This window comes from Xenopus laevis, chromosome 9_10S, assembly GCF_017654675.1.
Source record: "Xenopus laevis strain J_2021 chromosome 9_10S, Xenopus_laevis_v10.1, whole genome shotgun sequence".
NCBI classification, from domain to species: domain Eukaryota; kingdom Metazoa; phylum Chordata; class Amphibia; order Anura; family Pipidae; genus Xenopus; species Xenopus laevis.
In genome coordinates, this window is record NC_054388.1 from 41,360,081 (window position 1) to 41,570,827 (window position 210,747).

A 210,747-nucleotide genomic window follows, 5' to 3' on the forward strand; every position below is an offset into this window, starting at 1 on the left:
GAAACTACGCCTGGCGAAGTGAGGCGAAGTGCGGCGAAGTTGCGCCTGGCGAAACTACGAATGTTAGTGAATTTGCCCCGAAGTGCCAAAGACCCAGGGGTACCAAAGACCTGAAGCTGCAAACAGAGCCGAAACCACGAAAGGAGCCGAAGTTGAAGCTCAAAAGCCACAAAAGACCCTAAGCCAAGGAGCCAAAGCTGCAGACCCGAAGCCAAGAAAACACCCAAAGCCACCAAAGCAGCCGAAGAAAACCCAAATAAGCTGCCATTGCTGAGCAGAAGGAAGACAAACCTAAGGTAAGTTCCACTAAACACCAATGTTTTTATTTTATTAAAGCCCTGGCCACCAATGTATTAAATTAATCCTCTATAGGCTCCTCATCAACAAAGTTTTATTATTTAACTTGTAAGATGGAGGCCTGGCTGACTTTTATGGGGGGCCCTGACCACCATTTTTTTAACTTGTAGGGGTGGACCTTGGCCAGAAATGGGTTTTTAGAGTTCATGTTTTAGCACCCACGTTTGTGTGTCTTTTTTTTTTGTGATGGCAGCCCTGATTCTATTTATATTTTAATCAATATTAAATTAGATTCACTTTTTTCCCTGTTAGAAGTATAGGTAAAGGCATCATTAACATGGATGAGCAAAGTTACTGTATATACAATATATTCTGCACAAACCCGGTGCTTGTGCACAAACTGTTTGGATACTTGTGGCAGCAAATAAGCATATGTACAGTATGTGCTCCTCGTCTGACAATATCTGCATATTCACAAGGGGTTAGAGGAGGAAGAGGAGGGAGAGAGCAGACACGGAAGGTGAGACAGTGGGAGCATTATTCATGAGCTGTATTGTGGCATATTAGCATATTCAGTAATAGACAGGGAAGACAGAGAGATGGAACGGGAGGAGGAGAGGGCCAATGGGACTCACACAGTTTACAATCAAAAATGTAGACAAAAATGGGATCGCATGACATTCACGTAAAGTCTAAATGAAATTCATAACAAATGAATAATCAATAGTGAAGCCTGGTGTCATCTTCATTGCATTTGTAATGTGGCCACTTGTCATGTATTTATAAAAAGAAATCACTCGGCTTCTCACTTCTCTGTTCCAAATAGACAGAGGGTCTATTGAAAGCATTTTATGCAGCTGCATCACTACCTGGTATGGAAACTGCTCTGTATCAGATCGCAAGATCCTGCAGCGGGTGGTGAGGACAGAGGAAAAGATCATTGGGGTCTCGCTTCCTGCCATTATGGATATTTACCACACCCGCTGTCTCCAGAAGGCTACCAGCATTGTCAGGGATAGCACCCACCCTGCACATGATCTATTTCCACAAGCCATCAGGTATCTCAACTCCCAAGGACTGAACTGAATATATTCATAAGGAACTGAAATGTCCACTTTGCCCAGCATGACCGTGTACTAGAGTTGTTGTATAGCACCGGGGGGTTCTGGAGGAACGTCATTTACTTTCCACTATGTACTTTATTTACTGTATATGGCTGAAATGACAATAAAATCCACTTGACTTGACTTGAACTGCTGAGAAATGACTTTCCTTACTGATGTCACACATTCTGATGCTTTTTGGGTGAATCTGTTCTGTAATCACCTACTTAGACAGAATTTAGTTGGTCTGTATATATAAAACAAGCTACAGTATACATGAAATTAATAGGATCTGAGGCCCTGTTATTCTGAATATCTGATATACCTGTATATGATATGATCTCAATCATCTCAGCAACATGGCTTCATGTTACAGCATCTAGTGAGCACCAAATTCCAGTAGTGAACCTTGTGCATACTGTAACTCGAGTTTCAAAGAAAAACACACCAGCACCTATAAGTGGATCCTTTACTTTTTTCTGTAGAACCAGGTACTAGAACATTATCTCTCTTTCTGTAGAACCAATCCTTTCTACACACTCTGCTTATCTCTGTCGTCTTCCTTAACAACTATGCCCCCCCATGGATTTTCCTTTCTCCTTTTTATGCAGAATTGTTACCCCCTTGGAATCCATTCTCTATCCTCTTTCTGCACACGTCTTTACCCGAGGAACTCTTCCCATGTTCTCTTTCTGTATAGCTCTACAGCCAAAGAAATCTTCCGTTTTGTGTTTTAATCAAACATTACCAAGCCACAGAACTCTTCCTCTCTTCTCTTTCTGTACAACTGTATTCCCCATTTCTGTACATGGAACTCTAGCTCTATCCTTTTTTTACTGCACATCTCCAGCACCTATGGAACTGTTCCAATTCCATCATTCTGCACAACTCTGTAACGCTCATGCTTTCTGCACAACTCTATTCCTCACAGAACATTTCACTCTCCTTTTTCTGTACAACCCTATCCCCCCAAGGACCTATTTCTCTCTGCTCTTCCTACACAACTCTATCCCCCATGGAACTTGTCCTCTCTATTCTTTCTGCACAACTTTGCACCCAAATCTTCCTTTCTCCAAGTCTATTTTCCATGAAACACATCTCTTTTCTTTTCATTCAGCTCTTCTCCCTCATTGAACTCTTCCTCTTTCCTTCACAACTATCCATGGAACTTTTTCTCTCCTCTATATGCACAATTGTAACCCCCATTGCAACACTACTCCTATGCGCCTCTGTTGTTCCTCTCTATTCTTCCTGGACAATTCTACATCTAAGGAAATCTTGTCTCCTCTTTCTGCACAAGGCTATAGCCATCTTACACTTTCACTCTACTCTGTCTCCACAAGTATATTCGACATGAAGCTTGTCTGTACTCTTTTCAAAGAGCTCTACTCCCCCATTGAACTCTTTATCTCCCCTCTTCCTGGACAACTCATTTCTCATTTGAACTTCCCTCTGCATAACTTTACCCCATAGAACTGTACAACTCTCCACCCACACAGAACTCTTCCTATTTCCACAATTCGTGAACATTTATCCGTTCTGCACAACTCTATTCCTCATGGACCATTTCCCTCTTCTGTTCCTGCACAACTGTATCCCTCGTTGACATCTTTTTCTACACAACTCTATCCCTCACTGAACTTGTCCTCTCTATTATTTCTGCACAACTCTGCATCCAAGATACTCTTCCATTCTCCTCTTTTATTGGTCTGTTCTCCGTGAAATTCATGTCTTTTTTCCCCACAGCTCTACTCCCTCATTGAACTTTTCTTTGGTACTTTCTGCACATTTCTTCCCTCCATGGATTTATCAAAATGTAAAGTGTAATATCCCTCATGAAACTTGTCCTCTCTATTGTTTCTGCACAACTCAGAATCTGAGATACTCTTCCATTCTCTTCTTTTATTAGTCTGTTCTCCGTGAAACTTGTGTCTTTTTTTCACAGAGCTCTACTCCCTCATTAAACTTTTCCTCTGTCCTTTCTGCACACCTCTTCCCTCCATGGAAGTATCAAAATGTGAATTGTAATCCCCATAAGGTCATCTGTCCTCTTTTCATACAGCTCCACCCCCAATGAACTCTTCTTCTCCACACAGCTCTACCCCCATATAACTTTTCCCCTATCCTATTTCTGTACAACCCACCACCACCTTGGAACTGATTCTATCTCCACTATCCCCACAATTCTACCAAATGAAACTCCTCTCCTCTTCCACAACTTCATCCCATATGGCAACATCCCCATTCTTCTTTATGCACAATTTTTTTCTTATGAGCCTTTCCTCTCTCACGTGTTACTATAAAATATTTGGTTTTACTTCTTTCTGCTAAATTTACTTTTATCTTCAGAAACTTTTCTCTCACATTCCCTCCTTCACACTCCCATAAAGACTATTCTTTGCCTTCACTTTCTCAACAGAATTCTTTCCCCATCCTCTTTACCAATAAAACACTTCCACCCTCAGCCCCTATTCCAGCAGAACTCTCCCTCCCACAACCTTTCTTTTTGCTCAATCTTCTGAACTTCTCTTCCAGCAGAACTCTCCCAACCCATCTACACCTGTGAGGATACTAATGCATCTTGGATCATGCACCTATAGGCTGTACATAGCAATTTCATCTTAACGTTAATTGTTCAGAGGGGCTAAGTTTGCTAATTAACTGATTGTGGGGCAAGAACGTATAAAAGCCAAAAAGTATACATCCAGGGAAAATTTCAGGAATCTAAAACGTATGGCTTTCCATCTGCCCCTTCCAGCCTCCAGCCTATTGCAGCCTATGTAAGAAACCAGCCACAGTGTGTTAAATTCGGTAATGGTTTGGAACTGAAATTGCCTGCAAATACCTTGTTAGTGATTCACACAATGTACAGATTGGCATGCAAATCTCATTGCATGGCAGTTTGGCCTTTTGCAAAGCTTGTCCTTGGGCTTGAAAAGACACAGGCAAACAGGCAGAGGTTTATGTAAATTCCGGCTTAGTGGGAACCAAAGCTGCCAGCGTTACCCATACAGATATCCACAGCCAGTCAACTCTTATCTGCACTTTTCAGTTATTCAGCATTCCCTCAGCACCTACCCTGGGATCAGACTTGATTTACCATTTAATACTGATGAAGGGGGATGTGTTTGCACTCAAGTGAGGAATAAATCCAATGAAGACACAGGACAGCAGAAGATATTATGGCAATTGCCGAGTATGACTGCCATACTGTGTTTCCTTGCTCCCGTAAGTACATGATAGCTGTACAAATCAACAACTACAGCAGCTCCATTTCTTATAGCTCTCCATTACCTACACTAATCCTTTATACTTCTATACTTCTAACTTTTTCCTATGCAAGTACATATTTACATAGTTAAATTGGGTTGAAAAAAGACCAAAGTCCATCAAGTTTAACCCCTCCAAATGAAACCCAGCATCCATACACACTCACACTGACCCCTCCATACACTCACATAAACTATATATACCCATATCTATACTAACTGTAGATTTTAGTATCACAATAGCTTTGGATATTATGTATGTCCAAGAAATAATCTAAGCTTTAATCAGTCATCAAAATAGCATCCGGCCTCACAACCTCACTGCCCTCAATGTGAAGAACCACCTACGCTGCTTCAAATGAAAGTTCTTTTTCTTCTAGTCTGAAGTGGTGGCCTCTGGTGCAGTGATACTCTTTATGGGTAAAAAGGTCCCCTGCTATTTGTCTATAATGTCCTTTAATGTACTTGTAATGTGTAGCCATGTCCCCAGAGAAAACAACTCCAACCTTGACAGTCTACCCTAATAATATAAGTCTTCCATCCCTCTAACCAGTTTAGCACTGTCTCCAGCTCATTTATATCCCTTTTAAGGACTGGAGCCCATAAATGCATTGCATACTCCAAGTGAGGTCTTACCAATGCATGACTGTCAGCAATGACTTGTGTTGATTATATGACCCTGGTTATATTCCCATGATAAGACCTGATAGTACCAGCAAAGTCACAAAAGAATTTTAAAGCTGGGCTGGAAAAACACCGTCTCTTAGATTGTAAACTCTTGTGAGCGGATGATAAAGTCTGCACTGTTGGTGGCCATGCACAGTTGCAGACTCAACCACACCAGCCCATTGGCCTTGACATCTTGCACAAATAATATCTAGCTAGGGGTGGACCAGATATCCTTTAGGCAGGCATGATCAAATCATTAGCCTGGGGCCCAAATGATCAGATCAACCTACAACCACATGTGCCTAAATTGGGCTAAGATCTACTCTCCTGGCAACCTCTCCAATGAGTGGAACTTTCTGTTTATGGAGATGTGACTAATAAACCATACTACTGCACTGATGTATAACTCTGCATCAGAGTCAGCGAATGCACCTGCTGTGCAATGCTGATGTAGCCTGGTGCTGATTGGCTGATATGAGTCCTGATTGAAAACAAGGCCGAGTCCCTTACTCATTCTATACCCAAGGAGCTTACAGATGACAAACAATATTCAAGAATCTGGCTGCTTTTGAACTGTAGTTCCTATAACACTGCTCTTATAATGACACTGTATGGCAATAATTAACTGTATTAGTCACCCATGTACCTTTTTTTTGCACTCACTGCGTTCTTGCTCTCTGCACATGTACTGAGACCACTGATTCTTTGCTGTAAGACAGAGAAAGAGAGAGGCATTAACTCCTAACACTGAATCATGGAATATTTAAATGGATCCTGGATTAGGGAGGGCAGCTTTAATATGAAGGTTTTATTCTTTATTTTTTTGTATAGAAAACTGTGCAGTACAAGAATATCATCATTCTATAAACACACACACAGGTATGGGATCCGTCTATTTTAAACAAGTAATTACAATTTTTAAATATGATTTCTCTTTTTCTCTGTAATAATAAAACAGTACCTTCTACTTAATCCCACCTAACATGTAATTAATCTTTATTGGACATAAAACAGTTCTTTTGGGTTTAATAAATGTTTAAATATATTTTTTTTAGTAGAATTTAGGTATGGAGATCCAAATTATGGAACCCTTATCCAGAAAACCTGAGTATGCTAGATAACAGGTCCCATACCTGTATACATATAGCTATCTATTAGGGATGCACCAAATCCAGGATTCGGTTCGGGATTCGGCCAGGATTCAGCAGGATTCGGATTTGGCCGAATCCTTCTGCAAGGCTGAACCGAATCCGCATATGCAAATTAGGGGCGGGGAGGGACATCATGTGATTTTTTGTCAGAAAACAAGGAAGTAAAACATTTTTCCCCTTCCCAAATTAGGGTTCGGATTCGGTTCAGTATTCGGCCGAATCTTTCACGAAGGATTCGGGGGTTCGGCCGAATCCAAAATAGTGGTACATACAGTATATATACAGTATATATAAATAAATTTATATATATATTGAATAAAGCACCCCATGTACTTTAAAAATATAAAGGATATGTAAAATTTAAGGATATAGGTCTGAGGTTACTTCTAATACTCCTCATATTTTCAAACAAGGATTACTTTATTTATTATAATACACAAGTGAGTCATGTGTCAACTCAAAAATGACATCAAATCCATTTATAAGGATATAATTAACAGGATATTCATGGCTCATGTGTAATATATAGTGAATAAGGTACCCCCTATTGTAAAATATAAGGATATGATAAGTCACCAAGGAGTTCCATCACCTTCGGCCTTTTATACAGGTCATGGAACTCTGAGGTTACTTCTAATATCCTCATATTTCACAACAAGGGGTACTTTATTTATTATAATACACAAGTTTTTAAAGACAAAGAAGTGATTTATTTCATCAATAAATCACTTCTTTGTCTTTTCATTTAAGCCCTGTGAGTGCGGTTTCCTTTTTTGGGCCTTATCTAATAGACTTGTATAACCGGCACCAGGCAGTTGCTGTTTTTTTAGATTCCTAAGGGCACCAGCCCAGACTGTGTGTATGTGTGTGTGTGTGTGTGTGTATATATATATATATATATATATATATATATATATATATATATATATATATATGTATATATATATAATATATATATATATATATATATATATATATATATATATATATATATATCAGAACTAACCCTATGACCTCAGGGACACTTGGGGTCGGGCCCTCTGGTTAGCTGCAGGAGCCCCAGGCCAATACTGTTTATAAATATGGGTAGGAGCTGCCATATTTCCCCTAGACAGTACAGCATAATTGGGTACAGATTAATGAACGCTTGGAATGCACAGTATTCGTAAATATCTCAGTCTGCATAAAAGACCCCAAGAGCCATGTCCCTCGGCTGCCCTCACACTGTTGCCTCCCCGGATCCAGTGCCTCTGGCTAACAGGATTACCAGAATGGACCTAATTCCTCCTTTGCTGAGGTGCAGTAACCAAGGTGAGTAATCTACTCTCTCTCAGTTCACCAGCAGGTCAGCTCCCTCCAGCTCCTGCTTCCCACAGACCTTCTGCTGGTTGGCGAAGGAAGGAAAGGGTTGTTCAACAGGAACAGCAGCAATTGAGCTATCTAGGTCAGTCTCAATCCAGCAGGCAATAGACAGAAAATACATAATGTGAGCTGTGAGGGCTTGTATTTATAAGTAGAAGCAGGCACTGGAGTAAAGGTGGAGCTCTGTTATAAGGAACCGAGACATTTTAATCTTAGCAGTGAAGAAACCTTTACAACAAATATTGACCCAAGAGATGAAGAAACAGTACTGCAGCCTTAGACACACAAACCCACCTGCCAGTCCAAGCCCTGTCTCCACAACTAGACACTCTGATCCAGAAGCCTACAGGTGAGATGTGACCATTTTAGGGAAACATGGGGCTCAGCCATAAACTTCCAGCTGTTCCAGTTAGACACAAGCCCCGGGCCTCATCCATCATCTGGCACCGCGGCAGGGAGGATTTATCATCTAATCCGGCACTAACAGATATCACAATTAAACAACGTGTCATCATGGCACAGAGATAAGTAGCCAAGGAAATTAGGAGCATTAATCACCAGTCCTGCCAATGCCCAGCGAGATGCCCTCCCACTCTCTGATTTATTATTATTAAATAGGGTGCCCTTCCATTCATCATAATGCAATAAAAATGGGTTATCATAGTTAAAAGGTCTGGCCATTCTTTAAAAAAACATTGTAGCAAATTGGCACCATAGGAACCTCTGAAATACATTATATTTATGGGACCTCATTGAATATTTTCTCCAACACTGACAAACAAATAAGCACCTATACTAACTATACTAACTAACATGGTGCCAACAACCACTGATCTAAGCCCAGCCTGGCACAGCTTGCAGCACTATGGCACCATGTGTTAGTATTTCCCTACAAATGTAGGGAAACATTGGCGTATCAGCTATTCAGTTATCTTTTTAATAATATCGATGGCAGCACCTTTATGCTTACCACACATCTCATCCAAAAGGCCTCCAGGTATACCTGGGCATCCAGGTTAATCTAGAAGAAGAAATAGGCATATTCCCCAGATTTCACCCTAAAACTGTCTTTTGAGCTAATTCCCCCTTTGCCACTTCTCTGGAACCCCCAGGAAAGCCAGCCTTACAGTTTGGTAACCACTGGCTTAACATTGTTTAACCCCTAATACTTAGCCAGGGACCCCATTAGATCATAACAAGGTGAGATACAAGTAATTGCTGCTCTACTATCCGTTAAATGTTGTTCTCCACAAATTTTTGACTGCCATTTAGTTCTCACCTTCAGGTGCATCTCGTGTAGTCAATAAGCTTTCACCCAAAATCTCATCCTAACAGGCCTACAGGTAGTATTTCTTATAATGTGGGAGGGGGGCCCTGGCCACCAATTTTCTTATAATGTGGGAGGGGGGCCCTGGCCACCAATTTTTTTTTACTCATGTGGGGTCCTAGCCATCATTATTTTTAAATGGGGGGGGGGTCCTGGCCACAAATGTTTTTTTATGGGGGGCCCTGACCATCAATATCTTTTTATTTTTTATTAACATGTGGGAACCCTAGCCACCAATATTATTTTTGTTTTTTGACTGTGTGATGGGGGCGGACCTGTGGGGTGGGGAGGGCGGACCTGTAGGTGGGGATTGCGGTGGGCGCAGCCCAGGGGACCAGGAAATTTTGTCGTATGGGGCCCTGCTATTTCTGAAGGCGGTCCTGCCCCCAAGTGATTGTATTTACTTATCTGAAACCCCTGGGCCGGTGCTCCTATCAGTAGAAAACTGCATCGGCCCGGGGTTATACCACTGAGCACCACGGAGCTTCTTTCTCCATGCGGCTGTGCATGTGCAGTAGAACGAAAAAAGCTGAACTTTAAATAAAAAGTCGGCTATTTCATTCATCTGCGCATGCGTTTGCCCCGGGAAATTTGAAGAAAGAAGAAACCGGAAGAGGATCGTTCCGTGGTGCTCACCGGTATAACCCCGGGCCAGTGCAGTTTTCTGCTGATAGGAGCACAGGCCCTGGGTTTCAGGTGAGTCAATACAATCACATGGGGGTGCCTAACATTTGGCACCCCAAGTGCAGGATGCCTTTTCTTCTCCTTTAAAGACACGACATGCCTGTGCCCACCTGCATTCCTTACCCTAAGTACAGTATTTGTGTTTTTTTAATCTTGGTGAACTTGGCAACTGAGGATGAAGTGTGAGCTTGCTGTACAAGGGCAATAATATTGTGAGCTTGCTGCCCACTTTATCTAGCAGTTACAAAATATAAAGAGTACCAAGCCTTCCCCTAACGGGACATCTCTTGCTTTCTGTAGTTCTTCAGCCAAGTGCCACCCTGGCATATCGGAGTTAATTGGGAGCCCCCAGCACTGTCACCCCCCCTGCCTAGCTGTGCTCCCACCTCATTACAGACACTGGAAGAAGGGGGGGGGTTGTCTGAGGGAGCGAAGCCAGGAAAGGTCCACATTAATAATACAGGTTGGAGAATGCCTGCGGATATGTATTTTTTATGAAACCTCCATTTCCCGCAATCTATTTTGCATAGCAAACCGACGCCTCTATAAATGATATATTCGGTCCGGCTGGGGAATGGAATACATGAGTCGGGGAAATTATATGTCTTGTGTACTTGCCTAACCCTGGATATTGTGAGGCTCTCGCTATAGTTTAGAAAATCTTGTGTATCGCTTGACTTATTACCTCCTGAGTTGGGAAGTGAGAACATGAAACTATAACCACATTTGCCCCAGGCCCTGAGCACCTGCACTAATGGTACCTGCCCTGGCCCTGTGCATCTATAATATTAGCATAGGTTCCCAGATGCTGTTACTCACTGAAACTCTTCCTTTCCACACAACCTCCCCATGCTGCTTCTTGCCTTCAGTGCCTCAACCTCCTCTCTACATTCTGGGCAAGGACACTCTGGTCTTGGCATTGCTCTTTTATTGTCCCCTTATTGACTCTCTTGCACTGATACTAGCACTAACTAATGCACTGTGACCATGGTTATGGCAGAGGCTGCTGAACTGAGGTAGGACTCAGGTGGTGATACATGGAGTTCTTGCTTTGTAGCAGCAGTGCCATCTATCTTTGACAACCAAGCTTTGCCCCACATAATATCTCATGAGTAGTGTCGGAGTGGATACCAGGGGCCCACCAGAAAACCTTAGAACTTGGGCCACCTGAAATGTTAGACCATGGCTCCACTTTCCAAACTATTATTCGTCCTCTCAACCTCTTTATTCTCCTAGTCTTTTATATTTACTTACTATATTCTTCCATTATTAAGCATTGTTTCCCCATAAAGAAATAAGGAATTACCATGAAATAGGCTAAATGGTCAGAGGGGCCACTGACACTTGGGCCCACCAGGAGTTTTTCTGGTTTCCCGGTAGGCCAGTCCGACACTGCTCATGAGCATTATATCTTACCCACTTAACAGAGCTTTTTGCCTGTCACAACCATCCTTCTAACAGGGTAAAGCATGACTGACCTACAGGAGGTATGTGGTTGAAGTATGACAGAAAGGAGGTGTTGCTACGATGGTTGCTATGACAGGCAGAATAAATAAAGACAAGGGAGAAGCAGGACTTAAGACAGACAGGAGGAATTGTTTACTAAAGGTGGCCATAGACGTAACAATTACGATCTTTATAATCGTTATATGCTTGACCGTTCGATTCCCACTAACTCACGATAATTTGATGGATTGGTTGGAATGCACGAAAAATGGTTGCGTCTATGGGGACGGAGTCAATGGCCTATGTTTGGGTGCCTTCAAAGTAGGGATGCACCGAATCCACTATTTGGGATTCGGCTGAATCCCCGAATCCTTGGTGAAAGATTCGGCAGAATAAAGAACCGAATCCGAATCCTAATTTGCATATGCAAATTAGGGACAGGAAAGGAAAAAGTGGGAAAAAAAATCTTAATTTGTGATGTAAAGTCACGTGATTTCCCTACCCGATTCTAATTTATATATGCAAATTAGGATTCGGATTCGGTTCGGCCAGGCACAAGGATTCGTCCGAATCCAAATCCTGCTGAAAAAGGCCGAATCCCGAACCGAATCCTGGATTCAGTGCATCCCTACTTTAAAGGCTCCCAATCAAAATTTTCCGTCCAGCCCAATCGACGAGCCGACTTCCAAGTCTTCTGCCGATATCGGTCGGGTCGTTTCCCACCATACACACACGAGTATTGTATGAAGATTAGTTTCGTACAATATTATCTGTGCGTCTATGACCACCTTAAGACATACAAGCAGTAAACAAGTCTGGGTTGTACTAAAGCAGCAGGCTTGAGTAGCTGGTGCAGAGCAGGAAGCCATAGGTGGAGGGTGACTTTTTTGTTTGGGGAGGCTAAAGTTGACCATGCATAGACTAAATAACTCACACAGGGCTTTGTATAATAATTATCAACCCAATAACCACTCACAGTTCCCACTGACTTCCTGTGCCAAAGTGCAAGGAGGTGCTTAATCCAATAAATACCCTCTGATTTACTCATACTTTTACTGGAATAACTGTATTGTGATTCTAATTCTGGGCAAGCAGAAAATATTTCTGTGGGGTGTTTTGTTGGCCAACCACGCATATAAGGCCATAACCATTATTGATATGGCAGCACTCACTGAAGGGCAGACAGTAAATGGATCCTATCAGTCATCTCCAGCACATTATACCATGAGAGACATAGGTAATGGAATCACCACAGTCATATTATACAATGGGAGTAGTGACCGTGCACCATGCACTTTACATTAAATGAAAGGTTGTGAGTACTGACACCCCAAGTACATTATATACAGACAGAGAAAGTGGGTAATGGCACCCCACGTACATTACATACTGAGAGAGGCAGTCCTTACACACAAAGTACATTTGTGCACTGATATAGAAGCACAATAATTAAGGTTGAAAAAAAGACACATCTATCATTTTAACATTTTCTATAAATGAAATTTCCTAACCGGCTGCTCCAAAGCACCCAGTGAAACGTAGCGGATAATTTCACAACAGGCATATTACATACAGTGAAAAGCAATGGGCACGGACACCCTCCAGCATAGCAAATATTAGTACACCAGGCACATTATCGAATGGATGCCGAAACATTAGGGATAGATGCATCCAGGGTAAATGAGTTGCCAGTTTCATTTAAAATACCCCCCCCCCCTGCGACCACTGGGTAACATAAAAGCTGTGCACATTTTATGTATCAAGCCACCAGAAAGCAAGGTAGGATAAATACAATGCTAATTCTATCTATATGAACTAATAACCTCATTAAAATCATAGGCTAACTACAGTGGAGTTACTTGTAGAAGACACTCAGTACATGAATTAGACAATTTATGTATAATACCCCCAGAACATGGATGAATGAATATTGTGTTCAGATTAACCCTTATCTGGGCCATACGTTTTACCAATCACTCTACCCTTTTAGCAGCTATATTGTATTCATAACTTCTAATGTGTATTTAAACTAAGGGTTTTAGAAGGGTTTGTTATGGTATGAGAACAGGGTCGGACGCATGTGACGCATGAGCACCGAATGTGCTGTGGGGCGCAGAAATTTTTTTTTTTAGACAATCCCAGTATCGGGAGAGGGGGTCTGGCCCGGCCAGTCCGACACTGAATGAGAAGGGTTAATGCTGGTATGGTGGGACAGCCAAAAGGCTTTTGTAGGTGCTGGAATATGTGTCTAAATAAAGGTTGTGTTTGGGGAGAAAAAAGCAGAAATCACAGTTTCCCCAAGAGAACTGCTTATCTTAAATTGTTACAAAAGTATTTAAGTATCTATTCTGGGCTCCAAAAGCCAATTAACTTAGAAAGGTTGTATTTTTTTCTGGCTGTTCAGTGCAGAAGATCATAGAGAAAGTCAGGACATTTCAGTAACAATCCCGGACTGCGGGTTGAGTTGTCAAAATAGATCTTGCCAGACTAACTTAATTTCTTTTTATGAGAAGGTGAGCAGGGACTTTGATTCTGGGATGGCAGTGGATGTGATTTACTTAGACTTTTCTAAAGCATTTGATACAGTGCCACACAAAAGGTTACTGGTTAAATTAAGGAATGTTGGCCTGGAACATAGTATTTGTACCTGGATAGAGAACTGGCTAAAAGAAAGACTACAAAGAGTGGTGGTAAATGGAACATTTTCTAATTGGACCAGTGTTGTTAGTGGAGTACCGCAGGGCTCTGTACTAGGTCCCTTGCTTTTCAACTTGTTTATTAATGACCTGGAGGTGGGCATTGAAAGTACTGTTTCTATTTTTGCAGATGATACTAAATTGTGCAGAACTATAGGTTCCATGCAGGATGCTGCCACTTTGCAGAGTGATTTGTCTAAGTTGGAAAACTGGGCAGCAATCTGGAAAATGAGGTTCAATGTTGATAAATGCAAGATTATGCACTTTGGCAAAAATAATATAAATGCAAGTTATGCACTAAATGGCAGTGTGTTGGGAGTTTCCTTAAATGAGAAGGATCTAGGGGTTTTTATAGATAACAAGTTGTCTAATTCTGGGCAGTGTCATTCTGTGCCTACTAAAGCAAATAAAGTTCTGTCTTGCATAAAAAAGGGCATTAACTCAAGGGATGAAAACATAATTATGTCTCTTTATAGGTCCCTGGTGAGGCCTCATCTGGAGTATGCAGTGCAGTTTTGGACTCCAGTCCTTAAGAGGGATATAAATGAGCTGGAGAAGGTGCAGAGACTAAGTGCAACTAAACTGGTTAGAGGGATGGAAGACTTAAATTATGAGGGTAGACTATCAAGGTTGGGGTTGTTTTCTCTGGAAAAAAGGCGCTTGCGAGGGGACATGATTACACTTTACAAGTACATTAGAGGACATTATAGACAAATAGCAGGGGACCTTTTCACCCATAAAGTGGATCACCGTACCAGAGGCCACCCCTTTAGACTAGAAGAAAAGAACTTTCATTTGAAGCAACGTAGGGGGTTCTTCACAGTCAGGACAGTGAGGTTGTGGAATGCACTGCCGGGTGATGTTGTGATGGCTGATTCAGTTAATGCCTTTAAGAATGGCTTGGATGATTTTTTGGACATAATATCAAAGGCTATTGTGATACTAAACTCTATAGTTAGTATAGGTATATAGAATTTAATTAAAAGTAGAGAGGGGTGTGTGTATGTAACTATGTAACTATGAGACTGTCCCGCGAAAAACGGTTGGGAGGTATGCTATACACAGGTTAGGGGAAAAGTAGAGTAGAAAAGTTACTCTGGCTCCCTTCTGAAAGGGTAGGTGCTGATGATTGCAACAACATTAATAATAAGATAAGCAGGGAATGTTTTTAGGTCTAAGGTTTCCCAAGGGGAGATCAGTATGTCAAGGGTTTTTATTTTTTCAAACCCTGAATAAGTCTGACTGATTTGTAATCAGTCCCCCCCCCTTTGCTTCAGCAGACTCAAACACACTTGCTTATGAAAAGGAACCCAAGGTCAGAGAATACACGAGCAATTTCCTCTTTTGCTCCTAACCGCAGTTAAATGAAGGACTCCCATAATGGTTTGTGGTGCAAAGCCCAGCAGCCAACTTCCCATCAAGCTAACCAAGATACGGAACTGAAATCAGAGACAGACAAATGGAATTCTGTGGTTTTACGGGAGCCACATATTACTGGAGAGGTGCTTGTACACAGGTTCCCTTACTTGCCCCTAATTAGGGGGTTTCTAAGGTTATAATGCATAATAGACAGGGACTGATGAACAATCTCTATTAAAGGAGATGGAAATACAGTTCCTACTTGGGGTGCCAAATATTAGGCACCCCCAAGTGAAGATATGGCTGTGTGTGAATCACTCTCAGCAGTACTCCTATTACTGACATCTCCCTAACACATCTGTGTGAGTAGCCACCTGGGAAATGATTTAATTAGCTCCCTAGGGATGGGCGAATTTTTTCGCCTTGTTTCGCCGTGGAAATGACGCCCATACACTTGTATGGCGGTGTGCGTCAAAAAAAAGAAGCGCGTCAAATTTTTTTTGACGCCCATAGACTTTAATGGGCGACGGCCACAATTCGCCGGCGGCGAATTTTTGGCGAAACGAAACGGCTCAGATTCGCCCATCCCTAGCTCCAAGTCCTATCAAAAATCTGATTGTTCTGGTCTGGCTCAATGCAAGCCACTGTGTTTAGGGCTCTTACTCATGAGCGTTTTTACCTGCGCTCCCCTGCGTTCCGTTTTTCGGCATTCCGCCGCAGGGGAGCGCAGGCATAGACGCATTTCATTTTTTCAAATGGGGCTGTACTCACACAGGCGCATGTAGGCGCCGAACGCAGGAAAAATGCAGCATGTTGCGTCTCAACCTGCGTTCGGCGCCTACATGCGCCTGTGTGAGTACAGCCCCATTGAATGCCGAAAAACGGAACGCAGGGGAGCGCAGGTAAAAACGCTCATGAGTAAGAGCCCTAGATATGCCTGCAACACTCCAGTGCACCTTAATAAAATGATGAAACTTCTCACAAACACCCTCAGCTAGCGTTGATATGAAATGTAATCCTCTTGAAGCATTCAACCTGCCTTGCACCCCGTAAATTAGCACAGCAGGGAAGTGCATCATTCAAAATGGCTGCTGCCATAAAAAAAAAAAAAAAAAAGGAGAAGGAAAGGTCTTTTAACTTGGGGGGTGCCAAAAGTTAGGCACCCCAAGTAATCACATGTAACTTATCTGACACCCCGGGCCGGTGCACCTATTAGGAGAAAACTGCACCGGTCCGGGAATTCTTCCAACGAGCCTTCCAATTTCTTCTTTCTTCAAATTTCCCAGGGCAGATGCATGCGCAGTACAACGAAATAGCGGACTTCGTGAAAGTTGGCAATTTCGCACGCACTACTGCGCATGCACAGCCGCAAGAAATAAGAAGAATCCAGAAGGTGATCACTCCGTGGTGCTCGCTGGATGAATCCATTTCTCCTAATAGGTGCACTGACCCCAGGTTTCAGGTAAGCACATGCGATCACTTGAGGGTGACTAACTTTTGGCACCCCCAAGTAAAAAGACCTTTCCTTCTCCTTTAAGACATATGGGTGGGAGCTGCCACATTGATAACGCTGTGCACATAATATCGCTGCATAAAAAGCACGGTCAATTACAGCGGAAATAGCACTTGCATTTGTTGATGTACTGTTAGAGCTACACATATTCTCAGTATTATTACGTACATGAGCTTGCTTTGCACTGTATGACTTCTCTATAGATCAGGGGCAGCTGGTATTTAGGGAAAATCTCTAATGGAACTTAAAGATTTTCCGTAAATACCAGCTGCCCATAGAGTAATCAGTTCCTTTCACTTTAATAAAGAATAGAGAGGGATATAATTTCCTAATGCAAAGCAGAATATTTTCCTGTGGATGTCTGGCCTCACTGAATGAGCAGAAGACCACAAGTAGAAATTCCTTAGCAGAGGAGGCTGGAGCAGCATCTTGCCTGTTCCCATAGAAACAGGAGTTTGCGCCAACGTTGATGTGCAGGGGGACACACTTTCCAAAAGTATCTCCAAGGACACATGCCAATTAGAATATCTTCTAAGATTCCCATCACATATCTGCATTGAGATGAGCAACTTTATCCTGCACAGGCTCTGAGCTTCCTCTGCATAATTATATACCCACAGCCTGTCCTGTATATAGCAACCCAGCTGCTTATGTCAATTTCCTCCTCTGTATGCTGATACCCTGACCTCTATACTGGCACTCTGTTCTGTATATTGTATACCCCCTGCTATGTAAATAGCATCCTAGCTGCTTATATTGACAAGCTCTTCTTTATGCTGATACCCTCTTGTGCATATTGGCACCCTGCTCTTTATTCTGATACCCTCCAGTGTATATTGGCACCCTCCTCTTTATGCAGATTCCCTCTCATGCATATTGGCACCCTGCTCTTTATTCTGATACCCTCCAGTGCATATTGGCACCCTGCTCTTTATTCTGATTACCTCTCGTGCATATTGGCACCCTCCTCTTTATGCAGATTCCCCCTCGTGCATATTGGCACCCTGCTCTTTATTCTGATACCCTCCAGTGCATATTGGCACCCTCTTCTTTATGCAGATTCCCTCCCGTGCATATTGACACCCTGCTCTTTATTCTGATACCCTCCAGTGCATATTGGCACCCTCCTCTTTATGCAGATTTCCCCTCGTGCATATTGGCACCCTGCTCTTTATTCTGATACCCTCCAGTGCAAATTGGCACCCTGCTCTTTCTTCTGATTCCCTCTCTTGCATATTGGCACCCTGCTCTTTCTTCTGATTCCCTCTCTTGCATATTGGCACCCTCCTCTTTATTCTGATACCCTCCAGTGCATATTGGCACCCTGCTCTTTATTCTGATACCCTCCAGTGCATATTGGCACCCTCCTCTTTATGCAGATTCCCTCTTGTGCATATTGACACCTTCCTCTTTATGCTGATACCCTCTTGTGTATATTGACACCCTGCTCTTTATTATGATTCCCTCTCGTGCATATTGGCACCCTGCTCTTTATTCTGATACCCTCCAGTGCATATTGGCACCCTCCTCTTTTTTTTTTTAATATTTGAAATTTTTATTGAATTATTTCAATACAGTGTAGAATGCGGAACGAAGTCCAACAAGAAAATATCAGCTTATGGTAAGACATGAAAAGTATCAACGTAGCAGATCAAAAAATGTGGTGTCCACATATGAACTATCATTATGAAAGCTTTAAAGTGACTGTATCGATAATTAAAATGGGAGGGAAGAAGAAAAGAAAGAAGAAGGGGGTAAGAAAAGAGAAAGAAGAAGAAAGAGTCAGGAAGAGTAATGCGTTCAACCATTCACGTAGGCACCCTCCTCTTTATGCAGATTCCCTCTCGTGCATATTGGCACCCTCCTCTTTATGCTGATTCCCTCTCGTGTATATTGGCACCCTGCTCTTTATTGTGATTCCCTCTCGTGCATATTGGCACCCTGCTCTTTATCCTGATTCCCTCTTGTGCATATTGGCACCCTCCTCTTTATGCACCCTCCTCTTTATGCAGATTCCCTCTCGTTCATATTGGCACGCTGCTCTTTATTCTGATACCCTTTTGTGCATATTGGCACCCATCTCTGCATAGCGACACATAAGCCAGGGAATCGCTTCCCATTCAGGTTCTCTCCTGACAATGGGGAAATGCAAATTGGGGTTTGTCATTTAGTGAAGCCCCAGGCAATCCGTTTCAGAAGGCAGCAGCTAAAAGCAGAGCAATCTATGCACTATTAATAAGCCTCTAATTAGCTAATTATTTATTAGCAAGTTATCATCTATCTGAGCACCTGCAGCCCTGTGTTTCCTTCCATTGACTTTTCATTAACCTGTCTGTCTTTCTTGTTTATCTGTCTGACTCACTGACTGTCTGTTTCTCTAATTATCCTTAATGTCAAGAAAAAGGCTACAAATAGGTGTGATAGAGTTACAGCCTGAGTGAGGGGACACGTGAGTTTAAGCCTATGATTAAGTGACTAAGTGCACTAAACACATAAAGGTGGCCATAGACGTTACAATTATGATCTTTCCTGGAAAAGATCCTTCCAAGAAAGATCGTTCATTTCAACACACACGTGCACAGCTGAATTGTCAGATATACAAGTAGAAACAGTAGAATTCTACCTGTATCTGACGATTCAGCACTAACAATGGCCGATGTTTGGGTGCCTTCAAAAGTGCCCAATCAAAATTTTCCGGTTGGCCTGATCTTCTTCTGCCGATATCGGTCGACTCGCCTCCGACCATATACGCACGAATATCGCAGGGAAAATTGTTTTGTACTATATTATTGATGTGTCTATGGCCTCCTTAAAGGGATACTGTCAAAACATGTTTTTTTCAAAATGCATCAGTTAATAGTGCAGATTTCTGCACTGAAATCCAATTCTCAAAAGAGCAAACAGATTTTTTTATATTCAATTTTGAAATCTGACATGGGGCTAGACATATTGTCAGTTTCCCAGCTGCCCCAGTCATGTGACTTGTGCCTGCACTTTAGGATGGAACTACTTTCTGGCAAGCTGTTATTTCTCCTACTTAATGTAAGTGAACCAGTCTCAGTGGGACTTGGCTTTTACTATTGAGTGTTGTTCTTAGATCTACAAGGGAGCTGTTACCTTGTTTTAGGGATCTGCTATCTGGTTACCTTGCCATTGTTCTTTGGTTAGGCTGCTGGGGGGGGTGATATCACTCCAACTTGCAGTACAGCAGTAAAGAGTGACTATAGTTTATCAGAGCACAAGTCACATGACTGGGGGCAGCTGGGAAATTGACAATATGTCTAGCTCTGTGAGTGCTGTGAGTTCTGTGAGTGCCTGTTGTTTCTTTACTTGAACACGTAAGTGATAGAAAAAGGGCTGTAAGGAGAGCAGTGAGTGGGTTAAGTGTAGGAGAGAGACTGTAAGGCAGGGGTTCCAAAGAGCTGAAGCAGAACACAAGCAGGAAAATGTTCCTGGGGGTGCCAAACATAGGCTGTCAATGAGTATTGGGTAGCCCTTATGTGGACTGGCAGCTAGGGTTGCTGGCTGGTAAAAATGATGGTTGGTCCCAATGTTATTAATAGGGAAAAAAGATAAATACAGGAAGGCTGGTATTATTTTCCAGTAAAGGTGGCAACCCATCTGGCAGCCTGCAAAACGCTCAATTTGGCAGTTCACCTCTTTTTTTGTAACCAAAACTTGCCTCCAAGCCAGGAATTAGAAAATAAGCACCTACTTTGAGGCCACTGGGAGCAACATCCATGTGGTGGGGGAGCAACATGTTTCTCATGAGCTACTGGTTGGGGATCACTGCTGTAAGGAGACAGTAAATAATAGGTGCCTATATAGTGAGAGCAGTGAAACAGGATTATGTCTGTAGTTGCACGGTTTGGTCTCAGTGCAGACTCTATATGATAAACTGCACAACTTTAAAGAGGTTGTTCACCTTCAAACACTTTTTTTTAGTTCAGTTGGTTTCACCTGAAATAGGGACTTTTTCTAAGAACTTTCTAATATATGATTGTGACCATTTTTCTAGTGTTGAAGTGTAAAGTTTCATTTTTCATCTTATGTCTTTCCGAAGCAGCTGAGGGGGTCACCAACTCTGTAACTGCTCAAAATTGATACATTTAGTTGTTATCTTTGTCATTTTTGTCCCTGCTGAGCAGAATCCATGAGTTTCATTACAGGCAGCTGTTAGAATTGATACAATAGTTGCTAATATTCCACAGATACTGAGAAATGTATCAACTAATTGTATCAAGTAAATGTAGCAAATGTATGAACAAATTGTAACAGTTCAGAATCTGAACTAAAACATGGAAAGCAATTGAAAAAAAAAGTCTTTAGTTCTGAAAACAACTCAACTGAGTTGCTTGTTCCCCACCCCATCTGTGCTGTCGGTTTTGGCAGCAGTGGCTGATGCTATCCCTGGGATTGTGAATGGCTGGGGTTGTGCCCACCCTGGAAGAAGGAAATGTCACTTATGTTAGATGCCCCCTGCTATGACGAGAAACAGGGAGGGATTCTGTCCTCAGACCCACTCATATAGCCTGATAGACGTGGACTTGTTTCCTTCCCTTTTCTACACACACAGTCACAGAGCAATGCTACAGGCAGTATTCTCTCCAAAAAATTAAAAGCGGCAGGTGGAGAAAAAAATTAATCAATAATTGCATGCCGTCCCCCAGGCCTGGATTTGTGGAAAGGCTACCAAGGCCGGTGCTAGGATTTAGGGGCAGCATGCTGCCCAACCGCACCCACATTGGTTCAGAAACACTGGGGATGCACAGGAGATAAAATACTTTTTAAAGTTTTCCGTGTGCCAATCCCCATTGCTCTGGTCCAGATTATGAAAATTTGAGCGAACAGATGGAACATCAGCAAGCCTAGGGATGCACGCTATGTAAATCTGGCCCTGGCCGTCCCACCTCTCCTGCCTTATTACAGAAGTTTTTGCAGAAGGCAATAGGATTATGCACGTCTGCAAATAAAGCACACAGTCCAACCAGCTTCTGTATGTAAAATTCCAACACAGCTGGGGGGGGAGCCACAAAGTGGGTAAAAATGCTGAACAATGTGCCAGCACAAAGGGCCTGGGGTGAACACTGGCTACAGGGCAATTACTTGACCACTGGGTAAGGAACTGGGGCCCCCTAGGATCAGGGCTCTGCTAACTTAGTAGTATGGGGCCCTATGATTACTGATGGCCCCATGATTACTAAATTAGCAAGGCATACCTCAGGGGATCCCAATTATCAATATACAGGTCATCTGCACTCCATTCTGTCTGAGAAAGGTACTATCTGATACAGTTAGAAATGCTCAGCAACATCTCCCAGCATTGCTTGCTAGCGCTAGCCTTTATCTCACCAGAGATGCTAAAATTACAGTATAGGAAAAGTTGGCAGCTGTAAAACCTTTAAATATGATCTTTTTTGGGATCACAGTTCTCAAACTAGAATAGACTGTACTGCATTAGGAGTGATGATATTGAATCATCCTTCATAAGTCCTACCCGAAGGCATGGGCTCCGTTGCTCAAGTGCCCCAGGCCAGGCCAAAGAACAGCATGAGCGGATGGGTCCACCTTCACCGAAGCTAGGGTGAGCCCCATCACCCCGAGGCGGTTTGGGTCATTGGACTCCCCTTTGCCTTGCGGCTAGGGGCAGTCCCGTCTACCCTGGGTTCTGCCAAAGCTTCCCCCAGGGCGCAAGTCTTGGCCTGGGGTAAAGCCCAGAGGACTATGACACCCATCCAGTAAAAAAAGAATGCACGAAAAAGAGTGCAAACTGCCAAGCCATTGAGTGCCTTGGTAAGGTTCCGGCTGGTGGCCAAAATACTACCCGCTCACCTAATGGCTGGAGCAAAGGAAGTAAGCAAGATTAGGCAAGAAGTTCATGTGCATAGTGCAAGACCCAAAAGAGAGTGAATAAAGCACCCCTCCTGGGAGCACAGCACCTCCGCTTTCATCAAGCTTAGCTTGACAGCCTAGAACAGAGGACCAAGTGTTTCTCCGTTCTTCACATAAGATCATAAGAACGGATACTAGATCCTAGCGAAAAGGCCCAGATGGCACTTGATCTTAGCCAAAAGGCAGAGTACAGGCATGCCAGCAAGTACAAGGATTACAAGTAGCAGATCATTCATCCATGACTACAAGGGAAACCCCACAACTAGGGTTGGCACCTTTTGTAAAAAAAAAAAAAATACTGGCCTTCCTATATATTTTTCTTTTTTCCCTATTAATAACATTGGGATCAATCATCATTTGGTTACCAGGTGGCAACCCTACCCACAACTAGATGGCAGCTGCAGGGCACTACAGGTTCTAATGAGGCCATGTCTGTTGACTTGCAAAGCCTTCTGGGAATAATACAGCCACCAGTTTCACTCTGCTGCCACCAGAGGGGGCTGTGTGAAAATCTATCAGCACCACTGAATTGATGTCAGGGGGTTATGAATTAGAAAGGATTAATTGACAATCAGGTTTCCCTTAGGGCTCTTACGGACGAGCGGTTGTAGCTGCGCTCCCCATTTTTCTGCGTTCAGCCGCAGGGGAGCGCAGGAATAGATGCATTACATTTTTTCCAATGGGGCTGTACTCACACGGCGCGTGTAGACGCTGAATGCAGGAAAAATGCAGCATGTTGCGTCTCAACCTGCGTTCGGCCTCTACACGCGCCTGTGTGAGTACAGCCCCATTGGAAAAAATGTAATGCGTCTATTCCTGAACGCAGAAAAATGGGGAGCGCAGCTACAACCGCTCGTCAGTAAGAGCCCTTAAACAGAATAGACAGGTGATAGAGTAATTTCATTCATACTCTTTACGCCTTTATTTTAAGAAAGTCATTGTTGCCGGTAGGACATGCCCTGAACCAACAACCTCCTCCTGTAACATGTATTTCTGACGGCTAAGGCACACACAGTCACATAGGGCTTGTTAATTAAGATAATTCCCTCTCATTTCATTGGCTCTGACAGATATGCGAGTCTCTGGGCAGGAAGCAAGTTAATTAATATCTCAAACGCCTGTCTTGTTCTCTCTGTGAAACGACTGTCAGCGACGCTGATTTACAAAGCAGGATAATTGAGTTTATTATTTTGAGTCCCCCCCAGAGTCATTTGCTGTTAAACATGAATTTCCTGAAACAGGGTCCCTGGCACTTCTCCCAGAGCATGCTAACTATGGGCAATGCTGATGCGTGCTCTCATTGGCTGACGTCCCTGAGGGAGTTGCAGCAATGCAGACAAGCAACTATCTATCCTGTCATACTGACATCTGTCATAGGCAGAGCGTTTAATCAGAGAAGAGCAGGGGAAACCTCATTCATTTTATGTCCTGCATTATTATATTATTCTACACTGGACTAATGCTCCAATACACTGATATTTCAGTGCAGCAAATCCACCTTCCTCACTCATAGATGCAGACTAAAGAGGAACATTTGCTTCTATATATCCCAACATAATAATTGATATATACCTCCACCTAGTGACACCTAGTAGTACTATACACATACAGCATTACAAAGTTACAGTTTCATGATACAAAAAATAAATCTGATCATACAAAGAGATATATAATATAACAGCATCTGATTCATCTTATGGCTGATGGAACAAAGGGAGCAAAGTTGTCCCCCAGTCAGTAGAAGGTGTTGGAAGTGATTGAGGGCACAGGAATAAATATACAGAGAGAGAATGTTCTGGGCACACAATAAGCTATACCCTCATACTGTACTGTCTAAAGGAAACAATATGGTACCTCCTTCTCCATATGTATAAATACAAATATAGAGAGAAGGAATGTTCTGGGCACACAATAAGCTATACCCTCATACTGTACTGTATGAAGGAAACAATATGGTACCTGCATCCCATATGTATAAATACAAATATACAGAGAAGGAATGTTCTGGGCAACACAATAAGCTAAACCCTCATACTGTACTGTATAAAGAAAACAATATGACACCTCCTATCCATCTGTGTAAATACAAATATACAGAGAAGGAATGTTCTGGGCACACAATAAGCTATACCCTCATACTGTCTAAGGGAGACAATATGGCAACACCAAACCATATGCCTAAATACAGATATAAAGAGAAGGGAATTTTGCTTGGAACAGTACCAGCCCAGAATTCTATGCATAGCATTATGTGAGAATACCTTATGCTTCTATTCTACAGGAGCAATTTTTTTCGCCTGATACAGCCTTCATTTTGCCGCCTACCACCCCTCCCCACAGCACTCACATTTTAGCGCCGGAGGGGGTCGGTCCACGTTGCGCCGGAGGGTTTCGTGGGCATTCCAGTCGCTAGTGCAGAGATTGCGCTCTCTGCACTAGAAAAGCTGAATTTCCGGGTTGAAAAGTGGAAATCCGGCTCTTAGTTACCAGGAGCGGCATTTTCGCCGCCCCTGGCAACCAAGGGGGCGCTTCCACTTGAGGCGAGTGTCTCAACAGGAGGCCCTGCAGCCAAAAGACAAACTGACAGGTACTGAACACAAACTGCTGACTGCTGGAGAATTACCAGCAAAATGTAACATTAAGAGTGACACCAAGGGTCTTAATTATTCTCATTATTCTCATTCCATGAGGTTTCACTCTTAGTAGAAATTCTATGGCTTGAACAGAAAAGGGACTAATCAAAACATTGTCTTACAGAATAAATACAGACTCACTAGCACTGCAACCGGCCATCAGAGACTTGCAGTCCCACTTTTGAATTAAATTTGAATTTGATTTAAAGGCTCCATGCCCCACACATGACATGCATTAGACATCCTGACCATTACCCTGTAAGCTGCATTGAGACTGTGAAAGGCAGCCCACTGCTTCAGTTATAGGCTCTGTGCTCTACCCCTTGTAGGTTTCCATCAGAGTGTTCTACAATTTCAATAAAAATTGGTAAAACGGGACAACCTATAAACAATTTGGGGGTCTGAAGAATTATTTGCTGTGGGGCCCAGTAATATCTAGTTACACCACCGACTGCTTAAATTACAGATTCCCTGTATATGAGCATTCTGATGGCAGCTTGCAAGTTTAAGAACTAGAAATATTTGCTTAACTATGAGTTGAAAGAAGTTCCAAATTAAAACCAGTTAAAATATAAAAAAAGGCTACATTATATTCTATTTTTAAAAAATGAGTTAAATTCCCCTCTAAGGATAAACCAATCTATTCCTAGAGGTGCGTGTCAGTGGGTTTTAACTCATTAAGGGACCCAGTGATTAGAAATTGTCCCAGTATAAGGAGAGAATATGTGTGTAGATACATATTAATGCTGCCCGCTAACAAAGGCAGCCCTGACCCCCCCATCACTGGGATCCTGAATTGCCTCCAGGAAGGGAAGGTGCCAAATTTTATTAATCCTTTCCCTGCCAGACTGGCCAACACCAATATCAGCTCTTTAGAATCCGCTCCCGTTGAAGATTATAACCCCAGCAGCGAATTAAATATAGTTATGGTAAGGCTTCCGATCCCATAGATAACTAGGGTTGCCACCTTTTCTGGAAAAAAATACCGGCCTTACAATATATTTATCTTTTTTCCCTATTAATAACATTGGGATCAACCATCATTTTTACTGGCCAGGCCGGTAAAATACCGGCCAGGTGGCAACCTGCCACTGTCCAGCCCTTCCTTCCCAACAATGTATATTTTTCCCAGTGGAACCCTGCAGTAAAAGGAGCGATTAGCATAATTACTCACAGTCATTAAGTATGCTTGCATTACATATGCAAATCAGGAGCAGGGGGTAGGTGCCAGCATCACAGCCTCACGCAATCAGCTGCAGCGTTTGCCGAGTCGGGAGGAGATGGCATCTCGCGAGCTGCGCTGATGCAAACCAGAGATATTTCCGAGGCAAAACATACAGGGATCGGCCTATCAGTGCAGTCAGAAAGAGACAAAGAGAAGAGGGCATTAGAGGACGGCACTGAGCAAGCAGGGAAAGGCAACACGGATTGCAAGCTCTGTGGCACACAACTTTCCTGTAATCAAACAAATAGAATATTAAAGGCAAACTTGAAACTTTTCTATAGAATACAAATATTTTAAAAGGAGCAGGTTTGATCTGAGCAGCACTGCAGAATATGTTGGCGCTTTAAAAATACATGTTAGTACACTATAGAAGTGACTGCGCTCTGGGAGAGTGGTTTAATAGGCTTCTTCTATCTCAGTGTACACCCCCACCTCAGGTGTAAAGTATATCAATTGAAATTGGAGTTACTGAGAGAAACAGCCAAGAATGCAGTGTTTGCTGCTAATTGTGCTTTATTGCCTCGACATGTTTCGGGCTCAAGGCCCTTTATCAAGTTATACTGATTTCCTGACAGTAAGTGGCTATGATGATAAGATCAGCTGGGGGTACAGGGAGTTCCGTCCCCCCCAAATCCATTATAAGCCACACAAAGGATGTTGGTTATGGGAATATCATCAGGGGGAAAAGCAAAGGACTATAGAGACAATGTTATACCCATTGAAGTCTTAACAGAAGGTGCCATGCAGTTGCTACATGCTCCAATAAGATACCAAGAATTATAAAGGAACCGTGTGGCCCATTAGTTTCTTAATGACATTTCAGGGGCACCTAAGAGCAAGAATGACTTTGATGCTGTGCAGCAATGAAGGGGTTAAATCCTGCAGAGCTGGGCTGTCTGCCCCCCTGTCAAGGTACTTATACCCCCCCCCGGGTTTCTAGCAGAACTGCATCTGGCGTGTAACTGACAGAGAAGACGGACGTCCCATTGTCTGCTCAGCCTGGCATGATGCCCAGACCCCACATCACAGCTTCCCTGGCATAAAACAAACTGACATGCACATCCTAATGTGTGCGCCGTCTGTCAGACTTTAACTACATCTCCCAGCAGCCCCTGCCAGACAAGACCCAAACAATAAAAATGACAGGTTCTAGCCAAACAACATTCCCAGATTCACAGGTGACCAGTGTTTCCAGGCAGGTGCCATTAGCACAAGGAAAGTTTTACTACCATGAGCCATTTTGTTCTCAGTATGCATCTTTATTTGTCAGCCCCTAAATCTGACGGTCTCTCATGTAATGGAGGCGGTGGAATGAGCATGTTGGCCATGCAAAGATGCACATAAGGATGCTACAATGCAGAAAACAAGTGATTCAGTGTCTAATTCCATAACATTGCAATTTTACAACCACAGGCCAATGGACTATGAGGACAAATGACAAGTCAGCAAGCAATGTTTGCCTATGCACATACATCTGTCACAGGACTGCTGTTTACCCATTGTAAACAGCAGTCCTACCCTGCTTTATGGCTGAGATTCTAGCTATCTTTATAACAGAGTATTCTGTCACAGTGACACAGATCCTATCTGATACCCATTGTAAGCAGCAGTCCTGCCCTGCTTTATGGCTGAGATTCTAGCTTTGAAGAAAGCTTCTATATTGTAGGGTCTCTTGATAGTACAATGGTTACTCACCACGTCAATGAAGTGGCCCAGGTGCACCACCCTGGGTCCTCAGCACAAGGGGCGGATAAACCGAAATCTCAAATTGGAGCAGGCACTCAAGGGCAAAAAGCCTATGATTAAGTGTTTGGAACACGAAACGCGTCAGGCTGGTTGACACAATAAACTTTTTCACATTTGAACATCTGCCTGGTGGAAGTTTTTGCCCTTGAGTGCCTGCTCCAATTTGAGATTTGAGATTCTAGCTATCTTTATAACAGTACATTTTGTTACAGTGGTACAGATCCTATATTATACCCATTATAAGCAACGGTCCAATCCTGCTTTATGGCCGAGATTTTTACATTCTGTTACAGGGAAAAGAAGTCAAATGCCCCTATTCTTTTAGAATCACTTACTATATAGTGTTCCATTGTTCACCAACAGAAGTCTACAGTAAGCATTACAGGGGCTGTTAACATGCCAACACTTTTTTTTAGTTCAGTAGTTCACCAGAAATAAAGACATTTTTGTAACGATTTCCTATTATCTATTTGTGATTGTTTTTCTAATGTTGAAGTTTCAAGTTTAATTTTTCACCTTCTTATGCCTTTTTGAAGCAGCTCTGAGAGGGGGGCAGTGACATTCAACACTATTCTGACTATAACTGATACATTAGTTGATACATTTCTTATCTTTGTCCCTGCTGAGCAGAATTCCTGAGTTTCATTAAGGCTAGGGCCAGGCAGGGCCAAAATAAGCCTACTGGAATCCACAGGCCAGTGCTGGGCTATGCCCAGGAAACCTGCCCCTTCTGTGCCCGCCTCACACGGACATGCGGGGGAGTGCGCACACATACGCTAATGTGCGCATGGTCATGCACGCGCATGCACAAGCGAGTGAGCACAGCCATTTGCTAGTGAGCATGAGTGGATTGGTGCTCAATAGCGGCGCTTGTTTGGCCCCAACAATCACATAACACTGCTGCACCCTAGGCACGTGTCTCTCCTGCCTACCCCTAGTTCTAGCCCTGCTGAAAACCAATTTCAGCCCCTCACTGCAAGCAGTATTATCTTCGTTTGTGTCCAGAGCCCTTGTGTCGGCTTCAGTGTGAACATACTTGGCAGATTTTGTCTAAAAATGCAAAGGCTTATATTTCTAAGACAAAATCCACGGAATGTGTTTGCACCAGAGCCAACACAAGGGTTTCCAGATGCGAAAAAGAGGATACTGCTTGCGGTGAGGGGCCCTAGCCTAAAGGCAGCTGTTATAATTGATACAATAGTTGCTAACAATTCACAGATGCTGCTGAGAAATGAACCAACTAATGTAGAAAATGGTAACAGTTCAGAATCTGCTCCTGGATCACTGAGCTGCCAGACTGAAACACCAGAGACACGAACATTAAACTTTAAACTTCAATTTTGAGAAAATGGTCAAAATAAGCAGATGGAAAGCAATTGAAGAAAGTCTTTATTTCTGGTGAACAATCTGAAAACAACTGAACTGATGGTCAACAACCCTTTTAACAGGCAAAGATATGGCCAAAAAAGACCCTTGTGCCAGTACCCTGAAGATGATCCTACATTTACAGATCCACTTGATTGTAAGATGTGACTATATAAGCAGATCTTTGCCAGATTTAACCACCCTTGTGTGGGGCCAAAAATGAGCTGATGGGCTGATGATTGGATCTTATTGTGGGCCTACTGTGACCTGTTAGAGGCCTGCTGATACATTCCTCACCCTATGAGATTTTTAAATCTGCCCTATAGATATGTGGGCAATTTTCAAGGAAAATTCTAGTTAGGAAGCCCCTTTAAGTTGCCAACCAGGATAGAGGCCATAATGGCATCATATGAAACCCAACATCGCTACATGAACAGAGAGATTTACATAAGGGAACTCAGTTAGACAACATGGTAATAACCCCATAAAAATGTGAAAGGAATTGTATGAGTCTATGTTAGTAGGAAAAGCAGATTTTACCCCTGTTGTATTTCAAATAATTGGGATCTGCACTGGGTTAATCAAGAGAGCCCCCCCACCCCCAATACCAACACTTATAGTTGTCAAAATAAATTAAAGAAGGGGAATTGATACACAAACTGTGCCACGTGTTTAATCAAGGAAAAAATGCTTACCCGTGCTGATTAATTAGTATTTAATTGCCTGCCTCCAATAAGGCTGCGCTGGGGAGAATTTTCGCTCTTTAGCTTTTACGTTGCCAAAAACTCTATTTCCTTATTTTGTTTCCATTTTAGTTTCCCTTTAGTTGTTTATTGTCCGCATGGCTGTATTTACAGTCGCTGGATGGATGCTGCGGGGAGTGATGGCTCTATTGGAAGGTGTAGCGATTCTTTTCCGGTGCCAGATGGAGCTGCTGAGAACGTCAGGAGTCGGAGCGTGAAGTGGAGAATTGGGGTCAGGGAAGAGAGGAGATAAAGAGAGAGGAGATGAGTTAAGAAATGAGCTGTTCCTGGAAACATGGATTCATATGTAAGTTTGCTTTATTTATATGCATGCTTGGTTTCATTAAAACTCCCAGCAACCCTTCCACCAGTTATAGGAGACCTGACAATGAATAGGAGACCAAGTCACAGCACCATACAAATAGGGGGTTGTCTAAAGTGATGGATTCAGGCCGGGGTCATACCTATGCACCTTCAGATGTAGTCGAACTGTTACTCCAAGCACCCCACCCCAACAGGCATCAGCTGTTAGTAGTTGCTATGAGTAGAAGATAATAACCAATGGGCTGTATGGGAAACACAAATAAAATGTTACTGCCCCCATCCTGCTCTACTATACCTGTTGCCCCTACAAGACCCCACTATGTGCAAGACCTAGAAAGATAGATAGATGATAGATAGACAGACAGACAGACAGACAGACAGACAGACAGATCGATAGATATAGATAGATAGATACAGATAGATTCAGACATATAGAGAATGATGTGGGAAAGACAGATAGAATTAGTGTGTATATAACAATATAGGGTGGATTTTATAGAATCCACTGGAGCCTGGCACAGCATTTCTGGACAGGTTTCCAGTACATGACTGCACTGACAGATCTGTATGGAAGCCAAGGGGTTAAACATAATACCCATAATTCCTGTTATGTGCCAATATGTGCCAGTGCAGGCTGCCTGCTTGTGTGCATTTCCATTGTCTGAGCTCAGCATGGTAACCATGTTGCAGTCTGGAATTGGTGCCCCCGGGGGGTCTGCCATCTGGCGCCCAGTGCTTGGGAGAACCCTGGAAAAATATGAGATAGCAAAATAAGCAGGTAACGTTACTGGAGGACAAACATGCAATGCGTATAGAGCAAAAGATGAAATCACCGCTAACCAAGAGAGGGAATCGACTTCCGGACGCCACCCTCCTTCCCACTTTCAGTGCCTGTTTTGAACGTTACTGGAGGAGTAGGATGGGTGAATGGGTGCCGCCATTTTATATTACTGTGATGAGTTCTCTGTGCTATTTGACCTATGAAGAAACATGGAGCTACTAATAGCAGCTACTTTTCACAGCTACAAAATGCCAGAATACCCTGCCACAGACAATACTGAGAACTGCCTCTGCTAACACACGTAGAGACAATTATTAGACAGTGCTGATAATTTACTGATTATTGTCTCTATTTGTGTTTTAGGGCACATACAGACAAGAAGATTCGGGGGTGAGGCAGTTCTGGGAGATTAGCAGCCTCAAGAAGAGGCGATTTGTCGCCAGGCAACTAAATCTCCCGAATCTTCTCTCTGTCTTTGCCCTAACAGTTGCCATAGCTGTCTCACCTTACCCCCAATATCTTGGTTGGAGTCTCATATAGTTCTATAGAGGGCAAGTCTAAGCCAAAGCAGAGGGGTCATCTGCCTGCACCCTCAGCTGATGTTTCATGCCCTTCAGCTGCTGTTGAACCACATCTCTAGCATGATGCATTTTATTAGCTTATCAATAAACAGCAAATGGTTCCAAAGGCAGACAGGTATGGGTCAGCTCTCACCAATTGGAGCCTGACATCAGCCAAACATCTGGCTTATACCTTTAAGTACTTCCAACACTTCCATTGCCTCCTATGCTCCTGTGCATCCCTGAAGCCTGGCCATGTTGTATATACAGAGGGACCCATATGTAAAAACCATTCAGCTGCTCCTGGAATTGGCCACTTAACAAGTTTGCCTCAAGAGGTCAAAGGGGAGAGACATTATTCCCCACATTTAATTTTAAGGACCATGACTCAGGGTCTTTGATCCTCGATATAGATGCCCATGAAGGGGAATCCAAAGTACCTCTAGCAAGGGGCCCTCTAATTGTACTGCTCTTTCACTTAAGGGCCCTTTAAACTAAAGAACCACTTGAGGCATTTAACTCTGCAGACGGGAACAGCAAAGACACAACTCTGCTTCTCTGCCAGGAATAGCACTCTATACATGCAAAAAGAGAACTTTAAAAATAGAATTTAGACACATCACCAATACTAATAAAATTCTAACATACCAGTAAACACAGGGCCAGACTTGGGTGTCCGAGGCCCACTGGGGCTGCCACTCAAAGTGCCTCCCAGACCCAGTAATGAGTTGATTCTGCAACTTGCCTTTTACTTTGCCGTGATTGGAGTTTAGCGTGGAGAGACAATAATGCAGTTCTAGATTGCCTTTTACCTTCAGATCTCCTCTCGATCCATCCCCCGTTGCGTTGTTACCCCGCCCACCTATGATATGCCACGCCTACTCTCTTCCGTGCTTGCATGCAGACTAGTATAGTTGGGGGATACGTTGTTTTTTCAAACCAAACTAATGGCAGCAGTTAGCTGCATGGCCACAAAAATGGCAGCAAAAAATATAACCCAAAATCAGGCTGACTTCCCGGGGTGTTGGCTGACCCTGGAGAAACTGTATAAATATAAACAATATCCACTGAACTGTCTGGGGTCCCCTGGGTTTTTCAGCCTCAAGACCTAATCTAGATCCTAAAGACTCGGTGACATTAAAAGCTGGTCATACATGTGCAGATAAAAGCTGCAGAGAGACCGAGTTGCCATCTTATTGGCCCATGTGTGGGACCCTCGGACGGGCTTCCCCTGTCAATATCTGGCCGAAAGATGGGTAGATGTCTATCAGGCAGGGCTAAAAATCCCTTAGGATTACAGACTGTATCTGTTTGTTGATGCGGTCCCGCAATCCGACCGCCCGTATTCCTTCCTTAATTCAAAATTATATTATTAGGTTTTCCAAAGCACAAAAGATTTTCAATTTAACAGATCATGTTAACCACGATGAAAAAGCATGCAAGTTTATAACATGTAGCTTTCAATGCAAAGGAGTATAACACTTATAAAAGTATAAGCACAATAACTGCATTGTAAAAGGGAGTTAATCAAATTAACAAATAAAGTACTAAGAAATTAATCTATCCAACATAAAATGAAACCTCGCATGGTGGAATTAAGAAATCAAAAAGCTTTATAAAGACACAAGCTGCCCAAAAGTAAAATAGTTAAAGCTGGAAAAAAATACCGGTCTTGCTGTTTTGTTCCTATTAATAACATTGGCATCAAGCATAACTTTTACCGGCCAGGTGGCAACCCTACTATCTGATCAGCCCGATATCGCCCACCTCAAGGTGGGCATATTGGGGAGAGATCCGCTCGTTTGGCAACATTGCCAAACGAGCAGATCTCTCTGTGTATGGTCTCTCTAAGGGGCAAATTCACTAAAGCGTGAAACGGCTAGCGCAAATTCGCCAGTGTGACATCATTTCGATTTACTAATGGGTGCTGCTGTAAATTCGCTGGCGTTTTTTAAGGGTGATAGGCTGAAAAAGATCGTAAATTTTTGTTGAGGGTACCCTCCTTCCCCCCTACATTTCCTAACATCTGGCACCTAAACTATACAGTGGGCACATGTGTAGGGCAAAAAAACAACTCTATTTTATTTTATGAAGATTTCCCAGGCTTGTGTAGTGTAATGTATTTGCTGCTACATATACGTCCATTGTACTTTAACTTGGCGCCGTATGCAAATTAGGCATCGCTAGTGTAACTTCGCTTTGCTTGACGAATTAATGGTAGCACAACTTCGCTGCCTTTCGCCTCCATGAGCGCAACTTCAGATTTTAGTGAATTAGCGGCACCCTGGCGAAGTGCGGCGAAGTCAACGCTGGCGCAACTTCAGAGGTAAGTAAATTTGCCCCTAAAAGTGTGCCAATGCCACTACAGTAGGTTTGAGGTAAAAAATCCACTGCACAGGTCTGGTCGAGTCAAACTGTGCCCAGGAGTATGTTTCTTAATTTTACATTGGCAAGTTATATGACATGTTCTTCTTACATACCGGGTGGGTGCAACTGGTTCCTGGCTGTTATACAGGGTCATGCAGGAACACTTCCGGTAGTAATGCGGAAGCTGCTTGAGTCAAGTGGGAAACTAGACTGGGGAAATGGTAATACTGTCCAACCAGAGGTGTAACTACAGAGGAAGCAGAGCAGGGGGGACCTAGGAGTTGTAGGGGCCCCATGAGTCCCTAATTCATATACAAGTTCAATAAATATTGGTAAAACAAGTCAACCTCTAGACATTTTGGAGGCCTGAAAAATATCTTGCTGTGGGCTCAGTAATATCTAGGTACGCCTCTGTGTCCAACTTCAGCTTATTCTTCTGCTTCTTATTCTTAGCACCCACCCCCCTCAATTTTTCCTCCTACAGGTTAGGGATACAACACCCAAACTCTTCACACTTCTTTGTACTATACAAACTTTACAAATATATAACCAGTATATGCTATGTGTAGACGTGTTGAATGAGCTTACCGCTGTACACAGTGGGCCCGGGTGCACATGCCCCAGACCTTCATCAAGGGGAGCAAAATACCAGGAGACTTCAAAAGAGGCTGGCACAAGCCTGGAACCCACGAAGTAGTAAAGCCAGAGTCAGATAGTAAAAGGTTAAAAAAGCTTACATTTTATTTTTCCAAAAATTAAGAACCAAGGCCTGAAGCGTTTCGTGTCTACCAAGGACACTTAGTCATAGGCTAAGTCCTATAGCCAAGCACAGGGTCAGGCTGGACCGGCAGGACACTGGGAAAAAACCCAGTCGCCCCACGCTAGCGTAGACCCGCTCCTGCACTCCTTCTTCTTTCCACTCATGCTGCAGCGCTGGAAAAATGCATGTGTGTGCAGGGGGGGAGGGGTTGTTGGAGGTGAAGGTATCAAAGTCAGGAGGAGTTTGTGGCTCGGGGGATGGTGTGGGGGGCCCCTGAGGCTGCAGACCTGATGGACCCCCCAGTACGACACTTGTCAAGCAGGTTGCTTATGCATTTCCCATGATCCCATCCTCTGTCTTTTTGGGGAGGCACTCTGAACTCCCCAATTTTTCCACTGACTTTGACTGGAAAGTTTTTCAAACTGCTGCCACTCTTACCGCTTTGAAGCCACACTCGCCAAACTTAGTGATGAGATCAACCCAAATGAAAAGGCAATGTTTGTTGGACACCTAAAAGTGTCTCTCAGTATACCCCCACAACTACTACTAAAGCAACACATACTTTATATAAAATTAAGTAGCATATTAAAGATTTCCACCAAACTGGTATATATATGAAGTAAATATTGTTCTTTTACTTTGCTTGAACCACCATTTCGTAATGGTCCCTATTCTGTCTCAGAGATCACCTGACCAGAAATACTGCAGCTCTAACTGTAACATGAAGAAGTGTGGAAGCAAAAGACAGAGCTCTGTCTGCTAATTGGCTCATGTGACCTAACATGTATGGTTTGTTTGTGTGCACCGTGAATCCTAGGATCCCAGGGGGGCGGTCGTTATTTTTTAAAATGTCACTTTTCTATTTAGGATTACCCAATGACACATACTACTAAAAAAGTATATTATGAAAATGGTTATTTACATGAATCAGGGTTTTACATATGAGCTGTTTTATGCAATATATTTTTAAATACCTACATTGTTCAGAGGGGTATAATTTTCTTTTAACTTGCTGCCATTCTGTCACTATTAAAACCAGGATCCTGAAAATTTGTACAGTGTCCAAGGTTAGAAAAACTACCAACAACAAAGGGAAGGATTTATAGGGTCCTTAACAGAAATTCTTTAGCTTTCCAGGAAGATCCACTATCCACTTTCTTTGTCTTATTGTTGACGTTACAATGCTAGATGAAGTCACTTTGCCTGTGCCACCCATGACTTGGTGGTTCTTCAGCAGAGTCCTTCAGGAAATGTGGCACAGTATGAGTGATAAGAAAATTTGGCACCATAGCAAAATCTTTAAAGGAGACATAAAGGATAAATAAAAAAACGAATTTTGTAGGCAATTATAAGTAAAATATGATGTTGCTTTTACATGGTGCTAAAAATTAATATAATCTTTAAAAATAGTCCCTTTATTGGAGCTCCCTATAGATGTTCTCTGGTCCCTGTCTGTGTTTCAAATGAGGGGTAGGCGTGTCCTAACGGTCCCTGCCAGAAGCACAGTACAAGGGGGACAGCCAATCACAGCACTGCCCTGTCACCCAAGCACAGACAGGCTTCAGTTCCCTATCAGGTCCTGCTAGCTGCTGATTGGTTCCTGTCCTACAGTGCAGTGAACAGTGAGTGCCGCCAGCTCCCCTGCACAGCCTGGGAATTCAGGGAGCAGGAAGTGGAAGGGAGGGATTATTAGGGGTTTTGCAGAAATATTTAATAAATCAGCCTGAAACACTACTTTTTTAAGCACAATTCTTTTACATGTAAATTAGTATAATGGCACTTTTTTTTTTTTTAAACAAAATGTCTCCTTTAAGGCCCCTACCTCCAAAAACATTGTGGAGACGTTTGTTTTAGCAACACGTTGATGCTGCACATTAAAAGGAGTTTTAGTTAACTTCTAGTATGTTACAGAATGGCTAATTCTTAGCAACTTTTCAATTGGCCTTATTTCTTTTCTTTTTTGTACTTTTTCCAGCTTTCAAATGGGGTCACTGACCCCCCAACGAAAAAAAAACCCAAATGTTCTGTAAACCTACATATTTATTCTTATTGCTACTTTTTATTGCTTACAGCAGTGCTTGAAACTTTGTAAACCATTTGAAATAGTCTATATTTTTTATATGAATTTGACTTAAAACATCATTTGATTTTCAAACAAGTCCTCAGACACCTCCTTTGTTCGAGCCAAGATACACATCCACAAATGTGTTGCAAGTGTGATCAGGCTTTGCTGGATCTCCATTCTTGAAATAAAACAGGGATCTCTCACTCACAACTGAATTGACCAAATATAATCTGTCTGATTTTTAGGCAGATATTTATAGGATAGGCCCTCCGAAGGGTCCAATTCATGGATTGATAATCTGTGCCAACTCAAACTGGAGGGGACACATTGGCACCTTGTAGATCTCTACTTGAGCTCATTAAAGGTTATGTAAAGACAAAAAAATTAAATCCCATTTTTACTTTAATGAAAAAGAAACCTATCTCCAATATACTTTCAATAAAAAATGTGTACTGTTTTTATTAGAAACCTGATTGTATGCAGTGAAATATTCCCTTAATTTACTATTGTGGATAGGAATTGTCAGATGGTCCCTAACTGCTCTGCAGGGAAACAATCATACTTATGAACAGCAGGGGGAGCCTCCGCCTTACTTCCCAGCCATGCAGAACTCAAACAGCTTTGTTTGTTTCCCTGTAGAGCAGTGGGCGACTGTGTAGAGATTTGTATTGGATTTTATTTTTGCCTTTACATTCCCTTTACTGTTTCCAACTCCAGCTGCTGGGACAAAGATCATGGAGCCAGATTTAAACAGATAAACTGGAATTCTATTTGGAGGATTCTTTTGCTGCAGCCACTGGTTCTGCAGAAATGGAGAAAGTTTGTATTAAACAATAAAAAAACTATAAAATCCATATTAGATTAAATGACAACACAGGACTCAGTGCATATTCTGATTATTAATCAGTCTTGCTGTATCGGCTTCTGGCAGATATTATTTGACTTGTACTGTTTTGATCATTTATGACGACCCCTAAGCAGCCCAGACCACACTGAGCATGTGCACAGTCTTGGTCTTGCAAAGATGTTACAAGATGGTGACCCCCTGTGGCCAACTTTGAAAGCATAAATCAATTGTTTGATTAGGCTTGTGGTGCAGTATGTTTAGTATACAAAATACAGCATTTTCAGCCTTATTCTATTTTAGACTTTACTTCCCCTTTAAGCTCCTTAGTCTCCCACTTTATCTCTGATTTTAACAACTTTGGTCTCAAGAGTCCGTTGGTTTAGCACCGCAACATTGATCACCCCCAACGGTAATCTGACCACAAACATACACGTAACATAACCCCCCACACTCCCCATATATACAAACATTACATGAAACATTGGTGTTTGCAACATTTATTTTAGGAAATACATTTTAAAACAATTTTTTTTATTATTTTTACAAAAAAAAAAAAAAAGACTAGTTTGTCATAATGCATATGAATCAAATAAAAGGCCACTTTTAGGAATCTGATTTTTATATTTTAGCCCTCGAAAAAAATAATAAACAGAGAATAAAAGCAATGAAAGAAAAACAAACGTACACAAAACAATGAATTTTCCTCGACATTACAATAACAATCAGACAGGATGGCATCGTTTCAAGTGCATTGAATTTCCTGCCTCTTCATACCTTAATCCTTAGCATCGGAAATATATATCTTTCAGTAAATAGTTTTTTTTTTTTAAATTTGCTAAAGCATAGCAACTCGACAAGTAAATGATTTGTATGTTTCTTTAGTCTGGAGAATGTTTTGGGGGAGGGAGTATATAGGGCACTAAATAGGATGGCTCACGTAACCACAGATAACGCTTCCAGAAGAAAAAAAAAAAAAATTTAAATATGAAATAGGCGCGCTCCTCGTTTGGTTGAGCCCTGCCCTAAATGGGGCTCCACTATACCTAGACTTCCAGTAAACACCCGGAATGTAACACACACACACACAAAAAAACACACATACAATTAACCCTTATACTGATATATTTATCCTATCCCTCGGAGTAGGGTTGAAAGACAAGTATAGAAGGTGAATAAAGAAAACATGAATCAATCTTGGACGGATATGAAAACCATAAACCTTCTTATCTTTTCTAACCTTCTTGTACAATTCTTCTCTCCTTCCTACATACACCGACCTTCTCTCCCAAGCTGAGGGAGCCTGAACATCACAGTCACTTTCTGTACCACAACCTGCAACGACAAATTTCCTTTGTGGGAGGAAATCCCTCCCGGATGTATTACCTGCAATACAATGGTTGCCGGGCATTTGGTTTGTTCCATTCATAGAGGCACAAAACACAAATAAGCTAAAGGGTTGATGAAACATCTCAAAGAAATGTATACACTTTCTGCTCTCCCTTAATACTCGAATAATATGCCTCAATCCCCCTTCTTTTTCTAGTACAATGACCAGACTTAATAAGGGGGACAGAGAAAAACAACCTGACATTTTCCAGGCTGCCAGCTCCAGCTATAAGGCTATTACCCCCCATGGCACAAGAATGGCAGAAGAAGACAGACACAAATAAAACGAAGACAAGAAAATGGCAGAGGTGATGTGCCAGGGGCAGGTTTACATCTCATTGGACGAGTAGTCTTTTTCTGTTGTCCCATTGGACATTATATTGCCCTCCTGAAGCCTCTTCACGCGGTATGCCTCAAAGTGGATACTGCTGGTAATATCTTTAATGTTCTGCATGTGCGTCCTGCATGGAAATTAAAAAAATATATATATCAATGCTCAGAACAAACTGCCCCATATATGAATAAACTGCCTAAGCAATGGGGTATAACATAACAACGAGCAAGGGAGGGAAACATATTTTACTTCCATGTTTCGTGACGAAAAGTCACATGATTTTAAGGATTCGGATTCAGTTCGGCCAGGCTCAAGGATTCGGCCGAATCCGAATCCTGCTGAAAATGGCAAAATCCTGAACCGAATGCTGGATTTGGTGCATCCCTATCAAAAACCGAAAAATGTAGACCGCAATCCTTTAAAAAAGTTTATTCTTTATTGTTTGAGTATTGGAAAAAGTTTATATAAGATCCTGTAGATGCATCACTGCCTGACTCGTTTTGGAAAATAATAGTCCTTAATCATAGGCTAAATGATGTCCATTTCAAAAAACATTTAAATACACAATGATAAAATCACATGACAGTCTCTCTCCAATCAAAAGCAAAATAGCAGAAAACACATACTCAAGCACTCCCCCCTAGAGGGATTAGAGCAGGGATCCCCAACCTTTTGAACCCGTGAGCAACATTGAGAAGTAAAAGGAGTTGGGGAGCAACACTAGCATGAAAAAATGTTCTTGGGCTGCCAAATAAGTGCTGTGATTGGCCATTTGGTAGCCCCTATGTTGATTGTCAACCTACATTGAGGCTCTGTTTGGCAATGCACCTGATTTTTTTTAAACCAAATTTTTGCCTCCAAGCCTGGAATTCAAAAATAAGAATCTGCTTTGAGGCCACTGGGAGCAACATCCAAGGGGTTGGAGAGCAATATGTTGCTCACAAGCTATTGGTTGGGGACCACTGGATTAGAGGAAAAGAATGAAGCCAATTGTATGAGGGATTAAATTAATTTTTAGTATGACGTAGAGAGGGATATTCTGAGACAATTTGCAATTGGTTTTCATGTTTTATTATTTGTGGTTTTTGAGTTATTTAGCTTTTTACTCAGCAGCTTTCCGGTTTGCAACTTCAGCAATATGGTTGCCATGCACTGATTTGAATAAGAGACTGAAATATGAATACGAGAGGCCTGAATAGAAAGAGGAGTTATAAAAAGTAGCAATAACAATAAACTTGTAGCCTTACAGAGCATTTGTTTTTGGATGGGGTCAGTGACCCCCCCCCCTTTTGAAAGCTGGAAAGGGTCAGAAGATAAAGGCAAATACCTCAAAAACCATAAAAAATAAATAAAGAAGACCAGTTGAAAGGTTGCTTAGAATTGGCCATTCTATAACATGCTAAAAATTAACTTAAAGGTGAACCACCCCTTTAAAGGGAGGTGATGAAAAAATATTTTCTTATAATCCAAAACCTGTGTTTCAAAGTTATTAATTGCAGTAGCATTAAGAGTCCCACATGAAAAGGAGTCTTAAGCATATTCATTTCAAATCTAATTGTTGTTTATATCCCATCATTTATTAAGTCGGTCTACATTTTTCTGTTTTTTTAGAACATAACATAATGGTAGAATAAAGCAAAGGTGCTGACCTGATAAGAAGATCTCGTAAACAGGCAAATTCACAATGGCCTGTGTTCTCCACTAAAGAGGAAGGAAAAACAGAGACAAAGGTATTGGACATGACAGTGATCTCAGTCAGCCACAGGTTCCATCATTTTTTTTATTTAATAAAAATCTACATCTTGAGAACTTCAGTTGGCTTCATAAAAAAAAAAAAATCTACAGATCTCCACTTTGGTATATCTATATACAATATACACTTTGTCCAGATTATCTACAGAAACAGGAAATTTAGTATTTTCACACCAAAATGTATTCTTTGTTGCTCCACACATGAGGATACATGATGGTGTGGATCCACTTTCCTCAATTCTAAACTCAAGCTGAGGAAAGCAGATGACCCACTGAGGGGCTCATTTCTAAACTTTGCGCAGGGCAGATTTGTTCGCACAGTGAATATATTTGCCCTGCACATGGTTACATTTATAAAGCGGAGTGCAAACACAAGTGCGAATTTTGTTTCACACTGTGAATGTCTATAGGAGCTTTTTAAATATGGCAAAAATCGCAAATTGCGAATATTATGTGCACACACTGCGTTTGAATTACGCCACAACTTTGGTGACTGAGAAAATATTTGCAAAACAGTTTTGCAAATTGCGAATTTAAGTTACTGTCAACGTTATTGTCGCGCACAACAAACTCACACAGTGGGCGCACTCTCGCAAACACCGGTCTCATTTGGGAAAATCTATTCTTAATGCGAATTCACAAAAAACAGAAATACGGCCACAGCAGTGCAATATTTAACGCTCAGAAAAAAACAGGGGCAATACAACCACTTGCAAATAAATATGCGCTGCGCAAACTTTAAAGATGACCGCCAGTGTGTTCTTGGCCTTTAGGGTAAGGACACACTGAGTGTTTTGGGGAGATCTGGTCGCCTAATCGCTTCGTCTTTGCGGCGACCAATCTCCCCAAACGCCTTCCCTCACTCTGCGCCGGCTAAAAAGAAAAAACGCCGGCGCTAATCACACGCGGCAATTCGTTTTCCGAAGTTGCCCGAAGTTTCCTTGCTAGGCGACCAAATCTCCCCAAAACGCCCAGTGTGGCCTTACCCTTAAGTTGAGGTCAGGGGCAGGCAGGATAGCAAATAATTGGGCAAATAAACAAAGGATTTTTCAAACATTCTCATCACCACTAGATGGCACATGTAGTACTTGATCTTTATGGCTGTGGTTACAAATATTTAAGAAGTGAAAATAGACTTGTTGCTTAACTATTATTACAGCGTGCCCCGAGTATGATAGTGGGTGCTGTCGTTTTTGTCGGCTGGGGGGGACAGTATGGATTAATGCACTGAGGGACAGTGCATACAAAATTGCTTAATACATAATACCCTGAAAAGAAGAAACATGCATATAGTAGAGAAAAGAAGAAACATGCATATAGTAGAGAAAAGAAGGAACATGCATGCCTAGGAAGACTGCTTTCACAAGACAAGTTTCTTTTGTATATAGAAAATTTCCTTTTATGTATCACCATTTATGTATGCCTTGTAAATCGGATTTGCTTGTGATACCGGATTGTATGTTCCACTGCACTGACACAGGCAAGAGAACATCTTGTGCACAGACTCCCAGTGGTTTTGCCTTCATGCTTATGGAATTAGCTGTATATGGATTGAGTACAACAGCTTGCACGTGGCTGAATGGAGGCCAAGGAACCACAGGAGCTTGTGGGAAATGGAAAGGGAAGGGGGGCATTTTCTGGGAGACACAAGCAAGAGGGACGTGGCAAAAGACTGTCTGCTTTCCAGCACTGTAGTGGGGAGCACACAGCTCAGTAAAGTGTTTCTCAGAGTCCAGCTAGATCAGCAGCACGTGTATAGAGGGGCAAGGAGAGGTTTCTACAGTAGGGGAGTTATGGATATTTAATTCCAACAACAAGCAAAGGGGAGAAGAAAATGTTGGGGGTCAAAAGATAAAAAGACAGAGGGACAAAATAAAGTAAACAAAATAAGAAATAGAGGTGGGGAGAAGTGTGGCAAAAGTAAGTAAAGGAGTGCAGAAAGGGACAAAATAAAAGGGGATAACGAAGAATGGGATATTATAGAAATAAGAATATATTAAAAAAGTAAAGCTCTCGAAAATAAAGCAATATGTTTCAGTCACTGACCTTTCTTAAAGAGTGTTATAGTTTTTTAGCTTTGCATAGGTTTTCTCATATACAATACACAAAAGCCATGAATATCCTGTAAATTATAACCTTATAATACACAAAAGCCACAAATATCTTGTAAATTATATCCTTATTAACGGTGAGTTCTGATGTCATCAGTTATAAACGGTGAGTTCTGATGTCATTTCTGTCACATGACTCACTGAAACTTGTGTATTTTATATGGTCATGAAACTTGTGCTTTTATATGGTCATGAAACTCCTCGGTAACTTATAATATCCTTATGATTTACAAGAGGGGGTACTTTATTCACTATATAAACGTCTCTTAATGATGTCATCAGTTATAAAGCGGTCATTTTTGTCACATGACTCACTAAAACTTGTGTATTATAATAAATAAAGTACACCTTGTTCAGGTCCGGACTGGCAATCTGTGGGTTGTGGCAAATGCCAGAGGGGCTGCTGTAAGATGCCATAGAAAGTGACTATTAAGTGGACTGGTGGAGGCTTTTTTGGACCTCTTTGTACTAGGAATGCCAGGGCCTATTTTGAATCCCAGTCCTGCCCTTGTTGGAAAATATAAGGATATTAGATGTAACCTCTAAGTTCCATGACCTTTAGAAAAGCACTTCTCTTTCGGCCTTGTATTTTTATATGGTCATGGAACTCCTCAGCGACTTATAATATCCTTATATTTTACAATAGGGGGTATTTTATTTACATACAAAATAATGTACACCCTGTTGTAAAATGTACACATATTGAAAGTCAAGAAAGTCTTTCAGGAACATGGAACATATTTTACAAAAGTGGTATAGGTATGGGATCCATTATCCGAAAACCCATTATTCAGGACAGTCTCCCTTAGACTCCATTGTATCCAAATAATCCAATTTTTTTCAAAACTTATTTCCTTTTTCTTTGTAATAATCAAACAGTACCTTGTACTTGGTCCCAACTAAAATATAATAAACCCTAATTAGAAACAAATCCAGCTTATTGGGAATATTTAATGTTTACATGATTTTCTAGTAGACTTAAGGTATGAAGATCCAAATCACAGAGAGCTCCGTTATCCAGAAAACCTCAGGTCCCGAGCATTCTGGATAACAGGTCCCATACCTGTACCGTATATAATTTACAATATAAGTTTTGTTATGAAATATGAAAATTATGAAGTCATGTTATGAAATGACATCATTAAAGGAGAAGGAAAGCTACAGAGGCATTTTATTGGCAATAGATTAGCTGCAATAGTGCAAGCTAGAATGCTATATTTATTATGTAGAATGTTTTACCATACTTGAGTAAAAAGCTCTAGAAACTCTCAGTTTGTTTAGGATAGGAGCTGCATTATTAACATGGTGTGACATCACTTCCTGCTTGAGTCTCTCCCAGCTCTGGGCTCAGATTACAGTAGAGAAGGGAGGGGGGTGGGGAAGAGGAGCAAACTGAGCATGCTCTTGCCCAGGGCAATGAGATTTAAGCTGAAGGCAGGAAGTCTGATACAGAAGCCCATGAGTACACAATAGAAGGAAAGAAATGCAGTGTTTCTTTTGACAGGGGACTCAGAGCAGCACTACTTTGGGGGTTTACTGGTATATTTAGATGGACCTTTCTGATAAGGCTTACTTAGTTTTAACCTTTCCTTCTCCTTTAAGCACCTTTAATATAGATCTATATTTCTGAATAGTTGTGGATCTTGACATTTCAATTTTATCTAGGAAAGAAAGGAGGCTTTGCCCCCCAAATATGCTATTCAATGAATCATGTTTGCTTGAATGCACATTAGGATACCACATAGTCTCCCAAGTTACAGAGCAATGTAACTCTCCATCGCACCTTCAATAGTTCCCCACTTGGTCTTGCGTCCCAGTATCCGCCTGCCATTAATCTGGTACTCCTGGTCACTTCCCACCACAGCGAAAGGAATCATTTCCTATAGTGAAAGAGAGAAAAAATAAGCAGGTAGGAGAAATCATTTGGGTAAAGCTCCCTAGAACATTTTCTTCCTGGATACATTTTTACTCTGTATTTAAGCAAACACTGCTTTGCATTCATAAACACTACACACTGCCAGGGGAAAATTAATTATTACAAATACTGTATTATTCAGCTCATTTGTGCCTGTGGAAAATAGGTGCAGACATATTAGGCAGGGAGAAGTAGGCATGGTAGGTATTAGTGATGTATGGCTTGGGCGTTAACAACGTGTGGGCAGGCAAGATACCCGCATGACCCATGGGTTCAGGCCGACCGTGCTGCACAATTTGCGAGTCGTGAGCAGGTTCAAGTCGAGCTCTTCTGCCTGCTCTCCCCACCGGCAACCTTACATTGCTAGCTTCTGGCTTTATGGGAGTGCACCTGCTCCGCCCATCCCTTTTGTGATGTCATTTGTGGGGTGGAGCAGATCCAAAAAATGGAGGGGGGAAGGTGGGTGCGGGTCGAGTTTTTCTCGACCCGCTCAAGAATATTGGGTAGACTTTTGCAGATGGTTGCTGGGTTGACCTTCCAACAGCGGCAGCCTCTATTTATAGCAGTGTGCCTGCCCCGCCCCTTTTGTGATGCCAGAGATGGGCAGGTAGGAAGTGGGTCTACAAATAGAGCTGCTGCACTGGGTTGAGTACGGTTCTGTTGGGAGGGATCGGGTACAGGTCCTATTTTCTTGATCCGCACATCACTAGTAAGTATAACAGGTAAGGCAAGGAAGGCATCGCAGCTGTAGTAAGCAGGAGGTAAAGTAAGGCACACTAGACAGGTAATGACTACCCCAAATTGATGAGAATTCAGAGAATATAGGAGGAAGAGAAGTTGTAATAGGAGAATAGGGTTGAAAAGAAAAAGATAAAAAATTATAAAATAATTGAGTGAGGATGGGGAAGGAGACCACAGACAGGAGGTTGGAGATGAAGCCTCACATGAGCCCTTACCCTGATCTTCTCATTCACAAGCCTATCCTCTGCATCCTCATCAAACTCCTTCTGTGGATAGATATCTATCCCATTGTTCTGGAGGTCAGCACGAATCTGAGAGGAAGGAGTGGAGAAAAGAAATGACTGAGTATCCTGGCAAAATAACAGGTTGAACCTTTAGAGATTAAGGTGAGAGTGAAGCTATGGGCACGAGGAACCTCATTTAGCTGCAAACAATATACATATACCTGCTAAACCAAAAGAAGGCTCAAGGTTCTATGGCTTTGGATTGGCAGCAACAGGAAGCAATATTATATATATATATATATATATATATATATATATATATATATATATATATATATATATATATATATATATATATATATATATATATATATATATATATATATATATATATATATTATATATATATATATATATATATATATATTGGCAGTACAACTCCATGGGATTCCACTTACCCTCTGCTTGAAGTAGTCCCTTTCCTCTAGAGTTAAAGTGTCGGCTTTGGCAATAACAGGGACAATGTTGACTACTTTACTGAGGCGTCTCATAAATTCTATGTCCAGGGGCCGCAGTCTGCAATAAACACAGAAAGAATCAAATTTATCTCATTGTTAACATAACCGGAATAGAGAATGGGACAGAAATAGGTAGGAGGAGCTTGTGTTCTGCAATGTATTTAGGGAGGAGGGCCACAAACTTGCGTCTATTATGAATCATTACATCAGAGTGAGGGAATAATTCCTCCCACCCACTGAATCCAAATGTTAATCAGATATTACGAATGTTCTAGGACAAAATCCAGTAGTCCTATTACTGGCAATCAGGCAGGAAACAGAAGAATATAACCATAATAATATTCCCCCACAAACAATGATTACAGTTTGACTGGTCGGTGTGGAAGAAACATAGAGAAATGCAAACAAAATCTAAAAAGCTTGATAGATTTTGAAATCTGACATGGGGCTAGACATATTGTCAGTTTCCCAGCTGCCTCCAGTCATGTGACTTGTGCCTGCACTTTAGGATGGAACTACTTTCAGATTTCAATGTCAGATGTCAGATTTCAAAATTGAATATAAAAAAATCTGTTTGTTCTTTTGAGAATTGGATTTAAGTGCAGAAGTCTGCTGGAATAGCACTATTAACTGATGTGTTTTGAAAAAAACACGTTTTCCCATGACAGTATCCCTTTAAAGAACAATGTATAAAAATATATTGCATAAAACAGCTCATATGTAAAACCCTGCTTCATGTAAATAAACCATGTTCATAATAATATACTTTTTTAGTAGTATTTGCCATTGTGTAATCATAAATTGGCATTTAAAAAAAATAAGGGCCGCGCCCTGGGATGTTAGGATTCACGGTGCACACAAACAAACCATACATGTTAGGTCACATGAGCCAATTAACAGACAGAGTTGTGTCTTTTGCTTCCACACTTCTTCCTGTTACAGAAAGAGCTGCAGTATTTCTGGTCAGGTGATCTCTGAGGCAGCACACAGACCATCACGAAATGGTGGATCAAGGCAAGAGATGTAAAAGAGAAGTAAAAGAGCAATAGGCTGCAACAGGAAAACCATCTTATGGTAGGGGACTACAGCTAATTATTTATGTCACAATGACAGTTTCCCTTTAAGGTTCCAGTAAGGATTAGCTACTGGCACTGTACCAACATAGCAGTTCTGTTCCTTCACATCAATGGAACTCTCACTGATCACCAAAATTTAGAATAATCCTGCGAAGTGGATTGGGTAGCATTGTGAGCTACGGGCGTTCTGCTGGCTTGCCTCTGTATAGTGTGTGTGATACCATTCTGCAACTGCAGCACTTCTGCTAACCGCAGGATCTCTTGCTGTCTAATGGAATCATTCTGTATCTGGCCACGTTACTGTGTTCACAGGTCCCCAAAAGCAACAAATCAGCCAGAACACCAGATGTAGTTGGAGTCTTGGCCAATAAGATGTTATAGAGGGTAACAACACTGCTCTTCCTTCTTATCTTTCCAAAACTAGCATTATAGCTGCACACAGACTGAGGATATCCAACAGGAGACACTCATTAAGGGTACTGGGAGTAAAAGATCATCAATAGCTTAAGAATGGCAGCCATGGCATGCTGGGACTTATAATGTATCAAAATCTTAATATAGCTACACTTTCAAGTGTCAATTTATTTTAATATGAAGCCCTTTAAGATCAAGGTATGCTCATCATCTCACAGTTCAGGCATGTGGCTGCCACTAGACGTATTTTAAAGATCTACCTGAACAGCTTAGGGCAGAAACTGAGTGGACCCTCTGACATAAGTGCCCAAAGTCCTGATCAGGCCAGTAAAGGTTGGATATGGGGGGAACACGATATTCCTAAACAAATGCTGGACTGCAGACAGGCCTGGACTGTGAATTTTGGCAAATGGCTGCTCTAAGATGCTATCGAAAGTCATGATTTGTGGGCAGATGGAGGGCTCTTTGGGCCTCTCTGTACTTGAAATGCCAAGGCCTATTTTGACTCTCAGTCTGGATATGACTAAAGAAAGTTACTAAAAACCAAAAATGTCTGGAAACCACCAGGGTTTTTTATGTAACAAATCAAATGTTCATCTTAGTTTAAAAGTGTCAGTATTGCTTTCCCAGAATCCTGGGATTGTAAGCTTCTCAGTGCAGGGTTCTGATGGAACCAATGACAACTGCATTTAAATATGCATATAATTATTAGCCTCCCAGAATATAAGCCTGATGGTGGTCTCAGAGGAAAATGTATTGCCAAATGTCAAGCAGGAGAGGCTGATGTTGGTTTCTGCCCTCTTCACTCGTTAACACAACAGATACAATGGGCTTGGCAGGGAAGGACAAAACAAAAAAAAAAAAAACTAGATGTTCAGATATACTCACGAGTGCCCTGTAGCAGGGATAAAGTAAATACAACAGTGGACTCGGGTGTCGGGAATGCGTTTCTTGCGATTGATGTTGACCTCCTCCTTAAGGTACTTCTCATACTGGTCATTGATGAACTTCATGATGGGCATCCAGCTGAGAGGAACAGCAAGTCAGAACAAGCAGCATCCATACAGATACGTAGTCATGTGTCAATGTACAGCAGCAGTTGGGTTTGCCATAGAATCTTTATTTTACCCCTTCATGCATGGCAACTATTTATGGACACCAGCAACCTTAACTACAGATGGAGCTGTGCAAATGTTTTGTTTTTAATTGCCAAAATGCAGGAATTCGAACATAAAAACACATAAGTCATACAGATGGACCACTGGCTATGCCAGATTATATTTTTTGGATAACCTAGTAATCTTGGAATTCCTTTGATTCAGATCTTTGTAGATATAGACTGGGATATGCAGAGAATTCATTGGAGAATAAGCCAGTGTTCCATCTGTATGTGTCCGGGCATTTCCACTGCAGTCTACTATTTACTCAACAGTGAACTACAAATTGGATTTTAGCTAAGATACAATGTATAGACCGTGGGGGTCAGGTGACTATGGGACAAAGGAAAGGTTACGTTCAGTAATAATTGCAGAAGTCACGATGATGTGTGAAGCAACGGACAAGCGACAGATACACCCCATGGCAACATTACTGTAACTGCATTAGTGTGAACTAGCGTTATGCCAATACGACGCAGCATGACGTGAACACAAACTCAGATTTGAATCTAGTCCATAATACATACTGCGACGCACTCCAGGAAGTGAAGCTCTGTGACTAAAGGGAAATCCAATTTAGAATATTTATAATGAATCTTTATGACCTAATTAAGGAAACAAATGAATGGGGCATATACATGTACATGTGACATGTAGGAGCTGCTATTCTGCTTTCCTAGCAACAGAACAATTCTATTCTGTGCCCCAGCAGCAGTGCTGTAATGGCATTAATGTATGAATCACTTAAAGGAGAACTAAATCATAACTAAAAAAGTAGCTAGAAATGTTGTACATTATGTCTTGGGCTTCTGTACCAGCCCAATGCAACCAGATTTAGCAGTAAAGATCTGTGTCTCCAAAGATGCCCCAGTAGCTCTCCATCTTCTTTTCTGCGGATTCACTGCACATGTTCTGTGCTGCTCTCACTTACTGAGCTTACCATCAGCTTATATTACAGGCCAACCTTATTTTCTGCGTGATAATTTGTGACGACCCCTAAGCTTAGCTTCTCCACAGCTGCTCAGAGCATATGAGAGTCTGAGACATTTTCCAAGATGGTGACCCCGTGACAAGTTTGAAGTCCTGGATCATTGCTGCTATTGAGAAGTTGAAACCTTAGGCTGGTGCAATAAGTTCAGTATATAAAATATGGCTCTTTTAGCCACAATCATTTTTAAGGATTAGTCCTCCTTTAAGGCAAAAGACATGGCAGCTCTCATAACTAGATATCATATAGGAATAACAAAGCGCAGAGGAAAGAATGCACAACAAGCTATGTTTGCATACTTAACATACTATAGATGGAGGTGTAAGGGCACCAGTGTCATTTTCATTTCTCATGTCCTTCACTTCTTACATTAACCCATTCAGAACAGGAAGTGGGAAATGAAACAATAATGTAATTATCAACCTAATATAGTATAGTATACATTATCTTATAATAGTAGAATATTTTCTCAAGCTTGGAGACTTAACAGGGAATATTACTTTTTGCCCCACTATACAATAAACTATTACCGTCCCTTTTAAACCAGGCTAAGATCAGAATGTGGAATTTACAGGACAGACGGCCTGGGTATTACCACCCTTTCTGCTACTATCCATTATCCTAAATATTTCCCCTTACCAGTTCTCATTGTTGATGTGATCTCCAAAGCCTGGAGTGTCGATGACAGTCAGCTTCATACGCACCCCTTTCTCCTCGATTTCTGAAAGAGAATCAGATTACTTGTCAGGGAGGGAGCCAAGGCAGTAAAAAGTGAAATGAAGTCTTGTGCAAAATTCCATGCACTCCCTTATACACCTACTAAAATAATTATTTTTAACCAATGTCTCTCCAAGTCCTTAGTCTTAGTACATATTGTGTGTTTTTTTTTCAGGACTGGCTATATTCATACATAGGGGACTGTTCCTGCAGAACAGTGCTTAGTACATGGGGGCATTATTATGCTCTAACAGAGTTGCAAGTGGTCTCAATTTATCATTCCCATTCGCATATTGCCAAGACTCACCATGAGCTATGCTTTTGATCTCTATGGTTTTGGGGATGCGCTCTTCTGCTGTCGGCTGCACAGACTTTCTGCTTACTTTTGATTTGAAGAGAGTGTTTATTAATGTGGATTTTCCAAGTCCGCTCTGACCTGAAGAAGAAGGGAAACCAAAGGTGGTTGATTTGTTAATAAAGGGGTGAATGATGAACCTGGCTATGTATGTAGCTGGATGCAGAAGATACCCACAAGAACAGGAGTGAGTGCAACATCACTTAATAACATACTTGGTTGTGCACCAATGCCACTTGAGTGTTGTTAGCAGTGCCATCTTGCTTTATGGCAGGTATGCACTCACCAGGCTATAGCATGCATGGAATTTTTAAATCTGTCTCTTTAGGCAGTGATAAAAGTATGATACCTGCCATGGAAATTAAGTTTACTAGGTGCCAAGAGACCCAAGGCACTTGCTATATGTTATTTGCTGAGGAGCACTAATCATGTGCCAGGCAAGTTGGTGCAAGTGATATGTTGTGTGCCACAGCCTTGACATTTGAAAAACTGTTGCCTGGGGAAGCCTTTGTATAATTAGGCTACAATTGTGTAGGGGATAAGGTGATTCATTAATATAGGTGCTTATGTGTACCAGTGTACTTATACAGCAATCAATCAAATCATAGCTTCTATTTTTTTAGTTGCAGTAGACTAAACAGAAATGTTTATTGGTGGATATTGGCAGCTGAGAAAAGAAAACGGCTGGCTCCAATCTCGCTCAATGTCCACTTAATGATTATATAAAGCACCAAACTATAGTTGTGCTTAAAACATATAGTGACGGAAACAACTTCTAGGTAATAGCTCACCAAGTAGGAAGATTGACCTGGGTGTACAAACCCCAGGTCCGACACTTGAATAAATAACCAATTAGACTATGATTTATAAAAGTCAGCAGAGCTTGCACTCACCAAATTGGCCGAGTGGCCCGGGTGCTGTGCCTCGAACCCGTAGCTTAGGCAATGTGAATCATACGAAATAATTGTGAACGCACTCCTGTAGCCAAGGCGGTTGAGGTAAAAACTTGAAGCTTTATTCCATCATGTTAAAAGATAAACGTCCTAACGCGTTTCGTATCAGATGATACGTAGTCATAGGCACTAGCATTACAAAGAACCGTTACAGATATTTAAATTTAATTGAAGGAAATGACGTCCAGGTTGACCTTACATAAGGTTTTTTCCGGACTCAATAATTAAAACCATTAACCCTTAACAATCAGGAAATGGAAAAGCTGCCGCTACAAAGTGTATATATTTGTCGCTTCTAGATATTAAGTGAATCGAGAAAATTTCAATTAACAAATACATATCAGTTATAATAAAATTACGATTTACAAATCCTTACAAATTTAGTAAAATTAAAATGTGCAAATAACAGATATATTTTGGCATTTGAATTTGATACTGTACATATAATTATTGCGATAATTAAATCTAGTAAAAACTTGCAGAAATAGTTACAATATGATCACAAATTTTATAGATTTTCATCAAAACCAATATTTTGATGATAATCAATATAACTGGTTTTGATGAAAAAAATATAACTATCTGTAACGGTTGTAATGCTAGTGCCTATGACTACGTATCATCTGACCTTTTAACATGATGGAATAAAGCTTCATGTTTTTACCTCAACCACCTTGACTGCAGGAGTGCGTGCACAATTATTTCTTATGATATTGGCAGCTGGACTGGCATTAAATCAGGGAGACAAAAGTAAAGTAAGAAATCACTTACCCACTACCATAATGTTCAACTCGAAGCCCTGCTTCATGGCCTTTTTCCTCATCTGCTCCAAAATAGCGTCTATACCCACATAGCCAAATTCCGTGGCGGGCTTCTCTCCCACTCCCCGAGCAGGGAGGGGCTGCTTCACCCCGATGTCTCTAATAGCGTCTGTCATGGTACCTGGGTATCCCTGAAGCTCTTCGCTTACTGACGGGAAAAATTTGGGAGGCAACAAGAAGGATTGATGAAAATGTAGATAAGGAAAGGAAACTAGGAGGTTATCAAGCTCTAACATTTAATATAATCATATATATATATATATATATATATATATATATATATATATATATATATATATATATATATATATATATATATATATATATATATATATATATATATATATATATATATATATATATATATATACATACACACACACACATTATTATCCTGAGGGAAACATTTTTACTGTTGCAGTACTAAATATAAAGGCATATTTACAAAGTGGCTTAAATGCTAACACTCCATAATGCTAAAAAAAAAAACAAAACAAAAAAAAAAACAGTTCACTTCCTCTTCTTTTAATATATGTACAATATGTAAATAAGTATGCAGTCAATTCCACAGGCATACCTTATACTGCATTACTTTATCTGCATATTGGTTTGTTAGCATAAGATGGTTCTGCCATACAGTTTAAGCTAAAATCAAAATGAATTATACACAGACTACAATAAAAGTGTGCCCTCCAGTGGTTAAAAATAGCCAGAGATCCTTTACAAAGGTCCCCAACGCTAGAGCACCAAGGAATGCAGATTTGTGCCCCCTAGTCAGTCCAGGCCTTGCAGCAGCTCACACCAGCGTTTTTGAGTGTTTTTTGCATGTTTATACTTTGCCCCTCACTTTGTACCATAGGTGGCAGCCAAATTAACTTTTCAATATATGTTAGACATTTTCATTGGTACTTAAGCTTCTCCCCTTCTCTGCAGGCAGGGTGGATTTGAGCACAAAATGCAAAATGTTGTGTTTCAGCGCCAAAATTTATCTGCCTGCACCCGAGCAGAGACAATGCTTTCAGATGCAGACAGAGCAGGAGCAGCCCTAGAGCCACAATCATCTAGCCCTAGCCCTAAATTATATTTAAAACAAACTAAAAACAGCAGGCAACTTATTGAGCACCAACTTCAAATTGTTTTTTTCTGACAAACTGCATTAAATTCTAGATGCAATTCTAGGCCTCCGACTTCCTTATGGCATAGAAAGGCTAAAGAATTGGGACTGGTATTACTGCAGGTGCTGCGGGCGGGGTAAGGGGGTTAACAGGAAACCGAAATCATATCTGCAGTTGATCCGCAAGGTCTCTGCCAGGGGAAGAACAGACACATGCACAACTGTCCAAAAGCACAACTTCCAATAATCTTGTGTGTTTTCTCATCTATCTTCATCCCATTTGCATTAGGCTGTGCCAAGTTGCTACTACCATCTCTTAAGCCAATAGATAAAAAGAAAGCACTACCTGGAGATAAGTGCAGTTGCAAATGTAAATGACGAGACATGGCAAGTGCAGCAGAGCCTACAGTACTGTTCATCTAAGGGAAGGAACATTCCAGATTCTGCATTTTCACTCTGCACAAGGGTACTGGGACAGGGAGTCTCTATAGCCAGAAGGTGTTGTAACAAGATTTCACATTAGAGATTGGTGGATTATATAGAATGAGAAACCACACAAGGAGCCACCACAATAGATTCCAAGTAGAAAGGCTTAATGAAGAGAGAAGAGGGGGTTAGGAAAGACAACCTGGGGGTTGCTGGAGATCTTCCATCAGTCTGGAGATCTCCCACAGCCTAAGGGTAGGGACACACTGGGCGATTTGGGGAGTCTTAGTCGCCTGGCGACTAATCGCCGCGACTTTTCTCCCCGAATGCCTCCCCTCGCTCTGCGCCTGGCTAAAATGAAAAATCGCCTGCGCTAATCACACGCGGCGATTCGTTTTCCGAAGTCGCCCGAAGTTTCCTCGTGAGGCAACTTCGGGCGATTTCGGAAAACGAATCGCCGCGTGTGATTAGCGCAGGCGATTTTTCATTTTAGCCAGGCGCAGAGCGAGGGGAGGCATTCGGGGAGAAAAGTCGCGGCGATTAGTCGCCAGGCGACTAAAACTCCCCAAATCGCCCAGTGTGTCCCTACCCTAAAGCTGGCCATAGACGCAACGATCCGATTGTACGAATTGAGGATTCGTATGATTTTCGGACCGTGTGTGGAGAGTCCCGACATTTTTCGTCCGGCGGAGATCGGTCATTTGGTCGATCGGACAGGTTAGAAAATTTCTGTCGGCTGCGGGTAATATCTCTGCATGTATTGCCGATTGTATGATTTTCAGTGGGAGACTGTCACCAGCTTTATCTATCGTACGATTGCTGTCAGGGCAGAACATCGGCTTTAACTACTTTATTTGGTCGGAATGGTAAGACTTTGATCGGAATGGTTAGTGGCGGGTCGGGAGATGGGAAAGTCCAATTGTACAATGATTCGTACGATCGGATCTTTGCGTCTATGGCCAGCTTCACCCAATGATGGAGATCACTCTGCATTACATAAACAGCCTAAAATATATCAACACTTAACACACCAGCCCTAGACCCGGACAGTGAGTTCATGAATATCAGGGTTAACAGAGCAGCCCAAGAGAGGTGAGAAATAAAGACTCTGCACAAGGATAAATAAAGCATATGCATCACACTTACGTTGCAAGGTGTTAGTGAAAGGCATCAGGCTTTGGTAAAAGAAGGTGTAATTTTCTCAGATTTTATAAATAAATACCACAAGAAGCCTCTGGAGATAGCTTGTCAGTGAATTGGTACTGTATATTCATAGAAACCCCCGCTGTTCAGTGAAAGTGGCTGGTGAACACTATGCATATGCTGCAGCTTCTCACAAGGTATATATATCACTCATGTATTATAAGGGATAATGTACCCCCTACTGTAAATTATAAGGATATTAGAAGTCACTGAGGGGTTCTATGACCATATAAAGACACAAGGCTGCAGGCTGAGTTATGGGATCTCTGAGTATTAATTATTCATTATAAGGAATAATGTATTTCCCACTGTAAAGAAGGGGTTCTGTGACTACACAGAGGAACTAGGCTGCAGAACCTGTGCACTCTGAAAACTGTGCGTATCATTTATCATTTACAATAAATAATGTTCATCCTACTATAAATTATGTTTATTCAAATATAAAGTATCTACCATGCAAAAAGACCAGCAACATCAGATCTATATATCTGCTGTATCTGTCTGTCTATCTATCTATCTATCTATCTATCTATCTATCTATCTATCTATCTATCTATCTATCTATCCATCATACAAGGGCCTTTCAAACCATGCAGTTTATATATTTAGGGCCCTCTGTCAAAGTCTTGGAACAGATCCACCCAGAAATGAATGCTGCTCTCTAACCACTACCTGTTTCACTAAACCACCAAAAGATTTCAGCAACTTCCCCACCCCCCTCCTCTACTACTGAGTGCAAGCAAACATCTGCACTTGGTCTGTAAATAAAATACATTAATTAGACATAGAGGATACGTGTTATTTGCTTTGTAATCACTCTAATAAGGAATAATTGTTTTACCACTACACCTATTTACCGCATGGAGATATGTATGTCATTGAACTACAGCCCTTACAGTTGTGTTCAGAATAATAATAGCAGTGTGCTTTAAAAAGTGAATTAAGCTCCAAATCATTATAATAGCTTTTATTTCTATACACACACAAATGGGAACACTGCACATTCTATTCCAAATCATAAAATGAAGAAACATTTATCAAATTTGTGTTATTCCTTTACAGAAAGTGAAGAAAAGGAAATAATATTAAATCAAACATTCACTATATAAACTGAAAAATGTTTCAACATTTTGCTTTCCTTTGAATCACTGAACTAATATTTAGTTGTATAATCAGTGTTTCTGAGATCCGCTGCACATCTGTGTTGTATGGAGTCCACCAACTTCTGGCACCTGTTACATTCCACAATTCTTCTGCATTTCTTGCTTTTGCCTCAGAAACAGCATTTTTGATGTCACCCCACAAGTTTTCTTTTGGATTAAGGTCCAGGGATTGGGCCACTCCATAATGTCAATCTTGTTGGTCTGGAACCAAGATGTTGCTCATTTACTGGTGTGTTTGGGGTCGTTGTTGAAACTCCCATTTCAAGGGCATTTCCTCTTCAGCATAAGGCAACGTGACCTCTTCAAGTATTTTGATGTATTGAATCTGATCCATGATCCCTGGTATGTGATAAATAGACCCAACTATGGGAAACATCCCCATATCATGATGCTTGTGCCACCATGTTTCACTGTCTTCACACTGTACTCACTTGAATTCAGTGTTTGGGGGTTGTGTGACAAACTGTCTGTGGCCCCTAGACCCAAAAAGAACAATCTTGCTTTCATCAGTCAAGAAAATGTTGTGCCGTTTCTCTTTAGGCCAGTCAATGTGTTTTTGTCTTTTGTCTCTGGCAAATTTTAAGCTCTTCAGCACGTCTTTTTTTCAACAATGGGACTTTGCAGGGATTTTTTGCCGATAGCTTGGATTCACTTGGCTGAGTCTTTGCCATTTTGGCTATTCTTCTCTCCATTTGAATGTTTGTATTCCATTTTCTTCCACATCTTTCAGGTTTTGGTTGCCATTTTAAAGCATTTGAGATCATTTTAGCTGAGCAGCTTATGATTTTCTGCACTTCTTTATATGTTTTCCCCTCACCAATCAACTTTTTAATAGTACTAGAGATGCATTAACAGTATGTATATACTGTATTCTGCATCTTGCTCTGCAGACAAGCCTGCAGTATCTCCACTCCCTGCACCCTGTCACCAACGCAGACAGATGAGATGTTAAAAGCTTCCTGTTTATGTTGGGACTTTGCAGAAAGATGAGCCAACACACTTTCCCGTGGCAGGGAGAGAGGGGAGCGTAGGGTGGAACTCAACTCACAAAAGTCCTGGTCGTTCTGATGTATGCTGTGCTATACATCAAAAACCTCAGAAATGCTGGTTCTGTGCATATGGCCCACATAGTACTTACTACAGCTGCAGTAAATCCTGGGCAGTAAAAGGCCAGAGGGTTCAGAGGGTTTATGATCCAATGGAGGGGTGGAAGGCTTGTACATTATCAGTAGAACTGTAACGTATTGTATCCCAAAAAAACAGAGCAAACCCCAAGGTCCCGGTCTACTGCCTTTCACTTCGGAAGGAATCCTCCAGGTCTTAACGTGAGAGGACCAAGGGGAAAGCTCTGGGCAGACAAGGGAACAGTAACTTATACAGGAAAAATGGGGAACAGAAAGTGAGTAGATGTGGAGCAGGCAAGGCCAATACCAGTCAGTGAGTGCAGGATCAGGAACCAGGAGCATAGTCAGGATAAACAGGCCGGAGTCAAGACCAATCAGTAACACGGGACAAGGTCAGGATCCAGAAGAGTAGTCAAACAGGCAGAGGTCAGAAACAAATAAACAGACAAGAATCACACCCAGGAACTATTGAGAATAGACCTACGTTGGGCAATGAGTCAGTGCAGTGTAGGGGGTTTTATAGCCAGACTAATGGCTCACACTGATCACCTGTGGCCAGATTGACAACAGGTGAGATAAGCCATGTCTGTTTGCAGTTACAAAGAATAGTCAAAGGAGTGAACCAGGGCCTTAGCTGTCTGCTCGCATAGAGCGGTGGGAATGCTAAGAGCAAAGGAACACTAGGTCCCTGGTTCAACTCCAGACAGGTTATCACAAGAACTCTACATGAGTTGACTTCAACAACACCAAAGAGCCAGGGATATGATGAAATGCAGCGCCCCATTTGTTTGCTTGGGAAAAGAGGCGTCCGCTGGGTGATATGATTAGAATAACCATACTAGCTTTATAATGCCTGCAGGTACAGACCCTAAATGGCATTTTGAAACCCTCATTAATAGGAGGTACTACTCCTCTCAGATTCTCCCTCCATCAGCATTCTGCCCACCTAAGATCACATTACTTTCCTCAGTGGATATCACTCAATACTACAACCTGTACCTCTAGATCAGGTGAAGGCTTAACTTGTGTGCTCAGAGGGCAGCTCAGTGACACAGCCTTGGTGGACCTTAGGGTACATGCCGTGGCCTCCAAACTAATACATGGAATAACAAACTTTTGACTACAGATATGGGATCCGTTATCTGAAAACCCATTATCCAAAAAGCTCCAAATCACGGAAAGGCTGTCTTCCATAGACCCCATCATAATCAAATAGTCCAAATTTTTACAATAGATTTTCTCTGTAATAATATTACAGTACCTTGTACTTGATCCAAACAAAGATATAATTAATCTTTTTTGGAAGTAAAACCAGCCCATTGGGTTTATTTCATGTTTACATGATTTTCTAGTAGATTTCAACTTTAAGTTGATTTTTAGTATGTTATGTTAACTAATTCTAACCAACTTTTCCATTGGTCTTCATTATTTATTCTTTATATTTTGTGAATAACCATTGTGAATAACAGGTCCCATACCTGTATAGTGCAATTCTACTGGATTTGGTTGGCCTTAAAAAACGTAAAAAGACCTGAGCAGATTCTGTGAGACTGCTCATTACAATTTAATGAGACACTGCCCAACTGCAACCCTAGGAGATACCTTGCTTGTCAACAAACATCAGGTTGATACTTAAATATAAACAAAATTATGGTTTTTATTGCATATGCATGTTATTGTATCTTATCTATTTTAAACTTGAATGGTCTATAAACCTAAGCAAAGGATGAGTGGCATCATCTGAAGGTCGATGGCTTTCCAGGGATAGCTAACACATCGAAAGTTGGATGATAAAGCAAAAGACTACATTTCTGTGTCTAAAAGCCAGAGACATATTGTGCAATTAATACAAAAAAAAATCCCCAAGACACGTTTGCCATTTAAGAACTAATTAAAACCTGGCTTTGTTAATTTAATGTCAAATTAATTAAAGGGCGCAGTGACATAACAATTAAACACAAATTTCTTCCAGTAATCCATTTCCCAGCAGCAAAGTGTGAGATGCCAGACCTGCAGTGAAAGTGTGCCAATGGCTGGCAGACATACTGCTCTTATATGAATGCCTGCCCTCATCCACACTCACGGCTGCATGTTAAAGTTGACATACCTAGATCAGCTTTAAGATACAGGATATTTCACATGCTGCTTTTTGAGTGGGAACCTTTTTATTTTTTTTTTATTTTTGACGCTCTGCATTTCCTGCTGCAGTTTAAAGTGACACTACCACCGAAATAAAGGTCACACTAACAAGAATGAGCTTGTTATGGCATCCGCAGTTATATTTGCTTAACACGTGAGATATTTACTGCTGTTTTTCCTGTTTTTAAACAATTTCCTCTGCCCTGTCAGCTTGAGACTTACTGGAACAAACTCGCCTGCACAATGCTATTTTTCTGCTGGCAGTTGGCATTTGAAGGGTAAAACAAAATGTTTCAGCCAGGCGCATCAATCTCTGCCCTAGAGAAACTCACAAGTTTCCCTAGCGTAAGCGTATACACAGTAATAATGCTATATGAAGGCTGGGTAAGCAGTGCCAAAATGCCTGAGGAATTGAGAATGCACTGGCAGAAAGAGGGTGTTGCACTAATTATTGTTATTTGCCACTAATTTGGAGAAAAGTGGTAATAGCATTGCGCATTCTATTGCTGCTTCTGTGTCCCCACAGGCAAGCCCAGAGCACAAGCATTTCAGGCCAACAGTGTTGACCTTTCCCCATCTCACACTAGCCGGCCCATGAGAGGATGTCCGGCAGCATTGGGGGGGGGGGTACACAGCAGGATGGACTGGCCCTGGGGAAAGAGGAAAGTAAGTGGGTGGAAGGGCACTGACACCAGGGAGGGTAAATTCCTTCATTACACAGTCCTGGGAGACTTGAGACATTTAAACAAAACCATGTGTTAAGCAGAATTTTAGTTTTAGTTGTGTAATATACATGCACATATCTCTAGGCACAAATACTGACACATTCCAGGGGAAGTAGAAATTGGGGGTCTGAGCTATAAGTGTTGATCCACCTCCTGTAGCTCCAGGGCTACAAGCTAGTAAAGCCCTTCAACAAATTAACCCATTGAATTCTCCTTGTAATATTTTTACTCCCAGCGTTTTACAAAACTTAAGTCTCCAGTGGGACAACAAGGGATGTCTTTAGTGGTGGTCGGGCATGGGGCAAATCAGACTGTGCAAGGCCCTGTGGACTTTTAGCTGCAGTTAGGCGTATGATACATAGTACTGTGGCAACAAAATGTCCCTTGTTTCTTTTCCACCCTAAAACACAAATTGCCGGTGGAGGAACATAATCAGCAAATCTGCCAAAAGTTTCCTCTCAAGGATACTTTGGGCTACTTTGAGAAGTAGCTGCACCACGTAACCAAGATGTATTATGGGCGATTGATGTGCTGTTGCCCTTAAAGGGATACTGTCATGGAAAAATTTTTTTTTCAAAATGATTCAATTAATAGTGCTGCTCCAGCAGAATTCTGCACTGAAATCCGTTTTTCAAAAGAGCAAACCGATTTTTTTATATTCAATTTTGAAATCTGACATGGGGCTAGACATATTGTCCATTTCCCAGCTGCCCCAAGTCATGTGACTTGTGCTCTGATAAACTTCAATCACTCTTTACTGCTGTACTGCAAGTTGGAGTGATATCCCCCCTCCCTTTTCCCCCCCAGCAGCCAAACAAGAGAACAATGGGAAGGTAACCAGATAGCAGCTCCCTAACACAAAATAACAGCTGCCTGGTAGATCTAAGAACAACACTCAATAGTAAAAACCCATGTCCCACTGAGACACATTCAGTTACATTGAGAAGGAAAAACAGCAGCCTGCCAGAAAGCATTTCTCTCCTAAAGTGCAGGCACAAGTCACATGACCAAGGGCAGCTGGGAAATTAACAAAATGTCTAGCCCCATGTCTGATTTCAAAATTGAATATAAAAAAATCTGTTTGCTCTTTTGAGAAATGGATTTCAGTGCAGAATTCTGCTGGAGTAGCACTATTAACTGATGTGTTTTGAAAAAAACATGTTTTCCCATGACAGGATCCCTTTAAATAATGTCCTACAGTACTACAACATTACAAGCAGCAAAATATTAATATAAAGTGTTACTTTTGTCACTGTCCCTTTACAGGGGCAATTTTTACATCTACTATTAAAGGCACCATCTCTCCCTACTATACCTGCTATCCCAAAGCCACAGTTCCTTCCCAGAGACTATTATCCCACTGTTACTATAGGCACCATCTCTCCCTACTATACCTGCTATCCCACAGCCACAGTCCCTTCCCAGAGACTATTATCCCACTGCTACTATAGACACCATCTCTCCCTACTATACCTGCTATCCCACAGCCACACTCCCTTCCCAGAGACTATTATCCCACTGTTACTATAGGCACCATCTCTCCCTACTATACCTGCTATCCCACAGTCACACTCCCTTCCCAGAGACTATTATCCTACTGTTACTATAGGCACCATCTCTACTATACCTGCTATCCCACAGTCACAGTCCCTTCACAGAGACTATTATCCCACTGCTACTATAGACACCATCTCTCCCTACTATACCTGCTATCCCACAGTCACACTCCCTTCCCAGAGACTATTATCCCACTGTTACTATAGGCACTACTATACCTGCTATCCCACAGTCACAGTCCCTTCCCAGAGACTATTATCCCACTGTTACTAAAGGCACCATCTCTCCCTACTATACCTGCTATCCCACAGCCACAGTCCCTTCCCAGAGACTATTATCCCACTGTTACTATAGGCAGCATCTCTCCCTACTATACCTGCTATCCCACAGCCACAGTCCCTTCCCAGAGACTATTATCCCACTGTTACTATAGGCACCATCTCTCCCTACTATAACTGCTATCCCACAGCCACAGTCCCTTCCCAGAGACTATTATCCCACTGTTACTATAGGCACCAACTCTCCCTACTATACCTGCTATCCCACAGTCACAGTCCCTTCCCAGAGACTATTATCCCACTGTTACTATAGGCACCATCACTTCCTACTATCCCACAGCCATACTGGCGTCCAGACGATATTATATTCACTATGCCCACGCTTCTCTCATAGCAACTCAGATGCAAGACTGCACAAGCTTCTAATTTGTCTCCCAGACTTCCCAAGACCTTTGTGTGAGATTTCCATATGGTGGCAAGAGACATCAGGATATAGCATAATTGGACAAAACTTTGACAGCTGACTGCATGTAAAGGATTATTGGCCAACTCCCTTAGGCAAATGTCACATGGAGATTGGCAGATTAGTACTAGAGACTACTGTAACTGCTGGTTATGTGTAATTGTTTCCTAGTGGGGAAGCCACACATAACTTAAAAAAGCAACACAGTTTACCTGATATCAAAAGGGTTATCATTCTTGTAGCCCTCATGCTGCTGTGGCTAATACAAGGTTGCCAAACATAATGCAATGTGCTGGTTTCCCTTTTGAAGGATTTGCTGTGCTTTCCTCTTTTTGAATAAAACCTTGTTTTTGGAATACATTTCTCTACTGTCCCACTGCTTTATTTGAATACAGTAAGAAAACTCTGCACAGCAATTCTGTGCACACCAAAGCTGACTTTTAACCATATTCATTCAACAACCAATACAAATGGGTTAACTTGACACCAATAATAATTCCAGACACTTTCTAAACTTTTGGGCCATAGAATCCATTGCTCCCTGCTGACGCCAGAGACAAATTTATTGCCTGGCCTTCTCGTTAAATACTTAAGGGGGTGCCACAATATCAGACGAATGCTATAAAAGAAGGGGGCGGTGCCGAAGTGGCTCCACAGTGAAACTTTTTTGTAATTATTTCACCAGGGAAGCAGCTAATGTATAAACGCTTTTGTAACACTGGATACATTCTGCCTTTGTTGCATGTAACTATGTAGCACAGTTAAGATTTGGCTGGCTGCCCTGTTAAATGCACACTACACACTGTTTATTAGTTCCTGCCCAACTCTAGTGATACTGTTATCCAGCAACTCCATGTGTTTTCTATTCTATTCCTAGTTGCAAAAGAGAGCAAATGGTCACTAAATTGACTCATCCTGTATAGGAAGAATTATGTAGTTTATTCAGTGCTTATGGCTGGGGATGCACCAACTCCAATATTTTGGATTCGTCCGAACCCCCGAATCCTAATTTCCATTTACAAACTAAGGGTTATGAAGGGGAAAACTTTTTTACTTCCTTGTTTTGTGACAGAAAGCCATATGATTTCCCTCCCTGCACCTAATTAGCATATGCAAATTAGGATTCGGTTCGGCCAGGCAGAAGGATTCTGCCGAATCAGAATCCTGCTGAAAAAGGATTAAAAATAGTTCCTTTCTGTACATTGTAGTCATTTTCTTAAACTACAGCAGGCCCAGGAATTACATCTCCTATGACCGGGTCCAGGAACTACATCTCCTATGACCAGGCCCTGACTAGACCAGGCAATCTGTGGATTCTGGCAAATGGGCTGCTGTAAGATGCCATAGACGGACACTATTTATTGGGCTGTTTGGTCCTCTCTAAAATGCCAGGGCCTATTTTGAATCAGAGTCCAGAACTGCTCATCACCTTTTCTGGCCAATGGACCCTAAACCTTGACCAACAATTACTTAACTTTGAATAGTAATGTCAATCCAGCAGCCTTCCAGTTGGTGTACTGCAAATGACAGCATGCTCAAGCAGGCTTTCATTCACTTGGTATGTTGGGTTCAAGTAAAAAGGCAAGGTTTTAACTATCTGACATGTAAACTATTTTGGAACAGGCACAGTATACCCGAAAGAGAGAGAGAGTGGAAGGATAAACTCTTCAAAAAAATCTAAAGCTGGACTGCAGACTTTCCACAGCTAACAGGCAAAGCTCCCCAGGAAGCCAATACCTGGAAGGGGTTATACAAAAAGGTCAGTGGCCCATCTTGAGCAGGATGTGCCCAGTCTGTCAGATTAAAGAGGTTTAGCCGAGGAGAGGGGATGATTTAGTGTGTGAGGGACGGGAGGGGAGGAAGAAGACTCTGCTGTGTGACTTCTCTCATACAACAGGAAACCATAGAAAGATCTTGTCTTCAGAACAAACGAGGGGAACCGAAAACCATTAGTTAAGAATCAGGCACAGGTATTCAGAACAATATACAGAAGTGCTGACGGTTATATCACAAGGCACATTAGGAAAATGACAAGTCTGCTGGTACCACTGTCCTTCTGCTTCTCTGGAGCCCCATGATCTCATGAAATCATCACCAAATATATCTGTAACGGATATAATTACTCTAATTGTCCCGATTCCAGAATCTCAAATATGGCCCTGCTAGCCCCCACAGGCAATTTCTTTTTTTACTCAGCAAGCTGAAAATTGCATAGATATATAGAACGGGATGCATATTTTACAAGCTGAGTTTCTAAAGCAATGCCCTGGTCTGGAAAATAAACTATTTTATATACCTTGCAAATTCGCTTTTGGCACAGAATGGACATTTCCCCAGATTACCTATAAGGTGGCTAATAAAAACGAGGGTAAATACATGGAGGGATGTCACAATAACAGGCACAAGGTAAAACAAAAATTCAGAAGGGGGGGGGGGTAAAGGCATAGAGGGCTGTCAAAATAACTTGTCACTGACTGAAGTGGAAAAGACACAATGAACAGAGTTAAACAAGAAACCCAAACAAAATCATTAGTCTTTTGAGCTTTTGAACTCCTTGTTGAATTATGCATAAAAATGATGCACAGCAAAGAAATTTTAAAGGGCAGTGAACACAAGAGCTTGTAACCAATGAGCTTTCTGTAAAAATGTATATTTAAAATGTTTTATTTGTAGGCTTGTACCACCTTTGCTGGAAGGCAATTCCAAGAGCACATGATGTTTAGCAGGATAGTACATTCCTTAGATTTTCCCTGCATGCTGCAGCCCCCCAGCTACTGTCTGTCACTAGGAACAAGGCTCTGCAGTCTGACAGCTCTCTCGGATTTCTGTGCTGCTTGCTAGCAATTCTATACAAGCCCATTGCTCTCGTCTGCTTATATATATGGCACACAAAGGGGAAGGCATTTTTATAGCACAGACCTCTATCCAGTACAAAGCTTTCTCTGCAGGGGATATACACACACAAAAGAGAAGATCCTTACTAGGAAAGGCAGGTTTGAACAGAAATGTTATATATTTATATATATATGAATGGGGGGGGGGGTAAAGCTTTTTCTGCTCAGTTTTACAGAAAGCAGGCCCAGTGCTGAATACCTGAATACGCCACAGGCCTGAACAAGGCAGTTGTACAGCTGTATACAAACAACATCGTTTTTATTGGCTAATGCAGCCTGTAGGGCTCCAGCTAAGGCTGAACTACAACCACCAGACTCTATGAGAGTGACAGCTGTTAAAAAAGGAACGAAGTGGGGTTTTTTTTTTTAAATATAAAACAGGCTGAATGTAAAGGTTTCTATATTAGAGGGAAGGAGGGGGGGGGAATGTAATTAATGCTAGTTGAATAGTAATAGACCCAAGCTCACTCCCCCCCCCCCTCCAGTCTCTGGGTAAATCCATTCACGAAAAAATATAGGGATGAAGCGGACATTACCTACTGCAAATAATATGAAACCAGCACCTATTATTCCACCCCCCTCCCCAAAAATAATCTGGAAATGACTGATACTGCTAATCCACCAATGAATACACAGGTCACTCCTGTTTAGACTTTAAAGGGCACATTAGGGACGATCTGTTATTTCCTTATTGAAACTCTGATGCCCAGTGGATGCCCAGCAGCACCCCCTCCCCCACACTAACACTAGTACTAGTATTATTATTATTATTATTCCTGCTCTATACATGAGGGCAGATCAAGCCAATTAGCCAGTACTCGGGGGAGATGGCTGCCACTCCCCCCGGCATGGCCATGAATACTCTAGTACACAAATACCAGCTCCCTTTTATAAATTCCCTTCCCGAAGCAGCCCAGTATAACGGGTACCTACCTACCAATCCTGCCCACACAGCGGCTGAAAGTCAGATTCACACCGAGCAAGCACCGCACACAGTGACACAGATCAGCAACTAAGCAGCCGGGGGAGAGACTCAGCCCCGCCCACTCCCTCATCACGTGCTGCAGAGGCGTGACCTGAGCCGGGAAGGGGTTCACACTGTGTCCTCCGGGCAGAATACAAGGGAGCGAAGTCACGTGAACGTACGCAGTGTGTCACTTTATGGGGGGTTCTCTCCATACTGCCCAGATGTTTCTTCTTTTCTGCTGAGGGGCCAATAATATAGGAAACTTCCCAAACCTTTCTTCTATTGAGGTACATGTATGGGGCTATAGAAAAAGAGCTGCCCAAATGTTTCTTTTGTTTTGAGAGATATATTTATATATATATATATATATATATATATATATATATATATATATATATATATATATATATATAGTGAATAAAGTACCCCCTCTTGTAAATGATAAGGATATTATAAGTAGGGTTGAACTGAATCCAGGTCTGGACTGAGAATTAAAATAGGCCCTGGCATTTCAGGTACACAGAGACCCAATCAGCCCACATAGAGGCCCAAACAGCCCCCACCAGCCCACTAAATACTGACTTTCTATAGCACCTTATAGCAGCCCCTCTGGCATTTGCCAGAACCCACAGATTGCCAGTCCGGGCCTGACTGAATCCACTGTTTTGGATTTGGCTGAACCCCTGAATCCTTTGCTAGAGATTCCGATCCGGACCTAATTTGAATATGTAAATTAGGGGTGGGAAGGGGAAAAATACTTCCTTGTTTTGTGACAAAAAGTCAGGTAACTTCTAATATCCTCATATTTTGCAACAGGGGGTACTTTATTATTATACACAGGTTTCAGTGAGTCTTGTGACAGAAATGACATCACTACTCACCGTTTATAACTGATGACATCAGTAGTCACTGAGTAGGTAATCATTTACAAGATATTCATGGATTTTGTGTATTATATATATATATATATATATATATATATACTTGTCAATGAGATCAGCACACCAATTTTTCTTTAGTGAATATTTATTCCACTGTGCATTCCAATGTTTCGATCCACATTTGGATCCATATATATATATATACATATATATTTATATATATAGCATCCCAAAGCTTTCTTCTGTTCTATTATTTATATGTGTGTGTAAAAGCTGCTCAGATTATGTCTTTATTGGGGATCCCTATATATGAATTGCTGTTTTCCTCCTTCTGTTGGAGGTCCCTATATGTGTAAAGAGCTGCAAAGATCATGTGGAACCCTATATATATGAATAACTTTTGTAATCTTCATATTTTTGGCGTGACATCCCTATATATAAATGTATATAATTAAAAAAAAAAAAATTATATATATATATATATTATATATATATATATATATATATATATATATATATATATATATATATATATATATATATATATGTGATCACGACAAAGACTCGAAAGGCAGACGGCACTTCTGAAAATGGGGTTTATTGGAGTTCCTGCTGGAAGAACCTAACGTGTTTCGGGAGTTATCCCTTAGACCTATGACTAAGGGATAACTCCCGAAACACGTTAGGTTCTTCCAGCAGGAACTCCAATAAACCCCATTTTCAGAAGTGCCGTCTGCCTTTCGAGTCTTTGTCGTGTTTACAGTGGGGACACTGTCTGACTGAGCACCTGACCTGAGGGGAGAGCGGTGAGCAGGTGCGGTCCTTTTTCGCTTTTTTATCTATATATATATATGTGATCATATACACATGAAAACTACCCAGATCATGTATTTGTTGGGTATACTGTATATACTGTATACTGCTATACCATTGCCATATTTTATCTGAATTTCTGTTTGCAGAACATTGCATGAATGGGACTTTTGGTATCCTTTTGAAAAATAAGACGGTGGCATATTGCTAAGTGAATATATTATGGTTTTATACTACTCCAAAACAGACATAGTGCCTAATATTAAGTTATGGTGTTATCACTCTTTCTCTCCACGTTGTTTCCTCCACGTTTAGTCTGTAATCTTATCTGTTACTTTCTTTTTGTTTTTGTTACTTTTTATACCGTTCAAAAGCATTTGGACAAGAGCAGAAGTTCCAGGCACACATTGTTAAAGGATCATCACTTTATTTGGGAACTATATCTTTCCTTTTTTGGCCAGCTCACTATATATGTGTCATTATCAAACCTTTATTGGGGATTCCTTAATATGAAAAGCTGCCAAAGTCGTCTTATTGGGAGCCCCTATTCATGTAAAGATCTGCCGAGATCATGCCTTTATTTAGGGTCCCCTGATATAAATAATTGCCAAAATTTGTCTTATATTAGGGCTCCATATATGTAAATAGCTGCTCAGATCATGCCTTTATTCCTATGCTTAGTGGTCTTTACAAATAACTAGCCAACTATATATATAAGAGCTACCCACCTAGCCAGATCATGTCTTTATTGAGGGGTGCCTATATATGAGGAGCATCTTAAAACTTCTTACTATTGGGTTGTATATAAAGAGCTACTCATATCATGCCTTTATTAGGACCCATACATGTAGAGAGTTTTCCAAATCTTCTTCTGTTGGTAGTTACTATACATATGTAAATAGTTGTCCAGATCATGCATTTATTGTGGGTCACTATATATAAGGTATGAGGAGCATCTTAAATCTTCCTTCTTTTGGGGTTCCCTCTACATAACGAAGTACCCAGACTATGGGTTTCTTATCTTGTACAAAAGATGACCCTCAGCCTATCTGTGACAAAGATAATAGGTTAATCCCTTTACATAGTGTCATTTGTTCTACTTGTGTTTTGTCATAAAAGGGTGTTGCTTCCCCCAAGGGGTTAGAGCTTTCTTAGTCGAACCTTTCTGCATTGCGTATTTTAGCATCCAGCACCTCTGTCCAGCCCATCCTAATATTCCCAGAGTCGCCCCCTTCGGAGCGTGACCTCTTGTTCAAACACTTCTCACTATCTGATAAATGTCTCCCTTGATCATTTCTCTTCTTTCCAGTTGGGGAACATTTTTATTACTTATTATCTGCAATTTCTATAGAGCAAACACATTTAATGCTTTACAGAGACTGTGCATACAAAAGCAGAACAGGATATTTTTGCCTTTGCTTCGCTTTTGCCTTTGAGCTGGTTTGGGGGGGGGGGGTGCAAATCATGGGTAAAAGTTTATGGCCCTAAATGTTGTGGGGGCTCACATAGCAGGAGCTGCACGCAATGGGAAAGAAAAGAATATCCACTGTGACCCTTAGAGAAAGGGCTGCAATAGCAATTGTAGTTCTTAATATAGGGAGTGTCCAGTAAGCAGCATTTACTGTAGTGGCTGTTGGAAGCAGGCCCATATGACTATTGGGGGTTACAGGAGGTGTAGAGGGTCCATTGGGCACTTACACATGTTTAAGAAAGATGGAATATTCCCAAAGATTTGTTTCCAATGTGGTTCAATAATTTCTTGTTAACCACTGGCTGGGAGTTGTAGTTTAAACGTAACCACTTTTAATAATGCTTATGTTTTTTTGGGGGGGGGGTGACGTAGCGCCATTCTCACTGTTATTGAATTCCAACAGGACACCCCTGGCTAAACTCTCCAAAGACTTCTCCTGGAAGACAGATGGCTGCCAGATGTGGGGTTTATGTGTGAGAATCATTGCTTGTTTCCCAGAGAGCATTTCTCTCCCCTACACGTATATATTTGACTGGATCTCACTGAGTGTAAGCTCTGCAGCACGGGCCCGCTGGAATGAAATGTGAGTCTATAGTGACCATTTCTCCTTTTATGTTAAGTGTCTGGCATTTTAAACACATGAGAATATAGTTATCTGAGTGGTTATACTGATAATGGTACTTTTCTCCCCAGCTGGAAGCGTTTAAGCAAGGGTGATCTGTTATGTCTTACACATTTGTTCAAAGGACAAATACCTAGAACCCAGGAAGTAGGAGGTGTGGTGAGACCCGTTTATCTTTCTGATCTTAAAGTGAAAAAATATAGCCCTATAATACACAAGGACCAGAGGGGTAAGTTTAAAGGAAACAGTCGCTGCTGTGGAGCCCAAAGACATATAGGGAGCCCAGTGAGAAAATGACTTCTAAACAGTTTCAATGTATAGATGTTTATGTTACCATAGTGCTTAAAAATGTTTAGTTACAACCTATACATTGTCTTCTTATAAATGGTGCTTACTGCTTAGTGATGTCATGAGTTATAACCTCCCTTGCGACACCTTGTAACATTTAAAATATGTTATTAATTGTACTGACAGAGATACATGTCTTTTATAATACTATCCCTTATAATACACGAGTATAACTCAGCCTGCAGCCTTGTGCCTTTATATGGTCACAGAACTCCTCGGTGACTTATAATAGCTTTATAATTTACAGTAGGGGGTACATTATCCCTTATAATACATGAGTGATACTCAGAGTTCCCTGTATAACTCAGCCTGCAGCCGTGTGCCTTTATATGGTCACAGAACCCCTCAGTGACTTCTAATATCCTTATAATTTACAGTAGGGGGTACATGATCACTTATAATACATGAGTGATAAATGCAATGCTTTTTAAGAACAATACTTAAAGCAGAGAAACAGTTCTATTAGAGCAGGAAGCAGTGCCTTACTTCCTGTTTAGAGGTCTGTTTTGGCAATTTGTTGAGAAACCTCAGTAGTTGTAGTGTATAATAAGTAAATATATAGTGAATAAAGTACCCCCCTTGTAAAATATAAGGATATTATAAGTTACCGAGGAGTTTCATGACCATATAAAAACACGAGGCCGAAGGAACTCTAGGTAACTTCTAATATCCTCATATTTTGCAACTGGGGGTACTTTATTTATTATAATACACAAGTTTTAGGGAGTCATGTGACAGAAATGACATCAGAACTCACCGTTAATAACTGATGACATCAGAACTCACCGTTTATAAGGATATAATTTACAAGATATTCATGGCTTTTGTGTATTATATACAAATATTTATACACACATAGAACCCTGAAATATATGGGGTTGTTCTGCATAACTGTTCCCTTATCCCAGTGTTGCAGACAAAGTATCCATTTATCTAACAGCCTTTGAGAACATATTTTTTAAAGACAAATAGTTGTTTGGATCCAATGCTCAGATCAAAGCCTGGGAAATGTCGGGTGCCAGAACAAGATGTCCTTTGTCACTCAGCGGCTGGTACCACTTTGCTAACAGAACAATGCAGTGTTATAGGACAGCCCCAACTAGAGGCAGAACAGCAAACTACGGGTACAGCTGTGGATAAAACAGAAAGAATGACAGTAATGTCTCTGGATGAGTGGCTGGAGTAGGAGAGGGGAGCACAGGCATGAGATTTTTCTTATGCATTCTCAACAGTCCTCTTACATTCTTTGCCCTGGCTATTAAATGCCACTGGGAATGGGGGGGGGGGTGCAAAAAAAAAAATCATTCAGAGCCTTGTAACTGCCACCTGCCCTTGGTAATTAAAAGGCCCTTGTGAACAGAGCAGGGCCATATTACTATACAGGCATCCAATGGCTTATGCTTAGGGTGGAAGATTTAGAAGAGCTGCCCTTGGGTGCCTATATAGAAAACAAAGATTAATAAATAAAATTCCCCCAGTCTGCCTCCTGAGAATGGCGGGGGGTGGGGGGACCCCGTTCTTTCACAACTGACAGGCTGTATTGCGTATGTGCCAAGGTGAAGGGGCGGTCAGAGGTTCAGTGTCTAGGGCAGCAATGAACCCAAATACAGCACTGGCACATAGGAGTGTGCAGTTGTGGTGTTACATAGTTACATAGTAGTTGCAGTTGCAACAATGCACAAATTCACTAATTTCAACCTTCTGATTCAAGTAGTCCTATCTAGTGTCTAGCTTGCCTCATGCTATGAAGTTGGGTAGCCTTGTATTTTCTCACTTGCTAAAGGGCCACCAATCCCAGTACAAGTGTTTTAGGATTATTTTCACTGTGAAAAAAATCACAGTGCGACTTGAAATGAAACTTTCTTTATTTTGAATTGAAATCATATACTTTGAAAAGATCTCCTGGTGAATTAGGTACTGGAGCGTTCATTGTATGGATCCTTAAAAATATGTATACACGGGGCCCCTAGTCTCTCTGAAGATCTTCTTCTACAATGTAAACAATCCAAACATTGCCAGCCTTTCTTCATGACTGAGATATTCCATGCCCCTTATTAGTTCTATTGCTCTCTTGTATAAGGGCAGGACGATTCTGGCGCGATCCAACGCGCTGCGGAAAAACGCAGGCGTCACGTCGGATGCGACTGAAATAAGGTAAGTAATTCTATTGTCGGATCGTGTCGCATTGTTGATCGCGCTGGAATCGTCCGTGGAAACCTGCCCTAAGAGTGTAAGGGCACTCTAGATGGGGCCCTCAACAGTAGAAAAATAAGGAACTAGACAATGGAAAGACATGAAAGTTTATTGGCCCAGGAACACTGCCTGTATAGTTCACAATGCAAAGACCCTATTTCTTGATGAGTACATCCATCTGTTGTACAGTGCTGCAGGATATGTTGGCATTTTATAATAAGAATAAGAAATATTCAGAGGTAAGTAGATAACTGTACTTCACACAGATGCCACAAAGCAACAATAAAATTGTAAAGTATTATACTTTATTTCAAGAAACCTCCCCCACACACACTTTAAAAGGATAGTGGGGGGCCTGCCCTGCACTGATTGCCCTTGTGCCTTGACAAACAAAAGTGAATTATAGCAATTGGGCATGGTCACACTGGTCAGACCATACTGGGGCAAGATCCTGTTTAAAAAACCCAATGATTACTTTACAGCAGGCCTTTGCACCCTTAAGAGAATTCATTAGCAAAGAAGAAAGCTCAGCAAGAGAAGGGAAACAACTGTGCAGCAACAAAACTATGCATTGTTGCTTCCTGCTCTAATATAACTGCTCCTCTGCTTTAAAGGAACAGTTCAGTGTAAAAATGAAAACTGCGTAAATAGATAGGCTGTGAAAAATAAAAAATGTTTCTAATATAGTTAGTTAGCCAGAAATGTAATCTATAAAGGCTGGAGTGAGTGGATGTCTAACAGAACAGAACACAACTTTCTTCTTTGCAGCTCTCTAACTCTGAGTTAGTCAGCGACGTTAAGGGGGGCCACATGGGACATAACTAATCAGTGAGTTTGCAACTGATTCTTAGCATTCAGCTCAGATAAAAAAATCAGCAGTTATGACCCATGTGCCCCCCTCAAGTGACTGATTGGTTACTGCCTGGTAACCAATCAGTGTAAACCAAGATAGCTGAAAAGCAGGAAGTAGTGTTCTGGCTATTATGTTAGTCCATCCAGCCACTCCAACCTTGATAGATTATATTTTTGGCAAACTTACTATATTGAAAACATTTTTTATTTTGCTATTTATCCAGTTTTTATTTTTCTACTGAACTGTTCCTTTAAGACGTAACTAAACCGTTTTCTTTTCTCCTATCTAGTCCTTGTCTGAATTATTCTATACCAAGGCTGCGGCAGGGCTGCTTTCCCAAATCTACTAAGTTACATCCAGAGCTTACATGACCCTTTACTCCACCCCAGCGCTGCAGTGAGGCTGCCCTGACATCTCAGAGGTTAAATGCTTTCCTATTGTAAACTTTTTTTTGTGTGTGTGTGTAAGATCTTAATTAATCCCATATGTGAGTTCTACGCTGTGGATCCTAATAGAATCTGCCTTGTGAGCAGAGCAAAACGTATGTAGCTGGGGGGCTCTCTGTGCTGGTGAGAGACACACACTGGTGCAGTGGATGCGACCATGGACCCTAGTTGCTGTGGTTCAAGGTTGGCCCTTGCTTTAGAAAGAAGAATATGTTTATCAGTTCTAAGCATAGGACATAGAACAAGAACATTGACTCCCTGCATTATATTTAACTTGGAATGCTTGGTTATATTCATTTGGACATGGAATACAACCAAGCATTCCAGGAAACATCCTCTCATCTAGGAGAAGGCCCTGCCCTTAATTCTATTTGACCATCAGCATTCCATAGGGTCCAAAGTTGCTGAGCTTCAGTCTGCCATCTGTTCACCCTAAAATCACATGCCTCCCATCAATAGATAATTAGATTGCACCATTTCATAGTCTCATAAAAGTACTTCCTTGCCAACCTGTATTGCTGCTGTGGTTAGAGAACCCCCTGTTTATGTATCTGAACTGTTCCACATGGGTGCCCACCAGTTACAGAGCGTGTAAGCGAGAGTCAGGACTATGTAACAAATGTGGTGTTACATCAAGCTGCACAATGATACTGGTGTTGGTGTAGAACTGACTCCATCCTATATAGTCTTCAGAGCCACTTGTGTACATAGCACTGTACATTAAAACAGTACAATAATAGAAAGATCAATATAAAGAATATAAATCCAGAATATAAGTAAATGCAAAAATACATTTATATTTAACATAAAGTGCTCAATGAAACAGAAGGTCCGTACAATTTAAGTTGGTGGGCAACTTATATAGACAAGTAGGAAGATAATAAGTGCTGTAGTTTACAGATGTATGAAAATGTCATTGTGTCAGTCATTTACCTATAGTCCAAGAACATGAAGGGGAACAAATAAGCATTCATTTCAAAATCTCAGTCTAACTGACCTTTAAGTTGGGCCTTTAGGTGTATTTAAAGAAGTAAAAAATTTTTTCTAAATCCTGATCGTGAGACCACGATCTTCTCAGAACGATCGTACGAATTTACCATCAACTAAAAAGACCAATTTGCCAGGAAAACAAAGGGGAGCTGCCTGCTTGGCCCTGCAAACATAGATAGATTCCACTGGGACCGACAAAGATTTTTTAACCTGGCCGATAAATTTCCTGACAGATGTCGGCCGAAAAATCGTAAGATGTACGATCGTTCGAATACCACTAACCGCACGATAATTTTGAAGGATTGATCTGGCTTCCCTAAAATCGGTCGTTCGGCAACAGAAATCTTTGCGTCTATGGGGAGCTTTAGTCTTGGCCTTTTCATCCAAGGTTCTGCCCCCCAGGAAGCATCTCCATGGTTTCGGACCACTGTTCTATACAGACCCAGTATGTGCCCAAAATAAAGCACTTACTGATCAGTATGTCAGCTTGTTTGGGCAGGGTAGGCACTGTATCTGTAAAGTTCCCCCATGTCATACAATTATTGGCCCAAGTGGTAGGCCAAATCAGGTAAAGATCTATACCATAGTGAAAAGAAAACTCCTTTTTAAAGGAATAGTTCACATTTAAATTAATTTTAGTATGGTGAAGACATAGCTTCAAAAGTATAGTGATAGTTTGAGAAAATGTGCAGTTGGTCTTCCTTTATTTTTTTGAAAAAAGAATGATTTAATTATTTGTTACTTTAGTTTTTTGAACTTGGGGGTGCCAAATATTAGGCAACCCAAGTGAATGCATTGACTTACCTGAAAACCCCGGGCCAGTGCTCCTATCAACAGAAAACTGCACCCAGGTTTATTCCAGCAAGCTCCATGGATCACTTCCGTCTTTCTTTGTGCGGCTGCGCATGCACAGTAGAATAAAAAGCCGAAATTTAACTAAAGTTAAGTTAGTCAGCTATTTTGTCCAACTGTGCATGTGTTTGCACCTGGAAATATGAAGCAAGAATAAGCCAGAAGAGGATCGCTTCGTGGTGCTCACTGGTATAACCCTGGGCTGGTGCAGTTTTCTGCTGATAGGAGCACCTGGCTCGGGGTTTCAAGTAAGTCAATACAATCACTTGGGGTGCCTAACATTTGGCACCCCCCAATTGCAGGATGACTGTCCTTCTCCTTTAAGCAGCTCTCCAGTAAGGAATTTTAAGCAGCTATCTGGTTGCTAGGGCCCAGTTTACCCTAGTAACCATGATATGGTTTGAATAAGAGATGGAAGGTGAACGTATTTCTACGCCTAGACCAGCAGCAGTCTGTCCGCTCCCCCCCCCCATGTCTACACATGCATACACTTTCCCTGTCCCAATCGGCATGTAAGCGGGTGAGATAACTGAGTGCAATTAGCAATTAGGCAGACGATGTGGCTGGGCGCATGCTGCTGATGAATTGAAGAGGGACTGAATAGGAAAATAATGAATACAAAGTTATAATGATATTGTAGTCTCACAGAGCAATAGTTTTGTGGTCAGTGACACAAAAGCAGGAAAGATGCAGAAGAAGAAAGCAAAATAATTAAAAACTATAAAAATAAAAAAAATGAATTCCAGTTAAAAAGTTTCTAAAAACAGAACATTCTTTAACAAACAAGTTGACTTAAAGGTCAACGACCCCTTTGAGGACATTTTCAAAGGTTCTGGGTTCTCAGTAAATCCAGGCCCAGATTTGTGGAAAGGCCACAAAGGGCCTAGGGCAACAGGATTTTAGGGGGTGGCATGCTGCCCAACCATTGCAGCATTGGTTCAGAAACACTGGGGATGCACAGGAGATACGATCGTTTTAAAAATTTCCCATGTCCCAATCCCCAATGCTCTGGACCCAATGATGAAAATTTGTCCATGTGCACTGGGGCCGGGCCACCTGCCAGAAAAATATTTGGAGGGCCTGGTGCACATAGGGACTCCTGCGCAAACTGCCCCCACCACGCCAATTTAAGAAAAAAGAAAGCGATGGGGAGGGGGATTTCAATACTATAGGAAACAGACCCTTTGGTTTGGGCCCCCCTTTTCCCTGAGTCCTCCTGCAACCGCGGAGTCTGCTTCCTCTATAGTTCTATTCCATGTGCACGAATGAAGGGGAGGGGACGGGGGTAACGAATGGCTGCAGGCCGTGGGGCATCCACAATGTAAATGTGGCTCTGAGTAAATCTCACGGAATACCACTTCTTCATCATTTATTGTATTTAGGGTTTAAAAGAAAAAGAGAGAGGAGTCTAATGGAGTTATGTTATAAAAGGCACTAAGTTTGCGCAGGAGCAGTAACTCATAGCAACCAATTAGCAGGTACAATTTTCTGGTTACCTTAGCAAAAATAGTTTGGAATTCATTTGCCTTTGCCCTTCATGTGACAGTGGGATAGCGATTGCGAATGTTATAGTTTATAGTATATATACATATATATATATATATATATATTATATATATATATATAGTTATAGTGCACAATGTATGCAATAAAACTTCTTAATGAAAAAGTTATGTTTGTTCCAAATGTTTACGCCACTTTCAAGCAGGTGTTAAAGGTGTGTCACTATAAGTGTGGTGGCACGCTGCTACTTGGGGAAGATTAGTCACCTCTTCTTCGGGCCACTAATCTCCTGCCAGCTAGAATTTAAATCACCATTGGAATGGCCTTTCCGAAGTCGCCCGAAGTTTCCTCATGAGGCAACTTTGGACAACGAAGGGTTTCGAGTGCCATCCCTCCGGGGATTTACATTCTAGCTGGCGGGAAGGCATTTAGGGGAGATTAGTCACCCGAAGAAGAGGCGATAATAGCCACATCTGCCACCACCCTAAAGGAAGGCAACTGGTGGGTGTCTGGGAGAGGTAAGGGGGAAACACAACAGTTGGGGAAAAAGCTCAGGATGGACCCCCTGACACCTGTCAAGTAATTTTCCAGGTCTTTGTAACAGTCGGTCTCTCTGTAGAGGAAATGAGTTCAGCCAGAGTTTGTACAAACACTCCATCTCCCAGCAAACTTCCCAAACCAACTCCATGGGGTTGCTATGGAAACGTGAACTGCGATGGACCGAGATCAGGAACACGGTGGAGGGGGAGAGGGATTGGAAAAAAAAAAAAGATGAAAGAGGCGGTGAAGCAAACTGGAGATGGGGGTGATAAAGGGTAAATAAAAGAAAGAGAAAAGAGAGGAGGGTTCTGATACACTGCATACTATTTCATGTTATCATGAACCCCACTCACACACATACACACTGCCACCCAACACATACACACCCACATATACAAATGCACACATACATTCACACACATACTCATATACAAATGCGCACATACATTCACACACATACTCTGAGATGTCCTCCCTAGAAGTAATGGGCATGTTACCTACAGATTTCATTTCATGCGCTGACCACAAGAAAGAAGGGAATATACCTGTTTCGAAGAAAATCAGAGAATAACTGGCATAAAGGGAATATGATCCTATTACACGGCTGGTGACCCTAGAAAATGAAATAACCCCGTGGGTATTTACATATAATGATTAGTTTTTTGCACATTCACATTTTGCTTAATGAAATAAAATGTAAATTATACATTTTCATTGGTTTCAAAGTTATTTGTAGCAATTGCTATAAATCGCGTTATCTGTTTATTTTCTCTGCACAGCTGGTTCTGACTCTTGAAACAATGTATCAGAAGCAAAAAACGTAATATTCCTAAAGGAGACTTCTACTACTACCACTACTACTACTACTACTGCAGGTATGGGACCTTTTTTCCAGAATGCTTGGGACCTGGGGTTTTCCGTATAATGGATCTTTCTTTAATTTGTATCTTCATATCTACTAGAAAATCGTGTAAACATTAAATAAACCCAATAGGCTGGTTCCTCCTTGAATAACGATTAATTATATCTTAGTTTGTTTTATTTTTACAGAGAAAAGGGGAATCATTTTTAAAAATTTGGATTATTTAATTATCATGGAGTCTGTGGGTGACAGCCTTTCCGTAATTTTGGAGCTTTCTGAATAATGGGTTTCTGGATCCCATACCTGTATTAATTTTACAATAACAGAAAAACAGAAAGTCACAGTCACTGCTTGCAATTACATTTAAAATTAACTTTGAAACCACTAACATTATGGTATAACAACGCTGCAAAATATGTTGGCGCTATATAAATATATGTTAATAATAAGTTGTGGTGCTCACAGTATGTAATATACACCCACATGCAGCTAAGTCATTTACGTACATTATACTCCATTGTGATGACCAAATCATCCCTTTTTCCCGGAATGGCAATTACCTGCTTATTGCACGTTATCAGAGATGGTTCATGTATAGTTTGTGGGAAAGGCCAGCCTCGTCTAGTTACACCACTAGCTACATTTCTCTGTTTATAGAAAATAATTTAGGATTAAGCATAATTGTGTGATGTCAGGAGAACCTTACATAGGATCATGGTTGCTGATTTTGGAAATCAATCCTGGCATGGGGTTAAGAAGACAGGCTATAGAACACGTTATTGTGTTTGATAAACAACAGCTTAGTGAATATGGGCCTATGTCCCTAATCCCATGCTCACCAACTCAAGAAAGTATCTGTTCAGGGATAACCCCCTCCTTCCCCCCCCCACCCCCTTTTCACTCTGGTAATCGGAGAAAGGTGCTGATGAAGCACAAGATAGAACAAGGAGTGCAGCAAGGAATGGGTGCCAAATGCAACTTTCCATACAAAAGTGCTTTTCAGGTTGGTCAGCCCAACCCCAAACATTGCCAATCCCCTCTAAAGAAATATGAAGAATTTACGTATATTGGAATGGCAGCAGCCTGATGCACGGTGCATAATAATAAATATGTTTTATATGCCTTAATTTCTCCCTTTAGTTTCCTTCATGATGTAGTGTACAAAAGACATATATAGTTAAAGCAGCGCTGTCCAACTTCTGTGGTACCGAGGGCCAGAATTTTTCTGGCCTGCGTGGTGGAAGGCCGATAATGGAAGCCACTCCCCCTTTTAAACCACCATTTAAACCACAACTATATTATCTCAAGAACTTTTAAGACAATGTCCACATTAATGGTGTTAACACACCAAAAAAACAAATGGTTGGTGCTCACTGCAAGGATATCACTCATATGTGAAAAATGTAAGTCATACCCTTAATATTCCATAAACATACCCTTAAATACATATGCTGCCTCCTCCCCTGTGGATAACACTGCAACCCCCCAGCACATGTTTAAACACCTTAGAGACCCCAAACAACAATTTCCAAATGCTAACACACCCCAGAACAAACCCAAAAGGCTCATGTCCCACAGGGTACAGAGTAGGACAGGCAGAGTATGGCACACACAGGCAGCATAGGGCAGACAGAGTATGGTACACACAGGGAGCAAAGGGCAGGCAGAGTATGGCACACACAGGGAGCATAGGGCAGACAGAGTATGGCACACACAGGGAGCATAGGGAAGGCAGGAGACAGGGAAAACTCTAAGATGGACAATTCAGAGTGTGTTACATACAGTGACACAATGCAGCAGTTGTATGAGGTGTGAACAGGTGAACAATGTGGGCAGTTTGAGTCTGGGTCTGAGGTGTGAACAGTACAGTGCATTCGGGGTGTAAACAATAGAGGTTTCACATGTGTGAACAATGCAGGGGGGATTACAGGTGTGAACAATGCAGGATTTTAATGTTTGAATTTGAGGTTTAAACAATATAGGGGCCAATTAATCTCAGTATTGATACCTTTTAAATTTTACACAAATTAAGCAGTCACAACAGACAGATTTACATGTGGGGGGCAGCCCTGAGTTAAAGTATGCATTGCTCTTATGTGCAGCTGCACTATTAAGTTTTACAGACTAACTATATGAATACCAGGATGTAATAGGCAGCTTCCTTTTCAGTAGAACAGATGATGTTAGTAAGAATGTATCAGTGAGTGAATCACTCTGTATTTCACAATGTTAACATGAACACTGGCAGGGGCAAGAGACAGCCCTGAACACCTGCCATAGGCAATAGACCAATATATATATATAATACACAAAAGCCATGAATATCCTGTAAATTATATCCTTATAAACGGTGAGTTCTGATGTCATCAGTTATAAACGGTGAGTTCTGATGTCATTTCTGTCACATGACTCACTGAAACTTGTGTATTATAATAAATAAAGTACCCCCAGTTGCAAAATATGAGGATATTAGAAGTTACCTCGGAGTTTCCTGACCTGTATAAAAACACTCGGCCTTGCGTTTTTATATGGTCATGAAACTCCTCGGTAACTTATAATATCCTTATATTTTACAAAAGGGGGTACTTTATTCACTATATATATATCTCACAACTAAAGCTTAAAAAAAGGAATACAGCTACAAATGCTGTACAGTCAAACACTGATTTCTGGGCACCAGTGGAAAAAAAAGAAAAGTCTGCAAAAATCTAAGCTGGGTCATAAACGGGTCATAAAGTCTGAGTTTTTCTGTAAAAATTGTGTTAACTGCAAAAAAACGTAAATGAAAGAAATGTTCCAATCAAAATGCATTAGAACGTGAAAGGACTATAACAAAAATAAAATAAAATCCAGTAACATGTAAAATCAGGGTATTTGTGACAGTACACTGCATTTAATGTACAAGTCCAGAGATTTAGGAGCCCTATAACAGTCATGACCAGGACACAAAGAGGTAGGGACGGGGGTGGTTGAAGCCATGCCTAGGGCAGTGTCAAATGAATCTCTGAAGGGAAAATATGATCTGATATCACTTACTAATAGGGAAGTGAAATAACAGACAGACAGAGAGACTGGTATGGTATTTCCAAAAAAGGTGTCAACCCTGTTAGCTAGAGAGGATAGAGCTGGTTTCACTGCTTTCCTCTGCAGCAATGCCATTTTTCAAGGGTTCCATCAGGGAGGCTTTTTTAACTTATTGCTTTTAGCTTTTATTGAATGCACCACCTAGTGGCAGAAATCTGATTATAGAAATACATTTTATTAAGTTATGGGCGGTATAAGGTATGCGTAACCTCTGTCGGGATCCAAAAATGGGTCACCATGATGTTTAAGTTGGGTCTACATGCTTCCTCTAAATAGTAATAACTTAATACAAAGTCATTAAAAACAATGTGAATAAGTAGTCCTGAAACAATGTTTGAGTCACAAAGCTGAAGCTGCATGAATGCATTAAACTAAAGAACAATAATCAGCAACAAGCAACAAAAGGCAACAAGCTGCTCTTTTTGCCTTTTGTCATATGCAACTTTACGTTACACCTCTGAGCTAAATGTATGGTTCATTAGCACACCTCAAGCTTGCGCCTATCCAGTGTAAATGTGCCCTGGAGAGTTAAAAGATGGTTTTAGTCTGGACTTTCTCTTAATATTTCCCTTGAAAGGAACAAATAAAAACCACAGAAATACAAAAATATTGTAGAAGTGATAGGAACCAAATAATGGATTGTGCCAATGCTTGCCTTGCCAATCTACCTATCATCATTTCTCCTATGAGACATTATACCATTTACAGTTCTTTGTGCGAAATTGTAACAAGGAAGTTTGCAGATCTGACTCATTTCTTGGAAAAGTTGACTGAGAAATCAAGTGATGAATAGAACTGCGCTCTGGCACTCAGTCACGTACCCTGCTGCTCTTGATTAATCTGCTTTCAGTAAAACCATGAGTTGGTTCTCTGCCCATCTATCGTAAAACACAATTTGGTTCTACCTAGGCATGGGCTGAATCCATCAAGCTAAATTATGGGTTTGGCTGAATGTCGACAAATTTGAAACTGAATTTGAATCCTTGTTTACATATTAAAATTTCAAAAGGATAACAAAAATGTGAACAGAAAAGCCTGTAACAAAGTTGGATTTGGTTTGACTGAACACTGAAGTTTTGGCCAAATCTGAATACTGCAACAAAAAAAAAAAGTTCTGGGATTTGTCTGAATCCCAAAGCAAATCTTGGATTCAATGCATCCTTGGAATCATCCTATGATTATCTGTAATAGAGACTAGTAATAAGTGGGCTGAAAATTTTAGACCTGCATTGACCCTAATTGCCCTCATCCAACCCCAAAAAGACCCAGATGGGTTGCACAGGTTCAGCTAGCAGTAAGTCAGGCCTACCATATGTCCACAACATGCTGCAGGAGCAGTTGACCAAAACCTGCTCAGTGATGGAACTGCCGGAGGAGCAGGGGGTGCAATAGTACCAGGGTCCACATCCCCTGCGGACCTGCTGGTAGTTCACGCACGCTTTAAAAACCTGCTTCCAGAGCGGCGCACGCTTTAAAAAACTGCTTTCGGAGGTAGGGGGAGGGGAGGGCGCCAGGGGAAGGCTGGCTGCACGGTGTCCAGAAGAATCATATGGAGAACACAAGATTTCTCAGCACTCAAATATGATCAGTTTCACCAATGTCACTTAAAGATGCCAATTAAAGGGGGTGTTCACCTTTGAACACATTTTTCAATTCAGGTGGTTTCAGATTGTTCACCAGAAATAAAGACTTTATCCATTTACTTTCTATTTTCTATTTGTGATCGTTTTTCTAATATTAAAGTGTAAAGTTTCATTTTTCACCTTCTAAAGCAGCTCGGGGGGGGGGGTAGCTGACCCTTTAACTGTTCAAATCGATACATTTAGTTGATACATTTCTTATTTTTGTCCCTGCTGAGCAGAATCCCTGGGTTTCATTAAAGGCAGCTGTTAGAATTGATACAATATTTGCGAATATTCCACAGATACTGCTGAGAAATGTATCAACTCCTGTAGCCACTAAGGGGCAGGTTTATCAAGGGTTGAATTTCGAGGTGATGAGAGTTTTTTTTTAAACTTCCATCAACTCGAAATTTCGAATAAAAAAAGACCAATCGAAATTTATTAAAAAAATTGAAATTTTTAACTTCGGGTCAATAGGCTGTATTGGAACGGTGGGGGGGGGAGTTGAGGAAAATTCTAGATGGTAGCCCCGATTTACCACCTCATGGATCCAAGAGTCTTGAATGAGTGTGGTCCATGCTTTGGCAAAGGTGCCGAGCCTACCCCCTATCGGCACTGTGACTGACGGCACACCCACACCGTCAGGCAGTCTTGTCTCCGGTCTTGGGAGTGTGCTTCTTGCTCTGCCAGGGAGGTCTCTGCTTACCACTAAAATGTCCTGTGTGAATGGAGTTTGTCAAATAACTAAATATGTCATAGGTGTGATATTATACAACCAGGAAAACTCCCGGTGGGCCCAGGTGTCAGTGGACCCTCATGCTGCTAAACATTTGGCCTATTTCAAGGCCATTCCCTATTTCTATGAGAACAAAAAGGCTAAATTGATGGAATAATAGATTATAGCATTACAGTATGTAAAGAAAAGAGACTAGTGAGGACTGAAGTGAGGAAGAATAATATTACTGAGTGGGCCCCTGGTGTAAAGTTTTTTGTTGGGCCCCTGGTGTCCCAGTCCGACACTGTATACAACTGTTTCTGTCTACCTACCTATCCACTGACTTATCTAAGCAGTGAAGGGCGAATAAATTTGACAGACGCGAATTCGCCTTGAATTTCCGCTTATCGCTGCCAGCGAATGAATTTGCGAAACTCCTGCAAAAATTTGCCCGAATCAAAAAAATTTGGGACAATATAAATTTTGGACACGCGTCGGAAAACTCGCTCGCTTCAAAACCGTCATGCGTCAACACTATTCGGACGCCCATTGATTTAATGCCGGGGTCAAAATTGACGCAGTTTCGCGACTTTTGCAGGAAATTCACTAATTTTCCAGCGAAACGAAATGCGATAAATTCACCCATCACTAGATTTAAGTACATATCTAGTATCTATGAACGTATCTATTAAATAATAGGTGTCATGATGGCCCCCAGATATGGCACCTGAACACATGTCATTGTACTTGTTGTTTAGTGAAGAAGGAAGGTCGTTGGGGCTGATGCAGCTTCAGGGATGTTCTATGTGGGGTAGAAAGAAAAATGCACGCCCTAGGACCTCCGCAGCTGGTTCCCTGTGCACATCACAAGCAGTGCAGGCAACATCTGGCTGGAGAAGATCATGACGGAATGTTTATATATATAAAAGGGCTGAAGTGGTGTTCCTGACTAAGTCACTCACACAGTGGGACAGGAGCACAACAGCTGGCACAAAAAGTAAACTCAGAAATGGTTTCTCCCCAATTTAGATACTAGGGCTGAGGTAACAGAACACAGATAAGAACAGTTTGTCCTATTTAGGGATCCCTTTTACTATGGATGCACCAAATCCACTATTTTGGATTCGGGGGACCCCCGAATCCTTCACGAGAGAGTCGGCCAAATACCGAACCAAATCTTAATTTGCATATGCAAATTAGGGGTAGGAAGGTTAAAAATGTTTTACTTCCTTGAAAAGTCACGCGATTTTCCTCCCGCATATGCAAATTAGGATTCAGATTCGGTTCGGCCAGGCAGAAGGATTCAGCCAAATCCTGCTGAAAAAGACCAAATCCTGAACCGAATTCTGGATTCGGTGCATCCCTACCTTTTAGGGTAGGACGATTTTGGCGCAGGCAAAAACGCAGGCGTTAAATCGGATGCGACCGAAATAATGTAAGTGAATGCATTGTCGGATGGTGTTGCAGCGTTGATTTGACGCTCCACGACTGTCAGATGCAAACGCATTTCCATTACTTACCTTATTTCTGTCGCATCCGATTTGACACCTGTGTTTTTGCTCAGCGTGTCGGATAGCGTGGAGACCTACCCTTACTGAATGTTTGGCTTCTTCCATCTCCTCTCAGCTGGAATCTCTTCCATTAATCTCCATTCCAATCAAATTTTGTAGCATGAGAATTGTTCACATCTGCTTTACTCAGAAGCAGGCAAAAGAGGGTAGAAGGAGGGAATGTAATATTGGGAGCAAAATCTTAAAGTAGGTGTGAGTGGGCAAGTGAAGGTACAATAAGCATATCAGGAAGATGCCAGTGGTGTAGGTAGGTGTGTTGTATCAAGTTTGGGCATTTGGGCATAGGTGTGTGTAATCAAGACTAGACATTAGAAAATAGGATTGTGGAGGTAGGTGCATGTCAAGAGCAGGCCTGTGGAAGCAAGTTTGTATATCATGAGATGTGTGGTAGGTAGTAGATAGTAGGTGTGTATCATGAACTGTGCAGTGGGAGATGTGTATATACTGTAGATAGCACTATGGGAAGGAAGTAGGTATTATTGGGAATAGATGTGTGGGACGTGCAGTGAAATTAGGTGAGGGGACACCTATGGAAGTAGGTGTGACTGCCAGTGGATGTAGGTCTCTATTAGGAATACGAAGTAGGTGTGTATTAGGAATAGAGAAGTGAAAAATCACCGGCACAACAGGATATTTCTAGCAGGGAAACCCTTGCTCTTTTATTTGCGGATGCAACGTTTCGGGGCGTAACCCCTTTGTCAAGCTAGAGCAAGGGTTTCCCTGCTCGAAATATCCTGTTGTGCCGGTGATTTTTCACTTCTCTGTCTGTTGTGGAGGCTGCCAATACCTCCTTCATTGAGCACCAGGTTTCACAAGATTCGGACGGCCAGGGTGTGCGAGGTGACCCCCCTTTTCTTCCTAGTGTATTAGGAATTGGCCTGTGGAAGTAGGTGTGTGTACCAGGAGGTGGAAGTAGTATATCATAAGTAGAGTATTGGGAGTAGGTGGGTATCATATGCAGGGGCGATTCTGGCCCCTCCGCCGCCTGAGGCAGCCCCCCTCCCCCGGAAATTCGCTCTTAAAGTACCAGGAGCAGCATTTTTGCCGCCCCTGGTACCTAGTGGGGTGCTGCCACCTGAGGCGACAGCCTCAACTCGCCTCATTAGCGAAGCACCCCTGATCATATGTAAGAGAGTGGAAGTAGTTGTGTATTGGGAGAAGACCAGAGGAAACAAGTGTGTATCAGGTGTAGGCCTGAAGAAGTAGGGGTGTATGGTTGAACATATCACCAGTAGGTATGTGGTAATCCGTTGTGTAACTAGATATTACTGGGCCCCACAGCAAATTATTTTTCAGGCCCCCAAAATATCTGGAGGTTGACTTGTTTTACCAATATCTATTTAAATTGTTCGTATATGAATTAGGGCCTGATGGGGCCCTTATACCTTCTGGAACCCCCCACAGGTTGTGCTTCCTCTGTAGTTTGACCCCTGGTGGTAATAGTAAGGTATCAAGTGTAGTGTGACGAGAGTAGTTGGGTGTAGGACAGTAGAGGTAGGTGTGCAAGACAAGAGTAGAACTTACTGCTATGCACAAAATGCCTATATAAATAAACTGCATGTGGGGAAAGTCTGTGAAAATAAATGTGTTGAACAACAGACCATGGAAAACGAGTGTGGCGTGTGGCAGGCTTGTGCAAGTACAACTCCTATAAAAGACTAAAATGAAAGTGAAGTGGGACAGACCTGGCACAGACAGCACAGGCTGCACATACAGAAGCAGAATGTTGTGTTCCGCCCTAACGCACACACAGCACTGATGTTTTACCGTAGATATTTACTGTTTACTTTCTCAACAGCTTTTTTCACTCTCTCTCCTTCTTAGATTTCTCTCTCTTTGAACTTTTTCTTTCTTTCTTTCTTTCTTTCTTTCTTTCTTTCTTTCTTTCTTTCTTTCTTTCTTTCTTTCTTTCTTTCTTTCTTTCTTTCTTTCTTTCTTTCTTTCTTTCTTTCTTTCTTTCTTCATTTCATTCTCAATGAGCAATGTTTTCCACCACACCCCCTCTGTTTTCTCCCCTCAAGCTTTGCTTTCTGCTTAAAGTCTGTAGAAACAGATCCAGAATTCCCTGGGGTATCACTTCTCTATGCAACCTGCTCACACACTTGGAACAGATGGAATCAAGAGAAATCAAGAGCCAGGAGAAAGAGAGAAAAGAAAGTGAGGGGGAGAGGGAAGAGAGGGAGGTAGAGTAAAGAGATTAGAGAGTAAATAAGCAAGCCCATAACATTATGCAATTCGGAATAGACACTCTTCCAGGCCCGGACTGGCTGGGTTCTGTGGGTTCTGGCAAATGCCAGAGGGGCTGCTATAAGGTGCCATAGAAAGTCAGTATTTAGTGGGCTGGAGGGGTATGTTTGGGCCTCTGTGTACCTGAAATGCCAGGGCCTATTTTAATTCTCAGTCCGGACCTGCACTCTTCACACTGACACTTCTGAAATCAAACTCATATTATTTTAGGTTGCTGAGCACTGCTGAAGTTACTTAAGCTGCAGATTCTGTCTAAAAATCTGAAACATTAGAGCTGGAACATGCTGGGAGTTGTAGTTCACCAGCAGCCGAAGAGAAAAAAATGCTTAGTTCGAGGAAACAAAACCAGTCAGACGTTCTGAAGAGGAAGAAGTAAGGGGGAAAGAATGTGAGGCCTCAGAGTCAGCATGGAAAATTGAGTACGGGAAAGACTGCACAAATAATACTCTAGTGATGAAGTAAGGAAAATGGAATCAATAGTATTAGCTCACAATATCCTTTTATAAAGATGTTAGTGTTTATTCATTTTTCATTGGTAATGGGTCATTCATTGTCTTTTATAAAATATATAAGGGCTTAATCACAAAGCCCAACGCGATGTGCAAAGTGCACAAAAAAGGATGCAATTTGTAATTTTTATGCATTTTGCCTACTGTGTGGATCATTGTCTAAATAGCTGCAGGCAGGCCGCCATCAAGGGGGCACAGGGGTACAATTGTTCTGGGCGTGATAGATTTTAAGGTTAAAATAGGCCTGGCTGAACTGCACTTTCTGGATTATCCGGGCCTGTTTTGAGAGTGTGCTGAAGTTCGAATATAGAGAGAGCTGACACCTGAGAATACCGCAAAACGAGCCAAAGCTGCTGAGAAGGAAGAAGATCGCACACATTGTTTTTTTTTTATTTGTAGGGGGGAGCCCTGGCCACCAAAGAGTTTTTTTTAAAACTTTTATGGGGATCCTCTAACCACCACATACCTCCCAACTGTCCCGTTTTCTGCGGGACAGTCCCGATTTTGACAGATCAGCCCGCAGTCCCAGGTTTCTTACTGAAATGTTCCAAGTTTCTCTTTGATCTCCTGCACTGACGCCAGAGAAAGATACAAACTTTCTGAAACTAAATTAAAATAAGAGGCTTTTTAGCAGACAGCCCAGAACACTGAGCAGCTTTTGCTACCTTTGTAACAATTTAAGATAAACAAGTGTATTGGGGGAATTGAGACTCACAGATTAAAAGGCAATTTCAGCTTCATTAGCAAAACTGTAATAACACATAAAACATGGCCCTAAAACTCTCAAAAAACTGTTCAAACTTTCCATAACCTGCCAAATTTTGTAAAATGGGTATGGTAATTAGGGGGTGTGATCATAAAAAGGGCGTGGTCAAAACATTTTGCTGCATTGCTGTTTTTGTCCCTCTTTACATTTTTTTCAGATTCTTTTTTTTTTACCTTGTAGGGACACCAATTTTACCTCGTAGGGGGGAACCTGGCCACCAATGGGCTTTTAGCGTTCATGTTTTAGCGCCCATATCTGTATGGCTATGATACTGTGGTGTGCACAGGGTCTGGGGTGGGGCTAGGGGTGCTGCTGCTATGAGGAAAGTTGAGAAAATCACCTCAGACGGCAGCAGCCTGCTAGTTACCAAGGGCAGCAAAAAAAACCCAAAAACTTTACGAGACAAATTTCAGGTTATTAAACTGTAAAGTTTGTCTCTTCTAGTGCAGAGAGAACAATACCGATGCAGCCCCCCATGGTGACCCTGATGGTCACCCTGGCTGCAGGCCTATGTGCTCCTGCACCCAGTCACGGGTCCTTGTGCTCCTGCACCTAGCCTAAGGCCCCTGTGCTCCAGCACCTAGCCTCAGGCCCCTGTGCTCCTACACCTAGCCTCAGGCCCTTGTGCTCCTGCACCTAGCCTCAGGCCCCTGTGCTCCTGCACCTAGCCTCAGGCCCTTGTGCTCCTGCAGCTAGCCTCAGGCTCTTGTGCTCCTGCACCTAGCCACAGACCCTTGTGCTCCTGCACCTAGCCACAGACCCTTGTGCTCCTGCACCTAGCGTCAGGCTCTGGGGCTCCTGCACCTAGCCACAGACCCTTGTGCTCCTGCGCCTATCCTCAGGTCCTTGTGCTCCTGCACCTAGCCTCAGGCCCTTGTGCTCTGAAGACTCTGTCGAGAATAATGAGCTGCCTGTTTAAAGCAACGCATGATTTATATGAGGTGGGCGAGAGGAGGCACATAGACATCTCTGTTCCTGGTCCCTAAATGCCCTGTATTTTACATATCATTCAGACACGCAAGGTACAGACCAGCAGGAGGCACAGGCCAAATTCGGTCCTGCTGTTACCAGGCAGTAAGGACAACAAAGCTTGGTTGCACCAGATTGTTTATCCAGAGCTCTGTGCAAATAGCAGCTAGTAGAGAGGTGCAAGTGCTTAGGAAATGAGCACTAAGTACTCTTGCACTTGCTCCCCCAGGTGTAATGACTGTCCCCTATAGTTTGTAAAAAAGTCACTAAACTTTTATTTTGTAACTCAGTTTTTAAAAACAAATCTATTATATATTACAAATTATTTATCAAGCACAAATATATTGTGTGTGCCTTTAAGTTTGTGAATTCATATGTGCTGCTGGGGCACTCCCCATGTCTTCAAGTTCAGCTGATTCTACCCCACACCTATTTCCTCACATATAAACAGCTCCCATACACAAAGCCTGCCCCCCCCCCCCCCCCACACACACAACCCAAACAGACTCACAAATATGGGAATTATTACCAGAACAATTTCTTTACAGGATTCCCCTTGTAAATACACAAACATATTGTAATCCTTTCCTTATAAACACACTCCAGCCACACACTCCAGAGTTTAACTCTCACATAAGGCATTATGGGCAGAGATACAAATGAGAGATTTGCATGTTCCCGTCCATAATGCCTTATGTGAGTGTTAAACTCTCATTTTTGGTAGTAAGTAGGGTTGCCACCTGGCCGGTATTTCACTGGCTTGGCCGGTAAAAATGATGGCTGATCTCAATGTTATTAATAGGGAAAAAAGATAAATATATAGGAAGGCCAGTATTTTTTTCCAGAAAAAGGTGGCTAGTAGTAAGGCAGTGCTGTGTATAGGGCATGAGGCAAGTAAATAGTTTCTGTTTTCAGAAGGCTTTACACTGCAGTACCATGCAGCTAAGTGCACAGGTCAATGAGATGGAGAGGCCATAAATCAATGTGAGCAACGGTGACAGTACACCCCTAGTCAGACAGTGGTGAGAGGTCAGGGTAGGAGGCTTCTATAAATAAACAGGTAGAGGTGACACAGGCTAATCATGCAATGAGATCATTAAAGGGATAGAAAGATGGAGATTAGCCATAGGCATAATCTGGCATCAGGTCATGCCCCACAGACAGACACTGAGTAGCCGCATATAATACGGGGACGGATATAGCAGTGTTATTAAACTCCTGACCGTCAGCCCTACACGTTTCGAAATATGCGCATGAACCTTATGTGGAACGCAAATGCGTTCCAACAACATTGTGTGCCTGAGCATTCTTTATATACTCCAAAGGGGCGCTAATATCTCGCCAAAACTATATGGAACATTCATCCCAATTTAAAATCGAACCTTTGCGTATAATAACCAATGTTAATCAACCCCCACATGAGCTCCAGTCTCCATATGGACAATATATAGGCTACTCATATACCGGACAGAATACCAGAATCCCAAAATTTTGACTCTTTATTGAAATTCTAATATTAATCTAATTTGCCCCTTTTGGGATGCTGGGACTCTGTCCGGTATATGAGTAGCCTATATATTGCGTCCATGGGGTAATCTGATACTTCTGAAGGTATTTAAACTGCACAGCCCAAGCAATCTTTCTGCCTTTTTATTAAATTTTTGTGTTTAAAAGTGTTTTTTTTCCCCTGATGAAGGCCACTGTGGTGGTCGAAACGCGTAGGGCTGTCTGATATGATGTAAGTTTTTGACATAATAAATTTTGACTTTTTTATATAGACTGAGTGTGCAATCCTTATATTTATTTTTATGATATTCACTAGGAGGCTTTATTTGGGCAGCCCCCACTGGATTGGCACCTCAGCATCCTCTTTAGGGTGTTCACCTTCCAAATTATAGTTTGATTAAACTCCTGACCATCAGGGTGTCATGGACTTGTCATCAGGGTATGTAGGCTGAACTCTAACCCTGGGAACAGTAAGGATGGGGTGGGTATGCATTTTTAATATTTCACAGATAAGTCAGGTTTAATGCAGTGTACAAGTCAATGTCTCTGGGCAGCTGTTGATGTTCAATTAGACTCGTTCAGAGCAGCTGCCCCCATTTATACACGGCTGTGGCATCCCCCAACCTCAACTCCTTATTCTCTCAGCAGCTGCCAGGCTGCCTTCTGGGCTTAAAGTCCAATTCTCCCCAAATCCTAAACAAACGTCTGTGGATGTGCTGGCCCCCACAAGACGCCAAAGATTAGATTCTTCCTATTCCACTCTGGCTTGTGCTGACAGGCAAATTTGGCCAGTTCCATCTTCCTGGCATCATAGGGGTGAGACATCTGCCTCGGCTAAAAGCATGGTGCTTATAGCAGTAGGTGTTTGCATTCATGTACCATTTAGCAGGAAAGTGAAACAAGTTTGTATTTGCAGACCTCACTTGCTGTAATGTCTTTCCATGGATACATGTGACCAAAAGTGAGCACAGATAAATCCCCTTTTCAGTCTATCATTATAAATTCCTTTTGCTATTTTTTTTACATTGTGAGCCAGTTAACCAATTCGTTATGTTTTAGAACCATTCGGGTGACTTACGGAAAACGAAGTGCCGCGTGTGCCTTTCCCAGGTGATTTTCATTTTAGCCATTGGAGGGCAGGGGGAAGGCAGTTCGGGGAGATTATCGACCCGAAGAGGAGGAGATTTGTCGCTGGGGCGACTTATCTCCCCGAATCTGTTCATATGGCCTGACCCATAAAATTAGTTTTGGTCAGTAATCTTGCTATAGTGCATAGAGCTGCTGTACCTGGGAAGTGGTATAACAATCCTGGGTCATAAGATTACGTCTTAAAAGGCTTTAGGATCATGGCACACAAAGTGGGTTATTTATCAAAATCCGAATTTTTCTGATTATTTAATTTAAAAAAGTCAGACCAAACTAGACTCCATGATTTGAACTTATTTATCATTAAAAAAGCTAAATTTAATCATTCAAGGAAAAACTCGGTACAATCTAGCAAAAACCCGAATCGTGCAATTTTTTTCTGTTTTTTCCTGAATCGCTCCATTTTTTCAAAACCCAGATTTTTTCAGATTTTTGCCCGAAAAGCCCTAAATACTCCGATTTTCAGGCTAATTCTAGCGCAGACCACAGAAACTTCCAAATAGGATAGGGACCTCTCCCATTGACCTTGGCAGGTCTGAGATGGCGGATTTTCTGATTTTTACTTATTATTGTCGGCGTATAATAAATTTGAGGGTTTTTTTCTACAAAAAAATCTAATTTTCTAGTAAAAAAAACTCAGATTTTTTGCTGCATATGTTTTCCCACCAGTAATTTACTTCATTGCTGGTCGGCAAGCATTTCATGGAGATTTAACATCCATGGCAGTGGAAATTAACAACATACAGTATTTCCCTGTGTGCCATTAGCCTTAAATCCTTTTTAACTCCCACAGTCCCTTGGTCTACCATCAGATGCAACCCTGATCTCCCATTTCACTGGCAGCATCCTTCATGGTAAGGAGAACAGGCACTGGGGAACCAGGCTGTAGATCACGGCTCAACGTCAGTAAGCACAGTATTTTTCTGTTGTAAGTCTGTTGTCACTCACAGCATTGGCAGCAGCACATAGAACCAGCCTGTTTTTGACTTGTCTACCAGCTGTGTGCCACCATCTGTCTCTGCTGGAGCCTCTCGGAAGACTGATGCAGCCACAAGACACAGACACCAGAAAAGGAGGGAGGAAGTGGTGGAGGAAAGGGGACCCTGCCATTTAAGGCAATTTGGAGAAAGATATGTAGAAGCCCACTGCAAAGGAAGAATCTGCAGAAGGAGAGATAGAATGAAAGTCAGAGAAGTAACCCATGCCATGCTAAACATGCACTATTTGGGGAGAAATATAATCCAGGATGCAAGCTGAAAAAGGCACTTCCAACCATTAGCCCTCCAAATAACTCCCAGCATCCTCCCTTGGTAACCAATGTGGCTCATACCTTTCCAATGAGATTTCTGGCTCTGGTGGAGCAACTTTGTGTGTCAAAGTACTAAATCCAGCCATTATAAGAGGTGCTCCCACATACCTAAATACACAATAAAATACATATTGAATCCCAAACCTGAATGGCTAACTAGAAATTTAGATGCATCAATGGACTATTCAGTTTTCTGTGTAGCCACTGCACCTTGAATGGATTTAGGGTTGCCATGTGGCCTACCTGCTAAATCACCAGTTAAGGCTGGGTCAGGTATTACAATTTTTTTGGCAATGCACTTGCAGTATTTTCAATCCTCCCCCATCTTTGGTCAATCCACTCCAATACCTTCATCCAACCCAATCCCTGCTCCCACCACAGCAAGCTACCCAGGGCTGTCATTAACAATCATAGGCCCATACCGCTTAGCTGGCAGGGCATTCCCTTCAAGGGGCCATTATTTTTAGCGTATGAGTCCATGGACCCCCTGGTTAGTGAGCCTTGCAAAAATAAAATGGAGCCCCAATAGAAAAAGCAAAGCCCATGCACTCATGGGCATACCCTTGGTCCACCCAGGCCACATCTGCCCAAAACTTGCTCACTCCCCCGCAAGCCATTTCCCAAACAATGACCAGCAAACTGCACCTAAGCATTTCTTCTGCCATGAGGACCCTGATATAAGTACTCCCCTGCAGCTACCCAAGACCAACTAGATCCCTCATCCCCCACCCCGATCCATACCTGTGGGTATAGGCCCATAGGCTGAGTTCTTCAATTATGTACTTCTGTATAATACACAAGGTTCAATGAGTCATGTGATACAAGGGACAGCTCTAATTATAATAATGAGATCACTAAATTACCCCTTCACTCCTTTATGCCCTCCCCTCATGTAGTACAGATGCCAGGCTGAATGGCTTCCATACGCATGGGAGCCCATAAGCAAATATAGAACATGGATTTTATTCACATGTGGTTATAAAGAGTGAGAGGCAAAAACCATAGTACCATTTATTCTGAAAGGCCATTCCATGTAGCCACTACACTATAGGGTCTTCACAGAGAGAACAAGAATGTATTTTAGTATTTTTATCAACACTTCTTCCTAAAAGTGTGAGTTGTGCATCATGGTGGTTATTTTTATATATCCCCAGTTTGGGATTCTCAACCCTTTTCAGCTACGAAAACGAACGATGAGAAACAGAACCAGATTTGTCCAAATATGTCCACCCTGCTGTGGAGAGGTGAATAATACTCTATGTGCACAGGAACTGGAATGAAATGGGTTAAGGTCACAGGATACAAAAGGAACGTTTCAGCCTCATCCCGAGGCAGTACAATTCCCAGAGGGGTTCGTGTATGACTCATGGATCAGATGATGCTGCCTTCAAATAAACCCCTGAATGCTGCAACCATTCCCAGCTAAATCCTCTGAACATCTCACAATTACAGTGGAAACAATCATTTGCTTATGAATTTGTTTGCTGGTAAACACTGACTGAATCAATTTGCTGTTGCTCCCACTCCCCTAAGTGTGTCACAGTTTATATGAACGGCTTCTGGCATTATGGCAATGTTTTCAGCGATATTTAAGTGAAAACAGACCAATCAAATGCGTGCTTTGGACAGCCAATCAGAAAGATCAGTACAAATAAATTGAACTGTCCAGTAGTGATGGGCGAATTTGCGCCGTTTCGCTTCGCCGAAAAATTAGCGAATTTCGCGAAACGGCGAAAAATTCGCGAAACGGCGTCCGTTTTTTGAGAAAAAATTTTTTGACGCCGGCGAATTTTTTCGGCGAATTTTCGCGGGCGTTTCGCGAATTTATTCGCTGTACGCGAATCGCGCAAATTCGCCGCGAATTCGCGCCTGGCGAATAAATTCGCCCATCACTACTGTCCAGAGATACAAGGGTATACACTAAGTACAAACAATTCAGGCTTAAATTTACATATTACTGCATAATAGAGATATTCTTTAAAGGAGAAGAAAAGCTACGGAGGCATTTTATTGTCAATAGATTAGCTGCAATAGTGCAAGCTAGAATGCTATATTTATTCTGTAGAATGTTTTACCATACCTGAGTAAAAAGCTCTAGAAACTCTCTGTTTGTTTAGGATAGGAACTGCAGTATTAACACGGTGTGACATCACTTCCTGCCTGAGTCTCTCCCTCCTCTGGGCTCAGATTACAGTATAGAAGGGGGGGGGGAAGAGGAGCAAACTGAGCATGCTCTTGCCCAGGGCAAGGAGGTTTAAACTGAAGGCAGGAAGTCTGATACAGAAGCCCATGTGTACACAATAGAAGGAAAGAAATGCAGTGTTTCTTTTGACAGGGGACTCAGAGCAGCACTACTTTGGGGGTTTACTGGTATATTTAGATGGACCTTTCTGATAAGGCTTACTTAGTTAAATGATTGTATACAATCACTGTCTGTACAGAGCACTTTCAGCCTATGACTAAGTGCCCACAAGGCATGAAACGAGTAAGGCTATCCTTCGAGATGATTCTTTTTTGTTAAATACAGTGTCGGACTGGCCCACCAGAATACCAGGAAAAGTCCGGGTGGGCCCAGGTGTCAGTGGGCCTTTATGCTGCTAAACATTTGGCCTATTTCATGGTCATTCCCTATTTGTATGAGAACAAAGTGGCTAAATAGATAGAATAATAGATTATAGTACATAAAGAAAAGAGACTAAGAGAGTAGGAGAGGAAGAATAATAGTACTAAGATTGTGCCCTTTGTCTAAAATTAATTGGTGGGCCCCTGTTCAAAGGTTTTTAGGTGGGCCTCTGGTGTCCCAGTCCAACACTGGTTAAATAAAACTACTTTTTATCTGCATCAAAAATTGGAGTGAAGTCCAGCCTACAACTGAACATAAAAATGTTTTCAATCTTCAGAGGCTGACTTCTGTGTTAGCAAATGACACACATGCAGTGTAGGCACATGGTATGCTATTGTAAATGTTGGAGGGTGCTTGAGTACAATGTTACTTCCTTGGTCCTTTCATTCCCATAACCACCAGCCTGTTGGTTGCTCCTTCTGGCTCCAATACATGCTTGTGGTCAAAACAGTTATCCCTGATGGCAATGTTAAAACCCTAACAACACCATATGGCTCCCTTCTTTACAGAATAGTGGAGTTAAAGCAGCCACAACCAAGAAGAAGAACTAATCAAAGCTTTCATTATCAGTAAGCAATGCAATTAGCTTGCAAGTTAGTGCAACACAAATAAGAACATGTGACTTGCTATGACCCCTCCCATGAAGCTGCAATAGCTGGATACTGTATTAGGAGTGTCCAAGACCATTCTTGTTATGTAGGGCTGGTGTGCCAGGGTAAGGGGGTCTTCCCAGTAGAGTGCTTTTGCCAGAAGTAAATGTCAGCTGTTCTTTCTGGAATAATTTGTTCCAATTCTTGGCAATGGAAAAGGAGAAAATCCAAGGACCTTTTGGTGTATGGTCAAAGCATAGTATTGTGATATGATATGAATGCTTACCAACTCATGCCCACGCAATATGTTGGCGCTATATAAATACATGTTAATAAATACAACATTGGGACATGCTCGCAATGCAAAAGAAGCATGGAAGGCTTATAACAGTTTCCTGCACTGGATACCATTTTTGTGGATGCAGCACTAACTGAGGTGCAACCCGTATGATGATACATTACACTGTCTGTTCACTAATGGCAATAGAAAGCTGGTACATCTGCACACGACACAACCTGAGATGCACAGAGGAAAGTCCATGGCCTACTAGAATTGTTTCTAACCTCGCATTGAAGACTAAGATAATTCTGGAAGCAAAGTAGATGAATGGACTAATTTAGCAAAGGAAACAAAATCATGTGATTATATTATTATAACATGTATTTATATGGCACCAACATATTGCGTAGCACTGTAAAGTAAATGTGATTATACAACTAAATCACATGAATTCTATACATAGAACATATGGAGTTACATACATCACAGTCAATACCGGTACAAAAGGTGAGGAAGGCCCTATGCAAAAGAGCTTACACTCTAAAGGGAAGGGAGTAATACACAAGGTGTGGGAGTGGGCAAGATAGAATTAGGTGGGTGAGAAATGTGGTACTGTATGTGGTGTTGCATTTGGTAGTTAAGCAGAGTGAGGGTAGGCTTCTCGAAAGAAGTGCTTTTTAAGAGATTTCTTGAAAGCAGAAAAGTTGGGAGAAAGTTGGACAGACCGTGGGAGAGAGTTCCAGAGGAGGGGTGCAGCCCTGCAAAGTCTTGAATGCGAGCATGTGAGGAGGTAATGAGAGAAGAGTTGAGCAGCAGGTTAGTAGAGGAGCGTAGTAAGCGATTGGGTGAGTATATAGACATGAGTTCAGAGATGTAGGGTGGGGCAGAGTTATGAAGTGCCTTGAATGTCAGGGTCATTAATTTGAATTTGATTCTAAAAGGTAGCAGAAGCCAGTGCAGGGATTGACAGAATGGCGTGGCAGAGGAGGAGCGGTTGCTGAGGTGTATGAGCCTTGCAGCAGTGTTCATTATGGACTGGAAAGGTGACAGTCTCTGGAGGGGAAGGCCGATTAAAAGAGAGTTACAGTAGTCGAGGCATGATATAACGAGAGAGTGAATAAGAATTTTGGCAGCATCTGATTATAACAAAGAAACCCTCAGAACAATCAGCAGATCATATCTATTGATCATATGGTGCTACTTATGCAGTAGAATAAGTGACATAAAGGTTAAAAGAGGCAGCTGAAATGTATTGTGTCCCACTCAGCTGCTTTACCGACAGCCTGTAACCTCTCAGGATGAGACTGCCTTCATTCCAAGAAGGGAATCTTAAAAATCTACAACTGTGACCTGGAAAAACCTTTATGCTAGGTCTGGTCCAGTGTATCCTCCTCCAATGAGAGAGAAAACAGATGTCAGTGTTCCACCATAGAATCATGTGTCCCCTGATCTACCAGCTTCCGTCATTAACTACTTACCAACTAAACAGTTTTGGTACCACGTACAGACCAGCTTTCCTTTTTAACATCTCATACAAGACTAAAAACCACAGACCTACACCACTGCATCCCCAAAGGATGAGAACCTCTGCTGTATTAGATCAAGAAATGTAAACTTATGCTGACCAAGGCTGACATTCTCACCTTATCACCTCAGTCTGAACCAATGTATACATTTTTGTTATACCAGAGGACTCTAACCAGTTTTCAAAGTACTATGGACCAGTGGTGATTTGTTTTATCCTCACTAATTCAGTTAAATCAGGCAACACATTCAATGAGAATGATGAATAAGTGGGTGAGGTTGGAAACAAACATTGGCAATTCCTTATATTTAGCTGTGTTTTGACTTTCTTTTCCACTGATTTGATTTGCATTGTGCCACATACAAACAAAACAATGAGTATGTCACTGGGACCTGTAAAATGTACTGTAGCTCATATGAGGTGTTCCACATATCTAGGTCTATTGTCCTACCTGCATTCAGTAATACTCGTTATTCAGACAGAATGATATTTAGCTGGTTAGACCCTATTGGTTGGCAAAATATAGAAAGTCTTTTGAAATAGGTGTTGATAAATATTAGTTTATATCTTTGCTATGAGACACATTGAGAAGCCCTTACATTGCTCAGATATATAGATGACATATTATCTAAACAACCACAACATGGGTATTTATAAAAAGTTTACTTGCTTCTAATCAACGATTATCTGGAAATGATCATCATAAGCATCAATCTGTAGATGAGTGGCCAACAAATACTGATTCACTATACCAAGAACAAAATAAAAGAAGGTGGCCTTCTACCTTAGCTTCATGGTGCCCATACAAAGAGCAGAAAATGGCTGCCATCGCAACTATTGGCCATGGGCCACATAAGGCTGTAAATACTGACCATGACTGAGGGGTCTGCACCTGTCCCCTAGGTTTTAAGATCTTTACGAGGTTTCACAAAATGATGGACCAAAGCTCTTAAAAATATGCTTATTTGGCAACACAGAAAAATGTGCAGCTCTTATCCTATTGCTCGAAAATAGCCATTTCAAAACACTTTCAAAGATTCTGGAGGTCCAGATCACATTATTCATTGAATAAGGAGGAATGAAATCTGCTGAATAAAAAATTTAACTCAACTCATTGCTCTAAAATTCACATATTAAAATGTCTCCTTGCTCCCAAAAGCCAAAAAGAAGCAGACACCATCAAAGTTATTCATTTATGTTGTCTGCAAGATGTGGAAATATCAATAAATTATAATGGATTCATTCTCACTACACTGACTCAGGCCATAGACCAAATTTTACTGACCTGTATGTGTCCAGAACATATCCAGAGATATAAAAGGGTCCTTGTATGAAGCATATAAAATACTAAGACTGCACTGAACACTCGTAACATAATAGATCATCTTCTAGGGAGGCACCAAATCCACAATATTTGCATTTGGCTGAGCACTGAATTCTTTATGCAAACTTGGAAAAACATCAAAACGAACCCAAGTTTGCAATTTCAAATTTGAACTCTCCTGTCAAAATAACAACTTCTCAGAGCAAAAACTTGTTTTCATTTATCCTTTCAGTAAAACTGGGGGGGGGGTAAACTCTGAGGGTGTCCTGAATCCCAAATTAAATTCTGAATTTTATACATTCCGAAAATCTACTACAAAAAGGCAACGTTTCGGGCCTACCAGGCCCTTTATCAAGCCCCGTAACTTTGCCTTTTTGTATGATATGGGCTGAATAAATTCTTCATTAAGCACTATTGCAAGCTTTATTTAGTGAACTTGTGTTGAACAAAGGAGTATATTGTATAATTAAACATTAAAAAACTCTATTCAGGGAGCAACCCAAAATAGCCTTCACACTACCTAGCAGAGTATTCATATGGAAGACACTGGCACCCTCTGGGGACACAGAGAAAACAACAATTTATGTGCTGAAAATATCATCCCTGCTGCCAAGCACAACATCTTCAGCTGCCTGTGTAAAATGAATGGGAATGGCACACAGCAAGATTTGTTTGTCTTTTTGTGGAACAGAGGTCATTAAATACATGTGCATGGGAAGTGCGCTCCTATGGCACTGCTGATTGAGGCCACAGAAAGTACAGTAGTAGAGTGCTGGAGTCCATGTTTTCCTGTTATACCCTGCCCTGTGTGCTAAAGATAGTGCCCTCCTTAAACAGGGTTACCAACCAGTTATGGGAACCTCTATAGCAATAAGGGCCTAGAAGTCTAGTTACAAACCTTTTAATGACTAGATGCCCTACTGTGCCATTTTCCTTGATCATTGACAGAATGTGCACTTCTCCTCCCCCCACACACGGCAAGGGCCTAAACCAGTTGAGAACACTTACATGGCTCAACATACAAAGTTTTTCCTCTGTTTTATGAACTCCTTTAAGAGAAAATAAGAAAGAAAATAAAAGACAAATGAAAACTTCTTAAACATTTGCTACAGTGGCATAACTACTGGGGGTGCAACTGCAACCAGGTCCACCCCTTCTGGTCTAGCCAGAGAAGTAGAAATGAAGAGGTTTTCTTCTCATGCACATTCGGCCAGGAAGAACCTTTATGTCTAAAGGGTGTGGGGGCCTGGTTGCACATCCTCTAGCGTTAGACCCCCTGACCCCCCTATGCCACCTCCACGGCCCTCTGCCAGGCTGCAAACCACCTATACCGCTCCCTACTCCCCCCACCAGCGCATACCTGCTCTTGTGTTATTGATCTGGGAGGGGGAGATCCGGGAGCCCAGTGGCTGTCTGAAGAAGGTCTAGGCTGGCCCAGTCAGACCCTGCATCCTGCACCCAAGCTTGGCCAGCGTTAGTTACATTACTGATTTTCTAGAACATTGTAGAACACTGTATTTAAAAATGGACTTACTTTCTGGGGTTCTTTGCTGAATATCAATCTGGATAGGCCGTACTTTGGGTTCCTGATGTTGAGGAAGCACAGTTGTAGCTGGTATGGAATTTTCCACTTGTTTGATAGGTTGAACCTCTGGGGATTTGGGCACCTGGATTTCCACTCTCTTGGAGTTTGTGTCTTCTGCTCTTCTTTGAATTGGTTCTGGGATTTTAGAGTTGGGCGAGTCCCCTCTTTGGTCATGTGTTTTCCCCAGTGTGACCTCTGTTCTCCTTGGAATTGGTTCAGGAGGCTTGTGTCCAGGTAGCTCAGCTCTCTTCAGGCCAAACCTGGGCACACCAGGAGCAGAGTTCTCTACTTGCTTGGAGGAGATGTCAATGGAAATCTCTGTCCTTCTGGACATGGTTTCAGGGTGCCGGGATCCTGACAGCTCAATCCGCCTCAGTGATGATTTAGGGGATCTCTGGTCACCTATGTGACCTTCAGCATTCCGGGAGCCCGGCTCCTGAAATCTCTGAGCAGTAGCTGCAGCTCCTCTTAGGAGTGGATTTGGAGTTCTGCGGGGCTGGACAGCAGGATTTGGTGAATGGTCGACCTCCTCGACCTCAAAGGATCTTTTCAATGCTGAAAAATAAAAATTGGACGAAGAACGAATGGTTAGATCATGTGATTTGCAAACCATATTGAAGCACATCTAAATAGTAGGAGTAGGGCTTGTTCATTCTTACGCTCACTGTTACTATGTTATTGAATGCCCTGTTCTTTTAGCAATTTTACAATTGGTCTTCATTTTTTAAAAATTGTTTTGAATTATCCGTCTTCCTGTCTCTCTCCAGCTTTCAAATGGAGACCAATGAGCTCAGAATAAGAAAACAATTGCTCTGTGAGGTTACAATTTTATTGGTATTTTTACCTTTTATCACTTATATTTCTATTCAGGACCTCTCCTATTCCTCTTTCAGTCTCTCATTTAGACCATGGCCTGGTTGCTAGGAACTCTAGCAACCAGACAGCTGCTTGAATTCCAAATTGGAGAGCCGCTGAACCAAAAGTAGATAATAAAAAATGAAGACCAATTGTCTACATCAGAGTAAAAGTTGATGGTGAACTACCAAATTTAAGGTTGTAGTTTAGGATGCAGTTGTGAGTCACAGATTAAGGAAAAAGCAAGGTAGCTATATAAACAGCTATGCTTAATTTAGTAGTCTATTAATAACAACAGTTGCATTTGTGCGTTAGACTGCAGCCATCTGTGAAGCTGTGAATTCAATTACCTACGGAGGTATCGACAAGATAATAACATTACAAATGCAGTCAGTTCCGCTGAACCTTCTGAGCCAGGGACTATGGATGCAAAAAGCACAATTTAACCGTTTTCCTAGCATCAGCCCTGCTTCAAACAACAGCAGGTGAGAGCTAATAAAATGCTGTTTTCCTCCTTTCTGCTGTGTGAAAATAACATCCCACCTAAGCACATGCACACTTACACATAGGGCCGATCTTGTTACTCTCATGCAGAGATTGCCACGAAAGCAAGAAAAGAAAAAGTGAATGACGATATCCACACTCAGCAAAACTGCTCCCACAATAGAATAGGGAGGCCAGATCTTGTGCGGGGAAACTGAGAACAGGGAACTATTGTTACACACTCAAAAAAAAAATAGGAAATAGGAAAGTGTGGATGAATAGGAAATCATGGATGAGCCACCTGGAGGGTTAACATCAAGCAGTAATAAGAGATATAAAAAGCATTAAATGGTCATTAAGAGGGTTATATGGGGTAAGAGGAGCAAAGAGCAATTGGAGGAGTTACACAGGGATATATGGAGAAGTAGAGAAAAATTTAGAGAGGGTTATATGGAGCACCAGGAGAAATTACAGTGATATAAGGAGCATAGGGAGTTACATGGGTTATATGGAACAATAGGAGGAGTTATAGGGAGAGTTATATGAACAATAGGATGAGTTATAGGGAGGGTTATATGGAGGAGTTATAGGGATGGTTATATATGGCAATAGGAGGAGTTAAAGGGAGAGTTATATGAAGCAATAGGGTGAGTTATAGGGAGGGTTGGAGCAGTTGGAGGAGTTATAGGGAGGGATGGAGCAATAGGAATAGTTATAGGGAGGGTTTTATGGAACAATAATAGTAGTTACTGTACATATATCAATAGGGTTACATAATAATAATATGATACACAAGAGTCATGAATATCCTATAAATGATATACAGGTATGGGACCTGTTATCTAGAATGCTTGGGACCTGGAATTTTCCGGATAACATATCTTTCTGTAATTTGGATCTTCATTCCTTAAGTCTACTAGAAAATAATGTAAACATTAAATAAACCCAGTAGGTCCTGCAGGTTAGAGCTAGTGGAACATCTTCTGATGGGGAGGGGGCAGACTGAGGGGGGGATGGGTTTAGTTTTTTTTTTTTAATTCTTTATTTAGCTTTTTTCAAACAACAGGGTACAAACAAAAAATATAAGAAAAGAAAAAAAAAAGGAAGGGTATTAAGGAAGGGCATTTTTACACCTCCCATTTTCAAATATTGGCAAGCTATTACACATTTTCCATATCTTCTAGGCAATTTTTTTTTTTTTTGATGGGTTTAGTTTTTGGGCCAGGGCCCATGATCCCCTAGTTACACCACTGGCATTATATTAAATAAATAATGTCATACAAAGAAATCTACGGAGCTCAAAAACAGAATGAGAGCCATAAAAATGCCATGGTGCATTACATATGCCTACCAGGCCTCAAGGTGGTTAATCTAAAACTATATCAAACTGGTCTCAATAGAACTATTTGGAAAAAAATTTAATTAGAAGCAAAACATATTAATACACATTAATATGCAACTGTGGCAAGGTAAACCCTGATCCCAGTATCTTGTTGCTTTCTCACTTTCCCCAAACACTCATTCTGCCTGTTACATGCTTAGTTCTGAATGGGCAAAACCCCAAATCACTTTTGTTTAGGTCCTTCATTGCTGACCCTTCCCCTGTATTTGTATTATTCCAGTGCTATGGAAACAGATTCAGATTTTTGGCTTTCACGTCAATCCCACAATAATGAAATCTCTTATCAGCCGCCAGATGCTGGATGGTCTTCCTACAATAAATGCACAGTACGGGTGGAGACTAGAGAGGCATCCTGCCCCCCTCCTATTGCTTGCTGGGCAGGATTCACTCTGGCTCTTTATGAACTTGCCATTAACCCATTCATAGTGGAAATGGCTATGGCTCAACATCGCTAGTAACCAATATAATTATGCTTTTGGTTCTATATATCGTGTGAGCAACTTGCACCATCTTGTTGTAGTTCATCAACATCCAAAGGGCAGTAGGTTATCCACATCTGTTATATGTGGTGCCATATAAGGGCTATGGTTGGCTGCTGGTAGCTTTTATATGTTTACTGGAGGCTCTGTCTGACAATATAGCTGTTTTAAATGCAACCAAAAGTTGCGTCCAAGTCTGGAATTCAAAAATAAGCACCTGCTTTGAGGCCACTGAGAGCAACATCCAAGGGGTTGGTGAGCAACATGTTGCTCATGAGCCACTGGTTGGGGAACATTCTGCTATTCAGTACATTTTAAAATCCGCCCATGTGGACAAATTTTAGACCTCTTTATTACCTTCCGTGTTTATACCATGAAAGTTGCTGTAATGGGTGACTTTTGTGTTTTTTGAGCGTATGAATTCAGGAATCTGGTGATCTAAATAGTATTGTTATATGTAACCTTACCCTGTGACACTTCCTTGAATGGAATCATAACACCATCTCTTCAGCTTTATGTTATCAAACAAACAAGTCAAAGTCGGAAGAGATGGAAAGAGGAAAAGCTGTGATGTATCCTGACTTCCCACAACAGCTGGTGGAAATCACATCTTGTTTGGAAGGGATATGAGGTCAGAATGATGACAGAAATAGGGTTCAAAGGAAGAGAGAAAGCAGGGAAGAGAAGGGCAAAGACAATATTTAGAGAAAATATATAGATTATAATGGGGCTAACAAAGGCAGTGTCCTGGGACACCAGGGGCCCACCAAAAAAAACGTAGACCAGGGGCCCACCAAAAGTTTTTAGACCAGGAGCCCACACTCAGTACTATTTTCTTCCTCTCCTCACTCAACCTCTATTCTTCTAGTTCTTCTACTTTTCCTTACATACTATAATCTATTATTCCACATATTTAGCCACTTTGTTCTCATAGAAATAGGGAATGGTCATGAAATAGGCCAAAAGTTAAGAAGCATGAGGGTCCACTGACACCTGGGCCCACCGCGAGTTTTCCTGGTGGGCCAGTCCGACAAGGGGTTATATGAGATGTTATATGGAGGAGTTACTTCAGTGGCGGAACTACCGGGGTACAGGGGGTGCGATTGCACTAGGGATCTTTACTGGAGGGGGGGTGGGGTTCCCAGCTGCATGGCCTGTAGTAACATTACTGGGCTACTTAAGCTATTGGAGATACAAGGACTATATGGAGCAATAGGTGTCAAAGGAATATTGGAAGAGGATAAACAGAAAAATTATAAATTATAGAGAGAACAATATGGATTATTATAAAGGGTTATAAGGAAGACATTTTGTGTTTAACCTTACAGCCAACAGTCAAACATTTTATTGGCCCTCATAACTAGGTTGGAGATATAGAGAAACGATGGGGTAACAGTCACCCTGCTACATTTCCATGTGTAATTTGGGCACAAATAATCACTCTCCCCAAATATCATCCTACAGTAAATGTCCTTCAGGCTGGGTCCCCTTAGCTCATAACAAAGTTACAGATATATAGAAACATTGGGGTAACAGTCACCCTGCTATAGTTCCAGGGGTACCCAGGGCACAAATAAGCACTCACCCCAAATCTCACTCTAACTGGCACTCAGGCTGGGTTCCCTTAGTTCATAACAAGGTTACAGATATATAGAAACATTGGGGTAACAGTTACCCTGCTATAGTTCCAGGGGTACCCAGGGTACAAATAATCACTCATCCCAAATCTCACCTGAACTGGCCTTCAGGCTGGGCTTCCTTAGCTCATAACAAGGTTACAGATATATAGAAACATTGGGGTAACAGTTACCCTGCTATAGTTCCAGGGGTACCCAGGGTACAAATAATCACTCATCCCAAATCTCACCTGAACTGGCCTTCAGGCTGGGCTTCCTTAGCTCATAACAAGGTTACAGATATATAGAAACAGTTCATAACAGTTGCACACCTGTTGTAGGAATATCCAGGATAGTAGATAAACATTCGCACAAACTGACTATGAGTCATGCCCCCACACTTTCCACAACTTTAACACCCTGTAGGGGCAGCCCCAAAGGTTATTTGGGATTGAAGGAATTTAGAGTAAACCTGTTTAAAATGTTGGTAAAGCATGGGCAGCACAATTGCCAAATGTCCTAATAAAGTTAGGGATGCACCAAATCCAAGTCCCTTGTGAAAGATTTGACCGAATACTGAACCGAATCTGAATTCTAATTTGTATATGTAATTTAGGGGAGGCAAGGGCAAAAGGGAACCAGCTAAAAAAATTGTTACTTCCATGTTTGTGTGACGAAAGGTCCTGTAAATTTAAGGATTAAGTTAGGCCAGGTATGAGGACTTGGCCAAATCCGAAATCTGCTGAAAAAGGCAGAATTCTGGTCAAATAACGAACCAAATCCTGAATTTGGTGCATCCCTAAATAAAATTACTGCAATTTTCCAAATGCACACTTATTCATTTCTGTTTTTGTTTTTTTTTATATAGAGAATCTTATAAATGCTGTATACCAACTATCCTAACAACAGTCTCATCTTGTAGAATACAAATACAAAACAACCCACTATAGCCAGCCATACATAGGCCTGGAGGGGCCATACACAGCGGGCACCCCTAGGCCTTCTGTCTTTTGTCGTCCCCATCCCCACCCTTTTATTTGCTCACATTTTCTTCATCGGGACCGGAGCAATGGGGATTGGCAAACGGGAGATTTAAAAACGATTGTATCTCCCCAGTGTTTCTGAACCAATATGGGTGTGGTTGCCGCCCCTAAAATCCTGCCGCCCTAGGCCCAGGCCTTGGTGGCCTCTCCACAAACCCAGGCCTGCCTAAATCTTCATTATTCCTATGGACCATACTGTTCAACCCCAGGGGGTTTCATCAGCTGTAGAACAATAATGATCCATGTCTTTAAAGTTGTCCAAAAGAGACCCTCATTTTTAATATTCTACTGAACATGCTCAATGTAGCTGACAGCAGTCCAGACCACGTGCTGTGAGATAAACAGAAGAGGAAATGGAGCTACTGTGGGGCATTTTCAGAGGCACAGATAGTCCCTGCTAAAAGTTAGCATTAGGTTGCTACAGAGGATGTCTACGCTAACTATTGAGCTTAAGTTATCCTTTAATACTGCTAGGCTCTGATTTAACCTAGTGGAAGTACCATTCCCAGCATCAACTTTTAGCCAAAAACTGAGAGCTGTTCTTGATCAAAAGTCATAGGCTGGAGTCTGGACTGCCCTTCTTAAAATCAAAGCTTATTTGGCCCCCGGGCAGTCCCAGTGGAGGCACAGCACAGGCATAGATATACTGTAAAATTTATGTTATATATTCCAAATGTATCACTCTATGGAAAGCTTTCACATACATCTTGGAATGTTACACTGAGCTTGGAAGCAACTTAGTACCGTTATGATCAAGTGAAATTAGAGATAATCTGTCAGACCTGGGGAACATAAAATGCTCTCAGAATTTTCTCAGCATTAAATCATAGACTGGAGAAATCCCTTGACTCCTATTTGCAATATTGAACTCAAAGTGGAAAATGAATGGAATTGCAGATAAGACTGACTTCCCTTGCTGTCTCCCCTCCCTGCTGCTTTGGTCTCTGCAGCCCAGGTCTGGCCTGGAAGTCAAAATAGGCCCTGGCATTCCAAGTACAAAGAGGCCCAAACAGGTCCCAGCAGGCCACTAAATATTGACTTTCTATAGCACCTGATAGCAGCCCCTCTGGCATTTGCCAGAACCCACAAATTGCCAGTCCGGGCCTGCTGCAGCCTGTTGCACTTACTGAATGATAGCCCGTCACTTCTCTACACCCAGTTGTGACCCAAAGCATAACACATCTTCCATTTAAATCCAGATTTAAATGGACACTGAGAGTCTGTATTACTGACAGATATATATGTGGTTCTTTACTGGTATGGTTATACACTACATCTTATATAGGATTAAACACAATTACAGTATGTAGCGAGGAAATAATTCAGCACTCATGAAGCTTTATTTTCATGCTGTCCTATTTTGAAACACTATGACAGCCCCACCAAACTGCTTAGATACACATATCCAGAGAAAGAATGTTAAGTACACAAAACAAACTATAAACTGTTCTACTATACTGTCTAAGAGAAACAATATGTCAGCTCCTTGCCATATGTATAGATACAAATATACAGAGAAGGAATGTTCTGGGCACACAATACGAAATACCCTCATACTGTACTGTTTAAGGAAAACGATATGGCACCTCCTTCCCATATGTATAAATACAAATATACAAAGAAGAAATGCTCTGGGAAAACAATATGGCACCTTTTAACCCTATATATACTGGCAAATAAAAGGAGAAGGGATGTTCTGGGCACACAATAAGCTGTACCCTAATACTGTATTTTCTAAGGAAAACAATATGGCACCTCCTACCCATATGTATAAATACAAATATACAGAGAAGGAATGTTCTGGGCACACAATAAACTATACTCTCATACTGTACTGTCTCAGGAAAACAATATGACACCTCCTTCCCATATGTATAAATACAAATATACAGAGAAGGAATGTTCTGGGCACACAATGAGCTATACCCTCATACTGTACTGCAGGGATCCCCAACCTTTGAACCCGTGAGCAACATTCAGAAGTAAAAGGAGTTGGGAAGCAACACTAGCATGAAAAATGTTCTTGGGGCGCCAAATAAGTGCTGTGATTGGCTATTTGGTAGCCCCTATGTGGATTGTCAACATACATTGAGGCTCTATTTGGAAGTGTACCTAGTTTTTTACAACCAAAACTTGCCTCCAAGCCTGGAATTCAAAAATAAGCACCTGCTTTGAGGCCACTGGGAGCAACATCCAAGGGGTTGGAGAGCAACATGTTGCTCATGAGCTACTGGTTGGGGACCAGTGCTGTACTGTCTATGGAAAACAATATGGCACCTCCTTCCCATATGTATTAATACAAATATACAGAGAAGGAATGTTCTGGGCACACAATAAGCTATACCCTCATACTGTACTGTCTAAGGAAAACAATATGGCACCTCCTTCACATATGTATAAATACAAATATACAGAGAAGGAATGTTCTGGGCACACAATAAGCTATACCCTCATAATGTACTGTCACTCTAAGGGAAACAGAATGGCACCTCCTACCCCTATGTATAAATACAAATATACAGAGAAGAATGTTCTGGGCTCACAATAAGCTACTCCCTCATACTGTACTTATGGAAAACAATATGGCCCCTCCCATCCATATGTATAAATACAAAAGAAGGGTGCTGTGTGAACAAAAAGTCATACATTCACAGTAAATTGTGTAAATAATGGGAAATAATATGGCAGCTCCGAACTATAAATACAAGATGTGGACAAACGTTATAAAATGAAAACTATAAAAAGAGTGAATTTTCCTTTTTATGAGAAATAGGAAGGGACATTGCACAACAGAACCACATTTCTGTTCATCACACTGTAGATATAGCACTTCACTCAATAAAATCTGGTACTTGGCACCCAAGGGATGAATCGCCCTGTTTTTTTTCTAGATTTCTAGCAAACTGCAGCACAAAACATTGAAGCCAAAGAAATCTCTTTTTCTGCACACTGTTACTGGCTTCTCCCTGTGCAGGGGGGCGGTAGATTTTCCATCCCAACCCCCAAAAACATGAAGCCACATGCTCAGCTGCTGACCCCATGCATCAGACAGGGGGAAACCTGAGAGGCTCACCCAGGCGCTCATTTGGGAAAAGAAGAAACCCAGTAGTAACACCCAGTGTAAGGACCCCAAAACACATACAAATAGTTTTATTTCAATATTAGAAAGATAGAGGGATATTTCACAAAAACAAGTGCACCATTTACTATTCTGTTCCCACCCAATCAGAATTTAGCTGACTGGTCAACTGCTCATTTGCTTCCAATGGCAGTTACTCAAGAGTATCCAGTTTTGGGATTTCCCCCAAAGTTACTGTTTATATCTTGGAAGACAGGCCACCTTACAGTCTGTGAAATGAGAAGGAAAAATGGCAAATGCAGTAAAAATGTGTTATTATTATTGAACTTTGAACTGTGGTTATTAATGCAAATTCTAGCAAGCTGTTGACTCAACACAACAGCCACTAATGAGGAATATAGGCAATGGGTTTGCCCTCTTGTGGTAAGGCATAGCAACCAGGTGTACTAGAAAATACAGCACTATAAAAGTTTGGTTGCAATAAGCAAACTTTCTAGGAATCCCCACAGTCTTTTTACCTCTTTCCTTCTGAATAAGTTTTTGGATGGCAGTGCTCAAACTTCACTAAGCATATCAATGTTTAGTTTCATTAATTAATAAAGGTTACACTCCCAAACATATTGCAACAAAAGGAAATAAATTAGTAAACACCATTACAATGTTGAAAGGGCTATCATAAACTGTCTCCTGAAATAGCTGACCCTAGTTTCTGTGAATGTGATAGGGACCTTAGACTGCAAGTTCTACTGGGACAGGGGCTGACATTTAATTTCTATAAAGGCCTGGGGCATAAATAATCAGGATTCTGATTTGGTTAGGTTATCGGCCAAATCTTTTGTGAAGGATCTGGGATTCAGCCAAATCCTAAAAAAGTACATTCGGTGCATCCCTAATATTAATATATTCTGTTGATTGATACGTCATTTGTTTTTCCTTGGAGATATTTAAGTTTGAGTGGCCATATTTACGTTGACACATTTTAATTGTTACATACCTATCCTGAATACTAAAGGATATGTAGATGATGTATGAAATCATCAACGTATCTACAAGATATGAAAGGCCTCAATCTATGACTTGTTCTCTTCCTCCTCCCCCTCTCTCTCTGACTCACCATTTTTTTAACCATCCTCCTTTAATTTCAAAGTTATTTTCTCTCTCATTATATACCACAAATGTTTCTTTCCTGTCTGCTCCCAACCCCCCTCTTTTATGTATGATATATTTGTTACCAGAGCTGTCATGGAACATGTATGACATAAACATAACATCATGATCATTTTATATATATATATAGCCTTCACTGTGGAAGGGATTAGCAACCTGCTGCCAAAAGGCTCTCAGGAATGCTGGGCATTGTAGTTCAACAGCTGCCAGGCAACAGGTTGGACTTGTCTTTAATGGATGAAGGAACTTACAATCAATATTACAGAATAACAATTAACTCTTCCTCGTCACTTTGTACTACACAGAGTTAGCATGAGAATACAGAGTAGTTCAGAAATACAGGAGTATGATACATAAAGGAAATACCATTCTAAACATATTATAGCTCTACTGGCAAAAAATGTATCTACCCACAGTGTATCTTTTTTTCCTATCTGCAGAAGTCGAATATATCTAAACCATATACTGCTCGGAGGGGATATAAGTCTAGTTGGTTGTAAGTGCACATCATTCACCGTCACATTATATTTAGTTTTCTCTATATTCAGGTCATGCTCTTCTGTTCTTTCAGACAAAAACACAAACTCAGTCAGACACAGAAACACATGTACTCATATACAGTATAGACACACACATCAAACTTAATCCATGCACTGGACCTTTAAAGCTAAAGAGATTAGGGTGTTTACGAACCTTCAAAATCAGAAATGATACCTTCCAGGTGCGCATTCACTGTCGAATCAGACATTTTTTAGGTGCTCGTGGGGAGTACAGTATATTCCAAAATCCCACAGTGGGTCCCAGCGCTGATTTATTTCTCTGTCCCCCTTTTTTTTTCTTCTAAACAACAAATCCCAAATTTGGAAAAAAAAGTGCTCAGATGAGAAGCTGCCGCCAAGTCAGTAAGGGGGGCACGGGTGATGGGGTAGGGGGAAGATGGGGAGGGAAGGATTCTCCTTTTGAGGCTGCGATTCTGAAACTTTTTGACTTTTTTTTTTAAAAATGCTGGTGAGGTTCTGTCTGTCTCTCTCTCTTGCTGCTTCCCTTACTCAAGCTGAGCATAGAGACACAGCCCCCTAAAGGCTGATGTGAATCAGTGGTGCAGAGGCAGCTCCTAACTCCACCCCGTCATGATCCACGCACACTCACTGCTAACACACCACACTCTTTCCAGGCTGCCCAAAAACACAGAGGTGCCCTGTGTTAACCCCTGTCATGCCATGCCATAGCTGTATGAGCTACTGTAGGGCAAATTCTTCTGTGACGAGGGATTCAACTCGTAGTTACACTTATGCTTAATGTTCCCTGGTAGCAATACTATTAAGTTTATCAGTGCTAGGACATACAGGCAGGGAGCAAAATTGCCCCAAAACAATCTTCCTATGCTTGCAGAGCTGTCTATTTGGCATCCACATAGGGCAAACTGCCCGGACACCCATGCATAAAAGGTCAAGTTAGGCATGATGACAATGACAGGTCAAGATGGAGAAAGAAGAGCAAGACTGATAGCATGTTAAGACATTGACAGTGAACAAGGTGGAGACAGCTGGGTAAGATGGTGACAGCAGGGTATAATGGAGACAGTATGGCAGGATGGAGACAGCTATATAAGATAGTGAGAGCAGGACAAGATAGTGACAGTATGGCAAGATGGAGACTGCAGATGATCAAAGTAAATCAAAATAGTGACTCTTTAGGTCAGTGTTGCCCAAAGTGCATCACCTATAGCAGTGATCCCCAACCAGTAGCTCGTGAGCAACATGTTGCTCTCCAACCTCTTGGATGTTGCTCTCAGTGGCCTCAAAGCAGGAGCTTATTTTAGAATTTCTGGTTTGCAGGCAAGTTTTAATTGCATAAAAACTAAGTAAAGTGCCAAGTAGAGTCTCCTGTAGGCTGCCAGTCCACATAGGGGCTACCAAAAAGCCAATCATAGCCCTTATCTGGCACCCCATGGGACTTTTCCATGCTTGTGTTGCTCCCCAACTGTTTTTACATTTGCATATGGCTCACAGGTAAAAAAGGTTGGGGACCCCTGACCTATAGGATATCGGAAGTTGTAGTTTAACAACAGCAGAAGCCCCCCCCAATACAAATAAAAACATGCTAGCATTACAGTGCTACGCAATATGTTGGCGCTATATAAATACATGTTAATAATAATAATAATAATAATAATAATAATGCCAGTCATTGATAGCTTGCCAGCCTTTAACACTACCTACTCTTTGGCTTCGTTGGATGGTTCATATGCACCTATTCTAGCACTCAGTATCCCTTGCAGATCACCAGATATGGGGGGAATTCACCTGGTAAGCCAGCAGCAGAGGGGTTAAGTGGGCAGTGTCATCATATCCTCAAGTCAGTGTTATAGGCAGCAGGAACTCCAGAAATATCAAGAGAAAGGAAGGGCCAGCTGTCAACAGGAAACCAACCACTCACTGAGGAGGGGCTGCCTATCCTAGAAAGTGCTTCCTAGGTCTTATACTTAAAGGGGAACTCCTGCTTCCAAACCAAAATTAGAAAACAGAAACCCCTAATATACCCATCACAGTTACCTGTTTCTTCAAAAAGTATGAATAAATGCCTATTTTCTATGCTGAAATCCAGCTGTTTAACAGTTCTTCTCTTTCTGCATCATTTGAAATCCTGGCAGGGAAGGAGGGACTAAAACACTGATGTAACAAATTGTAACAACTCCTCCACAGCTTACAGACAGCATGCAGGAACTACATAACCCACAATGCATTGCACTGCAATGTTCCTTTCCTTATTGAAATCACGTGTGCAGGGAATTGTGGGGTTTGGAGGATGCAGGCAGAGGACAGCTGTTGATACAAAGTAACAGTAGTCAGCCAACTCAGCAAAGTAGTCAGACAGATCAGCAGGAGAGCCAGGGGCAAGGCTTAGGCAACTGTTCCAAACCATTACAAATCGTGAAAAGTCTGCATTTTTTTTTACTTATGTATATTGCAAAGTTGCTTGAAATTGTGTTTACTTTTCAAAAAGCTCAAGTTATGTTTTTGTGGAGTTCCCCTTTAACACAAGCCCCCCAAGCGGACAGACCCCAAATGTCCTGACTGTCCCTGTAATTAAAGTGCTTTGCTATATCTCACCCCCCCCAATTTTCCCATAGAAAATGACCAGTTAGAAGTGCAGTCCTGTGTATTATAGAACAGAAAAGTCCAATTCCAGAATCTCATACAGTATTCCTTCAGCCTCCTGCTATTTATTTATATATTCTGCATACATTTCTCTTGATACCCCCCCCTTCCCCCTGCCTTAAACACTGCATTCCAGCACTGCTCCAAGGCTTTTGTTGTCATCTGAGGACAAACCAAAGGAAAATTAGACCAAAGTACCACCTGCATAGTACCACTCCAAATCCTATATTCAGCCTCCTCAGCTCAGATGCTGGTGCTGCATAACTATGGCCACCCCTTCTCCTACCCCATTAGCCAAGCACACAGAAAGGTGTAGCTCCAGTCCACAGAAATAAATAGTAACTATAGCATCTTACACCAGCCCCTCTAGCTTTTGCCAGATTCTACAGATTGCCACTCTAAGCCTGCTAGTGGCATTTCTCTACTAGCCTTAGCTGTGGGTGTAGTAGCAGAGGAGCAGTTAATGTAGCTGCACTGGTATTCTGTGCATTATTCATGCATAATATATTTTTATTACTAGCAATGTAAATTATATAAATTCACAGAGAACAATATCAATTGCTCAAACACAGGCTTATCAGGGAAACATCACAGCTCACATACTTGTTTAAAATAGCTCATTGTTAATTGAATTGTGTGTTAATTTACTGCGAGCCGGTAGACATGGCTGGTGTTTTTGCCGGCTACAGAACAGTCACATCACTGACACTCAGAGCTTAGTCTGCACCATGTACGTCCCTAGGAGACAGTCTGTGCGTAAAATCTGAATATGACGTAAATCAGGAACATAAGAAAGAAGGATGATGACAACGTGTACAGCATAAAGTCCAAGTAAAAATACATTCCTATCTGAAATGCAATATTAAATGGCTTTATAGTTTATCTCTCCTATTCATCTTTCAGTTACCACTGGTCGGATGTTAGGGTAAGTGGGACCTTTGCAACCTATGGTGCATATTGAGTATGAACAGCTGGCAACTGACTTCGGATTTTGTGACCATTGACTGTATCCACACTTTTACCTGATGAGACCCTTTACCCAATTTGTACCAGTTTTTCTTGTACGTTACCCAATGCTACCCCACTGCACTGCTCAGAAGGGATCCCTAGGAGTGTAACTATTTAGGAAGCAAGGGGTTGGGGGTTGGACAGGAGCTATAGGGAATTTAGTGGGACACTGACCAACATAGTTGGAAACTCAGGGCTTTTTGGACTAATATGCCACAGGTGCCTGATTCATTGTTGGACTCTGCAACTGTTTACATCATACTTAAGATGAGCTGCACCTTTATATGTGCCATTGACACCAGCCATACATAGATCCATTAATCCAGACTCTGGTTCATAAATTATATCTATCAAACGTATTTGATCTTCTGGAAACATATAATTCCATGCTGCATGAGTTGATCATTTACTAATGATGTGGAAGTCCTGCACAGCCTTTGGCTCTCCCCAGAGCTGACTGGCGGAGGACAGGGAGAAGTGAAAGGGAGCGTAAGGTCACAGGGAGTAGAAACAAAACTGTGGGGCAACCAAAGGACACAGTGTGTGCGATATTAAGGTTTGATAAGGCCCTTTCATTTAAAAACCTCAAATCCATTGCTGGCTCGATACCTTTCATTTCTGAACTACACTAAGTGTAATAAAACAGAGCAGGGCAGTGGTTAGGGCTGAGATTAATTCCCAAACTTTAAGGAACAGTGTAGTAGATTAGTAGCCTTGGGAGTAAGGGTGTAAATATAGAGGAAGCAGACCCTGTGGTTGCAGTGTGGCCCAAATGAGAAAATTTAACATATATATTGGTAAAATGAATCAATTTAATGCTGTCTTGGGGGGGGTAAAATGTACAGTATAATAAAAAAGTAATATCTAGTAATATTATTATCTAATGAATAAGGGATATAGGGTGAAAACATTCCGTTATACAGATAGTGTTAATAGTATGAAAGAAGTAAGGCTCATGTGTTTTTAGGGGGATGCATTTAGGGAATATTAGCCAAGGCCCCACTCTATTAGGAAGTCCAGCTTATAAAGGACTGGGGGTCTATGTGAGCTCAGCAAATCGTATCTGCTGTCTCACTGTACTGCAAAGAAAAGGGTTAAGGGTTATTGTGATGTTACTGTGTGCAGCCAGCCTTCCCACTCCCTGGAAGATATTGAAGCTTTTCCCAGCTGTTGGCTAAGGTATTTCCGTCCCTCTCTTTATGTCTCCAGCAGAGCATTTGGAAATGGCAGAGCCTCCTCACATCTCATATTGGCGGCAACAAGCTGACCCAACATATGTCATTAGAACTCTAAATTGTTCATCTTCCCTACAATCAACATGAGTAAAGGCACAAAAACAATTTAGAAATATATATATATATATATATATATATATATATATATATACATATATAATAGACAAGTCAGACAGTTGCTTAATTATGTGCGTGTCTGTTCTAAGGCAATTCGATTGTAAGCTTTACTGGGGCAGGGACTAATGTGGCACTTAGAATTATGCCCATGCTATGTAGAGAAAAGACAATAATAAAGCTGCGGAATGCCTATCGAAGGGGGTCCCGAACTGTTGAGCTAATGCCACCTAAAGAACTTAAAGTTCCCTGATGGCAGGGTAGGGTGATGGTCATTGGATATCCAATGGAACTATACGTTACTGACATGTTTTGTCATTAACTAAAGGGGCCAACCAAATGTTTTGACCACAAAAAGGTACCTGATCTCTCTCTATTTAAAGTAACTTGAATTGAATAAAGCTCAGAGAGATGTGTGGCCTGCTTTAAAATTTGCACACAAAACACATTTTGTGGAAGAATGAATTAATTTGTAACTGCAGATTTTTGACATAAGAGTAAAAAATCCATATATTTGACCTGTTTTCCCTGCAGTCAGTATTCACTTAGGTCTCCAGAGAATCAACCAATGGTGTTACCTCTCGGTCACTGCCCTAACAAGCAGGTGACATTGCTACCCATACAGCAGTGTTTTCTGCCTGATAGAGTGGAACTACCCACAGTCTGCAAAGGCAAAATACATTTATAGGTGACGTACCACCTCTTACAAAAATGTGTATATTCTGAAGAGTCCTCCTAGCTTACTGCAGTGTGACATACTTCAAATACTATAGCTATTGGCAAATAGTTCTAATAGCTGTGTCAATTGCTGTAACAATGCTCCACTGCTGGGTAGCCAGAGATCCTATTTAACAAAAAAGGGTTATTTTTCACCTTTAAGACAACTTCTAGCAGCAGTCTGGCCAGTTTCACAATTATATAGAAAATGGGACTGTGCACAACTTCGGACATTTGGCTCTAGGTTGCGAAAATGTGTATAAAGTGTATAGCTGTGGCTAAATAAATATGTTACTTTATTAGATATTGAATATATAAGTTTACCATGCCAGTGTGGTACCTCAAGGTTACACATGCACAAGTGTACACAATTGTAAACACAATTCCTAAAAGCAAATATAACTTAACACATGCACATTTCGCACCCAGGTACCCTTCCCTTACCAATACTTCACACCAATGCTTTAACCAGGACCAATGGGGGCGTGGGCCCTGGTGCAGTAGCAACCCTATCACCCTGTAGTTACACCACTGCCTCAAATGGAAATAAAACTTTAAAGGTAGAATAAACGTTAGTTGCACACAGAGCTGCCATCAAGAAGGGAGAGGCAAGTCTTTCGAAATTACTTGCCATACCATAACATTCATTGTGGTGAATGGGCTGCATCCTAATGTTATCCTATGGCAAATAATCGTCAGTAGATTTGTGGTAGTACAGATTTAACCGCGGGATGCAAATCTAACTGTGTGCCATTGCCCTTAGGGCCTATCGATATTGTCAAAGCAATGAGTATAGCTACTAGCTATAATGGGTGGGACAGAGCCTTAAGGTGGCCATACACAGAGAGATACGCTTGTTTGGTAATGTCGCTAAATGAGCGGATCTCTCACCGATATGCCCACATTGAGGTGGGCGATAACAGGCTGATCAGATCGTGGGCCCTAGGGCCTAACGATCTGATCAGAATGGAGGCAATATGGGCGGTCAGATCGCGGGACTGCATCAACGCAAAGATGCGGACGTGATCCGACGGGATTTTTTACCCTGCCCGATCGGCATCTGCCAGACTTTCTGCCAGATATCAATTAGGTCAAATGGCCCCACACACGGGCCAATAAGCGGTCTGTCCGTAAATGGGGGCCTTAAATCCACTAGTAGAATTATTAGCCTGAAAGAGAAGTATTGGCATGTCCCCACTGCAGAAATTAAAGAAAGTGTGTTTCTAATTGAAGAACAACTTCTTTGAAGGCAGATCTGTGTCCTTTTCCTCCAGAACAACCACTGAAAAAACAACTATGGTGTAAATAAAACTGGTTACGTTTTTAATAAACTCTGTCTGATACAGATTAAATAATCGGTCTTGCCCAAAAGAACAGCACAGATACATTTAAAACAGCTAATAAATATATCAAAGGGAAAGAAATACTGAAACAGTGTTTTATCTTGTGATCCCTTGCTGCAAGTAAATCACTGACGTGTAGGAAACTTGCAGTGTTGAAGGTGGGGCCAGCCACAATGTAGAGTGAAGATCTACTTTACCCAGAATCCTTTTAAAGGAACTGCTCAGTGTAAAAATAAAAACTGGGTAAATAGGCTGTGCAAAATAAAAAATGTTTTCGATATAGTTAAATGTAATGTATAAAGGCTGGAGTGATTGGATGTCTAACATAATACATAAATACATTTGCAAAATTTACTTATGTGTTGCCACCTACACTGCCACATTTTTCTATAATATGATTGACTGGATTTCTGCAGGATTTAATCTGGGGTGGATCAGTGACTACCACACATGAGACTGAACTGATTTCCTTCAATTACTAAAACATTGTAGGCTGGACAGGTGTGGGTTTAATTTGCTGAAATGCTTCGCTTGGTAGAAATGATTTGCTCATGATATGTTCATATATTGTCCCCATATTGGCCGGAGGGGGGATGCAACTCAGGCAGGGGGGCAGGAGGGAACTTTGCAGTTGGAGTGGGTAAATATGGGGGTGACGAGGCAGCAGCCCCCCAGTCTGATGCTGCCAGGGCTTTATCTACCGACATAAGGGGTCTTAAATCAGGATGAAAAATAAGGGTGAGTTGACATATCTTAGAATTTGTATGTTCTGCCCTTTGCTGTTAATTTGCTTCATTAGCATCCTGACTTAATTTCCAGCAAGGGCCCTATCTGCATGGAGTGTGTATGTTCATTCCATGTCTACGTTGTTTTTTTCCCACAATGCAAAACCGTTCAATAAGGTTAATTGGCCCCTGATTAAGATAACCCTAGTGAGTCTGTGTACATACCACCCAAAAATTTGGTAGTAAAAAGAGGGACAATTTTTTTTTTCGCACATAGCGCAGCAACATTTTTTAACCACACCCCTTTGTGTGGCCACACCCCCTAATTACCATGTTCATTTTACAAAATTTGGCAGGTTATGAAAGTTTGAGAATATTTCTCCTTATCTAAACTGTTTTTTTATGTCTCAAAAATGTTACAAAGTATCTTATTTGCACCTGTTAGCTGTTCTGTGCTCTCTGCTAAAAGCCAATTAAGTGAGAAACTTTGTTTCTTTTTCTGGCTGTTCAGTGCATAGAAAAGAGGGACTTTCCAGTACAAATGAGGGACTGCAGGTCGAGCTGTCAAAAGTGGGACTGTCCCTCCGAAAAAGGGACAGTTGGGAGGTATGTGTGTATTGAGTAAAATATATATATTGTAAGCTCTACTATTTAACGTTTTCATTGTTGCCCGCCTGTTTTGGAAAAGCAGTGGAAACTGAAATCTAACTGCAAGTAGGGTTGCCACCTGGCCGGTAAAAATGATGGCTGATCCCAATGTTATTAATAGGGAAAAAAAGTTAAATATATAAGAAGGCCGGTATTTTTTTCCAGAAAAGGTGGCAACCCTAACTCCAAGTAATTGAGCTATAAATATGTATGTATATATATATATATATATATATATATATATATATATATATATATATATATATATATATATATATATATATACTTAAGAGAGCACACTCACATGACTGTCACACCATCCTTTCAGTGAAAAAAACTCCCTGCCTTGCTACTGTATATGGATAGGATGTTTGATACAGGATGATAATTTATACAAGCAAAACCATCAACCCCACACAATGCCTCCATCACCAGCAAATAGCCACTTTGCACAGCGCATTCCTTCCTATATAAATGTATGAAAAACAGATATCATGACTACACTTTTAGTATGTGTGCACCTAGTGAAACAGGATATATCAAATTAATTTCTTCTACAATCAACAACACAGCACAAATGACTTACAAGTTTGATGACTGTGTGATGGTAATCTCGCCCCTGACCTGGGGCTTTAGCAAGCTTAATAAGGCTGCTTTCAGATCTAGGTCAGATATTTCCAACCACAAGATCCTTCAGCATCTTCCTAAGGTTTGCAGGTTATTAAATGGATAAAAAAAAAATAGTTCACTTTACATGTAAGGTTGTACAGTTTGTATGTAAGGCTGCCACCTGCTGGCCACTGTGTATACTACCAATCAGATACCATATCTGTGAAACTGAAAGTAAAGGTGGCCATAGACGTAGAGATCCGCTCGTTTGTCGATATCGCCAAACAAGCGGATCTCCCCCCGATATGCCCACATTGAAGTGAGCTATATCAACTGATCCGATCGTGGGTCCAACAATCGGATCATAATGGATCCAATATGGGTAGTCGGATCATGGGACCGGATACATGCATAGTAGATGCGGCCGCAATCCAACAGGATTTTTTAACCTGCCTGATCTAGATCGGCCAGATATGAATCGGGGACGCCTGTCGGATGGCCAATAAGCTGACTCAGTCTGCAGCTTTTATCGGCCCTTGTATGGGGACCTTAACAAAAGAACAAAAGAAGGGGGTTTGAGAGTCATTTTATTAAATGATATGATAGGAGGAATTTATCTACAGAATTCTTTACACATAGAGTTGCCGTTTTGTGACAGGAGGAGCAGGCAGGATTACCCTCATAATCCAATATAATATAAATAGCAGCCAGGGAGGAATCAGACAATGGGAAGTTGGAGAAGGGACAGGATGAACTAGGGCAAAGGGATCAGGGAGTATTCAGGATGGGCACTGACTTAAAGGCTCACATGGGGTGTAGCTAAAGGAAGGGCTGCAATACAATGCACATATACACTGCCGGCCCCTCACAGGGAGTGGGTTAATGATTTATCACTAGGGTGTGATTCACTCTCTCTATTTCGTCATCTCAGCACTGACAAGGAACAAAGGCGCTTTCAGTCCAACAGTGAAACTTTTAACCTGACAGGGAAAACTAATGGCCTTGAGAGAGAGTAAAAGTCCAGAACCAAATACATTAGCAAATACATTAGCATGATTATATCTTCCATCAGGGCCGCCATTAGAAATCACGGGGTCCCAACAACAACATTTTTGGCGCTTTAAAGGGGGACCGACTATTTTATAAAGTGCAGCACAGCCGGACCCCCCTTCAGGCCTGAGCCCAGTGTACACTTGTACACTCTGTGCCCCCCTGATGGTGGCCCTGTCTTCCATATCAACTGATCATCAGAGACCCTCTTCCTTATGTGTGTGACACTGACAGACTAACATGTGTATGACACGAAAAGACGAAGGAAGCCCCTCTCCCGATAATGACATTGGCAGATTGAGGGAGCCTCTTCCTTATGTGAATTTGACACTGATAAAGAGAGGGAGCCCCTGTCTTATGTGTAATTGATAGGCCGAAGGAAGCCTAATGTGTATGAGACATTAACAGATTGAAGGAGCCCCTCTCTTGTGTGTATGTGACATTGAGAGTGGGATGGAGCCTCTCCTGATTGCGTGTGGTTGTGACAGTGGCAGACTGTGTGTGCAGGACACTGACTGTTGAGAAGATCATCATATATATGAGTAGTGATGGGCGAATAAATTCACGAATTTGCAGCAAATTTCCGCGTTTTGCTGCCTGCGAATAAATTTGCGAATCTCCCGTGAAAATTCGCTGGTGAAAATTCTCCGGCGTCAATATCTGAAAACGTTCGAATTGCTCGATTTTTTCTAGAAACCGTTCGAATTGCTGGATTTTAGTGAAAACGTTCCAATTGCTCGATTTTAGTGAAACGTATGGATTGCTAGAATTTTTTAGTGAAAACGTTCAAATTGCTCGATTTTTCTGTGAAAACATTCCAATTGCTTGATTTTTTCATGAAAAAAGTTTGAATTTCACGATTTCTCTGTGAACTTTCGGATTTCATGAAAGTTGCATTTCGCGAATGTTGTGGGGAATTCACCCATCACTATGTGTGAGACAAAGGGAGTATGTTTCCTCTTTTTGTGTGGGACACTCAATTCAACAGTCTAAAGGGCCCCCCTCCTGTGTGAGGGTGTGTGACAGTTACAGAGTGGCAAAGCCTCTCTCTTGTGGGGAGCTCTGAGGGATCCCTGCACTGCTGTGTGACAGTGACAAACTGAAAGAGACTACAGTTGTCTGTGTGTGACAGTGACAAACTGAAAGAGACTACAGTTGTCTGTGTGTGACAGTGACAGCCAGGAGAGCACAATGAGTGTGTGCTGCTGCAGAATGAGTGTTTCTCCCCCTCCCTTAGTGAGCAATGAATCTGCTGACAGACCGTTCTCGGTTCTGTGACCACATCCTCTCAGTGACGGCTGGGTCTTGCACATGGTGATCTGTAACTGCCCCAGTCTATCCTACCAGGCTGTTATGAGAACTTTATTCATCCCTCTGCAGTGATGCTATTAACCCCTTGGCTACTGGCCTCATCACTCCATTGAAATAAAACTCCTGCACAAACACTAAGCGTTACTTAGAACAGGCATGTGTAAAAATGGCTTTCTGGGAGCTGTACATGGCCATTTCTTTTCTGTTATGTGGTACCAGATATTTTGTGTGCTTCTGCCCCCCCCTTGAAAAACAAAGTAAGTCACACTGAGTTTTAACCCCTTAATATGAACATTTTTGTTGACGGCCTGAGCTACAATCTCCCCATAGTCTGTCATTCCCCTCTGGATCCTCACAACTTTCCTCATGTTGCTCTTCCATGTTACCAACACCTTATGCCTCCATCTCCTACACACAATGACTTTCCCTCTGTTCCAGTTTCCCATTATTCTTCCTCATATGACGGCAATAAAAAAATAAGACAGAAGGCGGCATCTGAATGACGTTGCACATGGCAATTCCGGCAAAGTAGCCCAGTCCTCCTAGTCCATGTGCTCACGTGGCAGCCACAACCTGAATCTTCTACTATAGAAACCCCTCAGCTGCTGGAAAGAGCAACATAACAATGGTGCTGAGCCAGAGCAGAGGGAGGCACCTCTTAGGGAAGACTATCCTGAATTCTAGGGACGCAAAAAACTATTTTCTTGGGGCCCATCCATTTGAGGGCCAAAAGTTTCTTCTGTACAGAAAAAATTTGTACCACACTGTGGGTTAGAGTGTATAGTAAGGCAGATTAGTGTTAATGGAAGAGACTGTAGCTGTGAAATAGCAATGCAAGACAGTGCTAATGGCATATAAATATACCAAATGTCTATCACAAAACTCCATGCATCTGGTTTCTGTGTTGTACTTGGACTGGCAACCTAGGGCACAAACAGAAAACCTTATACGCTGGGTCCCGCTACCACTAAGATCAGCCCTGGGTAAGACAAGAAAGTGCTGCTCAGTTCCAATGAAGTTCTCTACTTCACCCTGCAGCGTGTTCACTTCTCATGCCAACTTGTGGCTGGCAATTCTGACTCATTTCATGCATCACTTAATATAGTCACTGCAATACGCCCAGGGGGTCGGAGTAAAGAACAGAATGGGGGATATCTTATCGTTGGCCCTGCAGTTGGTATTACACTACAGATCCCACCATGCACTGCAATTGTTACTGAACTACAAATCTCAATATCCCTCGTCCCTATCCCAGTCTAAGGACAGCTGTAGACTGGACAGCCCTGGGATTAAGGATTCTGCTGGGCTATAAATACAATTAGTAACTATGAGTAAGAAAGTACTGCAAAGTTCAGCAACGGGAAGTCTGACCACAGGGTGTGCAAGGAGTTAAACAGCCAAACCTATACTGAAGAGTTGGCAATCTAATAAACCAATATCTTTTTTCAATAACTTAAACCAAAAACAGATTAGGCATAGAGCTTGCAATCGAATTGCTGAACCCCTAGTAGAAAAATGATGCGAAATTTTTTGTGCAAGAAGAACGGGCGCCTTTTCTGCAGAGCTTACAATCTTTATGCTTTATTGGTAGGAACAATAATCAAAGAGGAAATATAATGTTGTCCAAAGTTAAAAAAAGGGGGGCTCATATCTTATAGAAAAAGCAAAATCAGCTCCAAAGAATCCTACAGACAGACTGTACCGGTGGCACCTAGTGCTCTGCCAGTGAATGTGAGTCCACACATGGTGCCCCCAGCTAGCGTGCCTGCCCTTTGCTTTTATCTCTAGCTATCAAACAAAAGAGTGCAAAGAAAGAGAGAGGGGGGCATACAGGATGAATTTTGAAGTTATCTTCCCTACCTGAAATGCGCTCCTTGTCCATCACTCCCCCAGCATCGGTTTATCCACAGCCCGGCCTCTCTCCCCTTGTTTGGGAGGCGGAACCGTTCCTGCCCAACTCTTTCCACTCCCACTTCCAGTTTGCAAGCACTCACTTTTTCCCTTCTTTAACTCCCTCTCTCCCCTCAGTGACTCTCTCTCTCATTCTCCCCCACCTCCCTCCTGAGCACCACTAACTTCTGCTCCCTTCCTTTGTCTTTCTCTTCCCAATTTCTCTCTTTGCTTAAAGCCCCTCTCTGTCTCCATTTCACTCTTCAGCCTTACAGCTACTTCTGCATTTCCTTCTCCCCTCCTCCCTCTGCATTCATTCCTTCATTTCCTCCTATTTTGCTTCCCCTTTCTTACATTCTTATTTACTTCCACTTTCTTAACTTCCACTGTATTGTCTCCCTGCCTACTCTACTGCTTCTGTTGCTTTCATTCTCCCTCTGCCTTCTTACTTCTCACCTGGTGGCCCCAAGACAAAATATCATAGGAAAGGGCCACATCCAGGAATAGACATTTAGGGGCAGATTTACCTAGGGTCGAATATCGAGGGTTAATTAACCCTCGATAATCGACTGCCCAATTGAAATCCTTCGACTTCGAATATCGAAGTCAAAGGATTTAGCGATATTCCTACGATCGAACGATTCAAAGGATTTTAATCCATCGATTGAAGGATTTTCCTTCAATCAGAAAGTTGTTATTAAGCCTATGGAGACCTTCCCCATAGGCTAACATTGGCCTCGGTAGGTTTTAGGTGGCGAACTAGGGGGTCGAAGTATTTTTTAAAGAGACAGTACTTCGACTATCGAATAGTCGAACGATTTTTAGTTTGAATCCAGTCGAAGGTCGAAGTAGCCAATTCAATGGTCGAAATTGTCATATTCGACCATTTGAAATTCGAAGTATTTTTTCTTCTATTCCTTCACTCAAGCTAAGTAAATGGGCCCCATAATGTTGAAAAGGGAGTGGTAAGGTCATTGAGGTCATTAGTGGTTGGGTACAGTTGCTTATGCTGCCCTTCTCTAAAAGGACACTTAAAGGAGAACGAAACCCTAAAAATTAATATGGTAAAAAAATTACATATTTTCCATTTTGAACTTTTTTTCCACACTAAAGTTTCAGCTTCTCATTAGCAGCAATGATCCAGGACTTCAAACTTGTCACAGGGGGTCACCATCTTGGAAAGTTTCTGTGACACTCACATGCTCAGTGGGCTCTGAGCTTAGGGGTCGTCGCAAATTTACAAGCAGAAAATGCGGGTTGTCTGTAATATAAGCTGATGCTATAAGGCTGATTATTAAATTCTGATGCTGATTGCGCTGATTTCCCATCTGACATGTAGTAATTATCTGTTATAAATACTAATCAGCCTTATATTGTGACATTTCTAATTTTCTATTCTGTATATACAATATATTGTGAGTGGGTCCCTAAGCTCAGTAAGTGACAGCAGCACAGAGCATGTGCAGTGAATCAGCAGAAAAGAAGGTGGGGAGCTACTGGGGCATCTTTGGAGACACAGATCTTTACTGCTAAAGGACTGTGGTTGCCTTGGGCTGGTACAGAAGCCCAAAACATAATGTACACCATTTCTAGCCTATTTCTTTAGTCAGGCTTTCATTCTCCTATAAATGAAGAACCAGCTGTAAATGTCCCATTAAGGTCAGTGGAAAACATTTACTATAATATCAGGCTTTTGCCCCATGTGACCATGCTGAGCATTGTCCCTATGGGTTGGTGTCTGGTGGAATATCAAAAGCAGTTTGCTTTTGCACTCTGTAGGCTTCAGTTATGCCCCTGTCAAGTTGCTAGGGTCAGTGTGACCCTAACAACCATACTGTAGTTTATATTCCACACAGTAGAGGAAAAAAACCCATAAGAGCAGTAAAAATGATCCTAAAAAATAATGTATCCACAACATAGCGAAATTTAGTAAAACGTTTTGGGTGTTACCACAATGTCAACTATTTTTCATGAAGATCTATTAAGGACACATAATATTCACATCCTGCAGTTGCACTGATTTCTGTGTAGCCATACAAAATGCATCTGAAAAACAAACTGTGCAGTGCTCCCAGACTTCATCACATTTTCCCCTACATCTGGTTGTGTTTTCCCTATAAACCTTCATTTTTCTTGTCTATTTACGCACCCACCTAGGCACCTTCCTTCCCCTTTGTCAATCTATCCAGGGTTAACTATCAATCCCCTTGCCTCTCTGCATTCACATACAGCAGGTGGTGCTAGGCAGAAGTATATACCATATACCCCAGGTAGACTACACCTCACCCAACATTAAATCAGAGCACCAGACTTAACACTCCGCCCACCACTACCATGTCTGATGACCAGCCCCTCATTGTGCAGGGTATAACAACTGAGTTTTCAGGGGTTAAAAGCCAAGGCTGTTGATTTTATCTTCTGATTTCCCCTTTATCGAAAAAATAGCCTGGGGAGTGGGGAGAGAGTGTACGCGCGCAGTGGGGGATAGCCCAGCAAAAAGACAAATTATGTTTTGTATCTGTTTTTTTATATCATATGATAAGAAGAAGAGAATATGTTTAAAAAACACAAAACTGCCAGTGTCCTCAATAACATGACACCTTCAGATTAGACCTCCTGCATCTCACATGGTGTGTTATCAAACTCTGAGGGGCAGAATCCACTCAACTCCCTTATTTCTGCAGCTGCAACTTGGGCAAGAGCTGCAAATGGGTGCAAGTAATGCCCCAGCCAAAGGCCAAACACTGGAGTTCATTTTCTAGGGCATTACTGTACAGGCTAATTCTCCCCCTCTTATTGGTTCACCTCCACTACCCTGTGCAGGATGCTCTCTATAATCTGATCCCTGGCTGGATGAAAAAATATAACCAGCGTTATAAATCAATGCAGTGTTTCAGCCTCCTATAGCAGCCACAAGTTTAACAGCTGCAACCCTGCTTTATCTTGCCTAGAACACCTCAACTGACCTCTGAGCATTCCTTAAGAGGGTCAGGCGCATACTAACCCTCTTTCATCACCTCTCCTCCTCTTGCAGTTTAATAAGCACAGTATGAAACAGTATCTTTCTCTTTCAACACTCCTCTCTCTTCCATTACAGAGAATAGCCCACTGGCTCCTTCCCATTCACTGCCTATCTACCTGTCACTGGATATTGTCCAGTTCACAGCTGTTATCCCTACTGCCCCCTAAAAAATGCCTAGAATTCCTCCTTACTTCTTCATGCCAGAGAAAGCTTTGCTATTTATCTATGAGAGGCTGTCATTCTGTACTCACTGTACATTTCTTTTGGAGTATATTGTTCACACACTCTCTCCTCTCTACTGCCACCCCCTCACCTGTCCTGCTACTTAGATATAGATGGGGGACAGCATTCTCCTACACTAAAGGCTATATCACTGCCTTCTCTGTCAATATAAAAGAGGTGGCAGAGAAAACTGATATTGCCCACGATATTGTCTTTAGTTGACCAACTTTTCAAGAGATTTAGAGGCCTATTTATCAAAATTAAAATTTGTGTAATTTTAGAGGTTTTTATCAACCACAACTAACTCACAGCTGATGGCTCTACAATGTGGCACTGCTGGCCTATGCTATAAATTAGCCACAGACGCAATGCTGTTATAGGGTTTTTGTTCACCTCTGTCTTGGCTTAGCTTTCTGTTCTGACACTTTGTAAATGTGTACAACTTGCAACAGTGAGCCTCTAAGTGGCAACAGTATTTATACTTATACTCCCCTCTATAATGAGAAAATGCCAGTGCAATGGCAATTGCGGCGCTTTGATTTCCAAAGTCGCCCGAAGTTGCCTCACGAGGAAACGAGTGCATTGCCGCAGGCAATTTTTCATTTTAGCAGGCGGAAGGCAGGGAGAAGGCAGTTTGGGGAGATTGTCACCCCGAATGAAGAGGCAATTAGTTGCCAGGCGACTAAATCTCCCCGAATCTGCCCGTGTGCCCTTAGACAACACCATATACATCACTATACAAACTCACTGCGTGACCTTCAGTGGCGCAGTGCCAGACCATGTCCGTGGATCAGTTGCCAATATAAATAGCTCCCCCTCCCTTCCGTTAGTGCCCAGGCGCAACCTGCCTATCTACATGGGGAGCGGTATGGTGCTTGTCTCACTACCATCCAACTATACCGCCCTATGCGTTAGTAGCTGAAGAAGCAGGTAACTCTGCGAAACACGTAGGGCGGCATAGGTGGACAGTGGTGCTACTGTGTAACTCCAGTTGTTTTTTTTCATTTGATACTTTGTAAATGAGGCAATAGACATTACAGTTACGATCCTTCCTGAGAAGATCATTTGTTTTCAATACTAAAGGTGGCCATAGATGCACCCGTTTTGTACAATATTTAGTGCGTCTATGGTGGGAGACAAGCCAACCTATATCAGCCGAAGACTTGGATATCACTTGGCTTGTCAGATATACAGGTAGAGACAAGAGGATTCTACCTCTACCTGACAATTCAGCAACAGTGGGCGATGTTGGGGTGCCTTCAAGGGTGATCAAAATGATCTAGCCAGTCCGATCGATGAGCTGACCGATATCGACAGAAGACTTGGATATCGGTCGGCTCATCGATTAGGCTGGCTGGAAAATTTTGATGGGAGGACCTTTAAAGGCACCTGAACATCAACCACTGTTAGTGCTGAATTGTCAGATAGAGGTAGAATTCTATTGTTTCTACCTATATATCAGACAATTGAGCTCTAACAGTTAATGTTGAAAACATACGATTGTTGGGAGGTAAGATCGTAATTGTAAAGATTGTAATTGTAACGTCTATTGGCACCTTAACTGTTAGAGCTCAATTATCAGATAAACAGTAAGAAACAATAGAATTCTACTTATATCTGACAAATCAGCACAAATTCAGGTGCCTTCAAAAGTGCCCAATCAAAATTTTCCGGCCAGTCCAATCAATGAGCTGACTGATATCCAACCGATATACACACGCATATTTTTAAAGGGGACCTGTCACCCAAAAAAAATATTCAAAATCTTTTTTTATCACATCAGTCAAGCAAAATGAACTTTAATTACACTGTATAAATTATTTGAATCTTGTTTCCTTCAGTCTGGGAATTCATATTTATAGCAAGCAGGCAAAAGCCATTTTTGGACACTGTTATTAAGGCAAGTCTTGTATCATCTCAAAATCTTGTTTGTGCACCAGAATGGGGGACCTGATGTTCATCCCCATGCACTGGCTACACAATTAAATGGTAAGAGAATGAGAAAATGTGTGGAGAGCAGTGACATCTAGGAAGTGCGGAATGGAAAGTGAAAGTAATTGTTTGCCCTGCCTCTATGCCATTGGCATAGAGGAGGGGCAGACAATATTTGATTGACAGCTGAGATTTTTAAATGAGCTTACAACAGTTATGAATGCTTTAATAAAAAATAGAAATTGGATTTCATGTTTAATTTGATAAAACATTTATTATACAGATTTTTGTGTCTGGGTGACAGGTCCACTTTAAATGATATTATTGATGCGTCTATGGCCACCTTTAGTCATCCTTCAACAAATCGCCAGTACTACGGTAATTGATGATAACCACAAATCTACTTCCGTTTCAGACTGGAAATCAATAAAGTATAATAATTCAAATTTCTTCTTTAATGCCCACTCCTTACGCTTTCTCCACATCTGACCTCCTATTATTTCCCATTCACTCTCTGGGGTATATTTATCAAAAGTGAAGTCAGAGATCGCAACAGTCGACTAATATGAAATTCTGCTGCTCTCCATTCATTTCTATAGTTTTTATAAAGGCATATTTATCAAAGGGTGAGCTTTCACTTTCACACATCGATAAATAATCTCTTAAAAAAATCCCATAGAAATGAATAGAGAGTGGCGGAATTTCCCACTAGTGGACTGTGGTGATTTCTAACTTCACTCTTTGATTAATAACTCCCTCTGACTCTCCTTGGCTACTCCCCTCCTTAACTAACTCTACTTGCTTAGCACTGTTTCCATTCTCTATCCCCACAGTTGTTTTTATGATCCTGATGCCTGCAATTACAAAGCTATGGTCACATTCAAATCCAAAAATGACTTTCAATTCAAGCATGCTAAAAAACTGAAAAAAAGGATTAAATATATAAAACCCAAACTACTTCTATTAACTAGTTCTAATACCCCAGGGTCATTAATACTGCCCCCTAATCTTCATCTATAACGTTACATTAAGGGCTCTCCCTTCCCCCCTTAAACTTGGTTCTGCATCCCAAAATCTCTATACAGTCTGCCAAAGTGTAATACATTGTTCCAGTCAGAGATCCTGTCGTACCTGTTAGCAATTATGTTGTTCCACCGCTAAATCCTTGGCCGGAGTGTGGGGATTACATCGGGCCCTAGCTATTTAACCCCTCACTTGCCCTGACTGCTGGGCCTCTGCACTAGGTAGCAGCAATCTCTGACCATAAGTGGTTTATTAAAAGCTATTGCTTTACTCAACAAGTGTAGCACCTTCAAGGATAAGAAAAACATTAGGAACAAGCAATTCAACCCAAAAAATGTTACATGGTGCTGAGTACAAGCTGGTGCTCAAACTGTGTGGCCGCTTGTAAATCTGGTGAGGCCCCAATATGCTTCTGGCTGCTAAGTCTTTAGTGTCTGCATTAAAGTAATTGTGTTCTAGTTGTTATGGTTTTGAATTTTCCTGTGGACACTATATAAATAAGAGGCAGCATAGTAATTCTTGCAGCCACATATGGGGTTATGTAATTAAAGGCGCTATGTAAATCAGGGTAAAGCACCCAGCACTTTCAAGTGAAAACTATCTAGGTTGAACACTCCATGATCGTGCAGTACCTTTTAAACAGCTTATTGGTTGCTATCTATTACTGTTTCTGGGCAAACATAGTGCTTTATATTTATATTGGGGATAGATCTTTGTGCTAATTGTGCTAAACACGGGACAGAGTGCATAGTGCAACCAACTCAGAGGTTGGCGCCTGTTTTTTTTGCACTTTTGCACTGCCCTACATGTTCTAATTGAGTCCCAGAAACTGAATATTTATCACCACCGCAGATTACAGGCAAAATCCTGTGTTTTTCCAAAAGAGCAGCACTATTCTGAGATTTAGGTATGGTGGCATCTACGCATTGTGATACACGCACACATCATAAGAGTAATGAAAGGGTAAGCTCTCTTTGGATGGATTCTGGTTCTATTTGCATTTGCCTTCTTAAGGTGGCCATACATTACCTAGCCCCGTATGTTATCAGACTGATCGTCCCTCGGCTAAATGGATGGATACTATACAAGACGTCATGGTAGATCCACAAACCAACCAGTATACAGCACATACAATACATGTAGGCTGGAATACATACAATATTTTCCCTGTCACCTTCCTTACAAGCCCAAGTGCTCAACTACACAACAAGCTTGCCCATGGCTGTTCTCTTTCCTATGGTCAAACAAGGCAATAGAGATTAGTCCTGAATTGAATGTCAATTGGTTAGGGTCTATATAGGTTTACCTCCATCAAACTTCTGTCCCTGGTTTACTGACATCATTGCAATGGGAAACCCTTCAGTCTGATTCCAAATGAAACTAGTGCACCCGTGTCACCAGAGGAAAGAGAGCAACTCAGGAACTGGAAGTACAATACATCAGTGCCCTGTATGGGGGGGGGGGGGCAGGGAACTGGGGAGGTATTTAGTGGAACTGGTGCATATGACCCAGATTTCACCCAAACTGGAATTACCTTTATCAGTGTCTTACTGTCTCCTTATCTGCTATCATTTAAGCTTCAGTGATTTCAATAGTAGAAATACAAAGAAACCAGAATAATAAAAAGAGGAAAGTGAAGTGCGTTATGTTTTGGGTAGCCGAGGATGAGTAGAGGATAACAGTGCTTTATTGGCAGGCTCTCATGCAGCCGTTACACAACAGTAACTTTCACTTTTAAGCTACCAGGAAGTATGCACAGTATAAGTATGAGCACAGTGACATCTACAGGCCATTTGTATAAACACCACAAAATGGAGTAACATTTGCTAGAAGAAATGTGAAAGAATTGGGAAAAAGTGGAAGAAAAAGGATGAGAAAGAGAGAGGGGAAACTAAAAAGCGTGTGCTCACGTGTGATAGAGGGGATGAGAGTTACACTTGGCATCATTAAAGGGGCTGATTTAACAGGAAAATACTGCAGCAGCCAGAGAGGGAAGTTCTACCCTCAGAATAAAGTAAGATACAAGAAGCCCATATGTATGTTTGTGTATGTGGAATCATCTTGGTTTAATTTGAGTCTAATTTTTAGTCGATGCAAACAGGATAGAGAAGGCAGTTAATTACTTTAGTTAACACTAGCACCCACACTTCTGTATCACTCAGCAGGTACCCAGATAAACTCACTTACTTGGGCTTGTCACATCGCTACTCAGTTTCCTCAGTCTCCCACTAGTGGTACGTGTCACACCTGAGGAAAGACAGACAGCAGTGGTTTAAAAATGATGCATTGTCAGTAAAAAGTGTGAACTTTCATCCATGTGATCCAACTCGTACCACTCTGCCTGTGTTACAGGAAGCATTAAGGTCATATTTACTAAAAGAGATAATTTACTAATAAAGTTACCAAGACAGAGCACTGTGTAAACCTATTTAAATAAACACAGCAGTGAAATTCACTTTGGTAATTTGTACAGAGAATTGTCACTTCGCGCCTTTGATAAATAAGCCCCTGAGTGACAAGATAAATTGTGTTCCACAGAGGCACCAATAGAAAGCACATGATGATTCACTAATGTTTTATCAAGAAATGGGAACTGCGGACGAATAAAGATGAGTGTAAATCTGTCACTGTCAGAGCCAGCAACTGAGGAAGGAAATATAGAAGATTAACGGCTCTGCTCACTGATATTTCCTCATTTTCAAGTGGTAATTTTACTTTCTAATGGTTCACTAAGCAAGTTTTTTTCCAGCAATGTTTTCCTGTCATATTCAGCAATAATAATTAACTTTTAGAAGTATTATTACCACCGGCATTAAAAATGACAGATACCTGTAATATAGGGGCAGATTTAAATACTCGCCAGCGTCGGCTTCGCACTCTTCTCGCACCACTTCGCCAGGCCAAATGCGATACGAACACACCAATTCACTATCATGCAAAGTTGTAAAATGAATGTTCCATATGTAATGAAATGTCTGGAGAAAAGCGGTTTCCCCAAAAAAAATTCAAGCTAGGACTTTTGCAGCCAATCCCGCTTAAAAAAAGAAAAAGTCCCCAGCGTTTTTTGAACTTTAATGCATTTTCGGCAGACAGGATATGATGTGGTGCCAAAGACAACTCTGGAAAGAGGCGACGTTCTGTAAAATCCGTGCTTTAGTGAATTTGCGGAGTAACAACCTTTCACCAGAGCGAAAAGCGATAGAGTGCAAATGAACGCTAGCTAAGGTCTCTTTCCCTAGCAAATTGACGCCTGCGCCAGTTAGTGAATAGTGTGGGAGAAAATAATGCTTTGTGGGTACCATGCATAAAATAAATTTTATCAAAATAGAGACAATAATAGAAATTTTAAATAGCCACCACCCCCCATACACATATAGAGGCAGATTTACTAAAGGGCGAAGTGGCTGTCGTTAGCAAAAATTCGACATAAAGACAATTCTTAGGGACAACGTTGATTTACTAAAAGGCGAGCCGTAGATGACAATTCACTAGCGAAAGAGCTCAGCGCTAACACAATTTCACACCCTTTCGCCAGGAGAATCTTCACTCAGCGAACGATCGTTACTCCGCAAACTTCCCAATACGCTACCCTTTTTGCCAGAGTCTGTTTCGCCGGGTTATACCTGGAGAATTAATAATGTAAAGCTACATCCTCCACAATCTTGTCAGTGACATCATATCCTGTATGCCGAAAAGACATTAAAAAGAAAGACAAAATGCTGGCATTTTTTCATATTTTAATGCGGGATTATGTTTAAAGGTTGTAACTGTTAAATATATATTTTTTGTACATTTTTTTCAACCATTTTCAAGCTGTTTTAGGGTGGGCTCATGTCTAGGACAATAGAGAATCTCTTTTGTTTTTATTTTGATTCCTTGGACTTTTTTAGAATAAGTGGCCACTTCCAGCAATTTCACCAACAATCACTAATAGACATATATATGACCTATTAGTACTGCCATATTTAGATTGACACAAATATGTTAATGACGTTTTGGTAGGAAGAAAGTAACGCTAGCGAAAATTCTTTTAGAAATGTTTGCACTGACAAAAAGACGTCAGTGTTCTTTGCCACTCCGAAATGTCGCAATTTGATAAATAAGCATATTCGCTGCAAAATAGCGTTAGCAAAGTGTGGCGGAGCATTTCGATGCGAAAATTCGCACCTATGTAAATCTGCCCCATAGGGTCAGTGTCAGACTGGGTGCCCTAAGGCCCACTAGAGAACCAGACACCCTGGGATTAGGGATGTAGTGAACGTCGGAAAAAAAGTTCGCGAACATATTCGCGAACTTGCGCAAAAATGCGAGCGGTTCGCGAACGGTTCGCGAACCCCATAGACTTCAATGGGAAGGCGAACTTTAACATCTAGAAAAGACATTTCTGGCCAGAAAAATGATTTTAAAGTTGTTTAAAGGGTGCAACGACCTGGACAGTGGCATGCCAGAGGGGGATCAAGGGCAAAAATGTATCTGAAAAATCTGCCTGTGTGTGCTTGGAAGAGATAGTGTAGGGGGAGAGCTGTTAGTGATTTCAGGGACAGATGATAGTAAGTTTGCTGGCTAGTAATCTGCTTGATACTGCTCTGTATTGGAGGGACAGAAGTCTGCAGGGATTTGAGGGACATTTTAGCTTAGGTAGCTTTGCTGGCTAGTAATCTACTGTTCTCTTTAAACAACTGCCATACGTTGACCTTGTAGGCATTGTTTGCCCAGTTTTTTTGGACGCAGCCACTGAAGCACAGTTGCCATAAAAAATATGCCATATAAATGCTGAAAATAGTAATTTTTCGCCATACGTTGACCTTGTAGACATTGTTTGCCCAGTTTTTTTGGTTGCAGCCACTGAAGCACAGTTGCCAGAAAAAATATGCCATATAAATGCTGAAAATAGTCATTTTTTGCCATACGTTGACCTTGTAGGCATTGTTTGCCCAGTTTTTTTGGTCGCAGCCACTGAAGCACAGTTGCCAGAAAAAATATGCCATATAAATGCTGAAAATAGTAATTTTTTGCCATATACGTTGAGTCAACGTATGGCAAAAAATGACTATTTTCAGCATTTATATGGCATATTTTTTCTGGCCTCTGTGCTTCAGTGGCTGCGGCCAAAAAACTGGGCAAACAATGCCTACAAGGTCAATGTATACACTACTACAGCGGTGGATACGGATTACGTAAAATATATTATGGCTGCTTGAAAAAAGTCACTCCGGTGTTTTTTCTGGAGACGGTAATATTATGGATATTTAGACAGAATGTGAACAAGGTCACACAGCTAGATGGCGGGTTGAAGAAAACAGTGTGCAAATAATGCCTACAGGGCAAATAATGCCTAAAAGGTCAACTTATACACTACTACAGCGGTAGTAAAATAAAAAAAAGTAAAATAAAAAAAAAATGAATATTAAAAAAAAAAATTAAAGTTGGTGCTGCTGAACTACTAGGAGCAGCAGATTAGCACACCAGTCCCACTCCCCAACACTGCTAGACTAATAGCACTGGGCTCTTATAGTAGTAGTAGTAGTAGTAGTAAAACAACAAAAAAATAAATAAAAGCAGTCCTTACAAGGACTACTGTTATTGCAGCAGTCAGCAGATGAGATCAGAAGCAGGACAGCTGCCCACTGCAGCTACATACAGAGCACTGCAGTAGAAGGTAGATTACTAGCCAGCAAAGCTACCTAAGCTTAAATGTCCCTCAAACCCCTGCAGACTTCTGTCCCTCCAATAACAGAGCAGTATCAAAACGATTACTAGCCAGCAAACTTTCAACTGTCCCTGAAATCACTAACAGGCAGCAGCTCTCTCCCTACACTATCTCTTCAGCACACACAGGCAGAGTGAAAAAACGCTGCAGGGCTTCGGTTTTTATAGGGAAGGGGAGTGGTCCAGGGGAGAGCTTCCTGATTGGCTGCCATGTACCTGCTGGTCTGGGGTGAGAGGGCAAAAAAAAGCGCCAACAATGGCGAACCCAAAATGGCGAACGTCGCGCGACGTTCGCGAACTTCTGGCGAGCGCGAACACCCGATGTTCGCGCGAACAAGTTCGCCGGCGAACAGTTCGCGACATCTCTACCTGGGATATATATAATATAGCTTACAAATACACACCTGTAAAACATACACTACACAAGCCAGATGGTATACAAACAAGTTTTTTTTTAATATCAAAATCGCATTTATTTTAAGTACTAGTGCAAAAACATATAATATACATACCTCCCAAACACTGGCACAATTACAATGGAAAATTAAATTAAGTTACGGCCCAAAACTTCACTTTTCTGTACCATTTGAGTGTATTTTCTACAATCTTAGGGTGACCCATTAACTCAAATTCTAAGTGCTGGGCTGGGGACAGGGCCGGATTTACATAGGGGCCGCCCCTAGGCCCACTACCGTTCTTTGCCCCTGTCCCCTCCAGGGGGACTGGATCAATGGGGATTGGCGCATGGGAAATTAAAAAAATTATTGTATCTCCAGTGCATCCCCAGTGTTTTTGAACCAATATGGGTGTGGTTGGGCAGCATGCCGCCCCCCTAAAATCCTGCCGCCCTAGGCCCGGGCCTGGGTGGCCTTTCCACAAATCCAGGCCTGGCTGGGGATGCTGTTGCTCTTTTCTAAATCAGAATCTCAGGGGTCCATACTTGATTATAAAACTATAGTAGGTCAATATTCCCTTAGTAAGCAAGCAGAATAGTCTAACGATCCCTTTATTAATTCTTCCTTAGCAAACCCCTTTTAGCTGCACACTGCCGTGATCTTGTGATAGTCAAGTCAATAATACAAGGCTTTGTGGGGCTGTTGTTTGCTATCTAGTGATCAGTGCCAAGCCCTTTAAGGCCAGTTAACTTAAAAAAGGGTGAAACAGAAACAATCACGCGTTTGTATAACCCGTGGGCATTCATCTATTGAGAAGAACAACTGCCATCATTCTCTACGGACATTAGCTGCCCAATACAAGTGATGTGCTAGTTACAGTAACCTAACACGGTCTGACAAAGAAGAAAGTAACTGGCTTCAATTACTCAATCCTACATTTAGGGGCAGATTTATCAAGGGTCGAATTTCGAAGTGGAAGATACTTAGAAATTCCACCATCGAATTGAATACTACGAAATTCGAAGTCGAATTCGTAGGATTTTTTGCATCGTAAGATCGTGTTCCGATCGTGTTCCGATCGTACTTCGAATTGTAAGATTCGCATGATTTTAACGTACGACTTTCCGTCGAATACAAAAAACTTATCCCCATAGGCTAACATAGCACTTCGGCAGGTTTAAGTTGGCGAAGTATTGAAGTCAAAGTTTTTTTTAAAGAGACAGTACTTTGATTAGCGAATGGTCGAATAGTCGAACGTTTTTACTTCGAATCGAAGGTCGAAGTTGAAGTCGTAGTAGCCTATTCGATGGTCGAAGTATCCAAAAATTACTTCTAATTTCGAATTTTTTAACTTCGAAAATTCCCTTGATTTCACTTCGACCCTTGATAAATCTGCCCCTTATAATTACCATTATCCCGTTTTATTTAAGTAACATGGTAAGCCTGTAGGGAAGAAGGTTGAAAGGATTACTTCCAACTTTCCCTTTAGTTTCTTGTGTGCACAGACACGCTTGTTTATCAGTCACAACTTTGCTTTAATTTTCTAACTTTTAGGAAGAGTGTTCAAAGCTAATTGCTGATTGGTGTTACTATTGGCAACATGACTTTACTCTTACAATTTAGTGCTATGTTAGTAAAAGTGGCATAACTAGATGTTCTAGACATTGCTCTAGAAGGGCATGAGAAGCATGTATCCTGGGCATGCATGGACCAGGATTAAAGGGGGCACCCATGTTCCTCTCACTGGGGGTCATTTATCAATACTGGGCCCATAGGCAGTAACCGATGGCAACCAATCAAATTGCTGCATTCATTGTTCTACTTGCAGCTGGCTTCAAAAAGCTAATCACTGATTGGTTGCTATAGGTAACTGCCCATGGGCGAATTTGCCCAGTGTTAATAAATGAGCCCCAGTGTGTTATAACATGTGCACATACACTAGCCCTCAGTTTATTAGGGACACTGACCACTGCTGACGGTGTCATCGGAAGGGAGTTGGTTCATACAACCTGCCTGGATGTTAATTTAGGTGCTTCTGTGTTTCTTGTTACATATTAGGATATGCAGTTATACATTTGCACAGATCCCAGATCTTTTCTACCAAGACTCCCAGGTTTACTATCAATCCTTTCCTAAAAATGAGCATATCTACAATGCTGCTCCACCTTGTGGTCAGTTAGTGGATTTCATTTTCACTAGTTTCCTATGGTCTGTTTGCACAAAATACACTTAAAGGAACAGTAACACCAGAAGTTTTTTAAAGTAATTAAAATACAATGTCCTGTGATACTGCACTGGTATAACTGGTGTATTTGCTTCAAAAACTCTATTAAAGTTTATATAATCAAGCTGCTGTGTAGTCATGGAGGCAGCCATTCAAAGCTGAAAAAGGAGAAAAGGCACAGGATACTCAGAAGATAACGAATAAGCTCTGTAGTATACAATGGGATTCTGCAGAACTTATCTGTTATCTACTGAGTATCCTGTGCTTGAATGGCTGCCCCCATAGCTACACAGCAGCGTGTTTATATAAACTATAGTAGTCTTTCTGAAACAAACACACCAGTTTTACCAGTGCAGAGCAACGGTCGGAACACTATATTGTCATTCCTATAAAACACTTTCATTTTAAGTAGGGATGCACCGAATCCACTATTTTGGATTCAGCCGAACCCCCGAATCCTTCATGAAGGAACCAAATCGAATCTGAATCCTAATTTGCATATGTAAATTAGGGGTGGGAAGGGGAAAACATTTTTTACTTCCTTGTTTTGTGACAAAAAGTCACACAGTTTCCCGCATATGCAAATTAGGATTCGGATTCGGCCGAATCTGAATCCTGCTGAAAAAAGCAGAATCCCGAACCGAATACTGGATTCGGTTCATCCCTAATTTAAGGCACAGAAGTTTAACATTAGAGAAAGCTCATCCGGCTACATCTGGGAATCCCTGAAGTACAAAGATCCCAGTAGGCTACTGCTTGATGATCAAAGTCAATATAAGTTTGTGAAACTGCCCAATAAAAACATTTCATGAAGCTGTTTCAACCGTCAACCCTATCCCCATTCCCTCTCATCCCCCCTCGACTTGGTATTTTGTAAGCTATTTGCATACCTCCCAACATTTTGGAAATAAAAAGAGGGTCAAAAGTTGCCACGTGCCATGTGGCGAATTTTTTGACCACACCAATTTTTGTGGCCACACCCCCTAATTACCATGTTCATTTTACAAAATTTCTCTGCTTTTATTCAGTTATTACAGTTTTGCTACTGAAGGTGAATTACCCTTTAAGCTGTGAGTCTAACTTCTCCCAAGAGACCTGTTATCTTATATTGTTATAATTACTTATTTGCTTATCTCAAAATTGTTAAAAATGTATCTTATCTGCAGCTGTGACTGTTCATTGTTTCTTTGTCTGCCTGTTCAGTGCAGAGAAAATCGGGACTTTCCAGTACTAACGAGGGACTGCGGGTTGAGCTGTCCCTCTAAAAACGGGACAGTTGGAAGGTATTTGGTTCTGCGTCTCTCTGGCTGCTGTAAAGCTCTGCAGGATGGATCTACTTTACATTATACCCTGAGGGCTCATGCCTTGTACAACCACAAGCTCTGTGATGGATGACATACTAGGTAAGGAGAGCAATAAGTGGCTGTAAGCCTGTTTTTTTGTTGTATTTCATGTCAGTTACAAGATTTGTGGTTTAGTCACTATGAGATACAATTGAAATGTTCTTTATGCCGCATACAGAGGAATGTGAGCCAGAAATATGCTGTAAATATTGACTCTTTCACAGGTACAAGCTGGGACGTGCATTCAAGGGAACAGCCATTGCATCTCATATAAAGTCTAAAGTAATTTTTAACAACTAGAGATAGACCTTGAAATAATAATGACACACACCATTTTCCCTTCTGACCCGCAACACTTCCACAGTCTCCGGCAAAAGTCAATGGATTTCTCTAAATGGGCTGAGAGCAATGTATCCTCAAGTCTGTGTGTGCTTTTGATCTTTTGTGGGAACTTATTAAAACTGTGTGTTCACTTTTAAAAACTGTCCACAGGGACATGGGTGGGTCAGAATAAATGCAATGTTATGGGGGTCATTTGATAAGTGTAGGCAGGCTGAAAAGTACAAAAAAAGTAATGTAACTTGCCACGTATTTGCATCCTCCTCTGTCTAATTTCCTACAAGTACTCAAGACACCTGCATTCCCTGCATCAATACAGCATTGCCTGTCTTAAGCAGGGCAGTGGCGTAACTAGATATTACTGGGCCCCAAAGCAAATACATTTTAGGGCTCCAACTTATAGAGAAGCTGCCCTGTTTTACCAATATATGTTGAAATTGCTCATTAATTAGGGGGCCCCCTATACATTCTGGGCCCCTCTGCAGCCGCAGGGTCTGCTTCATCTGTAGTTATGCCTTGTATAAAGGTTGAAACAATAGAATTCCTCCTGTATTCTACCCCAGCAGGAGGATACCTATATAACACTCCCCCTTTTGCCCTCTACTTGGACCCAGACTGTAAATAGAGGGCTGCCTTGTGTGCTGCACTTAATTGTGTCTAGTGCTGGATTTCCAATCTAGAGCTTTGTCCAGAATGAAGCTATGTATATTTTTGTATGTTATAGCATTTGTGTCAGTCGTAGTAAATAAACTGATGTCTTAAAAATGCAATGTGAGGTGCAAATTAAATAACTGAGAGGTACAGCACAAGTTAAGGTATGGCTAGAGACAGGAAAGATAATGAATGCATGTAGCACTGTATTCATGCAGGAAGAGCACGTCCATTCTGGAGTCAAAGGGCCTTTGTCTGTGTGTACTGGCCTTAAATGCCTTTAGCTATTGCTAATCTAGGGTTTCGTTAGAGCAGTGGTTTCCAACCAGTGGCTTGTAAGCAACATGTTGCTCACCATCACCTTCGATGTTGCTCCTAGGTTTTTATTTTTCAGTTCCTGGCTTGGAGCCAAGTTTTGGTTGCATAAAAGCCAGGTTTATGGCCATGAATAAATAGCCTCCTGTAGGCTATCCATCCACACTGGGTCCACACTGGGTCAATCATAGCCCTTATTTTGGCTTCCCCAGGAACTTTTTTCATGCCTGCGTTGGGTTTATACAGAAAGGGAATAAATATATGATCACAGTGTCACTTAAAGGAGCTGTATGGTTTCAGTTCATTAAAGGAGAATTAAACCCTAAAAATGGCTATGGCTAAAAAAGCCACCTTTTATATACTGAGCCAACCTAAAAGTTCAGCATCTCTAAAGTAATAATGATTCAGGCCTTCAAAGTTGCCACAGGAGTTTTCCATGTTGGATGTTGTTAGTGTTTGCGACACAGGCCTGCTCAGTGGGCTCTGAGCAGCTAAGCTTAGGAATAGTTGCAAATTATCAAGCAGAAAATAAGGTTTGTTTGCAATATACAGGCCTGGATTTGCGGCAAGGCCGCATAGGCCCGGGCCTAGGGCGGCAAAAAAATAGGGGCGGCATGCCGCCCAGCCGCATTATGTGGACGCGTGCCGGCGTGCTGGGAAGGGGAGGTGAGGTGGGTGCTAGGACCGCGCGGCCGCCTGGTCGGACCGTGCGGCCTAGGGGCGCCCCTTATTGAAATCCGGCGCTGGCAATATAAGCTGATTCTACAAGGCTGATTATTCTGATGCTTATTGTGCTGGAACATAAACATAATTTACAGCAATTCTAGCCTACTTCTGTAGTTCTCCTGTAAAGGTGTTTTCACTATCTGCAACAACACTAGTAGTATTATAATCCCAGGTCTGTACTACCACAAGCAGTGGTAAGGGAAGCCTAGGTCTGACTGTCAGAATAAAGTGCAGCACACATGTTCGGTGCAAAGGCAGACTTCAGTGGGATAAACAATAAGAGAAAATAATAGGCTCAGAAAATAGAGCCTGGCTTTGCAACCACCAGGTGGCCAAATATGGGCAAAGAGTAGGAAATTTGAAACACAAGGGTATTAAATCTTATACATACAGTATATATATATGAGAAGTTCCAGCACAGCATGATATACACAGGTCCTTACATGTTTATAATCCTCTAAACCTTTAAATGCAGGCTGATAAATGATGTGGGTTTTATTAAAAGTGTGCCAGTTTCCATCTTACTGATTTACACAATTTCATCTTTCTTGTATAATTCTATTCTTTTGCTCCTGTTCTGCCTGTAACTAAGCCATTGAGATGGGATCCCTGCTCATCCCTGGGGAGGTAAACTGACAGTTAGGTAAGAATTGCCACAAATCAATAGCACAAATCTGTTGGGACAGAAGCTGCATTTAATGAATATAAACACTGTAATAAATGTTGTAAATCAGCAATCCGGAAGGCAAAGAAAGGAAATGAAGAGTTCATTGCGGTGGAGGTGAAAACTAACCCTAAAAGTTTTTTAAATATATTAATAGTAAAAAGATGCAGGTTGAGAGTGTTGCTCCATTAAATAACGGTACAGTATGGTTGTAACAGATACAGAAAAGGCAAATGTGCTAAATCAGTTCTTTTCTTCAGTGTATATAATAGAGGAGTCTGAGTTCCCAGGCTCACTTTATAGCTGCACTGATGGCTCAGCTCAGTCTAATCAGTGGCTGACTCAGGATATGATTCATAAAGCTTTAATAAAGTTAATGTAAACAAGGCTCCAGGGCCTGATGGCATACACCCCCGGGTTCTAAGAGAGCTTAGTTCAGTTTTAGACAAGCCCCTATTTCTGATTTTCTCAGATTCAATTTCATCTGGTATGGTGCCTATGGATTGGAGAAAAGATGATGTTATTCCAATATTTAAAAAAGGGATTACGATCTCAGACTGGCAATTATAGGCCAGTAAGATTGACATCTGTGGTGGGCAAATTATTTGAAGGCTTGTTAAGGGATCACATTCAACATTTTGTCCTAGTGAATGGCATTATGAGCAGCAATCAGCATGGCTTTATGAAGGATAGGTCATGTCAGACAAATTTGATTGCTTTTTATGAAGAGGTAAGTACGATGCTGGACAGTGGGGGGGCAGTAGATGTGATCTATTTGGATTTTGCCAAAGCGTTTGATACTGTGCCCCACAAACGACTGCTTTCTAAACTAAGGTCTGTTGGGCTTAATGAAGTCGTTTGCACATGGATAGGAAACTGGCTACAGGGTCGAGTACAGAGGGTGGTTGTTAATGGTACATTCTCTACTTGGAGTCAGGTTCTTAGTGGGGTCCCCCAGGGCTCAGTATTGGGTCCACTTTTATTTAACTTGTTCATTAATGACTTGGAGGAGGGTATTGTAAGTAATGTATCAGTGTTTGCAGATGACACAAAACTATCCAGCCCAATTAATTCCATCCAGGATGTGGCATCCTTGTAACATGATCTTGACAAACTGGCAATCTGGGCAGCTAAGTGGCAAATGAGATTCAATGTTGATAAATGTAAAAATATCCAAGTCACTTATACCCTTAATGGGACTGCACTAGGCAAATCCATAATGGAAAAGGACCTTGGAGTCCTTGTAGATGATAAACTTGGCTGTAGCAAGCAATGCCAGTCGGCAGCATCAAGGGCAAATAAGGTCTTGAGCTGTATTAAAAGGGGCATAGATTCACTGGAGGGGGGGGTCATTCTTCCACTGTACAGAGCACTTGTAAGGCCCCATCTAGAATATGCCGTACAGTTAGAATATGCCGTACAGTTTCGTCTCCATCACTCAAACAGGACATTATTGTATTAGAGAGAGAACAGAAAAGGGCAACTAAGCTGGTAAAAGGTATGGGAAATCTTAGCTATGAGGAAAGACTGGCCAAATTGGGGATGTTCAAGCTGGAGAATAGGCGCTTAAGGGGTGATATGATGACTATGTATAAATATATAAGGGGATCTTATAATAATCTCTCTAATGCTTTATTTACCAGTAGGTCTTTCCAGCTGACACGAGGTCACCCATTCCGATTAGAAGAAAAGAGGTTCCGCCTAAATATTCGGAAGGGATTTTTTACAGTGAGAGCTGTGAAGATGTGGAATTCTCTCCCTGAATCAGTGGTACAGGCTGATACATTAGAAAGCTTTAAGAAGGGGTTGGATTGCTTTTTAGCAAGTGAGGGAATACAGGGTTATGGGAGATAGCTCATAGTCCAAGTTGATCCAGGGACTAGTCCGGTTGCCATTTTGGAGTCAGGAAGGAATTTTTCTCCCTCTGAGGCAAATTGGAGAGGCTTCAGATGGGTTTTTTTTGCCTTCCTCTGGATCAACTGGTAGTTAGGCAGATAAATAACAAAAAAACAAAACTAAAAGTTTGAACTTGATGGACGTGTGTCTTTTTTCAACCTTACTTACTATGTTACTATGTTACTGTTGTAGTTCTGTGGAATGCATTCAGGGACAAGACACATGTTCAACTTGTTTTATAGTTAATATTATAAAAGCCCTACTGCCTAAAGAGAAACTGTTACAATTTTTTTACATTATTTGCTGCCATTTATCACTATTGGCAGCCTCAGCCACTACTGACCATGTTCAGTTGCTTTACTAAAGATTACTGCACACTGCTGGCACTTCTCTTCTTCTAGAACCGATATTGGACCTGTTATCCAGAATGCTCGGTACCTGGGGTTTTCCAGATAACGAATCTTTAAGTAATTTGGATCTTCATACCTTAAGGGGCAGATTTATCAAGGGTCGAATTTTGAAGTAATAAGAATTTTTTTGGACTCCCATAACTTTGAAATTCAAATTAAAAAATCAAAGGTTTTTTGTTTGGGTGAATAGATCCATTTCTGATCGGATTAGAATCTTACAAATTAAAGTGACAGTGCATTCAATCGAATTCGATTCAAAGTATTTTAAAAAAAAACTTTGACTTTTCAAAGTCCATCAATTGGTAGGTTCTAGGAGGTCCCCCATAGGTTAAAACAGCAATTTGGCAGGTTTTATATGGCGAATGGCCGAAGTCGAAGTTTTAAAGAGACATTCAAATCGAATTTGGACTATTCTCTAGTTGACATACACAAAAATAGCTTGAAATGTGATTTTTTTTACTGCAAATTTTTACTTCAACCCTTGATAAATCTGCCCCTATGTCTACTAGAAAGCCATGTAAGCATAAAATAAACCCAATAGGCCAGTTTTGCTTCCAATAAGGATTAACTATATCTTAGTCTGGATCAAGTACAAAGAACTGTTTACTTATTACAGCAAAAAAAGGAAAACAATTTTTAACATGTGGATTATTTGGATAAAATGAAGTCTATGGGAGACAGCCTTTCTATAACTCTTTCTGGATAATGGGTTTCTAGATAATGGATCCCATTTACACATAACTTTAAAACCTACTGAAAATACTTAATGTATATCATTTATAGAGAACGATTCACTATATTGGTTGCTGGTAAATGTTACTGTATAAAGAAACATGGGTAAAATCCAAAACAAATGCACAAAACAGTAGACCAACAGAATAGCAAACAAACCAATGCAACATTTTTATAAAAAAAATAATATAGTAAAAACGTAAATTGGGGTCCCTACGTACAACCCACAAAAAATGCTGAAATGTCGTCCTGAAGGGTTCTGCTAATAGCAGATTCATTCAGCAATGCCTGGTATACTTAGAAGTCAAGTGATGACACTTTTTAGACAATGCTGAAATGCAGTCTCTAATGATCTCAGTATGTTGTAGAAAAAGGGAAAGATGTCTTGATGCGTTTTGTGCCAGAGAGGTGTTTGTCAAGGGGTCGTGCAGAGTTGACAAGGGCGCCCTGTCTGCGCGTCACACATTTGGCATCTTTCTGTACAGATAACCGAGACATGCATTCCAGTGTGTCACCCCCCATCCCCTTGTCACTTCACTCCTTTAGCAGCAGAACTCAAGATTTCCATGTGTATGGTTAATGCAAGGCCAAGTCATACTTAGGTCACATTTGCAGAAAAGCTCCTGTTTCCTTGTTTGTGTGACAAACATGATTATAACGGTGCCACAGATGCACCGATAATATTGCACAAATCTTTGTGTCGTACGATACTCTGTGCATTTATGGGGGGAGACGGGGCGATTGATAACGGCAGAAGTCTTGGATATGAGTCAGCTAACAGGTAGAAACAATAAATTCAGCCAGCCCCATCCAGCCAGCCCAATCGATGAGCCAACCAATATTAATAGAAGACTTGGATATCAGTCGGCTCGTCGATCGGGCTGGCTGGAAATTTTTGATCGGTTGCCTTTGAAGGCACCTGAACATCGACCACTGTTAGTGCTGAATCATCAGATAGAGGTAGAATTCTATTGTTTCTACCTGTATATCTGACAATTCGGCTCTAACCTGTCTGTAGTGAAAACAATCTTTTCTGAGACCAATGGTCTCCCAAACTGAATCCAAGATATGGTACATCCCTAATGGAAATTGACAAATATCTCTATCTATCTATCTATCTATCTATCTATCTATCTATCTATCTATCTATCTATCTATCTATCTATCTATCTACTGTATCTATCTACCTATCATCTATCTATCTATCTATCTATCTATCTATCTTTATATATATTCATTTTTCTTTTGCATTTCTCTAGCTTCTATAAGGACATACCTGAGGCAGCGTGTAGTATAGATCTTCTCTAAGCCTATACTGTTTGCAGACTTGCCAGCCACAACTTCCTTATCAGCTTCCATAGCCCTTAAAAGTGTTAAGTTTATTGACAACCAATGGTTTAACATTTACTCTGATATACAGTATTTCCATGGGTACTGAAGGCATTCACCCCCAAACCTCACACTAACTGGCTGGGCTCCCTTAGATCATAACAAGGCTGCAGATATATAGAAACATTGGTGTAACAGTCACCCTTCTATAATTCCATGGGTACCCGCTGGGCTCCCTTACATCACAACAAGGCTACAGATATATATAGAATCATTGGCATACCAGTCACCCTGCAACAAACAGTCAATTATCACCTTAGTGATAGAGAGTATTCTTCACAGCCACATATTTTCATCCAAAATTCAAAGAAATCGCAGCACTCCCAAGCGATAATATTAATTATTTCATGCTGTGCCAGTTATGAAATAAAGGTGGTTTTAAAATTATTGCTTGAGAGTGCTGCAATTTCCATGGATACCAGTCACCCTGCCCTGGGGTACCTAAAGCAGCAAAATAAGCACTCACCCCATATCTCACCCAAATTGGCATTTAGAAATTAATATGGAATTATGACCCCCCAAAACTCTGGCAATCTCCAGAAAGTCTTTGGGCATAAATGGGCATATAACTAAGTAGAACAGATGTATGGCCTACCTTTTACTTTTCATATGTACAGTATATCCCCTTTTTATGAACCAGGTAAGTGATCATTAACAGGAATTGAGATCTTAGATGGTGAAAGGAATAAAGGCAGAAGGTTAGCTGGGAAAGAAATGAAATCACAGGTTTTGTGGTTTAAGATAAACTCTTGTTTTCCATTAGCAGAACCGGCACTGTAAGGGGAAAGCTTCCACTATCCATGTGAGAGGATGAGCATTAAGATCATAGTCCCATCAAATCCTTACAACAGAGGAGGTATTGCCGCAGGGTCTAAAGTCAGAACTTTTTCTTTTAGTGCATTGTGTCATCACAACATGCTGGCTCTTGCCGATGGAGGGATAACGGCGATGGCTTTAACACTGTGCGAGGGAAGGATTAGAGGTGAATGCCAGCAGAGCCAACCTTTAAATCAACAAAAATTGTCCTATCCAGTTTCTTTTATTTCTGCTGGGCTGAGACCGTAACTGACCCTTGCAACTTGTAGTTGAACTGCAGACCTCACCACCTCACACCTTTTTTATGGTCTTTGTATTTAGTTTATAATGGACCTTTCAATCCTCTTTTTTCATCCTGTAATCATTTACCTTACAGGTACAAGTGTGTATTTGCGTGTGTATAATACACTCCTCAAAGAAATCCTTCAGCCAATCCCATATAAAGTCCAGATCAGACCTGTTCCTGGAAGTCCATGTTGCTGCCTGTGTGTCATTTCTCTTGAGCAAACAGGTGATTACTCTGATGCAATGCTCCAGGTTGCCAGAGACAATGTGCTGTATAAACTGTGTCCTTCTCAATAGACACTCCATGTCTCCACTTACACACTCCACTGCTCTGTGTGCACAGCAGTTTGAGGTGCATGCACAACACTGCTCTGCTTCTTTCTGGGCCATATGATTACAGGGTGCTACATAGCGTCCATATTGACAAGGATAAGACTTTGCCCAGGGTAAAGCACATTCTCAGTCCCTGTTTCAATCAATCAGTTGACCTTGAGGAAGTCACTTTTGACCTTTATAACCCTGTTAGCCTCTTGTAGAACTGGGCATTTATTATTGCTCACTGCCAGGGGCATTACTACAAAGGAAGCAGACCCTGTGGCTGCAGGGGGGCCCAGGAGGTATAGGGGCCCCATGAGGCCCTAAATCGTGTACAATTTCAACATATATTGGTAAAAAAAGGACAACCTCCCGTTATGATGGGTGACCTACATTTACATTTCGTTACGCCACTGCTCACTGCCTTAGGTTCAAAATAAAGCAGATACTAATCTCTACAGAGCAGGAACAGCTCATAGCAAGTAGGTAGCACTGACACAGTAAAAGCAGTCTCAACATGTGTATAAAACACGTCTTAGTGCTGGGGCAGACGGGCAGATTCGGGGAGATTTAGTCGCCTGGCGACTAATCGCCTCTTCTGCGAGGCACCAATCTCCCCGAACTGCCTTCTGTCTGCTTGAATGAAGAATCTCCTGCGCTAATACACTCGCGGCGCTTCAGTTTCCTAAGTCGTCCGAAGTTTCCTCGTGAGTGCATTAGCGCTGGCGTTTCTTCATTCAAGCATACGGAAGGCAGTTCCGGGAGATTGTCGCCACACAGAAGAGGCGATTAGTCGCCAGGCAACTAGATCTCCCCGAGTCTGCCCCAACCCTTATTCCCAAACTTAGGAGGTTACTTCACTGCATAAAGGGCTGATAAACAAAAAAAAGATCAGCAGAATAACAAAATAAAATCATACTTTATTAGGTAATGCTATAAACAACTGTGAGATTAAGTGGAACAACCCCCACACACTTCTTTCCCTGGTATAATAGAATTCCAGGAATGGGTGTTGGTTTATTATATTAATAGGCTAATGTTATTGCTCAAACTGTTGGTAAACTACAACTACAAGCAGCCACCTGCCAGCAAAGATAGCATGGGTTCATTGCCACCCATTATCCCTAGATAATGTAAAAGATAGAACTTCTTTTGTAATTAATAATTATTGGAGACACAGAGAAATGTTATCGCTGTAACTGCTGCTGAACTACAGCTCACAGAGCCCCCTTATCCAGCTTTCTCCTGGTTTATTATCTTACAAGATAACATCCAAGAAGGGCATAGCCGTCTATATAACTATGCAGCTGATACAGGGAAACCCTTTTGAAATGAAAAATATGAAAGTGGTATAAAGGTGATACCTTTATTGGCTAACTAATATAATCATAGCAAGCTTTCAGAACATTTTAGTTCCTTTTTCAAGCTGATTACAATCAAGCAGTGGTGTTCTCTCGTGTATATATATACAGTATATATCTATCTCTCTCTCTCTATATACAGTATCTCTCTCTCTCTCTCTCTCTCTCTCTCTCTCTCTATATATATATATCTATATCTATATATAAAATTTAGCTCAAAGGTTAAATGACCAACAAAAAGGAATATCTAAGGTACAAGATAATGTGGGTCAAAGAGGCTGAATATAAATTAGGGCTGAGTATGGAATAAAAGGAATTCCATATGCTTTCAGAACTAAAATGTTGTGATTATGCAGGTGGTACAAATGACTTTTATGCTGGTCATTCAACATAATGTAAAGTCATATAAATATATTAAAATTTTAACCAAATACTGGCATCATGGGATTTACAATAGTAAACCATGTTACTACTGTAGGGCCCAGGAGGTGTATGGTCCAAATGAGACAATGATTGCAGTTTCGGTATATAGTTATAAAAAATGGCTAATTCCCAAAGTTTGGAGAGGCCTCAATATGATTCTACCATGAGGACAAGTATTGTATGTCTTTGGCTCTGTGCACAATAGTCTCCGTCAATACCAGTGAGTTGTACGGTCACACATTGGCACCTGCTAGCCTATTAAAATCAGGGTGGCCTCATGTACTATCCCAATACTTTATTCAAACAAATACCCTTTAAAAGATAAACACCCTTTTCAATTCTTGAATGTATTATAGATTGCGAGGTGCTATTTTCCCGGAGGCAGAGGTTTGCAAAGTTAATACATACATATAGCAAACACTGTCAGCTGCATGAAAGCAAAGACATAAAAGAATGAAAGTTTATTTACCAGTATCCTGTTTTTTTCCCAGGGCATGTAAAGCAAAACAAACAAAAGGAAAGACAGAGGGGCAGGTGCTGTCAGTGCTTACCTGTATAAGAAGACTTTCTCATGGTCCCCTGGGACTTCTGCAGCTCCCTCCGCCAAGATCCTGAGGGGATAAGTGACCTCCCTAGAGAGACAAATCTAGAATGGGAGAGTTGAGGAGAGAGGCACAGACACACACACTTGCAGTACACTCCCATCTGTGGGAACACACCTTTCATGAACTTCTGCACCAATGACGGCAGTAAAAGAAGGAGATGGTTTGCACTCCCAACTCCATATCTTTTGTTGTTAGGACACAAAGTCTACCAAATAGCATTCTAAGGGTTAAGGTTAACGTTTGGCAGTTACAAATCTGAAACAGAAAATTAATTGTGAAGGATTCATTAATGAAGCACGTGTTCTCTTCTTAAGGGCATTTATTTGCCGTGCATAATCTATCGCATGATTATCTTATCTCGTTCAAAGTTCTTCATTCCCTAAATTCTCTGCTGGCTTCTAAAGGCAACTGTATGCATTACGCTATGAATGGGCAATCCAGGTGGCCATACCCTATACAGGTATGGGATCTGTTATCCAGAATGCTCGGGACCTGGGGTTTTCCGGATAACGGATCTTTCAGTAATTTGGATCTTCATACCTTAAGTCTACTAGAAAATCATGTAAACGTTAAATAAACCTAACAGGCTGGTTTTGCTTCCAATAAGGATTAATTATATCTTATTTGGGATCAAGTACAAGATACTGTTTTATTATTCAGTCAGTTTATTAGAGATGAAATCTGTACCTTCGGTTGCTTAGTGGCCGTACAAAAAAATTAGGACCCACTTGTCCTTATTTTACAAAAAATAATCATTGAGACACGCTTCCTTACAACTTGCGTCTCTTAAGTACAACTTGTGTCTGGGCCACCGGAGGGGATACTTCACGGTTGCGGCTTCTATATCAGCGGGTCCTAAAAATATTCGGAAGCATAAGAAGGCACTACTGATACATGCTGATCACTGCAGGGCCGGAACTAGGGGTAGGCAGAGTAGGCACGTGCCTAGGGCGAAAAACTGGGGGGGGCGGCAGGCACGTACTCTGCTCTGTTGCCTACCCCGTGTCCGGTCCCGTCTCTCCCAAACTGCCGCTTGTAGCTTTCGCGTAAATGCGCTTCTGCACATGCGCGCCCATCATTGCACGCATACGCGCTGGAGTGAAGCTTTGAGCCTGCACGCTGGAGCGCAGTTTCACGCATATGCAGTTTCGCACATAGGCAGTTTCGAACGCACTGAGCCGGGGCCGTAGCCCGCCAGGTTGCCTAGGGCACCTGGCCGGGTTAGCCCGGCTCTGGATCACTGTTCCTACTGATTGTAAGTAGGTCTGATAAAATCATGCCCATTTCAATTTAGGGTGATACACTATTGGCATCTTCTTCTTTCCATCTTTTTTTTTTGAAGCCTTAGGAGCGCACTTTAATCTTGACGATCACTCTTTTATTATTGCAGAGAAAAATTAAATCGTTTTTTAAAATTTGGATAAGTCTATTGGAGATGGCCTTTCCGTAATTTGGAGTTTTTTGGATAATGGGTTTTCCAGATAATGAGTCCCATACCTGTATACCCAGTAACGTAACGAACCCCCGTTGGGCCCAGGTGCAGGCCATGCAGCCGGGCCCACCCCCTTCAAAAGCTTTTTTTTGCGGCGGCTTCGCACACGCAGTCGAACTGGCCCATTGGGATACCAGGAAAACTCCTGGTGGGCCCAAGTGTCAGTAGGCCCTCCTGCTTCTAACCATTGGCCTTCTGTATGGGCACAGAGAGACTAAATAGATAGAATAATAAATAATAGAATATAAAGAAAAGATACTTGAAGAACAGAGGTTGAGTGAGATGAGGAAGAGGAGAAATAATTTGGAGAATGGGCCCATGGACTAAGGTTTTCTGGTGGGCCCCTGGCATCCCAGTCTTACACTCCACACACGTGCAGACCTTTGGTAGGCCCAGAGGTAGTTCCGCCACTGTATATACCCTATCTAGTTGAATGGGCCTGACAGAGAATGCTGGGAGTTGTAGTGTGTTTACAACACAGAAGGCTGACTCTTCCAATAGTTAATTACTAGCCCTGCATATTGAGCAATTTTCTCACCTTATGCAAAAGGCCTTATTTGGTCCTTTGTGTTGCCATAAACTTGGCCGAACTGTATGCCAAGAATAATTCCCTTCCTTTATTGTACGTATTTACTTTCTGCCACCTCTGCCCGTAGGTCATTGAATGAATCCACTCCCCTTTCAGACAAGCTGTACATCCAAAGGGCATCCTGCTGTGTGAAGGGTTGGGTTAACCTCTGCAACACTGATCCTTAGATAGCAACATGTTCAACTGCAAAGAATGGTTTGTATAATGTTATGGGGTTTTAATAAAAGCCTTCATTATGCATCCAATAGTTTAACAAATTTGTGCCATCTACAGAGACAATAAAGGGTTACAAATATGTCAGCACTATATAAATAATGGTGATGTATAAAGCTAGTTACAAAACAAGTACTGTATATGCATTGCTTGGTTTGACATGGCAAAAACACACATAGAGTACAGTTAATATAAATCAAATTCATAAGAGAATATAATTATATAATTCATAGCAATGTCACTACACAGTTGGAATGAGGTCCCTAGCCTGAAGAGCTTATAGTCTATGAAATGATATATCTGTGCATAGATTAATTTCATAATCACTGAAATAGGTTTTGACTTGCTGCAGTGATCTACCAATAATTTGTCAAAATACTCATTTTTGGTAAGACATTTTGTACAGATATAAAATACATTATATCTTGTACTTTAAATAAATTATATTTAATAGCTGGAAACTGGACAGTAATAATTAGAAGTGAATAAAAATGCATGAGAAATCCTTATAAAGGGAACATTTTTTTTGTAAGGGAGTATGCATTTAAAGGCAATGAGCTCTTGGTACATAATAAAGGAGTGCAACCCCTCTTGGTACAGTTCACTACAGCAAGATAATCTCTATCAGGACAAAGTGCTGCACTCTGTCAGGGAAAAAAAGGAGGGTTTTATTCCAGGCGGCTGTAAGTGTAAACATATCTAATTTCAGGGCTCGGTGCAGGGGGCTGACGTCAGAAAGACAAGCACATTTAGGACCTCCTGTTTTGGAAGATAAAGGGAAACCCTTTAACCCTGAAGATTTAAATAAAGTATAATATTTCACTTTTTGTTTTTAGAGACTGAGCTGTCACCAGAAGCATTAGGCTATTTTCCTGACAAGTTCTGTTTGTCATAGCCAGGTTTTCCTTTTCCTACCTCATTATACCTTAGGGAATGTTTAAACTTTAGCACTTTTGTATCTACATGAATGTGCACCCTTTCTATGCTAACACCACATCTTCCCTTCTCACTCATCATTGTGTCAGGGTCTGAAGTTCAAGTGTGGAAGAGTGATCCATCTGCTGGCAGTTTTGCTGTGTGACCAGGAAAGAGTTAATCCAAAGTGCTGGTTACATGACGGAGAGGCACAGACTTGTATCCTGCAAGGGGAAGTTACTGGTTAATGCACGCAGGGCCTGCTTTAAAGGAACAGCAGCATCAAAAATTGAAAGTGTTTTTAAGAAATGAATAAATAATGTAGTGTTGCCTTTCACTAGTAAAACTGGTGTGTTTGCTTCAGAAACACAACTATAGATAAGCCCTGCAGAATCCCATTATACTACAGAGCTTATCTGTTATCTGCTGTGTATCCTGTGCCTTTTCTCCTTTTTTCAGATTTGAATGGCTGCCCCCATGGCTACCTAGCCGCTTGTTTATATAAACTAAAGTTTTTTTTTACCAGTGCAGGGCATTATATTTTAATTACTATAAAACACTTTCATTTTTTTGGTGTTACTGTTCCTTTAACACATGCATATTACAGAAAGACACATACAGCTAGCAATCGTCTTACAGGATTCAACCAATCCTTCCTTATTATTTTGAATTTCCCTCCTACTATTAGTATATTGAGGTCTATTTTTTCACTTCACAAAATGCAAATGCAGTCTTTACATTAATTTACAACTAGTGATGGGCGAATTTATTCGCCAGGCGTGAATTTGCGAAACTGGTTTGAAAATTTGCTTGGGTCAAATAAAAATGGACACCGGCGTCAGTTTCTTTTGGAAAAAAACGGACGTCGCCGTCACAAACGAGACGCTGCGCCGTTTAATTTTCCGCTGTTTTGCAAATTTGAGGGAAATTCATGAATTTTTCAGCAAAGCAAAACGCACCAAATTCGCCCCTCACTATTTACAACTGCAACCACAAAAGTAGTAGCATTCACATGAATTGACAACAAAGGTACTTGCATCCAAAGTTGCTCCTCATAGTTGTGCTTGGTGCATCTGTCCTTTTTGGCTTTGTGCTTATTGAAGCAGGGGAGCTATCGCTACCTTCAACTTCAGCAGCCAGCATCAGCACACACAGCGTACTTGCACCTATAGAGTAAGGTACAGACATCATTTTGATGTGGAAAACTGGAAATTATAGTATTCAGGACATTTCAATGCATCAACCACAAATGCGTAGGCTGCAGCTCCCCCTCATGGCCGCAGTTGATAGAATTGTGGGGGGAACTCAGAGGGCGCAGATTGAAGACAGGATGGGCTGTGATGTCAATTTAGTTGATAGAATTTAAGCCATCTTGCATGCAACATACAGCATTGCCAAAGGTGTTTACCATGCCTGTTCTGTAACAATGGCCTAACAGATATGTGGGTTCAGAGATATGTTTGTGAAGATTGTCATTCATCAAGGTCATGGTATATCTGTAGCAATAAGTCAACTCAAATGGACTTGCTGTGTTTTTCTTGAAGACGTTTCATCAGTCGTCCAATTGGCTTTCTCAATTTTGAAGACTTGTAAAAAAGATCTTCCTGGAATAAATACTCTGGAATGTTGCTCCAATCAGCATAATCTGTTCAGAGATGCTGGTGTCACGGTTGGCACCCTAAACCAGAACTAGTGCCAAGCTCCCTGGTCTCGGCTCAGCTTCATCACCAGTATTGTGACTCAGCGTACTCAGATGCCACCTGGACGTAAGACAGATTCGTGGTCAGACTGGTCGGGTCGAGGCAGGTAGTTAGCTAGAATCGTCAGGCAGGCAAGGGTCAAAACCGGGTAATCAATCAGATGGGCTGAGGCAGAATCGGAGTTAAATAACAGGCAGAGGTCAAACCAGAACGTCAAACAGAAGGGTTGAGCAGAATCAAGGTCGGTTTCAGGCAAGGGTCAGGTTCCAGAGATCAGGGTAGTCAAACAGCCAGGCAGGGGTCAAAACAGATAATCAGAATCAGGTTCAAACAGAATAGCAACAGCTAACAGCACCGGGAACAAATCCTATCACGGGCAATGACATAGGAGAAAATGTCCCTTTAAATCCTATTTGAATTTCGCGCCATTGCGCGCTGATGTAATCACGACAGCACGCATGCGCCTATAAAATACGGAAGTGCGCGTGCGGCACGCATTAGGAAGCCATCAGTGAAGGAGCAGGACGGTGCGGCGGACGTCCCCGCCGCACCACCACTAGACCACTAGGGTGAGGATTCGTTACAGCTGGTCAACCATGGGCCCAATGGGCATGCTCTCTGCCAATGGGTCAAATGGATGGAGTGTACAGGGGGCTATACACTTTATGGCTGTCTTTCTATTATTCCAATATTTCGTACAGGACAAATTATATTAAATAAACAGATCATCTTTACTTTCTCATTTGCCAATGCTTCATGCACTAGACAACATGGTCTGTTGTTAGCAGATAAAGTGAACTGACAGATAGTACATGGATATCAGTCTGGATCAGCAGGCCACCATACATATACCAATAATGGTACAAGCTGAATATTATTGGTGCATGTATGGTCAGCTTCCGTAACTAAACAAAGTAAGCTGGAAAAAACTGGAGGCAAGGAAGGAAGATAAACAGGAAGAAGAAAAATGGAAGGGGAATAAAGATTGAAAAGTACATAAGAAAGGCTGGATAATAGGAAGGGTTCACTTCTCATGATTGATTTCTTCATTTGTATATATGTATATATGTATGTATGTACAGTATGTGTTAACCTAAAGAATACTTGCTGTCACATACAAAATAATACTTCACATAATACTTCATACTCATACTGTTTTATTATTACAGAGAAAAAGGAAATCATTTTTAAAAATGTGGATTATTTGAATAAAAATGGAGTTTATGGGAGACAACCTTTCTGTAATTCAGAGCTTTCTGTATAATGGGTTTCCGGATAACAGGTCCCATACCTGTACTTTCAATGCCCACCTCCAGGTCATTAATAAACAAGTTGAAAAGCAAGGGACCTAGTACAGAGCCCTGCGGTACTCCACTAACAACACTGGTCCAATTAGAAAATGTTCCATTTACCACCACTCTTTGTAGTCTATCTTTTAGCCAATTCTCTATCCAATTACTAACACAGGTATTGGACCTGTTATCCATAATGCTCGTGACCTGGGGATTTCTGGATAATAGATCTTTCCGTAATTTGGATCGTTATACCTTAAGTCTACTAGAAAAATAAACCCCAATAGGGTGGTTCTGCCTTCAAGAATAATTAATTATATCTTAATTTGGACCATGTACAAGGAACTGTTTTATTATTAAAGAGAAAAAGGAAATCATTTTTAAAAATTTGGATTATTTGGATAGAGTCTATGGGGCAAATTCACTAATCGGCAAAAATTCGCCAGCGCTGGCTTCGTGCACATCGAAACACTTCGCCAGGCGAAAATTCGCCTGGACAACGCTAATTCACGAAGATCCAAAGTTGAGCACAGGGTACTGAATGCTGGCGAAATTACGCCAGCGAAATTACACTCAGCAGTTCGAAGTTACGCTAGCGTTGGCTAATTAGCATACGGCGTGCAGTTAAAGTACAATGGCCGTACATGCTGCAGCAAATACATTACACTACACAAGGCCAGGGAACCTTAATGTAATTATATAAAGTTGTTATATTGCCCTACACATGTGCCCACAGTATAGTTTAGGTGCCATATGTTAGTAAATGTAGGGGGAAGGAGGGTACCCCCAAAAAAATTTACAATCTTTTTCAGTCCATCACCCTTTAAATAGGAAAAACACGCCAGCGTATTTTGGGACTTAGAAAAATTTTCAACTTTTTTTTGAGGAACTCCTATCTACTCTATTGCACTTCGCCTGGTCCGAGGTGGCGAAGGCAAGTCTGGCGATAGAGGTCACGGTCAGTAAAATCAAAAACTTAGTGAATTTGCGTAGTAACGCTCTTTCGACAGACCGAAAATTCGCCTGGCGTAAGAGTGCGAAGTTGCGCCAGAGTCTATCTCCTTACGCCAGCGAAATTATGCCAGCTACCGTTAGTAAATCGAATTCTATTCGAGATTTTGGTTTATCCGCCCCTTGTGCTGAGGGCCCAGGGCGGTGCACCTGGGCCACTTCCTTGATGTGGTGAGTAACCATTGTACTACTAAGAGACCCTACTATATAGAAGATTTTGTAAATCTGCGAAGTGCCAAAATGACGTCATGCTGGCAGTTTTCATCAGCGTTAGTCACTTCGCCCTTTAGTAAATTTCCCCCTATGGGAGATAACCATTCAGAGATTTTTGGATAACAGGTTTCCGGATAATGGATCCCATACCTGTCCTATGTCCCAGGCCAACATTCCTTAATTTTATCAGTAACCTTCTGTGTGGCACTGTATCAAATGCTTTAACAAATTCTAAGTAGATCATATTCACTGCCTTCCCAGAGTCAAAGCCCCTTATAGAGTAGAAGAGAATGATGGGGGAAATCACACATGGCTGTAATGTAACACTAGGAATTAATTGTCTCATACCACTTCCCATTGTGGTCAAGGAGACTACTACGGGGTTAGTGATTTTTAACAAAAAGCTGCTTATTGTTGAATTAATAATTTATGGATTGATCGCATTTCTAACAGATGCTCTGCTATAGGCTTCAGTAAAGCGTGGTTGGGACCCTCAGTAGTGGCTAAAGCAGCTGCAAAAAATGATCAGTTTGTGTATTAATGTAATATTTAATCCAGTACTGTAACTAAGTATTGTTCCATTCATTTCAGCCAAACAATCACCACTGCACACCTCGTTCATCCCTCCTGCTTCTCTGATAGTTCATGCGCTCTGTACAAACGAATGAAACAGGAAGGCAGTCAAACTGTGTGTGGCCCCTCATTCACTTGCCGTCCATTAAGCCCACCGGTCAATTGGGCAGAGAGGGTAATTGGTTGGGCCGCTTTTAGACTGAGCAGCTGCCCACTGATTCTGCAGTAGCTTCACTTGAATCCTTATACAGAATATAATTCTTTAAAGTGTCAGCCCATAATTAGCAACACTACCATAAAAACCATTGTCTCCTCCAACCTGCCATGAACAGATTTTTCCAGCTGTTTAGTAACCTACCTGTTTGGCCTATGGCTTTCTGCATACTTCCTTTAGGCCCATAAAGCTACCGATAATGATATAAATACAAACTGTGTTTTGGGTTGCTAAATAGCTAAACAGAATCCTTCTGTCAAGTTTATTCCCCATCTAGAGGAGAATTCCCCCTGCGGCGATCAGTGAATTATGATAATTATTATTTTTGCTCTGTAATTACTCTGCTAAAGTAGTGAAGAAAGACAGAATGCATGTCCCAAAAATTCCATCATCTCTCAATACATTTGCCTTTACAAATTTGCTACTTTCAATTAAAGTAAATGCCGGTGTTGCCCTCTGGCCCTGTAGAAATTCAGCTGCCTACGGACGGATCTTATTTAAGTAAAGCATAATAAAGGAAAATAAAAATCTTCCACTGTTCAAACATCTTTTGCCAGCTCTCCTTTCTAAATGTCAGTACATCTGCAGAGGATCTATATGTTACTGACAGAAAGGGGCCTGTGAAAAAGGTTTGTCAGACAGATGCACGGCTGACTTTTGAGGTCTTTTGGAGGTCTGAAGGTTTAGAAGCTTTTAAAGAAAGAATACACTGATGAGGTTCAGTGACGTTGGGTGTAAGTGAAAAACTACTGTAAATGTCATGGTTTGGAATGCTATTTATGTATGAAGAATGACCAAGGACGTGAAGAAAACTTCTATACACTAAAAGTGTTTATGTGATAACAATCACTTAGAAATAAATGGATACCACTAATGGCTATAATAGAAGCCATTACCCAATCTACATTTAAAATGAATTAGATGCTTCTACATTTAGAAGCTTCTACATTTATTTGTAATGTTACTGCAACAGAAAGCAGCATTTGTTTTCTTTCTTTTTTTAAAGCTCTGACTCAAGAAACCATGTAGCAAAAGTCAGTTCTCTATGTGATAATGACAAGGTCATAGACAATCCATAGAAACATGCTAGTATTACAAGATGGGGCCAAAAGTCCCCCATACAGACTGCAGCTACTCTTTGCGGAGGGGACAGAGAGTTGAAGAAATAGTGATGTTTACTCAACATGCTGGACAAGCGGGTGTGGGTCATCCTTCCATAGTCTGGATTAAAAATGAAAACAGTATTCCAGCCTATGGAAGGATTAAGCCATCTAAAACCAAGTGTTAGGTAAAGCTGGCCTCGGACGATTTGGAAAGACTTTCAGGTAGAAAGAAGTTGGAACCTCATCCCCTCTAGAAATACAAACTAGTGATGGGCGAATTTGTCCCGTTTTGCTTCGCCGAAAAATTTGTGAAACGGATTGAAGTCAATGGGCATCATTTTGACGCGCGTCAATTGCGGCGCCCGCAACAATTTTTATACGTGCACCTATTTTGTCCAAATGAATTGAATTCAATGGGCGTCCAAATAATTATGACGTGCAACAATTTTTATGCACGGGACTATTCTGATGTGCAACCAATTTTTTTCAGCGCGGCAGATTTTTCGCGGATCGATTTTCCCTGCGGTTTTGCAAATTTATTCGCTGGCGGCGAAACACTGAAATTCTCAGTGAATTCCCGCCTGGCGAATTTATTCACCCATCACTAATACTGACACATTACTCTGGATTTTCATAGGAAAGTCAGTATTGCTTTAATCAGCTGCCTTTTGCATCACTGTTTCAAATGTTGGAACTCACTGGAACACAGTATCAGACAAATATTGATTTTAATAGCAATTACACTTTCTAAAATACACTATAAAACCTTATCATTATTAACCAATAAAAATGTTTTCATAAACATTACCCTCTCCAGTGAGTGATAAAGATCCTCTGGCATGTGGAATGAAGGCTTAATTGGCCAGTGAAAATGCAACAAAATACTATGGGGGATGAGATGGGAATGTTAAAGGGAAATATTTGAGGAGGAGGACTGCCTTGTACACTGCACTGAGTGGTGTCTGTATATGGGGCTAGAATCTGCCAGCTCCAATAACTTGCACTGCTCTCTGTGTTTATTGAAGAGGCCAGAGGCCAAGTGCTGTGTAGTAAATATACATTTATCTGGGGATACACATGGTTTGATCTCTCCTTGCTCACAATGGGTCTGGGGGCTGGAATAATCAACCTAAAAATATCTCAGCTAGGAGCCTTCAGTTTAAACAAGGTAAAGTCCTATTCACAGAGCAGCTACAGTTTAGTTTCATATACAGACACTCTCCTATTTTACTGCTATACTTTCTAACCAATGTTTGGTTGCAGAGAAAACTTGGGGAAGATAGACTGTTTCACAACCAAATAAAGAAACTGCACACCACTTAGGAAAGTCATGGCTCTCTATAGTACAAAAGATCCCTTACCTGGAACAAGTCCCAAACATTCCACATGATAAATTCCTTACCCGTAAAAGATGATCTATATTGACTTGTCTAGTTATACAGGATTAGATATCAGTTAATTCTGGCTGTCCTGAAAGAGAGACTCCATATTAATTGTGTGCAGGAAAAAAAGCATACAAATCCATATGTTGAATCATAAAGGCACGCAAAGGCTGCCCCCCCTAGGGCACAGACCCCTTGAGTGCCTATGTGGCCAGGTCAGGACTGCCAATCAAAATAGGCCCTGACATTTTAGGTACACAGAGGCCCAAACTGCCTCCCATGGAACCAATAAACAGTCACTGTCTCTATGGCTTTTTAAAAAAGTTCCCCTGGCATTAGCCAGAACCCACGATTTTCCAGGCCAGGCCTGATCCGGCCCAATTATATGTGTGTGGCCTGTCAGGTTAAGTGCCAATTGGGGGGAGGGGGCATGAAGATATGCGACAATCTTTTTCAGAAATGGTAAAAAGGGTGAGGCCTGCATATTATGGGTAAATCTAATGCATCTTTGGCCATAACAGGGCATGACCAGAGGAACTCTCAAAAAGAATTTGAAACAGGTGTCTCATTCTACTTGGTTGGCATTGCCCAGGGCACAGAAGCTGGTCCGGACTACCATCTGGCAGTTCAGGCAAATGCCGCGTGGGCCGGTCAATTAAGGGTTAAGTGGGTCAGGGAATTAGAGCCGCTGAGTGGGAGCCAAAGCTGAAAATCCGAATGGGAGTTGAAACCGAAAAGCCAAATGTCGCTCCTGCCATGAGGTGAAACTTGCACCAGGCAGTAGCGAGCGGCCAGTTACAAGGGGAAGCAAAAAGCCGCCTCTTGTAATTTTAAGAGCCAAAGTTCCAGGTTTTAACTCTGAAATTCGGCTCCGCTAGTGCAGAAAGCGCCATTGAGCTCAATGCACTAGTGATGCTGCCCCCCCTTTGACCCACTCGAGTGCTAATTTCTAAGCGCGGAGCGGGAGAGGGGGGAGAGCGGCATCTGGGCTGCTGCTTCAGGCGGCAGCCGCTCCCGAATCGCCGCTGGCCAAATGGGAGCTGAAGCCAAAAAACAAGAATGGGTGCTGAAGGTAGAAGACGGCCCGGCAAATTTTAAAGGTAAGTTTTCACTGAACACCAATTTATTTTTTTTAAAATCCCTGGCCACAGTATTGTGTTTAACTTTTATAGGGCACTATATATATATATATACAGTATATATATATATATATATTTTTTTATTTTAATGGAGGACCCTGGCCACCTATGGTTTCATGGGGTGACTGGCCAACAATGTTTTGTTTGTACTTGGGGGGGGGGGGTGGCCACCATTTTTTATACTTTTATGGGGGCCCTGACTGCCAATGTTTTGGTGTTTTTTTTCATGTTGTTTGGGTGCCCTGACCACCAATGTTTTCTTTTTAGCTTATGTGTGCACCAATGTCATACATTTATATGTGGGCTGCTTTGATTTTTTTTTTGCCATGGCTGCTTTTTACTCCCAGTCTGGCCCTGCACAAGAGGCCTAGTAGGTGGTGGGCCAGGAATTTGCTAAGTATTGTAGGGCACCACCCACGATTTCTATCTGTGATGATAGGGGGTTGCAGTGTCGGACTGGCCCACAGGGATACCAGGAAAACTCCCGGTGGGCCCAGGTATCAGGGGCCCTCATGCTGCTAAACATTTGGCCTATTTCATGGTCATTCCCTATTTCTATGAGAATAACAAGGCTAAATAGATGGAATAACAGATATAGGGGTCCGTTTACTAAAGTGCGTTAAAAATATTCGCACAATACATAGACAGAATTTTCGCCAAATATGTTATCGCCAGTTTACTAACCTGCGGTAAATATAAATTTGCGAATTTTCTTGCGCAAGAATAATTGTTCGCCAGTTATCGCATTTGCTGAAAATAAAGCTACGTACACATTAACGCCTGGTTTACTAAACAGCGAAATGTGCTAAAGACAAAATTAACGCCAGAATATTCGCAAACTTTTACCGCCACCTATGTAGTGGCGTAAAAGTATTTTTTCCGCCAGAAAATTCTCAAGGGGCAGGAAATATCCCATACTACTGTTTTTTTTTTACCCATCATTCTTTGCTGACAGGAGAGAGAGATCTGTAGCTATTGCTGACAGGATGTTTTGGCTTTGCTTCTATCTGGTGCAACAGCAGCAGTTTCAGCTCAGAGTCGTATTATTGGCAGCAGCATCACAGTCCAAGGATTCGTCGGCCTCTACGCTTTTTTGGTTTCATTGTGATTGGCTACATTAAACTGTGCATTTCTATGAAGCAAAGAGATTGACTGGTATGATTTATTGTTCCTATGATTCTATTGGCAGAAGGGTTTATATGATGCAGACGTGTTTGATTGGTGTCATGCTGGTAATGTTGCTGGATGGTATAATCATCAATCAATAAAGTTTTATAGTTTTGAAGATGCATTTCTGGCCATAAATGTCACAGTAAAAATTGCCATAATAATCGCCATAAAACAAGACTATTTTATAGCATAAATATTTACAAAAACTTAATTTTTCGCCAGAAAATTCGCAACTCGCTAAAATTACCGCTAACTTAAGCTGGTTCCTTAACGTAGTTACCGCAAGTGATCGCAATGACTTCTGAGCGCATCGCTGTTTAGTAAACTTAGTCTCTGCGAATATTCTGGCGTAAAAATATTCTCAGCGATAACATGCGGAAACTTAAAGTCAGATTTACCGCACTTTAGTAAACGGACCCCTTAGTATGTAAAGAAAAGAGATTAGGAGAATAGAGGTTGAGTCAGGACAGGAAGAGTAATAGTACTAAGAGTGGGCCCCTGGTCTAAGATTAATTGGTGGGCCCCAGTCAAAGGTTTTTGTGTGGGCCCCTGGTGTCCCAGTCCGACACTGGGGGGTTGCCCTTGCTGTGCTACCCTTAACCTTGTACAGAAATAGTTAATTCTGCATATGAACAAAGCAAATAGCAAAGACCAGTATGGAACCTTTGTATCGCCGCAAACAGGGCTCTTTTCAGCAATAACAACTGTAAGTGGACCCCAGACGTCAATATGCAACAGGATTGCCTCATGTTCTTGCTCTTCATTGCCCAAGACAAGTGCTTGCTAATGTCTTCCATGGGTGAAAAGTATCATTCAAGCTCCCAGAATCCTCACGCATGCTTAGAGCGCTTATAGAGTCACCTTTTGACTCTCCTCTGTGTGGTGACGTAAGCAACGCCTAAAGTGTGGACATGTAACTAGTCCCCCCAAATGCCATGTACTGTGGGGGGAGAAGTACTGACCAATACGTAAATCTGGAGTCAGCTGACATTCTCACCCCACACACAACACTATAGTTGGTCAGGTGAAAGAACACCCAGCTGACAGTCCTGCTCCATGTTTGGACATGTTTAAGAGGTCTGTTGAGGTCTGCGATAAGAACTTGGTGGTACATTTACAAATCCATAAAAATATAAATTTAAAGTGTGATACAGCCATAAATCCAAGGAAGATTTCTCAGCAGAAATATGGCACAAGGGGTATCCGACACAAAAATCCTTTATAAACATGCTGACATGAATGTTTAGACTGCACTATTAAGCAAAGCTTCACTTGTACAAGCTGCAGTGAAATTTGCCAGAGCTTCAGTTTTGCAAAGCACTACACTTAGCTTCAGTCTGGCACATCTTGGACACTACCAAAGTAGAAATTATTATTGTTGCCTTTTTTGTGTACTACCTTGTTTTTTTTTATTGCAGCTGGAGCTCAATGCAGCCTAATATACTAAGTCCAATCTGTATTCACAGCTGTCAGTTTGGCAGTGGGTTGAGAAGCCTGAGAATAAATGGTAAATATGCACATATTGCTCTCTTTGAGGACAGTCGTGTTAAATACCTGAAGGTTGACAAAATATGCAGGTGGTATCTCTATTAAGACACACTCGGCACATTTGCTCATTCAGTCTTTGGAAATACACAGCTGTACAACTTGGATGAAAGGAGCTACTCCCATCCAGACATGGAATGTCCCACTAGTACTTGCACTTGCCTGGGCCCCATTCTCTCATTCATCATCTTTGGGGGAAAAGTGAGAGTATTGAGTTTATGTCAATGACAATTATTTTTCTGGCTTTCAGGATATTAGCTGTGTCTACATTGCTTAATAGAATGGACACAGCTGGTAGAAAACGCACTAACGTTCAAAATGCCAAAATATCCTGCAAGTTACAAACAGATTTTGAATGGTAAAAATAATTACAGAATATCACTTCAAGCTCCTGTAGTTCTCTCCCAAAAGTGCTTCATGAAATGATACAGATTAGTAAGTGAGGAAGTACAAGGTTTACTAGAACAAGTGTTTTCTGTATCCTCAATTTTTCAACCACAACATAAATAGGAACAATGTGAGCAAAGTTGGCATGAGCCGATCATTGGCCGGTTGGGAAAAGATTTGGTGGCCAGCTTTACACTTGCTGAAGCCATGTCTTTACATTTCTAGTTGCATTTCTGTTGCATTACTCCGTTTACAGGCTTAGCTTTTGACTTTTAGCTACTTTGTCTGCATTAAGGGGGTTATTTATCAAGCTCCGAATATCCGAACCTCGAATAATTCGTAGTTTTCGGAGCAAAAAACAAACAAACTGTGAATTATTTAAGAATTATTAAAGTCTGATGGTCTAAAAACTCAGAATCCAAAACCCCGGCATCTAAAAGCTCTCAAGGTCCTGTATAAGTCAATGGGGGAAGTCCCAGTGTCTGTGCTGATGTCCGTACCAATATCCGATGATTTTGGGGATTCGGAGCAAAAAACTTGAAAAACTCCTTGTGTTTTTTTGCGGAAAACTCCAAACAATTTGGAGTTTTCGGGGAAAACTCCGAAGTTTTTGGAGTTTTGCCCGACCGGCTTTTTTCTTCATAAATAAGATCCATTCAGGAATTCGGAGTTGCTCGAAGATGGATATTAGAAATACTGAGATAAATTCGGACCTTGATAAATAACCCCCTCAGTGTTCTTAGATGCTGCTCTACAGTGGACTGACCTTTGTTGGCAAGGTCTATGTATAAGCCACTGCGGGTGATTGTGGGAAGTTTTGCCAGCCTTAACCATGCCCGTGTCCAAAGTTTTGTGGCATGTCACCTCCAGATGATTAATGTGGGAATCACTGGGAGTTCCAGCATGCTGCTGCTCTACAGTCATTGCTGGGAAAGGAAATGTAATTTCCATTGGAATAATCTGGAATTGACACATGCATCCAGAAGAGAAGCTATGGAAGGTAAAACATTGATACACAGTAATAGAAAAAGTGAAAACTTTCTGCCCTGGTTTCAATGCAAAAAAATGCCTATAGGCTTCAAAGTATTGTGCTAGTCATATGGGGAAAAAAGTCATGTAGTCTCTGTGAAAAAATCCCATTGATGTTAATGCATTTTGTGAGTTTTTTCGAAATTTTTTGTACAGCGAAACAGGGCAGATTCACATTGCTGCTATAGTGATACTGAGGTGCTGTTGGAGTTTTTTATAGGCCAGAATTTCATGTTCTTTCTGTTAAAAATATTCATTTGTCCCAGTGCATTATGGAGCCAAAATGATATACGGTCATTTATGGCTCTTGCTGGCGATTACGTTTCTTTAGGAAATTGAAAATGTTTCTACTTTGAGATTGGACCTTGACCTTGGCTTTTGTTCTTCTTTTTAGCCTAAACCATTTCAATTGGAAAGGTATTACTAAAGGATTTTCTCTGCATAGAAAACCTGTTGCCAGGTAACTAGAGCCGTAACTAGAGGGGGGCGGGCCCTGGCGCGGGACGTGTAGCCGGGCCCCACCCCCCTCCGTATGGGCCAGAAACAGCCGCATTAGAAGAGTGGCGCAAGCTGCCGGGGGGCCCTGAGGGGGTGCGGGCCCTGGCCCAATCGCACCCCCTTCTCCCCCGGTAGTTACGCCACTGCTTGCCAGCTATAATATCTTGCATATCTGCAGACAAATACAAGTGTCAATTCTTAAGTAATGGCCTGCAGGTAGTGGTAAAGGAAAAAAGCGTAGGGTTTTACTTTTTGTAGTTGCATTGCCAATATGTTCATATTATTGTATCATGGGTATCTGCATTGTTAGAGTATAGGGGTTATTTTGTGACTTATAAACTCTGAATGCAAAAATCCCGAAAAAATTTTGATTTTTTTTTTATAAAATCTGACTTCTTAAAAATCACTAATTTCTTGGAATGGAAAAGGATGGAAAAGTCTGAATCAGAAAATCCAGCATCTCAGACCTGTCGAGGTTGCATATAAGTCTTAAACATAAGAAATCTGAGTTTTCGGGTGTACAATCTGAATTTTTAAATGTGAAAAATTTAAAATTTAATTTAATTTTTTTAAATTTTTCGGGAAAATGTAATAATAAATAAGTGTAAAAAAACAGAGTAGATTTGATCTGAGTTTGTAGCAGAAAATGTTGAGATAAAATCGGACTTTGATCAATAACTCCCTATGTGTTACACAGGGCCAGATTCGGATCGCGGACGCCCCATGGCACCCGTCTGCGGGCCGACCGTGCAGTCCTAGCACCTGCCTCCCACACCCCAGCAAGTGCACACGCCAGAGCATTGGTGCTCCTCAGCAAGTGGCCGGGTGGCATGGCACCCCTAATAATTTTCCACCCTGGTGTTACAGTGTTTAAATGACTTCCTGTATGAACTGCTTTCTGTCCTATAATAATTCAATTCAGGTCTCTGTAACTTTAAGAGGCAGCTGGTAAATTATTTAGTGCTAACAGAATAGAGAGCAAATGAAGGGAATGTACAAGAATGCCCACACTGATGCCCATGTATCACCACCGCAAGGCTTGCTTCTCGTAGTGAGTAATGCTGGATTTCTTGGAGCAATGAATTATGGTTAAAAATGCTGCTTTTTAGACTTTGCTCATTTCCCAGAGATTCCGAGTATTTTTCTTTTGATCAGAGAAGGAAACATTTTGACTTTATCTAGTAGTACCCTCTAGTGGCTATGTGTGGTATGACGTATGCCTGGGAAGGTTTTCACTCATTGAGATCATGGTATCAGTGTCTAATTGTAAAGCAATGGCAGTAATCAAAATAAACAATAAAACAATATATTTTTATTACAAAATTTTGTTCTGGCATACATGTATGTCTCAGTTTGTTTAGAACATCTATTACACCTCCTTATCCTTCTGCAAAATAAGGAGAAATCAGGTCTGGACTGGGATCCAAATTAGGCCCTGGTATTTAACCCCCACCAGCCCATACCTCCCAACATTTTGGAAGTAAAAAGAGGGACAAATTTTTTTTTCCAGCACGTAGCGCAGCAATTTTTTTCACCACACCCCTTTCTGTGGCCACACCCCCTAATTACCATGTTTGTTTTACAAAATTTGGCAGGTTTTGAAAGTTTGAAAATATTTCTCCTTATCTAAACTGTGTTTTTGGGTCTCAAAATTGTTACAAAGTATCTTGTTTGCACCTGTTAGCTGTTCTGGGCTCTCTGCTAAAAGCCAATTAAGTGAGAAACTTTTTTTCTTTTTCTGGCTGTTCAGTGCAGCGAAAATAGGGACTTTCCAGTACAAATGAGGGACTGCAGGTTGAGCTGTCAAAAGAGGGACTGTCCCTCTGAAAAAGGGACAGTTGGGAGGTATGCCAGCCCAATATATAGTGACTGTCTATGGCATCTTTGAGCAGCCTCTCGGGCTTTTGCCAGAACCAACAGATTGCCAGTCCGATCCTGTGGGGAATTCTGGAAATCCAGGTATAATAAAGCCAGAACTGGTGAGACAAAATTATGTAATCCAGAATGGATATCCGTAAAAGCTCTAAATCACGAAAAAGACAATATTACCTAATAAATTGCAGATGCAGAGTCATTTTTCTTCTGTAAATGGTTGACTGTAATGCAAACCTGTACCTATAAACCTGTTGCCAATATTACAGATAGGGATGAAATACATAGGATACTTATGGATTTCTAATGATTTGTTCCCCCCCCCCCAAATTAAATTTTTTTTAACACTGCCTATGAGATTTTGGTTTGCAGAGCTTTCATTATTATTTTTTCTACCATGAGCTGCAGACAGGCAGCAGTGGTTTGTGGCCAAGTATGAAGTATGCCTGCCTGAAAGCTAAGTCTAAGCCCTTTAGAGTGTGCATGCATGTGTGTTAAAAGGGGGGGGGGGCAGAACTTTCCACTGGAACCTTTACTTTAAGAGCATGTAACTATTTAAACATCAAAGCTGTAGCTGCTTCCTCCCTTCTTGTTGATATGAAACCAGAAAAGTTTATATGTAAAGTTTGCATCTACCTATACTGTGCTAGACAATTGTAAAAACTTTCTAATACTGTGTGACTTATAAGCGACATGTCACATTGTTCACCAGGAACCATCAAGCTAATATTGGCTGTTAAAGGATAAGTAAACCTTAAAAATAAGTAACTAAAAAATGAACAAGAGTGCTATTCTAAGCCCATTTGCAATGTACATTCATTATTTATGTTGTTTTTATTGCAAGGTATTAAGAGATCCGAGCACTGTTAAAGGACAAGTAAACCTTAAAAATAAGTAACTATAAAATTAATAAGGGTGCTATTCTAAGCACTTTTGCATCGTACATTCATTATTTATTTTGTTTTTATTCCAAGATATTAAAGGTTACATGTACTGTTATACAATACAAACTAAACCAGTCAGTTCATAAGTGGCTGCTGTTCCGCAAGTTTGAAAAAATATATTATAAAAAAGGACATACAGGGTAAAGAGACTGGTAGCAGGACACATTAAAGAAATACGACCTTCAGTCCCTTACAAGCAAACTTGTTCGGTCAGCAGCCTCACAAGTGTGAAAGTAATTCATTAAAATATAACTTTTATTCTAATCAGCCAATAAAACGCTCGTATCAAAACACACACCCACTGTCTGCTTCCTCTGCTGACAGTGCTGGACCATGTCCATAAAAACATACATAATTAAAAACTGCAAAGAGTGGACCTGTGGTATTGAAGTGCAGATTCTAAGTGTCTGCCTTGGCTAGTAGTAATATTAATAAGGCAGCGTGTATGCAAGCTAACACGCCTTTGCCTGCTCCCTCCCTTCCAGTGAATCCCTCTGACCCAATTCTGCCTGTCTACGTAGGGACTAGGTGGGAGCTTGGTATCCCACTGTCCACCTATGCCAGCCCGACGCGTTTCGCCGTGTCTACGGCTTCCTCAGGGGCATAAGTGATGAGCGTGCATTTGGTTAAGGTTTAAATAGGCTTTTGACGATTTGCGCTGGCGCTTCCTGTTACGCGCGGGCGCATTTTGTAACGTCACTTCCGTTTTAAGCAAATTCCGGAAGTATGGCAAATTACGGCTGCAGTTGCTTCATTGCTCTAGTGCGCATGTGTTGCCCTTACTACTGGGTCCATATTGGTACTCCAGCACTGTTGCTAGGGTGTTTCAATTTCGGACGGCCAGACGTGCTACTTATCATGGCCACTACAGTTAAAGTGAGTCATCTAGTAACTAGGTGAATGTGTCCATGGCAACCACATACATTATATTGCCACAAGTCACAGCATAAATATGCTTACAAGATATTCGGATGTAAATGAACTAGTACATCTTATAAAAAGGGGCAAAAAGTGAATCCTTCATTTAATCCGTTCGGGGCTCTTTGGTGTTCAGCCAATATATCCATTTGGCTTCACTTTGGAGAAGTTTTTTGTCTATATCTCCGATTCTCATGGTCTGTTGTATATGTTCTACTGCAAAAAACCTCATGTTTGCTGTGTCTCCTTTATGCTTATCATTTATATGGTTTGCTACTGTGGTATTTTGCTTGTTTCTCACATCTCCTACATCTCCTATAGTTTCTTAGAATTTGTGAGTCATCTTAATAGCAAAACTATCAATCTTCAAGTAACCTCGGAAATTGATAGGGACACCATAAATTTTCTGGATACATACCTCCCAACTGTCCCTTTTTCGGAGGGACAGTCCCTCTTTTGACAGCTCAACCCGCAGTCCCTCATTTGTACTGGAAAGTCCCTCTTTTCTCTGCACTGAACAGCCAGAAAAAGAATCAAAGTTTCTCACTTAATTGGCTTCTAGCAGAAAGCCCAGAACAGGTAACAGGTGCAAATAAGATACTTTGTAACAATTTTGAGACCCAAAAACACAGTTTAGATAAGGAGAAATATTTTCAAACTTTCATAACCTGCCAAATTTTGTAAAAAAACCCTGGTAATTAGGGGGGTGGCCACAGAAAGGGGTGTGGCCAAAAAATTTGCTGCGCTATGTGCGGAAATTTTTCTTTGTCCCTCTTTTTACTTCCAAAATGTTGGGAGGTATGTGGATATAAGGATCTCTCGGGGACTTCACAATAATCTACGGACTACAGTGTACAGAAAAAAGACAGCGACCAACAGCCTTTTACATGCCAGCAGCCAACATCCAAGCAATACTATCAAGGGCATCCCTACAGGACAATATTTAAGGGTCAGAAGACTGTGTAACACACTCGGTGACTTTAAAATAGAGGCTAAAAAGCTATATGAGAGAATTAGACAGAGAGGATACACCCATAACTCGCTCAAAAAAGCATATGAGAGAGCCCTTACTACAGAGAGAAATTCTCTACTGATAGCACAGAGGCCACACATCGAACAGAATACTAGGAAACAAATAAGAATGATTGGTGACTTTAGTTCCCAACATAAAGCAATCACACACATTTTGACCAAACATTGGCATATATTAAAGCAGGACAAGGATCTTAAACAGATCATTGGGAACTCTTAGGAGAAGCACAAATCTAAGAGACCAGTTAATAAGAAGTCATCTCACTCCCCCCCGAAAATCCTCATGGCTCACCACTACAACACAAGGATGCCATAAATGTGGCAATTGCATGGCATGCCCCTTCATACTTAAGTGGTCACAGGAAGAAGGGACATCCCCAACTATATCATCAAACAGTTCATCAACTGTAAAATGAATGGCGTAATATACGCCATGAAATGCAAATGCGACCTATTATATGTTGGCAAAACGCAAAGAGAATTTAGGAGGCGTATCCTTGAACATGTAGGAGATGTGAGAAACAAGATGTACTAGTTCATTTAAATCCGAATATCTTGTAAGCATATTTATGCTGTGACTTGTGGCAACATAATGAACGTGGTTGCCATGGACACATTCACCTAGTTCAGGGATCCCCAACCTTTTGAACCCGTGAGCAACATTCAGAAGTAAAAGGAGTTGGGGAGCAACACTAGCATGAAAAATGTTCTTGGGGTGCCAAATAAGCGCTCTAATTGGCCATTTAGTAGCCCTTATGTGGATTGTCAACCTACATTGAGGCTTTGTTTGACAGTGCACCTGTTTTTTTATACAACCAAAACTTGCCTCCAAGTCTTGAATTCAAAAATAAGCACCTGCTTTGAGGCCACTGAGAGCAACATCCAAGGGGTTGGAGAGCAACATGTTGCTCACGAGCTACTGGTTGGGGACCACTGACCTAGTTACTAGATGACTCACTAGCGCACCTTAACTGTAGTGGCCATGATAAGTAGCACGTCTGGCCGTCCGAAATTGAAACACCCTAGCAACAGTGCTGGAGTACCAATATGGACCCAGTGGTAAGGGCAACACATGCGCACTAGAGCAGTGAAGCAACTGCAGCCGTAATTTGCCATACTTCCGGAATTTGCTTAAACGGAAGTGACGGTGCAAAATGCTCCTGCGCGCTACAGGAAGCGCCAGCGCAATCATGCACCGGACTAGTGCGAAAACAGAAGTGACATTGCAAAAATGCGTCCGCGCGTAACAGGAAGCGCCGGCGCAAACACGCACCGGATTATTGTCGAAAGCCTATTTAAACCTTAACCAAATGCACACTCATCACTTACGCCCCTGAGGAAGCCGTAGACACGGCGAAACGCGTCGGGCTGGCATAGGTGGACAGTGGGATACCAAGCTCCCACCTAGTCCCTACGTAGACAGGCAGAATTGGGTCAGAGGGATTCACTGGAAGGGTGGGAGCGGGCAAAGGCATGTTAGCTTGCATACACGTTTTATTGGCTGATTAGAATTAAAGTTATATTTTAATTAATTACTTTCACACTTGTGAGGCTGCTGACCGAACTAGTTTGCTTGTAAGGGACTGAAGGTCGTATTTCTTTAATGTGTCCTGCTACCAGTCTCTTTACCCTGTATGCCCTGTATTCTAATATATTCTTTCAAACTTGCGGAACAGCAGCCACTATGAACTGACTGGTTTAGTTTGTATTGTATAACAGTACATGTAACCTTTAATATCTTGGAATAAAAACAAAATAAATAATGAATGTACAATGCAAAAGGGCTTAGAATAGCACCCTTATTCATTTTAGTGGTTACTTATTTTTAACAGTGCTCGTATCTCTTAATACCTTGCAATAAAAACAACATAAATAATGAATGTACATTGCAAAAGTGCTTAGAATTGCACTCTTATCCATTTTCACTTATTTTTAAGATTTTCTTATCCTTTAAAGGTGCCAGCACTATATATTTTCAGTGTTGCCATTCGGTCTATGCCAAAGGGTTAAATCATGTTTTCCTGATAGCAGAAGTCCTATTTTTTGTTGCTAGTGAGGGGCTATTATCTATCCCCTTAAGACGGCTTCCGTTCTGCTGCCGCCTCCCCCAGCGGTCCGAGATGCTAGTGCAAAGAGTGCAACTGCTCTCTTTTGCACTAGTAGAGACAAATTTCTGGAAATTGTAAAGTTAAACTCTTACCAGGAGTTAAAAGGAGCGGATTTTTGCCGCCCCTGGTAACTCATGGGGCACTGCCAAGAAGTACACTATCAAATTTCCAAATCAGCACTCCAAAAATCTGCACAATCTAGATTTCAAGGTCAAAAAGTACACTAAAGTTTGTCCCATGAAACCATAGATTTTTGGAAAGTACACAAATCCAAAAGGATTATGTTTTTCTACTCTGAACTACCGAGCTGCGATTCTTTCTTTTTTTTATAAAAATGTCTGAAAATTATTGAAAAATCACCACCAAGCTTATCCTTCACAGAGCATTTGGAACCATCATAAACCATCCTAAATATGAATGCTATGGGTCTACTGAACAGTTTGATGCCAAATATGCATACGTTTACCTACGTATGTGGCATGTAGGGGCCCCAAAATTAAAATACCCCTATATGCTTTTTCATTTCTGTCTTTTCAGCTACTGTAACACAGCATTAACTGTATTTATGTGGGGTGAAGCCACAAAAAAGTAAGTTCAACCCAATAAGCCATATATTTTTGGAAAGTACCTATTCTTTCAAATCCGAAATGGGTAAATATGTCTTTCTACCAGGCAAATAAACAGCAAACCTTTTCTGAAGATATGAGTTCTGATTACAATTTTGAAAAGCACCCACTTTACAGTAAAAAAGGGGGTGGGGGAGGATGCATGTGTGTTTTTAGGGGCCACTTGTTCCATTCTCTGCTAATTGCCCAGGGGACACAGAAGTGCTGCCAAAATATATTTACTGTGGTACCACAGTCACTTGTGTACCATACAAGACCCTGATCTACGCCAAACCCACTGGCCACGTGCAGTATCATCAGTACAGACCCACTACAAGGAAGAACATCAGAGGCATGGAGTGTCACAGTCTGTGGGGAGGAATCATAGGTGGCTGGACAGAAATGCATAAATGGAGGCATTATTAACGAACAAGCAGAGGCGGTTGACAGCATATTTTCATCTTCACTGAAAAAGCAAAAAGTGGATACTGTATCAGCTCAGACAGACTTGATGCATGTTATTGACCAAGAGCAGTGGTTTTCTTACACAAAATGTGTAATGCGTGGTTTGATTATAAACAGAACCATCTTCACTTCCTTCCTTGTACTATGAATCTGCATTAGAAAGTAGGCTCTTTTGCACACGGCTTAGACAAAAGAACCTTCTCTCTCTCTCTCTCTCTCTCTCTCTCTCTCTCTCTCTCTCTCTCTCTCTCTCTCTCTCTCTCTCTCTTTCTTTCTCTTAAATCTGCTCACTTCCCTCACATTACACTGATATATTTGTGTGTTTTTATCATTAAGGTGTTGATCAATTATTCTGTCCCAGAAGATCCACAATCCTGTAAGGAACCTCTGGTTTAGAAACAGGGATCTGCTGCCGACCACCTATTTAGCTGAGCCACAGGATGTCTTTGGTGCAGTAGAATTTAATTTGTCAGTTTTCTCTGGCTGACACTGCCTTCAGTCCGGCTGCTGGCAATAGCCCAGTTAATGGTCTATTTAAGCCTGCCTCCTCCAGCAACCTGGGTGAATTATTATCCCCTTTCTGCTGAGACCAATCCATCTTAGTCCCTGAGTTCCTGTCGCTTAATGCCCTACTCTTGTCTCCTTATTCTGATTCCCCAGTTTTGACCTGGATTCCTGATTATTTGCTGCCTGCCCTGACCCTGTGTCTGTTTTCAGACTGTGTTTTGCTTGCTGCCTGTCTAGACCTTGTGCCTGACCCTGGACTTGTTTTCTGCCTTACTTTCTGCTTCACACCTTTTGTCAAGCCTCAGTATGTTGGTTACACAGCACACAGGCTCCTAAAGAACAGTACAATCAGCCATTCTGTGAAGGTCCATATTTTTAATGAGTTTCACCTTGACATCTTGTGAAACAGCTTTCACAGTGGTGTGAGGCAGGATGTTCAACTGCTGGTTAAAATTTCAGAACAAGTTGCAAACTGCAACCTCAGGGACCACAGGCCAGCTTTGTCCTTACTACCTGTCATAGGGCAGATGATAAGCGCATGTTTTTTTTGCTGCTTGCATCATTGGGGAGCCACAGAGCAGAGAGACCTGTTTCAGGTCTCAAAGAAGGCAAAGACAGTATTAAACATGTTAACTGTTATTTGCACTTTGCACACTGCCATAAATCTCCCAGAAATGTGTTCACACCCTTAAAAATGCCTAATTTTGAAAAATGGACATCGTTAGTAGGGGTGCAGCCATAAAATAGCCATGGTCAATTTTTGTAGTGCTGCGCGTAGCAGGTCTTTTTATCCATCTTTTAAATGTTGGGAAGTATGTATTTGATAACAATTGTAAGCAGCAGTTCTGTCCTGCTTAATGGCTGATATTCTAGCTATCTTTATAACTGATGGCACATGCATCAGTTGGGGAGCGATGCTATGCTGAGGAAAAAGGAAGGAACAAGTAGTTGTACTCACACACAAAAATCTGTTGCTATGAACGGCGACCCCCAACTGAGGGAGAAAGCAGGTAAAAGCTGCAGTGCTGGTATTGAGGCTGGCCATGTGCTTGGGAAGGAGAACACCATTTTGGAAGAAGAGACAAGTTTGAGCACAGCAAAGAGGAAGCTCCACCTACATAGTGAGAGCTGCAGAGAATCCAGCAGAGGCAGTGAGAAGGGAAAGTTTCCTGGAAAGAGTCAGAGACAAGAGAATTGAAACTGAAATTTTCCCCACAAATGCCACCGACTGCTGCTGCACTAGTAGGAGGAATGCAGGCAAGCATGGACTGAGCTTTACAGATGCTGGAGGAGAAATCTTCAGGTAACAAACAAACTTTTCTTTAAAGGAACAGTAACACTGAAAAATGAAAGTCTTTTAAAGTAATGAAAAAAATGTCCTGTTGTCCTGCACTGTTAAAAGGGATATGTTTGTTTCAGAAACTCTGCAATAGTTTGTATAAACAAGCTGCTGTACAGCCATGGGGGAGCCATTCAAAGCTGCAAAAGAAGAAAAGCCCCATGATACACAGCAGATAACAGATAAGCTCTGTAGTATACAATGGGATTCTTCAGAACTTATCTGTTATCCATTGTGGGTCCTGTGCTTGAATGGCTGCCTCCATGGCTACATAGAAGCTTGTATATGTAAGTTGTGCCTCTGAATTGCTTGTGTGGGGGAGGGGTCTTCAAAAAAGGGACTGTTGCTGCTATAGACTGTGTTTCTAAAGACTTTTCTGGGGCCCTGAACTCTGATAAAACTGCAATAGCCTCCTCTTCTAAAGACTCTGTTAGTCAAAAATAACTGAATATTGTGATTGCAGAACTGCAATCTGGAGCGTTAAGAGGACAGGTAATAACAACAACTGATATGTACAGCAGTGTTGGAAGAAATTGAGAAGAAATTTTAATATTTTTTGTAATAATAAAGCCATGAGAAGAGATCTATAAGAACCGGGAGATGTTTGAGCAAATAGAAAAAGGGAAAAGTTTTCCCTAATGTTGTTGCGCAGTCAGAGTGTGTGAGTGCAGGTGTGAGTGGAGCAAGTGGTGAGAGAGAGGCTGTGAGTGAGGGGGTACAGGGGGTGAGAGTGCTGGTGGGGGTGGGAAAGGGGGCTGTGGGGGGGATGTAAGGCTGCTCAAGAAGTTGGGTAGTGAAGAAGCCAAGCACCTGTGAATGTGTAAGAAAGGAGTAGGCTGGCTGCTAACCCATCTGGGGTATATCCTTTGATGGCCCAGTGTTGAAAAGGCACAATGTGGTGAAGATTAAATGGAAGGAGCAATCAAATGCGGGCGATGCTCAACTATAACTCTCCACTGATCCCCATGCCAGGGATCCATGTAAAACACCAAGAAACACACACTGCAGCACTGTGAATCTTGTGACAGTGGTTTATTGTGCCAACAAACTATGCAACGTTGCCTAGTTTGTTGTCACAATAAACCAGTCACAGGATTTGGAGTGCTGCAGTGTGTGTTTCTTGAAATGGAAGGGGCCCCAATTCACTGGTTGGAGGCATGTGGCATGTAATCTGGTGAAATAATCTATGGATTTTACTACCAGTGGGAATTTCAGGATGAGTAGCGGGAGGAGGGGAGGGGGCATTAGGAAAGGATGGAGGAAGAGACAAGGGTGGAAGGAGTGGGGGAACCTGCAGTTCCTGGGGAAACTGGGGTAAAGAAAGGAAGGAGAAAGGGACAGAGAAAGATGGGTGGGCCATGTTAGGAGCAAAGGGGAATAAACAGCAGGGAAAGATGGTTTTTCAGGCAGGTTGGAACACTTCAAACAGGTTTACCCTCCCAGGTATGAAGGGGTTGGGGGAGATTGCAGAGGAGGAGGAGGGAAGGAGGATAGAGAGGGAAGAAAGGGACAATGAGTAGAAAATGACAAGGAAGAAAAGACGGAAATACAAAGAAGCAAGTTGAGAGGTATGGGGAAGGAAGGGCAGAGTCTTCCGCAAAACTCCCTAAACCATGATGATGAGTTTTTCATTCTGTACCCTAAATGTAAGAAGCATCAGGTTTCCCAAAGCAAGATTGGTGTCTTTTGAGTTTCTTGTTTCTTTAGTTTTATATTTTTATTTAGGAGACTCGCCTAACTAGAAAGTATGATATCTACAATGCAAAGAGAGACTGGCAGTGAGGGCCCTCATTCTGGTCCACAGCAGAGGAACAGGTGGGAGGTGTGGAGATTCTGTTGATGATAGAAACATTTGTGTGAAAAAGTGGTAGACGACTAAATGAGCAGGTATTTATTATTAGACATTAAGATAGATGGGAAAGATTTAAAGTTAATATTAATGATTAGTGAATTTCTCCGCCAGGCATGGATTCGATGTGAAATTGTGGCAGAAAATCTGCTGTGAAAAATTTCACGGTGACAAAAAAGTCGCCAAGACAAAATTGTAGTTGAGACAAAATATTTCCATAAGACAAAACATCAATTGATTTTGGTGCATTTGGACAAAAAAAGCCACTGAGACAAAAAAGTTGCCAAGACAAAAAAGTCGCTGAGACAAAAGTCACCACAAAAAAACAGCCCATTGACTTTAATGCATTTGGAGTGAGAAAAAATTGTCTCGCACTTAAAAAAAATTTGACGCCACACTGATTTCAATGTGTTTCTCAATTTTTTTGTTGTTTAGCAAATGAAACAGATTTACTCACCACTAATTAATATGTGTTGGCCCCAATCAGTGGTGGAAATGAAATAACTATTAAGAGAAATGAGGCAGTACTTGAAAACCTCAATGGCAGCCATCCTAGCGGGGGGCTTTATCCAGGTGAAAGGGACAGGAGATAGATCTGGCAGGACCGCCATTAGAAATCACGGGGCCCCGTACAACAAAATTTTTGGGGCCCCCTGGGCCCACCCACCCTGGTGCCCAAGCCCTGCCCACTCCACATCACAGTTAAAAGACCACACAGATATCAGCGCTAAAAAAGTAACCCCCCATACACACGAGTTATGAAAAGCTATTGATGTCAGGGCCCCTTATAAGTTTTAAAAAAAAAGCATTGGTGCCAAGGCCTCCCTTACAAGTTAAAAAAAAATTGGGGCCTCCAAAAAAATATTTTTTAAAAAAAACATTGGTGCCAGGGCCCCCCTTACAAGTTAAAAAAAATTGGGGCCCATAAAATATTTTTTTAAAAAAACATTTTTCAAACAGGGGCCTATAGAATATTAAAATAATACATTGTTCGCTGCTTTGGGAGTTCGGCTTTTCGGGACTTCTGCATTTTCGGCTGGCCGCAGGTATTCAGTGCTGGCAAAGGGGGCCCGGCTCTTTCTAAACTGCAGCACTGATTGGCCCCCCTTCATGCCCAGGACACTTGTCCCCCCTGTCCCTCCTGATGGCGGCCCTGGGTCTGGCAAGTATAACAAATATGAGGGTGTTTTTCTCAATGAGGTGGTCCAAACAGCAGAGCTAGTGGATGTGTCTGCTGAAGGGGGTAGGAAGGGCAAGCACACCTATTGCTGTGGCTCTTGTAGTAGCATAATTAACCAAATACATGTTAAAGCTGGTTCTCCGTTTTCAGGGGTTAGATAAATTGAAGTGGGGTTATATATGTAGGGACCTATAGGATATCCTATCCCTATAGAGTTAATCCCCTACCTTTTGTATGTAGTTCTCTTTTCCCTTGTTATTGGGCCAAGCCCTTGTAACTGGTAAAGTGTAACACCCACACCTATTGGACAAAGAGTGTAATGACACTCCCCTGCCACACTGCTATATAGTGTGTGCAGGGAGTGTCCTCTTCCTCTTTGGCTCCTGCTGCTGCTGCTAGGTGAATCTCCACTGAGCCTGGGATCACCATAGGCCCCTGTAAGCTTTTACCCTAAAGGGACCTGACACCTTTAGTGCTAAGTCGGGGACCAGGTAACCCCGTGAACGAGGACCAGCTAAAATAGTAAGATACTGTTATAGTTCTCTCTAGGAGAGAAAGACAGAGAGGTGTAGCAGAAAGAGCAGCTGTCGCTCCAACGAGGATTGTAGTAGGGAGTAGCTTCCCACAAGGCCTGTTTGCCTTTAGAGCAGGGAACTCAGTTGATAGGGCAGTAGGTGAGCAAAGGACTACCTGAACCCTACCTGATAGATCCCGATCCCCTCACTGCGCAACGTCGGTTGAACTGGGATTTGATGTACACCTATCTGCAATATCCTTTGGGAGTCGTATCTGGTTGACTGTGAACCTTTACTGTCCAAAGTGATTCCATCTGCTGTGTCCTCAGTACTTTGTAAGTAAACCTGTGCTCATTTGCCTCTGGCATAATAAATCTGTTGCTCCTGTTTTACCTTTTTAAAGAACCTCCTGGCGTCCATTATTCTATTTGCACTTAAATGCCTGTGAGTTGTAGTTCAACTACAGTTTAAAGGGGAAGCTTCCATTTGGCGAAGGCTCTGCCCTGGGTGAAGATTCGCAATGTAACCCATGCTCACTACCTAGCTGGTCACCCTTAACTTCTAATTGGCAGATTAGGCCAAGAAAGCGTTACATTTTGGCGCCCAACGTGGGGCCCGACCCCTAAATCCAGGCTATTTTTGTATTTTTGTGATTTAGTGTTTTTGTGCACTGTCGCTTTAAATTTTCGTGACAGGCGGCGGACCTGATTGGCAAAAGGCTGCCTGCACGTCTTTTTCTAGGTATTTTTCCCCTAGTATCTCAGGGCCGTGGGTTCGGGCTTGGAGGTTCTATTTCCCGATACACGAGCCTGCGCCATAGCTCAAGTCTCGCGAGCGCGAGATTTCGCTGGCGCCAATCTTTTTTTTCCCGCGCAGTAACTGTTGGCGCGCTTTGGGAGTAAGGCGGTCCCTGACGTCACGTCCCGCCGCCATTTTGTACAGGAGTTTCCTAGAAGACGGACGCGTGTGCTACAGCTCCTTTCTACATTGGGATCAAACCTTAGCGGCTGCTACAGGCTTATGCCCTACAACTCCTCTACATCTCAGCGGTACCAGCTACCTTACCGCTTCTCATTTCAGCAAAACAGGAGGATTTCTACATCGCTCCTGTTCAAGGTGCTGCACCATCAAGGACCACGGCTGTGGCCCATCCAAGTGCGGACCTTCCGGATTCCTTCACCAGGCATTGCCCTGCGGCTGCGGGCATAGTGGAGGACTACCTACATTCTTCATACCGGTAAAACCTTTTTCCCCTTATTATGGCTGACCATTCTTGGGAAGGTTGGGCGGATGCGGAGGAAAACCTATCTGGGGCTCCGTTGTTCTCGGATGAGGACATAGAAGATGTAGACTTTGGCCTTAGATATATTTGGGCCGGGACATATGGAGAAAAACTAAATGTCCACTATAACCGGATAGTTGTTCCCTATTGCGGGCACTGTACCCGTGAACTATCCACAGAGACCTGCAACTTTCACTCAGCGTGTCCCTATTGCTTTCACGAGTGCTGGTTAGGTCCCTATGTACTTTATGCTGATCCTAAAAAGGGCATAAAGACAAAATCCATCGCTACAGACACCGATTGACTGTCTTCAGTGTCAGGAGACTCTGCTCCTGCACCTGTTCCCGCATATCCTCATCACCTCTCCTCAGTGCGGCCACCCACCATCCAAAGTCTGCCCACTCCTATAAAAGCTTTGTGTACTTCACAGTCACAGGGAGTAGGCGCTAGTGGGGATGCAGCCACAAAGAGTGAGGATCCACGTGTTCCACCCAGAGGGAGGGGGAGTACTATGCGCAGGAACCCTGATGTTGTACCTAGGCCTATCACTCCTAGGCCGGCCACACCCAAGCCTGCCACGCCTAGGCCTGCTACTCCAAAGCCAACCACTGCACCTAAAGATGAGGCTTCATCCACAGTGGTTCCATCAGTGTGTTCAAATTCTCAGCAGCCTGTTGCCTGCTTGTCAAAACCCTTGCTTTCTCCAGAGGCACAAGGTTTCTGGGTCTCTCAGGGAAGGGCCGACCCCAAGAAGGCACGCACAGTTTCAAGGGTGCAACGTATTATCAATGCCCGTGTTCGTGACATTGGGGATATCCAATGCCCTATGCACCTGAGTGGGTTTATGACGAAGTGGAGAAGAATTTGGAGGAATGGCTTTATGGAGAACTTTTAAAGAAAACAGATGTGGGACCCAAGGGATTGTTTCAAAGCGATCCACAGAAGCGGCAGCGTGACATGGTCTTCCTCTGTGACACCCTCAGCGAATGGTGGTATGGGCGTACCATCTTTAAGCACCATGTTAAAAGTTGTGGGAAGTTTCAAGAGGACCGCTTCTTCAGCTTGTCAACCACTCTGCCTAATGGAGGGAAGGTAGAAAAACCTCACCCTTCCTACTATTTGTCATACGAACACACCCTGGAAAAGTATGGGATGATTTCTTGAGCTGTCCACAGTGGATCCAGCTGGACCCTGTGTGTTGTAAAATTTTCAGTATGCCTCTAAGAGTGAGAATTCCTCTTAGAGATGATTTGTTTACACTTGAGGACGTCGTTTGATTGCCCCAAGTTTTGGGCCTTCTTCATTTCCTGATGTTCTTCAAGATTGATGCCCCAAGTTTTGGGCCTTCTTCATTGTTTTGTTCACTCATTGTTCCATTTCTGGACTTCTGAACATTGTCTGGAACTTGTAAATAGTTGGGTTCATGAGACAAAGACTGCTGAGCCCCCACCAAAAACTCTTCTACCTCTAACTACTCGCTGAGTAGCACCTTTATTCTTTCCCTTACTACTCCCCAAGTGGCTCTCAGTGACTTTGTACACTTGGGTAGGGGGGGGTGTGATATGAATAAAGCTTTTGGTTATGGTGGGGTCATGTAACTCAACTGCACTGAAAATGAGTGTTCATGTGTGAAAAGAAATCTATGCTAATTTTTCTTTTCAGCCAAGCCTGTGCCTGGACCTCCTGATACACTATGGATGGTTCAAGTGTCGTAAGTTAAGTGCCTGAGTGTTCCTTTAAGGACCTCATGAATGTAATAAAGTTATGCAACTGATGTTATTTGCACTGAAACTTATCCAATACAGTATTGCACTTTTGCTTTTTACTGTTCTTTTCTCCACAGTACCCATTGTTACCAGGTATTCCTCAGGAGAGGATACCAGAAGAGTGATGTTCAATGGTATTGTTGGTTTGCACTTATATATTCACTTTGTTACTATTGTGTCTATATCATTCCACCATTGTCGGGACGAAATGGATTTTTCCCCCGGGTGTATGTAGGGACCTATAGGATATCCTATCCCTATAGAGTTAATCCCCTACCTTTTGTATGTAGTTCTCTTTTCCCTTGTTATTGGGCCAAGCCCTTGTAACTGGTAAAGTGTAACACCCACACCTATTGGACAAAGAGTGTAATGACACTCCCCTGCCACACTGCTATATAGTGTGTGCAGGGAGTGTCCTCTTCCCCTTTGGCTCCTGGTGCTGCTGCTAGGTGAATCTCCACTGAGCCTGGGATCACCATAGGCCCCAGTAAGCTTTTACCCTAAAGGGACCTGACACCTTTAGTGCTAAGTCGGGGACCAGGTAACCCCGTGAACGAGGACCAGCTAAAATAGTAAGATTCTGTTATAGTTCTCTCTAGGAGAGAAAGACAGAGAGGTGTAGCAGAAAGAGCAGCTGTCGCTCCAACGAGGATTGTAGTAGGGAGTAGCTTCCCACAAGGCCTGTTTGCCTTTAGAGCAGGGAACTCAGTTGATAGGGCAGTAGGTGAGCAAAGGACTACCTGAACCCTACCTGATAGATCCCGATCCCCTCACTGTGCAACGTCGGTTGAACTGGGATTTGATGTACACCTATCTGCAATATCCTTTGGGAGTCGTATCTGGTTGACTGTGAACCTTTACTGTCCAAAGTGATTCCATCTGCTGTGTCCTCAGTACTTTGTAAGTAAACCTGTGGTCATTTGCCTCTGGCATAATAAATCTGTTGCTCCTGTTTTATTACCTTTTTAAAGAACCTCCTGGCGTCCATTATTCTATTTGCACTTAAATGCCTGTGAGTTGTAGTTCAACTACAGTTTAAAGGGGAAGCTTCCATTTGGCGAAGGCTCTGCCCTGGGTGAAGATTCGCAATGTAACCCATGCTCACTACCTAGCTGGTCACCCTTAACTTCTAATTGGCAGATTAGGCCAAGAAAGCGTTACATATATATATATTATAACCACTTGATCCTTTTCTTTGAATATGGGGTATCAGAAAGTGTGAGGGTTGCTAAGGGTCTGTGGAGGTTGGGGTCAGAAATATTGAAGGATGAGGCAAAAAATCCTTTTGTGAGTTTGTTTTCTGTCAAAAATGATTTTTTTTACGATTCATCAACACAGTGGTGGGAAGAGGCCAAAAAGGTAATTTTGGGCTTTCTTCAAGTCCCTATCTGTTAAAAGGGAGGGAAATAGGCAATGGCAGTACCAGTCCTTGAGAAAGAAGTCCTTTATTTCGGATGGGGTGTTAGTGTAGGAGGCTCAGTCTACACCCATGCCATGTAGTTACGTTACGGCTCCCATTGAATACAGTTTGGCACCACGGTAAATGACTCCTCTGATACATTGTTTCTGTAGTCCGGCAGTGAGAGAAAAGACTAGCAAAGGACAGGTTTTCAGTGCAAGATAATGTAAATAACTGAAAATGTTTAATAAACATATAGTGGAAAGTTGCTGAGAATTACATTTTCATCCACTGTGCAAAGAAAAAAAATATAGGTTTATTATTTGGGCTGAACCGTCATAGTATGATAAAAAATAGGTATTGGGTATTCTTATACTACTATGGTTTATCTGCTCCCTGAAACCGAGGCTCTGGGGCTGGAGCACCTGGACCACCTTAATAAGTTGGTGAGTTTTTCAACTATAACGGATGCTTTAGTGCCCCTTGTTTTGTCTTGAATCATTACTGGTGCTGACAATATTTCCTTTGAGAAAAGATTTGCACATGGAACACTGTAATGACATCTGCCATTGGGCTGGTTAAAATTATAGAAAACATTTTAAGCCAATACACATACAGTTTCAAGCATCCATGTACAATTATAAAATGCACACACATAGGGCAACGCTGTAGTTACACAACGGGAAACTAAATGCATTCTGATCTAATGGTTGGAAAAATAATATTTATAGTAAATTGTGAAAAGTAATTTATTCTTTAGGATAAAAAATGCAATATAATATGCAATGAAATAGCATCTATACACACACTGTACCAAAATATTTATTACTACCCAGTAAACATTGAGCAATACAATTCCCAAACAAAAAAATTGGCAAGTTATAAGCCTCCTGTAACCAAATAGATCATTGTGCAACAGGGACAATCTTTATTGCTAGGCTTCCCTAGGTTGACTTTGCTTGCTGATTTTTCTCTTTCTCATAGCCCCCCCCCAAGGCTCTTTGGTTCTTTACCAACAGAAAAAATTGTAATAAACACAAGTAGAATTAGAAATGACATAACAATATGAAGCAAAACAGAGTTCAAATGCGGAATATGGAGCAGTAAGGATTCCAGAAGTTAGGCACCTAATAATACTAGCTTCAGTATAACTGCACATGTCCACATTATTGAAAGCATTTTTTGAAGGGCATTAAATAACAAGACCCTTGGTAATGTGTGTGTGCTTTTTAACCGGTGGGAACGCACACGGCACAATAACATCCGTTACTCTATGGTGCTTTGTGGGTTTGCTGCTGCCTGATGCCATCAAGCCAAGTGCTGCACCAACCAAATGGCACTCCACATTGCTGTTCAGTTAGATAGAACTTAATACTGTATCTATGACTACATAAAAAACATTTCCGTGAGGCTCACATTCAGCTGATGTCCCTCGATCAATAAGAGCGAGGCAAATTATAATTTAAGTGTTGCTCATTGTGTTCCTGCGTAGGGTCTTTCTCATATCTTCATATACAGCATTCAGTGGCTGTTTTTGATTTTTCATCTGTAACACCTTCTGCTAAAAAAGAAACATTATTTAAAGTGGAAATCAGTATTGATAACATAAAGTAGCCCATGGTTACAGTGGCATAACTATATGCACCTGGGCTCACTTCACCAGCGGACTAACCCCTCCTGGGCCCCATGGATAGAGGAAATGCGAACTTGGTTAGTATATAAGACTTTGCAGAAACCCAAAAAGGCTAAAAACGGCTGTCCTGAAGTCTTTGGCGCTCTAGTGTATAGTATGCCTCCACTTGGGCAGCAATGGGTTTGGGCATGAACAGTTAAGGAACAAGGAGAGACAAAGCTCCTGGTCAGGCTAATGCACATACACTGTATATTGGAGGGCAGGCAAATCTGCCAATATAGTTCTGGGACAGGGTACAGGTGGATTTTTACAGACGAAAAGCACCAGTTCTGAGATGGGAGTTAACAACATTGGAGCCCTTTCGAGTTGCCTTTCAGAAGTCCTCTAAAGAATGGGTTGGATTACTTTTCTACCAAGGTGGGGAGTTCCTGATCCAGCCACTAATTTGATTAGACTTAGGAACACATTTTTTCCTTCCAATGATTGGAACGATTCAGGCCTTTTTTAACCTGAGCTAAGAAAAACACTTACATAAATCTTATGTATTGCAAGTATCACAATGGGTATCAGGCCCACCAAAATGACAACCAGCAAGATGAGAACAAGATTTTCTCCTTGCTTTGCACTAGAATCTGATGCTGCAAATAGAGAGAGAGAGAAAGAGAAATTTATTAAATTAATTCCTTAATATTGAAATGATAATTAAGATATGGAGATCAAAATTACAGAAATATCCCTTACCTAAAAAACCCTCTGTCCCGGACATTCTTGATAATAGGTCCTATACCTGTAATACTTTTATTATGGTACTATGGTACTATACTTTATAATTTGTTATTGGTAGACAGTGTCGGACTGGAACACCAGGGGCCCACCCAATAACCTTAGACCAGGAGCCCACTCTCAGTACTATTTTCTTCCTTTCCTCACTCAACCTTTATTCTTCTAGTCTCTTTTCATTACATCCTATAATCCATTATGCCATCTATTTAGCCTCTTTGTTTTCATAGAAATAGGGAATGGCCTGAAATAGGCCAAATGTTTAGCAGCATGAGGGCCCACTGAAACCTGGGCCCACCGGGACTTTTCCTGGTATCCCAGTGGGCCAGTCCGACACTGTTGGTAGATCTGGACACAATAAACATAAGGCCTTATTTGCAAAGCCAAACAGGCTGCAAAGTGCAAAAAAAGGTTGCAATAGGCAGGCATAAAATACATTGGCGTTTATGGGTTTTATGCTGCTGTGTTTTTTGTTGCTAAGGCTAATGCTATACAATGCTAATTCTTGGCTAGTTTTGTCTTGCCAACTTTTTTGTTCCGGTTAAATATTTTGCAGCTGAGTTTTTGCTGGTTGCACGAAAAAAATTGTAGATAGCGAAATGCAGAAATTCACCACAAATCCATGCCTGGTGGAAAAATTGTGCTTATCACTACAGAATTTCACTGCAAATCCATACCAGGTGAAACATTTTGCTTATCACTGGTAAGTATCAAGGAGCAGAATGTCTTTATTGAGAAGAGAGATGCAGAGCTTGGAGTCAGGAAGGTTCATTGTTCTTTGTGTATTTATTCCCAACTTTAGCTCTTGCTTATTTATACACAATCAAAAGCTTCTTTCTGCCTTTATAGTCTGAAAATTTTTGATATTAAGCGATTTAAAGTGCTCAATGTTAGATCTGCTGCAATAACCAGCTTCCATATAATATACACAAAACAAAGACACACTTAATTAAATGCTTCTGCAAAAAATCTGAGATTTTTCTTTTATTTAAGGTGAGATCCCAGCAAACGTTTAAGGACCAAGCCCCTTCATCAAGTGCTGCTTAGTATATGTAACTATAATACATTGTGTCAGGAGAAAGATGAAGAGATGATACTTTTTGCTGATATCTAAAGACAAATCTAGGAGATGATCCTTAAGGTGTGTGTGTGTGGGGGGGGGGGTCTGAAGAGGCTTATGAAACAGGTAAGAAGAAAGTGATAAATATTAAAACTACCACTCTAAAAACTAGCAAAAACCAAGGCCTGTAAGGCGTAAATGAATCCTCTTCTTACCTCCTGTTTATGACAGATCTTAAGTACAGCACTCCCATGCATCCAAGAGCGCTGCATTATACAGTAGGTTTTTAGCCACCAAAAGAAAAATAAAAAACAACATGGTCCACTGAGATGATGGAGAGTTTGCCCCAAAAGTGACAATGTGAGAACAGAACATTTAGGGCGTTATTTCCCCTATTATTTTACCAAAAACAAACTCAACCCAACTCCTATCCACAAATGTGGCTAATTATTAAATTGGAAAAAAAATCTCCAAAAATTCCAGTTTTTATGAATTCTTTCTAGTTTATAGAAAACCATGAATACCTGGAATCTTTTTTCAAGCAAAAACCATTGTCAAACACCCCAAAACGCCCAGAATTCACGAAGGTTAAAAACATATTCAAAAGGTTAAAGGGACAGCTGCTATTTTCTTTTACATGAATTCAACAAGTTTAAGATGGAGCATTTTCAGATTTGGACTTTAAGGGGCACATTTGCTTAGCTCGAGTGAATGAATAGAAGAAAAAAATACTTCGAATTTCGAACGTTATTTTGGCTACTTCGACCATCGAATTGGCTACTTCGACCTTTGACTACGACTTCAACTTCGAATCAAACGATTCGAACTTAAAATCGTTCAACTATTCGACCATTCAATAGTCGAAGTACTGTCTCTTTAAAAAAAACTTCGACCCCTTACTTCGCCACCTAAAACCTACCGAACCTCAATGTTAGCCTATGGGGAAGGTCCCCATAGACTTTCTAAGCTTTTTTTGATCGAAGGAATTTAGTTCGATCGATGGATTAAGTTTGATTAGAAGGATTTAATGGTTAGATCGAATGATTTTTCCTTCAATCGTTCAATCGAAAGAATTGCGGTAAATCCTTTGACATCGATATTCGAAGTCGAAGGATTTAACTTCGACAGTCGAATATCGAGGGTTAATTAACCCTTGATATTCAACCCTATCTAAATGTGCCCCTTAGCATCTTAGGGGCATAATAAATCTAAGAAAAAAAAAACTCTTTTTTTCTCCTCTAAAAATTCAAGTAAACCCTCAATAGAATGCCTGTATTACGGAGCAGGACTATAAGCAATGGTCTATACCAGGTTTAGGTGCTAAGCATTTTGCACATTTGTCAGTCCGACCACCCAATTTTGCATTTTAGTTCTGGGGTATGTAATATTTTGAATGAGTCAACCCGACTGAAGTATTCAAAGACAATTATGGGGAAATTTCACAATATCCAAAGGAATAGAAAAAGAACCCCCACTTGAACAGTCTAAACTAAGGCAGTCACAAAGTATTTTGGACCCTTATTAATAGTCGGTTAAATAGTAAACACTTAAATAAGCACCACTAATCAGTGCATGAGATTGTAACACTTATTAAAACTTTATAAAGTGCTGTGCAATAAATTATAAAGTGCAGTGCAAAGAGTTAATTGTGAGGAGCTGAAGGCCCGAAAGTCTATAATACCACAGTAGTATTAAGCCAATTAATAGGGTGATACCTGGATTAATCACTAATTTCTAAGTTAATTATAACGCTAAAGAAGAATATAATTCATTAGTATAAGTAATTTACTGAGATGAGAATATTAATTCATTAAATATAAAGTGCTGCAGTGCTGTATGAGTTAATAATCCTTCCTAATTAATAAGGTTCAATTTAATAAATTAACTAGACTGCCATTAAATAGGATAAAAACTAAAATCAATGCTCAAATTCATGAAGAAAGGAGGAAAATGAAATAAAAGGAGGTGGATATAATTATGATATAATTGGTATCACTGAGACCTGGTGGGATGAAACATGTGACTGGATTGTGAATTTAAATGGTTACACCCTTTTTAGGAGGGACAGAGGGATTAGGGTGGAGGAGTGTGTTTGTATGTAAAGCCTGAATTAAAGCCATGCGCTAAAGAAATAAAAATAGCTGGCACTGGTGAGGGTGTAGAATCACTCTGGGTAGAGATTTCGACTGGGCAAAAGGTATCAAAAAGAGTTATCATTGGTGTATGCTATAAACCACCTCGTATAAGTGTCGAGTATGAAGCCCAGCTACTCTTTCAGATACAAGCGGCTTCACAGCTGGGTCAAGTTGTTGCTATGGGTGACTTCAATTATCCAGACATTGACTTGGGTAATTGGGTTGCTAAGACAGAAAAAGCTAGTAGGTTTGTAAATATGCTGAATGACAACTTTTTATTCCAGCTCGTTCAAGAACCTACTAGGAATAACTCTCTTTTGGACCTTGTACTAAATAATAATACTGAACTCTAGCATTTGTGTGGGGGAGCATTTAGGGAATAGTGATCATAACATGGTCTCCTTTGAGATTCTGTTGCAGAAGCAACTCTATAAGGGAGTAACTAAAACACTAAATTTCAGACGTGCAAACTTTGACAGTATAAGGGCATCTCTGCAACATATTAAGTGGGAAATGCTTTTCACAGGGTTAAACACAGAACAAAAATGGGAAGTCTTTAAAATGCTGCTTAATAAATATACTTGTCAGTATATTCCACTTGTAAGCAAGGAACGTCGTTGCAAAGCAAAACCTTTTGGTTCAATAGAAGCGTTGGTGTTGAGGTGGGTAAGAAAAGACGTGCTTTTAAGGCTTTCAAGTTAGCTGGTACAGCCGAAACATTTATAAGGTACAAGGAGGCCAATAAATCATGCAAAGAAGCTATAAGGCAAGCTAAAATTGCTATAGAAAAGGATATTGCAGCAAGCAGTAAAAATAATCCAAAATTATTTTTTAAATATGTCAATAGTAAAAAAATGAAGCAGGAAGGGGTGGGACCCTTACTATCAGAGGGGGGTCAGCTGGTTGATGAAAACAAAATAAAAGCGCAGATTCTGAACTCGTATTTTTCATCTGTCTACACAAATGAAGAACCAGTAAGTGAAGGTTTCCTTCTTAACACTCCCAATTCTAGTAATACAACTAATGATGCATGGTTCACACATGATGAAATTCAAAAGAGACTTGAACATGTTAAGATTAACAAAGGTCCAGGGCCAGATGGTATTCATCCCAGGGTAATTAGCGAGCTTAGCTCTGTGATTGCCAAACCTCTTTACTTAATTTTTCAGGATTCATTGAGATCTGGCATTGTGCCGAGAGACTGGCGAATTGCTAATGTGGTGCCTCTATTCAAAAAAGGATCCCGTTCTCAGCCTCAAAACTATAGGCCAGTTAGTCTGACGTCAGTATTAGGAAAGCTTTTTGAAGGGTTAATAAAGGATAAGATACTGGACTTCATAGCAAATCATAATACTATGAGTTTGTGCCAGCATGGTTTTATGCGTAATAGATCTTGCCAGACTAACTTAATTTCTTTTTACGAGAATGTAAGTAGTGACCTAGATTCTGGGATGGCAGTGGATGTGATTTACTTAGACTTTGCTAAAGCATTTGATACAGTGCCACACAAAAGGTTACTGGTTAAATTAAGGAATGTTGGCCTGGAACATAGTATTTGTACCTGGATAGAGAACTGGCTAAAAGATAGACTACAAAGAGTGGTGGTAAATAGAACATTTTCTAATTGGACCAGTGTTGTTAGTGGAGTACCGCAGGGCTCTGTACTTGGTCCCTTGCTTTTCAACTTGTTTATTAATAACCTGGAGGTGGGCATTGAAAGTACTGTTTCTATTTTTGCAGATGATACTAAATTGTGCAGAACTATAGGTTCCATGCAGGATGCTGCCACTTTGCAAAGTGATCTGTCTAAACTGGAAAACTGGGCAGCAAACTGGAAAATGAGGTTCAATGTTGATAAATGCAAGGTTATGCACTTTGGCAAAAATAATATAAATGCAAGTTATACACTAAATAGCAATGTGTTGGGAGTTTCCTTAAATGAGAAGGATCTAGGGGTCTTTGTAGATAACACGTTGTCTAATTCTGGGCAGTGTCATTCTGTGGCTACTAAAGCAAATAAAGTTCTGTCTTGCATAAAAAAGGGCATTAACTCAAGGGATGAAAACATAATTATGCCTCTTTATAGGTCCCTGGTGAGGCCTCATCTGGAGTATGCAGTTCAGTTTTGGACTCCAGTCCTTAAGAGGGATATAAATGAGCTGGAGAGAGTGCAGAGACGTGCAACTAAATTGGTTAGAGGGACGGAAGACTTAAATTATGAGGGTAGACTGTCAAGGTTGGGGTTGTTTTCTCTGGAAAAAAGGCGCTTGCGAGGGGACATGATTACACTTTACAAGTACATTAGAGGCTGATTCAGTTAATGCCTTTAAGAATGGCTTGGATGATTTTTTGGACAGACATAATATTAAAGGCTATTGTGATACTAAACTCTATAGTTAATATAGGTATGGGTATATAGAATTTTAATTAAAAGTAGGGAGGGGTGTGTGTATGGATGCTGGGTTTTCATTTGGAGGGGTTGAACTTGATGGACTTTGTCTTTTTTCAACCCAATTTTTTAACTATGAGTTGTCCCAAAACTGCTACCTTGTTTGTTCTATCCCTGGGACACCACAAAGATGGAGAAGGCAGAGTAACCGGGACTGTGGTCTCGTAGTTAACTAAGCCCTAAGCTGATTTGAGAGGCTAAAATATCCTATAAAACCACAATTCCACGGTCTCCTGGGAGTTTAGTATGCAGAGAAAGAGAAAGAATTGAACCGAGCAAAGATTATTTCCACCACCCTCCACGAAAATTGTTTAACCCCAAGTTTTTTAAATAGTTTAAAAAGATAACCAGATCAGGAAATGAAACGCCGACGCCCTAGCGAAATGCGCGTGTTTTTCTGAACAAACAAGGAAGAATAACTAAGATAAACCACTGATTGTAAATAACTTTGGTCAGCTGGTGCCCACATTTTGTCCTGGGTATGTAAATTGCTAAATTGACTACTAGGACACAACTCTTTTCAACATTTCTTAGAGGCATGTTTTTATTTTTTGTTTTTAACTCTTCCAGAAAAAAGTAGTTTTAAAATTATCTGCCAGCCCCTACTAGACAGTGGAGTCAACTATCCGATGCATAGAACTACTGAACTAAATGCAGGGCCCATATACATATTGCAGAACAATCCATCTCTAAACTGGTGGAAGAAGGGGTTGTCCTTTTTTAATATACATTCATGGGCTTTTATTATAAGCAGGCCAATCCCTGGTCCTGCCTGCATTCAAATGCTGCATCTTTGTTGAGCAAAAGGCAAGCAACAATCCTTGTTTGTGTTTGTATTTGCAGAAAGGACAGATGTTGCTTGCTGATCATCATAGAACTGCAGAGCAAAGGCAGTGAAATGTAGGTGCCAAAGGGACAGTCCCATTTTCCTTAAGTGATAGATTGTCATTTAGGTAGTGGAATAACACTTATGCAATATTTAGAAAGGATCCATGCACAGATGGAGTTAAAACCATTTAAAAACATTGACCTCATTAGCTGATTGTATTAATCAGGTGTGGGACAATTTGCATGCTAGTGTGTGAAACGATTAATAGTCCGTTAGTTTGAAAGGACCTAATAAAAGGATTTTGGAAGTAATAAGTACAAAGTCACAATTGTGATCTTCTTTGATTATTCTATGTTCAGATGGATAAATCCAAATTGAGGGAGAAATCCCAAAATCAGGAGCAAAACAGCGTGCACGCATCCCCCAAAATAATGCAAAGATTTGCACAGAGACGGAACTAGGTGGGGGCGGGCCCTGGTGTGGGCCGTGCAGCCGGGCCCCGCCCCCCACCCTCTTCCGTGCTGTGCTGCAGCCGCTGCAGTGGGCGCGTGACTGCCGGGGGCCCTGCGGGGCTCCCCCGGTAGCTACGCCACTGGATTTGCAAGGTAATTGTTTGAATGTTCTTTGCCCATGGGCCAATATTCAATAGACACTTGCCTGGAACAGAGACTTAATTTGTCCTTTAAGGAGATGATACCAAATGTACAACTCATCGCTATTGTGGCCACAACTACATCCTTGCTTGGATACAAACTAACGTTATGAAGTGTTACAGATCTTCATTGGACATAAATCACCATTACGTAGCTTAACATTAGAGTCACATGATGTTACCTTTAAATCTCCAGCATTTCCGGGTTTTCGGCCTCTTGACAAAGCCACGGGTTGTGGCGAAATGGCTGTTGAGGTTCAGAGCTGCGTCTGTTATACGGAGGAGTCCCTCTTCTAGACATTTTCTGGCGTGCCAAGCGGAGTACTGAGGCAGCAATGATATGCGGTTAATTCAACCAACCTACCAGCATCTGCGAGCGCAATTCAGCATACGGTCGGTATAAACCCTTATCTCATGTTTGAGTATTACATGTCTGCAACAGAGAGTGGCTTTGGGGATAACCACCTGCAATTTGACTGAAACATTTGGGAGTATCTGTTGCGATAGCTATATCGATAAGTTCGGTCATCTGGACTGTCCATTTACCATAGTGCATCACAGCTGTAGGTATCGCACCTCCAGCACTACACAGACTCCAGCACGCACAGAAATCATTAACCCCTAGTATTGGAGTTACTCCTTGTCTATTGAATATTAGCCCATGGGCAAAGAACATGCAAACAATTACCTTGCAAATCTTTGCATTATTTTGGGGAATGCGTGCACGCTGTTTTGCTTCTGATTTTGGGATTTCTCCCTCAATTTGACGAACAAGGATTTATCAACTGAACATAGAATAATCAAAGAAGATCACAAGGAAGGCATCCCTTCCTTTTCACATGCAGCGCTGCTTGTTTTTAAATGGTTTTAACTCTATCTGACCAATATGGCATGGTGGTGAATACAAATTGCTTTTTATTTCATTTGTTTTTGATGTGTAATCACTTATATTATCTTTAGATCGTTTCGGGCACATTTATTGTGGAGTTAAAAGTCCCTTGTGGTTTTTGTATTTATATTGGTTAATTTGTGGACACCCCAATCCATGTAGCCTGATGTAATCTTAGATTAAGCCTCATCTGAGCCAGTTTCCTGTTATTTCACCTTTAAATTAGCATTTAAGTTTAGTATGTTATAGAATGGCAAGCAACTTTTCAACTGATCTTCATTTTTACTTTTTTTTATAGGTTTTGAATTATTTGCCTTCTTCTTTTGAATCTTTGTAGCTTTCAATAAGGGTCACTGACCCAGCTACCAAGAAATATTGTTCTGTGAGGCCCTCTCCTATTCATATACCACTCCCTCATTCATATTTATGCTTATGGGGTCAATAAATAAGCCTTTATTATCTGTCCAGGCTGCTGCTTGATTTACAGTATGTGTTCTGATTACTCGATCTCTCCATACATGAGATGAGAAACAAATGCTAATAATAATCCCCTGGTTTGGTACTTACCATTTCTGGAATTATCACACAGGGTATCAGCCGTCACTATCAGCAAAGTCCATGCTCCACAAATGTCTTCGTCATTTTCAATAAGACCATCACACAGGTAAAAACCTGTGTCACTTTCTGTGACATTGCTCATGGTTACAGTGAAATTGTACACAGTACCAAATACATTTAAATGCATGTTGCTTAAGTAAATCTTAAATTTATTTTCTGAATTCACATACAATATTTTATCAAAGCGTTTTCGTAGGTGAACTCCTACTAAATTTTTTGTGGGCTCAGCAACACAGCTGATGTTGACTGTCCCACCAGGCTGAATAAGGACATACTTTGGATGTTGTTTTATCCCACCTGAAGCATTTTCTGAAAAGTAAAAATAATAAATAAAAATGATAGTCTTTAATTTGTGTACTGTATATATACTGTATATATATATATATATAGTGCCCCCCTTCTCAGTGAATCTGCAGTACAACATGTCCTTAGTTATCGCTAGATATATAATTATGTTTATACAGAGAGAGAGAGATACTGTATATAAGGAACACACTATAAACAGTTCCTTTACCTGGGTGCCTGATCTGATAACATAAACAGCGCAGAAGAATGCCACTCACAGGCAGTTGATATTTATGAAGAGTGGGCGCTGTAGCTTTATAAATGTATATATATATATATATATATATATATATATATATACCGGACCAAATTACTATTATGTAAGTGTTTTTGATATAATAAAATTAGATTTTTATATAAATGAGTGTGCAATCGCAATATTTTGTATTTTGAGTGTGTAACTTTCAAACTGTTGTCAGAACTCTGGAGATAATACAGTATTTAACGGATGTCCAGGCCTACTCTAGCACTGAACAGAAATCTGCCCCTGTGTAGGGACAGAGCCTTTTTATGCCTGTCCCACATATGAAGTATCACATGACCAGTACACCAACATAATGGCCTTCTGCTTATCTGTCAACTAGAGTCAGGAACAACAAAGGGGGGGGGGCAGTGTTCATCTGACCCTGGTGATTACAGAGAAACAGAGGTGGTTAAAGGGATCCTGTCTTCGGAAACCAGGTTTTTTTTCAAAACACATCAGTTAATAGTGCACATGACTGGGGGCAGCTGGGAAATTGACAATATGTCTAGCCCCATGTCAGATTTCAAAATTGAATATAAAAAAAAATCTGTTTGCTCTTTTGAGAAATGGATTTCAGTGCAGAATTCTGCTAGAGCAGCACTATTAACTGATTCATTTTGAATTTTTTTTTCCCATGACTGTATCCCTTTAAGTAAAAACTTAACAATGTTCGGTTACTTTATGCAAAATGCAGGAATGTAAACCTAAAAAATTTCAAATGTTCTAGGTTTTTAAGTTATTTGTATATGTATTGCTATTGAAAGCAGTGTTTGTCTGTCCATTTCTATTTTCTGCCCTGGTGGCTCAGACTGTTGATACAATGTAAGACAAGGCAGCTGATTAACAGACCTGTATTTACTGGGGAACTAAAGCTTTTTATAAGATTTTTCTCACTTCAGGGTGGTGGCAGACGTGGTGTTCCGGGCAGATTACTCGCCCAGCAGCAACAAATATCCTCTTCTTCGGGCGAAATTCCTTCCCGCTGGTTAGAATGTGTTTCGCATGGCAATGAATGGCATTCGGATTGAATTATTGGGTGTTTAGTGAGCACTGAACGATCGTGATCGAGGTTAGAAAATGTGAAATCCATACAATTGTTTTCAGTGCCAAGCAAGTGGTTACCCACAGTTTTCTTAGCTTTAACTAGACAACATTGCTTGAAATAGCCTTTTTAGTTGATGGACAAATCATACATTTAAACGATTGTTTCAAGATAAGCTTGGTCTTATGATAATAAGATCTTTTAAAAATCTGAACACATATGGCTAGCACCCTTGACAACCTGGCTGGTCACAGCATCCAATAGGGGCACAAAAAGGACACACTCGCTGGCCAGAACGGCGAGAGGGGACCAGACTAGGAGTCTTTATTTCCCTAAGGTTAGAGATCAGTTACCAAGGGAATGTGCAAAATAGTGGAAATAGACATCTGTTTAACCCAATTAAATGTTGCCCGGAATTCCAGTGTAATTGTGCCCACTTTAAACCCAGTTTAAAATTCTGTAACAAATTCAGGAAGCGCAAACATTTGTTGAGATTATTGAATTGTGTGCATTGGGGTGCAAATTGTACCTCTGAGGCACACAGATTGGAGATGGGCATGCACATGTACTCCTTGCAACTGCATTTGATCCAAGGGATGCAGGAATGAGTGCAGCATGATGATAAAAGAATCCTAGTAAATCAAGCATAGGCTATGCATCTACTGCACAATATCATATTCACACAGTGTTGCAGCACAGTATGCTTCTGTCCTGTCCTATATTGTCCTGCATTTGTCTCCTTCCTAATCTTACCTCCCTTTATTGTACTGCGAATTTAGCATTCAGCCCAGGTGTTGCAGAGGTCCAAACAAAATCCCCATTGGCAGCTGGACAATTCTGGTTGAACTCAAAATTAAGGTGGCCATACACGGGCCGATAAAAGCTGCCGACAGACCAAGTCGGCAGCTTATTGGCCCGTGTATGGGGGCCCCCGACGGGCTTCCCCGATCGAGATCTGGCCGAAAGTCGGCCAGATCTCGATCGGATGGGGTTAAAAATCCCGTCGGATCGCGGCCACATCTGTTCGTTGATGCGGTCCCGCGATCCGACCGCCCGTTTGGCGAACGCTAGGATCCGATCGTTGGGCCCTAGGGCCCACGATCGGATCAGCCCGATATTGCCCACCTCAAGGTGGGCATATCGGAGGGAGATCCGCTCGTTTGGCGACATCGCCAAACGAGCGGATCTATCCGTGTATGGCCACCTTTAGACACTATTGCTTGTTTGGGGGAGAAGGGGGTTAGGTGCTTCTTCAGGGAATGTTCCTCATAATATTTTAGCCAATACAGAAGGAATATTTGCTCCCCTACATATAAAAAGCAAAGGATTGCAAATGATGGAAAATACAATATAACTTTCCCTTTGACATGCACAAATACCACTCTTAAATGTAATTATACTGTCTCTACCAGAACCAAAAAACTTTGCAGTTACCTTTTAAACAAGTTCCTGCAGATAGGGACACAAGGCAGCAGAGCGACAATGAGACGAGAAGCATCTTTTCTTCAAGCGGATTTTCATGCATGTGGCTTTGGTGACTTCTGTGGTACAGATTTAACACCTCGTGAGCCCTTCCCCTGTTTAAATGTTTTAAAAAAACTGAGCATCTCTTAGTCATTGTGAAAACTGAGAAAATAAGCATCTCCCAGGGCAAATTTTTGTACACAGGGCATATTGTTTTACACTGGGCCCCAGCCAAGGACAATTTTTATCATTCCTTTCTAATTTGCACCATAGGTCTATATGATACCTATTGTGTAAATCTAATGATTTTGAAAGTGGTCTGTTGTGTTCCCACAACACTTACAACGTGAAAGACCAACTGTGCATAATCAGGCCTTCACACAGCATCAATTCATAAAGCATGCCCAGTCTTTCTTGCAGAATCTTTGCATGTACACATAAGACCGGAATTATTTGGTCAGACTTGCAGGCCTGACTCCTAAGCCACCTAAGCAAATCAGGTCAAGCTGCAAAGGCCCATCCCTGGGCAGGGGAGTAACTACAGAGGAAGCAGACCCTGTGGCTGCAGGAGGTATATGGGCCCCATGAGGCCATAATTAATATAGAGTTTAAATAAACATTGGTAAAACAGGTCAACCTCTTGACATTTTGGGGGCCTGAAAAATAATTTGCTGTAGAGCCAAGTAATATCTAGTTACACCGCTGTACCTCGGAATCAGGTCCTGGAAAAGATTTAAGGCCCCATACACAGTTTATTGGCCCGTGTGTGGGGCCATCCACCGAAAGTTGGCCAGATCTTGATTGGGCAGGTTAAAAAATCCCATTGGATTGCAGCCTCATCTGTGCGACCGCCTGTATTGGATCCATTCTGATCCAATCATTGTGCCCTAGGGTCCAACGATTGGATCAGCCCGATATCGCCCACTTCAATGTTGGCATATCGGGGAGAGATCTGCTTGTTTGACGACATCGCCTAACGAGCGCATCTTTACGTCAATGGCCACCTTAAGGATTGTAAAAAGTCTCAGTTTCCCTTCAATGGATCTTTCCTTCGGATTATTAATATTAAAACTACAATAAACTGGACACAAACAAACATTGACTGCTAGCTCCAGACTGGTCAAATAACTGGCCCTGTTGGGTTTGGATATATATCAATTGGGAAGGTTAGAAAATCTCTTCAGGTATTGAATACGTATGAGCACAGGGTGGCCAAGACTACTCTACTTCTAAGCCTGGCCGCTGTACAAGCATTACTTTCAGTTTGCAACTCCATTTTCTAATTCTTTACATTTGGAACGCTATTGCACACTTATCTCTCTATGATTATCACTTAACCCAGTTCTATTACTATTTTATATGTCTTCCCCCTTAGGTGGTACTGGGGGAATGTAATATTGGTCGCTATGTTATTTGTTCGCAATGTGAATAAATGTTTGCAAAGTGAAAAATGTTGCCTTTGCGAACCCTTTACCCCACACATGACAGTAGGATAGCCATTGCGAATTTCATAGTTTGTGATGCGCAGTGAATGTAATAAAATTTGCTCCAAACGTTTACTCCATGTTCAAGCAGGTGTTAAATGAGAACTAAAGCTTAGAAGTCGGCTAGAAATATTGTACATTATGTTTTGTGCTTCTGTACCAGCCCAAGGCAACCACAGCCCTTTAGCAGTAAAGATCTGTGTCTCCAAAGATGCCCCAGTAGCTCTCCATCTTCTTTTCTGCTGATTCACTGCACATGCTCTGTGCTGCTGTCACTTACTGAACTTAGGCACCCACTCACAATATACAGTACACATAGAATAGAAATGTCACAGTATAAGGCTGATTTGTAGTGATGGGCAAATTTGTGGCCTTTCGCTTTGCCGAAAAATTTGCGACTTTCCCGTGAAATTCGCAAAACGGTGAAAAATTCACGAAACTGCACTGGTAAAAATGCACCAGCGTCCAAAAAAATGGACGCCGGTGTCGATTTTTTTGACGCCTTTGAATTTTCACGGCGGTTTCACGATTTTATTTGCCGCAAATTCATGCCTGGTGAATAAATTCGCCCATCACTACTGATTTGTAATTAATAAAGATAATTGCTACATGGCAGCACAGAAACCAGTGCAATTAGCATCAGAATTTAATAATCAGCCCTGTAGCATCAGCTTATATTACAGACCAACCTCATTTTCTGATGGATAATTTGTGATGACCCCTAAGCTTAGCTTCTCAACAGCTACTCAGAGCCCACTGAGCATGTGAGTGTCACAGACACTTTCCAAGATGGTGACCCCCTGTGACAAGTTTGAAGTCCTGGATCATTGCTGCTATTGACAAGCTGAAACTTTAGGCTGGTGCAATAAATTGGGATATGGGATTTTTAGCCATATTCATGTTTAGGGTTTAGTTGCAATGTGTAATTACGATTTGTCATGCAATAAAAGACTAATGAAGAATATTACATTGCAAATTTTTTTTGTTGCAAATTTGTTCTCTTTGTGAATTTAATTGTTTTCCCCCTTACTGGAGATAATGTAAAGAGTGTTTATAGAGGAAGTGCTATACTGCCTGACTGCTGTGAGCCATAATGCCATTTGTTCAATAAAGAAGTTATCTGTTTGAAACAACCACCCGGGACTATTTGTAGTACAATATTCTTATTATAATGTAACTTTTTATTGTTCATTTTCATCTGGCTCTTGAAGGACCTGGAAATAGACAGTCCTATTCTATTCTAGTTTTCCAAGCTAAAACTCCCTTTTAGCTCAGCACATACTGGGGCTCATTTATTAAAGCAGCGCAGCGCATAAGTGGACGCAAAAGGTTGTCTGCGCCATCACAAGCGTGATCGCTAATATATTTGCGTGATATTGCGCATAACACAGAGCTTTTGCGATGGTTTTGTTTATGCGCATTGCGCAAAAGATTGGGCATTTATGTCGCAAACGATGCCGTGGTTGTTAGGGGCGTGGCTGTGGGCGTGGCTACAATGCGCTTGCACTGCGGCCGTCGCAGATTTGCGTCTGTATATGTGCAAAACTGCACCCGGGCAACAGCACCACAATTTTTACGCCTGCCTCTTCGTGGCGTAATAGTAACGCTCTTCAAAATGCGCATTCCTGCCCAGCTGCGCTAGTATATTCAAGATGAACAACCCTTGTAAAGTGCATATTAACCACGCCTTCCACCCAACATGTTTATATTGACCAAGGTTCCTTTAAGGGTATCAGGTAGGCTAAACACCTTTGCAACCAAACAAATATTAGCACAGAAACAAATGCAGATGCGTCTAAGTGAACGCAATATGCGCAATATGTGACGCAACTAATTAAAGCAGCGCATTCATACATGAGCACAACTAATCCTTACCTTTGCGGTATCTTCCTGTGCGCACAATTTATTATAAGCACTGCGACAGCTGATACGCAGTTTCACACGTCGCACCTGTCTTGTGTCTACATTAGCGCACAAATCGCACTGTTAAGGTATCGTGCGCTACATTATTAAATACTCGCATGCGCTGGGCAAATGTCTGGCCACTGCGCTCTTTTTAGCGCTGCGTTAATAAATGAGCCCCACTGTGTATATGAATAATCCCAATCCTTTAATTACCATTATGGGGTCTATTAAGGGCAGTGGCACACACTGCTACTGGGGGAGATTAGTCGCCCAGCAACAATTCTCCTCCTCTTTGTGCGACTAATCTCCCCTAAATGCAGGGGCGATCCTGGCCCCTCTGCCGCCTGAGGCAGCAGCAGTTGCTGCTGCCCCCCCTTCCCCGGAAATTCGCTCTTAAAGTACCAGAAGCACCCCTGCCTAAATGCCTTCCCGCTGGCTAGAATGTAAATCACCGGCAGGATGGCACTCGGAGCGATTCATTTTCCGAAGTCGCCCGAAGTTGCCTCACGAAGAAACTTCGGGCGACTTTGGAAAACGAAGCTCTCCGAGTGCCATCCTGCCGACGATTTACATTCTAGTGGCGGGTAAGCATTTAGGAGAGATTAGTCACCCGAAGAAGAGGCGATTTATCGCTTGGGCTTACCGCCCTAAACAGAAATCAGTTGTCCAGAAAGCAATGATAATTCAGAAAAAACATTTCTTTATTTTTGATTGTTTTGCTTTTTTGTTTCTGTAATAATAAGAAATTAACTGCACTTGATAATAACTAAACCATGCTAAGCTGACAATGCTCCCATGTCTAATTCTAAGCAACTTTTCAATTGGTCATCACTATTTATTTTGTATAGATTTTGAATTATTTCTTTTTCTGACTCTTTCCAGCTTTCAAATGGGGGTCACTGAACTCATCTAAAAAACAAATGCTTTGTAAGGCTACAAATGTATTGCAATTTCTGCTTTTCATTATTCCTCTTTCTAATTGGGCCTTCTCCTATTCTATTCCAGTCTCTTATTCCAATCAATGCTTGGTTGCTACGCTAATTTGGAACCTAGCAACCAGATTGCTGAAACTGCAAACTGGAAATCTTCTGAATAAAAAGCTAAATAACTAAAAAAATTGCAAATTGTCTCAGAATATTCCTCTCTCTAGCATACTAAAAGTTAACTCAAAACTGCCTATTGTTAATATATTGAACATGTTCTGGAACTTAAAAGTACAGTGTATGAAACTGAAATCTGTCAGTTGAAATGTGATCATTGACCAGCAGCCGGTATTCCTTCTGTGTGAGTTAAGGTCGCCATACACAGGCAGATTAAATCTGCCAATATCGGTCCTTGCAAATTTACCGAAAAATTTGCGACAGAGTGAAAAACGCATTGCAGTCAACGGGCGTCAACATTTTTTTGACTCAACAATTTTGACCCCAGCAACAATTTTTATACGCGTGACTATTTTGTCCAAATGTATTAAAGTCAATGAGCATCTGAGTATGTTTAATGTTTATACATGCGCCAATTCTGACCAATTTTTTTGTTGATGCGGATTTATCCCCAGTGAATTTTTGCTGCAGTTTTGCAAATTCATTTTCTGCTGGCCAAACACGCAAACTCACCACTAATCCAAGCTTTGCAAATTTATTCGCCCATCACTACTGACAGGTATTTGCTTGGGTTTGTTGAAACAACCACAACATGTCAAAATAATAGTACAGATGCTCGAACACGAGTACGAGGCCAACAATTGCTACTTGGGCCTTAGACAAGGAACCATGGAATCAAAATAGAGGCAAGGGAAATCCTGTTAAACTGAAGAAGCTGCTCGGATGAGTAATGAAACATCTTCAATGATTACTCCGCATGTCCAGTTGCTCTAGAATTACTTATACTAGAAAATCCTGTTGGGTAGCAACCTCATTGGAACTATTTTATAAACACAATTCAATGGAATTTAATACACAACTGCGCTGGTGTGGCAGATCTCACTAGTTCACAGGCACATGTGAGATGCAGCAAAAGAAGTTTTAAAGGAACCATACATACGCCAAATTTCAAACAGCATATGCCTTTTATTGTGACCACATGTGCATCAACATTTGGGGGGTGAAACCCCCTTGATCAAGGGAGGGTTTTGCCCCTGAAATATTTAAAACTTCTTTTTTATTAACAAGCTTATGGGGTCATTGATGTAGAACTCCACCTACATGTTTGCCGCCCTTACAATTTGCTCAACCTCTTTGGCCTGACACTTTGGGTGGCCATGTTTGACAAAGGCTTGCCGGTAAAGACTTTCAAAATGACTGATAATGGCTTACTTTTAGGAACACATACTGCAACGCTGAGTTGAACACTCTTTCAAGGTTCTTGTGTACCTAATTGGGCTGTTTTAGCTCTATAAAAGGATCCATTGTGCATAGTAGTAGAACTCAATCAGCAATTAGATCACTCCGGATAAAATAGAAGTTTATTGCAACAATAGGATTAACAGCATCGCCTTACCCATTTCGGGAAAGACTCCCTTAATCATAAACATACCAAAAGATATTCATCACTTCCTTAAATAATTAACGTAACAGTGACCTCTGCTGGGCTCTACATAAATCAACAACCCATAATGTTACAATTGCCAATTACATTGATATTATGTATCCAAATTTAAAACCACCTTTTATTAGTATTAGTATTTTAAAGGAAACAAGGAAGCAAAACCACCCATAAAAGAGGAAAAGACTTGTAAACAATTTCCCTGCTATATTTAAAAATTGTTTACCCCATTGGGAAACTATCAAAGCATGCTATGAGTAGAAGGAGAATATATAACAGACACGTGTGGGCCCATAGATAGTGTATAAAGCATCATATCAAACTATGAGCAGTAAATGTGTAACTGGATTACGTGGGCCCGTATATAGTGTAAAGAACATTCTAGCTGGGTCAAAGCTTTACTCAATAAATAAGAATGGATGTAGACATACAAAAAGTCAAAAATCATATTAATATAAATATGTAAGATCATGCCTAGTGTTAAGACCCCTAGGAACCCTGGTGTTCAACTTAAAGATCCAGAAATCTTCTATTAGGTTTAGGGGGTGCAGAATGTCCCCACCTCTAAGAAGAATTTTAACTTGTTTTATAACTTTTACCCCAAAGTTCTGCCATTATGGGAACAAAATGCAAAATGCTTTCCTATAGGGGATTGTTTTATCCTTCTTTTCAATGGCCCTTATGTGCTCTCTTGTTCTGTCTTGTAGACAACAAATCAATCTACCCAGTGGCGTAACTAGATATTACTGGACCCCACGGCAAATTATTTTTCAGATCTCCAAAATGTCTAGAAGTTGACTTGTTTTACCAATATTTATTGAAATTGTGTATGAATTAGGTCCTCGCGGGACCCCTATACCTCCTGCCCCCCCTGCAGCCACAGGGTCTGCTTCCTCTATAGTTACACCCCTGAATCTACCAACAAATTGTTTAGTGCAGCTTATGCATTCTAAAAGATAATCTACACTATATGTTTCGAATTGCAGTTATTCTGATATGTATGACCCATTACATTTGATTTAAAGGAATTGTTCAGTGTGAAAATAAAAAGTGGGTAAATAGATAGGCTGTGCAAAATAAAAAATGTTTCTAATATAGTTAGTTAGCCAAAAATGTAATGTATTAAGGCTGGAGTGATTTGATTTATAACATGTCAGTCAGATCACTACCTGCCTGCTTTTCAGCTCTCTTGGTTTACACTGACTGGTTACCCTGGCTACCAGGCAGTAACCAATCAGAGACTTGAGGGGGGGCCACATGGGTCATATCTGTTGCTTTTGAATCTGAGCTGAATGCTGAGGATCAATTACAAACTCACTGAACAGAAATGTCCCATGTGGCCCCCCTTCAAGTCGCTGACTAACTCAGAGTTATAGAGCTGAAAAGCAGGAAGTTGGATTCTGGCTGTTTTATTAGACATCTGTTCACTCCAGCCTTTATACATTACATTTTTGGCTAACTAACTATATTAGAAACATTTTTTATTTTGCACAGCCTATCTATTTACCCACTTTTTATTTTCACACTGAACTGTTCCTTTAAATCAGTGATTAGCAGGTTTTACATGTAGTTGCTCCACATTTGAAAGTTCCCTTAAGGTAAAGCCAGTTGGCCCCAATGGTCAACATGGAGGGAGAAACCATACTGGGGCCAAAATGTTACCTAAAGTGGGGGCTTTTCTTGATACAAACTTTATATCCTTAAGTGAAAATACCTCCTTAAGCTGACTATCATTATACAGAATAGGAAGATATTTTGTCACTGTTTTACAAACTAAATAACATTTTTCAATATATTCTGTTACAAAAAAGATCTTATCTTTATCATTAACTAAGTTGGAATTTTTTTCTTTTGGACCTGTCTCCTGCATAACGTCCACTCGATCATGTATTCCCTTGTCTGGCCTTATCGTAGGATTTCCTAATCAGGTTCATTGGGAAACCCATTGTGTGTAATCTGTTGGACAGTTCCTCAGACTGCTCAGTAAAAGACCTGTCTGAGCTACAATTCCTACGGTATCTAATGAACTCCTCAATGTATGTTTTTGGATGGCAACTATATGCCCTGAGTATAGTATTTCCAGCTGTGGATTTTCGGAAAATCTCAGATTTGATCTTTCTCGAATCAGCATTTCCTCTCAGCTTAAGGACCAAAAGGTCAATTTAATGTGTTATTTTTTAGAGAAAAACTAAGATTGTGATTGATATTATTTAAATGTGTAAGAATTCAGTAATCAATTCCAAATAAATAAAAGG

General features: G+C 41.4%; 1 protein-coding gene and 2 long non-coding RNA genes across 8 annotated transcripts; 1 reads left to right on the forward strand and 2 right to left on the reverse strand.

Annotated features, from left to right (window-relative positions):
* Positions 1–5,977: 5,977 nt before the first annotated feature.
* On the reverse strand, positions 5,978–31,155 carry LOC121399144. The gene is made up of 4 exons (XR_005964777.1): positions 30,945–31,155; positions 30,433–30,671; positions 26,576–26,749; positions 5,978–6,046 (listed from the first exon to the last, which is right to left on the reverse strand). It is a non-coding gene; the product is annotated as an uncharacterized LOC121399144 (long non-coding RNA).
* Positions 31,156–38,665: 7,510 nt separating this feature from the next.
* septin9.S (septin 9 S homeolog) lies at positions 38,666–154,222 on the reverse strand. Of its 5 annotated transcripts, XM_018237621.2 has the most exons (12): positions 154,123–154,222; positions 135,766–135,825; positions 103,394–103,999; positions 53,597–53,794; positions 51,825–51,953; positions 51,440–51,521; positions 49,544–49,681; positions 47,106–47,223; positions 46,639–46,734; positions 45,551–45,647; positions 41,554–41,605; positions 38,729–40,031 (listed from the first exon to the last, which is right to left on the reverse strand). In XM_018237621.2, the coding sequence occupies exons 1-12, from the start codon at positions 154,142–154,144 to the stop codon at positions 39,899–39,901; spliced, it is 1,731 nt and encodes a 576-aa protein (XP_018093110.1). In that variant the 5' UTR covers positions 154,145–154,222; the 3' UTR covers positions 38,729–39,898.
* Positions 67,816–80,089, forward strand: LOC121399110. Of its 2 annotated transcripts, none has more exons than XR_005964759.1 (3): positions 67,816–67,986; positions 71,268–71,447; positions 79,991–80,089. It is a non-coding gene; the product is annotated as an uncharacterized LOC121399110 (long non-coding RNA). The 2 variants fall into 2 exon arrangements; XR_005964758.1 differs by lacking the exon at positions 79,991–80,089 and adding an exon at positions 71,558–72,024.
* Positions 154,223–210,747: the final 56,525 nt, after the last annotated feature.

Bases quoted from the DNA above. Each gene is read 5' to 3' on its own strand.
- septin9.S (XM_018237621.2), bottom strand. From the start codon at position 154,144: ATGAGAAAGTCTTCTTATACAG. The intron at 49,682-51,439 runs GTAAGGGGAAAT...TGTTCCTCTCAG, and splicing joins CACATCAACAATGAGAACTG to CTGGATGCCCATCATGAAGT. The intron at 40,032-41,553 runs GTCAGCACCTTT...ATTTCCATGCAG, and splicing joins TTACGAGATCTTCTTATCAG to GACGCACATGCAGAACATTA.